A 288,358-nucleotide genomic window follows, 5' to 3' on the forward strand; every position below is an offset into this window, starting at 1 on the left:
TTATCCCACCAAAGGAAAAGCCAGTTGTGAAAACAAAGAAAGGTAACCTTTTTTTTTCCTGTTTTAAAACATTCTGTTGTCAATTTCTAGGCTGAGTGATTTTGCAAATGCAGCTTAGGAAAAAGAAAGGTCATGCAAAACAATCCTGGTGGTTAGATCCATGCCTAGAGTTGCCAGGGACAGTAAAAAGATCACTAGCCAATAATTCTATACCTTTGAAACAATTCTCTGTTGAAGAGTCAATCTCAATTGGTTGTTCTAGCTTCATCAATTTTTGCCTTTCAGTTGTACAGTAAAGCTGCCATGACTTTTACATTCAAGTTAACAGAAAGCAATACTTACTTGAAAAACTGACTTCACAACTTTGGTACAAGATAGGGTAAATAGCTTTTCTGAAAGTTAAAGTAAAAGCACACTATGTGCAGAGTAAGAGCTTATGTTCTCAGATTACTTATTTTTTTAATACACTGAAGAAACAAATCTTCAGTTCTCACTGATTATGCTTCATATTCATAGTATTAGATATACTGTTAGCTATACTACCTACATATTATTACACTACGTATTACACAATTTGTTAAGAACTTAAAAGTTTGTGCTTCTTGAAAAGCATCTGTTTTGCAGCATTGATACAGTACTTTTTTTTTGTTGTGATGGCAGTACATTTCCAATGATCCTGTTGTTGTCTGCACTGTGTCTCAAATATGGTGCTTTTCTAGCTGCTATGTGTTTTGAGCTGAAATCCTTCAGTCTTCCAAGAATAGATGACAGGAGTAGTTTGTATGTAGAGAAGAACTGAAATCCAAAGAAGACAGCTGGTACCCACCATTAGATATAGGAATTAACTGTGAGATAGGAAAGTTAGATCCAAACTCATGACTTGTGCTCCAAAGAGAAAATACCATCACGTGTGTGAACATAAGAGTAGGTTATTCATGTTGCTCAGCACTAAGTATATAACTTCAGTATTCTGGCACTCCCTGTGGAAGTTTTTAATAAAGGTTTTTATGCAAGGGTCAAAGATCTGCATCATATTCCCCCAACCCACCCTTCCTCATGCTTTGTCTAACAGTGGCCATTAATGGATGGCCACAGAGAGAGTATAAGGATGGGACAGGCGTGTTTGGGATCTTATCACTTTAGTTACTTGCAGAAAGACAAAATGCCATAAAAGCTTCTCTGGATATAAGCACTCAGCAGTTAATTTCTTTTCTTATGCAAGATCTATCAAGCCTATGTCTAAGAGTGCATATGTATTAATTTCAGAGGCGTACATCTGTGTTCTGAGGAGTTGGTGATAATAGTTTGTATGTCTGTAGGGTTTGGCATCTGTGTTCAAATGTTGTTGTATGGGATTTTTTTATATAACTGTTCTTTGAATTCTGCTGAATAAGATTTGTAGATAATACTAGTTTCAACAAAAATGATTATTAGAATAATCTAGAAAATGATTAGTGAACATAAAACAAGTCCTAACCAGTGCCACAGGATGCAGTTTACTGTGTTTATATATAAAGTCTTCTTGTAGATTGGTAACATTTTTCAGAAGTTAAATTAATGTCTGTTACCTTTGTATTTCTTACTATGTAGCCTCCACTGAGAAAAAGATTGATATTGAAGCCATCAAAGAAAAGGTAAAGAATGCGAAGAAGAAGAAATTAGGAGCACTTCCTGAGGAAGAAGTAAAGTTAAAAATGGCAGCAGATGAAAAGAAAAAAAAGAAAAAGAAGTAGTTCACTACCCAAGAGGTTCACTTGTCTCCTCTGATAATGAACATTTTTATAGTTGGAAGATGGGAGAATTTTTGCTGTTGGTGTAATGTGGAAAAGAAAAGACTAAGTAGAAAGATCGTTCTTTTTTCCTAAGTACAGTTTAATTAGTGGACCTACAATAGCTGTACAGGCTTGGCAAGGTTGGTGAAGGAAATCTGTGCTGCACTGTTGTTTGAGAAAGTAAGAGAATGTATTTGGATAATATCCATCTACCTAAAGGGAGGGTTTCACAATAGAAACATTTAGGAGTTTGATGTGGAGTGTTAAACATTTGGGCCAGAGAACTCTGGGAAGGTGAAAGTTCAAGGTAATTCTGTGAAAGAGTACCAGACAATATGCAGCTGTAGTTGTGGTGATAACTTTTGCTAAATGGGCAAGATTTATTACTATATTATGCTTTTATTTTTGTAAAAGCTGATTATTTTGTGTGTCTTGTCTTGATGTTAATAAATATTTTTAATTCAATGTTCTTAAATCCTTAGTTAATCTACTGCACAACCTCCATTTTCTTGTCCAGGAAACAAACTCACAGCTTCATCTGAAAATCAGACAAACCATAATCTTCATTGCATACTATTAATAAACTGTCATTTATTAACATTATACTGATGGGTTTTTAGACAGAATATGGTACAAAGTAAGTGTCTTTACATACAGATTGTGCTGCAGGGAGAGCATAAAGTTGTGTTATTTACCTTTAAATATATCTTTATTTAGTTCCTTCTTGCAAGAAGTTCTTAAAAATTGTGTTCTTTTTTTTTTTTTTTGAGACACTTCCTCTATTTTAAAGGAAGTTTAGAGGTTTTTCAACTTCCTGAAACTGTAAAATGTGATGAAATAAAGTAATAAAGTGCACCAGGAGAGCAGCTATTGCTTATTTCATGCATTGGAGATTAAAGAAACAAATGTAATGAGGAGGAGATAGAGCCACACTAATTTCTGTTGAATTAATTTCTTCTGACTCTGTTAAGAGTGCTTTTGCTGGGTTTTTGAATTTTGATCACTGCACATGCAGTGGAGATGATTCTCTTAGAATGGTGCAGCTCAATGCTTTTAGGTTAGTGACCTTTTATTTGAAACCAGGGGATGAAAACACAGCCTTTTTTTTTTTTGTTCCCCACACATATAAGAATTGAGAATATATTTGGTTAGATAGTCAGTGCATGAGCATTGGGACATAGCTATGGTGCTTGTGCTCTAGGGTAGGGCACAACATCAGCCTAAGTTATTAGGCCTTTCAATTATGTGAGCAGTTCTTGGCACTTAACTGTTAAGGAAAAAATACTCCCAATCTTCTTAGGGACTGCATTGTTCGTAAGTGGCAGTTTCTTTTGGAATCAATCAGGGAAATACTATTTACACGTCTTTAACTGAGAACATGATGCATAAGTCACAAGCCACTGGTCTCAGAAACTGTAGTGATTGATGGGTTCAGTGATACCAGCACTACGAAAAGCTTTTTAGAAACACCAGCTGGTGTTTGGCAGCTGACAGAGTAAAGGTGAGACCAAGGTTAGGGCTTGTTGGGTAGTTCAGACCTCACATAGTGAAAGGACTAATTTCAACAGGAGGCACTGCAATACTTGAGTTTAAATTCCTGTTCTCACAAATATGCTTCAGCAGAAGAGTCCGCAGAGTGAGGACCCATTAAGGAGGAGTTTGACAAGCCAGGGGAGGAGCATGAGTGTATTAGGGGAGGGAGAGTCCTCGGTTCTGATCTGAACTGCAGCAGGCCCCTTTCATGACAGAGGAGTGGCCTACATTCCCCTGCCTGTTGTTTAAAAAGTTAAAAACCAGTGTAAGGCTGTTTTTCCCACTGGTCTTGCAGACTGGCATATCATTTCAGGAATCTGGCTGTGAAAGTATCCTAAAAGAAAGTTTCCAGCTGCATCAGCTAACTTCTTGGGTGCCTGAGTTGCAGTGCAACTTTTGGCAGCCTGGCTTTAAATTATGTTTATTTCCACGGAAGTTTTTTTAATTAGGACCCACAGCTGAGTCATTTATGTAGCTTTTAGATGGCATCTTTTTCTGTAATAAAATTCTAAGTACACTTCAGGAAGTCTTGTCCTATTGTTACGGGGTGGACAGGCGTCACATCGTGTTTAGTATTTCTTGGTTGTTACTGTTGACAAGTTTCAAGGATTGTTGGTAGGACATTATTTACTTAAACTGGAAAATCAAGAAAGCTTACTCATATTCCTGTAGGCAAGTTAAGCCAAAGGATTTGTCTGCCCAAGAGTCCATATCTGAACGGAAAGGGGCTGCATGATCTCACTTGCTGGTGCTTTATGGACTTGTTTTCTGAGAGAGTATGGCAGTACAGTTATAACACTTGTGTAAAATGTAAATAATAGAAAACCAAGTGGGCTTGGAAGAGTGAAAGATTTTCTTGTATTTTCAGAACTGCTTAACTATTTCAAATTACGTTCTTAAACTGATTTTAGAGTTTACAGACTTGCAGAAATGTATGTGAAGTCTGTATTTCCGTACCAGTGTTTTGCATTTATTGTATGGAATTCATGGATATATGCTGTGGGGACAATTCAAAGTGGTTTGATCATCCAGAGCTAAATACCTGGATTGCTGGATATCCTGAAAATGACAAAGCTACTTTTTTCCTCTTGACTTCTTGATTTTCAAGCTTTTTTTTTTTTTTAAGATGCCACATTGTAAAGGTTGGGGGTTTAATCAGTTTTTTTAAGGGAAGTCTTTCTTTGGATTTCCTAAGAGCTGCTTAAGTATATCATTAACATTTTGAACTTTAAGGTCTCTGTGCTCCTTCTGTTTCTTCTGGTCGAGATCAAGCATCCATTAAACTAAGCAGGGGAGAACTCCAGCTGAGCTCATTTTAAGCTCCCCAGACACAACAGTGTATCTGGTTCCCTTCCCTGCATTTCTCTTTCCAGCAGAAAGATCTTACCCTACATGGCTTCTGTGGGGCAGACACTGTGCTGGGCTGTCTGCTGTGGAGCCCTGTGCGGGAGGGTGCACACACATTAGGTCCTGCTACCCATGTGCCACTTGCCAGCCAATATTTAGATGGGACTTTGCAGTCCCTGGAGCTTGAGGCTTGGGTTTCACACAAGAGTGCCTGTGGCTGTGCTGTCTTGGCTACGGAGACTCTAGCAGTCAACAAAATAAGATGTATATATATTAAGATATATCAGGCATTAAATTTGTAGTTTTGTCCCCAGCCATATTTGCATCTTGAAAAATGATTTATTCCAGGAATGCTGTGATACTGAAATGATTCTAGTACAAGGAGAACTAGCAGATAACTATGTGTAATGTGAGAAATGCTGGGTCCCAGTTCCAGTGTTTTCAGTTGAAATCCATGGCAATAGTAAGATGAGGAGTCAGGGTCAGGAGTGGGTAGACAGAAACACTGACAAGTACTGCGGTGACAGTACCACAGAAATTAAGCGGTGAAGGGAACTCCCCGGCTTCCTTTACAGCAGTGTGTGCAGAGGGACAGGTGCAGAAGCTTCTAAAGGGATAGACAGGGATTGCTGTGGTCCAGCTTGAGTTTGTGCAGCTCTGCTGCCTCCAGACTCTGCTTGAGCTGAGTGACTGTAGTTGGTAGAGGACATACCCAGCTGAATAGAGCAGCTGCCCCCACAGTTTTCTGCCTGCTCCAGATGTGCAGGTTCCAAGAGACTCGTTCTTTGGCAGCTGTTGAACCAAAGTCATAACTCTGGGCACAGTGTGATTTTATTTGGAGTTTTATCTTTCCCAGCATTGTTTCTAGTGTTGTGCAAGTTGGAGCTGAATGTGGGGTTACTTTGTGCACCAGCAGTTAAGCTGTAGTTCATGTTGCAAATTCATGATTGCCACACAGGAAGCAGGAAACAACAATTTATTGTTTGAAACAGCAGTAAAATCCCAATGCTCAGAAAAAAAACACAACAGGAAAGATTGCAGTGATATATAACCACGTAAACACAGATAAAACTGTTTAGGCACAGGTACCATGAGTTTAAAAACAAATTCTAAGCAAAGAGAAGTGGCACTGACACAAGTGCTCTGTGAAACTGGGAAGTGTGCTGCCTGCCACAGGATGCAAATGCCAGAGCTCACAGGGATCGAAAAATTCCTTAAAATAAAGTTTAAATGATACAGGACACTCTGCATCTTGCTGTAGGAGCATCCAAGGTAAGAGTGCAATAGGAATGAGACAGGTGCATGCTCTGCCTGTGACTTGGCTGTGGGCTGGGGCCTGGCTCCTGGGCTGGACATTCTCCAGCCCTTCCTAAAGTGTGTTGGGCAGCTGCCTGCACCTTAGCGTGCTGCCTGGACAATGTGCTCCTGTACCTACCAGAACACCAGCACACTGCTCCACTTTAAAAATATTTTAACTATTTAACTTTTAAAGCAATTTTAGTATCTAAAGCCATTTTAACTTTTAACTGGCTCTGAGCAATAAGGAAGCTGCTTATCAGTGCTTTTAACTATGACCTGCAATGCAGATGTTATTTCTGTATTTCTAAATCACCTATGGATGCAAACAATGTCTCTACCAATGTTTTTGCTGCCAGCAACTTATGCAAGTGGAAGAGCCAAGTGCTCTTGTGGTCTTCTACATGTGTGTCACCCACTGGCAGGTACTAGAGACCAGTATTTGGGTATCAGCCAGGTAGCCAGAAATGTCAGTATTAGGAGTAATGATCTTAAAGCAGTAACGGAGATGCAGAACTCATCACATGCAGGTCTGTCCCACTCTGGATGCCAGTTGGAATCCTCTGTAAACAAAGCAATTTACTTGTTTTCAAGTATAACTGCAGCAAGGGCAACAAAAGGAAGCAGTAATTCCAGTGGTACTTACCAATGACTTTGTCACGCTCTGCATTTCCTGGAGAGATAAAAGAGATAAACATAAGCACACTTATAATTTAGAAACAATTTGACTCTAGCCAAAAGGGAATGAAATGCGAGCATCACAATGGGCTTATAGATACAGCTGATGTGTTTTTTCTCAGGAAGAAGCAAAGATCCACTGACTCTGGCAGACCCCTGCAGTGACTCTCAGGACTATGCTGAGGAGTGGTTGATCACAATTTTTTGACTTCTCCTCCCACCAGCGGCTGGTGTAGAGAGGATTCACCCCCCAAGGTGTGCTTCCCAAGATCACTTTGGCTTTTGCCCTGTGCCTTGTGTTTTGAGATCCTCAGCCTACAACATTAAACAGCGCTGTGAATCCAGGACTCCCTCACATTCCTGCGGTACTAGTGTTTAAACGCCATCTTCCCCCTCCTTTAGTTCACCAATGGTTGAGTGCTGGGGAAACATTCGACCACACCCTCAGCTCCCCACAGGCCAATGTCCACAGCACAGTACCTTATCTTTATGGAAATTTCAGGTCTCCTTCCCTCCTGACTCCATTCAGGCAAAAGCCAAGTGCAGGCATATCAGGAAGGCTGCCAGACTTGGGCTGAGCATTGCATCTCCATGAAGGCTCTTGCATGTCAGATGGCAGATGGCCTGGCTGATGTTCACTGGAGTGAGCAGCTTTGGCAGTGCCATGGCTGCTCTCCCAACCCGCAGAGGCATGGCAGGCCAAAGCTTACTTGGACCTGCACCAGCTCAAGCCACAGCTCACACATCATATAATAACCTGGAGCCCCCAGGATGGGACAGGTATCCCATTCTCTGCTTTCCATTTCTGCAAGTAGTAACTTCTGGCAGGGTAATAACACCTTAAACTGCAGCCACCGTATCTGCTGTATCACACCCTCCAGCACCTGAAGAGCAGACTCCGTCCCATCACTCCCCAGGGTAGAAAACAGGCTCTTTCCACCCTCCTCACCTCTCTCTGTGTATCACTACCCACTTGGATTCTGACTACAGATTTTCAGCCTATATTTAGGAACAGAAAAGTGCTATGCCTGCCTCCTGCCAGTATCTTTTGTGTGCTCTTTCCCTTTCTACATGTGCTTGTGGAGGATGTCTGGTTGTCTTCTACTTACGACACATCTTGCTATCACACTGCTCGCCGCCGCAGTCTCTGCACGCATCTCCCGTCTTGTACGGGCGCACTGGGAAATTCCCACTGTGAAGGAAAATCACACTGCTCTCAAACAGCCCTTGGCAGAACATTAATACCTACTGCTAATTAGGTTTTAACAGGAGTTTTGCTTCACTTGTGTTGATAGAGTGATGGTTTTTTCAGGAGTCCTGTCTGAGTGCCCTGTGCCCAAGCCATGCAGTGAAGAAGAACAGGTTAAGTGTAATGGGACACCTTGCTGTTTAGGAAACTGGAGACAGTAGTATTGCAAACCTGGGAATTAAAGCAGTCTCAAAGTTGAGTAATTTGTGTGCATGGAGACTCTAGACTTTCATAGCTGGCTCTAGCTATGGAAATGAGCAAGTTCTTTTACTGTATATGTACATGTGTATTCAGCCTCAAAGAGGGATGTTCTGGTGTTGGAGAATCTCTCATAGGTGGTGGTTTCATCCATATGTTGGTTAGTATTTTAGGAGTGATTTGGGTCTCTCTCCTGCTCCCTCCCTCTGCCAGTGGTGTGAGTGGGACCAACTACCTCTGCCCAGGCTGATACTGCACCAAACACAGCTCAGTGCTTCACTTTGCTCAAAGCATGGCCAAAGCAAGACTTACAGCATGCCTCAAACTGCCCATGAACACAGAGAGGGATTTTGTAAGCATGAAATCTCAGTAGGGAGATGAAACTTCATGATAAAACCTCATTACTTTCAGCAAGGTGAGGCGTTCATTGCTTGGTCTAAGCTGAAGAGTATGTTCACTTGAGGAAATTGTGTATGCATCTTGCCTTGCCTTGGCAGAGCTGAAATAAAGCAATGAAGCTGCTGCTTCTCAAAATCAGCAGCTGGATATAATAAAACTGCACTTGTTAGCATGCAACTGCCCATTTGCAGTGTCCTCACCCAGCAGGGAAGGGCCCAGCTTTAAAGCCCCCTCTAGAGCCCCTTGCCTCTCCAGAGAGCACCCTGCCTGCTTTGCTGGGTGCTGGTCAGGGCAGCACTTCTCTTCCCCATGCCAACACAGGGCAAGAAATCCAGTGGGATTTTTCTGCACAACACATTTGGATGTGGGGCTTCTGGGGGCAGCAGCAGCTGTGTCATTTCAAGGTATCTAGTCAGGGGTACATATTCTTCCAAGGATGAGGCAAAGGCAAAAGGAATGTCAAACTTGCTTGAGCTCAAGGGTTGGCCTGGCCTTGGCCCAACATGGTATGCATGTAAAGCTTTTAAAGCTGCATTTATACCGTGGTGGCATTAATTAGCTGGAGAAGAGAAAAATACATCCATCCTAGCTGGATATACTATGCATATGAAAGACCTCTGGATCAAATTTTGCTTTGAGCAGCCCTATCCTCATGAGCAGCCCTATCCTCATAAGCAGCCCTCAGCTGCTAAGACTGCAGGTTGCCAGCATTGCACACTTCAGTGTTTATCCAAGCCATTGACTTAGGGCCTTAATTCTGGGCCGTGTGGGAGTATCTTCAGACTTTGGGCTTGCACCTTGGCAACTGTCTGGGGCCATCTTGGCACTCAGGAGCAAGGGATTAATTTTTAGATGATCACTTCAGTATTTTCATGTCAACATCTTATATTTAATCCTTTCTTCCAGTCTCACTGCTTTTTGGCTCCAATACATAGCCCTAGCTAGCAAATGAAAAAATGCTGGTTGGACAAAGGTGTACCTCTTTCTCTATTTTGGAGACCATTTCCTCCCACAAAAAACATGACTAAATGGACTGATCTAATAAATTTGCATGCTGTGGAAGGGAAGGGGTGGGACCCAAACCCTGTGAAATATTTGTAACAAAAAACCTTACGGCGGCCCGTAGTTGCAGATGAAGTGTGCTGCGTTGCGTATGGTGGTGTATGCCACCTTGGGACAGAAGTGGACAGCACAGCCAACCTTGTAGCTTGCAGCCCAAACTACCTGCAAAGACAGACAGATGGATACACTGGTGACAAAGGCTTTGATTCAGCACCTGAAGAGTTAGGAGAAGACCTGCCCTCCTCTGTTTTATGGCATACAAATGAGATGAGGAGGACTCCTTGGGCAGGCTTCGCAGGAAAAAGCAGCAGTGATGGATCTCAAAATCATAGTTTGTTCTGAAAAAAGACTGATTATTTTACCCAATTCACCACGTATTTGCTAAAACTATGCTGAAATAAGAAATAACTGGCTGTTAACAGGTTGTTTTCCTTTCTTGCAAAGGAGAAAGGTGAAGTTCATCTCCTTTGTTTCAAGCTCATCCGTTAGCTTTCTGTTGTTCCTGCTGTGGGAGCTGAGTTCAAACCTGAAAAGGTTGCATGATCTGCTACAGCTCCTATGAGGGCTGGCTGCCCCTTTACTAAATCCTGTGGGGACATAAAGCAAATTGCCAGAAGGCACTGGTATTATGGCAGGAGCAGGGAGGAGGATTGTGTCTGGGCTGCAGTCCTGCCTTTTAACATCATGGCCATGACTAAGGTAATCTAGAGGCAAGGCCATTACTTCACTTACTGATCCTCTCTCTACCAGAACCTTTTCTGTGGGACCCAGCATCCTATCAGAGTGCAGCCAAATGCTGCAGTCCTGGAAAAGTAAGTCCCATGACAGCAGCAGAGGGGAGACAAGGGCACAGCAGTACTTGAGGGCGATAAAACAGCAGCAATGACTGACTACATGAGCAATATGGAAGGATCCTGGCAACCTAGCACATAAATACATTTGTGCCTCCACTGACTTAAAGGGGGAGGTCTGGCTCTTTCCGTTTATGCCTGTTTGGTGCCAGCTATGGGAAGAAGGGACAATCCTTAGGCTCCTGAGGATCTTCTCAGTGCAGTGGCAGAGCAGAGGTTGCTCCTGGCACCAGCCATAGACAACTTAATTCCTGTGGACTGTGAAGGACTGAATAAAAGGACCTTCCCCATCCCAGGGGCCACTGACTGAGCAGTGATTTGTAGTAACTGCAGTAATTGTGCCCAGGGAAAATTCTCTTCTCCACAGTTGGGAAGAAGAAGAGGAATGAGGAGTTCCCCAACAATAAAGACCCAAGGATACCTCCTGAGGCTGGCAGATATACATCTTCTAGCTACAGTCACTATAACTGCTAACTCCAAGTGAGAATTATCTTATATTTTCATTCTACCCCCATGAAACTGCATGGGCTGCTCCTCTACAAACACCATGGTCAACAGCACTGTGCCTTAGTATCAGGTAAGGTGTGCTTCTGTGCAGCTTCCAGGTGCTGACTCTTGCAATGTCCTTGAGAGCAAGCTCAAAGAGCAACAGTCACCCCTCACAACTCCTGCACCCAAGTATCTTCCCTGCACACAAGTTCAGAAAGCCCACCAGCTTTACCTCATCTACTCAAGTCTTGGATGCACATGTGTATCTCTGCAAAAAAAATTAAATAGCTTCAGGTCAAAATTTAACCCTAGAGCTGCTATTGCAAGCTGTCCTGCTTTCCTGTAGCTGTGGGTAGTGGTTGCAGGCTTGCATGGCAGCAGCACTCCTTTTCCTCACTTTGCCTACTTCCTTTGGGAACAGCAGTTGGACAAAGTGTGCACATGGTGTTTGCAGAACTGCAGACATCTCTTTTCATGATGGTACTTCTCCAGCCCTTGGCATTTGAAGTCTGCTTAACAGAGCTGGGACCTCATTCCACTCATGCACTGCAGCCCACAGCCATTGCCATTGCCTGTTTTTTGGGCACTGCTTGGCTAACCTGACTGTTTGATGGCTGAACTATTTTCTTCCAAAAAAAACCCAACCCAAACTGCCACATTTGAAGTAATAACACAGTGACTCTTTCCCTCCCATAAATGGAAAAATAAGAACATCTGGTGCACATAGACATATAGTAAGACTATACAACCTGGAAGTTCATTGAATCTCAACAGAAATGTAGAGTTTTTGATTCAAAATGGCAAAGCTGGCTCATGGTTTAGATGGAGAAATGCAATGCCTACCTGTGTATAGTGGCCACATACTTTACTGCACCGATTGGCATTGTAAGTGTAGTATTTGACCTCATTGTACCAAGAGGTGATGGCTCCTTTCACAGTAAAGGCAGAAATTGAGCCTGTCCAGAGGTTTTCTCCAGCAGTACGAAATCTGGGGTGAACTTTCCCTCGCTCTTTGAGGTATATATTATGTTTAAATACGCATTTCTTTACCCAGCCTTTCGCAGTCTTTGCCAAATCTGGATCCCAACTCTGCAAAATAAAGACAATTAAAAATCACTTTGATATATTAGCAGTGCTAATATATATCCTTATATATTCAGAGCAGCTTTCAGGAAAATATGAGTCTTAATAGTGTAGATGCTTTTGGTTAATTCATTTTTTACTTCTGTTGAGACTTACAGAGCTGCATGGCAGATTGGCTTGTAGGCTCGTTTCTGATTTGAACTTAAATTGCTGATTGAGCTTGAAGAAATTTTTGGGGTGGTGTATGATCTGGGCTGACTGGTTTGTTGGACACCAAGTGCTGTACATCAGTCAAATACAGTGTTTGTGGCACAATGAGCATTTCAAGGTTGTGCTGGCCATGACAGAACATTAATGTAAATTAAAACAAATTTACATGAAATCTGGAAAATGAGGGTTATGCTTACCATACCAATAATGCAAGTCTTGTGTAGCCTCATATTTGCTTCAGGCCATGGCTTGCAGGTCAGTTCACAAACACACTGGGATTTTGGGGACAGTTTAAACCCAACCCTTTGGTGAGCATCATTGTGCTTGGTGGCTTGAAACATTAGTGCTGAATTCATATTTGTGGAATGACTCATTCACTTGCCATTCAATTTTACAGAAAGTGGTTATTTAAGCAATTGAGTTATGTAAATGTCATTTGTTTGCACTGGAGGTGGTGTCTGCTCTTGCTGGGTTTTCTTGTGCACACACCTTGACTGAGTGATTACAGCACTGTAGCTCCTGGTAGATACAATACCACAAGTGCATGCTTGTAGTCCTAGTTATACTTTGTGTTATGTAAATGAAGTTGTCCAGCACTGAACTATTTGGTTTTGAAGTTTTTTTTAAAAATAAACTTTTTATTTGTCCTCGTCTGAACTAACTGAAATAGCTCACTTGCTTGTGCAAATGATGGTAACACTAGGGAAATTGTTTTGAATGGATCAGAAATGATGAAGGAAAAGGTATATTTTACAATCTACCTTTTTGTAGATTTTTTGGTAAAATTTAACAAAGCTAACTTGTTAGATATTAACATCTATATTTTACCTAAGTAACCTTTTTTTGTAACATAGCTAAGTCTGAAACAATGTGTATCATTTATACTACCAATTAGTAATTAGAAGTCCCAAGATCACACCAAAATGCATCTACAGAAATTTGAAAATATTTTGTAACCTATGTCTTCCATTTCTTCCTTTGCCTAATGTTTGTAGAGGTTGTATTTTCCTACTGTGGAGGGGTGGATGCTGGCCAGGTGCCAACCAAAGCCACTCTATCACTGCCCTCCTCAGCTGGGCAGGGGAGAGAAAATGCAACCAAAGGCTCCTGGATTGAGATAAGGACAGGGAGAGATCATCCACCAGTTACTGTCATGGGCAAAAGAGATTCAGCTTGGGGAAATTAATTATATTTATTACAATTTGAAACACTTTCCTCCCACCTCTCCCTTCTTCCAGGACTTAACTTCAGTCCTGATTTTCCACTCCCTCCTCTGCCCCAGCAGCATACAGGCACACGAATTGGGGGTTACGCTCTGTTCATCAAACACTGTCCCTCTTGCTCCCTCCCCCTCAGAGGGAGGACTCCTCACGCTCTTTCTCTGCCTTCAGTATGGGGTCCCTCCCACAAGAGACAGTCCTCCACAACCTTCTCTAATTTGAGTCCTTCTCATGGGGTATGGCTCTCCATGAACTGCCCCAGCATGGTCCCTTCTACAGGATGCAGTCCTTCAGGAACACACTGCTCCAGAGTGGGTACTCCGTGAGGTCCCAGGTCCTGCCAGCAAACCTGCTCAGTGTGAGCTCCTCTCTCCATGGGGCCACAGGTCCTGCCAGGACCCTGCTCCAGCCTGGGCTTCCCACAGGATCACAGCCCCTTTCAGGCCTCCACCTGCTCCAGTGTGGGGTCCTCCACAGGCTGCAGCTGGATCTCTGTTCCCCCATGGACCTCCACAGACTGGAGGGTCACATCCTGCCTCACCACGGGCTGCACCACGGGCTGCAGGGGAAGCTCTGCTCTGGTGCCTGGAGCGTTTCCTCCTGCCCTTTCTGCCCTGCCCTTGGTGTCTGCAGAGTTGTTCCTTTCACATGTTCTCACTCTCCTCTGGCTGCAATTGTTTGTACACGACCTTTCTGCTTCTTGAATGTATTATCCCAGAGGCGCTACCACTGTGGCTGAGGCACTTGGCCTTCACCAGCAGCAGGGTAATGGCTCTGTGGGACATGCGGGAAGCTTCTGGCAGCTTCTCACAGAAGCCACTCCTGTATCCCCCCTCCGCTTCCAAGATTTGTCCATGCAAACCAAATACACCCACAAAACTAGGACATAAATAATTTTGATAGGAACTCAGTATATCAAGTATTAAATTTGGGGCAGGAAGTCTTATTTCAAGTGAGCAGTTGGTATTTCCTTAGATACTTTTAAGGACAATGGATAAAATCTGGCATTGTACAGAACTTATCTTCCAGTCCTGGAAGATAACTCTGCCAGTTAAGACAGAAGCTTCATTTTGCATCTCGGCAATGCTCTGAGATGACCATGATGAAAGATGTATGACAGTGGGGGATGCACCTTAGTGCTTCATGGTTTCTTTTTTTCCACATTCTGCTTTTTACAAGTCCATGCATCTCTTCTCCTTCATCCTACAGTAGTAGTAAGTTTAAAGTTCGATAAAGGTATGCATAATACTAAGTTTAAAGTTGCATTAGTAAGTTTAAATATACTTTCCATTTTGTGTGAATGCTTAAACTGGCTGACAGATGAAAAGCAGTGTACAGAAATGTTCACAGTGGTCTTTAGTTTTAACTGCAGTTACACTCCTTATTTGCTTAAAATACTGCACTTAAACAGAAAGATTGGACTAAATGGCATGGGAAGAAAATGCACAGGACTGGGAGATTTGCATATAGATATCACTGCTGTTTAAGGAAACAATACTCACGTTTTTTTTCCCTCGTGAACTACTTCTCAGTTTTCATTTTATATCAAGTTGCTTGCTGATTAAAGGAGGAAAAATTGAATGTATAGTATGTGAAAAGTAATGGAAAGCAGCACTAATTCAAAAGAGACTGTTGTGAAGCCCTGATGAAACTGGTGAGACTGCTGTTTTTGAGGAGCCTTAGAACAGAACTAAGCAGTGCTTTGGGTGGATGAGAAAAGGCTCACATTTGTCAGGTAAAAAACTTTTAGATCAACATTCTCATTTTATAATACATGTATTAAAAATATCTATGGTTGAACTTTATTAATTGCAATTAAAGGCGTTTCCATTTTGCATTTCTTTTTAAAAACTACTTTTCTGAAAGATGGGAATGCCCTGAATTCAATCTTAATTTTTACATACCTAGGTGGACAGTTACCTCCAGCAAAAAAGAAGTTCCCTGTGAAATAAATGCACCATCTTCTTTTCTGCCTTTTTTAAGTGCCAAAGGCCACTCAAAATATTGTTTTTAAATCCAGTGTTTTTACTTTTGTAATGGATTTTATCATGTATTGTACTGCTTTCTCCACATTAAATAGTTTCTGGGAGAGGTCATATTTAAGACTAGGGGTTTTGCAGTGTTTTGAAAGAAACTTAGCATGATTTAGTTTCTGTTTTAGATGCAATTTATTTGTCTCTTTCTTATGCTGCCTTTTTTTTTTTCAGATTTCAGTTCTTTTTCAAAAGGAGAAATTAGGCACAATTTAAAAATATGAATATTGCACTTTTAACACATCCTAACAATATTTCATTTGTTTAGGGCCTGTAAAGCAACATAGAAAATGAAGAGTCCATGTACTGAAGGTCAGGATGTACAGCTGAGAACAGCTGAAGTAAAAGATTCATCTGGAAGAGAAACTAATAGTTTCCTGTCATGTTTGCAATTCAAGTTTGATTACTGCTCAGTTACTCAGAATGGGGCACTTATCTTTTAGTGTTTGACAACCAGAAATGGAAAATGAACTTTTTTTTTTCCGAACTTCAGTTGGGGTGTTGCTAATTACAGCTGTGGCTCTGTCATCTTCTGGTGGTGATCATGTGAGATACCAAGAAAGCAGGGCAAAAAGAGCTCAGGAAAATGGTTGTGGTTCACTCGAAAGACAAACTGTGTTTTGCGTGGTAGCTGCAGATACTGCTCCTGAGGTGCCCGGGGAGCAGGTGAGGGGCAGAGCAGTGGGGGACAAGATGTCCCCAGCACTCGATCCTGCTGCACTGGGTGCTTTTTGGCTTCCCCTGCAGGCCCAGCCCCTCAGAACTGCTGCTCTGCTGGCTCAGTCGATGAGAGCCTTGCAGAGAACGCTCAGAGAAAGCTCTCCAGCGCTGTTTGGCAACAGGCTCTGCCCTGACTCGAGCATGAAAGTTGTGCTCAGATGCGCACATAAAAGCGCACCTCCGGCTGCCGCGCTGCGGGCGGTGCCTCGCAACGAGGCGGCTTCGCACACAGCACACCGACAGTGCTCGGCTGAGGGCTGAAATCTTGGGCTTCGACTGAGGAACTTCAGTCAGGGCAAAACTGTACACATATCCAATGGCATAAAGCCACCTGATAATTAGAGCCTTCTTCTCTGCTTTAAAAAGCGGCTGGTCTTATGACCCAAGGTTTTTGTGGGTTTTTTTTGGTTTTTTTTGCATTTGATCACAAAAACAGTTTTTAAGAATCGTAAACACCATCGCAATGCTACACATTTGTATATAAGTCATGAAGACTCCCTTACCATGTAGAGCATGTTGCTGGCTGGCGGATCCACTCCAGACCGGAATCTGTTATGGGTTTGCACACATTCCTCAATAAACTTTGGATCCCGAGGATCAGGTAGTGTCGATGGTTCATAGGAATCAGAGGAATAACAAAAGAGTAGTAAAGCCAGCACACAAGTGGAAAACCTGGTTGTCATTGAGAAAGGGAGAAGAAGAGAGATGCTGCAAGCACAAAGTCAGCACCGCGGACCTGAGGGCATCCCGGAGAACACCCACAGCCGCCGCTCCTGGTGCCTTTATAGAGCTCCTCATTACATGGGGGCGGCTGGGCGGGGCCTGGCCCTCACCGCAGGCGAGGCGGGCCGGGCAGGGCCGGCACTGCGCACGCCCGAGGGGAACGGGGGCGGCCGGGGCTGCTCTGGGGTCGTGCGGGGCGGGCACCCCCAGGAGGGAGTGTCCTGTTAGAGACCTCGCTGCCTCTGCTTGTGCTGTTACCCACTTGCTGTACAACACACCGCAGCGGAACGTCGCAGGAAGAGTATCGGTGTCGGTCCTGCCCCCGCAGGGCCAGAGCTGAAAGCGAGTTCATTTCTGCGGTTTGTGCACAGGCTAGAGAGATGTTTTCTGCAGCCAGTTCCGTCACCGAGCACTTGCTTAAGGCATACACTGCAAATGTCATTAGCCCTTTCCTTACGGTCATGCTTCTCAACATCTAGTCTTCCAGCTTTAAAAGCAGAGTGTTTCAGCTGTACGAAGTGGTTTTAGCTCCACCAGCAGCGTTTTGCATGGAAGACTTGTGAGCTGGACTTAACTTAGCCATGGTAATTGAATACAACGTTAGTCACAGGAAACGAATCATATTCCAAGAACACTGCTATGAGAATAAGGAAATGAAGCTACAAGTTCACATTAGAGCTGTAGCAGCCTTCTCTCTCTCTTTTTTTCTTCTTTCTTTAATTGTGGTGGACAAGTGTCTCTCCTGTCCTTTAGGCTTCTTCATTACTATTTGTTTAGCTCCGTAATCCTATTCATAGCAATTACTACGTATTGCAGAAAGGTTTTGGATCAATTTTCTTCTTTTGATGAAACTAGATGCTGTTAAGGCTGTTGCCTTTCCTCTTTTCCTTATATATTTTCTTCCTTTCCACTACAACCAAATTGTTCTAAAATAAAGCCGCTTTATTTATTTATTTATTTATTTATGCATATGCGAGTCATTCAGTGTCATTTCACTCTAATCCACCTCAAGGGATCTATTAACAAGAACCTCGGTTGGGGCTCATTTTTATTCTGTGGAATGACATGCTGCAATGTGGCTCAGAATTTGAGTCACTGTGTTCTTTAAACATTAGAACAAAGATAAAGGAGGAAAACCAGCTTTAAATATTGATAGCACAGTTATGCCTTGCTAATACCAGCCAGTATCTTCTGGCTTGAAAGATGGGCTTATTCCCCTTACTCACAAACATGTATTGGAACAATAAGGGTGAGGTTGAGGGCTAAATGTCTCTTGAAACAAACTAAATCCATCAGAGGTTTGGACTTTCTAAATGAGGCTGAGATTTCTAAACCAGGATCTGTCCCGGGCCCATTTCATCTTCTGTCTCTGTTTCCTGCTGCCTGAAAGCTCAGGATGGCTGTCATCTACTCTGCATTTTAGATTTTTTCACCATCTCACATCCTAAAATTAAGCTTTCTCCCTTGACACTCCCCCTTAATCCTTACTCTATCAACTTTCCCTGGTATTCTTCTACTTATGGAGAACAAGGATTAACTCTGAGAGAACTGAATAGTACAACTGACAATAGAGTAATGGACACTGACACATACAGGTTAAATGTAACCAAGGATAAGCTTTACTCCTGTTCATAAAAAGTAATATATACAGTTAAATCTCCATTATCTGGGGAAAACTGTGTCCAGGATAACTGAAGGTTAATGAAGATGAATTACTGCTTCTTTTGGGTACAGTGTGCCACCTCGGACATGTCTTCATGATGCCCCAGGTTTCCAGGAGGATTGTTAGCACATGGAGTAATATCTATTTTCAGTGGTCCCTCTAGCAACCTAGCCCTAGAGCTAAGAGGCTCATGCAGACATAAGAGCATGTTGCAGCTACTGCCAATAAATTATACTACCTCTATGCACAGCCACTTGTATTTTGCATTGAGTGAAGAAGCAACCTTTCCTATGCTGGATAAAAATTGCAGGGATAATGAGAAATGACCAAGTGTTTTTTTAAATGTGTGCCAATTATGTGAGAGTAATACAGCAGTAGGATCACAATCAGTGTCTTAACTGACCATTACTCATAAAAAAATCTGTGTGGAAATTGCTGTTGTACTAAAAGTACAGCACTAGAACTCAGTACGAGAAACAGTGGCCTTAAAATTAAAACACTAAGGCAGTATTGGTCACAAGAGGGACGTGGATGCTCAGCAGGTGGGACGTATGATGGCACGGCAGGCCGGGGGGGCCGGGGCCGCGGTGGCTGGGGCTGTGTATCCCAGTCTGGATACCAGTTGGCATAACCTAAAAGTCAGTAAAGAAACAGGTGATAAGATCTATCAGTCTTAGCCATACTTACAGGAAAGCCATTAAAAACAATTTGATACTTACTTATCAGCTTCTCACGTTCTGTATTTGCTGCAAAGAGATCGGAAGAGGAAAGAAATGTGAGTACCATTCAGTGGTGGTTCTTAATGTGAAGAGGTAAGCCTTTGCTGGTGCCTGGCTGCTTGCACTGATGATGCCAGCTAATGCCTAAAACATCCTGCAAGGGGGAAGCAGGACAGCAAGAGCAGGCTCCCAACTGCTGTGGAGTTCATGTATTTCATTGAATTGAAAGAAAAGCAGAAAAAAAATGGCTGTATCAGGAAGAATTTGTGTCATGGGGGATGAGGGAATAAAAAGTAACAACAAAACATGGAATTTAATTTAAATTGTTACACATACCAAATCTAAGTAGTTACAGACAGACAAATATAATTACTAATTTATCATGGAAGTACACCTTTACTAAAAGTTTTGACACATTTGCAGGACTGCCTATGTGCATCCTATTGAAGTTCCTCATTTGCCCTATAAGAGAAAATGGTAAAAGCCAGTGGTAGGATCTAGCACTTACCTTTTAAATACTCTGTTCCTCCTGTCCCTCCCCCTAGTCTTTGAGATATTTCTAGTTTTCCTGTGATGCATCAGTCTGAGACTTTAAGATGAGTCAGCCAGGATATTACAGAAGGAAATAAGAGTACCAAATGCTCAATCATTTCTACAGCTGAGGCTGTCTAGAGCCTGGCTAGTAAAGACCATCCCCATTAAACCTCTGTATAAAATTCATATTTGATTGAACACGTTGCTGCATGTCCTTTAATCTCTGTTTATTTAAAACGTTGCCCAGTTTGGGACTAGGTGAGTAGACAAAAAGGTCCAACCCCTGCAAACTGCTGTTTGGAGCAGACTCAGAGTGATGGGGTACAGGCTGTGTGTTTCCCTGCTGTGCCCACACCCTGACACCGAGGGAGACGGACCCAGCACAGACTCACTCCGGCTCATTAGTGGGAAGGTGGGAGCAGGGAGCAGGCTGAGCCCCTTCGCCATCACCCACTTCTCTCCCAGGCTCAGGCAGCATGTTTGCAGGGAACACCTCCACCCCAGAGAGGATTTCACTCCAACCAGCTCCTTTCACTGTTGCATCTTTGCGGGGTTTGGGAGTGGGCTGTGCCAGCTCAGCCCCACACCAGCTCTCAGCACTGGCCAGACATCCCACAGCTGCCACAGGCCTGCTCCAAAGGGGTTACCAGTCCTTTATTAATTGCTCCTCCAGATTTGATTTAAATCCCCTCATCCCCTGAGCCTTTTGAGCTCTGTTATAACTGTTCATTTAATTATGTTCATGAGCACTCTGATAACACTGAGCGTAGTAGGGAAGAGATTTACAAGCAAGCTGGTTTTCAGAAAATTGTGGAAGTTAGAAATAACTGTGCTTTTTGGTACAGAAATATGGTTGTGTGGAAAATGTAAGACATGCTAAACAAGCAAGAAAGCAAAAGATAAATTTCCTATTTCTGCTGGGAGAGAAGAATTAGACTGAATATTTGCTGGGACTAAAATTTTGGATTTAACTTCCTGACCAGATAAAAGAGAGAAAGTAGTCTAACTGATACTTCCCTGCATCAGAAACTCTGGCTTCTACTTCTGAGAGCCTTCAGCAGCAAAGTATTTCAATTATTTCCTTCTTACACTATTCCTCCCAGAGTTTGGTACTGTTGCTGTGTAGTGTGCTACAGACCCACTATGCACTTAGTGCAAATTGACTCATCGTATTTCTATTGCTAATTATGCCACTTTTATTTCTATGCAGTTTTCTTAGTTGATCACTTTGGTCTTACCACAGAGCTTGTCTACACACTTCTCATTACTGCATCTACTGCATGGCTGTCCTTCTTTATATGGTTTTCTTAGGTAATTCCCCCTGCAAAACATGAACAGTGTTTTGTTAGCTGTCATTGAAAAGCTATCAAGGGGAGGGAATCCCCAAAAAACTGGTCATTGAAATTGTTTGAAATTCCTTTTAGATCAGATTAAAGCTCTCACTGGCATGGGGAACAGTTGACTCTCACCACTGGAAATTAATGAGACTTCACAGGCAATACTGTATTATTGTAAGCATATAAAAATCTGCGTCTAGTCCCTCATTACCTACCTGGATTATAAAAAACAAACCTGTAAAAAATAAGTCGAAATACTACAAGGTACCAGATAAACTAGAGGACTGTCTTCCTTTTATTTCTTAAATTACAATGTCTTGCTTGAAATTCGGGTAGGGACATAGAAAGATGTAATCTTTTTGAAGCGGGAAGATTACACCCTTTCCACTTTTCCTGCACAGATTGAAGTCAAAACAGATTTTCTTCTACCATCTGCATTATATGGTCTCAGCTATGATCTGCTGTCCTGTTTTTTTAGAATGGGATTTTCTCCAGTCCCAGCTACGTCCAGTAGGTTCTGTTCCCAATGGCCAGGGGAAGTTTCCCTTGGACAAGTGACACGAGGATGTAGCTTATTCTGAAATTTGTTACAACTGCACCTGTCATTTTGGCATCTGATACCGGATCAGTTGGGATAGTTAAAAAATAAAAAAACCTCCAAGTGCCATAATTAACTTACGCTGGCCCATAGTTACAAACAAAGTGTGCTGCTTTGAACAGTCCTGGAAAATTTTCAACTGTACTGCAGAAGTGAACTGCGCAGCCAACTTTGAAACTCTCTGCCCAAACGACCTGCAAGACAAAGGGAAGTACGTGATGCACTGTTCAAATACTGCCAAAGCAACAGCATTAAGGGAGGACGGAGAAGGAAAGTATCTCAGGGAAATTTAAATCAGCTGACACAGGAGCAACTTAAACAACCTGCAGGGCAGCTGGGATAAATGATGGCTTGATAGCCATTTTTGCACTTATTATCTGGCGCCCCTGTAAATGTGAAATTGCCAGGGGATAATCCCTCTCCACCATTACTGGAAGTAGAACTTGACATCACTGGGGCTTGTAATATTTGCTTCCAATCTCATGCAACAATAAGCTGGGGGGTGCAAAGCTCTGCTGTAATTCCTGTTCCAAAGCAATGTGTTCCAAGCCTGTACTCAGATTTTCAGTGAAATTAGATTATATATATGTATATATAGGACTATAAAGAACTGGGCATGTAAGACTCACCTGAGTGTAGTGACCACACTTGTCAGTACATGTATTGGTGCTGAAATCATAGCTGCTGACTTCATTAAACCAGGCCCTGAGTGCTGCATCCACAGAGAATATGTGGGCTGTGCCAGTCCAGATGTTTTCTCCAACAAGTGCAAAGGTGGGGTGCATTTTCCCTGGTGTTTCAAGGTAGGTATTGTGGTTAAACGTGCACTTCTCTGCCCACGCTTTGGCAGTCTTAGCTAAAGCAGCGTCCCAGGACTGTAAAAAAGGATGAAAACATACTATAACCGGCACTGCTGACTTAGCTGAATTCAAGCATTTTTAAACAGAAACTTGTTAAAGAGTTCTTTTCCCCTTTTCTGCTTCTCATCCCTGCATTCAGTTTCTTTCTCTCACTTGACAGTTCTACTCCCATAGCAAATTTTTGTCTTCTTTCTCCCTTACCTATTGCAGGACATGCAGGATCTATCCATTGTCCTGTTGTATCTGACTTGTTAATATATTTAGAGCTGGAGTGCAGTCTTTAATCTGCCACACTGAGGGGGGTAACTGTGAAACTCCCAGCTATAGAGGGGCTTGGAGAACTTTGTGCCTAGGAGATGTTGGCTGTCCCGGGATTTGCACTTTGCAATTATTATCAGACCTGACAGGAATTCTGTTCTGCTGGCCAGGACAAAGGGGAGAGTTATAGCTGCTCCCTTCCTCAGCTCCTTCTGCCTCTTTTCTCTCTCAGCAGATGGACTAAGCAAATAAAAGACTCATCTCTGCTGGGCTGAGAAGGAAACACTCCTATCCAAAGAGGCAGAAGTCATAATTTGGCAAACCAGTCTGGCAGACTTGCAGATTTTGCACTGAGAGGAAAAGTTCAGTACAGGGAAATGCAAGTTAAGAGATGTGAGAAAAAATTGAGTTTGTGTTCATAACAACAGCTTTGGAGATGGCTATTACCACTTGAAAGTAATAGACCAAATAGCAAATAAAGTATTAAAAACTCTTTGCAAAGGAATGGAGAATAAAATCACATATATAATCATACTTCTGCAGAAGTGCTGTTAAATGCTGTGTGCAGCACAGCACCCCACCTCAAGAAAGGTACACTAGAACTAGAAAGGCCAGAGAGAACCTGGAGTAGGATGATAATCTTCATGTTTGGAGGGCTTTCATATAACAAGAGAGTGCTCTGCAGCTTCAGTCAGAGACATCTGGACGTCTTGTGTGAAGTAGGTAAATAAGCAGCCATAACTTGCTTCTTCCAATACAAAGACCAGACACTGTTAAATGAAGCTAGGCATTAACAGGCCCAAATCAAACACAAGGAAATAGCTTCACACAACCTGTGGTTAGGCTGTGCAGCTCTTTGCCATACGATGCTAGAACTGATAAAAACTTAAATAACATCAAGGCTGAAAAAAAATCCAAAAAATCCATTAAGAGCTTGTAAGTACCACGCAACACCTTTGATTCAAGAGGCTTAAATATATTTGTCCTGCTGTTATTCCAGAATTGCTGGGTCTTTGGTGTGAGCAGGTAAGTTTGCTCTTGTACACTAGCTTTTTAAATTAAACATTGTTTTTAAAATGGCAAGAAATTGAAGTCACTGGTACTCTGAATCTTACCCATTTACTGTGAGCTTCCATTTGTAGAAATGATTCCTACTCTGCATGTGGTTATGCATTTAACTTCCTTTCCATCTGTGCAGTACTGCTGGAGGGCTCAGAGAAGTGACATGCACTGACTGGGGTTACCTCCCTCAGCTAGCTGTACACATTTTTCCTTATGTATTCCACTGAACAACGTGTGACCTACCCATAGCCTGTTCTGATATCCACTGTATTTGTCGGAAGCTCTGCTTTTCAGCCTAGGTATTACTATCCCTGCTCTTCAAACCCTGCTGCAGCAAATGAAGATCAGGTATCTAAATGGATGTCCTGAAAACTCCCTTTATTCAACACACGTTCTAGATTAGAAGAAACAACGGGAGATGACAGATTTTCAACAAATCCTGTTGTGCAGATTGCCTGCTCAGGAACTTTTTAAAAACCAAACAGCTTCCTTGTATGAAACCTGACCTGGTATAAAACAGATTACTATCGCTCTTAGAAAGAGGTAGATGACGCACTGAGAACTGAACACTACTTTTTACAATACAGCCCTTTGCTCTGACTGAAGTTGAGAGTAGCTAAATCTTGTGCTAAAAAAGAAATTTGCTTCAAATTATTAAAACTGAACAATACTGTGAAAATTGATGTCTTTTCTATTTCTTAAAAAGAACCAACATATGTTACAGAAATCATTAACTGAAATGGAAAGAATAGCACAATGCAAATGAAGAATAAGATGGGCTAAATCAGCAGCCCAATCTATAATAATTTCAAACAGATCACAAACACCACCTTACCATACGAAACATGTTGCTGGCTGGTGGATTCACTTTGGATCGAAATGTGTTGTGAGCTCTCACACAATCTTCAATGAACTTTGCATCTTCTATGTCAGGCAAGGGATATTGCAGATCAGCATGAAAGCAAGTGAAGAAATCCAGTAAGAACAATGCAGCAAAGTAAAATGTGATTTTCATAACTCTCCAGTGGTTTTTTTTTAAGTTTTACAAAGAGAAATCTCTTAGGTGGAGATGATACCAGCAAGCAGTTTTTCAGAGGTTGGCCTCTGGGTGTGGAAGCACTTGAAAGTGTCAAACTAACAGGAAGTGAAGTGCAATTGCTTAATAAGGTACAACTCTATCTGACATCATAGCTGGCAGTCAAAGGGTGAAGCATGAAACAGGCATCTGCCATGCACATCAGCAAGAAGCAACACTCCAAGTATACTTCTGTCTTTCCTTTGAGTGTTCTCCACCTTGGTTGGCTGCCAAGCCATTCTGTGATTGTAGGTCTTATCTGAAGAGATGCTGCAAACAGCTTTCTTAAAACCTGCACCAATAATAAAAACTGTAGTTTTGACAAAACAGAAATCTGCTGCTCAGCTGATTTTCCAATAGTATTGCTTAGTCATATCAGCTTCGTTATAATTATGTTGCAGGACGTTGCTTCAATTTCAGAATTACTCAAGGAACAAACAGAATTAGGAAATCTGTGCTTCAGCAGGAGTCAAAAAAAAGGTTTTTGAACAGCACCTGGCTGCAGAACAGACATTCTGGCCTGGTTTGCTGTGTAACAAAAATAAAATTTGGAAATCCCAAGCTTGAGTATGTGTTGATTCTCTCCTCCTTAGTTATTTGCTATTACCTGCTAGCCTGAAATCACTGGAGGAGCTTCCTGTGCTCCTGGAGAGTAGCTACAAGATTAGCACTCCTGGTGTAACATTCCAAGCCTGATCACTTCTTGGGGCAGTAGGATGGTATGTGTTGGCATTTGTATTGTCTCCCCAGCTGTTCTACAAGCTGGTTGAATTTTTTTTTTTTCAAACCTAAACCAAATTGTACATATATGCAAGAGCATAAGAAGAACCATATGTTTTAAGAGCTAAGGTCTTGTATCCCAGTTTTAGGTAGGTTTACAGGGAAAATTTGTTGCAAATAGATTGTAAAAGATGTTAATGGGTCTTATTCCCTGCTCAGTTTTGCCAGTTACACTTAATGTAAAACCATGATTATATTACAACTACATGCAGTTTGCACAAAAAATATCACACTGAAACTGAACCTTTAATTTAACAGTACAGTGATCTTGCACTTATATATGCATGCAGCTGAAATTCTGTGTTTGGAAAACGAGCTGAGATTTTATGCAGTAGGAAATTTTGATGGGTCCAGGATAGTCCAGGTTGTAAAATGCTTTCTTGCATTTCTGGCTCCATCTAGTGACTCTATCTATATTTAAAGCAGAAGTCCAGCCTGCCCTCGAGCATCTATGATGTTTTCCCAGGAAGAGAGTTTTAGACTTTTGCCAGCATTAAGCAGTTGATCTCGACAATTAAGTTTTGGGATTTGGATATCACATTATATTTGTCTGGACAATACAAGCATTGCCTATCCTTGTGCAGATCTCAAGTGAAATTTAGCACCATGAGCTGGGAGCTGGGTACATGCATGAGGCTTTACAGCCTCATGATTTTGAAAAATTCCCCATGTTTACATCCCACTTTCTCTCTTCTGGTAGTCACTAACCAGGACATTTTACCAAAGATAACTCTGACTTGAATGTAACAACCACAAACCTTAGCACAGTTCTGCACTATGAAAATTAAGAATCTGACCTCATCATACCAATTTAATGGCATCAGCAACATCAAAAACTTTATGACTTCCAACCCAAATATTCTTTCCAACAGATGTGAAATTAGGATGGCACAGATGTTTCTTACTTAAGTATATGTTAAGTTTAAAAATGCATTCGTCTATGCCCTTGCAGTCTGTGCCAAAGCTGCATCCCAAGTCTGCAAAACATGAAAGGTGAAATAGTTATGCAATGTTAAGTTACAACAAAATCTTAAACAATCTGATAAAACCAGTAAACAAAAAAGCAGAGAGATATCAAATGCTGGAGTTTCATAAAGAAATATTTTCCCTTATTTAGGCAAGTGCCTGAGTTTTATTTTAATTGACTTTTCTTATTGCAGCAGAGAAATACAAACTAATTTCATTAGACAAGTTTTTCCTCCCTTCACTGTTGAAAATTAACTTTGTAAGAGCAATTGCTAGCAACTGAAAAGATGTTTGAAATGCAGTTTTGTCTTCAGGTAAGGAATCGCTGGCATATTAATTAAACATGAAGCTTTTTGGGTTTTTGTTACTGAACAGGTCTTTAAGGATTTCGATTTGATACATAAAAAATAATTCAAATTAAAAATGTACAGATAGTGTAGGTTCAACAGTACAAATATTTTAAGTATTTTTAAGAGAGGTTCTGGAATAAAATATTTACTCCTCCTATGGTAAGGCTTTAAATATACATCAGGGCATTTTACAAAGACAGCTTCAGGAGGTAAACATGCCAATTCCTGGCCAGTAACTCATTCTACTACCTTTTACTTCTTTGCAGCTGATTCCTGAACATAAACAATCTTCTGTATTTGTCTTCCAGTCATGACTGTTTTTCAGCAAGTTTACCTTTAAAGTACCTAATTTTATATCTTAAAAGAAGGTGATGTGGTTTATTGCCTAGGGTAACTGGTGCTCATATGTTTCAGTTCACGCTCAGTTTCTGTGTGGACTTTACAGTTAACTCCACTGGCTGCTGATACTCTTTCCTCCCTTAGGCCTTTGGTTTTTCCCTAGCTGTACTTTCAGTCATAACTTTTCCTGGTTTTCCTATTCCTGAGTATTTAAAACTGTGTGTGATGTCTTTTGCAAACTTCATCACTTCCAAAATGACCCCTCCCCTTATCTGCCAATCCAGCTTAAAACCCACCCAAGCAAAGGACATTCTTTGCCGAATACATGCGTGTTCCCAAGCATGTTCAGGATGCTCATCCTTTAGCTGCCCATTGCTAACATGTTCCTCTTGAGGCACAAAGCGGACTAAACATCAAACATCCGCTTTTTCTGCATCTTCTTCACTTTTGCATAACACTTTCCAGCAAAAATTTTCATTTGCGACCGGAAACGCCCTTCAACCCTAAGAGTGCAGCTCATAAGTTGTTTCAGACGGAGAGCCCGGCCGCCCCGGGGCGGTGCCCGGCGGTGCCCGCGGGCCGTGGGGCCGGGCCGTGGGCGGGGCCGTGGGGCCGGGCCGTGGGCGGGGCCGTGGGCGGGGCCGTGGGGCCGGGCCGTGGGGCCGGGCCGTGGGCGGGGCCGTGGGGCCGGGCCGTGGGGCCGGGCCGTGGGGCCGGGCCGTGGGCGGGGCCGTGGGGCCGGGCCGTGGGGCCGGGCCGTGGGCGGGGCCGTGGGGCCGGGCCGTGGGGCCGGGCCGTGGGGCCGGGCCGTGGGCGGGGCCGTGGGGCCGGGCCGTGGGGCCGGGCCGTGGGCGGGGCCGTGGGGCCGGGCCGTGGGGCCGGGCCGTGGGGCGGGGCCGTGGGCGGGGCCGTGGGGCCGGGCCTTGGGCGGGGCCGTGGGGCCGGGCCGTGGGCGGGGCCGTGGGCGGGGCCGTGGGGCCGGGCCGTGGGCGGGGCCGTGGGGCCGGGCCGTGGGCGGGGCCGTGGGGCCGGGCCGTGGGGCCGGGCCGTGGGGCCGGGCCGTGGGGCCGGGCCGTGGGGCCGGGCCGTGGGCGGGGCCGTGGGGCCGGGCCGTGGGGCCGGGCCGTGGGGCCGGGCCGTGGGGCCGGGCCGTGGGCCGGGCCGTGGGCGGGGCCGTGGGGCCGGGCCGTGGGCGGGGCCGTGGGGCCGGGCCGTGCCGCGGGGCGCCGCCGGGGGCCGCTGTGGCGGCTGTGCGGGGCGCGGCCCGGCCGCGGGAAGGCGGCGGAGAGGCGGCGGCCATGGCGCTGTCGGCCGTGCAGCAGGTGCTGCTCTCGGCCGTGTTGGTGCTCTGCGTCTTCGTCGTCATGCCCAGGATGTTCGGGGGAGGCGGCGGCGGGCGGGCCGGCCGGTCTCCGCGGGGCGGCCCCGGCTATTACGATCCCCGTCAGCACGGCAGAGGTAGGAGCCGGGGCGGTGCCGCGGCCGGGGTTCCGTGCGGGAGCCGCCGCGGGCTCGGGCGGGCTGGAAGGGAACCCCGGGACCGAGAGGGATGTGCCCTCGTCCGGCGGGAGGCGCCGGTGTACACGGGCTGTGGACGGGGAGGCCTGGTCAGACCGCTTGGAGCTGGCCTGTACGCGCCTTAAACACCCCCACCTCCGGCGGTGTGCTGCTGTTCTGGTTCGCCAGTGCTTTGGGTTTTGTCTGTTGTCTTACCAAAACTACTCCTAAGTGCAAGAAACGCCCGGTAATTGGAAGTGTGGGGCGGTGTGACGAGCAGTGCCCGCAGGGGCACAGTCGAACGGATGAGGAACTGGGAGGTGTCACAGGGGAAAACTCAAGTGCAATAAGGAAGCCAAGTGTTGCTGTTAGTAAATGTATTCACAGAGTGGTACAAAATCTGTCCGGCAGTGTATTAAAAATGAGTCCAAGATGCTTGTTTAGAAAATGTATCAATGAATGGGCTACAGAGTTTACTACTTGTGGGAGCTAAAACGGTAGAAATATATGTTAAGTCATATCAGTGCATGTCACGATTTAGCTGAAGGTCCAAAGGTTCACCTTTGTTTTTGACAATCACAAAAAGCCTGCTTTTGTGATGTAGCTCTGTGATTCATTGATGATGCCTTCCAAGGCGTTTCAAGCCGACAGATAGCTAGCTAGTTGCTATAGTCCTGCAAATGTGTCTGTGCTTTTCCCTGCCGGCAGAAGAATCGAGGCTTGAGCTGCTACCATGTTCTTCCCAGCTGATATCAAACTTACTGTGCTTCATAAGCTCTTGCCTGGCCTGTTTTCTCTTGATTAGCTGTATATTCCCTATAGATCAAATTATTTTAAAACCAAATCCTTAAAAAATAGAAACACTTCACATGCCTGTGATTCTACCGAAGTACTGGCCCAGCACTGAGTAAAATAAATTTCAGACAGATCTCCTCACCTCTCTGGGTGGTTCTTTTTTCCTGGTTGGCTAGTAATTCACTTTGCTGTTTCTTCTGTGGGATAAACTTGCTGCAGGACACTGGACTCCAGTAGGATTCAACGTTCCTTCTCTCCACCCAGAAGGTGTTTCCCTTGCCACATTCTTATTTGTATGATCTTTAGAAATCTTTTTATCTGTGATACTATTTTAGTAAAACTTCTCATTTACATTAAAAACAAATAGAACTTAAAGTAGGTAAAAAAGGTGAGTGTAAATGTAAAACTAGGAATCAGTACGAAACATTCTGAAAGGTGGAAAAATATGTATAATATAAAATGTGATTTCCAGATTAGTTAGTGCAGTTTTAGCAAGTCTAAACCTACTTGTCCTGAAAGGAGAATGCCTGCCAGAGTTTGCACTGAGTGATGAAGGTAGCTCGAGTTCCGATTGTATCAGCTAGGGCGCTTAGTTATTGCTTAATCGTCCAATTGTGTTTTGAGTTCCAATGAACAAACATAGGGATAAAAGCTGAGTGTTGCAAACTGATCAATTACACGTGGAAGAACTTGCAGTCATACCTGGCATGACTTCACTTTAGATCTGATAGTAAAGGCTGCTACACCCAAGGTCATCCCTGCAGATCCGAAAAGCTTTTTTGGCTAACTCATTTTAGGCAATACTAAAACGCTGTTCAAGATCTCTTATCACACAGTACCAGTTTAGATTAGCAGAATTAAATCCATTTTTTTCTCTTGCAGTTGGCAGAAGCTGTAGCCAAATAGTTGTTTCACTGGGAGGTGTAACTTTAATTTTTTCTCTATTGATGGTGGCTGTACTTTGCACACTTGAGTTATGTTACCATGAGTTCCTGAAATGCCCATATTACAATATTAATTGACAAGAAGTGATTTCCATAATGGTCTTTTGTTTGGGAGTTTTTATAGAATGTGAACCTTGTCATACCCATACTCAGTTCTGATACATTAAGTTCAAAATTGTAAGTCTAGGCAGTTGATTGAGACATGATTGTAAAACTTCACAGTCCCCCAATCCCCTGCCATCTCTGCAAGCATCTGCATTCTTTAGCTGATGATACCATGAACCCACAAACCCTTGATTTAATTACCAAATAACCTGTTTCCTAAGTTGAACAATGACACTGGCTGTTTTCTCATCTGCTCCCTGTTCTGGCAGGCAAATTACATGCAAAAGTACTTCTGACTTCCAAGGTTGCATCTCTTGGCTATTGTGTAATCTTCTCCTGATAAATATTTGATTTGTAGAGGTACAGTACTTCTAAGCCTGTGGGAATATCCATGTAAAACTGAAATGACTGTCAAAATAATGTAAGCAGCAGCACAGCATGTACATTTCAACAAAACTTTTTTTTCCTGGGACCAGACAACTCAATTTGTAATTAATTCAGTTCCTTTGGTGTAAAGGAAAAAATACTAATTATTGTTTCCAGCGTTATCCATAGTTTCTCTGGGTATGCTTTAATTTCAAGATTTAAATTGTTTCTTGTTATGTCTGTCTTTCTGTGATTTGCTGAGGGTTTGCCAATGTTGCTGTGAAGGAAGAAGCTTAAAATTTGTATATTAAAGAAACCAAGCTTCGTTGGAGAGTTTTTGCTGCCTAGATTTAATATGCTGCCTGTTAATATAAGAAAAATTCAAAATTTTTTTATTGGATGCAAGGCTGCCCACACTGTCTTAGAAGAGTGATGAACAAAGATGATTACACAAGAAGAAAACAATTTAATTCCAGTTGTGGACTCCTGATTTCATTTCTTACCTTGTTGTCTTTCCCTCAATTTAATTTTTAAGGTAGTCCTCAGACAGTTTATCAAGTTCACCGGCATCCAGGAAATTCTGACAGTAATACTTACCAGAGTATTCAGCAGATGAGAAATGCAATGGAAAAAGAGATAAAAAGCGAGAGAACGAGAGGAAATGGTAGAGAGTTAGCATTCACCCTCATGCCATTGTATGCTCTTGGAGTGGGAATGTTTGCAGCATACAAACTTCTTAAGGTAAGCCATAGGAAAGGCATTAAATTATTGTAGTTAGGAGGAAATGTAACTGCTTGGCTTGTTTGTTTTTCCAGTTCTGAGTCCATGTATATGGTTGTCCAAAAGCCATTTCTTGCTCTGTTTGAGTGTGAAGTTCAAAGTTAAAATTTTAGCGTATCTAGTTCTTCCTTATGAAGGCTTCTGGCTTACGTATTTTTAGACATTTGAAGAAGTGAGAATCTCACCCTGTAGCCTCAAATGAGAATCTGAGAACCTAAACAGTGCTGCTACCTGAGTCTGTAACCTAAGTCTCATCAGTTTCACTCCCTTTTCATTCTTCAGAATGAGATTGAGTGTGGGAAGGAGGCGGACAATTCCTGCAGAGCAGTGCTCTTAGATTAGCAGTTAGATGGAATTGCGAGTAGACTGGATCTTTTATTTGGACTTCTCATTTGATCATGCAGGTGCAACATACAGGTTTATTCACATAATGGATACCTTTTCTACCATTTGTAAATTAAAAAGGGAGAACACATGATCACTTGTTTTTTAAAAGGAATCAGTCTTGAAATGTATTATTTATAGTAAGAGATACTACAGGACTTGCAAAGCTGAGAGTGTACCTGGAATACTGTTGCTTGCCCTCAGGGAAAATAAAAATGAACAGGAATAAGACTGGAGACAACATCCTCATTTCTGGAGACAGTTCATGTTAATCTTGTGTATGAGAAAAATATCACAGTTTAGCAAAATGAGTATAGAGACTGCCCAGTTTAGTATAAGATTTAAAAATAATGAAAACCATATTTTGGGTGTTACAATTCGTTACACTTGGGCTTGTGGGATTGAAATGTAAATACTTTTATAATAGTATCTTTATTACTTTAAGAAATAAATTCTATATAGTAATTAATGATAGGAGACTGGATCCAGTAACCTAGAAGGTTTCTTCTGCTCCCTTTTGAAATAGCAACTGCTTTCTTTTACAGCTTTTGCCAATCATGTTGTGTTTGCTTAAAATCAGAAGTGTTAGCTTAAGACAGGAAGAAGGCATCACAGAAGAAAAGTTTCATTAATGTAGCACATCTTCATGGTTGCTGTTTACTTTCACTGAAGTTCTAAAGACAGTGTTGGTTTTAGTACACAAATGATGATGAAGTTGTTTAACTCAATTGTATCTTTTAAAGATGAAGTCACATGAAGAAAGTAACTCCAAAAAGGAAAAAAGTACAGAAGACAAGGCAAAGGAGACAGGTAAGATACCCATTCGGAATGCATATGTTCAACAAAAATGCTTGTTTCCTACTGGAACAAAACATGTTTTCATTGATGCAATCTAGCTAAATGAAGACAATCTTTTAAGTTACTGAGAGCAGTTAGGAATCTGCAAAAACCCACTTTGTTATTCTGTATGTTTGAAATGTTTGTTTGAGGTTTGTTTAAATTCTCCAGATGTAATGCTCTTTAAAACAGCTATAGTAATGCAGTATGATTCTCTTAATCACTTTATCACTTAAGATCTGTTCAGTTTTCTTCAGTTTAAATGGGATATAATCAAACAGGTATATTTAAATAATATAATGATCTGGTTTAGAATTGATAGTGGAACAGTATGGCTGAACAATTATAGAGACCATTTATGATTTTTAGGCCAAATGGGAAACCTGTCAAAAACGTTCAAAGTTGATGCTGTTTTCATACCTTTCCTTCCCTTGTCTAGACACATTTTTAGTGAATTGAACATCTTTTGGTGTCTCTGTACACCAGGTCTGGAATCAGGCTCAGCAGTGATTTGGTACACTCCCTACTCATCATCCTTGTGTGTTGCATTCTTCTTTCTTCAAAGTTTAATTGTATTTTAGGAGGAGTGACTCCTCTTGATTGTAGTGCATTAAGTGTTAAATATATTTGTAAGGTGTGAATAGGCAAACACATGAAAGCATATTAAGTATAAATACAGTACTTACATCTCAGGAAGTCTTGCAGCTGCATTGTTTTTGACACTGGGAAGGTGAGCTCCACATTCTTCTCAGTTTCTATAGAGGTGTCTTCTGTTTGGGCACTATTGGAGATAGGTTACTGGGCGGCAAGGACTTCTGTTTACACATAATAAGGCTTCTGTTCTTACCCCCACCATTCCCTTTTCATATTGTAGAATTTTATAGATGAAAGAAGCTTTCTGGTTTTGAATCTGTCCAACCAAAAATATAAATTAATATCCTAATGATATTGTAAAGACATTACTTACAATGTTCTTTCTCTTTTGCTCTGCCTCTCCCCCCACCCCCCCACCTCCCTCTTTTTTTGTTGTATTGCTTTTGTTTGTGTTTGTTTCTGTTAGAGCATCAGCTTTTAGAACTGGAGCAACATCTAGCACAGACAGAGAAAATGTTAAATTCTTTATTGACTCAGTTGGATCCACTTTCAAACTGGTGAGTGTTTCTAAAAAAATCTCAGTGTTGTTTCCTGTAAATTGAAATTTGCCAAAATGTTAACAAAGAGTTCTTAAAATGATCCTTATATATACGTCAGGAACAGTTTTGGGAGCCTTCTTTGATTACTTATTGTTTCCGTACCCTTTTGCAGGTAATACCAGTTCTGCCATTTGTGAACTTTTTCACAGACACCTCCCATCTCTTGTTCACCAAACATAAATGCAGAAGACATATGATCATGTTACTGTGGCTTAACAAGATGAATTTTAATAATGACCAAGGAGACTAATAGTGAAAATATACTTAAACTCAGTAGCATTTGAAAGCCCTTGTGGGAATTAGATTTTGGTAGCAGAGTGAGTTTCTTCCTTTAGATGTAATTATAAGGAAAAAATAGTTATCAAGGTATAGCTGCTTATTTTTGTGTTTTGAAATGAATCTGTAAAGTGTGTGTATTTCAGTGAAATATAACTTCTCTATTTTAATGTGACAAGGGAATCAGTAATACAAAAACTCCTTGTAGTTTTGGAGAAGTTCTGTTCTTAAGAAGCCAGAGCCTTATATATCTACTAGAAATAAAAATATCCCTGCAGTTAATTTTGTAGACTGACATCCTCATGAAACAGGATGCTTTTAGATTAAAACATGCAGAATCAGGAGATTGTTTGTTCAGTGTACTTCTGAACTTAGCATATGCTGAAACTATTCAGCAGCAAATTCACCAGCCAGTTTGCGTAACAAATTTCTAGTAGTGATGGGGAGGAAAGTAAAAAAAAACCTTGAGTGAGAAAAGCCTTTAAACTCTAAAGTGCTGTATTAGACATTGTTGTACTACTACTAACAGTACTGTGGATAATTGTTACTTGTGGTACTCAGTATTGACCTTGGCCATTGGGGCTCCAGTGTTGGAGTTCAGTGACATTCAATAGTTGTATGATGTGATGGGCTCCCCACTTCTCAAGAGACAGTTCTCAAAGGAAAGCTTGACCTAAACATTTCACAAACTTAACTATGGTATTTATATACAGAAAGAAATACTGCAATAAGTGTATTATTATCAAGCACTCCCTTCCAAGATAATCTTTCACCTGTTAACATTTGTCTTCTTTTTCTAGTGTCAATGCTTTAGCTTGTGAGCAGAAAGATGAAATAATGACACAGCTCCAATCAATTAGACGACTGATGAAAGAAAGTGGATTGGATAAATCAGAAAACAAGACGAAAGGTACTTTAATTTTCAGACAGATAGATAATTAAGTAGTTCATATTTTAAAAGAATAAATGGATCTTACTATAATAATGTTCAGCTTCTGCACCTTAGGTAATTTGTGTGGAATTAGTTTTATTTTGGAGGAATACCATTCTTCCTGTTTGAGATGTATCCGATTTCAAATTTTTGATACATCATGCTGTATTTAAGAATAGGTGCTAAAGACATTGAACTGGCATGGACCACACAGTCACATTCTGCTTTGATAAAACAGGCTTTTGGAATGTCCGTTCCTAAGCAGTCTTAACTTTAGGCTAAGGATTTACAAATGGGAATCTCTGAGGCTGTGAGTAATGCTTGCATACAACACTGAACAGCAAACTGTATATTGGTTTCAACTGGAGACTTCCAAGAGAAATTTGGGGGATTTTTGCATTATTTGAGTCTTAATAGAAGAGGGAAAAAAGCCAAATTAAAAAATATTCTACTTCTAAACTGACCTGAAATTTAGAGCCTTTCCAGTAAACTTTAATTTTGATTATTTTTTGTGAATTTTAAGATCTCGGACACATTTGTAATGAGAAACTTGAAGATCTCATTCAGTCATTTGCTGAACATTCTCAAGAGAAAGAAATGGACAACAGAGAAGATGAATGTTATGAAGATTTGCTTGAGGATATTGATAATGATTACAAAATAGGAGAGCATGAATTACACGATGAATGTGAAATACATCAGTTGGAGCCAGATGTTGTAGAAGACGACGAAATGATAAGCACAGATGCCATTGAATCAGAAGAGATGGCACTGAGGAGACGCAACAGATATGAATGGAATCTGCATATGTAAAACTTTCAAAAGCTTATGAATTCTTTTTATAATGTCGTATGCACTTTAAACTGTTTGAAATGAAGTTACGTGCACTGCTATATGCTTTAAAAAGAGGGGTGAAATACTGCCTTTGCTCGTATCTGTGACAATTCTGTAACTGACTTCAGTGGCAGCAGAATTTTACTCAGGATGTTTACATATTTTTTCTATTTATTTTTTCCCTATAAAATTATTTCTGTACTCTGTATATAATGCACTGTAATTATATCTGATGCTTCACTAAAATATTAGAGAATCTTCTAATTGAGACTATAAAGAATAGATATTTCATAAATGTTTTGTAACTAGTAAGCATTATGCCACTTGAACTGTGACTTCCTTGAGTTCATTAAAAAGCACGCACTGATGAATTCAGCTCTTTGTGGAAAAATTTTCTCTTTGGGAGTGTGAAAATCAGTATGGGTTAAGTCTTTGAGATCCATTCATAGTTAAGTTTCTTTATTTGGAGAGAGAAGTTTAGCCATGGACACTATATTAAAATAATAATGTCTGAATTTGCAGTCCTTTGAGTAACAGTGTTTAGTTTTGCATGTCAGCTTAATCCCTAATGTATTACACTGGATCACTTAATTTCTTCCCCACTTGTCACTGGTTAAACTCAGCAGCTGTCTAATAACTGAGTGATACCCATTAATACTGTATATCTGATTCACATTTATTTTAATACCATAGAATCTGGCCTTTTGATTCATTGTAATGCCTTTTTTTTAAAAATCAGAATTAACAGATGTATTGCTATGTACCATTCAAGACCTGTGGGGCATGGGATCTTTTTTCAATACATTATGCCAACTTGATAGTGGCCTTTTAAAGTCATTATTAGGAACAGCATTTCTTTTCCTTTGCCAGAATAATTTTTGTCCATACCTTCATTTTTTTTACTCATTTTTTTGTTCACTTAATGCACACACCTATTGTACTGCCAGCCTTTAATGACAGGAGTTACCTTAGAGGTAGGTCTGACAGTATGGCACTGTTAAATTTTCTGTTTTATAATTGCATAGCTTTTAAGTAGGCCAGTTGTGATGCCTGAACTCTTCTGCCATCTGTATTCTTACAGGAAAATAGCATGTGGACTTGTTTTTATGGAGGAAATGTACTGTACTTAAAGGGACTAAATTTATTATCGTGTCACTCACTGAAATGGAATGAATTGTTCATTCTGGTGTAGAAACATGGTATGTGTTTGGTTCTAAAACTGGATCACACAGGCTTGCAAGTAGCAGCATCCAGAAATACATCCTTAGCGTCAGTGTGTTTTGCACTAAGTGAGATTTTGCCTAACTTTGGAAAACTGATGGACTACAGAGCCGGGGTTTCTCAAGCAGTCGCAGATTTTTTCCCCAAGACAGAACGGATGAACAAAACTGGTATTGGATACAATTTGATTTCAAAAAATACCTGATGTTGCTCTGGTCATTCAGGACAACTCGAACTGCTTGGAAAAAATCATAATTTCATAGAGACTTTTCTCTGAAATATCTAATAAAGTGAACTGAAACTAATTTCAAAGTCACTGATCAGAGGGAACGATGCAGTGGGAGCCGGGCTGTGCTGCCGAGGTGTGGGCAGAGTGCAGGTCAGTCCTGCTCCTTCCAGGCACTGGTGCCGGTGTCCTTTGCCGCAGCGTTTCCCCGCCTGGGGCAGTGTTTGAATCATCACTGCTGAGGCTTTCACCTCCACGAGTCCTCGGATGCTGCTGACACTCGAAGTCCTTGTCCGAAAGGCTCTGAGCTACTTTGGGGTGATCGCTGTGTTTCTGCCCAGGCTGCAAATACGCACCGTGGGCTCTCTGGCCGCAGTTTCGAAGTCTCCGATGTCGGCTGTCGGGGTTTGCCGAGGGCAGAATCCGTGTGATGCGTAAGGGCCCGCCTGTCCTAGCGGGGCTGCGGCGGCCGCAGGGCGGGCAGATCCGCCCGTGGGCGCGGGGAGGGAGGGACGGCCGGGCCCCGGAGCAGGGAATTTCCGCAGGAGCAACCGGGCATTCAGCTTCCCCACTCCGCCGAGGCGCACCTTGCGGAGCTGGTGCGAGGCCTGGCTCGGATTGGCCCCTCCGCGCTGCGGTACCCGGCAGCCGCCGGCCCAGGCGGGGCGGGCAGGGGGGGCGCGGGCACCGTGGAGACGGTGCGGGGACGGCCCCGGTCCGTCAGCCCTGCGCCCTGGGACCGCTGCGGTGAGACAGAGCCCCTGCCGGCCCGCGTCCCGCGCCTCTCTTGGGAAAAGGCATCGTTTCCGTGGAGCTGTTGAGCTCATAATGTTTATTCCGCCTCTTACAGCGCTGCTGTTTGATAACCGTAATCTCAGCGCGTGAACCATTAAATACAACAACGCTCTCTCCCCTCTCTGCCCTCAGGTGGGGAAGGATGCTCCATTTCAGGAGAGCCTTGCGGCCGTGCACGGACGTTCTCCGTGCCCTGGAAGCGGTTCGGCGGGAGGGCTGTGCGGGTGCCCGGCGCCGTGTGCCGGTCTCCGAGCAGGCCCTGCAGCCCTGCTCCTGCTCGGGGAAGGAAAGGCTGCTTGGGACTGGGAACTGCTCGGTGCCGTCAGCCTTTGGTTTGAAAATGGAGTGTCTGATTGCTGGGAACTACGCTATGGGCTTTTGGTTCAAAACTGACTGGGTGGAAGGAGAAGCCAGCAGAGCAGGAATACTGGTGGAATGTCATCCTGGAGCTCTCGGAGCCTGGCAGTGTGCCGGGAGGGCCCTTAGGTCTTCCTGAAATGTTCCCAGGGCATCGAGCCATGGAGAGACAGGCAGCGGTTTCAAGTGGTACAAAAGGTTTGATGTTGCCAAGGGGTAGCAAATTAGTAATACTGGAATGAGAAGGTATCGATAAGTGTAAGGGAAAGAGGGAGTTAAGCTTGAGGCAAACCCATAAATTTGAACGGGGATCTGGTTAAACATTAGTAATAAAGGACTGAAATTAAGAGGCGGTGGAAAAGAGAAACCAACAGCATTTCCTAGCTTGCTGAAGACAATACCAAAATTCTTTCTAATGCAGTAACTTTTTTTTTTTCAGAAGTACTTACGTAAAAAATACGTGTTTTTCTCAATAGCATGTTCTGTTTTTCAGTTTGTACTGAAAGCTGTCATTGAATTTGCATGGATTCGGAAGTTAAAGGACTTGCTGCATCCCCTCGAAGGAAAGCTGAGTTGTCATTGAGGAGGAAGAAATGTCAGGTAGTCAATGGAAGGCTTGTGATTGTTTTCCTTCCTTACTTTGACATTTTAAAAATATTTTAATCATAAATCAGAAGGCTCTTGGTTTGAGGTTGGAATCCATTCTTTAGAGAAGACAACTTTTAAAGAAATTATTTTTGTCAGAAAGGGATAGTTTAGTATGACAGCTTCTCAAATGAACATGAGAAATTCCAACATAAACAGCTATCCTAGAATAACTGCTACTCTGAGTGCTTAATTGGAATGTGGGGAATTTAAGAATGAACTAGTACTTGCAGTTACGAGCAACAGAGGCTTGAACCTGTACTGCGTGCTATCTCAGGCTGTTGGTGAAACTGGCATCAGGTGTGCCTGTGTTTTTGTTCTGCAAGACAACAATAAAGTAAAGCAGCCCCTAAAATACAGTTTGAAAAGGCATGATTTTAGATCGACATGAAAAATGAATCTCAGTGCTCTGTGCTCAGTATGAAGGGAAATTACATTTTCCATGTATTCCTAATAGTCTGGGCTTTGAGGTAGGGTAGGTGTGCAACCCTCACAGGTTCACTGTAGCAGAAACTTTAGGGCTAACTTTTGAAAGTCCTTACAAATACTATCTTGGATTCTGAGGGCCATTATTTTCCTTACCGCTGAGGTAAATATTAATATTGTTAGGAACAGTTGATTTTTCTCACAGATACCGTGTACTTTATGTCCATGAACTAAAGTTAATTTCTAATCCTCCCTCAGCCCCCAAGCACCCATTTATCTTCCTTATTTGTTGCATGACCCCATTAGGAATTCTTGGAGTTTGACTGCCAAATTGCTGTTCTTCTTTTCAGTTTGATTTGGAATGAAAAAGGACCTTTTGTAAATGATAATACATCAATGTTACAATGTTACTGTTAATGTTTTAACCGGGTTTTTGGAAATTAAATACCTGGGGACAACAAGAACATTTGGGGATTTAGTGGAGGTTGTAAAAGAAAAGAAATAACATTTTTTCTCTAATCTCTCATCCCTTTTTTTTTTATTCTTGTGCAACTAAGTTTCCAAATTTAGACTCCCTAGTCCACATGATTCTTGGTAGTTTACAAAAGTAAATCTTAAAATTATGTTGAAATCATATGCTTCACCTTAGCATTCACAACGTTTTTTGTTTGCTTTCTTCCTGATTTGTTGAAAAGGAATTATATTAAGGCTTTAGCATCTAGGATCAGGTGTGTTCTTTACCTGACCACAGTTGTAATGGTACAGAAAAAAGATAAATGCGCGGTGTAGTGCAGCGTTTTTGATGCCTTGACGGTTTTACGTACGTGACCACACGGTGGCGGTACTCATTCCGTGCGGAGAACTCGCCAACCTGGATACCCGGACCCATGTTCTGGAGTCGCTAGAGGGTAGTGTTGCCGAACTTCTGTTTCGGGAGCAGCTGCAGGGGTGTATGGCGAGAAAGGAGTTACAGTTTTGTGATTGCTCTCAGATCGTGGAAGATGTTCAGGCACTGCTGGGAATAGGATTCTGCTCAGTTCAGGCTGCGATGCTGAGATTTATGAGCTGAAAAGTGAAAACAAAAATGTTAGCCCTGGTTCTGAACGTTCCCGAACCACTTTTTTTTTTCAGATAGGGAGGCCAGTTAGGCGAATTGTTACTTTGTGCTTGCCGCAAGCAGCCTTCCCCACGGATTTGCTGCTAGCTGTTTTCAAAAGCCATAGGGGGATGGATGAAGCTTTGAGTCACTTATATTTTTTCTTGCCATGCTCTTGCTCATTTGGGTTTGGAGATCTGTGTGCTATGCAGCCTTGCAAAATAAATAAGGTGAACTGCCTAGTCATCGGCAGGACTGCTATACTAAAGCTGAGATGAAACAGTTACACCAAGTATCAGAGGCTCTTTGGGGTCTGAGCTAACTCCTTGTGAGCCAGCTGGCTGTCAGTCTTGTGGTTTTGGTTTAAGGGTTGGTTCCCAACCAACAAGAGCAATGTGACCCAAAGCCTTGTGAGAGCAGTGACGGCACAAAGCCTCAGAAACATGGATTATTTTTAATGTATTATTAATAGCTGATGTGGATGCTATCTAGATTCTTAATGGCTGGAAATCTTTCTGTCATGATGAATATTCAGTCTTTTAGTCTCATGATCTGTAAGAATTAGCTTTCAATTAGAAGTTTTTGGTTTTCTCCCCTTGTTAGTAGCATCTTAGTCAAGTCTGTTGGACAGATAATTTGAGCCACTAGTTTTAAATATTTCAGGGGAAATTGAGAGAGAGAACTATGTATTTTAATCCAGATTCCCTAGGTATGCAATAATGTGTCCTTCTTTTAGGGTTGGAGACCAAATAGACAGGCTGCTCACAGTCCTCGCCCGCCAGAGTAAGTCTGCTTCTATTTCAGATCAGCTTGTTTAATTGTGTGTATTATTAACACAGTGCATTGGCATTTGTAGTGATGTGCAACTTAGTGTTCCATGAAATTTATCATCATAGGTTTGTTTTCTGTGATTTATATTTGGAGTAGAATATATGATGCATTATTTACTTTGGAATTAAGCTGATTTATGTTTGGCTCAGTGGAGGTGTAATCACAGAATGGGTAAAGATGGAAAAGACCACAGTGGGTCCAACCCACTGGTCCATCTGGTCCAACCTCCCTGCTCAAGCAGGGACGTCCCAGATTGCTCAGGATTGCACCTAGATGGTTCTTGAGTATTTCCAGTGAGGGAGACTCCACAACCTCTCTGGGCAACCTGTTCCAGTGCTCAGTCACCTGTGGTGAAGAAGTTGGTTTTGGGTGGAACGTCCTGTGCATCAGTTTCTGCCCATTGCCCATTGCTGGGTACTCCCAAGAAGAACCTGGCTCTGTCCTCCTGACATCCTCTTCAGAGGGTATCACTCAGAGCTGTCATATTTATACATTGTTTTTCTTGAATATTTTTAACCTGTCTGCAAAAGGAGAAAAAACATATTTTAACTATTGGCCGCTTTTACAGGTATTACAGTAAAAGATACGGAGAAACTGTTGTGAAGGGCTTCACAAGCAATGGGAAATTCTGTTTGTGCTTTTAAAATTTCAAACCTTGTAGTAACTTTGGCAGATAAGGAACATCTACTCTTCCAAGGACCTTGATTGATAGTTTAGGCAGTTTTGTTTACTGAAATGCCTTAAAGACAGTGTATGTAATTATTTTATAAGTGTGTGTGACCATGACCTTTGATTCTTCATACCAACGTCAAAAAATTCTGATTTCTGTGTACTGCCTGTCATCATCTAATAAAAAAAGACTGTAAAATAAGGAGCTCTCTTATTCCAAGAAGTTATAAGAGAGTTGCTTGGAAATATTGCTGGTAAAATATGAAAAATATGTATTCATGGTGCTCTGCAATATACCTGGAGTAAAGGCAGAAGGCACAGAGATGCTTTGATGAGTTGGAGATGTTTTCATTTCTTTAAGCAGAACAAAATACTGAGGTATGGTTTTCTTCCACTGTGTTAATCTCTTACGAAAAGTTCAGAAGATTTGCATCCCAAGTAGTGATTGCTTCCCTGTTGCCTCTCTGTTGACTGATTGTAGAGGAATGTTGACATGGATGTGCTGTGGAAGACAAGAGTAAGGTATCCCTGCTGCATGATCTTGTTGCAGTAGCACCTGTTGGGGAGTGAAGAGAAGTCAATGTGCGAGTAAAGAAGGGTCCTTTTCGGCTGCCAGGGTCCTCTGCTACTGGGGAAGAGAAGCTCAGGAGCCACTTGCTGAGCTGAAGCAAGAGGGGCTAATAGAGATTTGCTGAGTAGGCCATATCCAGTTGCAGGGAAATTTTTGTGAAGGACCTAATAATAACTAATAGGCAGTGCTTTTATTGTTGTTAAAAAATAAGGGACTGTATTGCTTTTAAAATTGTTTTAACTCCCTGCAGGGTGCCATGCCTAGATCTAGGGAGGCTGGGAGATTCTGATGAAGAGGTAATTGTAAATAAATTCTTTCTCAAAAATTTTTTAGAATTCACATGTTTCATGATTTAATAAAAAGTATCACTCTAAATAGAAAACAATTATGATTGCTTATCCTTTTTTTCCTGTGATTTTAGGATGGAGACTCTTACGTACAGTACACTGGAAGTTGTTCTCATAGGTGTCCACTAGATTCATCTTCAGATTGGAGAACGTCATTGCAAACTCCATATGTGCAGCATCAACATGTCAGTCTGTCACTACAAATATCTTTATAATATGCCCCTTTAGCAGTAATTTAGAAAAGCATACATAGCTTTTTTTTATGAAAGTTCTTTTTTTTCTCTTGTGCTTAAGCATATATCTCCAAGCGCTGTTGGTCCAAAACATTTTTAGCAAAGTCCTTTTACTGAGATTCTTTAGAATATTTAGAAAAACCTATTTTATTGCTTAGCTTAGCTCTTTGTTGATTGGTACACTTACCCTTTTTTTTGTAGTTATTTTTTAAGACATATATTAATAGTAGTAATAATAAAGATTATTAGTAGTAAGTGTATGCTTGAAGACAAAACCTGTATAAAAACTTAAGTATTATTTCTATGGAAGAGTAGTTACTTCTGGTGAAAAGAAAACTTTTGGAGTCACTTGCAGCCATTTCACAGTTTTTTTCTTAGGGCTGTTGTCTTTAAAACAGAACTGTAACATAAACTTTGAAATTATGTCTAATTTGTCAGAACTCTTTTATTGTTAAAATTTCCTCATCAGGTTAGCATTTTTACCCTGGATGAGCAAGAAACTTAATCACTACTAGTCTTAGATGCTAATTTTTAAGGAAAATCAGTAGCCCAGATGCTAGCATACTGTTGTTTTACAGTACAGTGCAGCATTGTTTAGGATCGATATCCACTATAATAGTTTTAAGAGTTAATTACTCAGTTATTGCACTTCCCTGAATGCAGGAAGAGAGTTCTTTTGAACTCTTACATCTGAATTAAATGTGAACAGAATGAATGTGATAATTTTTTATTTGATCATGTTACATCTTAATTCCTGTTTTCCTTTAAACATGTGTCTAGAAAATTTTGTCAGAACAAAATGTAGGTAAGGTGGTTGAAAAAATATAGACTGACAAAAAGGATTATCAGTTCAGTACTATGGTATATGGTCTGAAAACGTAATGTTTTTTAACTTCTTTTATGTGACAGGAACTAGCTTATTGGAGAAACTATTAAAAAATACACTGATTAAAAGTCCATTATTTCAAAAAAACTTATGTAAACCTAAGAAATATTCAAATGAGTGTTTTAAAAAAATCCCAGAATTTTAACTAGAGGGAAAACCAATTTTAAATTAATTTGTACATAACCTGTGCCCCTTGAAACAAATAATATAGTAACTTCAAGGGCAGAACTCCAGATTGGCTGGAGTTCAAAGTGAATCTGCCAAGATCATTATTTTGTATGTTTCCCTATATAACCAAATGGTTTCTCTACTTGAAAAACAATTTCATTTAAATAAAAACTGAAATGGTAAGTGGTTTTTTGGTCTTTTTAAAATAATGTACTAAGAATGTACTAGTTTTTAGAATATGTGCCCAACATAGGTATTTATACGTGTCTTAAGATGTAACTGTAAACATGTAACTACAGATAGGTTGTTTTCCTTTCTACTGCCTTGTAAATGTGCAGTGCAAACATAGTTGGGTTGCTATAGCCTTTTTGGGTCTGGATGCTTATGATTACACTGCTTGCTTTACCATTTTTTTTTTAAACAAAGTTCATATGTATAACTCAGTCGAGCTTCAGTAGTGCTAATGGAAGGTTAGTGTGGCTTTGTTTGTTTTGCAGGGTCTTTCTCCCTTTCTTCTCTGCCTTCCTTTACCTCTTGTTGCTTCCTTTCTGCCTTCATTATGTCTTAAATACTGAGTGCTCAATGTATTGGAATGTATCTTCTGTTTACTTACCCTTTTTTGCTCTCCTTTCTTTCTCTCTCTCTCTTTCTCTCTCTTTTCCTCCCCCTCTTTTTTTTTGCCTGATTTGCTCCCCATCTTTTTTTCTGTGGAGAAGATTTTCAAGCTGTTTTAAAATATTTTAATGCATTCCTCTGAGCAGTCTTTATTTCTGCATTTCTTGCTTCTGGGGCTCTGACCAAGCTTTCCTTTAGCAAGATAGATTCCAGCTTCTTCAGTAACTGTAAGTAAATCTTCTCAAAACAGGTCACTTTTGGAAGAAAAATTTAAATACACTCTTATAATTCAGGAATTAATCAGTGAAGGGATGTGAATCCTCTTTTGAAGGAGAAAGTTGGCTCTTCAAAAACAAATCTTTTTGGGTTTTGAGAAATGGTTTTCTAGAGCAGGACTGTAACACTGTTGTTGCAAGATGAGTTGCAAGTGTTGTGTAGAGATGCTAGACAAGGCCACCTTACTTTTGTTAGCACTGAAGGAATATAACTTAAATATTGAAGGTGTTAGTCATACAGGGAGACAGAAAAGAATGGAATCTTGGACTTCTGTCATTGCTGTGCTTTCTACTGATCCCAGCCTCTGTTGCATACCTTTATAACCTTACACCTGAAATGGGTGTAAGGTTAGAAAGGTACTTAGCTGTGCAGCTGATGTTGTTCTAAAGAACAGTGTCCCAGTACTCATCTGCCACACAAGAATATTATAACTTCTGACTGAAAAACATTCATCCACCTGTTTTCAACCATCCAAAATCAAATGTCACAATTTACATTTTAGTGATGTTATAAGGCAGAGCCACTGAATCTGACTTATTTCTTTAAAAGTGATGTAAAACCATTTGCCTATGTATTTTTTAGATTTAAAAATGGTAGAATTTGAAGAACTCAATGCAAGTTAAGCCTGAATATGCAGTCCTATTTGCATTTTTTCTTAATTTGAAGCATCATGTCTAGAAGTTTCAGACATTAGACTGGATAGGAATTAAAATAATGCTGTTCCCATTTAATAGACCAGCCAGAGGCTTTTATATTGATTATTCATTGCTTTAACATTCTGTTTTGGAGCAGAAGACAAGACCAGAAAATCTGCCATCCCCCACAGAGAGAAACAAACTGAAGTATGGTCAGTATGAAGCAGATACAAAGGAAGAATATAAGCAGCATCCTCAGAGAATTGCAGAAAAGAAAAAAGAACACCTCCAGTGTCCAGACAGTTCAATAAAAGTAGTTGGCAAAATAGAAATCACATTTTTAAATAGCAAATGTACATCACTATTTAATTACACTGTTTGGAAAGGTTTGCACATGTGTGTAATTAATTTCATGTTTTTATTGTAAAGAAATAAAAGCATGTAATTTCAGCATCTAATGTTGGGGAGGAAATAAGATATAGGAAGCTTGTTTCAGTTGTTGCAGAGTGAGAAGCTGAGGTGCCCTGAGAATTTATGTATGGTTATGTATGGTTGTGTTCTCTGGTAAGGAAAGTAACCCTGGCCCTCATAGTGCACCTCTAGCTCGAGCATGAAGATAAGCATGATTGATAAGGAAGAACTTACAGCCTATAAGAAGAGGAGAGACAGCAGGAAGGTCTTGGCAAAATGTTATTTCAAAAATCAGAAATTCATTCAAGCTTTTTTATTTTTTAAATGTAGAAGTATTTTAATTAGTACTCTGTAAATTGTGACTGTATATAGGACTTAAAAAAGGAGAAATGAAAGATTTAATTGGTTCCTTAGAGAACTATTACCACTGAAAATGCAAAGAATTATGGGGTTAAAATAATGAAAGATATTATTTGTACTTTTTGCTTTGATGTTGTATAAGATTCAGTACAGTTGGACTGCAAGCTGTATTAGTTCTCCCAGGTTTCTTTTGTATTTTTAAATTAAAACTAAGGTGCAAAGAAGGAAGATCAGTGGAAAGAAACTGGAAAATAAAGGGATAAATAAACCCAACTTTCATCTTGTTCTGGAGGAGATAGCAGAGGAGTGTGGTTGAACAGGGAAAGATGCATCACTGTAGGTGTAAGGAAGCATGAAGCCTAAGTAAGCAACATCTGTGAGGACTGGTTGAATGCTAGATTCTGCTGAGGGTAGATGACCATTTAAGAATCTTAAGGGAAAGTTGAGTATGCAGATGTTGATGGAACATATTGTGCTCATTGCTCTTCAGAGAAAAGGTTTGTGATGGATGAGTTCACTGAATTTACTTTTCTTAACTTTCAGTACAATGAAAAGACATAAGACAAAGATGGTCTCACTATTTTGTAGATAGCTTTAAGAGAGCTTTCTCCTCTTATAGTCATGCTTATAGTGATCAGATATAGGAGAACCTGAAAAAATCTATTAATAAATATTCTGTGAATAAGGGGTGAAAGAAAAAAAAGTAGTGGTATTTTGTGGTTTAGTTTTATGTTTGGTGGTAGATAAAATTGTCTGTTCTGGAGATTAGTTGTAGGGTTTTCTGTTTGTTTGTTTGTTTTTAATGATTCCACTCTAATATACTGGTCTGACACTGTCATATAATCTGCTTTTCAAGGAGTGACTCCTTTATATGCACAACTGCAAGCCCTTCAAAAAGGTATTTACAGGAGCAGCCAAGTTAATCTGAAAATGAAGAAATAGATGGCAAGTGTATACTGGGAGAGAAAAAGCAGAACTGACTTTTTTCTGGTGATTTTGGGTTCCAGAAAGATACTTGCTAAGCGCTAGAAGCATGTGTCTTAGTTCTTCTCACAGATTGTAATACAATGTCTATCAAAACAATTTTTTTGTTAGATACTATCACTACCTGATTAGATGAATAAATCAAAATATTTCAGTACACTTGTTTTACTTGATTAGTGGAACTTGTAACAAATTTTCTTTTCTGAAAGAAGCTGCTCATGGAGGAGATTGCTAACAAAACCTACTCTTTTGATTTCTTTCCTGTGCTCCCTCCTTCCTGAGTTCTGTAAAAACCTCCTGTATACTTTTTCTTCATGTCATCATATGTAGGAAATATTTCCATAATACCCTGGGACTGGTTTACAAGTCTGTTAGAACCAGTAGCATGCTTTGGCTTTTCCCTGTCTAGACAGTATTTTACTTCACTGGTCACAAAGCAGTATCTCTACAGTGAACTTTGAGCTTTATACCTAACAGCAAATCCTCTGCTTTCTCTTGGCTGTTCCTGAGAGAATAGAAAAAGGATGAGTTCTTCTCTTCTTCTCAGAGATACTACAGTCTTCCTTCTCTGACTTGCTGCTGTTTTTTCACAAAGCTTGTATGAACAGCATTTTTGAGATTTTTTTATTTTTTATTTATTTCAGTATGAATGAAAACTGGTAAGTATTCAAAAGATATAAATCTTTCTCTCTAGTCTTTTCTTATAAGTTCAGTTCCTGTAGAAAGCTAGGCTTAAAAGAATTCTCTTTTAATTAGCATGAAGTGGAAGAAGTAGATACTTTAAAAAGTGAAGAAGAAAGAAAGAGACGTACTTTTAAATAAATTGTTGAGGAAAACGTGTGTGGGTTTTTTAGTTTGTTTTTATTACAATTCATTAAATTTGATTTATGAAAAGAATATATTTTTTATGTAGGGTACACAGCTTGAAGATGGACATAATGATGATTTTGTAACTCTTGATAAGAAAGCTCTCCTGCAACAATGCTATACAAACAAGCCTTATAATGTGCAGCACAACATAAGGAAATCAGAAGCTGTAAGTATTTTGACTGGTATTATGCTGCTAACCGCCTAGATGTGGAGGATGGTTTCCCAGATGTTCAACAGAAGTTATGCCTTTGGGGTGTAATTGCACCCATTGAAATCATGTGAGTTTAAACATTTCTTTCAATGGAAGATGAACTGAGCAATCCGGTGAGCATTTTTAAAATCCTCTCTGTAATGCTTGTGTTTTATGCAGTAATGTATATAAATGAGAATGCAAATAATGAGTAATATATACAGATATATTCATACAACTAAGAGGTAGTTGAGTGAACCTAGTGTTACATTCAGTGCCAGAAGTTGGACTTTGATGATCCCTATGGGTCTCTTCCAGCTCAGGATATTCTATGGTTTCCTCTGACCTGTAGCTTTTAGCTGAGCCTGTATTCAATGGTCCATGGATTCCATCAGCTCTGCTGCTAGTGTTAGATTGAGTCAGCAACAACTTTGGCTGAGTCTTCAAGCTCCAGGGATGGAGCTTCTACGGCATCTCTAGGCAACATCTTCATGAGACCTGCTATGTCACTATGTGAAGAAGTTCTTCCTGTTGTCCACACCAATCTTCCCAAGGCTCAGTGTGTAACCTTCACCTTCTGTTATACTGTTGGCTACTGTCAAAAAAATTTGGTTCTCACTTTGTAACTTCTCTTCAGAATGCCTCATAGCTGCTGGTTCTGCAAACTAAACAAACCCAAGCTCCCTTAGCATCTCCTTTCAATTGCTTTGGCTCTGATCTTCTGTCAGATCCTTTCTGAGGGAAGGAGGGAGCTCTGAAGACTGGAAACTAGTATGGACTCACTAGCATGCATAGAGGGGAATTAAAACTTTCCTTACATGGATGTACCCAATATGCTTCTTTAATTTCTTACATAGATGTGAATTTTACTCTTTTTAGGGCTGAACAATAGGAGTCTTGCTCATCTGAGGGCAGGCCTTGAATTTAGGATGATTTACAATTAGGAAGAACCTTGATTTGATATTGCATAGTTCAGTATTTGCATATGCAAAGTGATGGCTTTTGTAACTGGTTTTTGAATGTATTGTTGAAAAGGGTTATGCATTCTAACTTTCTCATGGAATATTAAGCCGTGAGAAATTTTATGATTTTTTAAAGTAAATAGCAATTTTAATTCATTTTATTTGCTGATCACTATGCACTGAATTTTGCATCATTGCAAGCATTTATTTGATTTCTAGTCTTGTTGAAGGGAATGCAGATGTTGCACTACTGAGGTCACTGTTAATTTTCATGATAAGAAAATCTTTTGAGAAAGTACTTAAGCTTTTATATTTAGAATAAATTAAAAAATCTATACTATAGGCTGAAGATAATGGAAAAAAGTCTTGAAGTATCCCTAGAGTAACTACTTAATGCTAAAGGAAGTACAGTGAAAGCACTGAGAAAGGGAGCAGTGCAGAACCACAAAATAGAAGATATTCTGTAGCTGCCGTGCTTTAAAATAAAGCCAGGAGGTGTCTGAGCAAGGTGTTACTGGGACCTTCAGAAACCCTTTTGTTATTGATTAGCACTCATGGTCAGCACTGGCTGTCTCTTTCAAGGACCATCTCAGGCTTTCCTAGGTCAAGCTTCTGATAGTGGTAGAATACTGGAAGAAATTGGCAGTAGTAACTGCATGTATGTTCCAATAATTTTCTTTGTAGATCCCTTCCAGTTCAGTTTGTTCTGTGATTTTGTGATTCACAGTCCATGTGTGATTGCCCATAGATATCATATATAACCTCTGAAGAAGGTTGATTTTCTCTGAATGGTCATATTTAGGGAACAACAATTACTACTTTTTTACCAGTGGGAGCTGCTGCAAGTTCAATGTTTGCCTCTGCCCTCCACATTTTTGTAATCTCATAGTAGAGCTTTTGTCTGAGAGCAGAATGGAAGATGTTCCATGAAAGGCTACATTTAGTGACCTAATATTCAATTGAAATTTAAGGTGTAAATTTTTTTTGTTTGTTTGTTTGGGTTTTTTTTTCAGATTCTTTTCAGCATGCTAACTGGTTTGGATCTATAAGCCAGTGTCCATGGAATATGTTATAAAAAACATTGTTCTGTATTATCAGTGTGTTCCTTTACATCATTCTTTTTAAAACATCTGTTACAACAGTTAATGGGTAAAAAATTATTAACTCAGAATAAAGCAGCCTGTAGTGCTAATATGTGCAAAAATGAAACATGAAAGCAAACTAAAAAGCCCTCTATCTCTTATAATTCAGAAATCTTCTAAGGCTTAAAATCAGTTTGGAGTAACCAACAGCTGGTCTGGTGTTACATTAGTTATTTGTGTTTTTTCAATTTTGCTTTCTTTTTTTGGGTAGTGCCAATCTATTTATTTGAAGATTGTGAATTCTACCCATAACATCTCTTGGAATTAGGAATTATCTCTTATAGGTACCTGGGAACCTTTCAGTTCTTCATCCATGCAATTTGAATTTGGTTTGCACACAAGACCAATTAGAAAAATATCTTAATTCTTTAGTTTCAGAATATCTAAAAAAATGTAAGGCTGCGTAAACCCCCTCCGTAATAATAATCTCTATTTTCTCATATATACAAATATTTTTTTGGAATAAAAGGCAACTTTAAATGCAGTAAAAAAGTTCAGATATGTGGAAGATAAAGAGAGGTGCTGAGGCCTGGTTAATGCTGGTGGCCTCCATACTATCTTGTACTTTGGTTTCTCTCTGTGTAACAGGTCATGATCAATGCCTGCACACTTTATAGTGAATGGCACAAGGTTATGGTTCAGTGTTACTCTAATAAAAATAATAATAAGATCATGTTAAATCCCCTTTCCCCTTTAGAATGATATTTCCTGAAAGGTTTTTCAGATTGACCTGTCTCAGCAGAAAATTATTGTGGCATGCAGGAAAGAAAAATCTTCCAACTGAGACTTTAGTCTTAAAAGAATTTTTTTTGACTAAATATTGCTGGAGGTAAAGTTTTATTCTCTTAGTTGGAATCTGTGTCAACCATAAAACCTGGAATAATGTGAGTCTCCGAGTCTCCTCAGGCTCTATTGTACTTACAGAATGTATTGGAAACAATACAGAAACAAGGATTTTTTCTGTCAAATACTAGAATTCTCATATTTATTGCAACTAATATGTATAGACAAATCGAGTGTGTAGCAGAGAATATTATATGTCTTTTATGCAAATAGAACTCTATTAAAACTATAAAAAAATATTAATTGTGACGGTGGTAAGTTTGTGACCTCTGAATGCTGTCTTAAAGGGTAATTTATTATTTGAAGTGCCTGCTGTTATATATTTCATTTGTTCTCAGTCAGTTTTTCATTGCAGGAGGATGTTGCTGCAGAGAGGAGAAAACAGGCTGTTGTAGAACAAGTTATGGTGGATCAATTATGTAGGTAAATGAATTTATAATGTAAAATTTCAGTTTTCCCTACATAAGAATTTAGATCTGTTAGTGTTTAGCTTTTCTTGCTTAAGAGCTGTTTTGGTCATCTTGTTCCAAGTCTTATGAAATCTTATGTAGTAGTATTATTTGCAAAAATTCTTTAAATGAGAAGTCTTTTTAATGCAACTTAAAATATTAGTTTAAAGTGCCATGTGGTTTTGGTTTTTTTTTTTTTCTGTAAATAATTTGAAATTTTATACTTGAACCTATTTTAAGGCCTTTACAATAGCACGAGTTCTTGAAAATAACCCTCTTTCACCTCAAGAAAATATATGGATGCCTGATGTTATAAATTAAATTATACATTAATTATAATATATAATTATATATTTAATATATAATTTATATATATTTATATATTTAATAATAAAATATTAAATATAATATATAAATTAAATTATTACACTTTCTCAATATTTATTGTCCTTTCTAAAAATCTTAGCTTTATTAATATTTATTAATTCTTTATTAATACTGACACAGCACCTTTCAGGCATAAAGGAGTGTTATACTAGTGCTGGGCATGTGGGAACAAAAGGCACTGTTACAATTCGAGTTGATCCAGGTTGTACAGTAAGATCTCCTGCCTTCATTGCTATCCCTTTAGCTACAAGAAAGCATCGCTTCTGTGCAGAAAGATCCCTCTATTTTAAGCATGCTTTAATAATTCAGGGCTTTATGCAAGCTGTCTGGTTATGACAATATAGGAAGATGCAAGCTAGTTTAATATAGTTTCATGTTACTTTACACTTACTAAAAATTAACTGTGGGTATGTCTAGATTATTTTGCATTCTGTACATAGTTTACAATCTCTGGAGTCATCTGCACTGGTTTTCCAGCCCATCAAATCCTAAGATTTTGAGGCTGAAATGTTGTTGCACTTCATCATTTTAGTTTTAATTTGTTTCTGTTACAGTGGCAGTTCAAATGGCCTACATTGTTTAAAAGTCTATTAATGCTTTTCACTATTTAAAAGCTGAGATGACAAGAAGGTTGCCTGAGGGAAACAAAATTGTGATGAAACACAATGTTAAATTCCAAGTATCATTTATCAGGATTAAAATTATGGAGCTATACGGGATAGAAATCCCCAGTTTTCAAATAAGTGCTTGGCCTGTGACAAAGATTATTACAGAGGTGATTTTAAAAATATGCTGATTATGTTAAAGTGTCTCAGTACTACTGATGTTGCATTAAATGTACAGCTTTGTGCATCTTGGATCATGGATGCCCATTCTGTGTTTAACCTCCTTCTGCTGCTTTGCCTTATTTTTCCCATGTATACCTTCTCCTACTCTGAACCCTTCTGTTGATAATGTCAAAACAATATTCAGTAGTTCTGCAGCTGCATCAGGATGAAGTTTTAATTTAAAAAATCTCTCTGTTTATGTTTCAAATATAACTCTGCCAGTACTTCCAAACAAATTGGTATCAGATATCAGGATGTTAATCGGAAAAGATTAGTTCAAAACAGTTGCATTAAAAAAACTATTAAAGGAAACACAAAGGTGTTTTGAATATTTTTTTAATAGGGCCAATCTTGCAGTTAAATCAGTGTAACTGATGTGTACAAAGACGGATCTGTATAGATCAGAGAGCAAGTTTAGAAAACTATAATAGCCATGTAAAATTACTTTTTCCTTCTGATAAACCATTTCAATAGCATAAAAAGCATCTCATTTATTTTTAAAGGGTCTTTTATTTTGTTTACTTGTTGAACTGATACAGAGAATATCAAAATGTTCAAAAACAAGTTCATCTATTTCTTTTCTGCTTGTTGGGACTTTGAGATCCTCTCAGCTGTGTAGTCAGTGCTTTGAGGGAGGAGGTGCCAATGTTTTTGTTGGATGACAGATTGGATGGGGCTCTGAGCAACCTGCTCTAGTGAAAGGTGTCCTGCCCACAGCATGGAGGTTGGAACTGGATGATCTTTAAGGTCCCTTCCAACCTAGGCTATTCTATGGTTCTGTGGTGCCATCACTGGCCAGTACTAGTAACTGCTATCACTAATATTGGAGGGAGCCGTGGTTATAGAACATCACTGGTGGAATATTTACAGAAATAGTGGAAATGATGAAAAACCACACAAACCTTCACACTACCAAGATTTATTTTATATAAAGATATATCGAATATACTTTAAATAATACATATCTACATGTAACATTACATGTTACATTATAGTAGTGCACTGCCAGAATATTACTGCATATGTTTAATTTTGAGAAATAGACTTAAGAATTTGTATAAACAAACAAAAAATTAGGGCCACAAATTTATTCAAGCTTAGTGGGTAACTCCAAGATTGTATTGCTGTATTATTTTTGGGTGTTTTCTTTCCTGCGTAAGAATATGTAAGACCTGAAATTCAGCCATACTAATAGTCAGAGGGCTTCTCCCTGCTCTTTGTGGTCAGAGCTGTTATAAGTGATCCAGAGCAGTCCACATGTTCTGATGCTTGCAAGGAAGCTCAAGGACTTCTGGGAGTTGGGACAGCACCAATGTGTTTTAGAAGAAGGACACTCCATGAAACAAAGTAAGTTTATAAAAATACGTCTTCTGCTGGTTTGTTTTTTTTTTTTTTTAGCTCTGTGAAGTCTGTTTGCCTTTCCAGATGTTTTATTTTTGCCTTGGATCCACCAGCTTCGTGTGAGGCCTTTTTTGTAGCTTCCCTGTGCTTGTTATAGCCTGGTGAGATAACAGGGACCTTTTTATGTGAATTCTCTGTGTATTATGATTGATTCATAGAATTTATAAGACCTGGGAGAACATTGTTAAGCTTACACTGATATTATTCATCACAAGGTTTTGCCAGCCTTTTCCAAGCTGTTGGATGCTTGCAGTCCTGTCATATCCTTTGAGAGATTCCTATCCTGAGGTGCATAAATTGCATAAATATGCATCTGTAAATGCTAATGTAGATCTTCACAATATAATCATACTTTTCTTTCATGTTTTGATTTCTGCTGCAATAATTAACCCTATTGGCATTAAATGACATTCCTGGACTGTCAGCATTGAAATAGTAGCTCCAAGAACTTAAAAAAACCTGAGGAAACACTGTGATCCATAAAATGAAATTAATTTGCAGGTCTGAGTTTTGTTATGTTAATTTTTCTCAACATTCAGGCAAGCATTTCTGCTTTGTGCATTTTAACATCCCTCTCTAAAGTCTTTCTCATTGAATGTCATCTATATATTCTTAAAAAAGAAAAAAGACAACAAAACCAGTCTCAATTTCTTACATCTATCACATAGACAAATCTCCATTTCTGGAACTAGTAATAGGGCCAATGTAAAATATTTAGGTGGGTAGAAAAGGCCCAATCTGGGTATTTTTGTAAAAGAACGCATTGATTCGTGGAAGTATGGTGAGTGACAGAGGTTTCGTTCTTTATATAAGTGTATGCAAACAAAAATCCCATTCATATCTATGCTCTCTGTGAATGTACTCTCATATTATATAATAACAGAACACTTTACAGCTCTGAGTTGCTCTCTAATTCAACTACAAAGGATCATCTCCTCAGCCAGTTGCCAAGGATACCGTATTTCATGTTTTTTGCTGTTTGGAAATGGTTGATTTTTATGTAACATTTATCTGTGAGCATATAGGTATCATTAACATGCTGCATTATTTTCACAGGATAAGGACCAAATCAGGACTAACTGAGAGCATGCTCTCCAACAAGCTACGCTTTGATAGTAGGATTATATCGAGGTAATCACAAATTTTGTGAAGCTTTTCAGTTCTCTGAATTTGTGAATGATGATTACTCTCTTGAACTAATTAATTGCGCTGAATGTTTAAGAAAAAAAGTACATGTGGGTTTCCACATATAGCACAAATTTTGACATGGCTAATGGATAGTGGCTTTACAGTTGCCCTGTACAATGTTAAGATCTGTTAGCAGTGTTATATTACTATCTAACCCATAGCTCTATTCAGGACAGTTAGCACAGGGACTGTGTAAAACAGTGCTTTTAGCTGTTGCATCTCAGTTGATTAAAATTATTTTAGTCTTATCTTAGATGTGGCAACTACTATAAGTAGTAATGGCTTTGCAACTTTTTCATAGCTCCTTATGCATTAAATTTTAGAACGTCTTTGAAACTGTTCTTATTTGAGTAGTGGTGGCATAAACATATTTTTCAATTCTGAAAGTGATGCTTTTCTGCAGCTGTGAGCTTTATGCTTGTTAGACACAGCTGAGTATTCAGCAACATACTTTCATATACCTCAACGAATGCAGTAGTCCTGGTGTGTGTAATCCTTTTGTTAATGAGTGAAAATTATATTGGCATACTAAAACATGAAGCCTCCAGAGGTGTTTTTAGCATTATGGAGAATGGAATATTGAATTAAAAATGTGACTGAATCCATTTCATGGTGGGTTAAAGAAAATAGTCGAATAGCTCTTTAAAAAAATAAATTGTTCAGCATGCAACAGTGGAAATAAAATAGATACTGAGAGCAGCCTTGAGGAGAACTTGAGGGTGCTGGTGGATGAGAAGTTCAACATGATCTGGCAGTGTGTGCTTGCACCCAGGAAACCAGCCATGTCCTGGGCTGCACCAAAAGAAACATGGCCAGCAGGACAAGGGAGGGGATTCTGCCGCTCTGCTTCTCTCCTGTGAGAGCCCACCTGCAGTGCTGTGTTCACCTCTGGGGTCCCAGCATGAGAAGGACCTGTTGGAGTGATCCACAGGAAGGTCACAAAGATGATCAGAGGGATGGAGCACTTCTCTTATGAAGACAGGCTGAGAGAGTTGAATTGTCCAGTCAGGAGAAGGGAAGGCTCCAGGGAGACCCTTTTGCAGCCTTCCAGTGCCTACAGGAAGGCTGTAGGAAAGCTGGAGAGGGACTTTTTACAAGGGTGTGTAGTTATAGGTCAAGGGGGAATGGCTTCAAAATAAAAGCAGGCAGGTTTAGATTAGATATTAGGAAGAAATTCTTTACTGTGAGGGTTGTGAGGTACTGGAACAGGTTGCACAGAGGATGCCTCATCCCTGGAAGTGTTCAAGGCCAGGCTGGATGGGGCTCTGAGCAGCTTGATCTAGTGGAAGGTGTCACCACCCATGGCAGGGGTTTTGGAACTAGATGATCTTTAATGTCCCTTATAACTCAAACCATTCTGATTCCAAAATAAATGTTACTTATGTTTGGGTTGAATTGGATTTATATAGATGAAAAACATAAAGATGCTTTTCAATTTTCCTTCTAGAAATGGTCATGATGCTTGTAGAGAGTTGGTTGGATTTTTTTTTGCATGTGACAAATCCCTTACAGTGTATGAATTTCGACAGTTTGGAAAAAACAGGTAGGATAAATTACTTTTTAAAAAGGTTTTAGAAAACATATTTCACTGTATCTAAGAAGCTTAAATAAATTTAATTGGTTTAATACCAGTTTTGGATTATTTCACAGGACAAATGCCTTGCCTTTCATTCAGAAGGGAATTTATCAACATCAACGTGGACAAAGAAAGGGGAAAGCTTATGATCTTAGTGACTTCTACATTGTAAGTATTCTTCTGCTGAATGTAAAACTATTTTTCTGGAAGTAATATTTGGATATTTGAATTGAAAATTGTGATCTAACCTTCTTGGAAGACCAAAATTCTTCCCCTTGGGTAACGTTTTTGAATTAAAGATTTTCAGAAGTCTGGATTATTTAGCTGTCCCACATTTTAGAGATTCCAATTAAGGTTTCAGATTAATCTGTAGTTTGGAGTTTTCCCCCTAGAGGGCACAAGACTGCAGACAGTGTGGACCTTTTTTAGGCGAAATGATCCGCTCGGGATGGAGAGTCCTGAAGAGGAAGTAGACTAAAGTACTTGTTAAAAGTCAATAATCTTTGCAAGGTCTGCTGGCATTTTTAACTCGAAGCAATGATTAAATATTTTTTAAACATGAAGAAATCGTGTGTTAATTGTTTCCTACCGTTTGTAAACCACTAGCTTTTTAGAGCAAGTGTATGAAACAATGTTAAACTTTGTCTACCAGCTGATCTAATGACTGAATAAAAATCATATTGCACCTTCTGTACTGCTGTTCTTCCACACTGGGTTAAGTGCTCATGGTATGTAAATACTTAGCAAGTTTTCAAGTACAGACTGTTTTCACCAAATTCTTCACGTGCTCCTGCAAATCTGAAGTTCAGAGCAAAAACTGTGTTTGTGTGAAGTGTTGAAAGTAAAAGAAGTTGACAGTAGTTTTTAGTGTGTTTTTTCTAATAACATGCCTATCCTAACTGCTTACACAGCCACCGAAGAATTTTCAAGATGAAATAGATGAGTTTATGATATGGAAGATAAAGCTACATGTTAGGGATTTTCATCTGCAGCCTGCATATGGAAATGTGTTCTGAATAAAGATGCATCTTAAAGTCCTCCAGAAAATGTACTGCTCCAAAGTAGATCTTTGGAATGATGTATCTGTGAGACTCCATATCTGTGATCATGCTTTCTGGGCTGACATTAAGATACACAGATCTCTCACAAAGTCCAAGTGGTTGAGACCCTTGCAAAATATCAGTGTCTCTGCCTCCACCTCCCAAATTCATGAGTTTTGGAGACTTTATACCCAGGCTTGCACAGATATTACAGTTAGAGCTACTGCATTTTTTATTCTTCTCAGCATTCTTTGCTTCTAGTTTGCTGCTTTTCTTTCTTTCCCCTTCCCCTCTATTTATGAAATACCCAACCTATTTTTAAATCATTGTGTGCTTTAACAACAGGGAGCTAATCTAACTTTCCGAAGTGTTGATCATAACCTTCCAGAAAGTGTTAAGCAGAACCCCGTCTTTACCCTTCGTGTGATAAATATTGATGAAGCAGCTATGGATTATCTGAAGTAAGTGCTGCTAACTGCTTTTCAAATTACCTTTCCTTCCTTAAGCAAAAAAATATTCTTTTGAGCTCCTAATACCTTATTACTTATACTGCTAAAAACAGAATCCATATTTAGGCTGTTGTTAGGAGAAATTAGTAATAGATGTTAGTGGTTTTTGCACAGTTCAGTAACTTCCTAGAACGGTAAGGAGTAATTTTAAAGTAAGAATTGAAACATGAAGCTGCTCTATTTCCTTTGTTTGAGGTCACATGTTTTTATATGCAAATCATATACCTCAGTTTGTGCCCATAGCCTCTTGTCTTGTCCACAGGCACCACTGAGCAGAGCCTGTCTCAGTTTCTTTACTCCTTTCTGTCAGGTATTCATATGTGTTTGAGGGTAAGATGCCTCAAGGCTTCTATTCTCTGGGCTAAACAATTCCAGCTCTCCCAGCCTCTCCTCATATATCTCATACTTTGATCCTTTCCTGATTAGGAAGAGCAATAATTTTAATCTCAATTAAATATGCTCAGTATCTAAAGGCTATTTTGTTAGCAGAACTTGACTATTATTTTTCTTTCTGCAAGTGTTTAGACACATGAAGCTTGTTCTCAGTTACAGTAATATTCACTTAAAGTCCCTTTACACTGAAAGCTTTACAAAGGAGCCATAGTAAGCTAACAGTGCATAGAAAATTCAAATTTAATTGGTTCTAGAACTATATAGTTGTATGATGCTTAGTGCTAATTGTTCCCTCTCTGCAAGGCTTCAGCGAAATAAAACACAATATAGTTTAATTTCAGATAGTTTATGTAAGACATTTTACATCTCAGGAGCTTATCACTCAAGTAAACAGCTTTTTCTTTCATTTGTTGCTAATCTTATACCTGTGAAATTTGAAGTTGAACCAATGTTATCTCTGAATAGAAGAACCAGAAAGAAGACCGGCTCAATAGGTTGAAATTTTGGATTTTCTGCTACCTGTGGTGGAATAGATTATTTCTTTCTTTTTTACTCTGTGTTCTTTCCATTAGTGGCAAAATTTCAGTCTGTCTTTTTCTTCTGTATGAGGATGTTATTGAGCACTCTGTTCTCTGGTGCAAAACTCTTGAACTGCGTCCTCTTACTTTCATTACTCTACTGACAGAAAATCCTGTTCAGCTATAATCCAAAAGGTCTATTGCAGGTTCCCAGGAGCAGCTATGCCCTGCTGTCACAAACCGTGAATCTTCCGGTTTACATGTGTTCTAGAGGGAGTACATTGCCCTCTGCAGGTGGTTGTTGACTTTCCAATTTAGGTGATCTGATGTAGGTAAGCTTTTAGGGACTTCATAATGGGAGGTATCCAAAGAGGAGATGAAAAGTCCTACTAGATAGCAGAGAGATAAGTCTTTCACCTCAGAAAGCAGGAGGAGAAGTATGCCATGGCAAAACACTGGTAAGCAAGCAGCTCAGAGTTGACAGTAGTGCTTTTCCATTTTTTTTAAATATTCTGATTAATAATAATATTAATAATTAATAAAATTAATATTTTAATATTCTGATTAAAATAATTTGTTGGTTTGGTTTGTTTTTGTTTTTTTTTTTTCCTTCCAGTAGGTTCTTCCACAATATTTTTTTACCAAGCTTTATAATAATTTCTGATGAAGGCTTATGGGAAGTCCTTCTCAGAAAGGAACTTAGCCAAAAGAAACCCACAAAATTTAACCATAATTTCTAGATAGACTTTTGGTCTAAACCTTTGCTATTTAATTTCCAAAGAGAGTGTTAAAAAGTATTTAATGTTATTTTCCTGTTGGTGATTAAATGTAGTTGCTTTAACAAACTCTTCCAGTGGTATGAGATTAGGATTGTCTTGAACTAAACTTCTGGAGATTTTATGCACGGGAGGAATTATCCATGATTAATGAATTAGTAGAGGAGATGCCCATGTGATATTGTTAGAAAGTAATTCCTGCATATCTGCAGCAGGCCAGCAAGGACTTTTGTGAGCACCCTCTCAAACTCAGCAATTGGATATTGTGCTTATAAGGGTAGTATATGAATTAAATAGTAAGTTCAGTATGTGACGGTTTTTTACAACAGCTGTTTTGAATATAGTCATATTACACGTAATTTCACTAATCAACATTAATTTTGATTTCTTTAGAGCTTCTTCTGTGGAACTCAAGCAAGAGTGTTCCGGGCAAGTGGTTGATGACAGTGAAGTTTTCAAGAAGATTCAAGGTTTCTGTCTACCAGAACTCATTTAATTTTAATTTCCATATCTTTATATTTACAGCTCAGTGCAATGAACAATAGTGATGTTATAAAGACTTTATTTGTGTAAATGAAATTAAACAAAAGGTAGATATTTATCAGGATATTATTAGAATCTGATACCAGCACAAATCAGTCATAAGAATGCTTTCTCCTGTCTCTTCAAATCAACAGTCTGGGTAAAGATTGTGCAGAATGTACAGAGTCATTGTGAATGTGAACAATAAAATGTTAATCTCTGTGTTGACATAATCTCTGAAAAAATTCTGAAACATAATGCTGATGCTATGTTACACTGGCATTAAAGTTGTTATTGGCCAAGTGTACAAACACCATGAGTGTAATTGAATAGTGTACTCTGGAATATGTAAATAAATTCTACCACATTCCTATCCCAGTCTTTAGGACAAAGGCCTAGCTTTTTGTTAAAAATTATGAAAAGATGTTTGTACAGTGCTGTGTATTATTTTTGTAACCTTGTTTTCAACAAAAATGGTTGATCTGAGCAGCTCACAGCTCGTATAATCACCCCTGTTTACTGTCATTAACTAAACGTGTATTAAGTAGGCACTCTTGGGTCACTAGAATCTGCTCGGACATTTATTTTTACAAAAAATTTGTTGGAATAATAATTAGGGTTATTTTTAATCCTGTAGTTATTCCATTTTTTCCCTGTGCATAATAGACACAAGCTGGCTTTTCAATTATCTGACTTCCTCTAAGGTGTGGCCTGGAAGAATGTTGTGCGTATACTTCAAGGCACCTTTTAAGATATGTCTGAGTTTCAGCTTCACTGGAAAAAAACTTCCTTCTTTCACCTTGCCCCTATTTGTCTTTAAATTGTAGACACAAGTAATTTGAAGGTAATAGCAGGTGACTTCTGTTAACAGAGTATGCTGAGAAACTCAGACATACCTAAGTAAATATGCTAGCTGCAGACTTTCATATGTCTTACCATAGAAATTGTTCTTTGCATATAATTTAGGAATGATTTTGCCAAATTAGTCATGTTTGCTTTTGTTTCCACATGTACTTAACAAGTCTGTACAATAAAGAAGCAACTCTGTGTCTCATAATGGAATGATTGCATTGTTCTGAAGTAGTTGTTCCAAATTTACTTAGTATGTTGAATCATGGCATGTAATCAGTTCCCACAGAAGTGGGCAGTTTTAGAATCTGAGCATATAGAGTGCAATAGCCATTTTTTCTTTCCTTATGTGATCTCTTTAAAAAAAATTCATTAGGTATTGCTTGTTAGACATGCTTTATATGATTTCCACTCAAATATTAAATAACTGATGGTTTCCTTTTGTATTGGCATTCTCTTATCAAAGACAAGGGAGCCAGAATGCATGGGTATGTCTTTTTGACCAGCACCATCATATGTAGATGTGATGTTCTTTACTTCCATATTGTCTCCATAGCAAGTGGACAACTTCAGGTAAAGGTTGTGTCCTTTATTTCTCTAAATCCTCAGGTATTTTCAGAGAAACACTAAGTAAAAGAGGAGTTCGGGTTATAACAGGCTTAGGAAAGTATTTCCGACAAATAGACAAGAAAAGAAATGGTCTTCTCTCTCAAGCAGCCTTTAAAGAAGCTCTAAAAGTATTCCATTTGGAAATGCCTGAAGGGGTAAGTCTACCTGAAACTGTAAACATGGGTATTATCTTTCTTAATTTATGGAATCGCTTCTTTTCTTTGCTTAAATACCTGGGTTTTGCATGTTTTCTTTTGATGGTGTTTTTTTTTCCCCTTGTGGTATATTGACATTTCTGCATTCAGTTCTATGTGAAGTTCTTAAGAATAAAAAATAATATAGTTAAAAACATGCAATCTTTTTACATCATAACATGAAGAAGCGTGATTGCAATCCATTTTTTCTCTTTAGGCTTAAAAAAAATTAGTTTATGCTGTTTACTTAGATTTTTCCTTTGTTTTATATATTATGTTGTAAAAGTAGCTCACAGCTATCTGCGAATAGAACTGCGAATAATGTGAATTATGGTCATCAGTGACCACTGATGACATGCATTATTTTTACAAATCTGTGAGTGAGTTTGGATCTAGAAGTTTGGGGGGTGTTGTGAGAATTCTGTAATTTCCCATGATAGCAATTGTTTTATTCCAGGATATAGTGAAGAACTTTGTCAATATATTTTTAAATTGCAGGACTTCAGATCCTTATGGCTAATTCTTGATGATAGCAAGAGTGATAAGGTTGACTATGGAGAATTTACTCATGCCATATTTGGAGAAATGAATGAATATAGGAAAGCATCTGTGAGAAAAGTAAGTTTTATTGTAGATATTTTAAGTGTAAATATTTTGCAGTCTAATTTTGGAGTTAGTTGCTCATCATATTCTAGTTGTTGGGTTTTGTTGTTTTTCTTAAGTTCTGTACCTGGAAATTGACTTCTTAAAGTTTCAGATCAGTTTATCAAAAGAAAATAAGTTAGTAGACTGCATGTTGCATTGTTAAATTAGTTCATTTTAAATTCCAGGATTAATTCCTTTATTATTTTGAGTCTTCACCCATACGTGCTATTCTTATAGTTCAGTCCAGTGTATAAAGCATCTGGCACCCTGAGATGATCTCTTCCAGAAGTCTGTTTCCTTATTTTGGCAAATGACTATATATGTGTAGACTTTTTTCCCACAGTGCCTGAAATAGGAGGCAGTAATACTTGTCTCCTTTGAGACCTACAGTATATTCGTGAGACATGTTCTATTTGAAATGCCACTTGTTATTTGTCTACAATGTAATGTGGAGTTGTTTGCAGCATCAAACACTGATGACAAACCAGCGAAATGAGTAGCAACTGGATATCAAGATCAAGAAAAATCACATATACTTTCATGCTTTCAGTCATGGAGGATCTGACTCTCCTAGCCTTATGTATCAAGCATGTGTATTTGAGTAAACTGAAATGAAAATGAAGCTGCTGTTAGCAATGCTGAAGAGGCTGTGTGGAGGCTTCTGTCAGAATGATGCGGAATCTTAATAATTGGAGGAGACAGAAGGGGGAAGCAGCTTAACTTCTGATTCTAAGGATGAGCTAGAAATTAGGGAGAGAAGACAATTTTTTTTGAGTTGACCAGGGAAGACACATTTGATGTGAAAACTGTTGAGGTAAAATATTCATGCAACTGCATAATCTAGAATGATTTTCTGATATCTGGTGCCTTACATAAAATAGGTAAATTGACATAATCCATTGTGCAAGATCTAAAAGTATGTGCTAGGTAGTTAAGTGCATTTGATCTTTTCATCTCCCCACTTTTTTTTTTCCCCTTAGATACTTATATGAAACTTTTTTTCCCCTACAGGCTTATATGAAACTAGATTTCAACAAAACTGGGAGTGTCCCTGTGGTAGATGTCAGAAAATGTTACTGTGCAAAGAAGCATCCTCTAGTATTGGCAGGTAATTCACATGAACAAACAAACAAACAAAAATCTGTAACTATGGAAGTCATCTTGTTAGCAGAGATAGCAGATCCAGAAACTGCTTGGAAATACAGACTTTGGCTTAGACTTGAGCTGTTAAAGGGGAACTTCTTTCATGTGAGGACTTAAAACTGAGTCTCTCCAGAACATGACTATAAGTAGTAATGGAGTTCATATACACAATTTTAATACTTGCTCTTTATCAAGCTGCTAATACTGCCTGTTTGCAGAGTAGTTCTTTTCCCTACCTCTGAAAGCAGTTATTTCTCAGCTTTCATCTGTAAGTTATCAGTGGCAAATATGATATTAGTAATTTTCACTTAGTAGGATACTCTCATTTTCACATTACTGTTTTCTATCAAAACTGACACGGAATGTACTCAGCACTTGAATAATTTATTCAGAAGGAACTTAATTTATTTCTGGGACAGGTTTGTCATCCTTAATAGAGGAAATGCTGGTTTCTTCATTATTTTTTCAGGATTCTCAAAAATGTTTAAAGTCTGCCATTGAAAAAATAGGAGTTTAAATATTTGTATGTCAGTTTCTAAAATAATACCTCCATGTACCAGCCTAGTCACTGTGAAAGTCTCCATGGTGCCATGACCCTTTCTTTTTTACCTGTAGAAGAGAGGATTTTTTTTTTATATTGCCAGTGATTTTAATGGTAACACATGAAGTCACATGGGGTATAGGGATACCATATGTGATTTTTTTTCCAATACTATAATTCCATATATTTTGTACTTTTTTTCTCAATACTATGAAATCATCTTGAATATTATCTTTATAAAATTGCTAGGACACAGATGTAAATTGCAGAACACTTTTGAAATGCCAATTTCCATCTTAAAGTTTTCCTAGAACTTTGAAGTTTTATTACAGTAAACACATGCTTTCTTACAAGATAACTTCAGAATTTTAGTTTACAAATGCATTATGCAGCTTTTGCAGTCATATGAAGAAAAAAATTTTCCTGATCTCATAACTCATTGCAGTTCGCTGATCCCATGTTTTCTGTTGATACTTAATTCTATCATCCTATTAAAGTAAGGTTTCTACTGATGGTATTAAGTGAGCCAATGACTTAATTCTGAAACCACAATATTGAATTCGTTCATGAAAAAAATATTTGCAAGCGAAAATTTGACAATTTCTTGCCTGAAGTATATTAAATGCTACATATTCACTCTTCTTTAAAATGTATTAATAAAAAAATATACTTTCATAGGCAAAGCTGCAGAAGAAGAAATTAAATCGTCATTTCTAGAAACATTAGGAGAGTCCTGCAGCAACCCCAATGAAGTGTCCTATTCTGAGTTTGAAGATTACTATGAAGGATTAAGTTTTGGAATCACGGGTGATGATGATTTTGTTAATATCTTAAGGAATTCATGGGGAATTTAGAGTGGAAGATGACAAAAAAGAAGAAGGGATATTTTCTAAACAAGGAGTGACTAAATAAGAGAGGATTTAGTCTTGATGTGCATTACTTTATAATTAGTGTCTTAAACTGATTTCAGGGACTGAAAACTTTAGATGTTTTCAGAATAAGACATGGCAAATTTTCTGCAGTGTCTGTTGAGTTATGCTAGCCACTCATCTAATAAAAATGCTGTTCATGTCTTTTCACTGGAAATAATTAAGGCTGTTTCCCATATGAAAAGCCATAATTTTTTTATATTAAAATAAAGTAGCCTATTTTAAAACAAGAGGGAATTAGACTACTAAAATGCCTGAAGGGGTACGTGCAAGAGAAAATTTTGGTTTATGATGCATTGTGAAAAGCTTCAGATTTGACTGCATAAATGTCAATGGTAGCTTTTCTTCAGGAATTTCTTATAACATTCTTTGTCTTGCTTATTTTTTCTTATGCTGGTACTTAGCTTGAAAGAGAGCAGGTCATCCTTTTCCACTGCTGAGGATGTCTGCAGTACTGAAAGTGCAGAGATGTTCACAGCATTTAGCCCCTTGGCCTATGCACCATCTTGACTGATCTCGCTTTGTCATTTTGGTCAGGCATCTGAAGCTGAGCATTGAATCTCAAAGGTTTTAGTAATCACACATGTATTTTGTAATGCATCCTTTCCTGTATTTTGGTAAGTGGTTTTCAAAACAAATATATTGTATTTAAATATCTGCTTACTTTATATTGCTGGGATTTTAACTAAAACATAGAAATTATATATTTTGTCAAACTGATATATAGCATTTACTATCTAGTCTGAAAGTATAAAACAGAAAAGTATATTTTAAAAAGCCCAAAACATCCACTTCTGCCACCAGAAAAATTGAATCATAAATTAAAATATTCTTTGCTACTTCAAATGTTCTCACAGATACTCTTTTCAGTATAATACATCTTGTTAATTCTGTAAAATTCTTTGTGTTAAGAAATAAAAATATATAGTTAATGGGAGAGAGACTTTGGTTTTGATAGACCTGTCACTGAAATTAACTGTATGTTGAACTGCATTTCTTAAGGCTATGCAATTAAAATATATGTTTCCTCTGAGCTTGTCTGCCTGGTTTTGAATTTATAGTCTGTGATTAAAAGAACCTTCCTCTGAGACAGAATTTGTGTTTCACAGGAATTACAGGGCAGTGCTGGAATGGATGCTGAAATGAGGAACTTTGGTCCCCCTGTGGCTGACTAGTACAGTCTAGATATAATACTTCCTTGTTGTAATAGCTTGTGTGTTTTTATGTCTGGATTGTTTGACCATGACCTCAGTTGTAACAAGTGTTGGAGGCTCCACTCTAAATCCTCAAATGAGGCATTTCGGGGAGTTCTTTTGGGGCTGCAAAAGTCAGTATGTATTTGTTTACAGGGAAAGGCAGATTTTGTCAATGTTAATTCTAAGCAAGAATTCTGACTCATGGTTTTCTTGTTCTGCATTCCTGCTGGAATTTCTCTCTCTGGAAAGGTTTTGTTAATTAGTGTTCTTGGAACTGGTGGTTCTGAGAAGGGCAGGTGATTCTGAGAAGGTCAAATTTAGCTGGTTCGAGAGGGATCTGTTTGTTAATGTGTCCATTCAATAACTGAAAAAATACCAAGTGGCATTTTTGTTAATTTTTTAAAGAATCATGTGCTCTATTTAGATTTATTCACTTAGGAGAATTGTTCCAACAGGTAAAACTGTAACTCAATTTAATGAATGAAAGTGATTGTGAAATGAGGTATTGACATAATTCTTTTTGCAATGTTTAATTTTATTGTGAAGCTTTCAGGAAAACTGTTCCACATTTTCCTATGGAATTGAAAAAATCAAGACAAGTAGGCCTGCTAAGTGGGCCTGCTTATAGGAAGAAGCTGTATAGGTCACATCTGCTGCAAATTAAGTGTTCTTTATTTTGTTGTTATCATAGAAATGAGGTGCTGTTATAAGAACATAGCTTTGGTAATCCTGCACTTTTTTTATCTGAAGACAGATCCCTAACAGGATAATCTAAGATAAATTCTAAAGGTCAAAATTTGCCTGAGAATGAAAGTACTCTAGTAATTACTATACCTAACTGGCTGGGTGTATAATTTCTATTAACTACAAGGTCAGTTACGCAGGTCCTGCTTGACCAACCTGATCTCCTTTTATGATCAAGTGACCTGCCTAGTGGATGAGGGAAAGACTTTGGGTGTTGTCTACCTGGACTTCAGTAAAGCTTTTGACACCATTTCCCACAGCATTGTTCTGGAGAAACTGGCTGCTCATAGCTTGGAGAGGTGTGCTGTTTGCTGAGTAAAAAGCTGGCTGGTTAGCTGGGTCCAGGAGGGTGGTGGTGAATGGAGCTACATCCAGCTGGTGATCGGTCACTGGTGGTGTCCTCCAGGGCTCAGTCATGGGGATAGTCCTGTTAAATACCTTTACTGATGATCTGGATGAGAGAATCAAATGCCTCCTTAGTAAGTTTGTAGACTGCATGGAAGTGTTGATCTGCGGAGGGTAGGAAGGCTCTGCAGAGGGATCTGGACAAACTGGATCAATGGGCTGAGGCCAATTGTATGAGGTTCAACAAGGCCAAGTGCCAGATCCTGCACTTGGGTCACAACAACCCCATGCAGCACTACAGGCTGGGGGCAGAGCGGCTGGAAAGTGGCCTGATGGAAAAGGACCTGGGGGTGCTGGTCAGCAGTGGCTGAACATGAGCCAATGTGTGCCCAGATGGCCAGGAATGGCATCCTGGCTTGGATCAGCAATAGTGTGGCCAGCAGGACCAGGGCAGTGATTGTTCCCCTGTACTGGGCACTGGTGAGGCCACACCTCAAGTCCTGTGTCCAGTTCTGGGCCCCTCACTACAAGAAGAACACTGAGGTGCTGGAGCATGTCCAGAGAAGGGCAACAGAGCTGGTCAAGGGTCTAAAGAGTAAGTCATATGAGGGGCAGCTGAGGGAGCTGTGGTTGTTTAGTGTGGGGAAAAGGAGGCTCAGAAGAGACCTTATCACTCTCTACAACCACCTGAAAGGAGTTTGTAGCCAGGTGGGGGTTGGCCTCTTCTCCCAGGTAACCAGCAGCAGGACAAGTGGGAATGGCCTCCCCAAGCTGCACAAGGGGAAGTTGAGATCGGACAACAGGAAAAAAATTTCACTGAAAGGATGATTAAACATTGGAACAGGCTACCCAGAGAGGTGGTGGAGTAATCATCTCTGGAAGTGTTCAAGGAATGACTTAGCACATGGTGGTGTTTGGTCAAAGGTTGGACTCTGTGATCTTGAAGGTCTTTTCCAACCTTAGTGATTCTGTGATCAGTTGTTGCCTCATAAGATGTGTTGACCATGGTGAATTTTTATTGGCATTCACAAAAGTCACTTTTATCTGTCCACGGTTTCTCATTGTCTAAACTTCAGATGGTGGCAAAGAATTCAAACCAAATTCTACCCATGGTTTGCCCACCATGCTTACCATGTAGAAAAGCACAGAAATTATTCAAACCAAGGTTTGTGGTGTCTGACTTTTCATTAAAAGTAGTATCAATACCCTGATTAATTGTGTTCTGACGTGCTCTTATTTACTTGTGAATATTTAATGAACCTGAATCCTTTTCTTTAATCAATGCTTTGTAGCTTTAAAACTTTCTGGAAATGTCTACTGGGTTTACTGCCTTTAAATGTATTTCAAACAACACTTTCTACATTTGCTACCTTTTTAAGAATTTCCCATGTTTTCCAAACTTGATTGTGTTCTTAGTTAAAGTGTGGTTCGCAAAGAAGATTCTTCACTGAAACTCACTGCTTAATAAACTAGTTGTCTGCATGCCACCATGACTTACACTTCTGCTAAAAAGTTTTAGCTATTTGCTGCAATTGAGAACATCAGAAGTGCATTATGGTGTGAATGTATTTTGTCCTATTAGATGTGCGGGCTCCCAGAAGACAAGTGGAAATTAGTTAAGTGATTTAACTCCTTATTCTTAAGGTCTGTAACTACTTCATGAACTGAATATGCACTGACACTGTAAGCTGGAATGTTAAGAGCACTTTGAAAAATCGAAGCACAGGAACACAGAGCAAAACCTCCAGTAGCTTCATTTTGCCTGCTAATGGAAATACGGCATCCCCACCAGGGATGGCTTTGTTGCTGAGAAGAGGCGTTTTTACTGATTCACGCTCAAAAACTCAATTCTCTTCCATAGGAGCCAGATGATCAAATTGTGTGCGTCTTTGTGGCCAGAACAACAAAAAAATTAAAAATGTATCTACTACTGTGTGTTAGTAGGGATGTGCTGTTTACTTTTGGAGTTTGGGTTTTTTGTTTTTATGGGCATTGGTTATTTGATTTCTTGGTTGGGGTTTTTTTGTTTGTATGTTTTGTTTTTTTATTGTGTGATGGGTTTTTTGTTGGTTTTTTTTTTTTCTTTTTTTGTGGTTTTATTTTTGGATTGGTTTGGTTTTGAGCATGCTATCTCTATATAGTAAAAAAGCCTAGAACTGATTTCTGATGTGTTGAAGAAAACAGGTAAGTTCCTGTGGCAGAAGAAAGGAAGGTAGAAAATCACATGCATTTTTTCCTTGATATTACTCCAACAGTTTATCCTTTTTCTTCATACTTAGCAATTTAGAGACTGAGATAGTTCAGTACTTGCTTTTCATGTTGTTAACCATCTTGTCTTTGAGAAGTTGAGTCAGAACTACTCTGTTGTAACCATCAGACATCTGCAGTGATGCAAGAGGTCTATTTAGGCTATTTGTTCCACTTGGCATGCCTTTTCCAACCCTGGTAGCCCTGGAGCTGTAGGCTTTGTGACTCTCTAAACCCTAACACTAACCCTAATGGTGGCTGGGGGCTGAGGCTGAGGTCCTCAGCATCCTGGATGGCCCAGATGAGGGGTCACAAAACTCACTTTGGGAGGAGCATGCTTTGGATGATAACTGCTTAACACTGCTTTATACTTCACATGGGGGAAACCCCATTCTGCTATAGTGAAGCACAGGTTATTATCAGTGGAAGCTAAAATAACAGCTTCAGAGACGTATCTTAAAGCAATTTTCCTTTTTTCTTACAACTTGTGTTGAGTAAGTGAACACTTAATCACTCCTGTGTCTAATTCTGGGATCCTATGATTTGTCTTGGCATGAATTAAGTCTTGCACTCACAGTGGTAAAATTATTGCCCTGAAGTAATTTCTTTTGACAATAGCATTTGCCTTGCAGATGCAGTGATTAACCGCAGGTTTCAGTTGTGAATACTGCAGTTGTTTTCATCCTCTAGACATACTTGAATGCTCTGCTCTCAATGTTTCATGACCAAAGGAAACAGCAACAGAAGTCAAGCCAGTGCTTTTATTTTTCCCTTAAAACAATCAATTTGGAAGTGACTGATGTAGCAACAAAATTTAAACCAAGTTATAATATTCTGCTTTTTATGGGTTTAATATGCTTTTGAGAGATATCTGTTCTAGGTATTATTGTTGCATAGAGCCAAGTAACCATAGGAAATAGGCACTCCAAATTATTTACTAAAACCAGTGCAGTGAGAAGGGAATCAGGTGTCACTACCAGATAATTAACTTTCCACATTCCTTGTGTTTCTTTTTTGATACTTTGTCCCCTGTTTGAGACTATGTGATTTCTAAGTTCTCTTTCCAATTTTATCTTGGTATGCCTCCAAACTTTTCTTTTGGGAGCATCGTTCTTGGAAATGAGATTCTTTAGTAACAGCCATAATGCTAAAATATGTTCAGAAATAAATCAAAATATAAAATAACATTCAGCAAGAGAAGTCTCTGGGCAAAAGGATAGGAGGGCAGATAAAAGCAAATAGTAGCTGCCAGGGCATTCCTAGTCTTTAATATTTTTTGTTCATTCATATCTTTTGACTTCCCTCTTCCTTCTGGAACACCAGTCATGAAGCAAAGCCTATCCTGTAGTATTGGTCAGTGTAAGTACTCTTCCTTCACATAAAGTCAGAAGAAATCTTTCTGGAAGAGATTTTACAAGGTCGTCTGCTCCATTATCCTGTGTTATCTGGAAAAAACCAGTTGTGGTGCTTTGTCATTTTTGATGGAGACTCTACCACATTCCCAGGTAATCTGTTCTACTGCTGTTAGACGTTGCCTGCTGATTGACCTGAATATTTCTTGCTATGGTTTAAGCTGATTACTGTTTCCACTATCCCATCCCTTCCTTATGTAACAGCTTTGAAAACTATTATTACATCCCCTTTGATCTCAAGTCTGCTAAATATGGCTGTTTAGGAAAATTGCATTAACTGGTCAGATTGAAGACCATTCTCATTTTTCTCCCATACGTGCCAATTGGTACATTCCTTGTGTTGAATTCAATGTTCTACATGAGGCACAGTGCTCTGGTTAAGGTCTTGCCAGTGAGGTACTCGCATTACAGTTCTTACTTTTAGTTCAGATATCTTTCCTCTCCTCTCTCTTTCCTTTCACAACAACCTGATTTTACTAAATATTTCTGACATTGTGATTTTAACTCACGAATTTTCTCAAGAACTGATTTTTCTTACATCATTTCAGTTAAAGTGAAATGGTGAAGTTGTGCCATGGTTTGAGATATGGGGAGATGTTCCTGCTGGAAAATCTGGCCTTGAGTGTCTCAGTTGTGTGGGAGCTTTGTGCTTTTGCTTCCTTTCAGGCTGCTAAGAGGCTTGCATCAGCTTTACCTGACCAGAAGTATTATTTCTCCTTCCTAGTTTTGCTTTGTAGGATACATGTCAGTGAAATCCACAGCACAAACATGGAATCTTTAATGGAAAATAAAGAAGAACCGAACCATTTTATTTTTTTAATTATTATTTTTTTAAGAGCAGGGGTAAGGGTAAAGGGAAGCCAAACCAAAACGTTAAGGTGTTTAACACCCTTTTTTCAGACACTGTATGTAAGTGGTCTCTTACACATTTAATAAATGTAATATGATTATGTATGCAGGTATTTATTAGAATAGGTTTTACCATTGCTTATTTTTGATACCAAATGAAAATGGAATATATGGAAAATATTTTCTCTGCTGAAAATATCTTTATTAGACTTTGAGATGTGTAGTAATCCCTGTTGCTGTCTGATGCATAGAAATTGTAGACAACCTTCAGTCTACAACTACTTTACTGTAATTCCCAAGCCAAAGCTTACTTCTCTACAATAGTCTTCAAAATGTAGGATGTCTATTATTTCCTGTCCTCTTTTTTCTCCTTTTACTTAAGTTAGGCTGCCTCTATCCTGGTGAAGTGAAAGGTTTTATTGAGTAAACATAGTGGAGAACTGCTGTTTCCAGGTGAGATTTTTCTTCATCCCCCTTGTCAACTTGCTACTATATTAATGTCTGCAGTGCCTTCCTCCTCCTCCCTGGTGAATTACCTACTGTTAATAATACATAAAACTGTGAACTTCCTTTCACCCTGAAGGAGCAGTCCACAAGGTTGCTTTAGACACTAGTCAGGATTATGTCAAGATTACTAACATTTTAGTATTCTTTTTGGCTTAATTGCATTTTTCTCTCACTAAAATGAAAGGAGTACTAAAAACTGTAGCTGTATTAGTTCCAAGTAAACATGGACTACAAGCTGTTCCTTTGCATTTTGACTTCAAAGATAGCCTTTTTGATAACTTGTTAGATTGAATTGCACTCTTGGGCTGTAGAGACTATTTGATAGCAGCGTGAATGTAGGCTGTGAAGTCTTAACTCATATCTATGAGCAATTTAAAGGTTGGAAAAAGATGGTTTTGGCACCTAAAAAATCAACCCAGAATGATGACAGCATAACGATACTCAGTTTAGACTGAGTTTGAATTGCTGTCTTGAGAAAAAGTGTTCAGAAGCATCAAACAAGAACTGGCATGGTAAGTGTCAGTTTAGTGATCTAATAAAATGTAAGTGGAGGCTGGTGTCATGTCTGTGCTTCTGGAAATGCTTTACGTCCACTCTATACCATGAAACTGATTGTCCTGTTGTCAAAACAGGATGTGGAGATGCTTTTCCCTTAGGAGAGGTGATGAACCATAGTCCTTCTTGCCCATCTGTATTCTTGAATGTATTTTGCCAAAGAGAAGGCCTGGGTGGCTGTAGGGTGGGACCTGGCACATGGAACCTCCTAAGATATTTTCAAAATTAATATTAAAAGCCTAAGCCAATGAGTTATTAAAAAATGTAAATGAACCTGATAAGCAGTGGTCTTTTTTCCCCCCCAAGATTAGCATAATATTCACGTTAATTATGATACTGCTAGGTTTTAAATTAGAGCTTCCTTTTATGGAGGAGGAGTAGCAATCTTTTAGTCACAGTAGTGGGAGAAACTTAAAGGTATACTTAAGCTGGCAGCTCTGCTCTCAGAGCATCTCTTTTTGCATTTTTTCTTCTACTCTGCCTCCCCTTTTGATGCTGAATCTTTTTGAGCTGGGACATGTCAGTGACTGTTTCATTAATGTGCTTTCTAGCTTTGAAGAGCCTAAAAAATGCGTCATGGCCTGAACTGGGCACAATGCACACTACTACACTGGGATATAATCCTTGCCTCAGAAAATGTAAAATATGAGTTGGAAAAAGGTATGAGAGCAGGAAGAGATGAGAATGGGAGACAGGGAATACTATGTTAATGATACAAACAGCTCACATTTAATGTAATGACAAATATCTCTGATTGCATCTTGCTTAACAAGTACCTATGGCAGCAATTTGTAGAATGAAAAGTCAGAGCAAATCTTCAACTCTGCATAGGCTAGCAAAAACACTAAGGTAGGTCCCTAGAGATAGGTAGGGGTTTAAAATATTATGAGGATTTTCTTTGTTCAGGTGATTCCAAGCAGGTCTTTAGAATCCATTCTTTTTTAGAGAGGTCTTTTAAATCTCCCATGTGATACTTCCTGGCTTCATAAAGTTTTATAAAAAAAACAGTTGTTACATGATATGAGAATGCTTCTTCCATTTTGACAGTCAACATTTGGAAAAAAAATCTAATAGGAAGGATTTTGTTGGTTTTGTATGTGTGCTGTTGAGAAAAAGTAGATGAAAACCTGAGTGCAACACAATGACAGTAAGGGACTTCCCCATGCATGCCTTGCCAGCAGCTGTCTTGCATATTTAAATGGTGTTCCTCACTACAGTGATGGCAGATTGACTCCTGTCTCTCTGCCAGTCCTTTTAAAGGCCGAATTGCAAGCTAAGTAGAAGGGCGAAAGTTACAAAACTGACACCTTGAACTCCCACCACAGGTTGATAGGAAGTTTGTACCCATGCTGTAGCATATGCACTGTGATCTTGAAGTGAAAATGTCTTCTTAAAAAGGGGTATTAAACTCTCAGGACATTTTAGCCTGCATGCTTTCAAGCTGTAGGGAGATGGAGGTGTTACAGCAACCCATTCTCAAGAAAATGGTATCATGAGTGTTAGTGGCAGTCTCGGTTAGTCCCTGGCAGGAGTGTGCTGCTTTAGGCAGCTGCTTTACGGTACCTCTGTTGTGCTGTCACACTCTTTAGCCTGCCTGCTTATTCCAATGAAAAAGCAGACTGTTCCAGAACTTTAAGGCACATATCATTCTCTTTCTGAATATGTAAAAGTTTAGGGAAATCACCATAGCTACAGTGACTAGCAAAAGAGAAGCGCGTGTTCACTCTTCCTGTGGGACACAGATGCTAGAGGTTGGTTGCTAACCTATGACATTCCCCATTTCCCCGTTTCTGTAGTTGGACAGATCAGATCAGTCCAGGAGCTACCACCTGTCTCTGTTCTGGGTTCCCACTGCAAGAGGTATGCAAGGCCTCAGACAAGACTGCTGGCGCCCTGATGGCCCCATTCCTTCAGTCCAGGCGCATCTCTCCACATCTCCACTTACACCCATGTGCACAGGACAGGTAGGTGGCTGGGGCTGGTGTTTTGTTTGTTGTGTTGTACCTCCCAGCCCAGGTGGTGTGCTCAACAGTATCTGCTGCAACAGCAGCCCCTGAACCTGTGCCTACCCCTGCCTTGCTCCAAACCAGCTCTTTTTTTTCTTTTTAAGGAAGGAATACTTCTTCTAGAGCATTGCAATTCAGAACAAATTGGGAAAAGGTCTCAAGGGTATCGAATGTTGCTGAAATGATCAGCGTGGACATGGCATGTTCTCTGACAACTAAGTGTAACAGTCGATGTGACCAATGTGGTTTTACTCTGTGGCTAAGTAAATTATCTAACTTGTTCAAAGACATATGGAGAAACCTGCAGTTTTACAACCTTGTATTATTTTTCTAATGCTAAGAAGGGCTGCTAACTCACAGTTAGGCTGTTTCTGCCAAGACTTCCTACCTCAGCATGACCTTGCACAGCTGTTTAAGGCTCACTGGCACCTTGTCTCTGAGGAGGAAATGCTGATGATGCTACCTGCAATGGATCTGGTGTTTCCTGTCTGGCTCTCCCCTGTCTGATGGGGTAATGACTCCAGTTTATGGGTCATAGCAGAAATCTGTAGCAGCACCTCTAACTTTGGCAAGTGAGACCGAAGCACAAGCAGAGAAGCAGTGTTTATCCCTTGAGAATACTGTTCTGTTTCCATGGCAGTAGACAGCTCAGTCCAGATTTGGGCAATGTTGTCTGCAAAGTAGCATGAAAAAAAATTAGGAGAGGAAAAACTTGACTGCAGCTGAATGGAGGCAGTCAAAATTAATAAGCTTGCATACACTGAGATTGGGTCTGCTATATGAGACTGCAGAGACTAAGTAGAAACCTCTTTGCTTCCTGCATTGCTCAGGCATCTGATTGCAAATCTGCCTCAGTCAATGATGCTCTGTGGGAGACTTGTGTGCCTTGAACTCTTGGAGTTGCCTTTCTAACAGTAAACTATAGCTACTCACAGTGGGAAGACAAAAGGGTTGCAAACAAAAGTATTAAACTGAATCAATAGTAGAAAGTTATTGTTACAAAGTATCTTCTAAACACTGATAATCAATTCCATTGCTGTTGCTTCAGGGCTGCCTCAATGATCATCAGTGCAAACATCTTCAGGAGATCTATTAAAGCATATCCCTGCATTCTTGGGGCATGTGTATTATGGTTTCTTCCTAAAAATAAATGAAAAGAATGGAGATTGCTAGTCATGGGAAGGAGGAAGATGATGGACGAGGTTTCCAGTTGAACTTCAGTGAAACACAGAAACTAGGTGTAACAATGCCAGTCACCTGAAAACCTCTGTAGTCCTTATAATGTGTTTCCATTGATTTTGGTGGCATGTGAAGGAGGGTGTGCTGACTTCCTCAAATAAATCCCTGTCATATGTGGATTATGTATTAGATTTGAACTGATTTTAGAAGATAAGTAGAAGTTAGCATTAACTGAAACATGAGACTTTTTCCAGAATATTTTATTGAATGGACCTAATCTTTTGAAAACACAGACTAGCTGCTCAATAACAGTTTGAATATCAATTAGGTAGTAGATAGAGTGTATGGCTGGATGATAGATAATATAATTTACCAAAATAAAAGTGTAAAGGTCTCTTTTCCTTTTCTTTTTCCCTAGGACTCAAATTATGTCCAAGTCAGTTTGATCACTTCAAAGACTTAGAAACTAAATATCACTTTAAATTTCTTTGCAAGGTTGTTTAGTGGTACATATACTGTCCTCCTGTAAATTGGCTGTTTCTTAGTACAGTCTTTGTCGGTGAAATGGAAATGACAGATGTTTCAGAGCAAATTGTGTTATAGATGTTTTTGTTTTGTTTAGGGTTGTTGTTGTTGTGGTTGGTTTGGGTTTTTTTGGTCTCTTTTCTAAAGAGACTTCTAAAATTACATAATAAGACACTTCTGTTTAGACAAGTTTAGTTCTTTCAGGGCACACTCTTCTGTAGCTGAAGAAACCTAATTGTCCTGCAATCTAGGTGATCATTTATTATTTATATTATGTGAATGATTAAGACTTGCAACCAGATGAGGCCCTCATTATACTAGCACAAAGTTTTATTATTGATATGTTGCACTAAAACTTTAGTTAAAATAAATGAGAAGGATAAAAAATAGAAAATCACTGAAATTTGAGGAGTAGAAATTTGAGGAGTAGAATTTCCCAAAATTTTCATGAGACTGCCAGGAAACAGAAGCCAAGTTGGTGAAGGCTACCTCAGCTGTGCTGGCCATGCTGTAAGACAAGATACGTGGCTATGGCATTTCCCCATTTTCCATCTCTCTGAGCTTTCTGAATAGAAGTGGAAAGCTTTATTCCTTTTGAATGAGGAAAGCTTGTACCCGAGAGCTGTTTGGAGACACTGCATTCATTTTCCTGTCTCTTGGGACTCTGTATGCTTGACTAGGACATTCCAAGTCCTTTTTCTTTCAGTCTCTGTAAGTACTAAGAGCACCTAAAAGAAGCTCAGGCCTATTTACATTCTACTTGAACTAAGGAGCGAATGCCTGTTGAGGAGCTCAGTATCATTCTCACTGCCTAATGAGTCCTTACAAAGACACTGCCTTGCTGGGAGGTGGCAGACCCCCAGAAGTGGCATCATGTGCTGGCAAGCTGAGAGTGAGAAAACACATCACTGACCTTTACCTGAAATCGAAGGAAATTTTCAGGGTAGATCAAAAATTCATTTCAACTATTTTAGCACTGGGCACTAAAAAATGTAAGTGTGGACAGAGCCTGAGGCAATACCTCCTTTTATAAGCAGAATGCAATATCCTAAAGCTGTTGAGAAATCTGCATCCCACAAATGTGAATCAGCGCTGATGAAGCTCCTTGAATCACAGCAGAAACAGGTGAGTAATCCTGCCTTCCACCATCTTGCATTGCTAATACCTCTGGCATTAGTAATGGGGGGAACAAAGGGCACCCCAGGGTCATGAGGAAAAAAGGCAGTGACTAGAAGATTCTGGTGAGGTCGACATTTGGGCAAAGGCCATGTGTGATCTACCCCTGATCTAAAGGAACTGTGGAATCAAAAGTGGATGGTGACAGTTTCTAAGGGAGAAGCAGGTGAGAGCAGGTACCCACCTGTGAGAACAGGTACTTTGGATCTGGAAGTTTATGAGCCTGGAGGATGTGATCTATTGGAAAGGCTGCACCTGCATTGTATGAGTGTTCTTGCAGCATCACAGGCAAAACAATCCTGAGGTGGGGGATTTTCACCTTGAACGCACCAACCTCTCCCTTTCTTTTGAAGAGAGAAACCCAAAGCCTGTTTCAATGTACATGCACTTGAGAATTCCATCCCCACCACTAGGGAAGGCAAAGATTTAACCATGTAGCCTGGTTCATACTGGGGATTCCTAATTAGGCAGTGCAATTAGTGTTCACCTGGGTTTTTTTCTACTGTGTCTTGTCCCTTCTCAGGAGACCCCAATCTTGGGTTCACTATTTTTAATTTTCTTGATAAATGTAATATACAAGGACCTTTTCCAGTTTTTCGCTTTTTAATGAGAGACACCACATTCCTCAGAATTTCACAAGGAGCTGAAATTTGGAGAAAGGCATATGAAGCACACCTGTCTGTATAAAGCCTCTCATACAGAGAAGTCCTGTGTGCTAGTGTGGGACTAAGAATAGGCTGACTTCATCATAGCTTTCAAATTTTGTACCTCTGTCTTGTCCAATCTTACTTTTATTTATATTTCTCTACAATAAGACTTTTTTTTCAATAATTCTGTTATTGATCCAACCAAGCTTATATCTCAACTCCATTAACTAAAAATGCAATCCTGCACTGGAATTTAAAAATAATGACAACTTTCTGCTAACTTTGTCTTGAGATTCATCCAATTTAACTACACCATGTCTCCTTACACTTCTAGTTCAGAGATGTTTACTCAAGTTATTAATTCAGCATTTTTTGCAGTTTCAGAGTAGGACTCTGACAGATCATCAGACTGATCACCAGTGTACTGCAGTATAATGTGGCTGCCATGTTCTGCAAGATGCGTAATGAATTAGTACATGTAATTGTAAATACTAGAGAGGATTATAAATAATAAGGGAAAATAGAAAAATACATGAAAGAAACAAATAGAAGCTTAATAAAATGTTAATGACAGTGGATTTTTAATATAATTAGTTAATTTAGTGAATAATCAGCTAAATTGATATAAGTAGATCATATTTTATCTTTTGCACTGTCTTCAGTCATAATTTTTGATTACAAAATTGATTTTTTTCCCAATTACAACATCATATGAGTAATATGAAATAGTGATCTGTAGTAGAAAAACTTGGTGGCTTCAACATCTTATGTCCTCCCTAGGATGGCAGATGTTATCTTGCCAGGTTAACCTTCCCAGGGACCCACTAGTTAACAGGGACAGACCTCCTCCAGAAGGTGATTCAGAGCATGCCTTTAGCTGAGGCACACTGTGTTTGTCCTCAAACTTGCTTTCCTTTAGCACCAGTCCTTTCTTCCATTTACTCTTGTTGTTAGACAGCTGGTAATCCAATGACTTTGCATTACAGTACTCAAGGTTGCACAAAGGATGATTGCTCCTACTAAGTAAAATGCTCATTTGCCTTGGGTTTCTCATAGTGATCCTTATATCTAATTTTATTGCTTTGCTGGTTAAAACCATAACATAGGACCTTTCCCTTTGTAAAGGAATTATTAGCCAGCAGGGAAAATCGGTTATGCATTGCTCAGTATCACTCAGTTCCTCAAATAAAGTCTCAAATTCTGAGCTACAGAAATGTTTCCACTTATCTTCTAAATGAATATGTTTGAGCATGTGTGTAAATAGTTTTAGAGTTTGTTGGGGTTTTTTCCCCCTTTGCAGACATATTTCACGGTAAGATTCACTTAGCAGACACATTTCTCTCCCTTACATATGTTTCATGCTTTCACTCTTACTGGAAGCACTGAGGAGTGCAAAAATTCAGGTCAAACTCTTGTAGGGAGGAAATGAATTAATAAATGTCACTATGTCTATGTAGAATATTGTGATTCAAGAAAATTTCAGCCCTGGAAAATCAACATCTAACATAATTTCATCCTTCATTGAGAAGTCTGCCACATGATGAAACTACAAGGAAGAATGACACACAGAGAAATTAACAGCATTATATTTAGTGTTATTGAAAGTGAAAATTTTTATATGACTGAAGGACTGTTATATTCTGGAAGAGACCATTCCTTTTCTTGCCTATTGAAAAAATTCTTTCTGTTGCGTATTCTTTCCATGCAATAAAACCCCCTGCGTGCTTCACAAGTCTGAAGTGTCAAGAGGTTGCTCATAATACCTGCCTGCTTCATGGCAATGGCATTCCAGGTATGACTGTAAGGATTTTGTTTATGAGATACCATCCTTGTTAGTCTTAGGTTTCTTAGGATGTTGGGTGGGTTGTGAGGGGTTTTTTGGGGGTGGGTAGCAGGGCTGGGCTTAGGGGGGAGGTTGTTGATTTTGTTATTGTTGGGGTTTTTGTAGTAGTTTGTGTGTTTTGTTTTTGTTCTGGAGGGGTCGGCTTGTCTTGTAATTTGAGCACAGTGGCAGTTCAGAAGGAAGTCCTGGTACTCTGATGACACAGTTTGTGTAGTGTTTTGGCAGCTACTGCCACCCTATGGTTTTCCATAATGGATGAATGCTGCAGAGCTTTAATGTGTTGCATTTCTCCAGAAACCTGTTTTAGGTCAGAGAGAAGACAATGAATATTCCTTTTGTCTTACTCCCTCCTTCTCTATGTCCCCTTTTCAGAAAAATCCCATCTGCAAAGAAAATCAAATATGGCATGAGAGGCCATAGGTGGCATTAGGATGGCAGAATCTTTTCCACTCTTTTTACAACTATGTCATTGAATATTAATTTTGGTTCCAAGGGTTCTCACTAACTGATTATATCCACTTTGGCAGGATAGATTTTGCTCTTTTTTTTTTTAGGAACTTCAAAATGTACATCTGGAGAAAGCTTGCAAAACCCATTTCTTAAAGTTGCTGCTGCTTTGGGAGCCTGTGTTTACATCATGGATGCCACATATAGACAGATCTGGGTTAAAGCAATCTGGTCTAAGCAGAGTGTCCTCTGAGCATTGCTTCCAGCAGAGCTTTGCCCTCCAGACGCCAGCAAGTGCCCAGCCGAAGGCTCTGATGCGGAAAGAGGACGTTTCAGATACCATTATTCCACTCATTGCCCTCCTTCAGGCCAGGGAATACCCTTTGCGTGGAGGAAGACTTTCTTTTCTTTTGAGGAAGCAGCAAGAGGGATCACCCCTCATGTTGTATATCTTCTCTTTGGGGCTGGAAGCTTCTTTCCCTTTGACCAACCCAGCTGAAACCAAGCATCACTGTAGGTTGTCGAAAATAACTCAGCTGGCTTGGAGGCAGAGATATTGGACTCTCTCACATACTATAGTGCACAGGCATTGGTTTTCCTCATATATTATTGGGGACTCTCAAGTTCCATCCCCTCTGCCACACCCAACCTCAAATCTATGCAGTGCACGAAGTCTGAAGTGCACCTACTGCTCTTTATTTTTCCTAGCTGACATGGAAATCGGATCCCTCTCGTTGAGCCGGCTCCCCAACCCCCGCTGCCGGCCCGCGCAGGAGCTGGCTCTGGGGGCTCCCCCGGCACCCTGCGCATTCCCTGCCCCGCCCGCCGGGGCTGTGCGGGCGCTCTGTGACCCTCTCCTGGGGGCTGAGCAGCTCCTCTCCCCAGTCACCTGTAGCTAGCGCTGATTTTTCTGCATTCCTCCAAAAAATATCTATTCTCAGCCCCGATCCCTTCCCGCGTGTTTTACTTGAGTGAACCAAATGTCCGTGTATCAGGAGCGGAGGCGGTGTTGCCTTTTTCGGAAAGATGCGGTGTTTGTTTTCGCTGTCGCCTCCCTGCGTCCCCCAGGCTGGTAGCGCGGGACCGGAGGGGTGCGGAGGGCCGGCTCGGCTGCCCCTGCCCCCGCCCCGGGGAGGAGCTCCGGCCCCAAATGAGGTACGATTTCACCTTTGGATTCGTCTTCCCGGAGCACCACTGGAATTGCGGCCGTCCCGGTCCCCTGTGCGCCCCGGCCCCCCGCTCGTGGCTCTGCGCTTCGCCGGTGGTCCCCGCTCCCAGCCCCGACGCGGAACGGCCGCATCCCCCCTTGTAAAATGAGGGGAGCGGGATCTCCGCGCGGGCGGTGGGAGCCGCTGTTACGCCTGTCGGAGTTGAGCATGGAGGGAGGCGAAACAGCCACCTGAACGCGGAGAAACACCCGAACCGACAACAAGTAGTCTCGCCTGGCAGGGCGGCACGGAGAGCGGCAGGGGCCGGAGCCCGCCCGGGAAGAGAAGCCGCCGTCGCTCCTCCGGCAAAGGTACCGGCGAGAGGGACCCGCGGGGCTGGCGGGGGAGCGGGAGGGACCCGCGGCGGCGCTGATCCCACCTGCCCTTCCCCGAGATGCGCGCTCGCCTTCGTGATTTGTCTGAGAAAGTAGCGAGCCGAGCTCCACGAATACAGCTTTTCTCGGAGTGTGCCTGCTGCCTGCTTTTATGGGGGGCTTGGTATTTCTTCCTAAAAAGCAACCTTTTCCTCCCTCCCACAGTGGGGTTGGGGGGGGAGCACAGAAAAATATTTAAGCCTTCTTTTTTCCCCCTCGTTAAGCTGTTAGGATAATAAAAGATAGATGCCCATTAAATAATTAACCGTACACTTTCTGTTTCATCAGCTCTGTTCACACAGCCCCCTGAGGGAGAAGGGGGTGGGGACGGTGGTGGATCCGTACGCGGTGGAAGCAGCAGCAGTGCCATTTCGGTAGCCTGCTTCCAGGGGAAGCGGGAGACAGCCCGGAGCTGTCCCCGGAGCGGGCAGGCGGCACAGCCCTCCGCGGAGGAGCGTGCGGAGCTGGCCGGCGGTGGGTGGCGGGGCGGGGCGGGCCGGGAGGGCTCTCCCCGGAGTGCAGGTTCGCAGGAGATCTTGGGAGGGGTCTGGGACAGGCCGTGACCGCGGGGAATAGCCCTCCTACGGTGGTGCCTGGAGGGCTTCTCCTCGATTTCTTCTGTTTGCGTTTAAGGCAGAAGCTCGTTCCCCGCGGACCTGCCGGCGACCGGCTGCCCCCCGCCCAGCGACCGGCGCGCCCCCCTCCCAATCCCCGCCGCCGCCTCCCGCGCTCTCCCCAGTCATGTCCCACCCGGAGCGATGGGGAAGCTCGAGGACAACGAGAGGGTGATCCTCAACGTGGGGGGCACGCGGCACGAGACCTACCGCAGCACCCTGAAGACCCTGCCGGGGACCCGCCTGGCTCTGCTCGCCTGCGAGTCCCAGAGCGAGTCCCCGGGCGGCGAGGAGCCGCCGCCGCCCCCCAACCCGCCGCCGCCTCCGGCGGGCGGCTGCCCCGAGCCCGGCAGCGGCTGCAGCCCCCGGGGCAGCGGCGGCGCCAGCGAGTTTTTCTTCGACCGGCACCCAGGGGTCTTCGCCTATGTACTCAACTACTACCGCACCGGCAAGCTGCACTGCCCCGCCGACGTCTGCGGGCCGCTCTTCGAGGAGGAGCTGGCCTTCTGGGGCATCGACGAGACCGACGTGGAGCCCTGCTGCTGGATGACCTACCGCCAGCACCGCGACGCCGAGGAGGCCCTCGACATCTTCGAGGCACCCGACCTGCTGACGGGCGAGCCGCCCCCCGACGGCGACGACGACGACCTGGCCGCCAAGAGACTGGGCATCGAGGACGTGGGGGCGGCCGCCGAGGGCAAGGGCGGGCGCTGGCGGCGGCTGCAGCCCCGTGTCTGGGCGCTCTTCGAGGACCCTTACTCCTCCCGCGCCGCCAGGGTAAGCGCCGCCGGCCGGCGCTCCCACCGGCGGCTGGGGAGGCCGAGGGGCTGCCGGGGTCCCCTGATCGGGAGTCGGCATCACCGGGAAGCTCGCCCCGCTTGGGGTGTGCGTGCAGAAGTGATGCTTTGGTGGGCCACTGCAAGGGGGGGCATCGGTCCGCGTGGGGTGGTGATGCGTGTCCCCTCCACATCTGCAGGCAATGTCAGGCACCACGGGGGTCCCGCTGTGCCAGCATCCTCCCCATGGGAGTGTACGTGGGGTGAGGTGGGAGCTGTGCTCCCAGAAGCCTGCAAGGGAGCCACGGTCACCCCCCTAGCCTGTGTGGGGGTGTGGAGGGGGTGACTCACTGATGGACCTGTTTGTGTGTAGGTGTGAGCAGGAACAGCCCCAAGGCACCCTCATCTGCCCGGAGCACCTGCATGAAGGTGCGTTTGGGGCCGGGGCAGCTGGCCTGAGGTCTCGTGTTTGGGGTCAGGTGGTGACAGCGACACGGGAGAGCGACCTCAGTCCTTTCTGAGCTTTGCTCTGTCTGCACTGGTAGGTGATCCTGGTTCAACAAAGTAAATGCGACAGGGGGTCACCCTGGCTCTTCCTCCATTGATTTCTCAGGGTGACCCTGACTGGCTCAGTGACTGAGGGTCTGGGGATAAGACAGTAAATGATCGAACTGACTTCCTCTTATTTAGATAGGGGTTTTAGATTTTGGTGCTCACTACTTCATACTTTGATGACTTGGATTTTAGTTCTGTCTTTTTGTTGCAGTCATCAGTGGTGATGCGGGTTTGCTTTCTAACCCAGGGCTTTGGAACAAACAAATGGTTGTAATTCCTTTAAGAGAAATATGCAGTGGTGTCTCTAATTTAACCAGAAAAGCAACCTCCATCAAATCCTCCCTGCAATACAAGACAAAGGACTTGTAATAGGAAATGCCTGGTTATAAAATGGCAATTAAGTATTTTGTAGCATATTTATCAGGATTTCCTCAAAGTATTCAGAGCTAAACCTCATTCTGCAGAAAGTGCAGTTATGGTGGGTGTAATCTCCTAGTCAGTTCCACTTATTCCGCTGGCAGTCTCATAGATGTGCCCATAAATGTGTGGTTAAGTGACGTCTGGAATTGTGCCCCATGGCACGATGCAGTTTCTGCCCGCTCACCCTATGAGCTTAGTGAGGTAAGTTAAAGTCCTCACAGTTATTGCTGTCATTTGCTGAGTGCCAATGTTGTTTATGTTTTTGAAGGTTGCCTACCAGTATGTTTTCCTTCGACAGCTGGCTCCAGTTGATTCTTAAAATATGTTTTTAATAAAGAATGGGTTCTGAAGAAAAGCTACCAGAAGTGTCTATCTTTGCTCATCAGTGACATACCCACATCTTGCATCTCAGCTGTCTGAATCCTAAAGAAAATCTGGCTGTCAGTTACCTGACAAACTGTACTGTATGTGGTGATTGCCCTGCAGGTTTTCTTTCACTTGCTGTCTTGTGGAAAGTTGCTGACAGTGTCAAAACTGCAGCTTTTACGACAGAGAATCTTCCTGCTCAACTTTGCTGGAGAACTGAGAAGTATGGAGTTAATGTTAAGTGGAAGATGCCAGGAGAAATAGGAAGGTAGACATGCTCTTGTGTCCTGGCATTGCAATGGGGTTTTCAGCCCAGTTTGACAGAACCTGTAGGCACTTGCTTTCCAATTCTTCTATCTGTAATAGAACCGTTAGTGATTCGGGTGAAGATATTCCAAGTTTGCAAAATGAATACGGTAATTAACACTACAGTTGGAAATCACAACATGGCACTATCAATCTCTTAGGAGATAAGAGTATTTACTTTTTATAACTCAAAAACTGGTTTTAAACATTTTATTCTGATTTCAAACCCAGGCAGCCAGTATAAGGCAGTGTCAGAACCATAACAACAGCGTCTAAATCTCTATTTTCATTTTCTCAAGATCTGTACTTGATCTTTCAGGTAGGGAGACAATTTCAAGAATTTCTGGTGAGTTTTAAAGCATTAAAGTGAATTTGTAGTTAAGGACTCACATGCACTTAGTAAGCAGTCTTGAACATAGTAATTTAAGGTGATGGTAACCTTAGTTTGGAACTGAGACACTTATATTTTTCTTGAAACAAGAGCCATTATTTTCTGAGTATTCTGGCAAATACACTCTTGTTTTATGTCAGCTGAGATGATGACTAACTCTAAAAACATTTGAGTGAAATCTTGGGCTTACTGAAATCAAGACAAAACTCTGTGAACTTCAATCTTTGCCTCACAGTGTTAGTTACTGACTCATACACAACTAAGATTATGGAGGGGCTGCTTAGTGGTAAACTTTCCTCAGAACTGTGATAATTATTTTCTTTTAGCATTACTGATTTAGGTTCACCAGTGTCTTTTTGGGAATTATGATACTGATAAAAATGGGCTATTTTCTGTTAATGAAATGGTACTTAATATTTGTGATTTTCTTTATTCTAAACTGTGATCTCTAAAAATAGAAATTTATAGAAATTCAAATATAAGTTGCCATGGTAACCTCTTTGGGGATAGTGCACGTACAAGATTATTCTAGCAAGACCATCCAGTGATGTTATATAAATAGTGGAACTAGTTTGTTGACAAGAAGGTTTACTTTATTTGAGATTCTAAAAAAACTCAACTTTTAGTGCATGCAATTTGGTAGTGAGATAGTGACATCTACTAAACATGGGGCTTGTAAATATAAAATGTAATCCATGTATATATGATTGCTTTGAAGCCTGCAACACTTTTCTTTGTTTCCCAAGTTCAGGAGTTAGGTTGGAATGTTATTTCTGTTTTCATATTATCATTTTGGGTTTCATAGACCGTGAAATGAAATTAAAGAGTACAGCCATACTCCTTTCACTCCATGCTTAATAGAACAATCATTCACAAAAGGCTCTGTGGCACAATGCTGTTACGTAGATATGGAAAGCTACTGGCATAAGGTACTGTCATAGGAGGAGGAGGAGTGCTGGGCAACTGAATCTTTCTGCATTAGTTTAAACATCTCTGAAACAGACACCTAATTCTTATCTGACTAAAACGTGCACCGTTTTGCTAGTTAATATCTGTCAGTGATTTTGGTGTCAGGGGCTTCTAAGTGCCAGGTACTTGCTTGCTTTAGTAAAGCACAAAGATACATCTAAGTAGTTTGTAAGAAAGTACAAGAGGCAATATTAGGTGCTGAGTTCAGAAAGGGTCTGCAGATGTCCAGCAGGAACTGGAATGCTAGTGCTCGTCTCAGATATCATATTTCAAAGTAATTACCTTTAAAGCCTTTTAACTTTTGAAAAATAGGTGAACAAAGATGCTGTTTAAAGAAGTAATTAGTATTTGTCATTGATTTATCCTAAGGATTATTGATTACTCCTGTACTGAGTGCAGGAATGCAAAAATGGCCCTGGGATTCACCAAGTCCATAGCTATATATCCTTAATGTTTTGAGAAGACTGTAAATCTGTTCATGGATAAGGGGACAGCACCTGCCAAGTTGGGTAGTTAAGCAGTGCGGGAGTCAGCGTGGCCCAGGGCACTCGAGCTGGCACTGCTGTTTGCAGCAGCTGAAGGCAACTTACAGCCCCTTTGCTATGGTTTTTATCTCTAAGAAAGATCATAATTACTTGGTTTACAAGGAAATATAAATCCTAATTAGCAAGTATTTGTGAAGTTTGCTGTAAGTAAATATTCACTGCAATGCAAATAAACCCACAAAAGCCTTGCAGTCTAGGCGTCAAGATACTTACATCTTGCAAGTGTTCTTAAAAATACTAATGCTGCTTCATAGCAACATGGGGAGCTGTATTTGAGCAATGGGTAGTATTTTTGGAGGGAAATACAAAGTTTCCATCTACTGCTTTACATGATGTTAAATTGTCAAGAGATTCCTTTCAGCATCCCATTGCATCTACACCAGCTTTGAACATGCGGTGATGTGAAGAATCAGCTGAAATGAGTAAGATGGGAGAGAGGAAAAATGCGATTTTATAGATTCCCTCGAGAAGCTAAAGATACAGAAATTATGTTGGAGAACATTCTTATCAAAGATAACTTACGTCTTTATTTGGTGGCTTGTTTATGTTTTCTCCAGGTACCTAGATACCTGTTTTGATACCTGTCAAGAAAGCCTTGATTTAGGAAGCCTGTCATGTACTATGGTGAATGACTGAAGTGAGTTATATTTTTAGAGCTTTGCCTGTTCTGATGCAAGACAGGTTTTATTTTTGGTGGAAACAACACTGCTGCAGTAGTCTGAAATATTGTGAATGGAGTGGTGAAGGTACATTAATCTTAGAATATATGTTTGTAGATTAATAGTGAAGAGCAAAGGTTTGCTTTCTTAACTGATAGGAAGCCCTTTAATACATAAATGAAAGTCTTTATTCTGTCCTTTATTAACCAAGGAAAGCAGGTATAGATTAGATTAGATTTTACCATTCAGTTATTGGTTAGGCAGACAAGGTTGATGCTTTAAAGAGGGTATTCCTTTTGTTGGCAATCAAAGCACTGAATATATTTGTAAGTGGGAAAATAGTCAATTACGTTCAATTGGTGAAAAACGATCACTCTGCTTGAAGCATTTGTACTAGGGGAGCTGTCTTTTTTAAAAGATGTGTTTCTAATGACAAAAGTCATAATGCATTACTGTTACAGATATTCATACACTCTGTAGCTTCATGTATACATGTAACTAAATCACATTGTAAGTAATTTTTATTAATTTACTTCTGGCATGCTGGCTTTTAAAAGTCTTAATTGGAAATTCTAGCTTAATACATGATGTATACAACATAAATTAGCTTGATATAACTTAAGGGTAGATGATCTCTGATGGTACTGACATATCAGTGAGGTAAAATCAGCAAGATTTCTGCCTTCCTAACTTCTGCCTCTTCCTCTACAGCTGTTCTGCCTGATGCTGCTAGTGTTTCCATGGAAACAAGCCAGCTCTTGGCTTCCTCTTCCCATTGAAAACAGCCTTCTCACTGTCACTTATTCATCTGGGAACAGGATTTTGTCATGGCTCTGACATAAATGACACAGAGATGATCTGTCCTGTCATTTCAGAAATAGATGCTATTAGGTATGTGCCTGTGCATACAGCCAGATTTGTCTTTCAGTGACTCTAAAATAATTTGGTTAATGGATTTAGGTTGAATTTGCTTTGGTGTAACTGGAAGTGGAAATCAGCTAAATAGACACAGCCCAATATAGTAACGGTGTGAGAAGTACTTTTGATTGAGAAATATGGCAGACCATGTTATCTTCTTTTATGTAGTTAATATAGAATGTAGTATTTGTCATGTTTGTTTACAGTGGTAAAATTCTTAAATGGTTTACTTTGAGGATGAGAATATATCCTCAAACTGATTAAGATGGTGTTGGGAGGAATAGCTCACAACTTGGGATGAATATTGTATAGGTTTCAGTGCTACTGTCAGGTGAGGAATCACGTTATCATGCACATCATGTGATGCAGTCAGAAGGTGAACTAAGCGATGCAAGAAAACTGGTATCATCAAGGTCCTTTTATTCTTCAGGTGTTTGGTACCTAGTCCAAAGTAAATATATCAATCAATACCCTGTGAAGAAATCAGCATTTTTGCTTGATTTGGTGAATTTGTGTTAAGTCATAATCAAAAAAGTTCAGAAGTCAGACAAATTCCATATCCTTGATTAATATCCTTCACTGTAGGGACTTTAATATACTATAAGAGAAGTTTGTGTAAAATTTGCCTGTCCTTTTCTCCCTCAGTGATCATTGGCAGAACACGATTGTTCTCTTCCTAAGAAGTTGCCATGCAATTGGGGTAGAAGAATGAGAAGAGGAAAGGCTCCCTCTATAAATTTTTAATATTTTAATAATCTCTTCAAAAAGGGTTGTCCAGTAGTTTTAAGATGGAAGAAACAAGTTCTTCTCATTATCAAGTGCTTTTTCAGCATTGTTCATTCCTCAAGAGAGAGTTCCTACTTGTCCTGTGCTTCAGATTCATGGCTTGTCTTAGGGAAAGACAGTTTCCTTCAGCCATAACTGGAAAGAGAGGGTTTATGCTCTCTATATTTAGCACCCAATGGGGGTAGTATTTTCCCTTTTAATTCTCTTTACTAAACTTTTCTTTAGACCTCACTTCTGTTAGCATAGTTTACATAAACTTACTGATTCAGTGTAAAAACTTGTGGGGATTTCTGCAGGGTTTTGGTTGGTTTTTATTTTTTTATTGTGAGTAAATTAGTTAGGCAAATAAAATACAGGTATATTAATAGTCAGAATATCAAGATATCAGCTGTCATTCTACTTAGTATATTTCTTATACAGTTCGTTTACACACTCTAGTTCTTTCACAAGCACACACTTTTCCAGTAAAATCAGTAATTGCATAGGAATTCAAATTTTATTCTAAAGAAATGCTAAGCAAAGCTATTCAATAATTTTATATGCAGAGGAAATAGGGGAACTACGTCCAGTCCTATGTGTTCTCTTACTTCCAAAGAGGCTTTTCCCTCATGCAAGGGCTGAAACATGAGAATATTTCACACATCAGAAATAATTTATACTGGTGAACAAAATATTCAGTTGGGGTAATGTGCAAGGACATAGTAATACAAATTTAGCTTGTCAATATTTATCAGTGTGGTCATAGGGATTCAAGTTGTAGTGATGACCTGGTACATTTTTTTCCTTACAGTGATATACACATGTATGTGTTGATATAACTAAATGGTAATTTTGTCAGAGTGCTATAGAAATAGCTGTGGAGAATGAATATGAAATCACACATTTTTGGATTTTTTTTTGTTTTTGTTTTGTTCTACTAATTTGTTTAATTAACATCTTTGTTGGTGTTTTATGATGACTAAAGGAGTTTCGAAGGAAAAACTCCACTTCCATCTGTTAATCAGAAGTGTTAAAAATAGAATGCCATCTAATCACATGAAACACAATTTCTTGTGGTTTGTGATTTGCTTTACAGATTTCTTGGCTGAAGTGGTGGCTTGAAGCTTAAAAATGAAATTATCCAATTATGTATTATGGCAATGTGTTGTTATTCCCCCTGCTGCTTCTAAGTTGAAAATTCTGAGATGTTGCTGTGGTTTTGGTCTTTCTACCAGTAGGTTAATTATTACAGGAGTGTGATAATTCAGTTCTTTCTTCTTACATACAGCCTTTTGTAGTTTCTTAGTCTTTCTTGGTGAACCTCAGATATTGGGTCTTTGATATATTCCAGCAAAATGCTGTAAACAGAGAACAGTCTCTTAGCCCAATGCAGAATAATGTGGTAAAGTTCATTAATATGCATGAAATATGACACACAATATGATCTAGGCTTGGTTCTGAAATAAGTATAGTTTTAAATAAGTATGGTTTAAAGTGTTTACATTTCCATTAGTGTATAGCATGCAGAATTACATTTTTCCACTTTGTCTCATCTTTATAAAGATTAAGTATCCCTTGAAGGTTGTGCATTTGGCTTGGATAATTTTTAGAGTACTAAAGATATAATAGATATATAGCAGTAAACTTCTTTTTAACTGTTTAATCCTTACCCTAAGAGAAATAATTCTTCTTTGGCAATGACTTCCACCACACTAAAATGCTTGCTTTGATAAAAGCACAAGGCTATTCCAGTATTAGGAATCTGATAGTACCTGGGATTTTAGAGCAACAGAAATCAAATGCTGAAACTCAGTTAATGGCAGAGAAAATTGCATTGGAGGAGATGAAATTTAGTAGAGTGACAGAAAGGGCTGCAGAAAAGTGCTGTGAAGTGCTGGGTACATGTTGTTTCCATAATGCAGAGCACAGGCTGAGTTCCCAGCAATTTTGCCAGGGGACTGTGTTGGTGCCTGCTGCAGCACTGAGCGAGAGTTTAGCCATGCCCAACAGCACCCTGCTGGTGGGCACTCTTAAGGAGGGGAGGAATAATGTCTTCTAGTCACATTTCTGTTGGCCTAGGTAATTTCTCAGATTGTGAACTTTCACAAGATATACTAGGCTTTTATATGCTGTGTACTGTAAGATTGAGGATAATCAAATATGTAGTAATTAATATTTGATATAAAGCCTGTACAATAACAGAACTTTAATTTTTTAAAATGTAGATATAAAAATTATTACAGGAAAATGTAAATATGTTTTTGAAGTATACAAATGTCTGGGTATAAATTTTCTTTAGTTCTTAGACAATATCAAAGGAAATGTCCTCAATAGTCCTTATTTTTACATGGGTATTTGAAAATTCTCTGAACTTTTAAAGTGAGCAATATTCTTTATTGGCAGTTGGTAATCCTACTAATATGAATGGCAATTATGTTAAATAATTGGTTTCAGGAGTATCTTCATTTTCACTGGATAATTGTATAAAGCTGAAAGGGTTAACTTTGATATTTTTTTATTAGTATCATTGAAAGTGTTACACAGGTCTTTTTTATGACAGAAATGTTTCAATATTCTAAGTTGAATCCAGATATGGTTTGGAGAAGAACCTTAGTTGTCTTCCTGGTTTCTGATCTCATTTGGGAAATAAATTTTCTTGCATTTGGAGTTCTAGATCTGATACCTACCATCAGATTTTCATTTGAATTTTAGGATGTAATTGATGCACAAGCATATCTGAGTTTCACCTTGAACATTCTTCCCTTGGTCTGCAAAATTATTTAAAAAAATTATAAATAACTCAGTGGGGATGGAGTTTTGTTTTTCTACAGCTTCCTGAGAAGGGAAGTGGAGACTGAGGTGCTGATTTCCTGATATCCAGCAACAGGATGTGTGAGAATGATTCAAAGCTGCCTCAAAAGTTTAGGCTGGACACTAGGAACCATGTATTTACTGAGAGGGTGGTCACACACTGAAACAGCCTTCTTAGAGAAGTGGTCAATGTCCCAAGTCTGTCAAAGTTTAAGAAGAATTTGGGCAATGCCCTTAAAACCATGCTTTAACTGTTGATTCAGCTGTGAAATGGTCAAACAGTTGGACTAGATGGTTGCTGCAGGTCCCTTCCAACTGAAGGAATCTATCCTATTCTAAAGAAGTAAGTTCTGGTTTTCCAACCTTCTTTCCCTTACAATGGAAAATTAAGTCCTTTTATTTAATAATGACGGTGTTTCATGTTTTCATGGTTTAAAAACAAAAGTGTATGTAGTAAAAGGCATATAATAAATGACATCAACATTGTTTTTTAGGGTAGATATCAAACAGGGTAGGATTTCAGTGTAGGTATTGAACATCAGCTTTGCTATGTAACTCATTATCTCTTCATTGTCTGGTAATACTTTATGTTAAATTGATTTAAACACCTTAGGCATCTTAATCCTTTGGCCAGTAAATTTTATTGCTGGCAGTATTAGAGACTATTTAAATATAGTTTCAAATTTGAGAACTGAGACTTTTGACAGCAGGACAGAATTATTTTCCTGATTGCCTAGGTGATATACCTGTGCAGCTTGGAAAAGAAGTGGCTGTGTTTGTCATTTGTCTCCAAAACAGGCATGTGAAGCTAATATTGCAGTGACCTGTGAATGGTCAACAAAACTGGTTTGATGCATTGCAGCTACGGGGTCTCCTTGGTTAGTCATTGCATTTTTTAAGTTGGTGCTTTGATAGCAGAAAAAATAAACTGGGGGAATTAAAAATGAAAATAAATATTAATATCAGGGAAAATTACGTCTTGGGGAAAAATGAACCCTTACGGACTGAAGCAAAGAAAATGTTTTAATTAACTTGGTTTATCACAATATATCCAGCCAAACCTTAAAACTGGCAAAGATATTTCAGGTTGCATGTCTGTTTCTTTTGACTGATGTTCACTGTTTTAAGGATGGAAGATGCTGGGGTTTTATGAACTGCAGGTTTATCTATTTAAACTTCTTGCTCCAATTGCCACTTCCTTAGTCTTTTAGTGAGATGGGAGCTTTGATCTTTTGATCTTTTCAAAATTACTTCCCTAAGGACTAGGTTATGACATTTTTGAAACAGCTACGGTAAGTAGGTACAGTCTGCACCTCCATCCAGGAGCTGTGACAGCATTAAGTGTCTCTTAAAACTCTCTCTGAAGGTTCTCAGAATTGGTTCTTTGTTTCTTCACTCTTCAACAGCACTGCGTTGCATTCAGTATCTTGCACTGTCACTGAGCCAATGGCTAGCTATTCTAGTACTTCTGAATCACTGCTCCTTCCAATGCTTTTGTATTAGAATTTACCATTTTGCTATGGCTTGAAGTGCAATGATAGCTGTAGATACCTATCTACTGTTAATATTACTTTAGTAGCTGTGTTAGCAGTTTTTCTTTGAAAGTGTGATAGCTTGCCTCAGTGAAATGAAAACCCTGCAAAATTTCAATGACTTTGTATTCTCAACAATTTAAAGGCATTTGAATTTAGTATTTGGCAGCAGAAATGTACCCATTAGTCTCTAGAGAAGTGCAGATGTAGTTGATGTTGGGTTTGTATTTCATTAGAGCAACCTCTCTTGCACTGCAGTCCTGACAGATTCGTGCGAGAAAGGCGTTCCTCTTTGAAATGATACCTGCTTTCTTCACATATCAAGAGCTAATTTTCTAAAATAATGTGAAGAAATATTAAACTCCTATTTTGTGCTGCTGCTGTTTGTGCTCCTTGCAAATAGAGATCAGGAGATGTGTGTTAGTGATTATAATGAACAAACTTCGCAAATTTTGTTTGTTTACTGGCAAAGCAATTTTAAAATAACAAGGTAATTGTTACAGTTTCCTAATCACACTGTTAGTAATATGTTGCCTTCAGAAACCCAAGCCTTGTCTGTGGTTGGGAAAGTCTTGGAAAAAGTGGAGGCTAAAGGAAAATATGTGACCTAAATTTTTCATTGCAATTCTACTGTTCAGACAAGTACAGTGTGACAACTGTGTGCACTGCAGAAATGTAAAAATGGGGTGAAATGTGAGCATGAGACAGGAGGGAGAATGTTTGGGATCCTAGTGCTTTCAGACTTCAGGTATTCTTATCCGTATATAAATGTGGATGCAAATATTTTTTTGTGTGTGTATAGATGTATGTACATGCACAGACACAGATATACATTTATAAACAAATTAACACATAGATGGTCCTGACCTGTAATTATGATAGTCAATAAGATTTTATTTTCCATTTTTTCCCCCATTTGTCCTTGAATATTTTAATGAAGAAGCTGCATCCTAGATTTCATTACTTAATCAGGTGTTCTTGCATTTACATGTTTAATTCAGCTCCTGGCTGTAAGTTTGAGTGGAGTTTCATGGACTGTGTGAGTATCTTGCGTTTTTAAGCTGTGATGGATCAGTCTTACTAGATATGCGTATATATTACTATATTGTTTTACAGTAATTAATCATGTTTGATAACAGGAGTAGGGTTCCATTCTTTATAAATTTTATCTCACTAAACATGGGAGAAACCTGAAGGAGTTATATAATTTAAGACATCTTATTTTCTGTGAATTGCTATCTCCTTGGTGATTCTCATGGCCAATTAAAGTTATTCCTGTTTGTCAAAACATATGTTCTTTATAATATTTTATAAGACATTTTAAGAAAGTAATTTCTCCCAGGGATGCAGTTTTCCCTTCTTCAGCTTTAGTAAGGGGATATATTAAATAAAATCAGATTTGGCAATCATTTACATCAGGCCATGTTGATAACACACACAGTGATTTTTCATCTTTGAAGTATTGCAGTCTGTTTTATTATTATTCTGTCTTTTTTCATTTAGTTCTTTTTTTTGAAAGGAGTAGAGGATCAGTTCAAGTTAAGTTCATACATCTCTGCTTCTTGGGAGGAATATTGACTAATGAGAAGCACAAAACCATGAAACCAACATTTAAGCAAAAGATGCAGAATGTCATAATACAGTGAAAGCTGGGAATGGTGTAGGGATTATGTCATGATGAACTCATTTGGTCAGGCTAGGAGAGACATCAAGAGTGAAGAGGGATCAGGAACTAAAGTGCTAGCAGGGAGTTCTGGAGATCCAGGTTTATGTCTCTGTGGTTCACCCTTGACTGCAAACTGGGAAGATAAAAATGCTCTCTTACCCTAGAAAATAAAAAAAAAAAAAGTAAGAAATGTAGTGCTCAAATAACAAATAAAATACGAGTTTTACAAAAAGAAGGAATTGTATTTTTGTTCATGACTGTAAAATATAGTGCAAAGGAGAGCTTAGACAATTTTTAAAGAAGGTTGGGGATTGTTTGTTGGTTTCTGTGCCTGAAAATTGAAGCATACATAATAATTTCATGGTCCCCCCTTTTTTTTTTTCCTTTTTTCATTCAGTGGGTCTATGGTGGAAATAAAAGTGTGACCGTGTAGTAATTTGAATGTATACAGTAATGAGTATGAGAGGAAATCCTCAAAATATTGATAGTAGTGTTTGCAGAGCAGAGTTGGAAGAGTGTATTCAGACAAGAAGACATATATCCTACACCCGAAGAATGTAGAAAAAAAGAAAACTTTGATTTGAGTGAGGAAAGAGTGACCATTTTGCAAACTGAGGTAAAGTCTACATGGAAGAAAACTCTTCAGTCATGTTGGTAAAAGTTGCTTTATTGGATGTAAACACAAGGAGATTGATTTAAAATCATAGAACAGTAGAAAAGACCCTTAAGATCATGGATTAAGGTGAGGTTTGGCACATACTGGTCTGTGGAAGGTATCTTTTCAGCTTTTTACCGGCTAAGCTAGTGGTTTAATGCCTTAGAAAGCCTCGAGCAGCCTAGAGAGGTAGCACGGGCGATCTAGCACTTTAGTAGCTCTAAAATCGGTACCTGTATCAGCTGCAAAGCAAATACCATCAGCAGAAGCAAAGAGGGAGAAATATAGCTCCCTGCTCGCTCAATTCCCTGCAGTTAGAAGCCTTCAAATGAGACAGACGACCAGAGATGTTTACAGGAAAGTAGCTGAGCTGAGAGAGAGCCTTTGCCTCCCCTCGACCATCTTTTATTAGGAGAAGGGGAAAGGGGAGGACTGGGGGCGGACCCGGGGTGACCGGCCAATCAGACACTGTTAAAGAGTCTGAGTTACATTTGGGTTTGCCCAAATTGCTCGGAGCACATGGGCAGGAGCACGTGTCTTTGGGAGGGGGAGGGGAAGGGGAAGCTCAGAACAGGCAGCAACAGTGGTCTGCTATAGTTTTTCCTCCAAAATTTTATTTAGTAAAACATTTGCAGAATTTAATACTGTTCACTGAATGTCTGCAAAGACCTTTGGTATTCGGCCCATGCAGTTAAATTCTAGCACAACAGAATGTGAAGTCTCAAAGTGAGAAATATTGTTCGATCTTCACAGTTGGCTCCACTGTCAATTTGATCTGCAGTATATTAGAATGATAAATATGTTGAATGATCTCATGTTGATTCTTGGTTATGTTCTTTAGCTGATTTCTAGGGGATGCATTTTATCAGGCTTTAAAAAAAAAAAAAGAAAAAGAGGGCAAGATTCCAAGGGCAAGATTCCAAGGGCATGGCCAGTGTCATCAATTCTTTTGGTAGTACTTAATTTTGTATTTCAGAAGCATTTGCATTAGTTAGTGAAAGCTAGTTGCTATGCTTTGCTGCTTTTTTATAGGTTAATAATTTGGGCTTAATTATATATATCAGTATTGGCTAAGCATACAGCAGTGTTGTAATTGAGTTACTGTAAATTTTGGTATGAGATTTTTTCCAATGGAAATTAATCCTTAATTCTGAAATAACACCCATCTTTGTGTCCTGCTTTTCATGTACAACAGCTGTAGCTGTAAGTTCTCCCTGTAGAGATGGGTGAATTTGTCCTATATATGGTGAATACATTTTCATGAGCAAGATGTGTAACATGTTGTTTAACAATTTATTGTGAAACAAAGCTAAACATTTTACTTACTGATCAGAAATGTGAATTGTTACCTAATGTGAGAGCCATGGAGAGGAAGAGCATTGCCATTGAAATCGAAGTTTTGAAGTGTTTTGAAGATTTCTGGGGGCACTAATGATGTTATTTTGACTTTTTTCCATTTTCCCTCACAAGGGGAAGCTATACTGAATTATTATATCAGGAAATACATATTAGGGAAGCTATACTGAATTATTAAAGGAAATTCTTTAATAGTTTAGCTGTGGTGTTTCTCTGTTGGGAAAAAACAAAGCAAAACAAAACAAAACTAACATTTAGTTATATCTGGCCAAGATTTGAGGATGTGCTTGAAGCACGTGACAATATTGGCTGAATTAGTTCCAGAAGACGGCAGTTGGCAAGCCTTAAGTTGGCTGTGATCGTGGACAAGCAACAAATTTCTTCATTCAGTTAATTGCTTTGGAACAAACAAGATGCAGGATAAACAAGTGAGCTCAGTTTCTTTTTCTACCTGAAGTGATGACTGCCTGTAATTTTGACAGAGAATGGCTGTGTTTTGGGGATTTCTTCAGAGGTTTTTGGGGTTTGAAAAATTCCTTTCTAGTGTGTTGTTAATAGCCGTGTAATGCAGATCTGGATTTCAGCACTGGTTCCTAATACAAAGTAATGTCAAAACTTAAAACAACATGCAACATTTTATTTAGAATTCAATGTGCATTCCCAAGCAGCAAACCAACTGTAAGGTATTTGGCAAGAGAAAATTTATAGAACTGTAACTTCATGTCTGTCACATAGGCTTTCTCTTTTGCCCATGTACTGTGCTGATATTGTGTGTTGTTCTGAATTTGGCAAAGCTCATCCTGAACCAGGAGTGTAGGACAGATCTGGTTTCATGTTCACTGCATAACTTAAAAAACCCAAACCTTCCATTATAGGAGTTTAACATGAAAAAATAGTTCTGTGTATTCCTAGTTGTTGTTGCACATTGCTGGCGTGAGTGACTAGTTTGACCCTGAAAAAGCTACGAGCTGATAGCCATGATAATGATTTGCAGCTCATTTTAAACTGAGCCTGGCTCTAGTTGTTAAGAAGGCCCTCCTTCACTCCTGTGATACCTACTAGAGTGAAAACTCTTAATAAATGGAAGTTTTCAAGACTTATCAAGATAAATACTCACCTTGCTTTTTGTAAAGATTGGAGTTCATAGTACTGTTCTGTTGAGTCAAGGCTATTTGTGCTTAAAAGAAGTACACTGCTTCCTGCAGATTAGTCTGGCAATCTCTGAGTCAGGAAAGGATTTTCTAGAATATGCAGGGAATGCTGGACAAAGTGAGCATTGTTAGATTGCTAAGTTAAGGGTGCTAGAGTATGGAAGTGCACCTGTAAAGAGGAAACCAATCTGCAAAAAATACGTTAAGATCTTGAGCAGAGAGGATCTTAGAGGAGAAATCTAACTGGGGGATACTGAAGAAAAGTGATGAATTTGAAATGGCAGTTAAATAAAAAGAAAGGTCAAGAGGAGAAAAGGCCTGTTGGGGAGGGGTGTTTTCTTTGAAGACTATAAATTAAGCAAGGCTCCAGATACTTGGAACTGGTGATACCCTGAAATGTAGGTTGTGTTGGTTATAGTTGCTTCTGGATTTGTTTTATTCTGCTGCCTAGGGGAGAAATAATACATGTTAACAGTTTTGTAGGGTGAAATATTTGCATTTATCACAGTCCTTGGGAATTCTTCAGCTGATTAAAATAAAGTATTGGCAGGGGGAAGAGAAAGGATAAGGGCAGGGAGAAGCCTCAATGTCCATTTGTGCAAAGCTAGTCTTTTTAGGTATAGCTATACAGTTGGTTTTTTACTTTTGAAAAGCAATATATAAAATCTTTGAGTTTACCATGAGTCTCTCTGAAGATTTATCTGAATGGCAAAAATTCTGTGTACATCTGTAAGCTTTAGAACAGGATCCTGTACATGCATTTTCTTTTTATTTTCTGGAGAGTCCATAGCTCACAATCCTGAGACTGTACTCATGTATAACTCTCTATCAAATGTGGTGCTTGTTGTGCGGTATCTGTAGCTTTTTAGATAGGAGGTTTTGAAGTTAAATGTCTGAAAATATATAACATACGTGGCATTGAGGTGTAACTGTGTTGGGCAAAACTATCTGAATTACGTACCTGTATGTAGCAATATTAAGACTATTATTTATATGGTGAATTTCTAGAAGACTGAACACTGAGTTGTTTTTTATTTCATTTCGCAGGAAAGTAAAAAATAGGTCATGTAAGACGAAGAGAGGCTACTAAGATAAATGTTTAATATTTGAAATTCAGGAAAAACACTAAGTGGCAGAGAGTTTTATTTTTAATTTCAAACTCATTAGTTTTTACAAAATGGCCTTGAATAAAATTATCCTAGAGGGACTGTTATACATTCTGAGCTGATATACTCAAATGAAGGCTTTTTCTCCATCTCAAAACCTATTTTAAGGCTGTTGTTGAAAGAACATTGATACTAAGGATGATGATTCCACTTCTTGTGTGTCACTAATCCATAGCAGAAATAGTTCACTCTGAAATTCCCCGTAAAAATAAAGTAAGACTCCTACAGTGATGCAAAGGACTTCCAGCTCTAGATTACTTACAAGCATGACTTCTTAACACAGTATCAGAATTAGAGAGGCATGTCAAGTGAACAATGAAGAAAACCACCTCTTCTGTGTTGCTGTGAGTATAAAAAGACATTATAAATCATAAACACTATATATATAAAAAAACCATATCTTATTGCCACATTTTAAGTTTACCACAAAAAAAAAAAAAAAAAGAAGGGCTCCTAGGATATATTTTTATCATTTTTATTACTGTATTTAGGAGACTTATGTATCTATTCAATTAAGATGAAGATGCAGGGAGAGGAACAGTAAGAATTAAAAATAAGCTTGGAGATTTGTAATACCCCTTTTCCTGAATTATAAGTGATGGCAATTAAAGTGTCAGACAGTCTTGATAAATTGCTTTGTCTGTGTTCATAATCACACTACTTCATGAAAATTTGAATTATTTTGGAACAAACAGGAAGAAATGGAACAACCAACAACCGTATGAAAACTGGTATGTGTGAATGATGACTTTACGACACCTTTCATCACAGGTTCACTTTAGAATGCCTTATTGATAATTGTGTGGAAAGGAAAACTCTGCCTAGATATGCACAGTCAGAGACAGTTCTACTTCTGCACTAAATTTAGATTTTTCTTAACTTTTTTTTAAAATTCAAGCATATGAATCATCATCATCATCCTTATTTCATGAATTTGTTACATTTTGGAACAAACTAATTTTCTTTGTGCTGTTTTCTACTTTCTCTAATTCACTTTTCTGCTTCATTTTTTTCCTCTTTTTTTATTTTCCTTATTATTTGACGATTCTAATTTTAGGTAACCCATTGCTCATCTGTAGAAAGATTCATCAGCAAGGCTTCTTCCCATAAGTGAGGGTCTTTATATCTGTAGAGCTAGTGGTGCATCTCATGAGTTCAGATAGCTGACCCTCTAATACAGGATAAATAGGCAAAGTCCATACCCCCTTCTTTTTATTTTATTTTATTGAGTAATGTCAAAAAAACCCATAAATCTCTGTAGACTCACAGCTCAGAACTGTGGCAATATTATTCTCTTTTCAAACACACTTAGGCTTAGCAATCATAAAACTGCAAAGAGAGCTACATCTAGTTTTTAATCCTGTCTGCAGATCCATTATATTCCTGTTACAGAATCCTCTGTACAAAATCTGCCTGAAAAGTTCTCAAATGTTGTACATAATTTCTCAGCTTCATGGCCTGGAGGTGCAATTCAGTGCACCTAATATTAGGAATCTAAGTTCCCCATCTTTTTAATAATTTGAGATACAGGCTTAGAAGATTAAAAATAGCTGAGAGAGAGATGCATTCATTTGGACACAGTAAACTCTCTTTTGAGTGTTTTAAGTATAATCCTGCTATATGTGTGACTGAAATGGGCATTTGTGCTCTCTACTTCATTGGAATGCATTTGTTTTCCCATAAGCTCTACTACTGTGAACTAAGCAATGTGCAAAGTGAAAATTGTATTTGTGGCCCAATTGTAGAATTGGCACTGATCTAACTAAATGGTTTTCTAAAGCTGATTTGCCTAAATCCATGTAGAAAGCTTCTGTGACTATGCTTCAATCAGTTAAAGAGTGCCCAGTACTCACTTAGCTTGGTTTGGCTTCCAAACCCATTCTCCCACACTTAACAGAATGTGCTAGTGGCTGTCTCTGATGTAAATACGTTAATTTGCAAATCAGTTTAGCTAAATTGGAGAAATTTCTCTGTGATTTCTGTAAAGGTCACTTGTGATATTAAAGTGTTCTGACCCTCATAAAATATTCTAGAAACCACTGTTTCATGCCTTGCACTGTCAGTTCTGATCCAGACTGACTGAGATGTCTGAAGTACACTTGCTTTCAGTATGCAATGGTTTTCTTGAAATTAAAGCATTTGAGTGAAATCAGGTTGAACTAACTCTTATATGCTCAGCTACTTCTGAGACACTCATTGCTTGTGTTTAGTACTTTTCTTTTTCCACTCCTTGCCTTAGCCTCTTCCAGCTGTAAATTCCATATATGTGCAGACTGTTGTTGCCATATATATCTGCATGTATTTGGCTTTCTGTGTTTTGGATTGCACAGCATGAGCCCTGAGATCAGTTCTGGGCTTCCCTGGTTATTACTGTGGTAGGGAGAGTGATGAGATCCCAATGCAGTTCATTGTCAAGTTTGTGACCTCATCAAAGTCTAGCACATTTTAGAGAGCTTGGATCTTTTTTCATCAAGTCAGTAAAATCACCTTTATGCCATTCTAGCCTATCTTCTTAATGGTAACGTGGAAGAACTGTGACAGCTGCCAGCATACTTTATGGCAATTTATAACATCACATAACCACCACCAAGTGATGTTTTTTCATTCTTCACATTCGTGCTGAATTCCCTCCTTGTTTGCCCTGCCCCTCAGATGCACAACAGAGTCATTGAATGCTCTTGGGATGTGCTGTGGCTGCGTGAGCCCTGTTGAGGCAGACCTCTAAATCTGTTACTTCAATATTAGTGATTTCCATTCCCCTTGGCACACCCCACCTTCTGCATTTCCAAGCCAGGAAGCAGAGGCTGGGATGGCTGCATCACATGGGAGGATTTACATGAGGCTGGGATTTGTTCAGAATCAGCAGAGAAATTCTTGTAGTAAATAGCAGGCTTGCGTTTTTGTGGTGGTGGAGTGCACCCAGGAGGATCACAGGGTGAGGTCTGTTTTTCCTCTGCCATGTGGGGCAGTGAGAGCAGTACTGACAGAGCTGCCATGGACAGCTGCCAGGGTAGACCTGTGGAGGCTCATGCAGGTGCAGCCTTGGTTTTGTCTTTCAGGCCTTTTTTGGTGACAGAGTAAGACACAGACCAGAACACCAGCAAAAAGCTGTTTTTCTACATGAAAGAATGGCAGTCACAGTCAAAATGGATGACAGCACATTTTAATTTTAAAAGATATGTAAATAGTCTCTGTTCAAAGGGAAAGTGAAGCAGAGGCTCCACAGGAAGCCTGAGAGGAGGCTGCAGTAGGCACACACCTGCTCAGCAGTGCTGAAGTGATGTTCAAGTGGAAGGCCCAATGTGCTTATGCAGCATCATGGTAGCTCAATTTAGTTTCTTTTTATTTTATGAAGCTGGAAAAATTCCATAACTGTAAATTCTAGTTCTGCTGTTTTAATTTTTGATACAAGAAACTATTGGGACTGAGTTTTGCCTGTTACCCTCTTCTTCATTAAATGTCTCCTTTGCACTGCTGTGTATCCCTGTTCATTTTGAGGAAATGAATGTGGCCTTCTTTGTTGAGTGGGCTAGCAGGGTGTACAATTGCAGGTTTTATTACAATTTCCTCTGTCTGGGGAACAGAAACACCAAGATCTCCAGAAGATCTTTTTGTCGTTGTAGGTAATAGACCCATACTTTCTCGTGGGTCTATTATATATAGTGTATACTCACAATATATAGCCTTTAAATGTAGAAATTACAGTAAAAGGCATTTATTAAAACTGTACAGTTAACACCCTGAATTAGGGAATACTAAAGTTCCACATTTAGCAGGAACACCATCCTATGTGCATATTTAAGACACAAGATTGTCGTGCTGGGTGATACTATTTACTTAGACAATGAGGGATGTTGCTGCCTCCACAGTTTGTTCACCAAACTCCATTGCAAGGTATAGACACGTTGGTAGGTAGTTACTAGTTTGTCATATATTTTGTGCTAAAAGGGTTTCCCTTTCTTTGGATTGTATCTATTCTACCTCTGTGGGAAGTGAAAATGTTCTTGTAACTTTGAAAGTCACTCAGTAGATGAAAGGAACTGATTCAGTGATTAAATGGAGAATAACACGATGATGCTGTAAAGATTACCTTAGTTTTCTTGTTACATATTAAGCTGCCTTCTCAACACTGGCATCAGAATGATTTGTATCCATCCAAGCTGACTTTTTATTGAGGTTTACTAATGTATACAGTGGTCTGTATGGACAATTTACTGCCTAGTGTTCAGCAGCGTCAGAGTAGAGTACAAATACAGATTCTCTGTCGAAGACCAAGAACTGCCTTCTGAGTATTGCCAGAATAAATGAAGTATCATGGAAAAACTGCTTCTGAAGAACAGCTCCCTATTGCAGCTTTGTTTTTTCCAGAAGCTGGAAGCTAACACTTATTTTCTTAACTGAAATTAATGACTTCACCCATTTCAGAGAAAACTGTCTCCTAGTTCACTAGAAAGAGATTGCTTGTCTACATGTCATTGGAAATGTCATAATTATGAAAAAAAAGCCCTTTGATTTAAATTTCAAAACAACAGTTCTTGCCAGTGTGACCCTAACCTGTTCATGCAATGTGCAGCTGCTCGGCATCACTTCAACATCTTTTGTTTCATACTTGTATTATAGTTTCTAGCAAATGAGAAGCATTGTGAGAACCAGGTTTGCTGCTTTACTGACTGGTGGATGCTTATGTGGTACATTAACCTCATACTGATGTATTTCTTTAATTAAGCTTGTTCCCAAGTAAAGTAAGAATTATTACATTTTTAAATGTTTGTACTCACTGTAAGATCTGACTTAGAGAAATTTCTGTTTCATGATTTTGACCTGAGGACATACAAACTTTCAAGGTTTGGCTGTTGCAGAGCTTATGTTTAATTCTGGGTCCAAAGTAATGTTTTGTTTAGTCAGGAGTCAGGCAATGTAAACAGTAATGTCAAGAGGCGTGAACTGTCTCATTTGCTTCAGTGGATGCTGAAGCCGGGATTTGACCAAATAAGCATCAGCATGATTAACCCTTTAACTGATTAACGCATTAAAACAAAAAAATCTTATTTTTTCTGGTTATGTAATCTTATAAAAAATGTCTGTTAACTTCAAAAGATTGTAGCTTAAGGACTAAGATTAAAACTAAACATTCAGATAGACTGATATTCTAAAAGATTTCATTAATTAAATTGTGAAATTCTAGTATTACGAAGACAACACTATAGAACCTATGTGACTTTTGTGTTGTGGTTTTCAAGGTTTTGTTGTTTTTCTGTAAAATAGGATTGTCTTAGTAGACAAAAAAACTGTGTCTTGAATCGAAGTTGAACAGCTGTATAAATATTTCCTGATGACTCCCTTTCAAAAATAGCTGACAGACAAAAAAAAGAGAGAAGAATAAAAAAATACCTGTTTATATTACCCTGGGCTGTAAACACACCACAATATTCCTCCCTCCTCAGATTACACAAAGCTCTGTCCCTTGAGCTTTGCCAGTGCGTTATTGCCCTCCTTCTCCTGGTGAACCCCTTCTGAGGGGCTCTCCAGGGCCAGCAGCAAAGTTCCACCTCACAATGACTTAGTGACTGTCATCCAGGAACAGGAATAGTTTGGTGATGCTGCTTTTCTTCCCAGGGCGTTTGTGTCAGTGTGTGGCCCAGGCTCATTGCATTGCATCTCCTGCATAAATCATTTGATCATTGCCTGGATTCCTGTTGAGTATTATCTTTTCACTGATTATCTTGGTCAAATTCTCAAGTGTCCCTAAACTTCTCTGAATTGATCACCAATAATAACACGTTTGGGGAAAGCTTACTGTGATCAAGTCTTCTAGGAATGCAGCTATATACCTTTTCTTCATAAACTGTTCTTTTAAATGTGTCTGGTTTTATTATGGAGCCAAGATGGAAAGATGTGGACTAGTGGATACTGTCCAGATGACCAAAGTGGTGAGAAATTTGGAAATTATGGCCTATTGGGTAGAATAAAACCTAAGGTTGTTTGTCTTAGGGAACAGGATAATGTAGATAGACATAAGGGACCTCAAACAGGCTGCTACAAAGAAAAGGGTAAGCTTTTCCAGTGCCCATACCAAAGAGAGCAAAACATACTAGGATTAAATTGGAGGTGGAAGGATTTAGTATAGGTTTAGTTTAATTTTAGTCCAGTGCTTTAGTTTAGCCAGAACAGATTCTGATGATACTGAGCTGAAGCCATAAGCATGAAACATCAAGACTTTGCTCCTGTCTCTTTGCATCTTTCCAAATTCTGTGGAGTTGCCAATAGGTTTTAGGATTTAAAGTTCAAATTGCACTTCTGTAGCCAGACAAGTTATAGAACAACAAATGATTGTCTTGGACAAGAAAATCTGTACTTCATTCCCATCCATGCTTGTTTTATGTTTTGTTCTTAATTGCAATAGTACTTTGTAGGAGTTTTAAAAAGTGGTAGAAATTGTTAATAATTAGGAGATTATGTATTTTTAGTCACACAAATCTGGGAAATGTGCATTTGCCAGTGAAATGTAGAGCAAGGGAGAGTTCTCAAATTATAGATTAAGGTTTTGTGTTGTCCTGATTAATTTTTTTCTTTAATGCATTCTTACTCCGTGTTGTCGATGTGTGTAGCTGCTAAAAGCACAAAGTGACAAAAGTAGCTCCCTATGACTCCTGTGAGGAAAGTGTTGTGAGCTAAGAGAATTATGGAGTCAGGCGATGTAGACTGAAGTTATTTGTGTTCATATTTAAATAACTGTGTAAAAATAGTGATGGTGAAGGGAGCAGCAGTTCACCAGGAAGAGATGGCTGGGAACATTTTTGCTCTACAGTCTCTATGTGCATTCGTGAATTCCTGCTCCAGAGTTTCTAGTCACAAAGCAAGCTTTAGGCTTTTTTACAAGTCCGAAAGGTGACTAAGGAGATGCAGCATCCTATTGTTCTGACCACATCAAATTGAGAGTCATCATTTATGATTTCTGTCACACAAATAAAGATTTACAGGCCTGTTCTGCATAAGAGGAGATGCCAGCCAATTTGTACCTCTGTATCTAGACTCCATATGAAAGACTTGCACTAGTTTATAAATAATCCAGTGAGGGATCTAAATAAGTTCAGGGAAAATAGAAACATTTATAGTCTGTGCCTGTGTCAAAAATACTTCATCTTTATTGAGAGATCTGTCTTCTCATGGAAAATGGTAGCAAGATTTTTACCTGAAATAAGATCTGAAAATAGGTTCTGAAAAACTTGAGAATAATAACAGAAGCCTTCTGAGACACCCTCCAAAACCTTGACATCAATCAGACTTTATCTCCCATATATTTTATATTTGTTCAAGTGTTTCTTTTTTCTGAATTTGTCATGCCTTCTGATGTTGTGCCTTTTGTTGTTAGTGCTTATGCAGGAAAATGCCTGTTTAATGCTCTTAATTGCTTTTCTGAATCAGGGCTGTAATGTTTTCCAGTAGTGAGTGTCTTTTATATGTGGAAGTACATTCAAATGCATGAAAGGCAGCTGAAATGCTGGGTAGTATTTATTACTTGGCTAGTAATAAATTTGTCCAAACTGCAGCTTAGGGGTGATAGAATGTGTTCATAAATTTTGTGTTATCATTGTTGGATAATTTAGATATGGGGAAGGAGAAGTAATGGGAAGGGGAAACATTTTTAATTTTTTAAAATCAGCTGCTAAATTCTGAAATGTCACATTCAGTAGAAATTTCACTAAAAATCAGAAAAAAATGGTAAGATAGGTTTAAATATTTTGATGTTGAGAGAAAAAAAAAAAAACGACCAAGAAACTAAACCCTGAATAAAACCAGAAAAAATATCCATTATGGACTGATCTGTATTAACATTCGGTTTTTCTGTGTGTTCCTCAAACTGAGAAGTCCATTATTTTTGTTGTTGAAATGACTGTCTCTGGTTAGGCATTTAAGGCTTTCTGGGGAACCAAGAAGAAAACAGGCAGAATTTAGAGCTCTCTGGAGGACTTTCACAGTAGCAGCAATAAAGGGCAAACTACGCTTGGATGTCAAACACCCAAAGCACAACCGACAGATTGCTCGGGTCAGAGAAGAAGGTGTCTTGGGTTCAGGCTGCCTGAAACGTGTTCCAGGACATCTGAGCCACGTGCACTCCAGACACCTTCTGCACGGTTGTCAGGAGAAGGTTCATTAATTTCAGAATAGTAGTTGTCCTGGGAAAGGAAAAGAGGAAAGAATTTCAAGATTAGTAAGAGATGTGCAAAGCATTAAAAAAAGAACCCAAAACCTGCTATGGTTGGTGGTCTTGATGAGTTCATTAAATCTCAGGCTCAAGTAGAGGCAAATTTTAGAAAAATATAGTAGATGAGATTTCTTACATAAACATGAATATATTCCATTAAAAACCTGTGTAGATAGATGTAGTGAGACTTTATGAACATCTGTTGGCTTTTTCTCAGAGTTCATTATGCAGAAGTATGACTCTTCTGCTCATTTTGAAGTCTGGACATTAAACTTAATTGATTCATAAGAAGGCAACATGGATAATAGACTGCTATTAATGTGCATAACTTGCTAAGGTGAGCTTTATTCTGCTGAATTAATAAGTGAATTTTAACAAAAATGGCCCAATTACCAACAGAAATGGAACAGAATTTCTTTGTGTAAATAAGGTGTAAATAAATGTTATTAATTTAGATTTTTCTCAGTGGAGGAGAATAATTGAAGTTTTAATATGAGAAATCAACAGTTAACATTGCTGTAACAGCAGATATTCTGAATTAATAGAGTATGACTGCATGCAGGCAAAGGAAGGGCTTTTTGTCTTAAAGAAGTAAGTATTATCCTTACAGACACCACTGGGGAAAAAACCCACCGCAAACCAGAAAAAAACACTTTAGAAGGCATCTCTGCTATTTGGAATGCCTACTCAAAATTTATTCTTTTATGCTCCTGTACTTAGTGCCATGATGCATCTTCTTTACACTGAGAAAGTGTAAAGTGTTGTTGTCTGGGCGCCACTGAGCTGTTGTACAAGTGTGTAGGCTTGTCCCTGCCCTGTGAAGTCAGTTTGGCGGGGCTGAGGTATCTATTGCAGTGGTGTGAGATTCTGCTGTTCAGTCCCGCCTGGCTGGTGTGTTGTCAACTTGCACGCCTATGTGTATCTTTCTCCTCTTTAAGAGAACTTTGTTGACCTACAGTGAGGGATTTTCCCATGCATGGGAGAACTGGGAACTCCAGCCTATGTGCTCTCTCTACACGTGATATGAAGTCTTTCACACAGCACTCAGTTTTGATTTGGCTTCGTTGGGTGAAGCTCATCAGTCTCAATCCCATTTCCAAAGTTTGAATGATTGTTTCACTTTAAAAAGTCAAAGCAGGAGAAATGCTATTTCAAATAAATGGTAATTTTTTACCATGATGAAAAAGTTCTGAATGAGTCAGAAATTTAGACCAGAACTATTTTTACCTGGTTGCAGGTAAATAAGCTTTTGAGGAGAAAGAGTTTGTACAACGTGCAGTTTCATGCAAGAGGAATGTACTGCTACATGTTCCCTGTGCAAGGAACCTTTTGCAAAAGTATGACATAACAGGTGTGTTTTGTGAAGGAATAGCTATTAAAAAAATCCTAATCTTAAGTATTTAATTTTTTTTTCTATTATTATTAACAGAAATTTTTGCACTCCTTATGTGCACTATACTGGGTGCTGTTTCTCAGTCATTGTCGTGTGAGTTGAAATATGAGTGAACTCAGTTCAGTGATCTGTTTGATGGAGTAATGAAGATGGACAGAGTCTGAGGTGAAGGCCTCTTGTACAGGAACATCAGCAGACACATATGCCAACCATGTAGGCTCATTTTGCTACTAATATTTTTGCTCACAGAATTGTCAAGGTTAACTGTCTCCAGCAGATGTTCTACCAGGAGTGCTACATTCATGATGTTGCTGAAAGGTTTTCATCTGAGAGATACAACAGCATGTTTCCCTGGGACTCACAATGTCGCAGAAAAATTCCTTTCAGAGCAATTCTGCTAAAGGGAGAAAGAAATGATAAACTAATGAAAGCATGTGTCTTGAATATTTAAGTTTAACAAGGTCTTTGAATGATCAAAGCTGCAAAAAATTCAATCAAAAGGGGAGGGAGTGGGGGAAGAAGCCCTGAAAATACCAAGTGCTCTCTGATAACTTCACGACCGGATATGCGGATTTCTCAAATGAGCCCAAAGTTTGAGCAGTGCCAGGATTATTTTGACAGCTGTGGAGAAATGGGCAGTGTGATCATTCCACTTGTGGTCTTCTGCCTGGGGGCTTGAAACATGACCTTTATGTCCTGTTTTATTTGCTGACTTGGCTGCCTTAGAAATTAATAATTGGCCAGGTAAATCTGGATATTGAATCCAGTTGAAACTACAGTAGTGAGGGAGGTGAGCAGTGACCCACATAAGGATCTTTTGAACTGACTCTCCATAATATACATCATGGGTGGCTTTTTGGAGCAAAATGAATTTCATGATTTCTTGGTTGAGGAGACTTCTCCAGAGAAGGAGAAGCAGTAGTAGCTGTGGTGAGGAAAGAACATAAAGGGTAGTTGGAAAATGCGTATGTGTGGTTGAAAGGGCAAAATGGGGCATCTCTGCTCTTCTGTCTGGCCATCCCAAGAGTAACAAGCAGGCTGATTTGCTAGGAGTGATAGACAGAATCTGCTTCATAGCATTTCTAGTAGGATTATAAACTAGCACTCTTTTGGGAAGAATCTGATCTTGCACCATTGAATGCAAGATTGCATTGGCTGCAATCAATAGCTTTTTTTAATGATAGATTTGTATTAATTTTCATAGTAGAAATGGGTGTTCTGCTTTCTATATAGTTTCAGGTTATATCCAAGCCAGTCATTCTTTTGATCATGAGTTTCTGGCATTTAAAGAGTACCAAGCAGTCTAATGGACAAGTGGGAAAAGCACTAGAGAGATCTTTCTATCTCGAGGAAACCAGGTTAATCATGGTAAATGATTATCTGAAGAAGTCTGACAATGTAAAGGCACTTCTGGCTTATCTATTACTGATAGTAAATAGAACATGAAACAGTAGGGTTTTTTATATCCATCTCTTCTACGTGGAAACTCTACTTTTCATAAAAGAATGGAAACTAGAATAAACTTTTAATTTTTCTTAATGTCTGTGATATTTGGAACAGATAGAGTAAGGTGAGAAGAAAAAAAAGAGATGAAAAAATTAATTTTTCTTAAATTCTCTCTATACATATCTGGGTTTTTATCAATAAAGCGTGAATAACAATTTACTTAACCATATTTTTAGTGACTTCAAGACAAGTTGGCTACTAGTAGTGGGAATAGAATTTGGCAGATGACTACCCCCAACTCCACAATAACATTTGTTAAATCTTTCTTTTTGCTGTGTTAAATAGAGCTAGTAATCTGAATATATTTTCTCTTCAATGAAGAGTGATAACTACTATAATTATTAATGCAATGCCAGTCACTTAAACATGTGGTATTTAGTATGAGTAATAGTCTTTCTTTTAAAACAATTTTTACTCCCACGGACATAATTTCATTATTTACTTCATGTTGTGTTATTATTAAATGGAGTATACCTAAATGCTCTTCAGAAAAGAGATTGCTGACACTTTCAAATTAGTTTTAGGTCTAATTAAACTTCCACCATAACAGATCAGGTATTTGGGGTTTTCCAAATTATCTTTTTTTAAAAATAGAAGATGAAGTGCCAATGGAACAGAGAGAGAGAGAAAGGCAAGTTGCTGTGACATGATATATTTGATCCACCATGGCGGAGTCTTTTTTCCATGTGGAAATGTTGAATGCAAAGTGCCAAGTGCGTCCAGACACAACTGCAAATTAAAACTGTGGCATTTGGATGTGTTGCCGGTCAGTTGGGATGCCACGGAGCTTTATGAGGCAAAGTAAGAACATTTGATGTGTTGAAGCTGATGGGACCATTGGAAGGGGTAAATGTCTTGGAGAAGCCCTTTTTGTAAATTAGTGTTATTAATCACTGTCTTCAAGCCTAGTGCCTGTTAGGTTTCCATTAGCAGACAAGCAGGGAGGTTAGGTCCGAACACAAGGTGTACTGAATGCCCTCTGTCGATGTAGAGGCACATGGTCTCCCCATATCACAGAATGAAAGAATGGTTTGTGTTGGGAGGGATCTTAAGGATCATCTAGTACCAATGCTCCTGCTGTGGGCAGGGACAACTTTTACTAGACCAGGTTGCTCAGAGCTCCATCCAGCTTAAACACTTTCAGGGATGGGTCATTCACAACTTCTCTGGGCAACTTGTTCCGGGGCCTCACCACCCTCACAGTAAAGAATATTTCCCTGATTTCCAGTCTAAACCTCTCTTTCCGTTAGAAACCATTGCCCCTTGTCCTGCCACTCCTTGCTCTTGTAAATAATCTCTCTCCATCTTTCATGTGGGCTCCCTCCCGGTGTTGGAAGGCTGCATTTAGGTCACCTGGAAGTCTTCGCTTTCCAGGCTGAACAAATCCAATTCTCTTAGCCTTTCCTAATAGGAGAGGTGCTCCATCCCAAGTGCATCATCTATTACTTGGTCTTGTTGAACCACATGAGATTCCCCTTTGCCCATTTTAAAAATTATTTGTACGCCTGTGAAACATGTCAAAAGAATACTACCTCCAGTGAAATTGCAGGGGGATCACATTATAATTCACATGCTTTATTTGCTTATGTTCTGAATGCAACATGAGTTTCTGATTAGTGGTAGTTGTATTTTTTTGATCTGGATCAGATATAAATATTGGGAATAGATTTGATGTTTTCAACACTGAAATGTTTGAGAACGAAATATTTGAAAAGGGAAATTGTGGCTCTATTGCATCCACACTTCTGGAGTTAAGAGGAGTATCACCTGATTGTCTTTATCCTACATGCAATGAATAAAACTGCTGTCACGTGACTTCTTTTATTTCAAAAGAAGAATTAAATGATATTCTGGCTTCTTGTTGCTGACTTTCTCCATGGTTCCGAGTTGTGGTTTTCAAAGGAGAAAACCCAGAATTTGTGCCAAGTTGTATTGCATGCCAATAATGTTTCAGCTTATTAAACTGCTATGTGATTTCTGCTTGACAGAGGTCAATAGTCATTTATCACTCATCTTGTAAACTGTTGTAAACTGGGTTTAATGAATAGTTGTTAGTTCAGTGGAGAAACTCTTTGTTTATACCACAATAGAAACTTTTCTTTTTTCTTTACTGAATGCATCAGAAGGCTCTTATTACTATTTATTGATTTTTTTCAGCATTTTTCCCCTCAGTATCATTATCCTTTATCAAGTAGGAAAAAAAGTCTCAGTTTCGTATGCAAGAATTCCAAGGCTAAACTTTTGATAGACGTTCATGTTCTTAGGTTTTTGCTTGTGGATCAGATGTTGAAAAATATTTATTCTTTTGACTATTCAGTGGAAAATTGGCTTGGGAGAATATTTTAATTTTGTGAGGGGCAATGAAATGATTATTATATGTTAGTCCAAAATAAAGTGCATGAGAAGCAATTGCTTAAGAGTTTGGCATGGGGTTCTGCTGGGCATATCTGCAAACCTTTAGAAATTAATTTAGTGTGGGATGGAAGCCAAAATACAGTGCTGTTTATCAGACTCTGAACAATTCTAGGTGTAGTATCAACTTGTTAAATGTCACTGTCACAACTGATGGAAGTATTTCCTAGACCTGATTAGGATTTTGATTTCATCCTCTTTTTTCTTATCTTGATAGTTACTTGTATAATTTAATGATACAGTAAGTCTTTTTGCCATACTGATTGTGTATTTATTTTCTTCTAACATTGGTAGGAGTTTGAGCCACATTTTTTTTCATTTTCCTCATGCAACACATCTGTATTTACAGTTCTGGCCCAGTTAAGATCATGAACATGCTGTTAAGTCAGAGTTAAGCCAATAGGCTTGTTTACTGGCTTCATTGTTTAGGCTAGCAGGAAGGCTGAGGTCATGGCACACATAGAAAAGTAATCAGTGATACCAGTAAATTCCAGTTGAATCACAGAATGGTTGAGGTCAGAGGGGGCTTCTGGAGATTGTCTAATCCAAAACCGTGCTTAAGTGCAGGGCAACCTGGAACTGGTTGCTCAGTAATGTATCCAGTGTGAGTATATCACAGGATGGGGACTCTACAACCTCTCTGGGCAACCTGTGCCAGTGCTTGACCATCCTTGCATTACAATGCATTTTTCTTGCACTAAGCATCATTTCCTGTATTCCTATTTTTGCCCGTTTCTTTTGTCCTGTCTCGGGGCAAACGTGGAAGAGTCTAGCTTTTGTCATTGTTCATTTTCACTGATGCATGGCTGAACTGGGACAGCCCTAAACTTGGCTTGAATCATTGTGATTACCTGTGTCAAATTTTTTGTATGGAGAGGCTTAAAGCACTAAGATAAAGATCTATTTTTTTTCTAAGACCATATGGGAAATCAGTATTCTTAATGTTCCATTTGGTGTGATTTATTAGTGTTGCATTTTGGTGATTTTTCATTGTTTAAAATAAATTATCACTCATTTGATTAAAAATAAACAAACACTGGCTATATTGGAAGAAAGGTAAATTTCTGTTTCAGAGGAAGCAGCACCTTCTTACTGAACAAGCAGCTAGTTATAGTTTTCAGCTGGTGGGATAGAGGGGTATTTTACTCTCAGCAAGGAAGACATACAGCATGGAAAAGAGAACATCCAGATGTTTACTTCACAACATGGGGAAAAATCTTATTAATCTTGCCTGCCATACCAAAGGGTGAGAGCATTTTTCTCTGTTAAAGCTTGTGTAGCCTTCATGAGTTTATAATTGCCTACTCTGAGCAATCCGTGTGAAATCTCCTGTTTTGCAGTGCCAAACATTTCAATAAATCTCCTTGAGTTATGAGCACAGCACAGTAGCAACAGAAACCCATCCTGGATTAATAAGAAGTGTTTTTGTTTATAGTTCTTCAGTGCTGAACCATTTGTCCATTATGTACAAAATGGTAACAATTTGAAGCAGACTGGACTCAGAGACTGCAAGTGTCTGTTTCCAGAGCTCAGCCTTTTGATCTCTTGTATTTGGGGTCCTCTGTGATCTTCAGAAAAATCATATTGTCTGGACAACTATTTTGTGTGGCGTTATTAACTCTATCCCTACTCTCTACCCTTGTTCCTAAGCTATTACAGCAGTTCTTCAAGGCTTATCAAGCTATCACAGTGCTAGTTGTGTCCTCAAACAATTTAGGATATGTCAGTGCCTCTGTTATAAGTCATGGTTTTCAGGATGTCACTATGTTCTTTCTGCTCAAAAATATCGTGGACAAGGTATATTAGTAACAAGATTCAGCTTTAATTAATTTGTTCTAACAGAAAGCTCTTGATGACTTTGGCTTGGGTTCAAAGCTTGTGTGAATCCCATGGATTGCTGTGTTGCCTCAACCCAGCATGCAGCCCCAGCCTTCTATGCATTGTCTTTTCTCTGGAAGGCTTTGCATTATGGTGAAAAGATAAAAGGCTGCTGTGAGGGCTTTTCTCCTCTAAGTGCTTAGGTTATGAGAAACAGCCTTAGTTTCATTCCAACTAAATGTCAAATTTGAGGCCAGTTTAGTGGAAAATAAACAGTTCTGTTATTAAGACATTTAAACATGTTTTGCTGACTTAACCAGTTCGTGTTGTCTGCTAAAAGAAAAATATTTATTTGTGTAATTGTTCTTCTGTATCTGCAACAGCATTATGAATAAAATTTATGTATTTGCTTGTCAGATAAGTAGAAATCATGGCTTGATAATTACTTACAGAGGAAAAAGGAAAATTAGGTAGAAGTATCATGGTCTGCTTGTTTTAAGCCTGCAGATTTGTGTAGGGGCATGAGCCTTCACGTAAATAATTTTTGGGTGCCCTAATGGGACATGCGTACTTTGAGATGATTCTTCCCTGAAAAGAATATGTACAGTCAGATTGTCCAAGAGCTAAGGCAACAGGACATTGCAGCTGTTGCACTGTAAGAAGTCTGCAGGCTTTGTGAAAGATAATTACAGTTCTTTTGGGAAGTAAAAATCCCCTCTCTTCAGCAGCTGCAGAATGTATGATTAGGTATCATGAGGCATTGCCTTGGATTATAACCAGTCTGATTGCTGAGCCTGAAAATCTGGTCCTTTAAACTGCCTGCTGTTTGATTATACCTCTGTGTCAGGATTTGGGATTAAAGCAAATGACTCCAAAGTGCAGAGGTACCAGAAGTAGGTTGAAAACAGCCTTCCACTTCCGCGTTTTCCCTTGTGGCAGGTCAGGACTGTACATGCATGTGTTTAAGTGCTGAGGGGAGAGTGAAAACTTTCTGTTTATAAGGAAGTCAACAAAACTAGGCATTCCTTGAATATCTGCTCATCTGGGAGTGGTTGGGGAACTTTCATGAAGAGGATTGCCATGGGTGGCAGTGCTTAAAAGGGAAAAATGCTCAGATGCAAGGAGAAACTATATATCCTTGTCTTCCTTTTTTTGATCACTGTTTTTATGCCTTACAGCTTTTTTTGTGGACTCTAGGGGCAAAATCAGTGTTGATTTAGGCTAACTTAGGCTTTGCTGAAACTAGGAGAACTCATTCTATCCAGCAACATAGATAAAAAAATTAGTTAAGGTGGAACTTGGTATGAATGGATTTGGGTGATAAGGTAGCTGGAAATTGAACCAACTAGTCTGAGTCCATGGGTGTCCAGCTTGATGATATCCGCAAAGGAGACATGACTGGCATTGACAGTGTTTATTTCTATCCTTTGTGTATGAGTCACTGCCCACATCTTACTGGATTTGTCCCTGGGCCTTCTGTTGTATAGCCTGTCTTTTCAGGGGTTTTCTTTTTTTTCCCTTTTTCTCTTTTCTTTCTTTTTTTCTGATTTTTTTCCTTTTCTAAAACATAGTAGTGTCTGTGAGTAGGTAGATAGATAAAACTGGTGATATTTGTTGATGCTATGAGAAGCACTAGTGTGTCATCAATCCCTGAACAGTTTGTCATGTTCACATGCTCAGACATGTCAGCATTGTTAAAGGCAGGGGATCATTGTCACCCAGGTTTGAAAGTCAAGAGTGGGTTAGTTGGTTGGTTGGTTGGTTGGTTATCTTAATTCCTTTGCAGAACTGGGTCTGGGTCACTTCCTTTGATTTTTAGGTTTCTTCTATGACAGAAGTGTGAGGATTGTTTGTTTGTTTTAAATAATGTTGTAAAATGTTTGTTAGCAGCAAACATTTTTTCCTCTTAAACGTCTTAAAAAAAGTAAAATAAAGTAAGTATCCATTGTTTACTTGCCTGCCATATTAACACTTGCCTACTTGACCTGTGGGCTTAGGGTGGATGATGCTGGTAATATGTTCTGTTCCTGTGAATGGAGGCTGAGCAAGTGAGTCTAGCATTTCTGTCTTCTGAGTATTTGATTTCTTTGATCTCTTTAATATTTTTAATGTATTTTTCTTTTTTTATGAGTGGAGAATATAATACAGAATATTGCTTTGTGCAAAACTTTATTTTTGGAAAAATACAAATAGAAAAATATCTCATTCTCTTCAGTTCTAAAAAACCGCAACTTTCACATGTAGGAAATACCTACAAAGATGATTTAAAAGGTACTTTTCCCATCAGTGTGGAGTATTGGTTTTTTTTCTTGTTGCATTTGCACTTTTTATATCAATGTATTTATCAGGCAGCAATGACTTTGAAAGATGAAGCATTTTTCTTAGATCTTTCACTTAAGGAAAACAAAATATAAAACCAACAGGCATATGCTTCAACTTTTACATTCCAGTCACTCATGAAATGTATCCTTAAAAACCTGTTTCTAGTCCTGAGTGGATCTCTCTCAAAAAAGATAAATCTCTGTAAATTAAAATGATTTAATATTCAGTCCCTTTTAAGCATTTGCTAATTTACTTTGTGTTGACATAGTGCACAAGTGCTGTACCTTTTCATTCAATAGGTCTTTTATTCAAACATATTAACAGATTCCTCTGTGTGAGTTATTTTAAACTTCTCTTCCCATTACGTAGGCTGCAGCTATTATGAGTTGACTAATAATTGCTCTTTTATGTACATCAGTGGAGGAATTGTTTACCCAAATGGTATTGATCACTTGTCTGTGAGCTATGGGAGTGATTGTCATAGAAAGACATTTTCTCTTGTCAAAAGAAATAAAAAACTGCTTCAAAACTTATTGAATGGAGCACTGGCCCAGGCTGTTTGGAAATAAAGCTGCTGCCTTCATGTACTGTGGACTTTCATGTATGGATAGATAATAGATAGTAATGGGAGGAGTGGAGATTTCTCCTGTATTCCTCATACAATTGAAATTCACATCTGAGTTAGGATGAAGATATTTAATTCTCTTAAGTTTTTCAGGCTAAAGGGTTGCTAAAATTTTCTTCTCAGCTTACATTTCCTCACGTGGTTTTTATTTTTTACTTTACAATATTTATTCTCTTCTAAAGAAATGCTTTCCTTAGTTGCATTTTGCCTTGCTCTCTGACATAAATTCTGATGCTTTTAGCAGTGTTTCTGCCTGAGTTGGAAAGAAAGAGGAAATTCACCAGCCTTCCGTGTCTGTTTTCCGTGTGATATAATGCCTTTTGTGGCAGGCATTGGCAAAGAACTGAGGCGCAGAAAACTGTGAAATACATGGAAATCCTAAAGCCATCATATAAAAAATTGAATATCTAAGTGTATGAAGCTCATGCAGCATATCATCCTACTACATATTTAACAGTTTTTCCTGAGTAATAGGCAGCTAGCTTTGGAAAGGCCATGAATATTTAATTCTATGAGATGAAAAGTAGCTATGTAGCAAACATATAAGACCTTGTTTTGTTTTGTTTTGTTTATTGCTTTTATCTGTGTGTGTTTTGTTTTCATATGGATGAATCAGAGTTTCATCTCCCAAAAACCTTCTAAAATAATTCCCATCAACTTAGCACTCATTGCTGAGGCAGACCTCATCAGCTGGAGTTTCTCTTTGTGAAGATGTGAGCTAAGATGCAGAGCATGACTGTTTTTTTTAGTCTTGGGGCAGTTTGTGACAAAAAAAAAAAAAGGGAGTTCTGAAACTATAATGCTGAATTTCAATATTAAAATACAGTTTGAAACTTTTTTGCTGCGGGGAACTGTAATGTTCTGTAGCTTTCTGAACTGAGGGGAGAAGCAGAAACCTGGGATGTTGGCAAATGGTTTTTTTGACAGTAGCGAGCTGGAGAAAACTGAGCTGTCCTATATGAGCTGTTTATCCTGGTTCTGGTGTTCAGGCTGTTGTAGTTCTGCTAGAATAAATATTGAAAAGAAACATGATTTATAGGTAGAAATAATATTTTTGTTAAATCAGAAGGCATAGAGGGAAGAAATAGGAAAGGCTTTGGCTGTGTAAGCCCTTGTCAGATGAGAAACAGTAAAAAGAGAGACAGTAGGTTGATAACAATTGCTATGAATTTAATTATGTAGATCATCTAGACAAGTCGGAGAATTCTTCCTACCTGTGGTGCAGAGTGCTGTTGTGATGGATCATATTGTTTGATCTGGAGGAGGAAAGCCTTAGGCTGGTAAAATTTGCTGACATACAGATTTTCTTTCAAGTCTATAGGTATGTTAGGGGGAATGCATGATCATTTTTGTCTGGGAAATTACTTTGTCACTATGCTAGAATTTATTTTACTGCTTGTTGACAGGCATCTGTTCAAATTACTGTAATGCAGTTTTAAAATACTCTTTTATGTCTTTTTTCTCCCCAAGGACTATTGATTCTGTTGCACTCTGCCCTCATTTTTTTGAAAAAAGTTTTTCTTTCTTCCCTCTGTCCCTCCCTCCCCCCATCACTCTGCTTAGCTTACATCTCAGTCTCATTTTTCTTTGTTAATCAGAGTTCTCTTTTCTGTGGCATGATATCAGGGAAGGTAACTGAACATGCCAGTACAAGTTCCCCAGATGTCAAGTCACATGCATGGTATCTAGAACAGAATGATTGCTCAGAAATCATAAAGAAATGATCTGTATGCATTGTTGTTGGAGGCAGAGAAAAGGAAACCCTTCAGCAGCTGCCAACATTTATTTAGTGCAGATGCTGAAACCAGGCAATCATTCTGCAGCTGTAGTTCTGAGGTGGCCAGGAGATCTTCTGTAAAGGGCCAGCAACTTAATAAATGTCTTTTAAAAAGAATGGAAGAGCTAGTAACTGGTATCAAATTCCAAAGTGGTCCCTTGGAGCAGAACACATGCAGTAGGACAGCCAAGAGCACCTGTGCATTTCATGGCTGTCGAAGGGGGCAGGAATCAAGGGAAGAGACAGTTTATACCAGCTGAAGATTTGTCATCAGTTGGTGTTTTATTTCTGTAAATCCTAAAATGTACAATAGTATTCTAAGTGTGTTATCCCTTAAAAGGGGTAAGCCAAAACACGCAGAAAATATGTACAATATCTGTAGCTCCTCATTTGAAGCTGAGGATTTGAAACACTATTTAGTGTATGCTTAAGAAAAGTTCAGGATAGTTTGTGCCTGTGCCTTGTGTGTAATAAAATGTGTCTGTTTAAACAGACAGAGTTGGAGGAGAGAAGAGAAGGTTTTGTGCCAGCCTGTTGGAAAGATAGTGTATTGTTGAGCTGTATTTGGAACAGGAAACTCACTGAACCTGCTGCCTTTCTTCCAATTTGCATAGCCTGAAAAGAAGACTGTACAAATGGGCCTGCACCTGCCTCCCTTGAAGGGACCTTTGCTTCGAAGATCTATCAGGAAAGATGAGCATTGCAATTAGAAAGATACAAAGCTACTACATATTCCCATTTGCACTCTCGCCCTTTTTTTTTTTGTATTTTTTTGCCCTGTGTGTGTGCCTACCTTTCATGCAAGGGTGGTCATGAGGATTAAATGCTCTGTCATAGTATTGCAAGGTAGGCAGGAACTCCTCAAGTCCTTCTGCAGTTTTTCAAGTCCTCATTGCTTTTCTTTTTGCACAGAAGCTTGAAACTATTGCAAATCTTCAAAGCCTTTAGGCTTTTTCTTCAGCATATGTTTATACCAGTAGAGTACCATTGAGTATTACTTCATTACATTCATGCCCCCTAATCAACACTGTCTCTGAAGGTAAGACAGATGGAATTTGTTTGCTCATGAATTATGCAAAATTATAGTTTATTAAGTTCTTGCATTTTAATTGACAAATGAGCCAATGCCTGTGTGGATGGGCTGGGTACTACACAGTGTGTAGCTGTATAGATGGACTCCAATTGCTTCAATTTGCTAACTATGCTTTCAAGTACACCTGTTCTTCATTGTGGTTTTCAGCTGGAAAATCTGCCACCTAGAATCGGACTAGGTTTGGAACAACAACAAAAAAAGAATGGCTATAAATTTAGGTCAAAACCCTTTTTTTCTCAGCTGAAAGAAAGCACTTTTTCATGGAAATTGATAACAGAAACAACTATTTGTTGAGAAATATAGGTATAATTAGAAAGCAGGGTTTCATATTGCATGCTAATGGATGATGAAAGAAGAAAATGAGAGAAATAAGTGAAGTGTATTGGCATCACTTTAAATTTTGCAGATTGTATTGAGTCAGAACCCATTTTGGCTTGAAATGGCAGTTTGTTGAAATTCCATTTTTTTATATTCCAAAAGACAGAATATGAAGCTCCAGTGCCTTTTTTTGATTTAAAGGGAATGAACTGGAAAAGATAGGAGGCAGCAGATGACAGGTGTTTTATTTGGCTGTTGCCTAACTTGATTTACTTTACACACAGACAGGAGATGTGCATCTTTTTTATAGCTGGACAAAGTTTGATTTTTAAAAGTCATCTTCAGTTTTGGTTTTGAAAGACACTGCACCAACCCAATTTCAATGTAGTAACCCCAAAGTACAAGAAACTGAAGTACAAGAAACTCTATTACAGAATCTCTGGCAGTGTAGCAAAAGGCAGTAATTAAGATGGCAGAATGAATTTGTTAAATTACTTTGAGTATTCTTGTAAACATGAAGAGTTAACAGCCATGTAAACTTAATGAAAAGAACCAGTATGGAAAGAGAAACAGGAATAGTAGCTATCAGCAAATTAATGTTTAGTGGTTACTTTTATAGATCCTCTTCTTCATGGTGTAGGAGAGTCAGAAATGAAAAAGATGAGCTAAAGTAAGCTTTTATATGCACTAGTGCCAGTTCATTGACCTCGGTGTGATTGCAGAGCTGTAGCAAATGCTGAAATGTGGCTGTTAGGAGGGAGCCTGAATGATAAACCATTTTCTCCACTGCTAAGGGCAAAAGCAGATGCCCTTTCCTGCAGACATCAAAGACAATGTTAACAGTTACCTGTGTATTATCACCAGGATAGAGGTTATTATGACTGAAGAATAATAGTCAAAATGAAGAATAATTTATGTGTTTGTCATCCAGGTCTTACAAAATGCTTTATGAAGGTATTTAGAGCTAAGATTAAAAGCTTTGCTTTGAAATGAAATGAAGATGCTTACACAGGTTTGTTTTTTTTTTTTTTTTTCTGTGGGACTGATAAGCCACAGGAGAGGACAAGTAACAGGGAGCTTGCAGGAGACTTGTAAAACAGAGCCACTCTGGTAGCTCTCAATGTAGTCATGGGTATCTTTTTCCTAATTCTCCAGTCACTACTTTGTAGTGATTACTATTTCCTGTTGCTATTTTTATGCCAGGGAGAGTGATTTTAGGTGTTGATTTTGGGGATTTGAAATATTTTCCCCCCTTTAAAAGGGGAGTATTTTACTGCTGATACTGCATGATGCATAAATGATGAGCACTGATGACAGCTGCTCACTCACATTTGTCATCATTATGTAAACTGCCATCTGCCAGAAATGGGCTCTGTCCGAATAAAAAGCAGAGGAGCTCAGCTGAATATCAACCGCTAGGCTGGGCCGAGCTTTGGCAGAGCTGGAAAGATCGTCTGGTCATAGATGCAGCTTCTTCTTTTTGTGACTGGCTTTCAGACAAAATTGGTGCACCTTGGCTGGGCAATTTGCATGCCTTGCTTCTGGTGCTGTGCTCCCAAATGAACATTCAGCAGTGAAGAACAAAGCTGATGATCTAAATTGTTTCAAACATTGCCACTGACCATGGTGGCCTTTATACCATGTTCACTGTACGTCAGTGCTATATTTGGGAGAAACGTTGGATGACCTGGTTATTGCTTTTCCAACAGTACAGCTCTAAAATTCTGCAAATAAGTAATGAAAGCATCCTGTGGCCAGAATAGAAGGAAAAGTAATGACTAATCTGAGACAGGACAAAAGAACTGCGTTTTTCCTTTGCAATATAGTGTAGTTTGGAAACAAGCTAGAGTAATTTTTGTCCAGTTAGTAAGAGATTATGCATGAGAAAATTCCAGCTAAATATATTTTTAAAAATCCCACTGAGAGTTATAAATTTTTGTAGAATCAGCACAAGTTGGCAACCCAATCAGCACAAGTGACACGCATCTACAAGAAGAGCTGGAAAGATGATCTGAGGAATGACAGGCCTGTCAGCCTGACCTCAGTGCCAGGGAAGGTCATGGAGCAGATCATCTTGAGTGCCATCACATGGCATGTGTAGGACGAGGGGATCAGGCCCAGCCAGCAAGGGTGTATGAAAGGCAGGTCCTGCTTGGCCCACCTGATCTTCTATGACAAAGTGACCCAGTGAATGGATGAGGGGAAGGTTGTGGATGTTGTCAACCTGGACTTTACTAAAGCCTTTGACAGCATCTCCCACAGCGTCCTTCTGGAGAAATGGATTGCTCATGGCTCGGGCAGGTGCACTGTTTGCTGGGTAAAAAACTGGCTGGATGGACAAGCTGAGGGAGTAGTGGTGAATTGAGATACACCCAGCTGGTGCTAGTGGAGTTGCCCAGGGCTCAGTGTTGGGGTCAGAACTGTTTAATATCTTTACGGATGATCTGGATGAGGGGATCAAGTGCATCCGCAGTCACTTTGCAGACACCAAGTTGGGTGGGAGTGTTGATCTGCTGCAGGAGGGTCTGCAGGTGGGGCGAGGCCAGTTGCATGAGGCTTGAGCAGGAGAAGTGCCAAGTCTTGCTCTTGGGCCACAACAACCCCATGCAGCAAACAGGCCTGGGGCAAAGCGACTGGAAACAGGCCTGGTGGGAAATGACTTGGGCGTGTTGGTCAACAGCAGCTGAACAGCAGTGTACCCAGGTGGCCAAGAAATCCAATAGCGTTGAGGCTTTGTCAGAAATAGTGCGGCCAGCAGGACCATGGCAGTGATTGTCCCCTTGTACTTGGCACTGCTGAGGCCACACATTGAGTTGGTGTCCAGTTTTGGGCTGCTCACTATAAGAAAGGCTTTGAGGTGCAGGAGCATGTCCAGAGAAGGACAGCAGAGCTGGTGAAGGGTCTGGAACACAAGTCTGATGAGGAGCAGCTGAGAGAATGGGGGTTGTTTAGCCTGGAGAAAAGGATGTTCTGCTCTCTGTAACTACCTGAAAGGAGGTTGTATCCAGGTGGGAGTTGGTCTCTCCTCTAGGCAACCAATGATAGAATGAGAGGAAATGGCCTCTAGTTGTGCCAGGGGAGATTAAGATTGGGTATTAGGAAAAATTCCTTCACCAGAAGGGTTGTTAAGCATTGGAAACAGCTGCCTGAGGAAGTGGTTGAGTCACCATCCCTGGAGGCATTTAAAAGAGGTGTAGTTGTGGCATTTAGGGACATGTTTTAGTGGTGAACTCAACAATATTAGGTTAATGGTTGGACTCAATGATCTTAGAGGTTTTTTCCAACCTAAATTGTTCTATGATTCTAATCTCTTTGCTGTTTAAGTGCTTTTCTTCAAGTTTATCTCCTTATTTTTAAGTTGCAGCTAAGTTTGCAGTAATCTAAATCCAGCAGGGTAATATTCCACGCTGGCCAGTATGCAGTAATACTGTAGTGATCAACAGCTGAGACATTTCCTACAGCAAAAGGATTTTGTTTTGTTCACAAGCATTAGGTTTCTGTAATGTTCAAAATTTTCTGTCAAAATTACTGGTTGACTGAGTTGTGATTAAAAAATAATATTGAAACTTCAATTTTCCTTACATCCTGTGAGTAAGAGTCATCACAGAGCAATGATGCCTGCCTGAAAAGAGCTGCAGCACAGTGCTTAAACAAAGCAGGAGACAAGCAAGGGCTGAATTTTGTGTACTTGAGAGGTTTACTGCTCTGTGTTGACAGTGACACAATATAATACATCCTTCTCTTCATCACAGGCCATTTAAAATGTGATTAGTGCATTTAGTCAAAACGTAAATATAAATAGAAAACAACCATGCATATAAAAATGTTTGTTGTGTGTAGATTTTCCCCATGAGCAATAAATTAGCCAGTAAGAGGTTAGTGCAGTTTTGTGATGTTTATTAGCTACTGTGGCACATTGTACTTTAGGAAAAAAACACCTCTATTCAATTTTATGAAGCGGTAGAAGAACCTTTATTTGAACAGTTTGTGACTACGTGGCCCAGATGATGGGTGCAGGGAACAGTAAATTTAACTTTTAGTTTAACTTTTAGTTTAACTTTGCTTCATCAAATGCTCACCACATCAGAAATAAAAATGGTTTTTGCTGCAGTTTACACTTGATCCCTCTTATCCGAGAGAGCAGATTTTGCATTAAGGAGTTTGGAAATACAAGGACACCAGTTCAGGGTCTGCAGAGTTTGCCCTCTGGAGCAGAGCTCAACAAATGATTTGCTGTGGCGCACACAGTCAGGTAGCACCCAGTATCAACACACAGCACGTCCAGTCTGTACACTGTAAACACTTCAGTACCACACAGCTGAACAAACAGCTACAGATTTTTCCCCAAGCCTGGACTCCTTAACCTCTCTGTTTCTAGCAGTGACACAGTCTTCCTTGTTCATGCCTGCATTATTTATGTTTTGCTGGCAAACCTTTCTTCTGGTTCTTCTTAATCCACCTTGAAACATCCACTTTTTTTCCTCCTCTTTTGCCTTTTCTAGGAGGCAGAAAGCTACAGGTCAGCTATGTTTTCTTTTTCTATATTTAATGCAAACCTCTTTTGCTGCTTTCCAAACTCAGGAAGTCAACTTCAGGCATCAAGACCACCTGTATTCTTCTGCTGGTGACTTGGCTTTAATGATAAATATATCCACCCCATCTTATTGGGAGTGATACAATATTCAGTAGTCTATGGCTGTCTATACTGTAATGCCTAAGCTTTGAACTCTCTTTAGTCATATTAGCTTGGGGCTTAAGTTCATGCTCAGCCTCAAATTCTGTACTGTCTTTGTTTATTCAGTTTGTTTCAAGAGATGTAGCCCTCTAATCTTGACATGAGAAAAGAGCCAAACTTCTAATGGTTTTCCCTGGTTGGTACTGGTTGAAGGAGGACCTTCAACCAAAACATAGGCTCAATGATTTAGACTTAGATCTTCCTAAAGTGTGCAGAGTATTTCTAGCCTGTTCAAAGCCTTTTTCACTTGCTATTTGCAAGGGACTTAGGATAAAAAAAGGTGGATGAAATACCTGAAATAGATGTGTGAACCATTCTGCTAATGGTAAAGCTGTCCTTGTGTGCCAGATACAGAATACCTTCATTCCAAGTGATTTTTCCGCATTTATAGTTAGAACAATTTATATTTCCAGTACTTTCATAGTATTTAAAATGAACCTGTTCTGTTCCAACAGTTACAGTGGAACAGCTTCTTCTTTTGTGTTGAGTTTGTTTTCTTCTTGTTCTTTTCCCTCTTAATTTTCACCTGAGAAATGAGTCACAGGATTTGTTAAATCTTTCTGTAACATGACACATTTGGTCTGATTCTAAGAAAGTTTTAATTGTGCATTTGCCTTTGAGATAAAATAAGCAAGGAGAAAACGGAAAACTGCTTTGCGGAAATGAACCTTATTACAGCTTTCAGGAAATGACACTGTAATTAAAGCTGAGACAGATATTTTATTCAAATCCTTTCTCTTCAGCTGTGCATAGCATGTTGAAAATAATGTTGTGATAATTTATCATGTTGATGCTCTTTAATGGACAGTTTGTGAAGAGAATTTGTACTTAATTCTGAGAGAGAAAATAGAGTATTTCTCTGTATATTTAGGCTTGGTTGAACTTATGTAGAAAGTAACTTGGAAGCTGGCTTTAACTTTCTATTTTGTCTCAAACTCAATGTATAATGTTTCCATGGATGTTCCTGTACAGTGGAATTCTGCCTTCTCTCAAGAGCCATAAAATTGGAGTTTGGGTTTTGACATCAGTACATACGATATTTTCTAATGATGAGTGATTTACTTTTGCCAGAGTAAAAGTGGAAAGGGAGAAAACAAAGAAAAAAAACCCCAAAATAGATACAATTGACTAGTTCTTGCATTGCACCTGTTGCTGTACCATGTGGAGGCTTTTCTGATTTCAGATTTTGGGGGAAAAAAATAATAAAAAAAAGATATGAGCAAATACTAACAAAATTGCTCTCATTTTCTCCCATCTCAGCCATGATATGTACTATTGAGCTGAAAAAGTCATGAGGTCAGACCCTTTCTTTGCTTGGAAAGAGGAGTCTCTCTCTTCTGTCTTTCTTTTACAGTTCAGTTCCAGTAAGTCAATTAGATGTCAGTTTTCATTTTCAGAGCTTTTCCACCCCTCTTAAAACCAGCAATATATATTTTTCCAATTAGGAAAAAAAATATAGAATAGACAGACAAAATATTGAAGAACTTAAGACTGACTCAGACATGTTCTATAATTAGCTCCTTCCCTTTTTCTGGTCCACAATGCCTCATTTTCTTTTTTCTGTATTTTCTTATTGCAGCATTTTTTAATGCCTTCTTTTTGTTTACCAGCAAACACTGTAGTTTTTCGGAGCACAGAGAATCATTTCAGTTTCTTTGAACACAATGAGATCCAAAACAACTCATAGCTGTAGCCTGCAGTTAGATTGTCTGTTATTTTTTAATTTTAATTCCATTTTTTCAGTTGCTTATGTTTTTCTCAAAATCACTCCATACCAGTAAGCACTAAACTAGTTTGCAGTGCACAGACGGCAAATTTTATCAAGCGTATTAGTTTCCCTGGCATAGGAGAACTGTGTTTTAAAAGGTTTATGCTTACATGAGGAACCCAGGTTATATTCATGAAATAGAACCAATTTCATATATACATACAAAAATACACAGTAGTTGCAAAGATGGAAATATAAATATTTGAGGAATCTAGATTTTTTTAAAAGAAGTGTGAATTTTGTGATAGTAAGTAAGAGGTTACTCTTTTTCGACAAGAAGAGTAAGAAATGTTATTTTCAGTTTTCTTTGTTGGTGTAGGGTCAGGATTTCCAACTATGGAAAGCGTGTAAGGTCTTCAAAGTGGCTTGGAAAAACTGCTTAAGTAGATAAGTGATATCTCATATTAAGTTTGAAAACCTTTGATACAAGCTGTGTGGATAAACTAAAATCCTTTCAGGTGAGGGGAAGGGTGACTTTCTGCCCTGTCTCCTGAATCCATTCAGAGAGTTTGACTATGAGCTTTTGACTGTGAAAATTCATGGTATATAGTCAGATATAGAGGTAAAGTAGGGAAACAACCTTTTTTTTTTTTTTCCCCCTATGGCAATCTTAAAAAAGATAATTTTTGTTAGCAACAGGAAAAATGACAAACAACCACCACAAAATATTACACAGTTTAAGATCTCAAATGGGTGGAACAATTGTCTAAAAAATAAAAAATCTACTCCTGCTTCAGCTTTAGTTATCTTTTCTGAGAATATTTTCACAGATGCTTTTCGAGGAAAGCCTCCCCAGTACAGGTGATGAGCTGGAGAGGAAGACCTGACCAGCAACTCTTAACAAGCTCAGATTAGGAAAAGGGTAAGCTCCTGTCATCTTGATTGGTAAGATGAAATTTGTTAAGTTGTTCTAAAAAAGCCTGTGCATAGCAGCAGATAACTTATTTTCAGTTTTCAGTTTTGGAGATACACTGAGATTTGTAAGATTGTTCAGAAATAACTATTAATAGTGCCATGCACCAGAAAGGTCTGTGATGCTTCAAAGGGATGCACAAACCCTAGAGGGATGCTCAGAGTTACTGCTGTGTGTGATTGCAGAAGAAAGTAATGAGGCTTGCGCACTTCAAAAGTCAGGGCATGCAAAAGTTCAAGCAGCCCAAGAAAATTCTCCTCCCCACTTCTGCTTGCTCATTATAGTGCATATAATTGCTCAATCAGTTTCATTTCTTTGGAGCATCTCCTTTAGCAGTTAAGAGATTTGATGATCTAAGTATGAATGGAGTTCTTAAATTATGTTTTTTGTTATTGAGCTTTTTGGCCAAGTAGAAATGCAGATTTTTTGTTTCATTACTGCTGCTTTGCCCTTAGAATCAATTATTTTTAACCATGATCTGGTCTATTAAAGATCTCTCCTGTGTATCAAAGCAAGATGCTGTTTTCAGATGTCTATATGGTGCATAATTTACTGGGTTTTTGTCTGTGGGTAGCATTTATATATACCCTATAGCTGAAAGAAAAATGACACATGAAAAGTACCCTGTCTGCCAATATTTAATCTCATCTATGAAAAAGATTTTATTTCCATACAGAAAAGAAACATATTTCTTTAAAAACATAAGACTAATTTATAGGGTGAGTCTTAACTTCATGTGTTCAGAAAAATGACTCTAGAGTGATGCAGACACATAAAGGTTTAAACCTGGCGCAGTTTAAACCCTTTCTGGGGTGTATAAAGGAAGGTGAAAACATACTAATCAGTATTGTTAGAGATTTGTGCTGTAAGTAACAGTAAAAACAACATCAAAACCAATGATAATAATGATGGTGATACTACTTACTACTACTACTACTGCTACTACTACTATCACTTTTGTGTTTTCAGTGAGAACACCCAGCCTCATTTAATATACGGGTCAATCTTTGCCTTTAGTTTCAGTGGTGACAGGCCACATATAGAAGTGTTCTGAGTTTGAAGACTGAGGTCTTGTCTCTAGCAAAATAAAATTAATCCCTTAAATGTGACCTCAAAAAAACCCAAGACTGCGCTGCACTGTCTTTATCCCTACAGAGTCAGGTGGTTTCAGTGTAATGGCTTCAAATAAGTGCTTTTTTACATTTGCATTTCTTGCAGAGCACTTTACATAAAGGCAATAACCGGGTTAAAAATACTACTCTAAAGGATTTTTATGATAAGGCAAAATAGTCTAAATAAATTTATATTGACTGATTGAACTTTAGACAGAAGTGGTAGGTGAAATTTGGTAGATTTGATCTGTTCTAATTACCTCTAGATTTAGTTATTGCTGACTTACTAGTTAGTAAAGACATACAGTAATGTCAAATCTGCAAATACAAGCTATATTAAAATATTTGAATTTATGTTCATAACCTATTCTATTCCCCTCCACACTGAGACAATTTACTTCCAATCACTGAATCGTGAGGTTTTGATGAGGTTACTGCACTTCAGGCTAATTTTAAAATTTCAAATAATTGTGTTGGCTTTTACTCCTGTCTCCCTAAACAGAGAAATGCTAAAGCTAGTGGTGAACTGGGATGTTAACAGTGAAAGAGAGATATGGCAGATTTTGAAAATGCTGGTATTTATATAAGGAAAAGGAAATGGCTTATAAGTAAAACAAAGAAATAAGAATCAGGCATGGTCTTTATTTGCAGCTCTAGCAGAAGATTTAAGAAGACATTTAATATTTTTGCATGTTTTTGTTTCCATGTCTGTAAAATGGCATGATAAAGGTGTACAGGAAAGCTCAGCTAATTCAAGGCAGCATAGTTTTTAGGGACCTGTGGATGTGTCAGATGAAAACAACTGCAATTTTTTTTCAACATGAGAATTTACCTTATTTAAATTGACTTGATTACCATGCTACTTACTTTTTTATCTAGAGCATAAAGCTATTGAGTAGCTCATTTTTGTAAGTCATAGCTTTTATAAGTCCTACAAAATAGTGGAAAAACTAGAAATTAATCTCATTTTCATGTCATGCAAGAGAGACCAGTTTGAAAGTCTATATTTAGTTCATTCCAACTCTGAAAGAATGAGGAATTCCTACCAGAAATTTGCATCAGCAATAATTTTCAGACATTATCTAAAAAAAAAAAGGAAATTATTATCAATTTCAGATAAAGTAAAATTTGAAAATACTGATAGCTTGAACTCAAAAATCTCATTTGGAAACCCCTGAATTAACTGACTTTCACAGGTTCTTAATGAGTAGTCTGTCCTTCCTTGCTATCCTACCTATTTGATTTTGGAAATGCTTTTAGAGTTCTCCAGAAATCCTATTGTTTGGGCTAATAGGGAGCTGAAGTTCTTTGGAAGTACTTTGGTTGAGAAGATTGAAAAAAAGTGTTTGGCTTTGACATTTGGATCTGGTTTAATTTCACATTAGAGCAGAAGGTGAAAAGTAAATATCCTTCAATACAACTGTCTTCAATTAATCATATTTTTCTACTGGAAAGCAACTTTATATTTTAAAACATCTATCCCATTAGGATTGAGCAAACCATTGGTTTTTATTTATTCTGGGTTAGAACATTTATTGTCCCATGGTGAAATATTTAAGAGCCAGGCTTTGCAAATGAAACAAACAGCTAAAAATAAGTGAATAATGAATTAATCAGATGCATGTTACTTACTAAAGTGTCTCTAAGGATTTATTGCCTTAGTGAAAAGAAAATTAAATACTGTGTATATTTTTCTGGTGGAAAATCAGTCATCAGGAAGATACTGACTTTGCCATGAGTAACCTTTCTGGGAATAAATGCAGAGAAGAAAAATATGAAACCAAATTAGTTCTTCATCGAAGAAAAAAACGTGCAAGTACCAGGATTAACCTTCTTTTAATTAAATGATAAGCTTTTATCAAGTTAGATGAGCACCGTATATTTGAAAATTTTATTCCTAACATATTATTATTGTTAGTAATTTTGCTGTGCTAAGAAATACGGATACATAAAGCAGGTGAAAGGAGGAAGTTATTTGAGATCCAGAAAGGAAACTCTTCTAATGTTTCTTTTCAAGTTTGCAAGAACTCAAGGGACTTGTTTGCAAGGTATTATATAAGAAAGAGGAATGAGCAACCTTTCAAAGTGCAGGCCTTCTGAAAACAAAATCAGTGTAGATTTCAAAGACAAGTAGTAGCCAAATTAATTCCACCTTTTCCTCCTGTACTCAGCACTGGTGAGGCTGCATCTCGAGTTCTGTGTTCTGTTTTGGGCTGCTCACTATAAGAAAGACACTGAGGTGCTGGAACGAGTCCAGAGAAGGGCAACAGAGCTGGTGAAGGGTCTGGAGCACAAGTCTGATGAGGAGCTGCTGAGGGAGCTGGGGTTGTTTAGCCTGGAGAAAAGGAGGCTCAGGGGAGATCTTGGTGCTCTCTGCAACTACCTGAAAGGAGGTTGTAGCAAGCGGGAGTTGGTCTCTCCTCTAGGCAACCAGTGGTAGAATGAGAGGAAATGGCCTCAAGTTGTGCCAGAGGAGGTTTGGATTGGATATTAGGAAAAAGTCTTTTCAATGAATGAGTTGTCAAGCACTGGAACAGGTGGCCCAGTGAGGTGATTGAGTCACCATCCCTGGAGGCATTTAAAAGAGGTGTAGATGTGGCACTTGAGGACATGATTTGTTGGTGGACTTGGCAGTACTGGGTTAGTGGTTGGACTCAATGATCTTAGAGGTCTTTTCCTACCTAAATTGTTCTATGATTCTATATTGTACCTTTGTACAAAAACGGATGCCTCCCTCATGCCTGGCTGTAACTTTGAATGAGTTGTATGTTATACAGTCCACACCTCCTAAAGTGTGTAGAATAGGAATGATAGAAATCAATCAGTCCAGTGAATTGGCCCAGTTTCATGGTGATAATCAGAGCAAATGTGCCAATCTTTTTTTTTTTTTTTTTCTTTTTATTCGAGGAAAGATGTGATTTTGATTATTAATCTCTGTTGAGCCACTAATCTTAGTCCTTCACGAGGCATCCCTACACATCTGTAGTTTTGTATATCTCCACATTATCAACTCTTAAAGAAAAAATTGATCAAATATATCTGAGGCTTTTCCCTAGCTACTTGTTTTATTAACGTCTTATTAACTTTACTTGTTAGTTCTTACACTTTTGCATGACAACTTCAAAAGCTATTTCACAGTCCTTCCCAGATAAAAGTGATTGCTTCATAGATGCAAAAAGCTGTCTTATCAGAGCTAAGTTGCTCACTGCAACTAAATCAGAATTAAGTAAGAAATCACAGTGTTAGTAATAGGATAAAGATGGTGGTTTGTGTAGCTCTATGACTTAATAAATTACAATATTTCATTGTCTCTGTTCCTTCCACTCTTAGAATCCTGGACATTTGTTTCATTTATGTAAAAATTAGTTGGAATAAATGATTTACTTTCTTCTTACTTAAATCTAACTATGCAAAAGATGGAAATGTCTTAAAAATTGAGACAAGAAAAAATTTAGTTCCTCAAACTTTGGCTTTAAAAATGTTTATTTCTGTACCCTTTAGTAGTGACTTCGGAAAAGAATCATAATAAGTAAACTTCAAGTTGGCTTTTCAAATGGGAATTTGAAAAGTTATAGTTCCTAAAAAAAAAAAGGGGGTTCTTTGCACATAGAAATCTTTGTTTTGACATAAATGTCTTTGTCTGACTAGAATTTATTTGCTAGTAATATGTGGTTTCTTATATGGCTTTTTCTTTTGAAAGCAATGACTTAAATGGAAAATCATGCAAGTTAAAATGCTTTCTAGAGACCCTGGCCTTAAAAATGGTAGTTATGAAGTGCAGGTTAAACCATACCGATTTTATATTGTGTTACTTAAAACTTAGAAGACTACGCAGGCAGAAAGATTTGAAACACAATATGCATCATCTAGTATGAATATGTATGGAAAATTAACCAAATGATAATCTAAACTCATAGACAGTTACCTGTAGTTACATTTTTTGATGTATCTCTAGAGAAATTTAGAAGAAATCAATCAAGATTTTCAGCTTTCTCATAAAGCTTTTTTCCCTCCAGTATATAAATGCAAAAAGTAAGAGGCAGATATCTGGGTGACAGTTATTGGAAATAGAATGCAAGAATTTTTTTATGAATGGGAGTAGGATTATTCTTAGCAATTTATGTCAGCCTTGTAAAACATCTTTTGCCTACTCTGTCAGAACTACAGTAACAGATTCATGCTGAGCTTGAAAGACATCTGGGCTTTCAATTATCTTTCTTCCTTTTTGTTCCTAATGGATTGAACAACGTATGATGCTATCTCAGTAAATAAGGTTGTTACCTATGCTGGAGAGCCAGTGATTTCACCATGTTTCTGTTAGCCTCATGGGGAAACAGGATGTGTCTGGCTTCTTGAAGTGCCAGCAGCTTGGCTTCTGAAGGGAGTTACCAGCTCTCCTGGGTTCTCCAAGATGAAGATTCATCTTAGGAAACAAACTGAATTGTTTGTAGTACCTCTGAAACCCATGAAACCTTTCAGAAAGAACTTCCCTGAGAAAGTCCTCTGCTCACTTTGAGTAGGTCCCAGTAGAGTCCTGTACAGGATGTGGTGTAGTTGTACCCGACCAGTACGCCAAGCATAAACAGGCTTTATATTAGAGTCTGTGCTTGTGCTTGAGTGGGAAACAGTTCTTAGTCACGTAGATGAAAGTCTGGAAACTTACTCATTTTAATTATGCTTTCCAGAATTTCTCTTGTAGGTATTTAATTACTAATTTCTCATTTTACATGGCTTGTGGTAGGGGACCATGCACAATTTCTTCTTGCAGTGGTATAAGTTGTCCAGTGTTGAGCATGTGGGTCACTGACCTGTTACTATTCATACTGGTGGTGGAAATGATCAATGAGTAAACCATTCTCTTTGCCTGGTCTAATCCATTGAAACATTATTTGTCTGTATTTAGCTAGTGTCTGCACTCTCTCACTGTGGTCTGTGAAAAGAGTTTCCAAAGGATAAGATGAATCTCCTTCCTGAGATGTTGTCTCTCTCCACAGACAGTAAAAGAGTAATTTTGCTCTTGGTTCCTCATCTAGCATTCCTCATCCAGCGTATTACTTTCCTGAAGGCATCCGTAGTTAAGAATGATGTTTGACAAAAGTATTTGTGTTTCTCCTAATGTACTGATTTTTTCCTTGTATTATGTGCAACCAGATTTATACTCAAACAGCCAAGGGTATATATTAGCCCTACCTGGATTTATACCGTGAAAAATACGACCTTTAGTATCTACGTTCCTACTTCTGATTTGAGCTTGGGTGTTGTGGTACTTCGGGTTCTTTGACCCAAGTCCATCCTGTTCCCTAGTACAACCCTACCTGCAAACCTATCCAGGCTAGAAGGTCAGTCACTCAGGTGTGTGCATGACTCCTTAGCTGGAAGAACTTGATGTGTTTTCCACCTGAGATTTAGACCCTGTTCATTCAAAATGGAGCCTATTTGCAGCAATTAGGTTTTTTCCCATGGCTTCTTAGAAGCCTGTTAAGTGCTAGTCATTCCAGCTGCTGCTGGCCCTCTCTGCAGCTACTTCCCTTTTTTTTTTAACTCTGGTTTTCTGTCTTGAGGAAACCTTCCAGAGGAGGAAAAAGAGAGAACTGTTTTGTATCTGGGTCTTGACTACAGTTTCAGGAAAAGTCAAAGCAAATTCCTGGACCCATTTTCAGAAAAATTCCCAGCTCCATGTTCAGCCACACAGTGTGAAGGAGCCTTTTATTCAGGTGGGAATGACTCCTTTAAAACACTGTTAAGCCTATAAACCAAACTCGATTAATTTTTTCTTTTGAAAGAAGTTTTGGTTAGGATTTACTTTTATGAAACTTTCCCGAGGGCTGATATTTAGTTGAACTGCAGTCTACTGCGAAAGGGGACAACTGAGTGCTCTCTTGAAGCCCCTTTAGCAAATGTTAATTGTCTACACTACATAAGGACAGTAAGTGCTAGAGGAAAGATGCTGCCTGCAACCTTGTGGTATATAATCAAAGACTGACTAGAACACAAGGAAGGTAACCCTTGGCTAAAGTTAGACTCAAAGTGAGATGTTGCCTGTGAAAATCTAAGCTTAAAGCAAAACCACATGATGTTTGGGGATTTCTGCTAGCTAGAAAAATCTTTCTAATAAGAAAACAAGGACTGGCAGGGTAGTGCTACTTTTAGCAGGAATTCTGCTCCAAGGCTTGGGCTTGGGCTGTACATGGAAGCTGTGACTTTCACTCTCTTCTGTAGATTTTATTTAATGAGCTGTAAATGTTATGTGCGAATAACCATCTTAATATTTCTGAGGCTGTCTGCCATGCCAAATAGTTAGTTCACCCTCAGATAAGCCTATAGGCTGTGTAAATTCCACAACAGTTTTTGCATCTAAATATCGAAACATTGATACTGAATTGAAAAGACCTGTTAAAAATGTATGAATGCAGACTTTAAAATTTTCATTTCAGCTGCTTTTGTTCCTAAGAAAACACTTTATAGACAAATTGCTAGGAATTATTTCACTGAAGATTTATTAGCGTGTGTCCATCTCTCTGCAGGCTCATATAGTCTCAAGCCTTTTGAAAAATCATTGGTGTTTTGCGGTGAAGTGCTAGTGCAAAACCAAGTATCAGTCAGACAGCCTAAAGAGATGTAGGAGTTGATGCCACAAAAATATATACAATCAATTTGGAAAAATGGTTCAATGATAATTTTAAAGCCCATGAAATTGTCTGTTTTGACTCCGCTGATATTTCTGGTAAGAATCCTTAGGAACATGAGGTTTGTATGGGTCCAACTATTTCATTGTCCAGGGAAAAAAAGCACTAAGAAAATACACACAGTCTGAGTAATCTTAGTTGAGCTTAGTGACAATGTTTTTACTCTTTAGGAAAAATGCTGCAGGAATTAAGGAATAATTTCCTCTCCTTGCCCAAGTGCTGTCGAAAAAAATGGGACTGTGAGCACTTTCATGTTTTAACAACACGTATTTTCTGTTTCTTTTTTAGTTAGCTGTGTGGTGTATCCAACCAGAAAGTAAACTGGGTCTCTGGGCTTCCATGTGTACTTCTCCTCTTCATGGTGGCATAAGAAAAGTATAACTGACCTTCAGTCACTTTTTTGCAGACTAAAATAAAGCAATGTGGAAACCATTCCATGCTTACCTGTGGATTTTGAGCATTTCATCCTGAATCATAATGCTCAATGTCTGCCTTCGTTCCTGCCTGCATTAGTCATGTTAAATGAATAAAGTTAAAAGTTTCAGTGAATTAATTCTTAAGACTAGTGCTTTATAAAATGTCTATTGAATTTTTTTTTTCAAACTCATGTCAAGTAGAGAAGCTTCCAGATGAAAGCTGGTTAGCTCAATGGCTTGGGAGAAGTTCAAGGCCAGCACTGAAGTTTGTGGCGTGGGTCCAATGGCAAGTGAGAACTCACAGAACGCACAAAAAAATGGAAGAACAAAATTTGTAACCTTAGCGTACAAATTGCACAAGAGCACTTCTTAGCAGCACAGTTCACAACAATAAGGAATCTAATGTTTATATCAGCACCAAAGAGCCTGCCACTCAGATGTTGTGGCTGCACAGAGTAATTCTGAGGCAGGATGAAATGGCAAAATAGTTCCTGTCGTTATTACTTGGTGGGAGGAGTGTTATGGAATCATCTTCCTGATTGGGCTCATCTGGTCCCGTCTGGAACACAATAAGGCCCAAAAGGTGCATCTACTAAAAAATAGAAGGAAATGCTAATGGATCCAATTCCTTTATCATCCATAATCCTCGATTCCTTCTAGCAGGTACATGGCCTGGTGATTGCTGGTAGTTGTATTGCATTTTTTTTTGAAGAGACAGAGAAGAACCTCTGCAGCTGCTGAAGTTAAACCACCTTGGACCTAGATTTTGCTCTTTGTGGTGTTTCTATGGGTGTAAAATTTTTCCTGAACTTTAGTTTGTTCTGCTTTAGTTTGTTTCTTCATGTCTACTTCTTCTTGCATTTGTCTTTATGTACCTTTCACATACAGAGAAAGGACATCTCCAGCAAAGCTTCCCACTTCTCCCAGCTTTTCTCTGTAGAACTGAGTATGGCAAACAGTTTGCATGTTCTGGGACCATTCTGCAGTGGCAGAAGAAGATCTTTGGGCTGTGATACTGCGTCTTCCAAGAATGCTTATTTCTCTCCACTGTCTACAAAGGGAACCTAAATTTAGATAGCTACAGTCCAGGCATCTACATTTAATCATTAATGCCTGCCTAATGCTGTGTATGCTAATTGTCTTCTCTTTGGATTCCACATAAAATTAGCTATAAGAATAAAGGAGAGAGTAATCCTTCCAGATTTATTCTTCTAGTATAATTTCATTGATAAGGTCTAAGGATGAAAAAGAAGAAACTGGTTGGCAGGACCTGTTGGTTAAATGCTATGTTAGAGAAATGTCAAAGTCTTGCTTTACCTGACTGCAGAGAAGGCCTATTTTCAAGTAGCTGGGAGAAAGGCAAGTTTCCGTAGTGCCAACCTTCATATAAACAAGTTCTAGGAATATGTTTCCAGAATGAGCATGGAGAACCCACATTCTTATTTTTGAATGTGTTAGCTCATAGGAAGTGCAAGGAATGTTGTCTTTATCAATGAGTGAATGGTTATGTGTATATAAATTCTATGTAATGCATATATTTATTCATAATGTGTATTTATTTATAACACATAAATTATAATGTGTATATACTTATATGTAATTTTGATGTATTTTGAAGAGAAAGAATCAACTACTGTGTAACTGTTTTAGTTTCATATAATCCATGGAATCTCCTTCCATTCTGCCTGAGTAGTAGTTATTGTTTACCTTTTAAGCATAAAGCTACAGGGCTTAACAGATTAATTGCTGTAATGTAAAATGACTCCAATGTCCCTGCAGATCATGCTCTGTGAAAATTGCAACTACTTAAGGCTTGTTGGCTATCCAAGTTGATGCAAGTAGAAATAGCTGTACACAAAGCTGTATTTTTATAGTGAATTAGCTAAACAGAATTTTCTCTAAGCTTTCTCAGAAATTTCTTGCATGCTTACATCAAATAGATGTATTAATCTAAAATTTTGAAACAAGCCATTAATGGTTTCTTGAATTTGAATTATGCTAAAAACTCTTGGGGCAGAGACTTTTCACTTTGGAGTTTGTGAATTCTGCTGTCATTGCAATTGAAGGTTTAGTATTACCACAATTGATTTAATAGCAGATGGTAGGAATCTTTGGATTTCATATATTTAGGAAGTGCATTAAGTAATTTATTGAGGCTTTTACTTTGCTTTTTCTGAATAAGGCAAATTTTACAAGGATTTTCTTAAAAATTAACCATTTCCTCTTATTATATTCACAAGTACTTTATGTATATGACATGTTAATTTGCATCTTCCTATGTAGTAGAAGTTTTAAAATTGTAAGATTTGTATATTTGCTTGTCTCTGAAAAATGTCTCTTTTATACAGGCTTATTTTCTTCCTTATGTGAAACATTTCATAGTTATCAGGGAAATAAAAAGGTCTTTTAAGTGCAAGAACAGTATAAATTAAAAACCAAAGAAACTGAATATAAGGCCTAGAAATCATTTAGGTAGTGATCTGGGTGTGCACATCTTTATTTTTGAATGAGTCCTGGTAGCTATAGAGATAAAGAACTTAGTAGTAGTTGAGTTGTAGGTTCTGGACCCTTCTGTACTGAATCGGTGGCAGTTCATAAATATATTTAGAGAAACTGTTAACTGCAGTATTTATGAGTATTTACAAATCCTTAATGTCTTCTTAGCAGCAGTCAAATAACAAGATGAACAGATGTCTCTCCCAAGCTTCTTAAAAAGAGCTTAAGAAGAGTGGGATATGACTTATTAAGCATAACTAATGCTGCACAGTCTACCGCTCTCTTCATCATAAATTCACATTTGCATGGTGTGGTGACATTTCAGTTATGAATAAAGAAAACCTGTGATTGCATCCTGACTGTGGTGCATTTATAGTGCTAGCCCTTTGGCATAATCTCTGTGACGTTTGCATGTTTAGGAGAATTGCATGCATCTATTTTATTTTCAAGCTTTCAGGTAACCTTTTTGGGTTATTTGGGCATATGGAAAGGAGGCAAAACATACCCCAGACTGATTGTTGTGAGGCTGCAGAGCATCAGGAGCCTGGCAGAAATAAATTGCTGCTGGTCTCAGCATCTCACACATTTTTAAGGAGCTTGAGGAAGGTTTTCTCACTGTCTTCAGATCAGCCTCTGCGGCCCAGGAAGCAAGGTGACTTTTGGGGACTGTCTCCTGACACCTATCCTGGTCATTATCTCCAGCGGGGTGACTTTTCCTAGTTGCTGATGCAGGCCTGTGATTAAAAAGCATTAGCTCAGAACACATAGTTTGTTCTAGAGGTTTATCTAGAGTAATTTGTACAATGCATAGTCATCCCTGTCTCATTTATCTAATATGGGTGGAAAATAGGTTATGAAATTTGCAAGAGAAGCTTTTGGCTACAATGTTTTGAAAATAAAATGCATGATTATTATTTATGCTTCTGTTGTTCTTTATGCAAATTGGCTGATGAAAAATGAATGCAGTATTTTTTCTGTAGGGAAACCGAGATCCTTTACCCTGCACAACTCTAGCTCATCAGTAAACCTGAATGACTGTTTATATCTTTGGTTTCTTTTCTGTGGTGTAGCATGGAGAATGGCAATAATATTTACTGCTTTAATAAATCTGTCACTACCTAATCACACTGTGTCATATATACTGTTAAAGTAATGTTGAAGTACTTTGGATGTGGGTGCTTATGTAAAGATCCCCACTTCTACCTTTCAATACATTTCACATCTAAGGAGCAATGTCCCTGCACTGCCTCTCTGAATAATGCCATGATGGAGTCTTTCTCTGTTTGCTGTGCTTCTTCCGCCTTTAGATTTTCTGCTAAATCACACCTCCTCCCTTGCTGAACAAGCCTTTAAATTCTGTTCTGGGAATCAGGAAACTCTGCAGCTCCCACATGGATAAGATATGTTCTGTGCTGCTTCACATCCCTTGTGTGCTCACTGCGTGCACTTGGACTGTAACTCCTTGTGTGTTTACCTGTGCCACTTCACAGAGGAGCGCTATTGCTCCTTCCCTTTGACTCGGATACATGTGCATCTTGCCTCGTCAAATTTTCGTTTACTATTGACCACAAACTCCTTTGATGACAGGTTTGATGCTGTCAATGAAACAATAGCAATAGTTTGCTTGTATCTCTGGCACAATGTAGGCAGATCATCAAGAGTACCAAATGCAGCCTGTTTAAAGATGCTGTGTGGTATTAAGAATTGAACATTTCTATTAATCTATATTGACTAGGTCAAAATGTGATCAATGTTATATCATTTTATGAGTCTGTGTATAATTTCTGTCCTCATTTCCCCGACAATAACAAGAAAATCAGTGAAAACAAAGCTGTTGAATGCATTTGTCCTCTATTCCATTCAATGCTACCAATAGATGTGTTTCTCATCTGATCTTAACACATTCCCTCTTTTGAATGTGTTAAGGTTGACTTTGTATTCTTGCAGGATGTTCTGTTTCACCATAATGATGTACCATCTCATCACTTTTATGTAATAGGTGGTTTCTCAAACTTTGCCAGGCTAAAGTTAAAGCTCACTGATCTCCAAAAGTCACCTGGAAATCTGATAAGGACTTGTATGTTTTTGAAAATTTCAGTAAATCTAGAAATTAGAAGCTGAATTGTGTTATTAAGGGCTTTGGTGGCTGGTAAAACTCAGGAAGATGTAATGGGAACATTTAAGACCCTTTTCAGGAGCAATGCCCTTGCCTTTGGAAGAATTCCAACAATTTCAAGTGCTAATACTACTGGACATTTGAAAACACAGTATTTACTCATCTGTCAGATGACTGAATGAGGTACAATTGTTTCATAAGCAGCTCGCTCCTGTGCATTGGATAAAATTCATACTGCAAATAGTGTTGCTAAATTTTTGCCAATGTTCTGACTAACCACCCTCTTCCAGAAACAATTCTTACAGGGAAAGCCAGATGTTACCACTCATAATGTTGTCTGTTTTTCAATTCCTTGTCCAGTAGATTCTGGTTCCTTTATTCTTTCCAGGGAAGTTGCAATGGAGGATGTGAGAAACAAAGAAGTAAAAGAAGATAGTAAGGAGAGAGTAGTCTTGTGAGGAGAAGATAATAGCTTTTTGACTATTATGCACATCCATGCATTACCTATCCAACATTACCTATATATCTGACTGGTTTGAAGTAATATCATGGATATACAGAAGCAAAACAATCACATTGAGAAAGCTGGAAAATATTAAGACAGAAAGTTCCATGAGATAACATCTACAGGGAGGGAAAAGAAAAGCCCCCCCCCACCAATTTCTGAATTAGCAATGTGTTTTTCAAATAAAAATACTGGTATTTTCAGTAGAATCTAAACATTTTGTCATATTACTTGTGTGAATATAAGTTAGAAGCAAAGTTTTAAACAGCTTCCTCCAGTTTTTCGACTACTGAGGAATATCCTATATTTCTCTTAAAGGACTATTCAAGTTATTTTTGAATGATGAGATAAGAGAAAGAATCTATAGCTATTTTTCCACCAAGGTTTGGCGATTCTGTTGAAGAAATCGGGCGGTGACACATGGAAAGAGAGCCCTGTATACAAATAAATCATTCTTGACATATCCCTTAGGCAGTTGGCTTTCTTATGCTATGCAGTGCACTGGGACGTACTATTATTATTTCCCATGTGATTATATGTGTGCATATGCTGTCACTTTCCATTGCTGCAATAAGCTGTTGGAACTGGATTTCTAAAATATTCCCTCTTTATTCATCAATGAAAAGTCAGTTTGATGCAAATGAAGGCTTTACTGAATTTCATTAGCAAGGAAAAATAAACTTTCTCTCCTCTGTCCCATCTCCAGTTGTACAGCTAAGGCAAGTCAACAACCTCTAAGGTGTTGCCTTAGATGCTGGAAGTGGTGTGAAGTAGAATGAAAAAGGTGCGGGTTTAGCTGTCCATCTCCCATTTGAAGGCCTCCAGTTCGAGTGTGTTGGGTGTTAACAGCTAGCACTGAAACCCAAAGGAGCTATGTGAGTATGCATTATCTCCCCACATGTAGACCTAAGGAAAGATACCTTTGCGTGAAGCAGTGGGAAAGATAATTGTCTTTTGTAAATTGCTACATGATGCCCTGTGCAGTTTCCAGGGTGATTTTGTGTGTGGCTTTCTGTCCTTCCGTCTCTTCTGTTTAGAGCCTGGTAAGATAATGATGTTTTCACTGTATTAAATCAGGACTAAGACCTCTGTGGCTCCTGGTCACAATCATATCTGGTTTATCCTGGAGGGAAGAAAAGTCTGGTTACATTTGTTTGTTCATGTACCCTGTTCTGTCATATTCCTTTTGACAGTTATAATTTCTCACTGGCTTTAGGTGCTTTCTGTAGGGGGAAACACAATGTTTAGCATCCTTGTCAATATAGGGAATATAACACGCTCAGTATTTTGCACAACTCATACGGATCCTTCTGTGGCAGATTGATTACTCTAGTAAATATTGCTGGAAGTTTTATTGCTGAAAATAGATAATTTTTTTGTTGATCTCTGGGTGTTTCAGGATGTGTATTGCTGTGGAAAGGCATAGAGATTGTACAGGTTGGCTACAGTGAGAGAGGAGCGGATTCCTAATGCAGCAGCTTTTGTTTGCCCTTAGGTTGCCGTTAGTTTCCACCTCTAATTACTAAGTTGTGGGGGAAGAGAGGAGATTTCATCACCCAAATTCAGGCATTTCAATAACCAGCCACAGCCAAGGGTTTATCAGATGAAGCCATATGTGATATTGGCCCGTGGCAGTCCCGTTTTGTTGTGGACCCATCATTTTCCCTCCCACTTTGCTCCCTTTGCAGTTTTGCCACAAAGCTTTATGCAGCTGTGCTGTGAATTGATTTTGGAAATGAATGACTTAAGAAGTGCATGAGCTGGGAATATTTAAGTCAGAAAAACAGTGTTTCTGATGAAAACACAGGCAGATTCAAAGGATCATCTTCTGAGGAACCTTATGTTGTATGCAAAGAGAATGAGTGATTCCTTGATACTTCCCTTTTTTCTACAGAGGGAAGTGGCTGAAAGTTAGCTGGTGTCCACATGTCTTACAGAACAGCAGAGGAGCCCTAAGTCTGAATTGCCCTTCTTTGTGACTGTAAATACGGATTTTTTTTAACAAGCCTTCCTATGCTCACAAAATATGTAGCATTATGTATCTTGTGCAAACCAAGTTGCTACCAATGACATGAGCACAAATGGGATCTTTTTCTTGCATTTATTTGTTTTACCTTCAGTGGTTCAGTGGTACATGCTCTCTCTGTGCTTTTTGAGAGGAAATGTAACCTGAAGCTATTTTGTGTTTCTCCTTTAGCAGCTCCTCATGCCTGAGACTTCTGAGATTTTCCTTGTCCCCTGGCTCTTGTAATAGCTTTTCCTGTTTGCAATTAATAGTCACTGTGCTTTGGCTGCAGCTGCTTCAGAGTCTGCTCACTGAGCTGGTGCTTTGGGCAGAGGAGAAGTGAGAAGCCACAGCCTGAGGGACTGCCTTCAAAACGCACCTAGCACTTGGCTGGTGACATCAATCAAGTTTATTTCAAAGTATCTCTGACTAGCTATGCAGGCAGTGCGAGTTATCGTGCTGTCAAATGTGTATGCTGGATCCGACCCATTCAGACCTCAGAAGGTTATTTCAGCCTTCTATTATTAAAGTGTTTAAAAATAAACTATGTCTTTCAGCTACTGTCCAAGGTGAGGCGATGGTCAATGCACCCTTCCCTGCTGGAAGCACAGCTGAGAGCCAGCAGATTCAGCTCTTCCCACATTGTCAGAAGGAGGTGAAGAAAACTATGCAGCTTCCTGTCTCTTTTCTTCCCCATAATGGATAACAGACTTTTTTGCATGTTGCTAGGAAGGAGGACTGCTTTTGACTCTATGTGTTGCAGAGGGTACATAGGAACATAAGTGAAATTATGGGTCCATCCTGGTCAGTATTCTTTGATAACTTCAGATCAGCTAGCAGCATTTCTTCTTTCTTTGCTTTCTCCTCTTTTAACTGTAGGATCTGTCTTGATACACTAGAGGCATAGAGAGAAAATTGTTTCATGTAAAAAAGGGATACTGTTTTAGGATTGCAAATATTATATTGGAACATACAGAAGAAGTGGAGAAAGTGGAAGTGAGAAATATGCCTCTGTGCATGTCTGTATAGAGATGGTAATTTGAAATGAGATAGTTTGAGATGGTGTACATACTGTCATTTCAAATACATGTTATAGACTTTTATGCAGAGAGGGTATGGGGAAAGAATAGAGTCATAACTTTCTAATCCTTGTGATTGTGTATATGTTAATGCCTTAACAAATAATTTAGAATAAAGTATTCAAGGCCAAAGCCTTCTAAACAGAAAGTTGATTTTATGGCTAGCACCAAGCATGTGTCTTAAGAGACCATTGCAGAAATGCATGTTTTGTATAGCTTATTATTTCATAGTTTGATTATTTCATAATGAATATCATAGCTAGTAAACTGGAGTATGAAATTATTTAAAGCAACTATTTCAATACCAAAAAGAAAATGCAATCAAAGCAGGTGTTCAAATGTCTTCCTTTATTCCTGGTTTACACAGCAAATGGAATGATAGTTAAATGGTATATCCACAAAAGAGTCCAGTAAAATTGAAATTGTGCAAACACCATCTGTTGTCTTTTCAAACTCTCTCTTAATGGTATCTTATATGTAACCTTCATAGTCAATGGCAAAAACGTTTCCCTGCTTCCTTTTAATTTTTTCTTTCACCTATTTTGCCCATCTAACATCTTCAGTTTCAGCCCCTTAGTCAGATGTATGTTCTCAGAGTGGCAATGTCCTGACTTCCGTGGTCTCTTGTGTAAGGGATTCCTGCTGGTGTCATGCCCATGTTGTTCCTATGCTGTGAAGCACCTACTGTAAAGTGCAAACCTTACTGCTAAATTATCTTACTCAGCCATGGTAGTGTACTCTGGGGGCCAGATGCTGACACATCCTGGGCAGTCATGGAGGCATTCTGTGGGCTGAAGTGTGCCTCGCCTCCTGTGTTCTTGTCTCATGGGACATGCTTTTCACTACCCAAGCTTGCTGACTGCTCATTGCATTTCAAATGACAGTCCTGGGCTTGTACTGATAGTTACACCCTCCAGCTCTGTGACAGTGCCCCTTTTGCTGCAATTTTCCTTGCTGCTGGCTTCTCTGACCTTCTTTTAACTCTTCACAGCTCCTTGACTGTCAACAATCCCAATGTTTCATTGAGAAGACCTGCAAGGAGAATATGGTTCTGGAGAGGACCATATTCTGGAGAGGACGGATTTTTGTTGAATGTTAGGAAAAAGTTTATTGTTTCCCTCTCCTCTACTCTCCCCCCTGCTATATTTTAAGAGGGAGGTGCCTGAAGGTGAGGAGAAATAGCCTGTGTAGCCCTTTTGACTTGCAGAGGTGGAAAATACCGAGAGGTTCAGGGAGGGCTTTGTCTTGATCATCCTCTGAGCTTTGAACAGTGAAATATAGAGACTCCTCAGCCGTCTTACTGAGTGGTGGCAGATGAAACAGGGGAAGGAATGCTGTTTTAGCATTATATGATAACAGGTTTGATTGAATTCTTCCTTTCCATTGGCTTCCTGCTGGTTTTGGTGGTCAGTCAGAAATGCCACCTTCAACCCCACAAACCCTGAGAAAGGTAATAATAAGTATGCTAATGAAGCATGCTGCAAATATCATAGCTCTTCATGTGAAATTTGAGCTGATCATTCTGATCTTAGTTTGTTTAGCATGCTCAAAGAGCCTTTTTGGTGTGTAGTGTCTCAAGGGCAAGCACAATTTGATTATTTTTTGATCTGCAAAAGGAAGGCACCTGGTTTTCTTATGTCTAATTAATTACTGCTAAATATTTGTAAGCAGGTGGAGACAGTCCATACAAGGGAGGTAAAGATAAGCCTTCTTGGAAAGAGAAAAAAATTTCATGGAACTATAAATGTATGGAAATTTAAATTTACAGTTGAAAGGAAAATTAATGCCACTGAAGAACTTCTCATTATCTGAAAGTAAATTTAAAAGTCAAACTAAACAATGTTGTACCAGTGCTGTAGGAAAATACTTCCCTGAATTGAAGTTGCTTCTGGGTCTCTACAGCGTATTGATAATTAATCCCTCTTTGGTATGTGAAAGGCAAAAAATGAAAGCCGTAGCAGTTCAACTCACACGTAAACCTGTCTGTTAAGACTCAGGTAGTTTTTTAACATTATGTGATGTCTAGGGATGAAGGACAAGGAGAGTAAGGCAACTAAATACTTTTAAGAACTCTGAGAACTCCCAAGGCGTTTGTTCATATGTCAGACATCCTTTCCCCTTGGGAGGCCTACTGATGGAATCAAATGAGAAAACAGAGTGCTTGCTGTCTTTGTACTCCTACTTCTGAATCAATAAAGGAGTTAATCAGGTACGGAATTTTTACTTTGATTTTCCTCTTTTAACCAAGCAGTATTTATTAGATTTTTGTTCTGCCTTGCTTTTTCTTGCATTCATAATTCCATTGGAAGATGCAGTCTTTATATGCGTAGGCCAAGGATGTAGAAATAAAAAGGAAAGTATCACAGATACTTCTTAATTATATGAAAACCACATTTATTTTTTAAAGAATGAAGTTAACTAGTGCCTTCAAAGGCTGTCAAAATTTTTTTATTTTCACTTGAATTTCATTAATTTAAATGCTTCTAATTCCTAATTGCTAATAATTTCTTAGCTTTGAAGATTTAAAGAGCTATCTACAGTGCAATTTTTTCTTCTTTTGAACTGCCATTATTTTTTTTTTTTTTCATTTGTTCCAGAACAAAAAAAGAGAACATAGAGGCTAAAGGTGCATCTGTCAGGCAACAAGTCAAAGTTTTCTCTTCATATGCTGAAAACCTAGAGGTAGAAGTAGATGCATTTATCAGCGATTTTAAAGATCAGCCATTTGGAAAATTAAGTTTTTAATTCATAGGGACGTTATTTCAGTTAATGCTTACACTCAGTGGTTATAAATTTGCTTATGTTAGTTTATACCTGTTGCTATTTCTTACGCAGGAGAAGTTCACCCTGCAACAAAATAATCCTCCACCTGTTGTGGGTATATTAAAGTGGTTAGTCTTTTCTATTCATCTGTTTATTTTTGCCATTGTTACATCCATATGAAGTCCTGAAACAAGAAATGCAAAATATGTTACAGTAAAATATATCCAACTTAGGAAGATGTAGTAATGGTAGCACCTCTAGGAAACATGAAGTTGGTTGTGAATATTATTGACTCATTTATCAGATATTTTGAAGGGGAATATTAACATTGCCCTCTGTGTTTCATGGCTGTGTATATGTATTTTGTGAAACAAGTTCATAAAAGCATTCAAGAGTTCATTTTTTATAGAGCTAGAGTATTGTGGTATACATTTTTTTTTCTAAATTAGTTTTTCTATGATACCTTAATAACTTATTTTTAGATACAATTATTGTAATAGCAGCTGTGCAGCAGTGCGTATTTTCAAAGCATTGATACAATGGAGAAAACATGAAGAATCTTTTTGAAAGTGATTTTTTTGTTTTTCCTCATAAAAGAAATTGTGTGGTCTATAATTACTTTTCTTATCTTTGAATTCAGTGGCATTTTACCTCAGGAAGATGAGGGAGAATTAGGTTTTGTTAGTAGTTCTGTAGTCAGAGTGGGAAGTAGCCAGATTAGACTGGATTTGGGTAAACCAGAAAATGTGATGGCAGTTATAGTGAGTTAGAGACATTCTTCTGAAAATTGATATAAGTGACTAGCAAGGATACTACACCTGGCTGTGTAGCATGGGATGGGAGGGCAGCTATCACTCTGACTACAGAACTACTAACAAAACCTAATTCTCCCTCATGTGATGGTTTGCTAATGTTTACAATAAAAAGGTTTCTTATGTTGCAGTCACTCTTGCTCTCAGGAGCTCTCAGAGCCTCTGAAGAGCTCACTCTCAGCCCTGAAGTCTTCTGACATGTTTCATGTGAGTGTGTGTGTTAAGACACCTTTGAATTTCCGATGAAGCAATCTCTGAAAATCGTCTTCTTGGTAGGTCTCTGGGGAGACCTTCAGAACTCATGTTCTCTGAGCCATGTCTGGCTTAAATGATAGCAAGGAAATCCAGGTTTGCCCCTGTTAAATAGTATTTTGCTAGTGTAACAGGAAATGTCACTGGTCCCTGGGGTTATAAGCACTCTTTAAATCACACTGTATCAAAGATATGCAACAAGCAGAAATTCTTCTGTTGTGTTTTGGGATCTGAGACATACATTTTGATTTGAAATTTAAAAATTTTAGTGAACTTTCAAAAATATCTGAAGAATGCGATGCAGTATCAAAGATACTTTTCCCTTAAACTTTCCTGTGCATTGTTTCTCTAGAGCAAAATATTTCTCAATATGTATTTAAAATAATAGGGTTTGTTCGTTATACTGCATTGTTGCTCTAGGATAGAGGTTCATTTGTAGACTTACTATTAACTGATTGTTTCTCTACCCTAGGTTGTATACCTGCTTTTAAACAAAAAGAATTGACCAGTCATTCAACCAAATAGAGTGTATCTCAAGATCAAATTAAGATGGCACACTTTGTTTCTTGATGAAATGGCAATGCCATTCTCTTGCTAAAAATTTCTTCTGATCTGGCTTTAACAATACATTGGGAAAAATATTTTAGAACCTGCCCTTATATTGCAGTTTACTTGAATGCCTAACATAGCAAAAATTTCTTGGGATATAATTTTATGGCTACTGTATAGCTACTGTCTGACATGCAACAAGCAGAAATTCTGTTGTGTTTTGGGATCTGAGACATACATTTTGATTTGAAATTTAAAAATTTTAGTGAACTTTCAAAAATATCTGAAGAATGTGATGCAGTCTGGTCATAATGAAATTATTTCAGAGGTAAAATAATCTCACTGATTTTTTTTTAAATGAAATTTTACAAGTCTGTAAACATTTTGCATTTGCTCTCCAATGTAAAATCTCATGTTCAATGTTTCAGGCTTTCCTCATGTTATGTGAATTTAACATCTGTACTCTCCCTCTCCTCAAAACTAGGGTAACTGAAGCCTAACAGTTCTAAGTAGAATTGCTGTTGCTATCAATCTACTGTCTTAAGAAATCTGCTCTCTGTGCAAGAAGTATCCTCAGGTTGTTTCAATGGATTTGTATCCCAAGTGCATAAGAAGTGAAGATGGGAAGCATTTTCTCAACTGTTGGTGTGCAGAGTTGTTCAGACTGCTCTCCTTCCGTGATCTGCAGAGTCAAATGTCCACTCTCATGCCCTGTGGTTCTGTTCTAAAGGAGAACTCTTCATGGGCCAGATGAGTGGTAGCTTAAAATTGTCTCACTCTCTCTGTTGACTATAAAAAGAGGCTAGAAGGTGGGAATTCTGTGCAGACTCATTGTAAATGTCAGAGAATATCTATTTTCTGGAGCCCCAGTGAGCTTAAGGAGAACATAGACTGTAAAATTCCCAAGTGGGGCAGCTCTGAATAAGTAGATAATATTTCCTAGAAAATTATGAAGACACAATAAGGAGTCAGCTGGTAGTTTTGTGCACCTCCAAGCTCAGAGGACAGATGAGGAGACTCTTTTAGATCATAGTTTTGATAATTTTGGGGACTGCAAGTCACATGTGGCTGATACCTCTGAATTTGGCCTTATTAACCTAGGAACCCTGAGAAAGGTGGAAGATTTTAGCTACAAAGGAATTGGCATATAGATGCCAATTTAGAAAAATAAGCAAGTGCTAGATTTTCAACACAAGCTTATTTTCTGCTAACTTTGATGAGATTTATTATTTGTAGAATAGCAGGAACTTACAAGGTGTTAGAAAACATCCTTTAAAAACACCTCTTTGAGATAATTTCCAGCCTGGTTAAGGATTTCGTAACATTCACCATTCAAAGATGATGTGTGCATGCACATTTTAGATACAGTAATTGTAATAGCAGCTATGTAACACATTCTATTTTCAAAGCATTTCAAAGCACATTTTCATAGTATTATATGTGGTTTCAACTTCCCTAACTCAGCACTTAAGAAACATACATCAAAGAGTTTTAAATCCCGCCAATCCTACAAGCTCTGTTTCCCCCTTTCTACATAATTAAGTTAATCTTTCAAGGCAAGTTGACACATGTAGTCAATTGGTTACAGGGATTTTTAAGATCATATTTTGTATTCTTCTAACAGGCTAGTAACTATGGTGAAATCTAACTTGGGAAATTTTCAGCTTGCACTGACAGTTCTTCATTATTAAATTCAAAGGGTATATATGCTGATTTCTGATTAAATCCTTGTCTTCTGGAATGCTCTGTGTAGTTTATCTACACAGTTTCTTTTACAGCCAAATATTAATAGGGAATAATTCACTGTTTTATGTGCAATTGTTTGAAATAATAGTGTTTTGATCATTAATATTTCCAGAATTACAGATATTGGCCATATAAGCTGCAATAAAAAGTTCATTATAGTTCATATTGTTATAATTTTCCTCCTATTTAGCTGCTTTAATGCATTATTAGTTGCTGTGAAATTTATAGACAGCTAGAGAAACAAACAGCTACCTAGTGTGGAGCATGAAACCTGCATTTAGTGACTGCTGACATCTTGACTGATGTGCTATTATGCTGAAAACATGGTATATAAACAGTTTATTGATGAAGGAAGAATCTTTGATTGGGAGTTTGACCATGGGCAACTAGATATTAAGGAGAAGGTCATGGGCAGAAAATTGTTTCATCAATAAATGGCCTGATTATCTGCAGAATGAAGTCAGGTACTTTGCATGACTGATGGCCAAAAGCAAGAATGTAATAGGGGCTACAAGATAAAGGACAATATCATCACAGTGAGCTGATGGTGGGTCAGATGCTGCTCCTGACACACCGCTTTGAATCTGGACTTCTGAAATTGCTGAACTAACATGGGTTTCTGTTCCCCTTGTTTTTCACTATTGCAGGGCTATTTCTGCTCAGTGGTTTCTGGAGCACATGTAGCTATCTGTGTTTATCTTCACTTGTTCCTGCATCCCTGTAGGAGAAGCATCCAAGGGAGGTGAGCCAAGGAAGGTGAGAGGGACTGGGACCTCCTGCTAGGGACTAGGACCTATGCCTAGGACTGTTTGCTGCCCTTTGGCTTGCTGAACCACCATGAGCAAGCCTTTCCAGCTGGCACCAAGGGAACAGGTATGATGAAGGACAGGTATAGGACTGTTGCATTCAGTGGAAATAGTCCAGGCTTGCAGTAACTCAAGTGGCCTGTTGTTGACAATGGCACGGCTGTTGTTGCTATGAGAAACCGACTACAACTGGCAAGAGAGAAAGATTGCAGATTAAATGTTTATGGCATGTTTATTCACCTTTTCATTAGGAAAGAAGACAAATTCGTTGCCTATTGCACGGTCAGGTTAAAGATAAGATGATTTTTAAATTGTTCCTGGTGAAAATATGGTCTCTTTAGATATACTCTAAACCCATCCTAAATAGAGGATCTAGCATGCTGTGGAAGTTACAGAGCAGCCCATAGCAATGGCATATTTTCAGTTATGTGCAATTGCCAGGGAGAGAGCCTGTCTTCTAAACAGCAGCTCTTTCTCACTGTCGTTTGTTACCAAGTGTACAAGAGCAATTCCCAAAAGTGTTACACCGACAGAAGGAAACACTTCTTTCATTCAGTGTTTTCCAGTTATGAAAATTGTGATCAGCTCCTTCCTCATGGATTTTCAGTGTTAATTCACCATCTTCAGACGTGCCTGTGCAATAGTACAAGTATCTGATCTCATCTACACACAGTTAGTGGTCTGAGTCTAAACTACACATCTAAACCCAGTCTTTCTGTGGGAAGTGGTTGATGTTTATGAAAAGCTTTGTTTTGATTGTGGCACAAGTGAGTGCCAAAACATGTGTAAAGGGCTAATTATATTAAGTAGGTACTAATGATCAGAACATATGTTCTGTCCATGCCCCATTTTTCCCTAACCAGGCTGTCTACTTGGGGAATCAGGATATCAGTGGAATCAGTGTCTCTCAGGGGAAACACTGTAAATAATCATCTGACTGAAGGTCAGCTCTAAGAAAATGAATTACAGTTATTTGTGGTGCGTTTCTACGCTGCTGGGCTAAGAATAGCTCATTTAAAGGTACCCTCCAACCACTACTTGTTGGCATATTTGTTCAGGCAGACTGGCTCCTATTTTAATGTTTCATTCCAATATCTAGTGTTGCTTTTGGAGATCCTGATGGGTTCTTCCTTCTTCCTTACTTCTTCCTCAGTCTAACAGGTTGAGAAAATAAATTTTGCTAGCCTGGGATTTATTTCCTCTTTCAGTGATTGTCAGAAAATCTGTTGCAGTAGTCAAAACATGGAATAGGTTATTACCTTTACTTAGTTCTTACATTTTATTCATTTCTTAGAATTTTCTCCTTAGTCAGAATGTAGGCTGAAAATCTGAAATATGTTCAAACTGCACAGAATTTTCAAACACACACAAGAACATGTACACACCCAGAACAGGAAGACCTGCAGAAAAATTAAATCTTTGCTTCACCATGTTTTTATCTGTGATTTAGACCAACTGTCCAAATTACACGTATCTGAGCAACAGGAAATTCTGAAGAAGTGCTCCTTCAGTACTGCATGGTAGCTGACAGTCTCTGAAATAAATCGCCCTATTTTCAGGTAACTTATTAAAAAATAATTAAGAGAAGACTGAATTGAAAAAATACTTTATTTTTCTGTATCAAGTATGTGAGTCTTCCTTTCACTCCTAACCTGGGAATTCCTCCTGTCTCCTCCGTGAGCTAGTTAGCCCACATATGATAGCAGCTCTCAAGTCTAGCCTGAGGTTTAGAGTAAATTCATGCTGAAGATCAAAATGAGGCTTCTAATCAGCCTTTAATTCAAAACTTTTCTGCTGGCATTTCATCAGCTTCTGTTGCATCTAAGATAAGAATATCACCAGAGGTTGAATAAGGCTGTGTTTATTTTTTCATTTGTACTGAACTACGTTATGTGGCATAATTATTAGCACTATTCTTGGAAATTAGGACTCACTTTATGAAACGAATGTTTGGAAATAGCATCAACTGTTTGTCTCCTATAAGTCATTCCAGCTAGTAATCTTTAAAAAGGCAGTGGCACAGTCTTAGAAGTGCCTTGGGGATAGATGGTTAAGTTTTATTTTACTGATCTTTGCTGTTACACCAACCTACCCACTCATGCATGGTTTACAGTGACAACTGAGTACTTTAAATTTGGCTGGTTTGGTATGTAAAGATTTCAGTGGCTTGATGCATACATATCATCCACATTTAGTTCAATAAACACTTTTATCATGCCATTAGCTTAGTGGAGATAATTAGCAAGGACCTGGGAGAATGGGAGCTTTCTCACATACCCTGTCACCATTTTGAACTTCATTTCAAGCTTACTTCTGAGGTAAATTTGTATGAGAAAAATAATTAATGATTCATAGATCAGCATCTTTCTGCGTGTCTGCATATCTTACAAGCCTGTACTGAATATATTTGTTGGGTACTTTGAAATAAGAGTTTTTCCAGATTTAGTTGGAGTAAAAGAAAAATCTTAAAGTCCCTGCTCTGAGAAATGGATGTCAGGTTTTGTTTTATGGCTTCTCTATAGCTTTATTTCCCCTCGTATCTACAGAATAGTACAGCAGCAGTCTGTGCACATCGAGTGAGCTTATGCATACACAGGCACATGGAGTCAGCATCACATTACCAAAATCAATGTGTTTATTGCTGTGTTAGCAAGATTCTTAAGCACATGCCTCATTGAAAACTCTGAATTGCAGTCACTGTCTCAGATGGTCTGACATTGCCAAGCTAGGTTACTTTTTTTTGGTTCACTCTCCCATTTACCCAGTTCTATGAGATTTGGTTTGTTTCTGTTCTCCATTCCAACAGAATGAAACTTCATTGTGTTATCTTGTTATTCTGTTACTACACAAGTGCAGCTACATTTGTAATCAGGTCTTGTATGGTGATGGTCAGACACTAAAGAACTACAAGCCTCAATCAGCTTATATTTTTGGAAGAGTGTCATTGATATTGGGAGCATTACAGGCAGCCTGGATTTGAAAGAAATGAGGGAAAGATGTCCTTGCCTGTGCACGCTGTTTCTGCGCTATAACATGGATGCATGCATACCACACTAAGTTTTACCTAATGGCCTAGTGCCTCCTGGTGCCTTGTAAATTCACATTCAACTGGTAAATGTTCTTTTGCTCTTGCATGTGACTTGTCTTATTGCCTTCTGTGATGATCTTTCACAGGCCTAAATGGGCTGTTTCTGATGTCCGTGTGCATCTGTTCATAAATGTTAGTTGACCATATATTGCACGAGCCAATATTATGCTTTGTCATTTCTTCATGCAAGAAACCACTAAAATGTTTTAATATCTGGCTCTATCTCCACAGAATTTGGCTCATTTTGCTTGGAAGTTTTCCACCTACCTTACATTCTTCCCTTGGAAAGTGCAAGAACCTCACGTGTGAAACCAGTTATGGCAATGTCACACTGTGGCCTCTTTAGCCTCTTGCAATGTGCATATTTCGGTAACAGAGAACAGCAGAAAACAAATATAATCATGTCTTCACATAGTTCTATTATCAGATTAATTAAAATAAAAAATACTTTAACTCAACTAGTACAGGCAGTAACTTTATGTTTTCCTGTTCTTGTTATCCAGTGTGGTCATGGATTTGTGACAGTGGATAAGGTAAGATACCAGTGGTTGGTTCTTCTAGAGTGGGCACTGGTCTATCTACAAGTGCACAAAAACCTTCCCAGATTTCTTCATCCTCAGTTTCTAACATCTGAATATTTGGATTGTTAGCCAGTGGTAGATAGAAAGAGATTTGATGATAGACATTTGAGTACTTTTTCTGGTCATATCTTGCATAATTTTTCATGAATTTGACATAAACTGTTAATATGAAGTTTTGAAACATACATTTTCACACTTCATATCTGAAGCACTATATGACTTGATAGCATGCTGGTAGCCAACATGTTTAATGAAATCCCTACAAGTGACATGGGAAATTAAACTTCATTTATTTTTCAAATGTAGATCTATACTCAGTGATCAAAACTCTATCTTAGCTGTCCTGACATATATTTCAGTTGGGGTCATAACCATGTTTTTTTACAAAAATGCTCTCATAACCTGTTCCATATTGGTAGTCTGCTAAGAGAAGCAATATTTCTTGCTTCCCAGTCTCTTGCTATCCATAATTTTCTAGCTTTTAGAATATTTTTCCAGGCTATACTGTGTATCTTTTCCCCAGGATGCCTATTGATATTGAGATTCAGCTGAAATTTTATGGTTGAAATCTGAAAAAAAAAGAAACAAACCAAACCAAAAACAAACACCTCTCTCCCCCTCCCCCCCAATGAATAACTAACTACCTGCTCTTTGCACCACAGTTATCTGTACCTAAAGGATTAGTTGTTTCCTACTCATTTATCTTATGAATAAACTACAGTGAACTTATGAACAAGAAAGGCCCCACAATAAGGAGGCTTGTGTAATGGCCACATTCAACAAACCCTCTTAATCTTGGTAGTGATTTAACCTCATGTAACGTAGAGAATTTTCTGAATCCCAGGAAGTTTTTACAGATTGGGCCAAAAAATAAAGCTGTATCGGGTGGTGTGGGTAACAGTAAGAGCTGCATTAGGACATTATATAATCAAAGAAACAGATGAAATGTAATCAAGTGAAAATAATTTACAGAAAGCTGTGGCAGCAAGGCATGAGCTCTAGAAGGAGGAACACAGTTTACTATAAATTCCTTGCAGAAATGAAGATGAAAGACCAAGACTGTCAGTTGAAACAGAGTGAAAAAACCTGATATTTCTATTGGGTTTATTTTCCATAAATCTAAAGACCGTTGTCAGATTCCCACATTCATATGTTTGCCGCAGGCAGCCTGGGCAAACAGCCCTCAGCAGACCAGCCCTGTGTTCTGCTTATCTCTCCCTCTAGTGAGTAACCCCAGTTTCCACTGCAGGAGGTGCTCAGTATTTCATAGGATTGAGCCTAAATAGCTACATATATTTGGTTTCACTTGAGCCCCAGATGCCTTTTTTTTTTTTTAATAGAAATTGTATTGGTGCCAGCTGTGCAAAATGGAAAATAAAAACCCCAAACTCATACAAAAAGCTCACCATTTGCTTTGTCTGATTTCTTCTTGAGCAAAGCTCTTGTGTTGAGTGAGTGCCTGGCCAGGCTATTTGTCTGAAGGCCAGTTTTTTTTCTGGCAGTACAGTATTTTGGTGAGCTCCCCCCTGCTATCACTGCAGCTGCACCTGGCAAGAGGAAGCAACCAACAACCTAAAAAGCTCATCAGAACAATAATGTCCACTTCTCTCTTGACAGGTTAATTAATTGCATGCCAGTATATTTTGTGTGAGGTTTTGGATGGTTTTGATACTTCTCTTTCAAGTGTGTTTCCCAGTAGGATTTGAAAAAGCTGGTGCATTGTCTGCCTGTCTGTCGCTTCAGATGGTGCTTGATGCAGAAAGAAGAGATGGAGAGGAAAAGAATGAAAGAGAGAGTATGTTGGGGTGTTACAGTTAGAAAATCTTACTCACTGGGAACTGGGATTAAATAATGGTTATGGCTGACTGGAAAACAAAACCTTTGTTTCATTAAATTTTGGGGTTTGAAATTTATTTAGCCCTTTGGAAGGCCGGAGAGGGTGGTCTCCACATTAGTCCAAGGCTGCAGTTTGGGCACACATTGACTCCTTAGAGACTTTAACATGCTCTTTCATCTCCCTCATGAGTATCTGGATTCCCAGTTACTGGTTTTTTTGGTGGGAAACCTCTTTCGTGGGGGGTGAGACAGGGGAAAGAAGAAATTAAATTATCTCCTGAGGAGACTGGAGTCCCCAATGCAAATTTCACGAGCAGTTCTTGTCTTAATAAAAACAGCTTTCACCTCTTGGATTACATTATTCTAGAAATTGAAGTATCAGCATGCAAACCATGTCCTACAACTAAGGGAGTTGACCAGACATTATGATTTTTCAAACTGGAACATTTCCAGAGGTTGTATAACACTTCTTTATGTCCTCCCACCCAGAAATATATTGAGACTTATGGGAGGAAAAAGTTTGACAGTTTTCAGTGTTCTTGGAAGATCCACTGCCACAGAAAGTTTTTAAATATTTAAATGCCTTATTCATGCATTAAGACTGTATCAATGTCCACATTCAGCATAAAAGAAAGATATTCCTAGAAGAGTGTTATTCATGTCTGTAGGTTTGGAGGGCATCTGTTATATGGCCTGAGACAGAAGCTTTGTCTCCACACAAGAACTTGGCAGTGAAAGACCCTGCATGCCATGCAGTGTGCTGTCCTTCCAAACGTTTGCAGTAAGGTGGAAATGTACTGGACTTGCTGATGGCTCTGATCAAGCACTACTTTTGTGTCCACTCTATGTGGTACTGATGCAGAAATCGTGCCCTGACATCGAGGGTTCAGCTTGACATGAATGAAGGTGAAGGACCAAGAGAAAAAAACCAAACCACAATGACTTATCCAAACACCCTCACTTATAACTGGATGTCATTTGCAGTTTAGGAATTCTTCATTTCTAGATGAAGTGAATGCAGTGACACAGAAGTGAGAGGCCTGAAGGTCTAGGAAGCAACCAGACTGCATAGGAGATGTGGGAGACAGGTTATTTTTATCTGAACTTTGATGGTTTTTATCTCCATTCTATATGAGGAAGCTAGAAATAGTCTTTTTTTGGTACTAGGACAATCTGTAATAGTGTTGTGGCCTTGGAGCTGCTCTTGCTGTGGTGGGATGTAATTTTGCTCCGGATCAGGAAGCACACTATAGGCACATGGGATTCAGAATCCAAGTCCACACATTACAAGTGGTATCATGGATCTTTCTGGAGTACTTGAACTGGGGGAGGGGGGAGGTGTGTGAAAAATATTCAGTATAGGTGACTCTATTTAAATTTACTAATCTTTATTTACTAATTTAGAAAGCAGCTTCTCTTTTCATTGTTTTCCTCTAGAGAAGAGGAGGACTGGGTTCATAGATGGGAGTCACTACTGCTGCTGTGCAATCAGATTAATGTATTTATTGCAATGCTAAAAATTCCCTTTAGCACAACATTCTTCCATTTGTTGGGTGGGGATGCTACTCTCAACCTTGGTACCTTGTGTGAGTCCTGCATCACGCTCACCTGGCAGCAGTCACCCCCTGTCTCTCCCTAGGGGCCAAATTTGTAATTGCACAGAGAGACATGCACTAGAGCACCCTGATGTAAAACTGTGGGTCAAACACAATGATGTATAAGTAACCTGTATTGCAAACGTAATTATAAACATAGAGTACTTGGTAAATCTTGCACATGAATGATTTTGTTCTGAGCTGTTGAGGGCAGGGGAAATACCTGACTGGCTGGGATAAATTTATATTATAGCATCTCCTTTAGTAAAGGAAGAAGCAGCCTTTTATTCCTAAAATGGAGCAGAAAGAAAATCTCTCTCTGCCACGTGCTGAAAACTAGAAAGAACCTTTTGATGCATTTAAGTTTACTTCTGTTTCCCACAGTCTTCCTGGTTAGTCACATACAGTCTATTAATGTGTCTCCTCTCTTGCTTGGCAAAGTAATCCTGAGCACTGCAAGTGATAAGTTTTTATTAAACTATTTTAATGATCATAGTCTGTCCAAGTAGTTTCAGTCCAAAAACAACCCCCCGTAAAAAAACCCCCCACAACTGATGTTTTAATGCAGTTTTGTTATCACTCTGAACATCTTAAAGGACAAAGAGTCTTAATGGTCAAGGAGTGGATTTAGGATTTAGGAGACTTGTAAGAAAACTGGGATCCTGCTAATTGTTTTGGTTTGGCTCATAAACACCACCAGTGACCAACTTCTGCTGCTATGTCAGATGCATATTTCAGCAGCACTTTTAATTCCGTGTACAAGGAACCTGCTCTTTTTTAAAAGAGATGTATGCAGGCAGATGTAACCAGTCTTGAAAGGAAAGTGCCAGCAGTAAATATCCCATGTAGACCTTAAACTGGAAATAGAAACTGCAAAATGTGCCTCAGTGCAGCATTGCGTGCCACTCCTTTCGCAGATTACATTCCCAAAAGGTCTCTAGTGAGAATAATCTGCCTGGTAGTGGCAGCAGTGGCAATTCATTCTCCCATAGTCCCCATCGTGCATAATCATCAGCAAGTTCTCCAGACATGTCAAAGATCTCCTTTACTGCATGATTTCCTAACTCTGGTTTCACCACAGAAATGATCTCTAGAGAATTCCCTTAATGCAGTTTCCACTGAATGCTGCAAATGTTGCTTTTCATTGCCGTGAGAATCATTGTAAAGATACTAGTCCAAATAATAAATAAAAAATATAAATAAATAAAGAAAAATACCAGCCCACTGCAAAAATAGCAAGTGCAGAGTCACTTGCTTTTAGCTAGCCCAGAACCCTGGTTGCACAGAAAAACAGCTACTCCAGCCAACACAACGGCGTGTTAACTCTGACACATACATGATAATCGGAGTATTTTTTGTTGCTGGCTGCTTTACTGTAGGTGAATTTTGGACATCCAGAACATCCAAATGTTTATTATATTAAGCTTATATTTCTTCCCACACCCCTTTGTGGGGAGAATGTAATTAAAAGATCCTGGTCCACTGTGTGTATTTCAGTATCGATTTTTTCATAAGTAAGTTAATAATGTAAGTTAAAAAATAAGTGGGGTTTAGAATCACAAGGAAAAGGATAAAGATATTTATTTTCTGAATAACTGTTATACTTCTGAAAGAGATGAGTTGTCATAAGCAATAGACATACATTAGCTTTCCCTGGCATTTTGGGAAGGCTTCTTCTGAAGCCTGCTGGTTTGGGATGAATGGTCTTGTCCATATCAGCACCTGGTTGTGAAGATATATATGCCATGGTGACTTGACAGGTCTGACACAGGAATTAATTCCTTGGTTTTCCTGAGGTCACAAAGCAAGTCCTGTATGGTTCCCCTCTGCTGCTAGAAAGCTCCTGCTCATCAATAACTAGCTGTTGAATAAAGGAATCTTCAGCAAGATGATGCACAATGTTGCTGGTATTTGTCCTTGTGCTGATTAGTCCAGCCCTGAGTGTAAGTATTAGTGTCAGTCCCGAGGGCAAACTGGTGATAAATCTCTAAGAGAATGTTTAAGCTAAATAATAGGAACACATTTGAAATGGTGCTGTTCGCAGATTCGGTGCTAATGCTTGCAATGGCAATATCTTAGAACGTAATCTATGTATTAAATAATGTGTAAATTGGATTTGGAAATATTCATGAGGACAAGGGGCTAGGGGAGCCTCCTGGGTCTCTGAGCCCAATCCTCTCTTATCGAAGTGTCATATAATCCCTCTCATAAACTTGTGTAATCTTTTTCATATGCTTCTCACAGGTTCTAGAGGAGGGCCTTGAACTATCTTTTATCTCAGTTCAAGTGTCTGCTTTGAATAGGGAATGAAATCTGAATGTCACATTTGTCTGAGTATCCTAATAACTGTTGCACTGGTGGATTTTCTCTTTCTTACATTTGCTTTCTCAGTTCAATTGAACTGTCACTTCTGCGTTCCTGGAGACAAGGATAAATGGAATTTTAATGTATTAAAAACGAAGTAAGCTACAGGTAGTTATTTACCTTTCAAAAAACCTTCAACAAGATACTGGGCAAATGGTTGACCAATGCAATTTTTTTGCACAGTGGAGCTAAAAGATAGATCTGAAAAACATGTCTGTGTGAACTAGTGTTTTCTGGGGTGATACGCGTGGTTCCTCAGGGTGCAGATAAACCTAGCTGACTACAGTTGCAATGAATAATTCACTGTCTCTAAATTTAGCTTTGATCTATGTGATTGTGTTATGAACTTGAAACATACTCACATACATCAAGCACAGGAGTTTTAGCAGCCTTACCTTCCCTCTCTCATAAAAACACCCTTCTGACCTGAAATTCTTCTCCAAGTGCATCACTCTTTCAGCTGTACCAGACTGTTAAGGTGCATTGATTTAGGTATCTCAAAGATATATTTTTTTTAAAATATTAAGACTTTTCAGAGGGTCATGTGAGACCATGGAGGAGGACACTGTCCTGTATGGCCTAGGTAAAGGTTAAAGATGAGATCCTGTTTCTATTTTATAGACTGTTCAGTGATTTAACTATAGAAAGGTGTAAATATTTCTCTGAAGAGAAGCTGTTTTAATTTTATTAGAAGGTAGGGTCACCATATATGCTCCCTTCCATTTTCCTGGAATCTGGTTGATGCAGAGAAGGAAGCCTTCAATCTCAAAGTGAGACCAGGTTTGAAAGAAAAAATATCTTTCATTAGATCAGTAATTAAGTTGGAAAAATCAGATGTGTTTCCAGGCACATATGCCCTTCAGATACAAATATAAAAGTCGCAGAAACTGCACAGGGAGTGTAGGCCAGCATAAAAATCCTGATGAGGTTTTGAGATGAGGAGGAAAGATACATGACAGTGAGTGGCTGGACCAGGGGACCATGGAGTGGTATCAGCACTGGGGCAGAAGGGAGACCTCTTGCTTTTGGAGATGGAAAAAAGGAATGTGGTTATGATTTACGTCAAAGGACAAGGGCTTGAAGGTCCAGAAATGTGGAGAGAGGTAGAAAGATACAGAGATTGAGACTAACAAGCTGAGCAAACTAACTAACTAAGATGAGCAAACTAACTAACTAAGCAAACAGCCTGGGACAAATAACCAGGGTAGCACATGAAGTGAAGGCTGAGGCTGGAGCCGGAAAGAGCCTGGAAGAGTGGAGGCACATCAGCTCTGGAAAGAGAGCTGCATATGAAAAGAATGATTAGAGGTATAGGACAAGTATATACAAATAAGGTAAGAACAGGGTGCTCAGAAGAAGAGAGGAAGAAAGTCTGGGATCCAACAGTGAACCTGGGAAGCAGAGCTGGGGCTGAGAAAGGGAGGGAAGGACAGGGAAGAGACAGTACCAGGGCAGGGACACACTGAAGCTGGAAATGCAGAAAAATTCAAACCCTGGACACCTGAGGAAAAAAAACCCCAAACTGTACTTCTTAGATAATTTTCAAGTCATAACCAGGGAGTTGGAGACTGCTGAGTCTTGGAACTGTGTGCTCTGCCATGGGTCAGTTAAACTACTCCTGCTCTTGGCTACCCTGCTAGTGCAAAAGGCAGAGAAGTTTCCTCTATGGGGTTGCAACTGAGACAGTTCCTGTAAGGAGCCACAGGCTGAAATTTTTGTGTTCATGATTTGCTTTTATTAAATCTAGATTACTCCACAAAATCTGCTCTGTTGGAAGCTCATCATTAGGACTATCCTACCAAGCAACTAAGGGTTGGGCAATGCCACAGTCTGGTTATCCTGTTCCTTATGGTTTTGCTTTCCCATGACTAAGTTGCAATCATGAAGCAAAGGTACCAGTTACGATCAGATCTATTTTATTACTGTGGTGTAGGTCTGAAAAATTAAACCAATGCAACTTAAATAATGTATGAAAGGAAAGGATTCCAGTCTAACGAGGCCTGTTAATCAGCAGTTTGAGGGCTCTGCATACAATTTTGAGTACCTTGGAAATGTCTCCATCCCTTCAATTTTTAAGAAGTATTTTGGTAGTTTTCATTCTAGCACTTGTAGTAGAAGCCTTATTATGTTGTACAGGAAAGACATAGGCCTGGAAAACTTGTAAGTAATTCCAGAATGTTTTGATTAACTTTGGATAACAAAAAGAGGTTACATGAGTTGGTTATAAGGCTTCTCTGATGAAAGCTAAGATGGGCTCTATGACAAATCTTAATGGACATCAAGCTTCAAAATCTCTTCTAAATTCATGCAAATGTAATTTTAAATTAGGCCATCAGACTCGTTTTCAGTGAGAGGAAACAGACATAAATGAGCTTGGGTGCTTAAGTGAGGTGGAGATGATACAGATGAAAATGTTTCTGTAATTTTAATGGCTGTGAGATTTATGTACTAGGCAAACTACATTATAATAGAATTTTCATTAATTTATTTTAAGAATGTCTCTCTTTTCTCCATTTGTCTGCATGGGTGTGAAAGTCTATTAATAATAAATAGTGTTATACTGAAGATTTTTTTCCAGTTTTGACCCATTGAGCCAAATGAGAACTTCTCATGATAAATCAAGTGCAGAAAGAAAGATACTGCCTGTGTAGTATTTCAAGTTGCCAGGTCCCAGAGCCTAATCTTTTCTGTAATGATGCGAACAGCGGGAAGTCTGGAAAAGGGCAACAAAGCAAACAGAGAGGCTAATTTGACACATTATGTAAATTTGGGATTGGCTGAAATGTGTACTTCAAAATCTGCATTCTTCTTCCCTTCAGACAATTTTAGCTTCGTCTTGGAATATGCTCTTTTAGTAATAAGAAACCTCTGAACGTCTTATACCAGACAAGAATACAAGGTGTGAATTCCTCTTTTTCTCACCTTTACTTTGACTCCAGGGAGAACATCCATTGCGTTTTTGCAGCTGCTATAAATATTTTGCCTGCTTGATTTATAGCAATGTTTAATGAATGAGTGGCAGTGGTTTGCTTATCAAGCCACATAGCCATGCAGACCTTTTCAGTAAGACAAGGGCAAAGTGAGCCTTGCTGATGCCTTTTTAAAAAATGATTGCTAGAAAATAAATGCCAAGTCTAGTTAAAGTAATGTGCACAGCTGGCTGTTAAACCAAAAACATTGCTGCAATAATCCCAGCTCAGAAAAATCACAAGTGAAGCAAGCTTCATAAATTCAAGTGAATGGAAAAGGAAGCTTCTGGAGGCAGCATAATTGCTGTTCAAGGACTTCTGCTGAGTCTTCAAGAGGCAATAGCATGCAGTGGGATGTATGTTGTGTGTTGGTATGACATGTTTTATTTAGCTGCTCCATGGGACAACAAAGTCAGATGATTTTGATTTGCGTGGTGGGAAATAACACTGGTCATTTAGGAAATTAGTAATCTTCTTGGGTGGTAGGCAATCAGAAATGGAGTACAAGGTAATGTCCTGGGCAGCAGATCAGTCCTGTCCCTGGGACTCCCACTGCCTGAGGTGTGGTCCCACCACTGAAATTCATTCTCAAGTCTTCTTTCCAGTTACTTGGCGGAGAAAAAGTTCTCCATGCTGAGCAGAACATGTGTCTAAATTAGGATAGCTTTGTAAATCAGTTTTGAATTCTTTGGGAAGATATGTATCAGTTAAATGCAATTAAAATGCAGCATGATTTGTAACTCTGTTTTTTTCTTTATAATCTGCTTTAAAATGTGAATAAGATTTGTTGAGTCAGACATGTATCTGGGTCAAACTGATGTTAGACTGCTGATTTACCTAACAGCTTAGTTAGACTGACTTAATTTTGGGCCTGGATTTCTGAATGTGAAAAGATGCATTAATAACCTTTCTATTTGTGCTCCAGCTGGTACTGAAAGACAACAGTTTTTAAAAACGATAATAAATGAGAAAAGAATGAGCAAGCAAGTGAACATTTGTGTTCTCACTACTACATACAGATAGCAGCCACTCTCAGCTGTAAATACTACTGCACTATAAATCTACACACTGGACATTAGCTATAGGCTGCTCTTTGACATAATAGCAAGAAAAGTGTACTGACATACAGATTTTTTTCATTCAGTTATGACTGTGTGTAGAATTGTAACATCAGCAGTTTAACTGCTAAATTGAATGCCAAATATTATTAGCAGGAGAGAGTACAAATGAGGTAGAGCTGTCCTGGGGATTGAAGAGTAGACTTATCTTTTGTAGGATGAAATATTGGCAGGAGCTGTTCTAACTGTGGCTTGATGTTGGTTGAGAAATTATAATGGCCAGAGTTTCCTAATTAGGATGCTAAGGTTGGGCTGTTAGATCTTTATGTAGACATTAAAAGAACCCACTTAATGCTGACATTCCACCTTATTCCCCAGAAGGAGGATGAGTTACAGATTTTTAGAGACATAAAATTGGTCTTGGTGCCTGATACTTCATGTATCATGTTTTCATTTGTCCTTTGATGATTTATTTAAAATGCTATATCTGTATCCATTCCTTAATCTTTGGAGAGAGATAATGTGAGAGATTATGATTTATGAGTGGTGAAGTAAATTGACAGTATGTTTGCCTTGAGTTTATCTTTTAAATGCCAGTAGTTTGGTTAGTAGCTACTGATGGTATTTGTTTTCTAAGTATATTCGGATACAGTGCACTGAAAATGCATCACACCATAAAAACATGTCACTTTTCCTTCTTTTTTTTCATGAAACGCTAATTTTCCAAAGGCTACTTACATCTAAGGAAGAATAGCAGCTTTGAGAAACAGAGTTGTGAAGAGACTGATGGTATGTTTGGTGAGATATTTGGGTTTATGTAAAATTCGCATTAATATTCAAATTCCAGCACACACAACATTAAACTATATAGAGAGGTAAGTTCATCACAAGAGTTCATTCTGAAATCACATTATGATTTTAACAGTCTCCTCATAGCCAGATGGAATTAAACAGAGGGAAAAAAATCTATCATGTTGAAATCAGAAATGAGAACAATTTGTCAAATCTAAACACAGAGAAGTCTTTTTAAAGCTGGAAGTGGTATCTAATTCTGTGATTTTGTTCCAATGTTAGTTGCTACCTTGAGTGAAGCATGCCATGTACTTTACAAATGCAGTTTCTTTTTCTGCATAAGTAACATTCATAGTTGAGTCATATTCTCATTGAATGCCCAAAACCCTCAAATTTATTGGAATTTTTATGGGTTTTTTTTTTTTAAGACTTTGGTTTTATATGACTAAGCAGCCATAAAACTAGATTAAAAAATCAGCATTGCAAGTTAGTTGGGACTGATTAGAAACAGTACGTGATTTTGGCTTTGTTCCCTGTTTGATTTGGTTTCATTCAACTTCCCTACACATCTAGGGGGATTTCAGAAACTAACTGGCAGTTTGAATTCCTGGAAGAATAAAAACGGCTTCTGGAGAACATTAACAGACAAATATGTGGAAGATTTACAGGAACTAAGACTTTTATTTCCTGAACCTTGAGAGAGAGAGAAAAAAAATCAATATCAGCTTATAATGTTTATGATGGGAAAATATAATTTTGGTATAACCACTATTAACTGTTTTAGCCTAAGAAATAGATTGATGAGTCTAAAAATACATGTGAAGAAAATTTTTAAAATACAGTTTTGTAATGAATATATATATGACTAAATTCTTGCAATCAGTGAGAGTGGGTGCATTTAATGCATAGATCAGCTTACTTTTTGTGGTCAGAGGGTTAGTAAGAGGAAGAAATTAATCAGTGATTTTTTTCAAATACTTTGTATTATATTCAGAAATATGAAAAGATGAGGCTGAAACTAACAAATGCGAACAGACATCACTGGGAATAATTTTTAAATCTCCAAAGTATGGAATTTTTTTTATTTTTCGAAATGAATATGGTATTAAAAAAAACATACTGCTTTCCTTTTAAGTATTCTGTTATCCTACAGAAGTTATCCTGTTTTGAGGGTTCTGTTTAGCATGAATGATCTGGTGGGAAAGCAAAGAACCCATGAGTGGAAGCTCCTCTACTCTTGTTTTGGTCAGGAAAAATGAAGTTTTTCAGTAAACTCTTACCTGTTGTGATGAAAGCCAGATTTTGGTTACAATGGTGAGCAAGCCATCAAAGCTAGTTTCTTTAGAAAAAAATCACCACGGTCTCTTTTCTTGGATGCTCTATAGCTGTATTTTTAGTCTATGAGTGTGGTGGGGAGGAATATTGATTTTTAAAAATAGTTTTAAATTCTAGCAACACACATGTATCAAATCTCATAATGTGCCTGTGAAGATATTTATTTAAAGCAATGTTTTAATCTTCTTTCTTTAAAGGCAATTCTGTACCTGCATTAGAGAATATTAAGGGTTGTATTTTCAAGGGCTTATTAAATATTCAGTTATTTTCTTTTTCTGTTGTCAAGTGTGTCAAGGGCAAACCTTCTGTGTCCTGGAAGGTAACTCAAACTAAATGAATCTTAAAAGCTGCTATTAAATGCTCACGTTAGAAAATATACATTACACAGTGAGGGGAGTGAAAGAGGAGGTGTTGAGATCCAACCCCAGAACAAGTTGTATCCAGATGAGATACAAACTTTTTATGGGAAAACACTGAAATATGGTGAGAGATTTTATTCAAAACTTACATGTGAAGCAAGAAGTAAGGATGATTGTGGCTATTAACACTTTGCTGTGCATTAACCTCTTCACTGACTATGACCTGTCCATCTTGGAACACTAAATAATTGTGTAGAAATAGCCTATTTTAAGGGTGTGGGATGGACAGATGAAACTTATTTTGAATATGGAGAAGTATGAGTCTGATTTTCTGAATATGTATGATACACCTGAGTGTGAGGATCCATTTGCAGCTCTGCTGTTTTGTTCAGGCTCTGTCTAGGCTGTTAAGCCCTAGAATGGCTGCAGTAAGGCTCTGGCTCCATCACAGGACAACGGCCAGTCCCATGTCTGGGTTTGCTTGGAAAGGAAACGTGTGTGTGGGTCAGATGCGAGCCACAGCATCCTCTGACCATGTGCCTTTTCCTGCTGTGAAATCCAGACATGGCCCATGAGATAAGGCTGTTGTCAGGTCATTTGCAGCCACAATTTTTAGTAACCTTGATTTTTCAAGGCACTTAAGGAGCTATGTGCAAGGTAAAACATGACTTTGGACTCATAAAAGTTCTGCTAATCCACAGACTGCTCAATTCTAGAATTGGCTGTCAATTTTGAAATTGCTTTAAACTCTGAGCTACTCAGTCCCCCATGAGACACTGAACTCAAAGTATGAATCATAAAGTTTTCTACTTCCAACAAGTTATCTTTAGGTATCTCACACACACTTTAGATTTGTGTGCTTCATTGAAAAGAAAGTTATAAATGATTAATCCACTTACTGTGAACATTAGTAGAACTTAGCAATGGAGCTTGGCTGGTGATCCCATCAACTAGACAAGCTGGGAGATGGAATCGCTGCTGTCTGAACTAGTGATGCTGACACACAAGAACAGAATTGGGTGCACACTGCCTTCAAACAGAGCAGAGGCAATCCACAGCCTACTGGGAACTTTAACTGCTGAATGAGGAATATTTTGCATGCTGTGTATTACGTACTGAATATTTTTGTAACTTTTAACTGCTCTCTTCTGGCAAAAATGGACTGAACTTTTTATTAATTCAATTTGTATTAATTTCAATTTTGAAAATGGTAGCCCTATAGTGTGTCTACAACCATTCTGCAGCTTAGAAAAATGGTTCCCTCAGGAGGAAAAAAGAAAACCTAAATGAGAAAAGTTAATTTTATCACATCCATTGAAATAAACAAGAAGCAATTATTTTTAAAAAAGAACCTTTTTAAGAAGTGAGAAAGGATCATGATTACTTGGATATTATTTGAAATTTTTCTTCAGTTTTTTTTAAAGATATTGAAAAAATGTGTTTGGGCTCAAATCTTAGGTTTAAAAAAGGGGGTGAATAAGCTGTTTTGCTCTATGCCAAGGCTTGAATTTGTTTTGCAACTAGTCAAAACCAAATGTTTTTCAGAACTTCAAAGAAGTTTCAGAACTTCTCACAGTGAAAGGTTGCTAATGATTCAAACAGAAAATTGTCTCTTGCTGTAACCTTTCTGAAATAATGATTAGGCTAACTGCTTTTAGATTTCTGCTCTTCATAAAAGAAAAGAGGAAACAAACAAATAGTTGTGGGTGCTACCCTGGTTATTGTAGACCGAGGTACTAATGCAGGACTGAGGAATAGGACTTGGTCGGTCACGACCACCAGAGAATCTGTGAGTTCAAATCTGTACGGACTCTGTCTGAAATGTGCTGCTTGCCCACATGAACAAAAATGGATATATTTTTAGAGGCTAATTACTTTAGAGAAGCTGGAATTAGGATGAAGGAGAAGGAAAGCATAAAGTGAGGATAGCACATGACTTCATTTAATTTCTTTCATTACAGATATGTATGAAAAACATGCCAGAGACTTTTCAGTGCTTTGCCTGGTATTATGTAACATAATACTAAGGAAGCATCTTTGTTAATGTAAAGTTAATCCCTAGGCATTTTTTGTTTGGCTGATAAAATGTTCCTTCTTGCACTGATCTTTGCATTCATTCTTGTGTGTTCTCTGACCCATCTACTATTGCAATAACACTGTAGGTCTCTTGTGTATGAGGCTTCATCTTGCTAGGTGCTGTGCATGCTCTGTCCTGATCCAAGGAGCTGGCAGTTTAAAACCAAATGAAATGAGAGATAAAAGGAATGTGTGCCTTTGCTCAAAATCAGTGATGCCATGCATACGCATGGAAATGTGTGCATCGTATTGTTTTACATTTCTATGAGTGGTTATTGTGGGCTTATCAAGAAATCTGTCACCAGATTGATAGTGTTTTCTTGTCTTTGTTCTAACCTCTGGGAGATGACTGTCTTTAGGATAATGTAGTAAGATAGCGGATTTTGGACATGATTGAATGTCTTTTTCCTTTAGGGATAATAAAACACTAAATGTAGCTGCACAGCTAAAAATTTCAATCTGCCTTGCCAAGTGCCAAGTGCAGTGTCAATGCAGTGTCAGTGTTAAGCAAAACAGTAATAAATAGCTTGTCAGGCAGTTCTACCTGTAGCTAATCTCTTGGTATTTGGCATTTTTCTTTAGAAAGGTTCTGAACCTGAATGGACTCTCGTTCTGAAATACAGTCCAGAAAACAGTGGTAATTATTTACATACTGTTAGATTCACTGCACTGTTGAGTGCAGAGTTAATCGTTATTATATCTGAGTGGTTGGTAAATTATATAGTTATATTACTTTGGTTAGGCTGAATGTAGTTTTCTTTTATTTTCAGACCAAAAAAAAAAAAAAATTCACAGTTGTCTGAAATCACCAAAGTGTTGCCGTTGAAGAGGTTGTCCAATATTTTATCTGTCAAAAGTTCCCTCCCAAATTACAAACTACAGTGCTGACTTAGCTTCAGTGATTCTCAGCCTCCAAAGATTTCTTTCCTTTTTATCCTTGACTGTGTAGAAGGATTCTGGAGGATGCTCTAAGAGACACCCAAGGGTCATTCTTAGCCCACCAGTGGCTTAGAGTCTGATAAATTCTCTTTCCATCTCGTAGAGAGGTTTTGCAAAGTTCTGCTGAGTTTAATTCACTTAGGTTATATAAATTTGGTTGTATTTGCTGTCTCTAGTTGTCTCACACAAGACTGAGGATCTTTTGTGTATGTTGGTGTCAGGTGCTGTGAGCTATGAACATGCAGCAATTCTGTAGTTAAGGCAAAGGCAGAAAAGCCTGTTCAGTAAAAATCAGACAGTGTAAGATTTTTTGCTTAGCTTGTGGCTAGAAGTCCAGACTGGATGATAAGTGTTCAGTTCAGTTTCAGAGTCAGTCCTTTTTGAAAGGTAACAGATTTAGTGTTTGCAATTGTAGGGCATGGTGTAGTAACTTTTTTCCTTGACTGAGGAAAGGAAGCCATAAATAAACTACAAATATCTGATATAGGTAGTTATATGGGATTTTTCACAGATCCATCTTGTGAATCTGAATGCAATAAATTTGCCAGGCCTGCATTGTAAATTTAAGCTTGTTTCCAGAATAAAAGGAATTCTTTCTACAGGTTGTAGAGACAATATTTTTTTGTCTAACCAACGTTCTGTGTTAGAAAAATGCAAGCATTCAGTATTGTATGAACCCAAATGAGTTCCTGTGGCACATAACACTAAATCTGAATGCTAATACTAAATTCACTCATTGATATCCGAAGTACACAAAATCAGTTTTGCCACAATGTTGTATCCTGGATCAAAGTGTCAGAACAGAGGCATTTCTGCTTATGGCTATTATTTTGTCTGCCTTCCAACTAGATTTTTTCCAATGGCTTTCAAGATTTCAGTGTGGTAACATATAGGTATTAGATATTTTTGAAAACCTGTTTAGGCATTTTTTGCCTCTTTGAGCCCCTAACACTTTCAAAAATCTTCATGTCTCCAGAAGACTTTTTTTTCCCCAGGGTAATATTGGCTATAAAATGTCTATTAAGATGCAAATTTGAAATAAAAAATATTTTTGTTTTTGTACCACACCACTGCTGTTTGAGTGCTAGCTAGTATGGTAGTAATGCCATTGAAAAGAAGTTAACCATTGTAGCAAAGGAACAACTTACTTCAAAACACTCTTTCATTCGGTGTATTTTATTCAGTGTAAGAAAATCTATCTCCTGCTCTAGCTGCTTGGCTCGGTGTTATTTTTTGAGATCCTGTCCTGGATGTTCTCTGTTATTCAATGCTTGACTGCAATGGCTGAGTTGAAGGTCAGGAAGTATATGTTTTTTAAATCCTAAACAATTCTCTGTGATGGCTGTTTCCAGGTTATTTACCTGTATTTTATCAATTCACGTGCCTCTACTAGAACTGAATTTGTATTTCTCTTTTTGTTTGGATTGTCCTGGATTTGTAACTTGGTTAGCAGGATTGTGGATCCTAAGACTGTGGCAAAGCTCTGCCGCCATAGTGTGTGAGGTTCTGCAAGGTTTACTTTTAGTGCTGCCCAAGAGAATCAGTGATGGATGACTACAAACATAATAGGCTATGCAACCAAATCTACCTGTAACACAGAAGGCATTTTCTATCAGTAAATATCCTGTATTTGTGAATCATTGAAAATCCAAAGGAAACCCAGTTTGGATCTGCTCCTAGATCCCTCTGAGGTGCCCTTCAAGACAGATGTGGATTCTGAACCATAATCTTGAGACCATTACAGCCAGCCCACATTTTCCACTCTGTGAGAGGTGAACATCTTTAAGTATTGCTGTGGTTGGTGTTTACAGGGACTGTTTGCAAGGAACCTTGACAAGTGAATCAAATTCAGACAATTTAGCACAGATTAAAGAATTTGTTGCCACCTTCCTATTGAGTTGCATTTTGTCATGGTGTCCATTGCCAAGACTCTTCCTGCTCCTGGACTCCTGGCCTGCTTGTGAGAGCTGTCTGCTGCTCTCCTCTGGCCTAGATGGAAATTTTTATGCATATGAATTTGCCAGCCATTTGGGGGTGAATGAGTGAAAGTTTTACTATAAACACCAACATCATTAGTATTAATGTAAAGAGCTGTGCAGTTCTGATGTCTCTTTTATCTCTTTGTGTTTCAGTTCATCGCTTTTGCCTCTTTATTCTTCATCTTAGTTTCAATCACAACCTTCTGCCTGGAAACACATGAGGCTTTCAATACTATTATAAACAAAACTGAGCAAGTCATCAATGGGACAGAAGCTGTGCTACAATATGAGATTGAGACAGATCCTGCACTGACATACGTGGAAGGAGTCTGCGTGGTATGGTTTACATTTGAATTTTTAGTACGTGTTATTTTTTCTCCCAACAAACTTGAATTCATCAAAAACCTCTTGAATATCATTGACTTTGTGGCCATCCTGCCCTTTTACCTAGAAGTGGGCCTGAGCGGGCTCTCCTCCAAAGCTGCGAAGGATGTGCTTGGTTTCCTCAGGGTGGTAAGGTTCGTCAGGATCCTCCGGATTTTCAAGCTCACCCGGCACTTTGTGGGGCTCAGGGTGCTGGGTCACACTCTGCGAGCCAGCACCAATGAATTTCTGCTGCTGATAATATTCCTGGCACTCGGCGTTTTGATATTTGCCACTATGATCTACTACGCAGAGCGGGTGGGAGCCCAGCCTAATGACCCGTCCGCGAGTGAACACACACAGTTCAAAAATATCCCTATCGGCTTCTGGTGGGCTGTAGTCACCATGACCACCCTGGGATATGGAGATATGTATCCACGGACTTGGTCAGGCATGCTGGTGGGAGCCCTGTGTGCACTGGCAGGAGTGCTCACCATAGCCATGCCTGTGCCTGTGATAGTTAACAATTTTGGGATGTACTACTCCCTGGCCATGGCAAAGCAGAAACTGCCAAGGAAGCGAAAGAAGCACATCCCTCCTGCTCCTCAAGCCAGCTCACCCTCCTTCTGCAAGACAGACTTGAACATGGCCTGCAATAGCACACAGGGTGACATCTGCCTGGGCAAGGACAACCAGCTGATGGAACACAACAGATCATCAGGTAGGACCCCACTGGAAATGCATGTCCTCTGAAAACACTTTATAGACCAGTATGTTTGGTAGGGGTCAGAAAGCAGCCAGTCTTTCTGCCAGGAGAAGATGTAGCTCCCACCCTTCTCCCCTCCAACATTTGCGTGTGTCAGTCTCATAGAGGACAAAATAGGTATAGTGATGTTCCCAAACCTCTATGTAGCTGGTCTATACAGTTTTGCTTGCTCTGTTGAGAATGCTTTCCTGCTGATGATATCAACCTTTTCTTTTGCCTGTTGTTTGTTGCGTTGTATGGATGTTTCTTGTTTTTCTGCATGACTGTGACTATTTGAGCAGCCACCGTGTCCCACCCTGTTGGACTCCATGGTGTTTTGCCTCAGTGTCTGTCTCTTGTGTCAGCTTTGCCTGTGCCACATCGTGGCCTGTTAAGCAAGATCCTACAAAGAAGCAGTCATTTAAAAGGAGCAGGTGCTTTACATCCAAAGCCCAGCACTCAAAGGAAATAGGAAGAAATTTTCTTTCTAGTTTTCTTTCCATTTGGCATTCTGCTTCCCTGGCTAAAAGAACCTCCTTCATCTGTGTTAGATGAGACATTGCATGATATTTACTATTCATTAAATTATACTAGCATAGCTGATGTAATTCTTGTCAAGAAAAAAGAAAATTACAGCCCTCAGCACCATCATTGCTATTAGAGTTGATTTTTGTGATTTCTATTACCTTATTTGTTAGAGTTCCAAATGATGAATAAGGAGTATTTTGTGCTTTACTCAGTGAAACTACGTATCAAATGACAGCCTCAGTCCCTCCAAGCCACTGCTCCATATTCCAAATCTGTTGCAGTTAAAGAGTAAATTTTACCTCTCAGTATAATTCAATAGTTTAGCAGAATTAGCAAGAATTTTTTTTTGTTTGTTTCTTAAGCGTATTTATTCTTCAGCCAACCACAATCTGTTTATAAAGCTCAATACCGGTCATTAGACTCCTGTTGTAAAGCTGCTAAACAATAATAAGAGCAAAGCCACTCATGACTGGTGTAATTCAGTAATTGAAATTTAGTTTTAAAAAAGAAGAGTCTGGAAAATCAGTCTCTGAACAGTATTCTTTTTTGGTCTGTTGCTCTGTTACTGAATAGCATTTATGTTCAAAGAAGCTCGGTTTCACTCTCCGAGTTACTGTTCACAAAGTTAACACATCTTTTTGAACATCCTAAATATATTTAAGAGGATGGAAATGCTTGAAAAGACTCTGACAGTAAAATATAGTTAGTTTTTCAGTGCTTTGGCTGATACCCACTTTGAGATAACATCTTTCAACTATTAATGATAACAGCTTTTTCATGCCATCAGGTCCTACTAAAGGTATTCTGAATGGAGAAGGCTCAGTGTGATCACTCTGTCTCTCACTAAGAGACACCTTTTTTTTGTGTCTATAGATTTATTTACAAGGGGTTATAATCCTTGAAGTTAGAGAGAAAGCAGACATGCAAGAAGAAGCCATTTTAAAGTGTTATCTTTCTTTTCAGTAGTGCCACTGCTTGCATCATGCACTGTAGCTTTATTTCTGATAGAGAATGTTATTAGAGTCACTATGAATTCTGTGCAAAACTTCAAGGCTGAATCCTGCCCTTTGCATTCACAGTTCAGAAAAAACATGCTCAGGTTTAAATGCAAAGGTAAAGCTGAAGTTATGTGCTGTACTGAGAAGAGATTTTTTTCTTGATGTATGGCCTGAATTTGAAATAGTACATAATTTTAAAAGAGAGTCCTTTGGGAGCGACAAATCAGGAGAGGTACAATTTTTGCCATTTGACAAAATAAAGTACAGAGATCAAAGACAGCATTTAATGTTGGGTACTTATGATGACAAGCAGTGCAAGTGTAATAAATATGGAAATGAAAGCTAAGTGTGTTATTAAACAGTGTATAGTGCCAAATGTTGAAAATATAGGTCTTCTGGATAAGGGCTTGTCTTTAAAACATTAAGCAGTATATTCTAAACAAAAATGCCTAACATGACTTCTTGTTTAGCAAAAACAATAGTCAATAGTAAATTAGTGTTTGAAATATCCAAGGCTGACTGTATTCTGACAAGTTACAGTCCAGAGTAGGTGACTGAGCCTTGGTTTGACTATTTCTTAGTTCATGTTAGTTTAATCTAATTTTATATAAATTTTAGAAGGACAACAGGAAAGTCAAAAGATCATTTGTTCTTGAACAAAACGTATACCTTTTGCCATTTTGTACTGATTAATGATGAATTGCAATCTTGTTTTCTTCTATTGATTTACTTTATAACAACTTTTTGAGTGATGGGAATATCTGGCATTCAGCGTAAGCTCTTTGTGATGTCTCATTTCCTCATTCATTATTGTCTGTAAATGGGCATGGTGCTTTAACCAGTGTTATCAGGTGAAGACAGTGCAGGAAGTGAGCAGCCACTCTCACCTGGTGAAAGGCTCCCTCCCATCAGACGTTCTAGTACAAGAGACAAAAACAGAAGAGGGGGAACATGTTTCCTACTGACAACAGGTGATTACACGTGTGCTACTGATGGAGGGATCAGGAAAGGTATGGACTTCTTTCATTAGATCATAAAAGGTTACTCAGCAATATGCTTGTGAAAAAAAATCTTAGAGTAAAATGATGTGCACAATGCTCTAAGAGGAAAGACTGTACTCACAATGTATCTTTTTTTCTTTACTCTTAGTCATTCTTTTCCTTTTAGAAACACTCATCCCCTTTAGTCTTCAAAAAATGTGCTTGATGTTGGACCCTCATTTCACTTGTGTCTTCATTTGTCTGTAATCTCTAATGGAAAAGCCTGCAGTTCAGACCTTGCTCATTCTACCACTCATCATTCAATACAATTTGTCATTCTAAAAGACAAATTAATCATGTTATAACTTTGTTCTGCTCTTAATAACTTAATAATATTTACAGCTGAATACACTTTAGAGGTTGAAATGTCAGAAGTAAGCCACATTATTGCTCTTAACACAAAAAAAGCATATCCTGAGACGCTATTTAGATTTCTTTCAAATAAAAGTTTGAGCTTATAATGCCAAAAAATGTTTTTTTTCTTGGCAATACACCAGTGATACTAAAAGATGACTGTCTACCCCAACCATACTCAACTAGGTAGTAAAACAATGCTTGACCTTGCAAGGTGCTAAAAATGCCTTTCTAGTTATTTAGCCTCTTCAAGTCTGATTGCTTGCTGCTCAGTAGGATGGGTGCCCCCAGGTGGAGTTTGCAAAACCGTTTCTTACTTGTATCTCCCACATGACTGATTGTTTCTACCCCAACAGGCCACATCTGGCTGTGGCTGCAAACCTAGCATCAGGACATAGACCTAAGATCAGCAATGCCAGGGTGATCTTCTCATTTCCTTAGACAGGAACTGCTTTTGTTTCTTGGAAAATTATATTTTTCTGACACTGTATGATTCCAACAGATTCTACATTCCTGGGTGCTGATGTGTAGATTTTCACCTCAGGGTTCATCTGAAGTAGCCATGTGGCACTGGGCAAACATTTTTGCCTGAGATTTTTCTGGCTTTTTTTTGTTTGTTTGTTTGTTTGTTTTTTTAACTTGCTTGTTGTATAGCAAACATAGCTGTCCCAGCCAGCCATATACTCCAAAGTAATTCTCTTAAATTGTTCTGCAAATGCTCTTTTTACACTTCAAAGCCTGAGCTCAGTATGTTAAACCTGTGAAGGCAGATATGCAACCAATTCCATGTGTATGGTATTTGCAAAGAGTATGACTCTCTCTATGCTCGGGCATTTTACATACTCCTATATATAATGTTTAGCTTAAATGAAAATTCACTGCAAGCGTGTTTTTGCACAGATTTACTACATTTTTCCCTGAGCATATATTTCACACAGTCTTCTCAACAACTAGGATTATTTAAAATATCTCTAATGTTAAGAGTTTTTGAGGAGGTCAAGAACACCTGAATAAGGCAGATTGCCATGGTCTCTTGCAATATCAGGTTTTTGGGTTCACTCAGCAACTTATGGCAGTAACAATGACTAGAGAAGATCAGAAATGATAAAAGAAGTTAACCATCAGCTGCTAAAGATGTATTTATATAACAGTAAAACATATTTTATCCTGGAACATTTTAATTTGTAAATCTAGATTTAAAAGAAAATGTTTTTATAGTTTTACTAGAAAACTGGGGCTTGAGTTCAGGATGGACAGTTTTTTGATGAGAAATGTGCTCTTTGTCTGGCTCTGATGATAATCTTAGTTGAGGCTGAAATGTTTTAGCCACTGGCTTTGGAGTGTATTTTACACAGAGTAGGGAAGTTAGGTCATAAGCAGAAAATATCTTCAACTAATATACAAATGGGTTTGAATGATTGAATATCATGCGCGCATCAAGTCTACTATTTTTATGTTTTACATTTTCCCTTTCTTTCTTTCTTGTGGTACGTTCTTCTTGTTTGGTTTGTTCCTTGGTTGATTCTTGGTTGGGTTTAATTATAATTTATTCTGAGCTTTTTTGCATTAACAGCTTATCTCCATCTCTAAGATGATACTGATCAGAGCGGCTCCACTAAAATACCTGAAAAGTACTGATTTTGGATCATGTGTTTCTCACTATTCATCTTGTGTATCTGGTTTTCACTTTTTAGGAGCTTCTATTTTACTCATAATCTGTACCATCTTCCTCTATCAGTTCTTTCCTTTTATCATTAGAAGAGTAGCAAGAAAATTATCTTAAAAACTACTTTCCTAGCTTCTATGTAAAAAGCTACCTGATTATTTTGATTTCTTTTAAAAAAAGCTTTATGTTTACAGGGAGTTTAAATATATACACTAGCATTGTGCTTCCCTTTAATTCCTTTTTCAAACATAATTCTTTCTAATCGATGTAAATACTGATAAAAACTCAGAAACTGGAGGCTGTTTCAGAAATGTTTCAGAATTCTGTGTAGTATCACAGTCTAGCCTGCCCTTGCCATCTGGAGAGAACATTGCACAATGTTTTAGCAGACATGAGGTTTTACATTTGCTTTAAGTATAGCTTTAAAGTATGGGGGTCCCTGTAGGTAAGAAATATGTTAATCGTTGTAAGGGGAGAGCCTAAGATATAATTTTTCCTGAAGATGCTGTTAACTGTCTGTTACCTAGAGATCTGGAATTTGAGCCAGTAACCATTTCAATCAGAAAAAAAAAATAGCTTGCTGATGTTCCATGTGTTGTTTAGCTTTATTGTCATTGGTATTTTAGAGTTTCTGTGGGAAAAGTCTCATTATTTCCCTGTAAGCAATTTAGACCTTAACACCTTAACCTGACAAATGCTTAAATGCATACTTGTCTTCAAGGAAATAAGTTCTGCCAGTGAAAAATTGGTGAGACTTCTCATGCTTGCAATGAAGCATGTATCCATGTACTTGAGGAGCAAGGTCCTGCCTGGCTTAATCTTTGTTGTATTTCCTTGCTGATATCTCTCTTCCGACCAATGAGCAGATCCTTTTGTTAACAAATGGGGTTATTCAGGAGCTGCTGAAAATACTTGAATATGAAGATAGTGATGCATCAAATAGCAATGTTTTTTCATTGCTATACAGCATAGCCTCTACAAAGTGAAAACAATCCACAGTAGTAAAAGTAGGTAGCTAGAGCTCACAGTGTATGTGAACAGAAATGTCTGTAAGTGCAATGTTCCCTTCAAATTGTGAAGCATTATGTGGTTGCCTCATTTAATGATTAATTATTTACTACTTGCTTATATGGATTAATTGATTTCATTCAAATAATCTGGAAAAGAAGCACAAATTCAATGTTTTAAGTTTGCCATTCAGGAGGCATTTACAAATATGTTGAACTTTGCTGTCTTACTAGACTTTAAAATTAGAACCAAAGTCTAAGGGTTAATATTTCTGAAGATGAAGCTTCTTATAGTATCATTCGGTCCTCTGCAAAACTGATTTACACGTGCTGTATAAAATTTATCTGGTTTCTGGTTTATTTATTTTAAAGAAAAAATTGTCCTTTATTAGAAATCGAATTTAGCAGAGATTATATAATTCTAACAGTTTCTGTAGTCTGTCTTAACGGGTTTTTGGTTATGCTTAGCCAGATAGCTCAATCAGCCTGGTGGGATCCTTTATCTTGCACTTTGCTGAAGGTTGCTGTGCAACCCTGCTGAAGCCCACAGAGTGATACTAAGTGCAAGAGGGGATGTGGAAGAGCAGGTCAGACCTCTTGTGTGGCGGTCTGTTTAATTTTTGGGGGAAAAACAGGTGCATTACTTTGTAAATAATTTTATTTATTAATATCTTTTGGGAGTAATGTGTCTTAGCACTGAGTTCTTTTGCAGGCAGATCCCCTCTGAGTCCCTGATAGCTCCTTGGATTACATTACATTGTACTGTTTGTCTTTGTCTATTTTTTGGCTGAATTCAACTGATGTCTGTGCATTTTCTCATACAAGGCTATGAAAAATCTCGAAGCTTAAACAACATAGCTGGCTTGACAGGCAATACTCTGCGACTGTCTCCAGTAACATCACCCTACAGCTCACCTTGTCCTCTAAGGCGCTCTCGGTCTCCCATCCCTTCCATCTTGTAAACCAGATGGCATCAATCGGCTACATAGTATTAGATCAAATACTGTTTACCATTTACAAGTAGTAAAATAAAATAAATGTAGCATTAAGCATAGGCTCCACAAATATGGTCTAACTCCCGCATGATACAACTGTCAGTAGCAAGAAAAGCCACTTGGGTAGCTGAAGATTTTTGTCTTGGCTTTTAAAGGTTACTTTAAGGTAGCATTTCTCCTTTTATCTACTATACTGTCCTACTTTCCTGTGGCAATAAAAGGACAGTTAGTGGATGCTGTTGTCCAGTATATTCAATAAATAAGCATATTTTCAGGGAGATTGACTTAAAATAATGTGCTTCCAAGTAATTGTCAGTCCCTCCATTGAACCTTCATTTCTTGTGACTCTAATCCATTCTGAAGATGTCTGCTCTGAAGGGTCTGCTCATTTGCATGGACCATCCTGTCTCCATCACCTGACAAGCAGTGTTGCCGATCGTGGAGACCACAGAGGGCTCTGGATGTGTGTTCTCACATTGTTACCATCCTGCTGAAATGAAAGCACTGATAAACTGGTCTGCATGTGGGATTGTTTTTCTTTGTTTAACCTTTTCCTTTATTTTTTTAACTATCTACTTGTTTATAAACGACTTTATTTTGTGATTAACTTATTTCGGTACTGGATTGCTGTATCAGAGTTCTGAATGTCTCCGGTTGTTTGCACACAGATAACTGCAAAGAGGTTGTCATTACTGGTTACACGCAAGCAGAAGCCAGATCTCTTTCTTAATGGCTTGGGGAAGGCACAAAACATGCAAGAAAGGTAAACGCCATCCAGACTTGCAATTTTAAGCTAGCAAGTGCTGCTTGGTACTATAGTAATTTCTCTACTCCAGGGTTCTTCAACATTTTCAGAAGCTGAGTACCAAGTAAAATTGAAATAATTATTGGGGGCTTTTTTGTACCATTGTAAGAGAGTAGTAGTTCTCATGTTGGGTTTTTGACCAGCCTTATACCTCTGGCTCACGGGCTTCAAAAATTTCTTCAGTCAATGTTTTTTGAGGTGCTTTGTCCTTTATGTTGTTTGTCTGTCTGTTTTGCAACCTGTCTCCTTGTATTCTCCATCTGTCTCCATAAAGCACAGAGATACTGTTAAAATGCCCCCCTCTTTTAAGTTGAACTAAGAACATTTTTCTTTTCTCTTTTTTCATATGGGCTATACATCCATGTATAGATAGAAATATATATATTTTTCAAGTGCAGTTAGTATCATCTAGACTAACTCGTGTACACTCCTAAGATTTTTCGAGCAGCTTTTCAGCACTGACCGGTTGCCTATTGCATCAATCTTCCTCCTAGCAACCAGCATTTATTACAATTTTGAAACTGTATCTCCTCTAGTGGCTTTTTCATTCAATATTAACCTCTGTTTATGCAACAGGACAAATGCTATGGCAAATCTGAGGTTCTGGGCTGGTGAGGAAAAATTACCCTTAAACTGTAGAGTTTTAGAGCTACATGGGGAAGACCATAATGACTGAAATATTAAGTGATCCTTGAAATTGTTGAATAATACCTGATTGTCATGTTTTATTTTTTGTTAGGAAAAGAAACTCAACTTATTGTTGACCATGTAACATGTTCTTCTGTATATAGCCTAGCCCGATAGCATGATCTGCATGTCAGAATTCTTGTACAATAATGTATTTATCAAAGTATACATTTCTGATATTTAGAGATGTACATTGATTTACTTTTGGTAAAATATTGTCAATAGAGAGATAATTGCAAACAGCTTTTAGCAAATGAATTAATATAATATCTGGTGCTGCTGTTATATTAACTACAGTGTTGTACAGAATTTATCATGGATTTTTGACTGCTGAAAAAGGGACAATGGAATTTAGCCATACCAAGGACTGTACTGGAAAGAGACTGCTGCTGCTGAATGGGCCCTGATAAACAACTAACACCTTGAGGAGGTCACTGAGACTTTGCGTGCGAAGTAGAGCTTGTTAAAGACGATGAAAGACCGCTCATAATTACTGCTGCCAGAGGAAGGGGTGACAAGTCACTGTTGATGAGTCAGTGTAAATAAAATATGTGTGCATGGAATATCAGTTTTTATCTATATCAAGGAAAGCTGAATTCATGTCATCATTGCTAAGGCTCCATGCAAAGACCCACACCCCTGTGTTTATTATTCCTGGTTCCTGCAGTAAGTTGTGCTGTGGATCATACAAAGACACATGCTTAATAATGATAGTGATGTCAACTACATCTGTCTTGACTTCTGTCATACTAATGGCATATATTGCAAAAGTCACAAATTTGAACAGAGTAGGTTTGCATAAGACCTTGCTTTCTCAGTTTGCCATGACCTAAATTGTTATGAATTCTAGTGTACATGCCAAGTCCTAAGTTTACTTTTCACTTTGATAACAAAAATGTGACTGCAGACAAACATCACTGACTTTGTTCACAGCACACAGTCTTCTTTAATTGTTACCTCAAACTATAAGTATTATCAGAAATAAAATTCTGGCAGCAAGACTATTTTGTGTTTTTTTTTTTTTCATTCGAAGTGTTGCAAACACAACATCAATAAGTATAAAAGTTGTATTAAAATTATATTCTACAAATGTATATTTTACATAAAAGATATATTCTTTGATAAGTTATTTTCTGTGCTTTTTGTGGTAAATGGATCTAGTCTATTCTATGTTTATGAGACATTGTAGTGCTACGATGTGGTAATTATGTTCTCTCCATCCTATTCAGCGGGAAATTCTCCAGAATCTGTTTTGTCACCCTGGTGTCCCGATTGTAGGGACCTGTCCCAGTTGTGAAACTCTGTATTGTGGAACTTCTGTGAACATGTCAAGGTGCATGCACAATCCTGGTTAAAACCAGTGGAAATGTAATACCTGAATTGGAGAATAAAAGGCAAAAGACCTGGGGAGGAACTTGGAACATATCTTCTGCACTGGCTCATGAGCTTTCTTTAGCTGTATCGGTTCCCTGCCTGCTGCTGGCCATCCCTGTTCTCAAACCAGCTTCCTGGAATGCATGAGGAGCTAATTCAAAAATGAGCATGAGCTGGCTTCTGCAACAATTGAAAATCTATCAGCTTGTTAATGACCCTATGCCTCATTTGGAAGGTTTGGTCAGGCTGGGTAAAGTCTGATGGGAGTTTTATTGCATCCTGGTGTGAAGTCAGCCTAAAAAGGAGGTGATAAATGGTTGCTTAAAACTTCTAATATACTGTATTTGGGGCAACCAGAAATCCTCAAATACACAAGCAGAGTGTCTGAGAGGGGTGAGGTAGCTAGTGCAGCTTTACATGTGATCTAAGAGGGTGTAATGCAATATTTTGGCATATGTGCTGTAAAAGATTCCAGAAAACAGGATCAGAAAACAGATGCTCAATTTTAGAAAATATGTTATAGTGACATGTCAGGAAAGCTCATTGTGCTGAGTTTGCCCAAAGGTTAAAAGTTGCCTGTACTGTGATTGTGAGCAGCACCCAAGGGAAGAAGAGGTGTAGTGGTCAGCCAGCACAAGGCTCACAGCCAGCTCCAGTCACCCAGGGTGATGTCTGCCCCAGGCACCTAGGGAGAGGTGTCTGGTTTTCCTCTGTGCTACACAGGGACGGTGATGATCTCTAGATGGGATGCAGACAAGGGGGTGCATTTTGTTGGTCAAGATCGTAGAAAACACTGATGGCCAGACGGTGTCTGACATCTTCTATTGTCTCTGGATGGTAAGGAGCCTGGACGGATCTCCACCGACACAGGACTTTGAGTCCGGAATATCCTGGACTCAGTATTGTTTTCTGCTAGAGATCCAAGCCCATGTTTAAATGCCTTCTGTTAAAACACACCTGGAGGACAAGCTGATGGTGAGTCTGGTAACTATTCATGTGTCTTGAAACTATTACCCAACTCTGACTATTCTAAGAGGAAAAGTTGGCTTAACCACCAGCCCCCTCCTGTTCCTCACCTGTTTCTGAGCCCAGGAAGGGGTGAAAGGGCATTTTCATGAGAGGTGGGACACCAAGGTTTAACTTTCTCCGGCTGAGGAAGGCTTTGAACCCAAACCTCACTCTTCAGGGTACTGCAGTTCCTATGTCTCAGATACAATGTAAAAATTGGGCTGCACATTCTCATTCACTTCCTCTTTTGGCCATCCTTTAATGGAAAGTAGATGCAATGGTCAGAAGCAGAATTGCACCTGGAGAAAGGAGTTTTGGTGCAAGCAGGAAGATGCTGTGTGGGTGTTCTGGGGATCAAATACCCACCAAAGGGTGGTTGTGGCCATCTCTGGTCTTGACTTAGGACTCTAAAAACTTATTTAATCCTTATATAATTATTAATTAAGGGTTAAAAGTCAAAACTAGAAAACAAGCAGTGAATTTACAAGCAATGCATCTGCTAAGACAATTTAGGAGAAGCTGTTACTCATTCGCCTTTTAAAATTGTAAAGTCAAGAGATCAAAAATGAGCATCCTTTTGAAAGATAAACTATTGCAACAGCAGGGTTTGTGTGGAGATCAAAAGCTGTGACATATTGTGGAGATGAGCAGATTATGGGATGTTTGGAATTTGAAGGCAGTTATTGTTCTTATGAGGCCTCATTCAGCACTGAGAAAATGTTGTTCCAGCAAATTTTGAGACACTGCATTATGAGTTTTTATAGGTGTGTACTGAAAACTGGTGCCAGAATTGCTAAGAAGCATGCAACTAATTATAATTAATATAATCCTGTATAATCAGGGGCTTTATCATGTGTGAAAAAATTACTATTCATAAAAGTTCTCTTACAAAAGGTCTGGATTAAATTAAAGCTGCCAAAAGAGAAGGAAATTTAAGGAATCTGTTCAGATGGGTAACTGAAAACTATAGGGGGAAGGGATTAATCTGACATGAGCAAGCTTGCCAGCATAGTTAATGTGAAATATGAATTTTAAAAGTCATGAATGAATTAACTATATCAAAGAGAGCATTTTATCATTTGAAAAAAATCATGCAGAAGTCAGATAAAGGAAATTGAATGGAAAACTGCTATTAGAAAGAGAAAATAATTTATTAATATGCTGTATTACAAGCACTGTCTTGAACGATTCCATAATAGAGCCTTTGAATACTAACTGAGTGAGAAGAAATTACAAAAAAGCAGAAAGGTTTCTATCAGGTCAAAGTTATCAGAAATATTAATATTTTTAGAATACGTTAGTCTCCCGTTGGAAATAATTTTTATTTATTTATTTATTTTCCCAAGAGGCAAGTTATTTTAAAAATGGTGGGGTTTAAAAGTCAAGAGTTGTCTCAGGAGAAAATGCTCAGCTGTTAGTGGTGGGTGTTGGGTACCTAGCTGATGTGCCATTATGAGCATTTCTCTGCTGCTTTAGTGAATATCCCTGGGACATGTTGAAATTGCAGAGGTGTCTGACTTCTAGCCCCAGAGACAGGAATCTGTCGCATGCTGTCTCCATGGCAAGGCTGGGATTCACTCCAGCCAGGCGTGAGTGGTGCAGAGCTCCTGGCTCTGCAGCACAGCCTGCAGAAGCATCCCAGTTTGGTCTAGGTGCGGCTTCTCATTGCCTTCTGGCAAAATATGCATGCTTTCCCACCCTCTGCAACCTCCTCCCCAAAACCCAACCTTCTGTCACTTGCAATTTTTTATTACGAGCATGTTGATGAACAGCTGACAGATTTCAGATTCATACTTTCACAGCTTCACTTTCGCAGATGGCAATATTCTAGCATATTTAAAAAAAAGAAGTTGGAGGTGGACACTTTTTGAAAATTTGGCACAAAAATGTTATGCATTTCATTTAACATCTCCTGTATTAGTCACAGGTGGAAGACTGGAGATCAGTTTAAACCCGGGGCACAGCTAGGCTATTCTGAAACTTTTAGGATGTGTTTCATTTATGTTCTGCATCTGGTTAGAGCATTGCTGCATTTTGTTATCACAGGAAGGTCTCAGTTTTCTCCTCAAATGGGATTTTGAGATAAGATACTAGAGCAAGTCAGAGAGTACTATTTTAAGTTGGAATTAGAACTGGCTTCCCAGGGAAGTGGTGGAATCACCATCCCTGGAGGTATTTAAAAGACATGTAGAAGTTGCACTGGGGGATATAGTGAACAAGGTGGTGCTGGGTTAACGGTTGGACTCGATGAGCTTAGGGATCTTTTCCAAACTTACTAATTCTATGATTCTTGCAGGATTGTAAATATGAATGGTACTATGCAGAAAAAGATACTCCTTGGGAAATAATGAGGTTGTAATAGATGGCTGTAGCTTAACAACTCTTTTTCTTACAGAAAGGTATGGGCACCTTTTTAAAACACAGAAAGCAGACAATTTTGTGTTGGCCTCCTCAGAGCAGCATTAGACTTGCATAAGACAATGAACTACCAAAAGAAGAAAGTGGAAGTTTTTCCCCTTGACCTTAAGACAGCTTATTTGAAAAAGTAGTGAGATCAGACTTCTTAAAGAAGCCTGGCCTTTTCAGGGAAACAATGCAAAACTCCATCAATCTGAAGAATAGTAAACCGTAGCCACATTATCCTATTAAGCTGATGCTAAATATAGAATGGATTTTCAGTTCCTTACAGGGATTTCCTTGCTTGTGACTAAATGCAGCACCAAGCTTTTACGAAAATCTCATCTTCTTCATGCCTGTGAATGTTTTTGGTACAATGAAGTTTGGCAGTCTGAAAATCTTCAGATTATGCCATTGTTTAGAGGCAATTTTTGCATTTTTCTAGCATAAAAAAATCAGTTTTTTTCTGAACTGGAACACTAGAAAGGGGAGTAGAGGGAGCACTGAAGGACACGGTTTTCTTGAACTCTTAGGAAATCTACTGCATGAAGCTGTGACCACACAGAAATAAAAATATGCAGCTTTCCCCGTGTCAGTGTTGTAACATAGACTGTAGCTCTTATATTTCTGAAACTCCTCTTTTTGGAAATCACAGCAACAAATTTATTTAGTTACTGCTGTTCATAACCTCCACTTAAACTTTGAGAACTATGCTTTAAATCTCTGAATAATGGAGCAGTTAGAGAGCTTAAGAGCGTGAGAGGTATGCTCAGAGAAGAACACATGCACAAATTTAATAGTTTTATCTGTAATTACTGAAGTGTTTCCTCAACACTGGACATTATCTGAACAAGTCTCAGTGGCAAATGACCTCACTAACATGAATTGCAAAACTGTCCTTGGCTTACTTAAGCAAGACTAGTTCTTGGGAAGCAACTGGCTTATGGTGTGGGCATTTGCAGGACATTTATCATCAACACCATAGAATCATAGAATTGTTTAGGTTGGAAAAGACCTTAAGATCATTGAATCCAACTGTTAACACAGCAAGTCCAAGTCCAGAACTAGACTAGCTTTAAGTGCCACATCTACACATCTTTTAAAACTGCAGAGTGTTTGGCAGCATCTCTGTCCTGTGCGCACCTGGCCAAACTCTGAGCAAGCTGCTTGGGTTTTTTTCTCCAGAGCTAAAGAAGATGGATCATTCATGTCTAGAAACTGATGTTACCTTTGTCTTAGATACCTCTTTCATTATGGGTCAAGTTGATAAATTGATCTTTGTGAGTGCCTGTTGGCAGAAAAATATCCAGATCTGTCTCCCTCCTGGCGTGGGGACACAGGCCCAGTACAGAAGTAGCATGGCCCTGCTCCAGTGCCTCTCACAGTGTTTTGCTTGGTCTTGCAGACATGCAGTGCCAAGACATGGGCATTTCCCCTCCACTGCCTCAGAAACAGTTTCTTTTTCAGCACCACAGAAGAGTAAAGGAGTGTGCAACCAGAGCCTGGCTGGGGGCCGGCTCATGCTCAGGTGCAGATGAGATGGACATGTTCTCATGCTGACTCCTGAGCTTGCTTCTCATTTTTTGGTGTTGCAAAAGATCTCTGGTGAAACCATCCTGTCATGTGAGCTCCAGGCATACTTCAAGAACACTTCTTGGGAGGCCATTTGGCTATGTGAGAAGCTTGAAGCAGTGTTCATATTACTGGTTTGCTTTTTTTTCCCTTCTGAACCCACCATGTAGAATATTCCCTTGTTTTCTTTGCATGTGCCTTCACTGCTCTTTGTCTTCTGCAGTGTTCCTAGCTTCAACTCTGCCCATCCTGTATTCAGGATTTACCCACATGCCTCCTTTGCCTGTCTCATTACAGTGCAGCTATAGCCTGCATGAGCGCTGCTGGGAAAGGAAAAGGTAAGTGAATTTGGACCCAAACTGCAAGGACAGAGGAATACAGGACTGAGACACCTTTTTAAGCCAACTAAAACTTGTTGGAGATGTTGCTTTTTGCAGTTGGGTCCAGCCCAGCTTGGAATGAATTTGCAGTTCTCTGCAGCATCTTTTGTATAGCTGCCACAGTTGAGAACATTAAATTCTGAAACCACAAAATGCTGTCTAAAAAGCAGCACAGCTGTCAATGAAGAGCAGTTTGCAACTGGAATATGTCCAGTGCCTGGACCACTGCAGAGGGACATGCCAAAAAACCAGATAGAGATGATTGCTTAGAAACCAAATTCAGAAATGAGATTTTCCAACTGCGTGTTCGCTGAACTATTCATTTACCAATCAATATAATAGTACTGAGCAGAATGATTGCAGTGCTGAATATATCATAAGCTATCAAAAATAATGACAAATACTACATGATTCTTTCTGCCCTTTTAAAAGGCTTACTGTAATAGTGAATTTCCTTCAGATCCAAAGATAAATATAATGAAAATAGGTGCATTAGCTAAATTAGTGTCAGGAATTAAACATCCCTCAAAGGTAGCTACAAGAATTTACTTCAAGAAAAGTTTTTACAGTCTAGTCCTGGGCAGAAGCTCTGAATTAAGTTTTATTCATAGTCGTCAGTACTCTTCAACTAGGGCATAATTTCTAGACTTCTGTTGTCCTTATTACTAGGAAGCCTGTTTCACTTACCTGTGTTTGAATATTTAGGCAGTAACAGGTAATTTTTTTATTCAATCATTCCTGCATTGCCTGTGTCTTTTCAAAAATACTAAACAAACTATGTTATATGCTTATCCAAGTTTTCAGATTAGATGTTTTGTAACAGCTGGCAGGGCAGGCAGGCATATGCTTAGCAACTGAGATGCTCCAGGTTATGGTCTGTAGTTCAAGTAGGTCCTTGGGGAGATTTGTGGGCCTGACTTTGTCTCGGGGGGCTGTTATTACCATGTCTAAGCTAAAGGAAGGGGTTGGAACTGCAGCTGTCTGATTCCCCATAAAAGCTTCAGCACACAGAGCTGAGAGGTGCAAGCATCTGTCTATGGCCAGCACTGGGATTTAATTCCCAGCCTTCCTAAACAGCCCAGCCCAGCCCACTGAGCAGTGTGGTTGTCCTCTGCAGGGCACAGCTCTGGTGTCACAGCTGCACTGCCAGCAGCACTGCCAGGACCCCTTTGGGTTCTGGATCGGATTTCAGCCCTGCAGCCAGCTGCCTTGGTTGGGACCCAGCAGTGGTGTGTGGGGTAAATGTAGCTGTATCCAAACCTTGATACTAAGCTGTTCGAATCCTGAAAAGTTTTAGGGATTCAGAGGGAATGCACTGCCTGTCCAAGAAGCAGTGTTATGTGACAGCCACCACGCTGCTGCAGCATGATCCCCTTCTCCCGAGGATTTCACAAGGGTATTTTCTCCTGTTGTGGTGGGCTTCATTCATTGGGCTGCTGGCAGGGAAGTGGAGCCGTGCAGCGAGTGCCAAACATGTCACAGCCCCCTCCGTGCTCCCCTTTGCCTCCACGGCTTTGCAGAGTAGTCACATCATCACAGAAATATTTGTATAATGCCACATCTTGGCGTTTAACAATATCATGTGCTTGGTATAAGCTGCAAATTGTCCCACGTGGCAAAAGGCAGTGGGAGGCAGGGGATCTGCTCCAAATCTTTCTGTAGGAGAATGCCTTTGGGAGCTCAGCTGTAGGTGATTTTATTTTCAGAGACAGAGGAGTTTGTGTTTTTGCCCATTGAGTAGGTGGGTGGATTTGGAGTGTTATGCAGGTTCAAGTGGGCCTGAGAGGAGGACAGAAGTGGACTGGATGGTCCCTGTGTCCCCACACTGGCCTGTCTGCACCAAGATCCAAGGGATCTCTTGGATGGAGACCATGCTGTGAGGGCTTGAGACAGTCTAGCCCAAATCAGTCTCAGTGGCCAAGTCCTGCTGGTCCTCATACACTGGGGCTCAGGGATAAGCTGTGCTGCGCAGGGAGGCAGACACTGCAGAGGGGCAGACCAGTGGGGAGAGCTGTGCCAGGGCCTGGGGACAAGTATGGAACAGCTTGGTGGGATGCAGCATCGCCTGCTGCATGTCCTCTCCTTGTCACAGCCAGAGACATTGGCCCCTTTGCCACAACATTCTACCTCGCTCCTCCCCAGTCCCCTTGTTTTCTCTTTTAGGGCTTGATTTGGCTCCTACACACTAAGGGAAAGCACAGAGCTTTTCCCAGGATGCACGCACAGAAAAACATTTGCTCCTCGGTGTTGCAGTGGGGATCCTGCAACATGCATATATCAAACCAGGAGTCCCGTGGAAAGGAAATATATATGGACAGACAGATTCTTGGTAGATGTTTCAGAGATGTTTATTTCTCTGGCCGCATGGCCGGGACTCTGCCCAGGAACTGTCTGACCACATATATTTCCTTTCCACGGGACTCCTGGTTTGATATATGCGTGTTGCAGGATCCCCACTGCAACAAGTGGTGGGGAATGCGGCGAGGGCACCGGCCGCTACTCCGCCCTGCGCCCGGCACGGCGCCTCGGGTGCCCTAGTTATGGGGAGATCCTCCTTTCCTGGGCATCACTTCAGCCACCAGCTTCTCTCCTTCCTGACCCATCTTGCACCCCATGCACCCCCAGCAGCTGGAAGCTGAGAAACCACTCTGCATTTCTGGTCCTAATGAAGTTTTATTCCTGATGCTCTATGTAGTGCGTTTTCACAATGAAGGTGGTGCCAATATGTTTGTCACCACTACCAGCCCAACGCAGTGAGGTCGAGGTTTGTTAGATGGCTCCGTGGGCTTGGTGTGGGCTCTAGACACCTAGAGATGCAGTTGTTATTATGCATTTTGCTTAAGGGATTATACTGGTTTTGACTGGGATTGCGTTAATTTTCTTCATAGCAGCTCATGTGGGATATTTTTTGGATCTTCAAACAAAACACTGTTGATAGCACACCCACGTTTTAGCTATTGCTGAACAGTGCTTACACAGGATTCAAGGCCATTTCTGCTTCCCAGACTACCTTGCCAGTGACAAGGCTAAATGTGCACAAAAAGCTGTGAGGAGACACAGCTGGGACCCCAGCTGACCAAAGGAATGTCTAAGGCTACCATATGACATGATACCCAGCAGTAAAACTTGTGAGGGAGGGACCTCTTCAGGGCTGCTGTTGCTTGGAGTCTATCAGCATTGGTCAGCTGGTGGGTGTTTTTTCATGACTTCTTTTCCTTGGCTTTGTTTTTCTATTTTGTTTTTTATTTTACTTATTAAACTGTCTTTATCTCAAACTATGAGTTTTTCCAATTTACATATACTCCCAGAATGTGCTTTTGGTTTTGTTTAAGGTGATAAGAGGGCTTGTTTGTTTTGCTTGGATGTTTTTTTATTTCCAATTAAGCTTAATTATTGAATTTAGCTTATATGCAGCAAATTAATTTTTTTCCTTATTAACTATTTTCTCTTTCAAGACCAACTTAAGGCAGTTTTAAGGAGACATCAAAAGCACAGCAGCTGACATTGAAATGCAAGTGCTGGCTCACAACATTCACAGCTGCATGGTGGTCTTTAGCCTCATTGGATTACAAGGCCACCAGCGCTTCTGAAAAAATTTTGTGTAACTTCAAATACATTACAACGCAAAATAATACAAATGACCATCTTCCCTCCACAAAGGATTCTAAGCAAAACTAAAGGAGAAATTCTGTCCTTTCATTGGCACGGAGGCGCTTCATGGACAACAGACTTATTGTTAAATATTCAAGGAAGGATCCCAGAAGCTTTTGAAACGTGCTTTGTGTATAAGGTTCTCTGCAGGGGGAGGCTGGGACTTGGGTAAACAGTGCTCTCAGCCTTGGAAAAGACCTTTCCTTGTAGGCACATGTGCTGTGATGAAGCAGCTCATCTCTTAGGTCACTGGTGGCTCGGGAGGGTGGCTGATAACTGGGAGGGTGGCTGATAACCTCTCTGAGGCTGCCACACACTGAGCTGCAGGTGAGAAAGCTACAGAGGGGCTGTGAGCTCTGAGGCACTGCCAGAAACCACTAATTCACAATCATGCTGTACTAGCATGCAAAAAACCCCAAACCTGTGTCATCATCCCCTCCTTCCCCTGCAAGAAAGGGAATGTTATCTTTCTCAACAGATACTGCTGCAGGTAGTGCTTAATCAAAAATATTAATATTTACTGTTTACAAACAATAAAACTAAAGTAATTACAAAAGTAACTCTCTTCGATAATCATCTCAAATGACTGATACTGTGTTTTTGTCATCTTGATCTCACTGAGTTAATTTTTTCCTATCTAAATAAAAACTAGATTTTTTTTTAACTTTCTGTTAATATTTAACACTATCAAAATATGATTTTCTCTTGAGTGCAGAGACTGCTATATGTTGATGTCTCGGGGTGATTTTATGATAATACTGTTGGAGAGATACAGTCGTCTCTAGAACTAATTTTTGACTTCTAGTACGTGGAGAAGTGATAACATTTTTACTGGACAATAATAAAGAGATTATGGCAGCAGTTGTGTTGTGTGGGTCCTGTTCAGAGTTAAGGGTTCTTAACCTTTTGGCTTTCCCTCCTTGTGTATCAAACACTTAGTGAAAGCCATTGTAAGGTGCTATAACCATGAATAAATTTTAACAAGTTATGATGGAGAGCTGAAAGAAGTACATTGTGTAAAAGTCTTTGTCAGATTTCCATTTCAACAAAGTTATTTTCAGATTCCATATCTATTAGTCCTTTTCACTGAGACCATGTTCAGCTGTCCTTAGTACACTTTTGCTGAATCTGCTTTAGCTTCTGGGTAAGCTGCTTCTGGCATGGCAGCCTTTGCAAGCACATGCACCATTCTGAAGAGGAACAGCACATCAGTCCTGCTTCAGCATGCTGAGGTTAAAGGTCACTTGTCACACTGACCCTCCATGCAGGATGGATCTGAGCAGACAATGAGTGCTGCAGAGAGAGAAGTTATTCTGCTGCAAATGTGTGACACACAAACATATTCACAAGAATACCCCAGCAGTCATTAAAATATTCGATCAAACCCAAATGGTACAAACACTATTCAAACACTCCTACAGTGTTCACTCCTCTTGAATACAGAAGTTCTCTTATGTTTTTCTGTTCATATCATAGCCAATCTCATTTTAGGGAAGATATTTCTTCCTGCCAAGTAGGATTGGGAGCCCAGTTTCAAACTAAGGAATTGAAATTTGCTGATGAAAGTGCTATGAGAGCCATGAGACCGCACAGTGTTTGCCCACTGCTCAGTGACAGGAGGGATGAAAGATGAGGGGGGCACTTGACAGGGCAGAACAAAAGCCCCAAATCAACCATATGTGGGGTTGTTCCCATGGAACAATATCAAGAAACCTGTCTATGCAGTCTGGGGTCAAAAGAGAAAAAGGTAAACCCTACCCTTCCACCTGTGAAAAAGTCTAGAAAGATTTACTTTTCTGTTGACCTTACCCAAATGTCAGCGCAGCTTGTTCTCAGAACTTTATGAAGATTATGTCATGTAAATTGGCTACAGCAAGAGTCCATTTTCAGTTTGATGAATGGAGAACATGGTGACTCCTGGCCAGTGTAGAGAGTTGTCACTGGCCCATCGACTGCAAATCTTGGACACCAGTTGTAACATACATCAGATTAAGGTCCATCCCTGCCTTTGACATGGGATGCTCATGGTTCCTTTCCTTCTTTGTCCTCTAACTGCAGATGTGAGAAGACCCAGACTGTTTCATCATGCTCATGGTCAGAGCAAAGTTGGATTGCAGGAAGAACAACTAAGAAATAAAAAGGGGAAGTACAAGGACACTAACCTTTCTTCAGTTTTTGTGGTTTTATGTCTCACTCTGCCTCTCAGCATGGAAGACACTTAAAAATGCAGCTCTCTTGGCCACCAGAGGAAGGATATAAATGGTTTTGATAGAATCAGTCAGACTGATGGGCTGTGAATGCTCCATATTGCTTTACATGCAGCCTTTGAGCTACTGCCCACATTTCATGTATTCCTCACCAGCAGCAAGATAAGTTTAGAAATATGGCTTTTCCAGAAAACTCACATGAAACTGCACACTGTCTTGCAGGTCGCCTTCAAGCACATTTTTGGTCTTTTTCTCAAAAAAACATCAAAATGGCATCTGCCTTCAGATTTTCAAACCAGAGTGACCCTGTGAAATTGTCTTTTGAAATTGCAAATATATGAAGAGTACTAATGCAAGAAGAAATAAATATCTATTAGTTATTGTTGCAGTGGGGATACTGCAACACGCATATATCAAACCAGGAGTCCCGTGGAAAGGAAATATATATGGACAGACAGATTCTTGCTAGATGTTTCAGAGATGTTTATTTCTCCAGCCGCATGGCCGGGGCTGTGCCGAGGAACTGTTCCAGTCACGGGACCAAGGGTCCTTCTGCCCGCGCAGGGAACACAAACCAACCAATGGGAACGAGGCTGAGCAGGGGCAGGGAAGCCCCGTGTCTGTGCCCTCAGGGCCCCTCTCCCAGGACTGCACGGCGGGGGAGAGACCCCAACACCTCACCCGTTTTATTTTAATAAAAGGAGAATGAAAACAACTGGATAAACATAACAAGAACAGTTTCAGAACAAAACAAGCCACCCTCCTGAGTCTTTAAATGTCCAAACAGATTCTCTGGAACATCTTAGGGCTGACAGAAGGGAGACAGAATTCTCTGAGCATGCTTTGTGGGGAAACTGAGGCAGGAGAGGGTTTAACTTCTTCCCTCCCCCTTTTCATCCCCCACTCGGCATTGGAAAGGGATTTTTGGGGAAACAATTGGCAAAAGCATGGTTTTGTGAGGGAAACCATGGATGAAAAAACGGATTGGGAATACACTGGGGGTAATAGGACATAGGGTAAAAGGGAAAGGTGGGATTAGGAAAGGGAGACTGTAGGGGGGACTTACAATGGAGATACTGTCTAACATGACTACGATTTTTTGCATATATACTGCCTTTTACAGGAACACCATCAGGCCCAGTGACCTGCGATGCTTGTAACCCTTTTCTACCTCGTATAATTTTGAATTGCACCACCTCTCCATCTCCCAAGCTTGGGATGCATTTTTCAGGGTTATTCTTTTTAATAGCAGTTCTATGCACGAATATGTCTTGCTGGTTGTCACACCTTGTTATAAAACCATAATTTTGCTTAACATTATACCATTTTACTATCCCTAAGATCTTAGTTACTATGATCTTTTCCTTTTTCCGAGTGGCTGCTGTTTTCTGTCTCGCTGCGTCTTTGCTCTCTCCTTCAGTCGCTCCCGTGTTGGAATTGTCGGGGCTGCTGGTGCCTGCGCGCTCTTCCCGGGGTCGCGTTCGGGGCTGCGCGGGCCGGGCCGGGCCGCGCCGCTCAGTTCTCCGTGCGTCGCCTCCTCTGGTCGCAGCTTCGCTGCCGCTGCCAGGCGCTGCATCCACGTCTCGGCCGGGCCCCCGAGCGACGACCCCCCCGCGCCCTGCTCCAGCGCGCGTCTCGGCTGGGCGCGGCTCTGCTCCACCGCCGCCAGCCGCCGCCCGCGCGCCGCCCCTCTCGGTCGGGCGTTCCCGGGGCTCGCTCCACCACGCGCTGTGCTGGGCCGTGCGGGCACCGCCGGGTCCCGCCGCGCCTCGCTCCGCCACCGACACTGCGGCTCGCGTGGCTCCGCCCGCGCGCGGGAACTGCCTCGCTGCTGCTCGCAGAGCGCTCGGCGCACGTGGCCTGGGCCGCACGGTCCCTGCGCCAGGCTTCCCTTCGCCAGGACACAGCTGACATTGCTCAACCGTCTCGGTAACTAAATAATATTCACGAAAATATTCTTCCATCGGCATATATTTTGACTCCAATATTAACTGTGTCCAAACGGTTTTCCAAAAGCCCTTGGTAAGAATTAAATCCCAAGAAACATAGAAAAAGTTCTTAAACAACCATGCCAGGAAGTGTTTCAGTTCTTTTTGAGCTTGAATCAAGCTAAAATTTACAAATCGTTGTTCAAGAATCATTTTAAGTTTAAGATAAATGTCCATATGCGGCTCTGAGAGCCAAGAGTCTTCCCACGGTTCCTCCATAGTTTAGATATGGAATAGCAAAGCAAAACCAAGAAGAGGAATCCAAAGTTTCCAGGGTTTACTCACACAAATCGGTCGCTTAGGGATCGGGGATCGTTCTGCCCGCATTCCCACCATTTGTTGCAGTGGGGATCCTGCAACATGCATATATCAAACCAGGAGTCCCGTGGAAAGGAAATATATATGGACAGACAGATTCTTGATAGCTGTTTCAGAGATGTTTATTTCTCCAGCCGCATGGCCGGGGCTCTGCTGAGGAACTGTTCCAGTCACGGGACCAAGGGTCCTTCTGCCCGCGTAGGGAACACAAACCAACCAATGGGAACGAGGCTGAGCAGGGACAGGGAAGCCCCGTCTCTGTGCCCTCAGGGCCCCTCTCCCAGGGCTACACGGCGGGGGAGGGACCCCAACAAGTTATAATAGCAGATTGAACCTGGAGATTAAGAATAATAGAATTGATGGAAAAAAACTTAGTGAATACCATCATGTACAGATATCAGAAGCCACTGGTTAATATGTAGAGTGCCAAGAGCAGGCACTTTTGAAGTATGAAGGTGTCTTTGTGCAGACCAGGAAAAACCAGCAAAGATGCAAGAGAAAAATAACATGCTGAGTCTCAAAGTTTTACTGCAATACACTCATCCAAAATCTGCCCCTGAAAAGATTAATGTCCTAGAAACCTAACTATGAAAGGAAATCTAGATTATCTACCCAACTCTGAAAGTGAAAAACGGTAAATGAGTAAATGGCAGTCTAATAAGTCAGGACTAAACTTGAAAGTTTACTCTTTCTTACTACTTTTGAGGATATAAACAGATACAGAAAATTATTTCCTGTAATGGTCTGGGGAAAAAATGATACATTTTTAAAAATGTATTTAAAAATCTATGAATTAAAACTTAGGCATACATTCTGGACCTAATTATTTTTCTTCTCTTCTTGCAAGATTGCTACTGCTCCAAAAATGTTCATATTGATAGCATTTGGGAATACTCTCTAACACATGAAAACACATCTGAATATGGCTTAGTCTGAGTGTAGAGTCCATGGGAATGATCCATGTTTCATCTGTCTGTGGTCATCTGTGATTGATTGTAACAATCACATCCCTTACTGGACTTGCATTTCTGTAATAAAAATTACTCTGTGGGAATTAAAAGTTTGTTTTTCTACAGTCGTGTACATCCACAACTTTTTCCATCAAGCCAGTGCAGTAAGTATTCACGATCCTAAACCTTGCTTGTTCTTTTGTGATAATTGAAATAGCGCACTGAAATCATATCATAGTCTGCACAAGGATGGGTTTCACTTAAATTAAATGAAGGTTCCAGTAATATTCAATGAAAGAAGTGTTTGTTTAAAGCCAATTCAAAAAATGCATATGGGTATTTCTCTAATAAATGCATTAAAAAATATGTGATGACTCATGTAAAATACTTGAAAGCATGTGTTCAGGCAAGGAAGGAGTGTCTGCTAGTTTAGAAAAATATTTCTAAACAAGAAGCATTATTTTCCACCAGATTAAACAAATGGATGCTTACTTTGCTTCAGGCAGCAAGTTTTTTTGCCTTCTCTGTATTACCAATACGAGTTATTTCACTTGTCTTGTATTTTGCCACATGTGACAAACCTTTAGAAGTTCCATAATGCCACAGTTCTTCTGAGGTCAATCTAAAATATTTCTGGTTCCCCTCTGAAATTTTTCAATCCCTGAATACCCTCATAGAGCCTTTTAAATGTATTTTTTTTTTTCTCTAAGTGTTTAAGAATGATGAATCATTCTCTTTCTAGGAAAAAATCAAAGAAATTTCACTACTGAGAACTCTGCCTCTCACTGGTGCAAGGGGCTGAGAACATGCCCAAGGTAGCATGTAATGGGGATGCTAATTGCTTCAGTTTCCTTCTGCCAAGCCTCACCCTTAGGTGTACTCACTTTTTATGTGAGCTCTGGCTCAATTTTCATCAGACAGTACAGAGTCTTGTACAGGTCCTTGTTTGCTGCTCCTGAAGTACAGGTATCCGTGACCACTGGGCCCCCCTTGCACTTTCAACGCTCACCTGTCTGGAAGTGAAGGAGGCAGTACTGCCCTTTGGAAACGGCAATGCTTTGGCCATTTCCTGGTAATACTTCTCTCCTAGGAAGACCCCCGGTATTTTTAATATGATTTGCAAAGGTCTTTGTTATCTGTATATTTAAGTGTCCAGAAGCACTCTGACCTCCAATTTTCCTCACAGAGTGTAGTAAAAGTTGCCCAGTTCTCCATGGAAAGCTTAGATTTTATCTACAAAGCACATCTTGGTGTTAAAAGCTCTATCTGGCATTCACGAGATCAAATAAAATCAGTCAGCATGGGTTGATTAGCCTGTTCAGGGAACTGGCATAATGCAATTACATTTTCTCCAGCACCTGGTAGAATTGTGTCATCGTCATTGTCTTCTGCTGTCATAAAACTTCAGGACTCCTTCAGCTTCTTGAACTCTTCCTTAGAATTTCATCCCAAGTCCACTTAAAGCCTCTGCCTAATAATTCCTCTTGATGCTGGCAATCTGAGCAGGAAGATCAGCCCCAGTCCCCTCACTTCTCTAATATTTAGAGTCTTTGGCATCTTTCCTCTCCTGGGTGATGCACACTCTAGTGAGGGCACCAGAATTTTAATCTTTTAACCTCTGCATTTTTCTACTATGGATTTTTTCTTCATAGCAGTCCTAACCCCATGTTGTTTATCAGTTTTTTGCAGCCAATCTAGAAGTTGTCTGCTTCATCCTTTTTTTGCAAGGCTTTGGCATGTCCATCATTTAACTCTCTCCAATGTAAGGCAAACTGATTCTGAGGTTAAATGTGTAAGTGCTTTTCACTGTGCATGTTTCTACCAGAAACTCTTGGTCATGATTGCAGACCACCGAGATGAATGTCAGGGCTAATGTTTTAAACCTCCATTCTGAGAAATGATCCCTTCCTAGCAGAGTAAGTAGGTACACTTGAATGCATGCACTTACGCAAGATCCACTGAGTTCAGATGTGCTTAAACCATGTCTTTGAGTGTCTTAGTCAATCACCTTTATGATCAAAATCCAGATTTCAAAAGTAATGACCTTTGAGCAGATTAAGATCTTGTAAGGGATTTCTGTGAGACACTGCTTGCAGATATTTCCTTTTCTAATTCTTCAGTAAGGTGACTCAGCTCCTTCTGATCATTCACAACTACCTGCTGGAAATCTTTAACCAGTTCAGGAAAATTCTGGCAGCTTCAAACTGAATCTCTCTTTCAAGGGCAACTGTCGCCTCTGCTTAGTGATAGTCAGAGAGCAGGAAAAAAGTCCCAAACAACCAGCATAAATTAACCTGAAAATAGCAGCATTAAATATTGAATGGCTCTGGAGACTGCACATCTTTGGGTTATTCATTAAAATAATTATATGTAAGGTTTTGTCCAACAAGATTTTTCCTTGGGAAATATCATACCTTTAGCCACAGTTTATGAAACCTACCTCCTCAAGGCGTTATTCCATACCCCTTTCTAGTCTCACCTGTAGCTCAGGGGTATGAAAGGACTTGGATACTCATCTGACTTTCTCCCTCACCATCAGCACTTACATCCAACACCCAGAGCCTCCAAGACATCACTTAGTGTTGCCTAATCCCAAAAGGGTCTAGTTTTCCAGCACTACCAGAAGTAAATCTGTGCAGCTTCCTGCTCAGCTGCCTTGTGTGTGCCAGCTGCTTTCCTTGTCTTTGGTAGATCAGCAGCTGGGAGCCTGCAACCCTTCCCAGTTTTGCAATGAAGACTTCATGTGCTCAGATTAGTGGATGGAGGTACACCTGTCAAATCTTGTGAACCATAAATTGCCTCTGTGCACATAGAAGTGGGTGACCCATGTCCTCAAGTATCTACCCCCTCAGCTGTCCCTGAGCTTCCTTGCCCCCACATTATGCTATCTAAAGCAGGACATTGCACCCTCTACGTATTTTGGTCTTAAAATCTTGATAAGGGTGTATCATAGAGAAAAAGAAGATAAGGTAATATTTCAGAAGCCACATCAATCAAATATTTATAAACTAAAATGTAATTCCTTAGAATTTCATAGAGCTATTTCACACAAATAGAACATTGGTGAATTTTTTAAACACTCACACCATTCTGAACTGCAAATTTAATAGGAGCACGTGAGTGACAGCTGGCTTTCATGAACAGGAGTTTAGCTTGGAGAAAAGAAGTGATCAGCAGGCTGGCCTGTTTTGGGGAATGGCTGGCTGGCTGAGCACAAGGGATTCACAGGCATGGAAAGCAGGTAACACTCAAACAGTCATAAGGGAAACTCACAGGGTATCAGGCTTGCTGCTGTGACCGCTGATCCATCTCTTTCCTTATAAACATTTTCATGGCAGCCAAGAGCTGCTGCTGTGCTTCCTCTACCTTGTTCAGAGTGCAATTCTGAATTAATCCCTGTTAGTGGAATACAGCCTTTTAAAATTTACTCTTTATCCAGTATTTATCAGATATCTGTTGCCCAAGACCTGCTTTTCTGTATACCCCTTCACTGTCCACTGTGGTAAATGTATTATTATCTTACTGATAGTATTTTTTCCTTCTTTCTTGCCTTCTTAGTTTGACTTCTTATGTGTTCATGATGCCTTGCCTCAGACGAGATCTTGGCTCAGGTTACACAGACCTGATGAGGACTTGGTCCTGGAAGGTGTCTGTCCTGCAGGTAGATATAACCTGGTTGCCCTTGGATGGGCTCACCTCTACTGAAAGCAGTCAGACTCTAAGTGTGCAAACTGCTTTTCTCTCCTCTCTTTGGTTTCTGGGGCTTGCAGCCTGCTTTGTGACATGCAGGAATATACTGCAGAGATGGCAACACAGCTCTTTAAAAGGGGAGATGTAGCCTGATACACAAGAAACCTGCAAGTTAGAGTGCTTGAATTGTCTTCCCAGGTTTGCTTCTGACTTGCTGGGTGATGTTGGGCTCAGTCTGTTCCCCAGTTCTTACAGATGCATTAGTACTGTAAATATGTGCTGATGCCTTTAATAAAGTGAGTTTTACGAATGTCAGAATGACAATTATTTGGCTCAGACTCATTCTTCTGAAATGCTTACTCACATGAAAGATTTTTTTTTCTTTTCAGAGGTTTGAAAGAAAATTTGGCTAGATTGTTCCTTTCAAGTAAAGCAATCTCACATTTGCCATGGTTGGATGCAAAGTTGTTCAGCACTAGCTTGCCATTCATGTTCTCAAAGAACTTCAAAAGGGATGCTTTGATGTATTTTATGGACTCCTTCCAGCTGCTGTATAGCTCATAGTATCTGTGCTTCTGTAGCAAATTGTGACTTCTGGGATTTTTACTATTTTACTGACTGCCTGAGGAAGTATTCTGAGGCGTGCCTTTTGAACAACACACAGGAGCTGGATATCAAGATCACAGTCATAAATGGAATATTTACATCAGCAGCAAAATATCCTGTGCTCCTGAAAAGAGAAAACCACTTCTAAAATCTACAATTTTCTATAGCTCTGTTGATTTCTGCAAAGGGAAATGACAGTGTGTGGCATTTTGCTTGCTTGTGGCTTCATTTTCCCCTGTTTCTCAGCTTCCTAAGGGGGGTTCTTGAAATCCCTTTACAGTCCCACTGGCTCTGCATGTCCCATGGCACCCTTATCCTCCCCAGGTGGTAACTGGGCTATTAAAACTCCTCTCCGTGGGAGCAAATGGGTAGTGCTGGGAAGGGACCCAAGAAGCTTTAGGAACAATTTTGCATGGTGAGAAAGCCGGGCGCAGCCTGGCAGTTGCTGTGTCCCCATGAGACGGTGCACTGCTGTCTGTGAGAGGGATGCAGGCAATGTCCTCACAAAGCCCTGCATATCTCTGTGGGCTGTGTATGGAGTGATCTGCGGCGTCACTGCAGGATCCCCCACCTGGGGATTTCCTCCAGTATCTCCTGGCTGTGGGGTAGCCTAAGGACAAACACAAACCCATGAGCTGCACGTGGCTGGCTCACTGCTCAGCCAGTACCAGAGGGTACTGCTGCCACAGCTCAGCATGCAGGTGAGGTTAGGTCTTAGGACTTGTAGCTAATGGCTAGACTTTAATCTTTATTTTGAACGCATGCCCATCTACAAAATGTCCTGACATGCTGGGGTCAAGACCAAAGCTGGTAACTGCTAGGGGGTGACTGGTACTTTGTCACGGGGGTGAGGGTTGCCTGTCCTGGGTGCAGGCATGCATTCTTCATGACTGAGCCAAGACTGTGAAGCTAATTGTGCAGGAACTAAGGACTGTCACTAACCTGACCATCACATATTCTGATGTTAAAAGCCATTGCTTTTACTGGCTCAAATACAAATATTTTTAAAAAAACATGCATCAGACCAAACTAAAAATCCCATCAAAACTGAATGTTCCTCATGGTCCAGACTTCTACCTCTGGGGCAAAGCTGAGAAGCTAAACAGTGTGTGACTGATTTTTAAGTCCATCACTTAATGCACTCTGGGTCTGTTGTTCAGATGCTATGATGAGGAACATGTTATAAGAGCTGACACGGAACAGAACGAGTATGAAAAAAGTCAGACTTCATGTTGAATTTACGATTCAGATTGAAGTGCATTAATAATAAATTGAAAACATGTATTATATATGGAGGTTCTTATTGAAACATTTCTTGAGGGCAGATGAATTTTAGTGCCATAGCAGAATGATAATAGTTTTAGAGGAAATGTTGATTACTGTCATTGCAAATTGTGTTGAGAAAAAAATTATGAACAGTGACAGGGCTTACACAGGGTATATCATAGGGAACTCAACCTACTGCTAAGCTCTGCATTTCCCCCTCCAGCCTCAGAATCAGATCTTACTAATCTCTTTGGTGAAGGAAGAATAAAAAATATGCTGTGGGCTCTAGGTCCAAAAATCACCAGGAATATGTCTAATGATTTTAAAGGGAAAACTGTTGATGCTGGAATTAAAGACCTCTAACTGAAGTCATGTTGTATCCAGAAATCCAATCCACTCATCTTATAAAAAATACATGAAGTAGTGGAGGCTTTCTGGATACTCATTTTTGAGCTTAACCTTAAGGATGATGGATTGCAAGTGGTATCCAGAGGGATTTCTTCAGATCTCCCCTCCTCCATTAGAAGGCAGGGAGAGGTAGACAAGGGGTGCAGTCACAACAGCACATGCTCTGATTCCCTCAGAGCCTGAAGATCTCCTTTTGCCCCAAACCGTCCATATAACCCTTTTCTTGTGGTATTGACTTTGTCTGGCAAGGTACTGGTAGTGGGGGGGCTACAGGAGTGACTTCTGTGAGAAGCTTCCAGAAACTTCCCCCGAGTCTGACAGAGCCGATGCCAGCCAGCTCCAAGCTGCACCTGGCACAGAATAAGGCTGAGCCAATCCCAGGTGTTAGTAACACCTCTGTGATTACATATTTATGAGGGGAAAAAAGGAAGAAAAAAGAAGTTGCTGCTCAGAAGTAATTGTAGCCAGAGAAGAGCGGAGTGAGAATATGTGAGAGAAACAACTGCGCAGACACCAAAGTCAGTAATATTCAGGAGTCAGAATAAGGACTCCTCTCCCTGAGGACGAAGCAGTGGCAGTAACAACATGTGATGAACTGACCATAGCCCCATTCTCACCATGTCCCTATGCTGCTGCGGTGGAGGACATGGAGAATCAGGAACAAACTTACGCCCAGGAAGCAGGAGAGAGGTCAGGAAAAGGTGTTTTTAGGATTTGTTTTACTTATTATCCTGCTCTGATTTTGATTAGTAATAAATTCAACTAATTTCCCCAAGTCAAGTCTGTTTTTCCCATTACAGTAATCAGTGAGTGATGTCTCCCTGTCCTTTTCTCAACTCATGAGTCTTTCATTATATTTTGTCTCCCCTGTCCAACTGAGGAGGGCAGTGATAGAGCAGCTTTGGTGGGCACCAGACATTTAGCCCACGTCAACCCACCGCACCTGTACAGAGTATAGAGATGGTTTTAATGAGCTCTGTCTGTCCCCTGGAAATAGGAGAATTAGCAAGACAACATCGGGTACTCTCAAGGGAGATTTGCTTATGCTGAAGGGGAAGTACTGCTAAATTCTTAGTTAACTTTAAAATCTCCTTCTGACTACAAAATCTCTTTGCTCCTCCCCAGACCCTGTAATTCAGCTCAGGAGCATGCCAAGTGGCCCTAGGGGCTCTGGGTAGGAGTTGCTCCTTACAGAGATAAAGGTGTCTGCTTCCCCCATGAGAGGTGTAGTAGAGGTCTTCTCCCTGCAGAGAGACTGGAGCAGCTTTGCAGCGTCTTGTAGTTCTGAACCCAGACTCTGGTTCTTGTCTTTCCACGTACAGACCTTTCTGTTAAGACAGTGCTTGAGGACCCTCAAGAATCGTGTTTGACCTTGTAACCTCCCTTCTGCCAAGTGTGAATACTTCATGCTGGCAGGACATTCTTTCCTGCTTCCTGCCTGAGCCATGTTGGTGGCTTTGGGCCCTTAGAAATGACTGGAATGCCTGCCCACCATTCAGTGCCTTCTACTTCCCTAAATCTGGGTCAGAGAGTGGAAAAAGCCAAGGAAATGGCAGCTTCCACATCACTCAGAGTCCGGTGATATACCGAGCATAGGGAGCATCACCAGCCTCAAAAAAGGCACCTTCACTCAACTAAGTGGTTTCCTCTCTCAGATGCTGTTGTTGCTGGGATAATAATTTTACTCCCTTTTTTTTGGAAATTTCTTCCCTGCCTTAGTGTTTCTGACTATTTTCACTCGGCTTTCACGTTGGATCTGAAAAGGTTGGGCAGGAAGAATGCTTTCCTAATTATAAGGGTCCACTTTTGTTTTCAGAAATGCTACCCTTATGCAGAAGCTGGATGCAGGAGAAGAGGCAGGATGGTGCATCCTCCTCCCCATTTGGTGCTCTATTTAGCTGGAAGTTTGACCTGACTTTGCGCTCACCTGGATTCCTGCATTGATTACCTGGGGAAATAGCGCCTATGCCAACAACAAACACTGCTTTCATGGTCATCCATTTCCAGGCCTTCTACTGCTAGCACACAGTAAGAGCAGCCAGGGAGGAAAACATTGCCTCCAAATTAAGGGAAGTAAATGACTTAAATGAAAAACAAACCAGAAAACTTGCTAACTGTTGCAGAGTTTATCGGGAAAAAACCCTCAACAGAGAGGTGGGAGGGACCATCAACATCAGCCTCAGCCGTGGATGTCTAACTGCAGTGACACAGTCCCAGTTCCTCTATTCAATATTCTACCATGGAGCTAAGACTTCGTGTCAGGATGGGCAGAAATGTGATATGGGTCCCATGCTACATTTTTTCCAGTATTTCAAACACACTTAGGCACAGGTATAGGCAGTAGCGTCCTGACCCAGGAACAGGGGATGGAAAGGAGCCACACAAACTTAGTGATTGTGAACCAGAAAAAATCCAGCCTCCTACAGACACTATGAAGATTTTAATCTTTTAATTTAGAAAAGAGAAGGTGGGAGGTAAGAGTATTAGGATTGAAAAGCAGACTTTTATAGCTCAGCAGAACACGCAGACCTCTTGAACTAAGACACCGAGAGAGAGAGTTTATCTTAGAAGAAAATGTGGAGACTTTGTAAGTGAAGTCCTAGCAAGCTATTGGCGCAGCTTCTAGTAGCTTCTAACAGGCTCTATTAACCTTTGGAAGAAATATTTGCAAGAAGCCTGAAATTTATTTAAAGATAAGGCGGCCATGTTTGACTGTTAATTGGCAGAAGAGTAGAATAAATTAAGCAAAGTCCAAGTACGTGTCTTAGTAAAGATAACAGAGCAGTGAGAGTTAGAAAAGGCAGCAGAAAGCTGGGTTTCATGTGACATTTGCATACGAGTGGGGTGCTGGGACTCCCACGCTGGTTGATTTAGAGCTAGTCAGCAGTTAGTGGAGCCTAGAGAATGATTCATTTATCTCCAAAGAAAACACAAGGCATGATTCAGATGTCATTTACAATGCCTTTGAGGAATTTGGGCATCTCCATTGGGCTGTCAGATATGTCGCAGGATTTGCAGGGGACCTCAGGTCACTTGTAGTGACTGCTGGAGGCAAGGCAGATACCCAAGGGCATCTCAGATAGCACCAGAAGGATAAGTTGAAGCAGTTAAATACATTTGAAAAAGTATCCTGCATCCCAGGCTCCACTGTTTGTCTTTTCTTCACTAGCTATATTGGGAGATAAGATAAACTGGCACCCAGCTTACATGTAGATACCTGCATTTGTGTATCCAGAGCTGATTCTTGCCAGAAAAGCCTGGCTAGGAAAGGGAGAATATTTTTCCTTACCCAGGAGGTTGACAACAACCTAAAATATGCACCATAATTTGCAGTGTTAATAAAAAGAAAGGGACCTGGAGGAGCACTGTGCTATCCATGCCAGGGCAGAGGTGGGAGCAGAGCATGCAGGACAGGCAGTACTCTGAGTGCTGAAACCACAGTGCATCTGGAGCACAGGAAGACCAAGAAGCACCAAGTCATGGAGTTACTGCTTTTAATCGAGCTTCTGCCTCTTCAGCTGGAAGTATTGACCCTCCCAGCCCCAGCCATCCTCAGAGTCAGCCAGTTAAGCTGTTTTGTTGAGCCTGGCATTGGGCTGTGTGCAGATTATGGGCAGATACAGTGCCGCGGGTGAGAGGTCTGGTTTCCAGACAAGGAGTCATAATTTGTAACATAGCTAACTCTGTTTTTCAGGTTTGGCTAACCAGATCTCAAATGCTCAGGAAGACTGGGTCAGCCTTGAGCTGTTCAGTTACAAAGCCCAAGTAACTTATGCCTTAATTTTCTGTATCTGTGAAATCAGGTATATTGGTTCAGGTCTTCTTTGTAAATTGATTTAGGGTATAATGAGCAAAACTTTTATGTCAACTTCAGAGGGAAAAGAAAGATATAATAGCAGTTAGTGCTAAATCAAATGCAAACTTACAGAAAATCAGCAAAAAATTGGTCATCTACCCTTTTGTGAAACCACTGAGTCCTCAGCTTCACTGTTTTCCAGATGTCAGTATGGAGAGACCTTAGACAACAACTTTTATAGTCAGTTGATTTAGGAAGCTGCAAACTAATGCTGTTTGAATTTCTTTACAAGTGGAAAAAGTTGGACTTAAAATTGAACCACTTACTAGATCTACAATTTCTAATTTTACACTGAGAATATTTGGGCCGCTTAAAGAAGAAAAGCTACAGAAAAGCCTCATTTTTTCATGTCTAGATGGGGAGCCCTCATTCATCTGGGTGCTTTTAGGGAGAAGACTGACTGTAATGGTAAACAGTCCATGTTAAAATTTTGTTATGAAGAAGGAGTGTCACACATTATTTCTTTGCTGAGTCACAACAAGCCAGCATGTTTCAAAATAAAATTGTGGTATCTGGTTGAAAGCAAATTAGCTGAACTTTTCAAAGCTTATACCTTTCAAGAAAGAATCATAAATAAAACAAAAAATAGGCAAAACTAGACTTAGTAAAATGTATAGCTTCTAAAGTAACAGAAAAATTTGGCAAATTTTATTCGATAGCCAACAACAATTATTGGTTTGCAAGCACACATCCTCGAGGGTGCTGTTGGAGAGGTCACAAATAATATTTCAGGAGATTGCAGGAGGTTGTTTAGCTATCAAGCTTATCTGCCCAGTGAAATTGTGAAATTCCAGTTGGGAGAATCTGTTCTCTTGCACCAAACTCCACCTGTGTGCCCAGTTTTCAACTAGGCACCATTATCAGGAGTTCTTTCAGCATGGAGAGAAGCCAAGCCACCACCTGTCTGGGCTGAGGTTTGCAGGACAGACCACCCCTGACTTGTGGGCAAAGAGAGCCACAGTCACTGTGCTGGTCACTGCACGGGACAGCTGCCCTGGCCAGAAGGGCTGTTCTCTGCTTGGGATCCATAGGGCCTTCTCACACCCTTCTTCATATTGTAGACATGGCACAGACAAAGATCTTCACTTCTGCTTCTGTACTGACGCTCCCTTTTGCACATACTAGTGTGCATATAGGCATATATTATTGACAGTCTTGTTATCCAGCTGCTGACCCTTTTGCCATGTGTGCTAAACACATACATAAACTGTAGCAATTTATCTGGAAGAGGAGATCCCAAGGTTGCTAGGGTGAAAAGAAGCATTTACAAGGGCTAGAGAGAAGGTGAGGAGGGAGTTGGGAGTTGGGGGTGTTTCTTGTATAGCCTATACTCTCAACCTACTGAAAATACAAGAGTTTGGGGAATATACTAAGTCCAGTCTAAATTGGAGTAGCTACAAAGTAAATCTTCCCCTTCACTGCTCTTCAAACATTCCTCATGCTTATGAGGTCACAGAAAAAACATTTGTGACAAGATGGAATATGACAGATTACTTCTGTGGTTTACCAAAATTTCAAATCATGCTGTGAAATGATGACTCTGCATTTTAACCCCAGGCAGAAACTTGGGCAGTTTCTCCTGATTAAATTCTTGAAATATGAGAGTGTTGCAGACATGTTCTTCTATATGACAGAACATAAGAGAGTTTGCAATTATTATTTTGAACTTGTAATACTAATTTTTGTATTACTTTTCATCTTACTGTTAAACTAGTTGTAATAGCAAACCATTCATTTTATGTGTCCTCGTTCCCTTAGGAGGCTTTATTTAGCCTGGATCTAAAATCAAAATACTAGTAATACATAGATAATAGTGTCCTCACAGTAATGAAGTTCAAATAATTACAGCCATTTTTCAGTCCATGTATTTTCATCAGCCTCTAAAGTTAAATTTTATTGCTATCTATTAGAGAAAGTTCTTCCCATTATTGAAGAACATAATTATATTCAATTTTAGTAAAATTTAACTGTGAATTTTCAAAAGCCACCGTGTATGTTCCTTTCAGAAAAAAAAACCCAAAAAGAAACAAATGAACAAAACCAAACCAAACCCAAAACAAGTCATTAATCTTAAACATTCAAAAGTAAGCAAGTAAACCAATCCATAATCATGAATTAAATAATACTAGAGTGAGAATGGCCACTTATCAAGATGTTCTTTAGAGGCAATGGAGAGATGTTGTGGTGAGCCATGACCAGCCGAATCAAGTGGACCAAAAGGTCCATTGGTTTGATGCTTCCACAGCCCAAAAGCCTTGACCATTCAAAAGGCTGTGAAAAATATATAAATCCCTGCCTTACTATTGGCTGCATATTTCTCATATTTGGTTTTCTTTCCAGAGATTTCTATGTTCTTCAGTTGTTAATTGGTCCTTGTTATTCCTCTCTGCCTACCCCTTCTCCCCTTTGCTGTAATTCCTTCTCCCTGCCTTGGTAACACCCCCTGGCTGATGTTCCACTGGTTACTGTGTGTTTTCCACGCCCATACTGTGGGGGTACAAGACCCCCTGCAAGCCACGTTTCTGGATCTTTCTCTCCAATAAACCCTCTCCGCTCAGGAAGGAGTCCCTCCACTTCTTTCCTACCTCCTTCGCACACCCTCACCATCGGTGGGCAAGGTGAACCCAAGCAGGTGCTTCACCTGCCCTCCTGCGCCTCGATCGGTTTTTGTCCTCCCTGTTCAGAGCAGGCAGAAGGTTGCCTGGTGCCGGGACAGTGTGCTAGCCAGACGGCACCGTGGCAGAGAGACATAGGCACCTCCTGTGGCAATTCATGCCATCCCTGAGATAAGAATCATAGCTAAATGGGATGACTTGCTTTCAGATGTCATGTTATTGAATTTAAAGAACAAAAATGTGTACCTTAGACCAGATGTCTGGCTTTTAGATGGTGACAGATAGGTGTCCAACCTTATCAACCATCATTACTGTTAATTACATTCATGGAAAATGCTTCACAACAATCAGACACTGACTGCTTACGGCAGCAGTACTGAAGACATGCAGGTAAGAGCAAAGTTTCTCATGCCCACTGTATGCAACTGTTTGGATGTCAATCAATCTTTATTGATGAGCTCTTCATGCCTTTTGGTGTCTTGTTTTCAGCTTTTACTTAGAGTTTTATTAGAGTAAAATGTCATTTGTCCTGCTGCACTGGGAAATCGGTCCTACCTAGCTGACTGAAAATAATATAAATACCTAAAGATGTGTTAAATGTTTTCAAATAAACTTTTTTTGAATCATCCAGTCAATGACTTTTAGGAACTAGAAGAGAAAGATGTTTTTCTGATTGCAGAAGCACCTTTTTTGTCCAGCACAGAACAGCATCTTGGAACGGTGACATTGCTCAGCACAGATTCAGATACTAAAATTTCCACTGCTTCCTTTATCAGCATTCAGATGCAGAGATGCAGACTTGTTTACTACCATGTAGTTATGATGGTACACTACAGAGTATTGAGTCGGAATCTCATTAACTGGAGGATCATATGTAACCACATTATTTACAGAAATGGGTTGCCTTCTGAATATTGTTTTCTATATCCTTCCTCAGCCTAATGACGGGGAGGTCAGCATCAGGATAAACAAACCTTATGTAAATTCTGGTATCCTGCTTTTATTTCTGTGCATGATTTCATGCTTCTCTTTGGGCTTATAACCGCATCAACACAGCAAGGGGAAGAGGTGCTTTCCAAGCCTGACACACTGTAGCTTCTTGGTCCAGTCCCCCCGTGGCATTTATTGTGCCTGCAGTGCAATCTGTGGCCATGTGAGCACTTGTCAATCATTTCTTTGAAGGCTGGTGGCCTGACCTGGCCTCTGAGATGTCTGACTTCGCTAAAGTAGGGATCATGTATCTTTTCTACTGCTCACTGTCCTGCTGGAATAAAACATATGGTAGAGAGGAGTAATTACACGTTAAGTATTTGTCACCCATTGCTACATAAAGGAATGACTAAATCCTGGGGTTAACTTAGCCAATATTCAGAATTCATTGATCACAATCCAAACCATATTAATGATATCTTAAAAATGAGGACTTAATAAGTGCTTTAATTCTTCCCTATTAAGCACTTGTGGATTTTCCAGATTTTCTTTGCAGCTAGGAAGTGTAGGTATTAAATAGAGATTCTGTGTTTTCTATTATTTCAGAAGTAGGAGTTACCAGAAAACACCCAAAATATTAAGACATTGTACTGCACTGCAACAAAGAGAGAAGCTCTCTATATTTATCCAGTTTATTTATGTTTCAGGTAATAAGTAGTTATTGATGACATAACAGATTTTTTTAAACTGAGCTGAAGTGTGTTTTCTTACAAGATGAGTTTGGATCCTGAAATAAAGCATTTTCTCACACCTTTTATAGTAAAGCTTTTTCTCACACCTTTTAGATGCCAGTCAGGAAAATTCAGCAGGGTTGTATGTATTTTTCCTGAAGTTCATTAAGTTCCAGCATGATCTGCAAATATTTATCTGTCAGTTGCTTGTTTTTTATCGAAGATGCTTCTGAAAGATGCTTGGTGAAATTAGTCTTTTCTTCAAGGAGATCTAAAATCCTAGGATTGTGGAAAAACATTTCTTGGTAAGTCCATCTTTCTCAAAAAGAGATTTGAAGAGTTTGTCTCACATTGTGTATTTGTTCAATGTGCAAGAGTGTCACTGTCCCAGGGCTCAGCTTCCATCTTCTTTCTCTCTCCTGGAACCCAGGTATCCAACCAGAATACTCTCCAACAAGTTAGCTGTCTTCACAACCAACATCAAAACTATTTGTAACAGCATGAGAGGTTTCTGATATGTCACGTCTATCAGAAACAGCATGAGTGACAACCACAGCAGTAGTCACTAGAGGAATTGCTCCAAAAGTCATCACCGAATCTGTTTTAAACTCACATATATATATATATATTCAGAAAGTATTGAGTCATTATATTTAAGTTACTGTTTTCTCTATGTTCATAATTGAATATTCTTTCTTATAAATACAAATTCCTTTCTTACTCCTTGAACTCAAAACACTTCTGTACTGGCTATACCACCACATGAGAGAAGATTTTCACTGGGTTATACAAAGGCATCTTCATAGGGTAGGTCTTGGCAGTGGTGTAAAAGACCAAGCTGTAGGCACAGAGTTTCTAAATGCAGGCCAGGCCTAACACAAATTATTTAAATATATTTTTTATTTCTGAGTGACATATAGGCTGGTGAAACTGAGAACCAGTGAGATTTTCCTCAATCTGAGGTACCATGAATTCCTATAGTGTTCTAGGTTTATCACTATTCAAGCAGAAGAATAGATGGCTGTAGTGGGTTGACCCTTGCTGGATGCCAGGCACCCACCAAAGCCACTCTCTCACTCCTCTCTGTAGCTGGACAACGAAGAGAAAATATAATTAAGGGTTCATGGGTTGAGATAAGGCACAGGAGAGATCCCTCATTGAATACTGTCATGGGCAAAACAGACTTGAATCAGATATAAATTGAATTTATTCCTAACAAAATCAGAGCAGGATAGTGAGAAGTAAAATAAACCCTTCAAAACACCTTTCCCCCACCCCTCCCTCCTTCCCAACTCTACCTCCTCCCCCAGAGGCACAGGGAGACAGGGAATGGGGGTTGTGATCAGCTCATCACCTGTTGTTTGTCCTGCTGCGCAGGCTGGGGAGTCGTACCCTTGTTCCACTGTGGGGTACCTACCACAGAAGACATTTCTACATGAATGGCTGCAACAGAAGTGCAACCCATGGGCAACAGTTCTCCCCAGACTGCAGCAGAGTGGGTCACTCTTCCACGGGGTGCAGTCCTGCAAGGCAGGCTGCTCCAGCTGAGGATCCTCTCTCCATGGGCCTCCCACAGGGTCACAGCCTCCTCTCAGGCATCCACCTGCTCTGCTGCAGGTCTCTTCCAGGGACTGCAGGTGGATCTCTGCATCCCCATGGATCCCCATGCTGGAGCTGCAGGAGCACAGCTGCTTCACCATGGGCTGCACCACGGGCTGTAGAGGAATCCCAGCTCTGGTGCCTGGAGCACCTCCTGCCCCTGCTTCTGCACTGACCTTGGTGTCTGCAGGGTTGTTCCTTTCACACATTCTCACTCTGCTCTTCTCTGGCCACAACCACAACTGTGCAATAACTTTTTACTTTCTTCTTAAATCTGTTATCACAAAGGTGTTATCACCATTTCTAATTGGTCCAGCAATGACCTGTGGCACATCTGTCTTTGGAGCCGCCAGGGACTGGATCTGCTGGACACAAAGGAAGCTTCTGGTAGCTTCTTACAGAAGCCACCCCTGTAGCCCACATGCTACCAAAACTTGGCCGGCAAAGACAATACAATAGCATCTAATAGGCTGCAGATATTATTGTAATACTGATCTTAATATCCTAAAACAAATTTAAAGGGTTAATCCATATAATTCATCCCTCTGAGGAAAAGAATAAACTAACGTCCTTCCTGAGGGTGACTGAAAGCCAAGACTCTTAACACAAGGCTGATGTCTGGTGTTGACATACAGTAATCAAATTCAGTTAATTGCAACTATTCTGAAAGAATTTTTCAATTTTAGTCTACATATTTTGATCTCATCGGGTCATGAGTCATCATTTTCTGTTATGGTGCTGTATTTTTTCCACTATTTTCCTTTCACCCTTTGCTCATGTGTATGACAAGCTGGAAATGTGCATTCCACAGTGAGTGACAGCACTTGTCTTAATGGATGGAAATTGACTACGGGCCACCCTTGCAAAATAGCACATATGAACACTCCTGCATTTTTGAGGAATAAAATACTCTCTAGTGTTGAAACAAGTGGCAAAAGCAGCCCTTAAAGTAAAGCTGCAGGCTGTAGGCCTTCTAAATGCAAAAGCTTGTTTTGGATTCTTGTTTGGATGAGAAGAACTGAGGAAGGTGCAACTTAATCAGATCACCCAAATTTTTTTCTCTTGAGCAAACTGTATTTTCAAATCTTTTTCTGAAGATTGAACCCTAGATTGTTCAAGGGTGGTATAGTCCTCAGAAAGTGGATCAGAGAGAGCTCTCCATTTGGATTAATCTTGGACTATGTTGACTGACTTTCGCCCTTGCTTTGAGATTTGAAGTTGTCTACAGAAATTCTTGAACCTTCCCAAACCATCCACAGGGCAGGAAAATAGATCTGCAGGGTGCCCGATCTTTTAAATAAGAAGTAAAAGTGAATGGGTCATTTCTAGTACTTTTTTAATCTTTGTGGTTTTCCCTTCAAAGCAAGAATACTCTGCTTATGTAATAGGGGATATAAGTTTTCAGCCAGTCCACAAATGCATATCTGATTTGGTATGGGGAGAGGGGTCATGGTGTTGGCTGGAGAACCTCCAGAATGGTCTACGTGTGGTTGTCTTGGTCAAAATGTTTTTAACCAAAGTAAAGCCTCACAAATTCCAAACTGTAGATGCGACATCACAGGTGCTCTAATCAGTGGAAGGTTGTACTTACTGTAACCAGCAGTGTTGTCAGACTCTAACTATGCTGAGGGTAAATACTTCAAAATAGAAACATTCCTCATGGTAAAATAAGGCAATTCAACACAACATTGACAATTTGCTTTACTATTCAGCAACCTGGCCATTAGCAATAAAGAACCATATCGTTAGATTAGATTTGGCACGCATCTTTTCATACTTTGCAACATAGTCAGAAATACTTTTCCTTTCCAAAAAGAGAACAGTGAACAAAATTACATCACCTCTATACAAGCAAACCATATTAAGCATTACATTTCTTCAGGTAGCAACAGCAAGATAGGAACTCACTTTTTTTTAAACTGTGCATGATGATCCTAGTGTAAATGGGGAAAATATTTCCTTTTGACAAACAATGGAATGAAATTATTTTGATTTAATGAAGAAATGTCATTTAATTTCTGGATCTAGGCTTTTTCCCTCTATCATGTTAGATATGTTGTCCTGAATGTAATTAATTCTAACTGAAATAAAGTGCTTTGATTTGAAATGTTGTTAATTGAACTTGACAGCTAACCAAGCTTTTAAAACCAAATAAAATAACCCATAAATTAAACAATAACTGACATGGAAGTTGTTGGTATTGCTCATTAGAATTCTACTGCCAAAAATCTTTAGTTGGTTAATTTTAAGTGGTTTTAAGTAGATAAAATGCAATGTAAAAAAATTGTGATGTCTCATTGAAGCTAATGTTATTAAAAACTTTAGGTTTAGTACTTTTGCTGAAAGGAAAGAGGCAAAAAAGTACAGCTGGAGTGTTTGAAGCAGGTTGTTGGGACCAGTTTACAAACCCAAGCTGCATTGCCAAGGAAGAGGTAGTTTAAATTTGTGTATATGATTTGTCTACATTTCTAAATGCTCATGAATCCATTTGAATTGCAAGTTTCTCACTAAGATCCGATACAAAAATCCCTTAGCTGATGCGTGCAGTAATTATTTGCAGTGCTAGAACAGAGTTAAAAGTGCAAGAAGGCTGTTATGTAGGATTTATGACTTTTTTATGTCTTCAGTGAGTGAATTAATGCAGTCTGTAGTGTCAGCTTTCCTTAAAGATGGACAGGACTGTGACTGAGAATTAATGAAGCACCAGCTGTGACGGATGCACTCAACCCCTTAACCAAACCAGCAGTAGTTTGGTCCAAGCTCCAAAGGAGGTAAAGCTGTGTTCTGTAGCTGGGCCAAGAATCTCTATAGGAAACTCACAAAGAAGTGGAGTAGCACAGTGAGCATTGTAGCTTTTGCATCTCTTGTCTCTGTGTAAATCATTCTAGCTTGATTATAATTTGATTTTCATTTGTATGTTTCTTCCATGTAGCAGGTAATAGAGTGAACCTTGCTGTCATAATTTGTTAAATCGTGCTTTTGCAACATGATCTTAAAACCACTTTTGCTAATCTCTTTGACAGTGGTTCCTTAAGTGATCTAGACCACTCACCTGATACAATTCGGCATAGTCAGCAGGATCCTAAATTAGGGCTCATGACACCAGCAGACATGGGCAATACAAATGAAGATGAGAAGGAAAATTCAAATTTGCAAGGCAGATCAATGCAACACTGCATGTAACTTCTACGCTGTTGTTCCTGCTCCTGGAAATTAAGGTCACCATCTAAAAAGCTCCAATAGTAATTGTTCTGGAGAACTTCAGAGGGAAGCTGTTTGATTCCAGTCATATTTTCTAACTCTGAATGAAGTGCTTTCTTCTCCCAGGAGTAGCAAACATCAGAACAGATTAAAAGTTTATTTTGATGTTCCTGTTCTTCTGCAAGCAACCTGAAAACTGATGGTGTTTTTCTTTGAGACCTCGAGCTGAGGCAGCAGCACCAGAAAGCCAGTGGACCAGAGCCCAGACTGGTAAGCCAGAACTATAGTCATACTGTAAACCAGGCCCCCACTTTCTCCTTTCTATTTCAAACCTGTGCCATAATATTTAATACCCCTGTCAAAACTATTAACTCCTTCAGATAGTCATACCTACCTCCCCTAGCTCTTTTCCATGGAAGTCTGAAGGCTTTTCAGTCAGACAATCTTTTTTTTTTTTTTTTTTTTTTCCCATAAAATGTTAAGGAAAAGGTTATTTTTAATTCCCAAAAATAGCACTTTTGCTATTATGAAATAAGATGAGATTTGGGCAAAGCTATTTGTTTGTCATTCCAGGGTTGTTCAAGTGTTGGATGAAGTTTTTGCAACAAAAGGTCTTGCGTGCAAGTGGAGGGAGGGGGCAGATATGTTGTGCTAAAGTTCTGTGGATATTACGAGCAGAAGGTAAAAATCAAAATCCAATTACAAGTGCTGGATGGAAAAAAACTTCCCACTCTTATAAAATGGAGAAATCAATGTTTTGAATTCTTTTTAGCTTACATTTTCATAGAATCACACAATGGGTGGGGCTATAAGAGGTTCCTGGAGGTCATTGTGTCCAATATTCTGCCCAAGCAGGGCCAACAAGAGCCAGTTGCTCAGGACCATCTCCAGATGGCTTTTGAATATCTCCGAGGTTGCAGACTCCACAATCTCTGGGCAAGCTGAGCCAGTGCTCTGTTACCCTCACAGTAAAAATAGTTTTTCCTGATATTTAGAGGGAGCCTCCTGTGTTCCAGTTTGTGCCCATTGTCTCTTGTCCTGTCACTGGGCACCCTCCCTTCAGGTATTCATATACACTGATAAGCCCCCTGAGCTTTATCTTCTCCAGGCTTAATAGACCCATCTCTGTCAGCCTTTCCTCATAGGAGAGATGCTTCAGCCATTAATTATCTTCGTAGCTCATTACTGGGCTCTCTCCAGTAGGTCCATGTTTCTTATGTACTGAGGAGCCAGGAACTGGACCGAGCACTCTAGGTTTGGCCTCACCAGTGCTGTGGAGAAGGGAACAGTCACCTCCCTCATCCTGCAAGCAGCACTTCTGCTAATGAAGCCCAGAACACTTAATCACCTTTTCAGAAACAGCATGTTGCTGGCTCATGTTCAACCTGGTGTTCACCATGACCCCCAGGTCCTTTACTGCAAAGCTGCTTTTCACCTGGGTGATAAGAAGCACATTTTGCAGGAACCTAAATACTTCCTTAGCAAAAAGACTTGGCTGGCTTATATTATTTCAGGGGAAAATGCTAAAAGCCCACTATTGTCTGCTCTCAGTTATAGTGCCCTCCTGGAAAGAAAACCTTGCAGATGTCTGTGACAGCAGGGCAGAGTGCCATGAAGTGCTGTTTCAGGTCTCTGTGCAATACGTTCCCATAAAAATATCAATAACAAAAACTTTTCCTGCTGATTAATTGTTACAGTCTTTTCCTACTGAGCAAGGGTTTCTTCTGGCGTGTTCTTTGCTCAGTAGCAGCCCTTAGATCAGGCTGAACACAGGTTTGCTTTTCCTTTTCACTCATTATGGCTTTAAGTATAATCTCCTTTCTCAGCACAACCCCTGTACTTTTTCACTAATTGGCATAATCTCACTTTTGCTATACCTCATGGTTACACTTTGTGTAACTCATAGAAATGAGTGCTATTTTGCTTTAAATTCCATTGAAGATGATAGAATTATCAACCCTTTAAAGGTACCATGGACATCTTTTTGTAAATTATTAAGTATATTTAAGCCTGTCATCATCATGATAACCTGCTTGTATTAGTCAAAAAAGGAAAGGAAATAAAGGCTTTTTTTGCAGTTGTTACTCAGCTGACACCCGGCACTTAGAACCTCCTCCTGACTGTATCTCCTCTTACCAGTCCTTCAGAGTACGGGGTTTCTTCATTATGCTTTCAATATCTAAACCAGTTTGTGTTGTTGGCATCTAACAAACAGGACCAACACCCACATATTTAAATATATTTTACAGCTTTGCCTGTGTTTCCAGGATATACCTCTAAACTCTTTCATGGTATCTATACTACGAAATTCTTTTCAAAGGGGGACAATCATTGCTGCCCATCCTTGTGCAACACTGATAGGCTGTTCTGCCTGGCTGATCACTTACTGTTGAAATATATAGCGTTTACATGCATCAAAGAAGTAAAAGCCTTATGTAAGAATGAGAAAGCCATTCAATGAGGACCAAAAAGAAAAATGAAAGCTGAACAATTTAAGAAAGAACACAACAGCGTGGAGGTTCAAAGGAAAAATACTGGATCCTGTGCCTCATCTTCTAAGAAGAGCTACAATTTTTGCCACCTTATTTAAAATGTATTTTGGAAAAAGTCTTTGAATAAATAGTTTTAAGATGCTTGGGTATGTTTTTCAAACATGCAGAGAATTTCTAAGTCCTTTTGCTCAAGCATCAGGCTTATGTGCAAAATAATCCCCCCAAACACAGCTCTCTTGGAGGCGAAATTCATGTGTTTCTTGCCTTGCCCCCAAACAGATGCTTTTGCATGAGTCATTTATCGTGGAACTATTAACCCTCATTGAAATGCACATCTAAACTGACACTTAACCCTGATTTTTTTTAGCAGCACATGAGGGTGTGGGTGATACTTATTTGGATAGCACATTGCAGCCTGGAGGCTTTAAAAGTGTTTTATTTACATAATGTCTCATTTATTTTGTAAGAATTACACTCTCCCCATCACTGCTGTGATCTTCTTTGGCATAGAAAATATCCAACAGCTGTTCATCAGCCTACAGAAATGCTGTGTAATAAGAAGTAAAAAGAGATTGTGCATCTCACTGAAAACATGGAGTGAGTCAAGAAGGAACACCATCATAAAAAAAGAAGGAAAAAGCAGTCACTGGTCTTCGAACTTTCATTTGTACAGCCCTGCAGGTCACTGGTAGACAGAGAATCAGATGGGAAAAAAGAATTCAGTGTTTCCACCCATGATTTGTACAACCCTGCTGGTCACCAGCAGGCCTAGTGACTAAGGCACAAGAGCCATCCTGGGCACTGTGTAGGGAGCAGTATTTTACATAACCTGAAAAAACAAATGCATAAGCCAAGATTTTGAGAAGTGACACATTCTTTGGCTGTGGAATTGAAGGTATTTTTAAATGGAGTGAAGCCTGTGGGTTTTTTTCAGAAGCAGATACCTGTGAGGGAACGAACACTAATTTCACCACTGGGTGCAAACCTGTAACAACCATGGAAGAGTCCAAAGAATAAATTGCAGGAGATAAATTGCACAAACCTTTAGAAATTTCACACCTGCTGAAGTAGTTTCATTTTTTTTTTTTATTGTTTAAAATAGATTAGTATTCTTCTTCACCTTTGATTAGTAAAACAGCTCAGGAGAAACACCAAAAATTTATTAGCTGGAGTGGCTGGGTGATCTTAGAGTTTAAACATGTTAGATTACCTCATGTATAGTGAGACAGATATTTATAGAACAATAAGAAAAAACACTGCTGGTATCTTACAGGTGGGAGAGTATTTGTGCATAGAGAAACGCAATACAGTTTGAGTTGTGAAAATTGTATCTCTTGCTAATTATAAGAGGCAGAATTTATGAAGCGTAGTATTAAATCCTGAGGGGAATAACAGAAACTACTAAAAGATAATACATGGTTCAAGATAGAGTGTAAGTAAACACATTGAAAACCAATTCATGGGAACTTGCCTTGACAGAAGAGAGTGAAAGTTAACTGGGCAGACGTTGGGATGGCAGGCTTTCTTTCTTCAGAAAGAACATTTGGAAACAAGTACTTTGCCATTTGTCATTATCAACTATAATTGGAATTGGGGCAACTCAACACTTTGCTCTGAAAGTGTGAAAGCTGTGTCATCAGGTATTGGGCTAACACAACAGGGGGCCTTAATGTTCACTGACAAGAAAACTTTGGAGTATTTAACACTCTCCCTCATCAAAACTGTAGGTAGTTTATTAAATATGATAATAGAATACCTGTGTAGAGGGAGAAAGAGCCTCAGCCATGGATTTTGTACCTTCTTTAGTAGTGCATCCCTTGCAAAGGTCTTCCAGGTGCTCGTGTCACACATACATGCCAATAATTTCGTTTTGGGATTCTAGCATCAGTCAGCCATATTCAACTGATTACAAGAGAATGGTAGAATATCTAAATTCTAGACCACCAAATAAATTTAGCTGTTACGTATAAGGACTAGTGCTTAAGGAAAGACAGAGATACAATTTGTAAATTATTCTGGTTCTCCAGGATGAGCCTTTTTGTTCAGTGAATAGTGGCTGTTCACCTCTATCTCTCTTACCTGATGGCAGAGACTTGCAGGAGGACATGATGGCTTGCTGTGAGCCTACAGCCTGAAGAATACCATCTCTTTAGCTGGCTTTCTATTTCTAATTTTTTTCTACTAAATCCTTTTCTTCTTCACCTATCAGACCCTTCTGTTAATAACAACATTCAGATAAACTACAAAGACTGATATAGAATGAGAGCTGCACATTAATTTCAGCATATGGTCTTGAAATTTAAGGATGAGATATCTGAAGGAGAGGTGTTTAGTTATGACAGTCACCAAGATTCCCTCTACAGACAAGGGAAAGAGTTCATACTTCAGGAGGGTCATGACTTCCATCTAAGAACAGGTGTTTAAAGTGTTTAAATTGCCTTTCAAGGTGCCTGACTCTCCTCCATCAACTGTAGAGGAGATCAGATGACAAGCTTTCATGATGTGTCTGGGCTTTTGATGGCTAAAAATAAGATAATTCCCCAGATGAAATGAGACAATTCCCATATTTGGAGTCCAGAACTGCTCTTGATATGTTCTCTCCTGATGAGAGGGAGAGTTTGGATAATTAGCTGTGCTGAGGCAGGAGATTCAGCTCAACCAATACTGAAGAAAGATGTGACCTCTGTGGTTTCTTCATTTCAAGAAACAGAGAGCTCCAAAGGATAAGATGAACACTTCAGAAAGACGGGTAGATTGTTCTGTGAAAATGTTATCTTCATCATAAAGAAAAACATCTTTTGTAGTCAAACTTCTAAACGGTGAAAGTTAAGTGAGCTGAATCTCATCAATATGACAGCTCAGATTGAAACGAGTCACTGTATTGGGTGTTAGTGTCAAAGACGGGTGGGGCTGGAGGGGAGGCCTCTGTGAGAAGAGATCAGGGGCTACACAGCCCATCCCAGCTTTCTCCAACAGACCTTCTGGCAAAACACGGCCAAGCTGTCAGTTCCTCTGGAAAAACATGTCTAAGAAAGGGCAGAAACCACAGTGAGAGGAGGCGGGAACAAAAATTGTGAGAAAAAGCAGAGGGAACACAAAACGTCATATGAGCAGGAGGAGGAGGAGATGCTCCAGGTGCCAGAGCAGATATCCCTTGCAGCCCATGAAGCATCCACACTGCAGCAAAGGAAAAATATGAGAGGGAGGGAACAGTAGAGAGCAACTGCTGTGTACTGACCAAAATAACCCAGCCCTGTGCTGCTTGCAGCAACAGAGATGAGGGTGGAGAGAACCTAAGTCTGAGAAAAGGGGAAAGAAAAGTGTTTTTTGAATGTTTGCATTTTTGTTTTCCTTTACTAGAATTAGTAATTGTGTTTTGGGGTTCGGGTTTTTTTTTTTAATGAAAAATTTCAGTTAATTTTCCCAAAGTTGAGTTTGTTTTGACAGAAACTGGTAAGTGAACTCCCTGTCTTTTAACTGATGAGCTTTTTTGCTCCTTTTCTTCTTATTTTCTCCCCCACATCACCAAGGGGGTGGAGTGAGCAAGCATCTGGTGGGTGCTTGGGTGTTAGCCAAGGCTAACCCACCAAAGGAACATTTACCCTTTATTATTACAAAGTAACTTCATGTGCCTTTTCTAGGGGAAAAAAAAAAGGCTCCAAGTGTACAATGTTGTTTTGAAAAGTAGAGTAAAATTCCACATGTGGTATCTAATACATGGGAGAGATAGCTAAAATTCAGATAATTACATTATTTCCTTTTCCCAGGTATTTCATGAGGGAAGATTAGAATAGTCTATGAGAAGGTGAAACAGCTTTGGCAATATCAAAATATTTCCAGATGTATGTGGAGAATATGTGAAAACTTATGCTAATGTATGCACAAACCCAAGTGGCTGTCAGATTTTCATTGTAAGATGAATAATTGAATTGGGAATGTATTTTACATTAAATATTCTAGTTTTCTGATTTTTCACTTGCTCTGAAGTAGCAGAAGAAAAACCTTTTCAAAAGCTGTAATAAATTAACTGGATTTTTTGGTTTTGATTTGGGGAGACAAAACGTTTCATTTCCAATTTCACCTTTTCAAGAAAGTATGATTATAATAATTTTTACTTTAAAACAGCTTTTCAAAAATGTTAAAACAGGGCTTTTCTATATCACTGCATCTTTTTTCCTAAATGAAAGGCTGTCAGTACCGACATATATTAAAAACATGTCATGGTGGGTGTGTATACAACTTAACCAGCAAAAAATATTCAGATTAAAATGTTCTGACTGACAGACCATTTATGTCAGGCCATCCTTTTAATCTTCTTTGCCATTGAGGGTGGAGCAGGCTTTCTGTTCAGAAATGGATGCAGTGACCTTCTTGGTTGTTGTCACAGCAGTCACCTCCTCTGTAGTCACGATGGTTACATGGCAAAAGCAGTGTTCATCCTTGGTGCTTGCTCTTCAGCTGTGTCTATTCCACTTTCTGTCAGGACTCCCACCATTCTGGCAGGGCTGCATTCCTTGTGAGCTTCTTTATCCTTTTCTCACTGGAATGAGTAAAACCCCTCGTGCTGCCTTTCTCTTAAGTGTTAACCCTGGTATGATGTTTTGAGAACAGGAACACCTTGCAGAGAGTGTTCACCGACTGCTGTCAGGTACAAAGAAGGTATTTAGTGTGCCAGACAGGAGCTAAAGAATGCAGTCTTGCAGGTGCTATGAGAACATAATATTCAAAACCTGGGGTTCTTTAGGTTTAGTTGCAGCTGGTTACTCCTGGGAGCAGAGAGTAGTTCTGTAGGCATTAGGACAGAGTAAAAATGGACAGAACCACCTGAATAGGATACACAAGGTGACTGCACAAGACCCAGCTCAACAACCTGCTGAAAAGGTAAATCAACCTGAAGCCAGACTGCTTTTAAAACAAGCTTTTTGGTGGCTCTTTTACATTTCTGCCATGGCTTTTCATTCCTTGCTTTGGGCCAGGACCAACACAGCTATTCTGAAGTGCCTCAGCAAACATATGGTGCGTGTGCTGTTTCCATCATTAAGCAGCCAGGCGGCAGGGAACGGAGCGCCTGCTTGAAAATATTGTGGGAATGGGATTCCTTGCACTTGGAGTGCAGGCGTCTATGACTGAGACTGTGGATATGACTCCTTGCCAGCTGATATCTGGACAGAGCCAGAAATTGAGTATTATAAGGCTGAAGTATAATTTTGACACACATCACCTGTTGATTCTCTTTGCTGCAGGTTACATTTTCTCTTGTTAGGGACTCCTATTCACAGAAACAAGCATTCATACTGGGCTTTTCCAGCAGCGGTGCTGGTATTACAGAGCTGACATGTTGTGCGCACACCGCCAACTTGTTGACAAAAAGAGAGAGAAACGTAATTTAGTACAGATGTTTTAGTGCAAAAAGTATCAGCAACACTTCAGCCTTCTTCTTTCAGCCCTGTCAATCAAACATATCCTCTCCACTAGATAAGTTAACATGCCCTGGAAGAATGCCTGCTTTTGACAGGCATCCAGAACTCAGTGTGATTTTTTTTTTTTTTTTTTTTTTTTTATTCTCTGCTCCTTTGGCCTATTCATATGTCTTTTTGTTCAGAAGACTGTAGCCCTCCTCATTCACTCTAGTGATGAATTCAGATGAGGTTTTGTCCACACCCCTAGTGCTTCACAATCATTGTGTGTAAATGAGTGATTTTAGCTGCACAGCAGATCACTATGTACATCTGAAATCAGATTTAAGTGTGAACATATCAGATAGGTATATAGGCATTTCAGAAAGTTTGATCTCAAACCACTAGTTTATAGAGCTTTTTCTAAAATTTATTAATACTTCAAGAGATGTAGTCTTCGCAGCAAATTCTGACCTCACCCCTACCTTTTCCATTTCCTCTTCTTCTTGATAACAAACCTTGTCTATTTGTACTTATTTCACCTCCTATCTTCTGTAAAACATCCCATTTAAAGTTGTAAATGAATCTGCCCTCAAACGGATGTTAAGACTTAGGTGTCCTGAACAGGAAACTGATGTGGGAGCGCACATTATGTGGACCAACAGAAGTTTAGCTTTTTTTCACCAGACTTTTGCTACTTCCATAGAGTTAACTTTTATTCTCTCATTCATATATTTTTAAAATAGAAAAAAATATGTCTGGAGATTACCTGATGATGTTGTGAGTTTCTAGTTGGTGAGAATTCTCTAGCACTAATATCTGAATTCAATATAGAAAATCCTGACTAGGCCACCTGTCAGCAGGTAAATAACGTATTTATGAGACTTGCCATCCAATTTCTAATTTATAATGTTTTTCAAAAAAGGAACTGGCAAAGGGAGTCAGCTGTGTTTTGACCTTGCTTCTACCTCACTGAATGTTTGTAACTATAGGGAATTTGAGATCATCCTGATGAGCAGGAAGATTTATTATCTGTTCAGTGAGGATTCTTAGGCTGAGCTCTCTCTGCCAATAAACCTTGATATTCATCTTGCCTAATTCTTTGTGAATTCAGTGCAGAAAATTCTTAAGGCAAAAAAGATAGTTTGACTCACTGTAAGTTTATAATGAATAATAGAGGATAAAGGAATTCAAAGGGGGAAGAAACCATTCTGTTCTGTGCTGGTTTTCATGGATTCCAGGACAAAGGAGTGAAGTAGCATGGTGGGCCCAGGATAGGCGCATGATTTTGGCAAGGGCCAATGAAGTTTTCATTCTGATCCAGACAGAGCTGTCCTGATGTGAAATTTTATTCTCAGCAATGTATTTCAGCATGAACAGCAGTTCTAAAAATATAGCCACTGTTAAAAATATAGCCACTGTTTTGTGCAGAAGCCTTGTGTCATGGTTTGACACTGGCCCAATGGCAGGCACCCATGAGAGTCGTTCGCTCACCCTCCCCTACCACAGCTGGGCAGAGGAGAGAGGGGAAAAAAAGTTAATGAAGGCTTCATGAGTGAGATAAGGAGCAGGAGAAAACACTTCAAGGGCAAAACAGGCTTAACTTAAAGTTACAAAGTGAATTTATTGCTAACAAAATCAGAGGAGGATAATGAGAAGTAAAATAAACCCTTAAAAACACCTTTCCCCCCAGCCTCTCCCTCCCTCCCACCTACAGCACAGGGGACAGGGCGTGGGGGTTCGGTCAGTTCATCACTGAGATTTCCTTCCGCTGCTCCAGGAGAGGAGTCCTTCCCTGGTGAGGCTGTGGGGTCCCTCCCATGGGAGACAGCTCTCCCTGAACTTCCCCAGCGTGGGTCCACTCTCAGGAGCAGCAGCCCCACCGCCCCTGCTGCAGCGTGAGCCCCTCCCACAGGCACACAGCCCTCCCAAAACTGCTGCACCATGGCTCTCTCTTTCCATGGGGTGCAGCCCTCCAAGGACAGGCTGCTCCAGCCTGGAAGCAGGGCCCTCTCTCTCCACTGGGTCTTCCACTGGATCACAGCCTCCTCCAGGCATCCACCTGCTCCAGCACGGGCACCTCCCCCGCGGGCTGAGGGTGGGTCTCTGCATCCCCCATGGACCCCCATGGGCTGCAGGTGGGTCTCTGCATCCCCCATGGACCCCCATGGGCTGCAGGTGGATCTCTGCATCCCCCGTGGATCCCCAGGGGCTGCAGGGGCACAGCGGCTTCACCATGGTCTGCACCATGGCCTGCAGAGGAACCTCAGCTCCAGCACCTGGAGAACCTCCCCCCCTCCTTCTCCACTGACCTTGGTGTCTCCATGTTGTTTTCCCTCACATGTTCTCACCTCCTCCTCTTCTCTGAGTAGAATCCAAAATCTTGTGACTTTGTTTTGATTTTCTTTTTAAATATGTCACCACGGAGGCATTACCAACCTCTCTCGTTGGCCCAGTTTTGGCCAGCAGCATGTCCATCTTTCAGAGCCATCAGAAATTGGCTCTGCTGGACATGGTGGAAGTTTCCTGGAGCTTCTCACAGGAGCCATCTGTGTGGGCCCCCTGCTACCAAAAGCCAGGCCGTGCCAAACCAATGAATCTTGTTAGGACCAAATTTAGTTAGCTAAGTCTGTCTGGGGAGGAGTCCAAGAGACTCTCTGGACCCCACAGCAGTGTCCAGAAAAAGGAGCCATAAACCTATCTTAAAAAAGATATATTTGAAAAAGAGAGCTGAGACAAAGATGTAACTGGCACTGGAAACCATGGCAACAGGTGGGGAAATCTCAAAAGAGCAGAGAATCCAGGAGCACAGTTTAAAATGTATTAATCTCTTCTCTATGAACTCCCTGTCATCTAGGGAACTGTCCTTCTGCAGCCCGCAAAATTTCACGTTGTGGAAGTTTTAGAAATATTTTAATTTCTTTGAAAGATTTTAGGTACGTAATTATGAGGAGGTATCTATGTGGAGTAACTGCACTGGGGTGAAGATATGCAGACAGGGCAACTGTGCCCCAAATGTGCTTTACAAAGCTCCATCCTAAGAAATCATAAGAATACCAGAAGTGTCCCTGAAATGCAAATTCAGAATCCCCTAAGGTCACGTAGCACCCTCTTTCAGTCAGCTGGGGGAAGCCTGTCCAGTTGTCCATGCCAGGCTGATGTGTGACAGGACACACGGTCACCCAGTTTGTGCACAGGTTGGTTTCTCTGCACTGCCCATGACTCCAGGAGCAGTTGCCACTGGGTGGAAACTTAAGTGCCTGCCTGAGATTTCTCAAGTTTAAAGAAATTGGTTCTTAGTCATGCACTTAATTCTACTCATCTTCCTCATTATTCTAGCAGGGCAAAATTATCATGTTTTAATTTATGATGCTGACATTTGTCAGTGTCTTACTACTTTTTACTATCAGAAATATGACACCACAATCTTGTTTGTTGGTAATATTTTGAAACCAGATTACATATCAGAACTGATTATAAAGTCTCTGTACTTTCTGGTGACATAAATGATCTCTCTTGGAATTTTTTGTGTAAAGATGATGAAACATGTTTCTCAAAACATCTGAACACCATAATGCTAGCTCTCTAGTTTATATGCTTTTGAAAGATTTAAAATGACACTGAAAACACAAGTGTTTTAAAAGAGATGGAAGCAAAGTCAATATATGCACTAGTACATAATTTTTATTTTCCCCCCCTAAATTACAAAAAAACCTCCAGCATTATTAAGAAATTGTTTAACTCCTTAATATGTTTTAAAATTATAGATCAACGGTTGAAAAGTCCAAATATTTGGACAAAAAAAGTTTCACAAAAAAAGTCTGAGAAATCATAGACCTGAAATACAAAACAAAGAACATATTTCTGCCTTTCTTTTTTCTAGTAATATTCAAGCTGATAGATCATCCAAAGATTTGACTCAATTTAGGAGGACCAGATAGCCATCTTTTTACTCAAAAGGTTGTAAGTGCGTTTTGGCATTTAAGCTTCCCTTTAGATATTTTGATTCTGATCCATGTATATTCCTAAATATCTCATCAACTCCATCCAGAAACCTATGTTCATCCAAAAGGATAACTGATATCCTGTTGCTGACCCACCATTATTCTAGAAGAATTTCTGTCCTTCAGATTATCTGAACATATTCAGAAGTGAGCAACTTAAAATTCATTGCAATATGGATGTTTTCAGACAATTTCCAATTAGAGAAAAGTATTAATGTGCTTTTATCTTTTTTGTTTGTTTCTTCTCATTGAAGAAGTCTGACTGAAGATTTTTGAACATGTTGCCATTCTTGCTCAGTGTATGTGTTTGTTGCTAGAGATCTTTGTAATGCTGCTGTCTCCCTCCAACCTAGCTTTCTTTCTTTGCATAGATATCCTGTCTTTTGTCTTTGTGCTGATGGCAGCAAAATATGTTTATCAAGTGAAATCCTTTCCTTTACCATTTCATTATCTTCGAATTTGTGTCATGATCATCAATTGTTCCATTGACTGCCTCCTCTAAGACTGACTGAGAAAATGAAATGTCCCAGTTGACAGCCTATTTTCCAAAAATAACAACACGAAAAAGCATGAAAGGCTTGTCCTAAACTGTGTTAAGAAGTCCTGCTCAGCCTGCAGTTTAATAGAAATTCTGTCGTGGGACATCTGGGAGCTCAGTTAAATGATATTTTTAAAACAGCAAGAGCTCAGTATTTTTTTCTGGTAAGTTTTGATGTAATAACAGGTAAAATATTGGCTCTTTTTGAAATAATAGGGAGGCGCACAATAGAGGTCAGTGCTAGGATTTAATTCAAGAGAAAGCTCAGTATTGAGTGTTATGCCTTGTTTCTTCAGGACTTAGAACTACTCCATGCTGTGGATTACTCATGGTCACTTTACTTATTTCAGGGACTTTCCCACCTGCAAAATACTCACTTTGGCCCATGAAACAAATACTGAATCTAGACCTCTAATCTGGTCTTCTCCTGAATCACCTAAGTCAGGAGATTTGTTTGCTATCATGGCCTCAGCAAGTCCCAGTATCCGAGCTGTGTGGGTGCCAGCAGGTTGTGTCTGTGGAGACCCAGGTCCTGGGGATAGCCCAGGGCACAGACCCCACAGCCTTTCCAGCATTGCCAGGAGCCAAGTGCATCAGGCTTCAGAGAAGGGTTTTGGCCATCAGCATGCTGCAGGATTGCTGGTAAAACATACCCAGTGTCTGACTAATTTATAAAACCTGCTATAACTGATCAGGTGACCAATCCAATGCCAAAAGAAAAACAACATTAAAAATTGGGAGAAAATTCTTAAAATAGAAAATATAAGCACATGTCTGCATATAGACAGATGGCCTCTCTTAAAACAGGGTTTGTCCATATGGCAAACAAGTAGATTGAATCTGAATGCTGTATAGGATCCCAATGGAGCAAAACCTGAATTTTTTTTACTCGAAGAGTGTACGCTATATATCTCAGTTATGCTTCAGATGACAACATAGGCAGTTTTATGCCATCAGTTTCTGGTAGTAGCTGCAAATAATCAGAGAGAGAGGGAAGAGATGAAGGAACATCAACTTATCAGTGCATTAGGAAACTCTCTGAGTGAGGGTTTGAATAAATAGACATGAAGAACAGGAAAAGAGAGACATCCAAACCCCAATAAAGAAGTTCTCATAACCAGTTTAATAATTTAATAGCTGACTAAGAGAAAATGCAGTTACTGAAGCTGCTTGACCACCAGGCATTAGCACTGCCAGACAATGGAGTCCTGCAGTACCAAAAAGCCCATGTCAGTTCAGAAAGGCTGCTGAGGAGATGAAATTTCTTTAATACGGTAGGTATCTGCCCAGGTGGAGAAGATCTCTGAATCAGAATAAGCGCATCCCTTGCCTATTTATCCCTCACAGGGGCTTAAGCATTCAGCTCACGCACTGGTTACTGCTCCTGAGCTGCAAACTCTTCTCAGCAGAGGTACTCCAGGCATAAAGGAAAGGTTGTAGCCGAGAATGTACTGACTGCTGTGGCACAGGGATTACACTGCTTACACAGGAGGAAGCCTACCTGGCAGCCTTGTGGTGCAGGAGAACTGGGAAGAAGCCAATTTTATCTATGGAGAAAATTTTAAAGGTGGTTACACCATTCATTTCAAACCAGAAAATTTTCATTCCCTTTGAAAGGAAGCATAGCAGGGCTATGATGTTTGGAAACAAAGGAAGTGAATGTATCAATATGAAATTTATTTTTTTAATGGAAATTTAATTGCTGACAAGTTCAATCAATTTCACTTGTTGACATACGAAGTGTTGAAAAATATTTCCTTTTTTAAAAAAAAGTAATAATAGAAAGACCACAGTTTAAATATTTCTTAGCTGAATAAATGTGTACCTGCACATTTGGTGAAATGGGAAATTAAATATAAATAGTTTATATATTAAACGTTCTGCAGTTATCCACATTTTCAATTCAGTTTAACAAACACTTATTGTCCTGTTTTACATACAATATCATCTTTGGAACCAGGAAAAGAAAAAAGATTATGTATGACATTAAGGAAACTCTTGGGGAGGAAATACACCTGAACTCATCTGTAAAAAAAAAAACCAGGACAGGCTGATGTCAAACTGTTGTGCTTTTACTGCTGCATTTCATTACTGAATGTACCAGTTAAAGTAAGACTGGATTATCAAAGAAATTGAGAACAACAGAACTTTATTTTCAGGCTTAAATTTATACTTTCAAATGAAACATGGTATCTGAGCACATTTCTGATTATTTGCAACCACCTTCTGCCTGCAGTAAAACCTGAATACACAGATAGCTGTACCTGCATACTGTCTTGAAGACTTTGGAGGCATCTTGAGGGCAATAAGGTGTCAATGCAAATTATGATGGAAAACACTAATAAAGGCCTGTCTTCAAAACATTATTAAATTATTTCTGAGTCTCTTGTTTCTGAGTCCCATACAAGACTAGGATGCATGCAGTGAAAGAGAGTTCAGTCATTTACCATCCAGCTACTAAATCCCCTAAAGTCTGATGAATTTCAGGTTCCACCTATCCCAATTTTTATAATTCTCCACAAGTTAGGTTTTTTAGGCATAATTTTATGTTCTCTAGAAAGATGCACCCCAGAGCAATTAAGAGGCTAGTGAAAGAGTTTTCCAAGCCACTTTTAATCAATTACTACCAGTCCTGATTAACTGGATAAGTCCCAGTTGACTGAAAATTGGCAACTGTGATGCTCATCTACAAGACGGGTCAGAAGAACAGCCTGAGGAACTACAGGCCTGTCAACCCACCTTGGTACCAGGGAGGGTCATGGAGCTGGTTATCCTGAATGTCATCATGTGGCATATGCAGGACAACCAGCAATCAGGTCCAGCCAACATGGGTTTATAGAAGGCAGGTCCTGCTTGACCAACCTGATTTCCTTCTATGACAAAGTGACCGACTTATGAGATGAGGAAAAGGCTCTGGATGTTTTCTAACTAGACTTCATGAAGGCCTGACACTGTCTACCACAATGTTTTTCCGGAAAAACAGGAAGCCCATAGCTTGGACAGGTGTATCCTTTGCTGGATGAAAAACTGGCTGGGTGGCCAGGCCCAGAGAGTGGTAGTGAATGGAACTAAATACAGTTGAAGGTCAGTCACTAGTCTTGGTTCCCCAAGGCTCAATACTGGGGCCAGTCCTGTTTAATATCTTTATTGACTGCCTGGATGAGGGAATTGAGTGCACCCTCAGTCAGTTTGCAGTGCAGACGCTCTGCAGGAGTGTTGTTCTGATGGAGGGTGGGAAGGCTCTGCAGAGGGATCTGCACAGGCTGAGTCGATGGGCTGAGGCCAATTGTATGAGGTTCAACAAGACCAAGTGCCAGATCCTGCACTTGGGTTGCAGCAACCCCATGCAGCACTACAGCCTTGGGGACACAGTGGATGGAAAGATGCCTGAGGGAAAAAGGACCGAGAGGTGCTGTTTTACAGATGGCTGCATACAAGCTTGCAGTGTGCCCAGGTGGCCAAGAAGGCCAATGGCATCCTGACCTGTATCAAGAGTAATGTGGCCAGCAGGACCAGGGCAGTGACTGTCCCCCTGTACTGGTCACTGGTGAGGCCACAACTCAAATCCCATGTTCAAGTTTGGGCCCCTCACTTCAAAAAGGACATTGAGGTGCTGGAGCATATCCAAAGAAGAGCAAGGAAGCTGGGGAAGGGTCTGGATCACTGATCTCATTAGGAATGGCTAAGGGAGCTGGGGTTGTTCAGCCTGGAGATGAGGAGGCTTGGGAGAACCTCTGCTCTCTACAATGACTGGAAAGGAGGTTGTAGTGAAGTGAGGGACAATCTATTTTGCCACATCTCAAATGAAAGCATGAGAGGAAATGGCCTTAAATTGCACCAGGGAGGGCTCAGAGTAGATATTAGGAAACATTTTTTCACTGAAAGAATAGTAAAGTGTTGCAACGTTGCCCAGGGAGGTGGTGGAGTTGGAAGGCTCTGGAAATGTTCAAGAAGTGTCTGAATGTGGCTCTTAGGGAGTATGGTTTAGGGGTGATTATGGTGGTGCTGAGCTGATGGCTGGACTAGATGATCTTGAAGGTCTTTTCCAATCTTGATGATTCTGTGATTCTGTGAAGAATGGGTGCTATTGCTAACTATAACTACCATTAATTATTAAAACTGGTCATCAGCGTACTATTGAGTTTTTCTAAATCTTTCCTGTCCAGTAGACACAGAAAGTATCTTTGACATTTCAGACTAGAAAATGAGGGTCAGAAAACCATCCATCTTTTTAGCATAAAGAAGGTTGAAGATTGGTAATTCTATCCTTCCCTCCTTTATTATCTATAGAAAGAGGATGTAAACTTGGGAATGTATATCAGGCTGGTGAGTCATGCTGATTAATAGATATTTAGCCAGGCTCATTTGCTTAACCTTAATGCTTGTCACATGTCATGCTACAAATTCCACTGTGCGTTACAAAGGATTTGACATCATAGAAGTAATTATTCCAAAATGATCCTGATAGATGAAAAAAAAAATCAAAATAAGGTAATTTAGTCCTAAACCCAACATTGTCTAATGAGAAGGTTTCTGGGTCTGCAAAGCCATAGTCATGTTTTATTTATAGCCTGCCTATGATTCATCATTAGAGTTTCTTTCAGATTTTGAAACAAAAATTGTTCTTCCATGCACGAGTGTTTTTAGATAACCACAGCTGCTCCTCACTAGCTGCTGTTTCAATAGCAGAAAGCCTAACACTAGTATTCTTATACATCTTTACTCCTATCTGCTCAAATTCAAATGTATTTCAACACACACAATCAATCCCATTGTGAGGAATTCAGGCAGCAGCCACCGCAGCCAGCATTTGGCTTGTCAGCAAAAGCCCTTTTTGTTCCAGAGAGGAACAGCTGATGGAATGAAACTTTGCTGTTGGCTAGAAAGCTTTGAAAGGATTGTGCTGTCCCAGCTCTGCCCTGGCTGTGCCAAAATACCTCTGAAGATGTTTAAGGCAGTTGTCAGAAACTCTGATGGATAGGCAGCAAAGAAAGGCCGGACAATACGTAGCCCTTCTTCTGCTTTAGCATTGAGGGCTGCAATTTAAATGTTTCTGTGTATTGCTTGCTGGGTGATAAAAGGATGAATGGTCTAAAGTGATTTGTCATTGAGAAAATTGTTTTTGGAGGTTTTGTGGTTGCAGTTAACATTTCTGCTCTCTTGATTTAAAAGACTTCTCTGCAAATGGACAAGGTTGTTTAAGAAGCAGACCTTGAGCTAAATATTTCTGGTAATCGTGTCCCAAAAATAAATTTTGGTCATCTCTGCTCACACGTTTCTCCCTATAGATACCTAGTAAGGTTTGTTTCCACTGGGTTAAAACCCTGTTGAAACTTCTAGGCTGCAGGGGTACTGTTTACTGACACATGCTTTTGCACTTTCAGATACCATACTAGGTTATTATTGTGCCCACATATGCTCTTTCAGGATCTAATCAGAGTTGAATTGAGAGAAACTCTGGGTAAATGACCAGCTCTCCTGCTCTGGCTTTTCTTACTGTGTGCCTCTACAGACAGTGCTGGAGAAGTGAGACTACAGCTTCACACATATGACTGGCATAGCCATATCAAATGGAACTGGTTTGTTGTCTCCCCTTTGTTCCTCTCAGAGATGGGTACAAATAAAACTTTGGTTGATGCCAGCAGGGATGCAGAGGTGATAGATTGGCAATGCAGTTCTTGTTGTACTTGTGGCGCTTTTTGAGTTGAAAACAACTGAAGTATTGTGACTGTAATCGGCACGTCCGGGGAACACAGAGGAAGAGTTTGTAATCTTGGCCTAAGGTTGTAACATGAAAGCTCTTGTCACTTATACCATTGGCAGCTTACTTACTGCTGTCTGGCAGATGGGAGAAGGCAGAAAAAGCTGTAGGGAGTAGTTAAGTGGGTGACTTTTGACTCCCTGTAAATAGAAAAGGAAAAATTGAGGTCTTTGGGCAGTCCTGTAACTTCAGTATTTGCAAGACTGCTATTTCATTCCTGTGGGTAGCCAGAAGACTAGTCTCTTTCAAGAGTATGTTCCCCTTTCAAGAGTATTGTAATTATATGGACCTACAGTGCAAAACATCTCATACTGCATAAGTACTTAGTCTAGTGCCCATAAAAATAGTATATACACCCATAAAAGTAGAGCAGCTTCACATAAATTCTGCTTTCTTCATTTAGAACTGCATGTTCATTCTTATTCACTAGATATATATTTGAACAAAAAAACAACAATCATCATAACTAGGAGATTTCTTTCCATGAGAGAAGTTATCACAAATGAGTACTGGGATCATTTTTCTGCTGTTGGTAATCCTATATTCAATGTATTTGGGAAACAGTTACATGCATTTTCTATTTTGTTTTGTATGTTCTCAGTGCAAAACACACACATGTTTTCTACACCTCTTTCAATTTGATTTCAGCATAAACCTGTTTTGTATAAATTTATTTCCTGTGCCAAATTTGTATGGAGATTACCTCTTAAAAATGCTAAGTGGAGAGGTCAGAGCTCTCTCTATTTGTTAAACAAATTAGTGTTAGAGGTTCTGTAGAATTCCAACACAAAAACCACGAGAAAGACAACAAGGGAGAGAAGCAGTTAGAAAAACCCAATGAAAAGTACTTTGTATGTCAAAAATCAGAGGGTTGCTAACATAAAACTCAGCTTTGCCAAAAAATTCCATGTGAAGGAGTTAACTTAGTTTAAGCTAAAATATGAACTCCTCTCTGACTGCCTCAGCCACTGCAGAAAATACATTAAGTATTTCTTTAAAATGTGACTTTGAAATCTGAACCTGGTAATTTGTGGTAATGGGGGAACAAATGAGGATCTTTAACCTCTCACTGATGTGGGTAGAGATCCATGCGTATTTGGACACATAGCTGAACCTGATCCTATTTATGCTTTGCTCTTCCCATTTCACAAGACAGTCTTTGGGCTATCCTGCTTCTTGGAACAGACAACCAAGGCTCTCAACACACAGACCATCTCCCTCTCTCTCTCCCTCAATTCCCATTCATCTCCAGCCATGTTCAGCTCTTCCCTTCTGGATATGCACGCCACTTGCATGACTGCTACTGCGTGACTGAGCACATATCCAGGGCTTCATAAGAAGCTCTGCTCAGCATTCGGTTTACAGTGGAACACAAGGGTTTACAACCAGGGTACCAGAGGAGTCTCGTCTACAAATTTATGACTTTTAAAGAAACCCAGGTTGGGTAAATTTTGTGCTCATTGCATAAGGAAGCCTTACAGTGATGTCAGAGTTAGAAGAAAAAGAGGAATGATGAAATAGGGATCAGTCTTATATGAAGAAATGGACTGTTTGAAAGAGAGGGAAAAGTTGAAGGATCTAGAGGCAAAGAATTGCTGATTCATCACCCATCATGACGGAAAACCAGAAAAGAGACAAAAAAGAAAAAAGGAGTAACAGTCCCTGTAGAGGGAATAGCAAATTTGAAAGAGGAAGAAAGACCAAAGGAAAAAGGTATAAGGCTTCTGATTTCTCTTTTGATGGTGGTAGCTCTTTTATTCCAGGAATCAATAAAATAAGTCTACTTATTTAGCATCTGAGGTGATTTAAAACTTTACTGCCTGGTGGCTGCTTTTTACCATCTTTTGTTGGAAGTTATCCAGCCCAGCTGCCCCAGCAGAGCAGGGACAACAGTAACGGGCTCCCCTCAACCCTCTGGCCAGCTGGCAGTCTGGGTTTGATGGCCAGGAGTAATAAGCTTGAGTTACCTACGTGACTTCTCACTAAAGCAGGTGGGATCTGTGTACACAGTGAGTAAAGCAAAAATGGTTCATATGCACGAAGAATAAAGCAAAGAGGGTCCATGCACCGTCACTAAGCCTGCAGGTCCAGCAGATGAGGTCCATGTACACAGTCCCACCAGATGGCACAGTGGGAACTCTGGCAGAAGACTGAGAGGTGGCAAACTGTTTTTCAGCCACAACAACTCAGAGGCTTTTGAAGGAGTCATATGTCTGTTAGAAGTATTCCAATCAAATAAATAAGGTGTTTCTTCACTGGGACCAGTTCGTATGTTGCCATACTTTGTATCCATTTATTAAGAAAGAATTGAAAAAAGGCGTAGTTTTTTTATCCTCAGTTTGTGAAGCATGGGAGAGCCAAACGAAAATTACACTGCAGCACAGCTAACTCAGTTATGGAGGGATATCCCTGTTTCAGGGTCTTTATATGAAATCTCTGTGGAGCCACAGGGGTGAAGAAGGGGGCATCAACAATTCAGTTAGATTATTGTGTTAAGAATATTCTCTGAAGTATAATACCATTAAGTCACTAGAGGAAAAAATAAGAGATGCATTAGACCAAGAACATGCATTACATTATGATAATTTCTTGTGAAAATTAACCATAATCATAAATTTCCTTTTTGAAAACCAGTGGATATGCTGTCTCTGCCCAGAGCGCTGGTCAAACTCATATTCTACAGAAAATAAATTAAAATTTTCTGAAGTTAAACCTGGGAAAATAAAACTTTTGCCTGCTGGATATATTTCCTTAATATAACCAGTGTATACGGTTAATTTGAATGCACTGGTTTGGAAGCTCCAGTTATTTTAAAAAGTCCTCAAAGAGATATATGCAATCATTTGAGAACAAACTATAATTTCATCATTTGTTCATAATATTCTAATTTTTTCCTCAAAATTTTGCTTAAAGTGATGGAAAATGAATTGGTATTGAATATTAGGGTCAAAATTTTCAAATTTGAGCACCTAAAATTAGATTTCCATCTCTATATTTAAATAGCTAAATATAAGTAGCCTGATTTTCAGAGCTGTTGAGCAATCCCAGCTGCCACAGAAATCAGTGGGAGCTTTAGGTAAATACCAGATTGCCTATTTAGTCTCATTATCATGTAAAGATTAAATAGGGATTGATACACTTTAGCCAATGTTATTAAAGAAGGTTGTTGGGGTAGGACAGGGATCTGTGGAAGTGCATAGAAAACTCTCAGTGACTTTCAGAGGCCAAGCTGCTGCTCATGTGGGCACAAACCCTTCCTGAGCCATCTCGCCCATTAACTTAAACCATAACAAAGGGCCCCATGCCACTTTTGAATGGTGTCTGGCAACTAGGCTGCAACTGCTGTCCTAGAGAAATCATTATACCAATCTCCTTTACTGTCTAAAGACTTTTCCTGGTGTACAGGCTTAACCAAACCTTTTCAGCTTCCTTCCATTCCATTCTTTCAAACGGCTACTTCACTTTTCCCTATCCCGTTCCTGATGTCTGCCCTCCAATAGCATCGTCCAGCAGGGACTCCAGCATTTGCTCCAGCACCTCTCTCCAGCCTGCTGCCTGTGGCTGAGAGGGGCAGCCCTGCAGCAGTGCTGTGGTTGCTGCCCACCACTCCCACGTGTCCAGGCTGGGAAGAGCTGGTGTGTGGCTCTGTGCACATCCTCGGTGTAGTCCATGTCTCTGGGTAAAGGCAGCTGGGACTCACAACACTTCTTGCATTTCTTGCATTTTTTCCGTGCAAGATGGTTTGAAACAATAGCACAGCTCCCACTCTGCCTCACACCCTGGGACAAGAGAGGCTTCCTTGCACAGGAGCTGCACTGGGACCTGCACCACTGGTCTATATTTTGTGAAGTAGTGCTGTCTGATGTGGGTTCTCCATAATCTCCTCAAGCCTCTTTCCCTACAATAAGAGTTGTGTGTTTATTTTTACTCCACATGCCTTTTCCAGCCTCAAAAGCTTCTCTGAGCCCTCCACAGAGCCCAGGAGGAGCAGGCGCCCAGCTGCTGGTCTTGCTCTCTCCCTCTCTGCTGAGCCCTGCAGCAACTGGATACTGCTGATTATGAAATGAAACAAATGAGAAGCAGCTTCCATAGAACAACTAATTGATGCAAAGATCAAAGAAGAAGCAAACAAAACACATCTTGAAAGAGAACAATTCAAAGCATCAAGCAGATGCTTTATTTTCCCTACCTTGCCGTAAAGATGCAGAGAAAAGCCTCAAGTCACTGAAGTCAACATCCAACCTGACAGGAGCCAGGATTCCACATCCAGTGTTTCAATCCCTGGTTTATGTCAGAAGTGCAACATTCCTCACATGTTTTGGTTTTTTTGGTTTGGTTTGGGTTTTTTTGTCTCATTCCACTTTATTTTCACAGCCAGGGTAACTCTGCTTTTTAACACAGTTCCCAATCTTTCCTAGGAGTAAGATGGATATTCTCTGCATAAATCCTGATTTCATCAGGCTTGTGACCTTCAAGGGTATATTTCTGTTTGGCTTCCAGAAGTTCATTTAGCAGTCATGGTCTCAATTGAGGTTGCAACAGGATCTGGCAAAATTTTATTTATGTTTTAAGTTGCTAATGTTCTATTTGATGGTTAATAATTTCACCAGGCTTTAGTTTGTATTCAAGTCTTCCATGTAAAACATCGTCTTTAAAAAAAATAAAGAAAATACTTGTTAGTTAACCTTTTTGGTAAAAATACAGAGAAGGACTGTAAATATTTCCTAAGGGAAAACATGTCAAAAAATTTTTGTTTTTTTAATGTTAAAAAAAATCAAATTTGCATTCATATAAATGAGAAGTTTAAATGCCTCCATGCCTGCAAGTAGGTGATCCCTGGGAAAAGTGGGAAGAGGAGACTCCTATTTTTGTATAACTTTCTGTGCTGAAAGGAAGTAAAATTTATACACAAAGTCAGTAGACAAATTGCTGAACTTAAAGACATTGAATACAAAGAAAAGAGAACAGAGTGTTTTCAAAGGTATTTATAATCATCATAGCATGAATATTGATGGACAAAGATGAGGACATTAGGTTTTCTGAAGTGCCTGAGTGAATTATGAGCCTGAGAATCCCTGAATTTGAATGATGATTTGAGACACCTGCCTGCTGTGACGCAACACTGGGCAGTCACCCCTGTGCTCTTCACAGTTGGCCCTAAGGTATTTTGACAGGAATTTACTACAGAGAGTCAACACTGAATGGAATAACGTGGATTTATGACAATAAGGAAGGGGCAACCTTTAGAAGAATTCAATGAGACACTTAGAGGGAAAAATGGTCTGGAAGGAAGAAAACAGGGAGTAGATAAAAGAGGTTATACCAATTGTAATTGTCAAGAAAGCTTTCAATCCTTTGTGTAGGTAAACATCTTTAAACACATGTTCTTGAAGAATGGATCTGATTGTCAGATATTCAGAGTGAATTGATTTCCGCTGTTATTTCTAATGAAAGTGATAGAGATTATATTTTGATACAGTAAGTTATGAGCAAGTATTTTGTGTGACAAGCATTACTTCTTATAGTTTTCATTAACAATATTCCCATCATTGCTGCTAGATGGTATTGCCTCCCTCTCGTACTACTCCACCATCTCTTACAAAAATGAGTCTCACTAGAGTTTCTGCCTCTCCTCATCCTTTTGCCCCATCCCCCACCATTAATTTCCCCTTTTTTGTCACAGCCTGTCTCCAGTTCTGAGGTCTGTGGACTATTATCTGCCTCTCATCTCTTCAGTCCCTGCTATTTCAAGCTCTCTTTCCTCCTTTATTTCTGTTCTCATTATCTCAGCCTCACCTTCAACTCTGTTGGCTCCTGTCCCACTGTCTGCAAGCATGCTCTTGCATATTCTAGGTCAAAATAAGGCTTCTTTATTCAACTTGCCCAGTTACAATCCTATATCCTTCCTCATCTTTCTTTTCAGCACTCTAGGGCCCAGATCCAAGGATCTATTTAGGATCCTAACTTGTCCTTGAATGCCTAAAAGTATTCTGAATGCAGTTTTCTTTTCTTAGTTCTCATGATAACCTTTTAAATGTCCCTTGTACCTTGTGACAGCTGAATTACTTTTTTGGGAAACGTTTATATGCTTTGGTTCTTTATGGAAGAGACACAGTAACAATTGAGTAGGTTGTACTTGTGCTCCTACAGCCCCAGCATGGTTCCCCTGATAGTAGCTACTTCCAAGATGGAGCTGAGAGGAAACTTCTTACTACGTTCGTATTGGACTAGTCATCACAAATTAGTTCAAAAAAATAATGGGAGAAATGAAGAGTAATTCCCATGTTCATTATATTCTCTCTCCATCAACAAGAAATCTTCCCATATTTTAACAAGATGTATGGGCTATTCAACCCTTCTATAAATATGCAGTCAAATAGGTTCCTAAGCTGAACTAACTAACAGGACAATGACATACATGACTGCTTCATAATAAGCACATCTGAACATTTCTAATAAGTTTAATTCTGTGGAAGCAGAGTTCAGGACACAGGGGAGATGGGAGCAGGTCAACACAAAGAACAGAGACAGATGGAAGGAATTCAGCCAGCAAACACGGGAAGACATTCCTATACATGGATTTTGGATTGCATGGGTAGAGCTGTTGAACCACTTGACGGCTGTAACACAAATTTCAGAGAATCCATAGAGAGGAACTGTGTGTTGCAATGTGTCTTATCACAGCATCTTTTAACGTTGTAGCCACCTAGAAGTACTCACAATGCAACACTTAGAAGCACATCTGGGAGGGTCCGTGAACGGGGATTCACAAAATCCCAGGCAACTGGGAAGTGCTATGGGCATGTCATAGCATTTGAATGCTTTGCTTGCTTGCTAGACTTTCAAGTCACAGGCACTTGCAGAAAATGATCCCATCTTATTAATTTATTTGGGACTAATGGTGCTGAACTGTTTGCTGGAGTAAAAAAGATAAATTCAAGTCCTTAGTTTAAAAAAATGACAAGAAATTAGTTTTCCTTCCTAAAGCTAGCTGGGAGGAACATGAAGACACCTAGCAATACCAAGTAATTGGTGTTTTCCTTATTAAGTCCCTGGCTTGTCAGAAGCTGGATGAGGTGCTATAAAAATCTGAGTTCTGTGTTTAGACGTCTGAGGTCAGCCAGCCAAGGTTCCTTCTTTGGATTCAGCTCACAGGTGTTATTCTCTTAGTTGTGCCTGACAGTATTTTATGTTTCTTAAATTTGTATATGAATGGTTAATGGCCTGGAACAAATTTTGGAAGGACGCTTAAAACAGAGCAAAACTGTAGAATGATGATTGCTCTAGGTACATTTTTACATTCAGCAGGAGCCTGATTTTCTCATTTGGGCTTTAGGAGCTAAAGTGTCCCCAGTACTGCCTTCCCATGCCTGCCCATCACAATGCTGTACACAGAGGATAACAGCGAATCTGCTGTGTCCTATCTCTAAGATGACCTTGTTAGTACAAGCTTAGTTTGAGAGTTTCATCTTTGACTTCACAGCTGGTTGGAAATTATTGCAAGTGGGGTAAGAAGAAACTCTCATTGCTTTAATATTGATCTACATACAGCGGTTGATGATCGTATGTTGGAGTCTCTCCACATTTTAGGGGAACAGAACGCTGTGCTAACTTTCTTCAGTAGAGCATAAAAATATCATCCTCTCATAGAAATGAAACGTAGTAGCAGATAACTATTTAAGTGATGTCAATCCTACATTTTCATTTTAATAATTTAGACTACATAATACAATTTGCTTAGCTAGATCACTTGCTCCCTGTGTATCATCTCAGATCAACCACAGAACACCAGAATTTATTAATACAACAGAAGAACATAAAATATAATTTGCTTCTTAAAAAATCCATTATAGTGTCAATAGGTTCAGCTGACTTTGAGCATGGGAACATATTTGAACTCTGCTATTAAGGCATGATCATTTACTGAAATCCAGTGATATACAGAGCAGGGATGGAAGAAGGGGCATCCATGATGTGATGTGACCTAAGACACAGTGGTCATAGCAGAGGGCATGCTGAGATATTTTATAAGGTGCAAAGAAAACACTGAAGTTTTTGTCCACAAACTTCAGCAAAACTCAATTAAATTTTTTTGAGCTGTGCTCATGTATTCTAGACAACTGAACCAGCAGCCTTTCAGTGATGTAGCAGTAAAAGCTGCCCACCTTGCATGTCATAGAAGTTTAACCTGGGAAGTAAAGAGAGGGAAAAAACGAGAAATGGATCTGAGATGTAAGAATGAAGAATCATTCTTTTTTTCCTTTCTTGCCTTCCTTCCTGGAGTGTCATGAGAACCCACAGAAGGTGGTAGTCTGGTGTCACACTTCACCCTACAGAATCTGGGATTGCTGCTGTCCTGAAAACATCCCTCTTGCTGCAGGGTGAGCAGTGCTGGTCTTGCTGCCAGTGAGAGGTCTTTGCTGTGATTGTGCATTTGCTTGAATTATGGGCTCAGTCCTTCCCTTGGCTTGGCTGCTGGGTAGGGCCCATGTGCAGATACTTGGCATCTCTCTGCCCCTCTCCAGAGCTGTTCAGGATTGCTGAAGAAGCTGGCAGCTTCACAGATGTGCTGGGATTCCCACTGTGGTATGAACAGCAAGTCAGGGCTCAGCTTGTGAAAAACAGAATCCCCGTGCCAGGTATCTGGCAATCCTCACACTCTCCGTTGATCTGAACAAGGGAAACTGTTTCCATGTATATTTAGTAAAATAATCTTAATAAAGTCTGGAGAGAAAAATAGTGTAAGGAAATGTGTTTGCTTAACCTGGCACACAACCCATCTGGTTGTGTGGATGGACAGGGATTTCTTCTGCTTCTAAAGACTGACCAAAATATAGTACTCAATGTGATTGTGTGTATTTATTACATGAACATTAACAGTGCAATAATATATACAAATATACAAAATATGACTTCACATGCACTTATATTTATATTTCTTCATCATTAATGTACATAAGACAGGAAAAAACAGATGCCTGTTTAGATAATGTTCTTCTATACTTTTTTTTTTCTGATGTTGCCTCTTAAAACCACATTATAAACAATAATAAGAAGCTGAATATATTATGAAAGCACTGGACAACTCAGGTCATAGAAAGAAAACAGAATTTTGTCATTCGATAGTGATATTAAAGAAAAAAATCAAAGTCTGAGGGTTTTTTGCTTTCTCTTGTGATGGAAGAAGATAAATGCCAATGAACTTTCAGAAAACCCACTAGATTCATTGGAGCCAATTATGTGAAAATTCTCTGTGCAACAATAAATTTGGAAAGTTATTTATTCTTAAGATTGAAGTCTTAGGCTGCAGGGGTAGCAGCACTTAAGGTTCTCATTTTGTGCATTTTTCCTGAAAATGGAAAATAAATAACTCTGTGACTAAGCTTTTTTGATCTCCATTTAAAATCCCAAAATAAAGGCTTTTAGATGCAAACCAGTTACTCTACAATAGCAAGCTCCCACTAACACTTCCTGTACCCTCAAACATTTTATGTGGCACCCCAAATAAATATGAGACAACATACCTCTTTCCCTAAGAAGAAATTCCCTTACAGTTGCTGCACTAGTGCCAATGCTCTGAAGTACCTGAATTTTTCAGGTGATGAAATATCTGGGGGTCTGGGATCTAAGCCTGAGAGCTCTATCCATTAAGAAGAACAGATAAGGCAATACTATTTATTGTAGCATGTGTATTTTAGGCACTTGGCACTGCATCAGCACCCACTGCCCCTCAGAGCCAGAGTGTAGCTGTACAGCACCCAAGTTGGGGAGAAGCTCAGGGGAGCCAGCACAGGAGTGCAGATTTGCATTAGCCAGAAAGGAGGAAAAGTATGAAGAGAATTGGATCTAAGTACAATATATGGGCCTTTATTCTAGCACTTCACTCAAGATTCATAAGACATCATGAAATGAGGTTCCTGGGCCTTTTTCTTTATGAGCTAATGGGTCAGGCATGATAGTGGGGTGCAGGAGGCTAAATTTCCATTAGATTTTTTCTTCTACATTAGTATTTCTTTTCATGTTTACCACCTTCCAAAAGCATTATATAAACAGGGGCATTATAACCCCCCTCTCCTTCTGTTTAATTGCCTCATGTGTGGTGCATTACCATACATCACATGCATGGATGCAAAAAACAAGGGACACAGTTCTTTATACCTCAGGTTGGGGCACTCATTTGGAAGTGACGAGACCTGGGCTTCAGTTGCCTGCTCCTGCTAATGTTTATGATCTTTATATTTAGTCATCACTGAATAGATATGTTATTTCAGTGCTTCAGAGAAAAACCATTTAGCACTCAGTTGCTCCTAGGAATGCTTAGACCTTTAAGTACCTAAGTATTCCTTTTTCTTTGGGAAAAGGTAGATATCTAGAGTTCCCAAGTAGCTTTTTGGTGAGGAGCAAATTTATAATGTGCAATGTTTTTGCTTTTGGAGATGAGCTTTGACCTGCTGCCCCAAGAACAGAATTTAGGTTTCTTGCAGCTGACAATCTAATTATTGTATATATCTTTTCCAGTGGGAGAAAACCAAATAGATAAATACAGAAAAAATAACTTTTTAAGCAGCAGGGACTCTCCTTATAGTGCTGTTATTCATTGGATTTTCTGGGTACTGGACCAAAAAAAAATCATTTATCCGAGGAAGTCAAAAAAATGCTTAGCTGAGTTCAGTCCTTGGTAAACGCTGTCTCTGATTTGGGACGTGCTATTTTTGGTGCTTTGTTATGTTATTTGATATGTAAAGTACTTGAAAAAGGTGAGGTTTTCACAGAACTACTCTCAGTCCTGCTGTAGCATCCAAGGTCACAGGGCTCTCACAAATAGGAGGGTGTAGATAAAGAGAAGCTGGCATGTGTCCTGGAAAGATCCTGCTACTCAATCAAAAGAACAGGCTAAATTTCTAAGCAGTCATTTTCCACTGTTCAGAAATTAGGGGTAAATTGAGAGTTGGGGTTTTTTTTTGGTTTTATTTTAGATTTTTTGCTTGTTTTTGTTTGTTTTTGAGTAGCTGAGACAGCAGTAAATACTGAGATAGAGATGCTATCCTGTGTATCCAGCGGAGATGGAAAAATGAGAAAGAAATAGTAGAAAAGCCTTGTATCAAAGCATTCCTATGTTTTCTTTTCCCAACATCCTCAAGTGTGCAGATCTGATCCTTCTCCTGGCCATCTCTGGGACCAGAGCAGCAGAACATAACACAGGGATTAGCACCAAAACCGATTTGTGTACAGAGAGAGGCAGGACCTGCGGCATCTGTGTTACTCCCAGCTTGCTACTATGGAAACTTCCTGATTCACTGACTCATGGCTGTGACTGCTGGGGAATACAGCAGCTGGAGCACCCTGGAGAGCCTGTGAAAGTGGTGGTGTTTGTTCCAGTTGCTGGTGCTGCAGTCTGCCCTGCTCTAAAGCATCCAATGCAATTGTTAGGAAGCGGCAAAATCTCCATGGATAACTTGAATCCATTATTTTTAAATTTTCTTACACATTGTCATAAATGAACCTCTGACAAAGCATTTGTGAAGGCATGTTCTACCTGAAATGTAGGAATTAAATACTGTACAATAGAGATCCTCCAGTGCCCAGGTCTGAGTGAGGTTTTCATATGAAGAGTCTGAACACTAACATAGGGAGAAACTATACACCATTTTAGTAAAGGGTGGACTATGACAAACTCTTGGGCATGTTAAAGTCCTTTCAAACAGAGTGTCTCACAGATTGCAAATCACTTGATTTCTCACCTGGAAAGGCCTTTAGTGTGCTTGTGAAGGCTGTTGTCCATTGCGAATAAATCAAATCCACCCAGTGTTTGAAGCATAATTGTAATTGTGTCAGGCATCAAATTTCATAGGTGTTTTGTGCAACAACAGACTTCAAGCTCTCCTGCAGTGGTGGGAGGGATACACAGTATGGTGAAAGCTTTCATTTCTGCTGATACTAATGCTGTATCAATTACTTGCTCCATTTCATTTTAATCACCTTAGTTTGTTTAACCTAGAATGATGTAGAAGAAGTAATGAAGGAATCCAGTCACTACAGCTCTACTCAGGAAAAAAAAAAAGGAATAAAAAAGAAATGGAATTCTGGGCTTGTGTGGGTTTTTAAAATAATACTGTGATGACCTGCCTAAGCTAGAAACACAGTTAAGAGTGACTCTCACTGTATTCCTGCTAAAAAAAGAAGCTGTTCAGAATGAGTAAACATAACCTGGTATGAATTTTGGAGAATAGTTTATTTTTATCAGCCATTTAAGTGTGCTAATATTCTGAGTATAGAATAGAACGTGAGTAGGTTGCTTGCTTTCTCTGCATCAAAACTGATAATGGTTTAAATTCTTTTCATGCTTCAATTAAAAAGCACTGAATGAGTACATCCAGAAGTGAGTTAAATGCATTCTACTTCTCACAAAAGACAGAACTGCTGAAAATTGCAATGTGATACCAGCAAAATATGTTGTTCTAAAGAAAGTCTGAGAACAAAAAATGGTGTCAACTTCAAAGCTTAAGAGATAATAGTTTATTAGAGCTGAAATAATTGTTAAAAAGAAATTCAGGTCCTAAGTCCTGTGCATCCTGACACCATGAGCAAAAAAGCCACATACATAAAGTGAACTCCAATAAAATCACTACTGTCAATATTTGTGTTTAGTAGTGAAGGAGTTAACTGTCCATTAGTGCCCAGTCTCACACAGCTGTCTACCAGACTCAGGACCTAAGGTTCCTCCTAGCTGCTGAGCAACTGTGCTAGCACCCAGCACATGCTGCTCTGTTGTGCAACTGGAGTTTCATTTTGGGCGGGCCTGCAGCCCTCACTGCTCTGCATGAACAACAGGAAAGATCGTCTTGTTTTTCACATTGCTATGAGGGCACGTACTCTGTTTCTGAGACAGAGACCAATGCAGGTTTGCTATCTGCTTTTCTTGCAGCAGTTCTTTGATACTTTTGGGTTTGGTTCTGCATGTGCTAAAGAGATAAATAACACTTGGTTGCTGACCTGGAGGTGCTCATATTGCCTACCTGGACTTCTCACTTCACAGTCTCAAGGACATAAGGTATTTGATTAGGGGAATGATGAAGAAGGCCAAACTGTAACTGTATAGTAAAGCAAAACAGAATTAGCTGGTCATTAGCAACCTGGAGCTTCCTGAAATCGAGAGTTTTTTCCTACTGTCTGAATGGATAAGGGGACATATTCCCTGATACCAGTGTTGAGGACATCCCTAGACAATGAAGTACAATCAATTAGAGCAGTCCTTTCACCTAAATCAAGAAAATATTACAATTTTTTTTTGCCAGTGGAAAAGATCAGATATTTCTTGATCACCAGCCAAAATTTGGGCACCAAATGAAATTACTATTTTCTTCTTAACACTGTTGAAACCAAGGCTGGATAAAAGTAATTTCTCCAGTTGTCAAAACCTATTTGCTTTTTGTTTTCAAGATCTGCCTTTTCACAATCCAGGGAGCAGGACCACTAACCCATAGAGGTGAACTAACACTATAGAAGTTTCTCCAGTTTGTTTTGCTCTAGCAAAGCAAAGCAAGGGAACAGAGTATCAGCATATTGATATCAGGTTCATTCCTTTTATCTGTTTCATGTTCTGATTTCAAAGACATCAAGACTGCCTTCGTGCATGGTAATGCCCCAGATGTTACAACTCACGTTTGCTGAGTGGTGACACAGCTTCCTTGTGCCTTGCACTTGCACATGGTAATCATTGTCCCATTAGCACTCAGGGCACTTGTCTGCTAGCCACGCTGGCAACTGGCCTTGCTTATTCAATTCTCTTCTCAAATTATTCAAGCTTATATGTAGTATCTTAACTCACATCTGTCCTCTGTGGAATCAGGTTACATAACTCTCTTTGTGTTGATAGAGGTAGAGTAACAGTTCACTGTCTGTCTTAATGAAACATTTTCCACAGTGCTGTAGCCTGATAGAAAGTGAAATAATATTTGCTTAGGAAAGAAAGTTTTCGTTTTGCAAGGAGACAGCTTTTGTTCTGTCAGGAAGATATGTATCTAAATCTAGGTATGCCCTTTCTCCTGCCAGCAGCCAGCTGGAATGGTGTGTTTCCTTATTCTCCATTAGGGACAAAGATATCATCATCATTTGGGCTATTGGCTGCCCTTGCACAAGCTCTAGCAGCAGGTGTTATGCAGGGATTGGGCAAAGCTAATATTCCTTACAGAAATAAGAAAACTGGCAGCTTGTAGGTGTAAGTGTACAGATGTGCTTTAATACTGTGCATGTTTCCTTAATGGCCTTATTATAATCTAAATTATTTGTAGTGTTCTTCTTGTTATGTTAATGTTCTCATAAGAGACTAAATGCCACTGAGGTTTGTTCACATTGATTTAAATTACTCTTTCTTAGTACTATGATCCTTTTGCCTAGGGGTAAACTACTGCTGAGCGTATTCATGCAATTTTCCTGAGGGAAGAATTAAGCTATTGGTCTATTTACAGTCCTAGAACATGTTACTCTGAAATGGGGCAGTTTCAGTTGGAGTAGAGGATGGGCACTGAAGGATGACATGGTGGTTTTTCCACAGTACGACACTCTCTACCCTGCCCCTCAACATGTACCTGGCTTGCAGGGTGTGCAGCCTGTTTGGTGTAACCCCACTGGGTGCAGGGTCCCTGGGGTTCAAAGGGCATCCATCAGCAGCCTTTCAAAGCAGCAGCCGCTATGTAATCATGACACTGGTTTGAGCCAGTGGGAGAAGAAGATCACAAAGATGGCAGAAGAAAAATAAAGTGACAAAGGAAAGGCAAAAGATGGAGAAATAGTATATTTTATGTTCACATTTGCTCATTTAACAATTCAGGAATTTTGTCTGACTGCTTGGTCTCTGCATTAGTTTTTCTGTTCAATTAATTTGAAAGTTTGAACACTTAATTACAAGATTCAGTGGCAGGACAACTTTCCAGTAGCTTGATAATGACTGTTTCCCTGGCTAGTGAATCTCTCTGTTGTGCTCAGTATTCCACTGATTCACATATTATCTTACAAGGAGTCAGGTAGCCTCAGGTTACAAATTAATAAAAGATGCTCTGCTTTCCTCTCTGCTGTTATGTTTTTGATGCAATTACGAAGCATTTCCTGATCAACTTGTTCATGATCATTCCAGTTTCAAATTTCAACCTAAAATGAAAAAAGAAAAAAGAAACCCCAGAAAAAAAGAAGCAGGCCTGATGGACCTTCACATTTACACAAACAGGGACAACTGTGGGAACAGGATTCACTGGGACTCCTCCCAGCCCTCCCACAGCTTGCTGGCATTATTGCTGCCTTCCTCTGCCTCTCCTCCAATTTGCTCTTATTCTTTCTCTGAGGATAATGTGTGTGGGGAGGCAAGAATAAGTAAGTGACACTAAGAAAATGGGAAGAAAGGGAAAGAAAATAGTACGTTACAGCAACAGCCACATTATTGTAAACTTGCTGCTTTCTGAGATCAGCAAGGCCTCCCCCAGCCCTTCCTTCATTTGCTTTGCCTGCACACTTAAGGCAGTCACCCAAAAGCTCTGCCTGCTGCTGCCAGCTCCTGCTGCAAAGACTGGAAGGCAGCTCTGAGGGCCAGGGACTGCATGGTTCATGAACTCAAAGAAAAGAGTTCTGCTTGAACCTGCCTCAGGGTCACAGAGACCAGGACAGAAAAATAGTTTACAAATCACAGTTTTCATGCAGGTCAGGTGTTGTCAGCTCTGCTGGATGTCTGAGTTATATTTTGCTGGTTTACGACAAAACTGCTTCAAATGTGTCCCAAAGGTGTGACCTCTACTGAGGCAGACACTGCTCTACATTTTTTGTTAAAATAATTGCTCTTGACCATGTGTTCATGTACTGGCCTGTGTCTCCCCTCACCTTATGATGGAAGTGCATCACACCAGGCACTTGGAAGAAGAAAATTTACCACAAACCATCATACACACAAGCCCTGAATTTGTCATCCTGCCGCAGACAACTATGCAGCAGATGTTCAGACAAAAGCTCTGCAGAACACCCCTTCCTCACATTCCTGCTCAGCACAGGCCACAAAACACTCGCAGTACCATGGGAAAAACTCAAAGTATAAGTTTAAAAGCCACAGCTATGCTGTTTTACATGAAAAAAATAGAGGGAAGGTCATGTGGCATTTGTGGGGTGAAAACAAAAAAGCCTTAGAAACAGGTCATGTCTTTTTCTACCTTCAGAGAAAAGCAAAAATAGTCCATGATAATCTCAACTGAGAGAAAATCCTCTTCCAGTCTCAAATCTGACAATGGTAAACAAGACACACCAGGCAAACATTTCTGAGGCCTTAATACCAAGAAGTAGCTGTGCACTTTGATTTCTTAGTGCTTCATGAAGGGGCAAAAATCTACCCAAAAGCAAGGTAATCAAGAAGTATAGATCTAGTCTGGTTCCTTCCATCATAATTACAGCAGCTTCATTAAATGATTCATCATCACAGCCTAAATAAGATGCGCCTATGTGTGGTAAGGTGAAAGTAACAAAAATGGAGGTGTTGCCTCAGTTAATGTTCAAGCAGGACCAGGGATCCATGAGAAACAGCCCTGCAGCTTCTGATTTTCACTAGTCCCATAGCTGTAGCAAAATCTTCAGTTGTATATGACATAATATAATGTGTATATTATTCAAATGTGAACAATTAAGAGAAGCTTCTCTTCATAGGAGTTCAGGGCTACAGAGCATGTTATGCAATAGCAAGGGCCGATGTGAGCTCAAGGGTGATGTCACATCCAGGAGTGCGAAAAAGCACATACTTGAGTAAGACAAAATTATGCAAAACATCTGTATCACTGATTTTTTTCTGTGTAACAACTTGCATGAAAATCAGCACAGGAGGGTGGACACTTCTCAAGGATGAAGGGTTTTAAACTGATTGGACACTTTTTTGTGACATGTCATGTAGAGAAAAAGAACCCGTGACCTAATTAGAAAAATTTGCTCTAGTGAAAAATCTTTATATCCTTTTTGATGGGTTAATCAGGTTGTGTTAAGGCACATGACTCATGCATGCAGCCAATTTTGATAATTAATCAGGACACTCGAGTAAACAGTACAAGAAATGAAAGCACCAGATGAGGGCATGCAGCAATGGAGTCTTGGTTTAGTTCTAACATGTAGGGTTTACCTGTGAACATCATGGACTGAGAAGCTGTGTACAGTGTAGTAGAAGGAAAGCCTCACTTTGTGTCACCAAATACTTCTTGTAGTTCAGGAAACAGTAAGTAATCCATAATTTCATGTAGAAATCATGAGAACTGGTGGGCTGTGGTCCTTGCGGTGTGTTCACCACGGACACCAATTTGCATGGATGGGGCTGGCCAGGGGACCAGTAGAAATTATGAAGTCCTGCTTCTAAGTGGGTTTTATGTGGCCATGCTGCAGTGTTTCCCACTGAACACAGGGCCATTATTTTTGTATGGTGCCTGCATGCAGCAAAGCACTTTGCCTGTACTGCTGTTGGCTGTTTATGGCTATCAGTGAGAAGGATTTGGATGAATGATGGGTTTAGAAATAATCTTAAAATGGAGGACAATGTTGCCAGCAAATCTGTCAGAATAGCAGCACAGATAAGCAGCACCTTCATCTCTTAATCCAGGCTATTCCCACCTCAGGGCATGCAAACACTAAATTCAACTCAGAGAAGCTCTGCAGGTCCTGGTTTTTTGAATGCATTATTTTTATCCTGCTGTGCTTCAAGACTTGTTTTATTTACGACAAATGCCCCTCCAGCTGCTGTCTCCCCTGTGTTTTTTATTCTTTTCTCATTCTCTTTATTTCCTTTTTCACTTCATTCCTTTCCTTGCTTTGACCTTTTGCTACTTTTTTCACACTCATCTCAACCCTTCCTCTCAGTCACTGTCCCATTTACTTCCTTCCTTTGCTTGTCAGTCATAATCTCCTCACTCCTAAATAAGCTGTTGTGCTTCACCACAGCCTTGTTACATCTAGTCATTCACTCCTCAAAACATCCTGCAATTGGAAGTTTCCTGTACTGGTCTGTAGGAAGTAAAAGCAGATCTGCACATCAGCATTAGGTAGAGGGGGACATTTATTGCCTAAAACAGACACCAAATTATTTTGTCACCTTGGTATGGATGGTACATAGGCTGTGCTTAGTGCAATGAAATTGGGATTAAGGATGGACCAACACTGGCTCATTATTATTTAGCAGATATTAAGCTCTCTGAAACTGTTTTGGACCATTCTAAAGACTTCTTATCTCGCTGGTGCCCGGCACCTCCTGAGGGATGGCAGCCCACAGGCATCTCTGCTGCAGATATCTTGCCTGAGGGAGGATCCTGTGCTTGGTGGGACAGCTGTAGAGTAAGTCCTCCCTACAGGAGCTGATACCCTGTTAGGCAGTAACATTATAGTCAGAGTCCTGTGAATCTAGTTTATTTCACCATAAGAAAACAACAATTATTGATCAGCCTTGTCTAGTCAATGGATCCAGATGATCTTTAAAGATCCCTTCCATTCTGTGATTCTATGATTCTATGGAAATGTGTGTGTTCCTCAAAACCTAAAGAAGCAGAGTCCTCTTCAGCAGAGGTTCAGGGTAAGATTCTGTTCCACAAAGACTTTGCATTGGAAAAAAGCTGATCATACTGAGCAATCATCATCTGTGAAAAAGAAAACAAGCACACCCATGAATAGCTACATTTTGTTGATCATTTGATTTGGAACTGAAACAGTACAAAAATTACTCAGGACATGTTATGAACTGTGCACAATTCTCACCCTTTTTTGATGCACTGTCTTGTACTTACAAACAGGTGTTAGTCTGGACCAGGCAAACCACCAGTTCTGTATTTTAAATTACATTTGAGTAGTCTCATAGGCATGCTACATATCACGTATTTTAAAGCTGGAAATTGGGAGAAAAATAATTTGGTATTTGGGATTTTTTCTTGTCTTTGACTCATACAGGACAATGGCTAGGAATCCTAGCTCCTAAACATATCTTTGGAAAGTAATTGGTGTTGCCTTTGAATATGAGGAATGAAGAGATTCATCTGAGAATGTGATCTCTTTTTTGCTAGAGAAATATTATGGAGGCTTGGAGATATTGCTTTGATATCTTGATTCTTCTCACAGGAAACAACATTGCATGTGGTATCCTGGTTCTCACACATTAAATAGCTGCTGGTTTCACAGACTCACAGAATGGGTAAGGCTGGAAGGGACAACAGTGGGTCAGCTGGTCCAACCTCCCTGCTCAATCAGGGAAATGCTAGAGCACATTGCACAGGATTGGATCCAGATGGTTCTTGAATATCTTGAACATCCACAACCTCGCTGGGCAATCTACTCTAGTGTGTGTTCCCTGGCTATTGGCCTTCGTGGCCATGAGGACAAACTCCTGGCTCATGAACAGCTTGTTGTCCACCAGGACTCACAGGTGCTTCTGCGTTGAGTTGCTTCCTAGCAGGTTGGCTCACAGCCTGTAGTGGTTCAGGGGGTTATTCTTCCCCAGTGGAAGGACCTTGCCTTTGCCTTTGTTGAATTCCAGAAAGTTCTTCTCTGCCCATCTCTCCAACCTCTCAAGGTCCTTCTGAAGGGCTGTACAACCCTCTGGGGTATTGGCCAGTCCTCCCACCTTTGTGTTGTCAATGAACTTGCTGAAGAGGCATCTGCTTGTTCATCTAAATAATTGATGAATAGGTTAAACAATGCTTGGCCCAGTATTGTACCTTGGGGGACACCACTAGTGACAGGCTTCCAACTAGACCCTGAGCCACTGATTATGGCCCTCTGGGATCTGCCAGTTCTCAATCCACCTCACTGTCCACTCATCTAGCACTTGCTGAGTTTGTTTATGAGGATATTATGATACTGTGTTTCACTGATGTGGTTGTTTATCTACATGACTTACATCTACACGGTTGTTGGAAAGTGTATTTTTTATGATACTGATGGTAACCGCTGATCAACAATGGGGTAGTAGAGATGGTCTGATCGAGTGGTGGTTGCCATATCTGTGGTGGGAATCACTGGGAAAATATTTTGGGTGATGGAGGTGTTTGCTCTGTAATAGATGTTCACTGAAGGATTATTAGCTCCTGTTATTTGCAATATAGACTTGCGTGTTTGGCTGAGGAAGACTTTGCACATTAAAGATCAGCTTGGAGATGTAAAGAGTATGAAAGCACAGCACAGAAACATATGAGCTTACAGAGAACAGAAATAAGTGGCAAAATGTGGTAAACAATTTCCACAAAACGGTGATTGTCCTCTGACTCGTGATATTCAAGAGATACAAAACACCTTCAAAAGCTGTTCCTGGGAAATAAAATTAATAAGTCTCTTGGCTTCTAGGAGTCATTAGATTAATAGAGGTACAGGTTTTATGGCACATAATAGTTTCCGAAGCTCAGTTAAACTGTTGATGCTCCATATATAAGTTTTTGTTGTTCTTTTAAAGACAGCTCCAATGGGTATAAAGGAGATATACTTAATGACTGAACATTACTTACAGTTCTGTTCTATAAGAGCTCCTCTATATTGCTTTCTTTAGAATAGAGCAAGCTGTGCTGAAGCTTCTGACATTACATGCTGGTTAAATGACAAAATGTAAAAAACCTACATTTTTTTATAATAAATTTAGCTCTTATTTAAAGAAAGCATCATAGTAAAATAGAAAAAGTAGGAAGGCATTTCATTAATTACTGAACATTTAAGTCTCCTATATTTCTATCTATATTTGATTTGAACAAGCAGAGTTAATTTAACCTGATTCAGCTATTCCTCTCAGTTTTAGAAAGTAATGAAAGTTCAAAAAAGGCTACACATGACTTTTTTTATGAGGCATCTTATGTAATGTAAGTTTCAGTACAGCACATTTATTTTCATATGCTTCAGTGCATTATATTAGGAATTAGTCTAATGTTCTGCCTTTAAATTGTTGTCTTCTTAATTAATTAAAAATCATGAAATATATTGAAAAGATTTAAAGATGCTCCTCTCAGATGCAACTAAAAGAATATTTTCTCTCAGTATACAGATTAGAATGGATTTCAGAAACTTTTAAAATATTGATTTTTCATGATTTCAAATTAGTTTTATCTGTAGATGTAACAAGTTTAATAAATTGGCATTCAAAAACACCAGATGTAATGAAATATACAAAACCTGATGCAAGTATCATTTCAACAAATAAATTGATTCATGATAATTGAGTTGTCTTTCAAGAGCACTAGAAATGGACTTTTGAGAAAAGAGGAGAAAAAAAAAATCTCTTACAGGAAAAAGGTTTTCTGAAAAGATGAAGTAAAACCTTTTCCCTTGTTTTTTCTGGATTATTTCTTATGCCAGGGTATATAAAGGTGGTCATTCTCTTTAACTACACTTGTTTACTTAATGTTACCCTCAGAGTAGCTTTAGTTCAGGCAGAGCTGCTTGGGAAATCAAGCAAACAAACCTTCTGTGGCTTTTTGTTTCTATAAATAGAAAAAGATAATAAAGCAATTTATCTGCCTTTCACAGCTAATTTCACATTCAGCTCATGTGCAAGATTTAGCATATCATTTCAATCTACTCTGTACAAAAAGACTTTTGAGATCAACAAGGGGGTTTGGTCTCAGATAACCAGATATAAATTTAGAGAACGTACTTTTGTTTGTAGTTCTTGTGTCAGTGTGTACGTTGACAAAGCTTGTGCTGACCCTGTGTCTTTCTTCCTGACATTTTGAAGCATGTACTTCCAGATTTAGTTTTCATATGCATGTGTTTTAGAGTAGAAAACAATTAACAGTGCAACACAAATGAAGTTTGCACATTTTACTTTTATCTCGTGAGCTGAAAAGCTTTGTACTTTCTGTAGGACAGTACTGGAGCCTGACCCTCATACATATGCCTGAGGCATAAGTATCATGTCACGGTGGCATGAACTCTATGGAACTTGGTAGTGCTGTGGTAAATGGGCATTGGTCCAGAGAAAAACAATGGATCAACAACTTCCAGGGTGGTTTTTGCAGATGGGGTCACCAGGACAGAGAAGTGCCCTGATTAACCCCCTGGTCTGTGGATATCGAGGGTGAGGAGAATTGATAACATACCAGCATCAAGGAATGTGTAAGCTCCTGTAGAAGCTTGTGCAATGTGATGCATGATTTTGACGTGATGCTCTTGAGGGCTGGTGCAGATCAGCCTGTTAAGATGGAGAGTCACAGTCATATTGTCTGTTTTTGTTTGTGTTTTCAGGAATGAATTTGACTCTTGCTTATGCTAGCACCAACAGAGCTAATGGAAACCACATTACAAAACGGGCTCTGGCAGTGCTTCCCTGCTGCAGCAGGAAGACAAATGACAGTAGCATGAAATCTCCTCATAAAACATTTTGTGTTCAGTCATGTTTCCTTCTGGTCTCTATCCTGACATGTCAGTGAAACAAAAGGCTTAAAATGGGGCAGAGGCGTGAAGAGGTATCGTCATGTTAAAAAACAGGGTTCCTTCCAAAATCTTAAAAAAATCATAAAAATAATCTGGAAATAATTTGTGGCTTTTTTAAAGATGAAGAAATGTTATAATTGTCTTCTGTCAAAAAATGTATTTATTCAGGTAGAGGAAAAAAAGAAACCCAAAACAAACCACAAACCTTACTTGAATAGTTTAACTCGATTTTGGTGAAGGGTCTTTTTAAAAAATTATTCTTCCTTCTGTGTTGTCATATCAGATTTTGTTATTACAAAAACCAATAACAGACAGAAAAAACCCAGCAACTGAAAAAAGGAACAAAATGTCCTAAAGGAAAATGTTGTGAAGCCAAAGGTAAGCAATTTAAGATAAATATAAGATATCTAGCTTTACACTGTTTCATGGCTGATTGGTAAAGCACAAAGCCATTTAAAAGCCTAAGATGAAAATGGCTCAGAAGTTAATGGGTAGCTCAAAATAACTTCTATGAAGCAAACTGAGGGAAAAACTGCTTGATATTTTCTTTCCCATAGCTTTTTCTTGAGAAAGAGAAATAATTTACTTGATGGTAAATACTTCCAGTTTTTGCAAGGCTAAAGGAGCATCTGTGTTTCCAAGGAAGCAGAGAATTTTGTATTTAATTCAGTACTAAAACATATTGGCCAGAACTTGACTCACAGGCCATGAGATAAAGTGGCAACCAGGAACCAAGTCTGTCAGTCTTTTGCAGAAAGTTATTTTCTGATTTTATTGGTGTACAAGTTACAGTTTGACACAAACCTACCCAACTATTTTTTTCCAAATTACCTGCATTATTTCAATAGCTTTAGCAGCTGTCGAATAGTTTCACAGACCTTGTTCATTTGGACCCATTTGAGTGACAAATTACTGAATTCTGTTAATGCCATAAAAATTTATGACTGCTTTCAATACTTCAGCAGCTATCGATCCAATAAAATTTTTATTATGCTGAAGAAAGAAATTACCTTTGTAATGATCTTGCTGCATAACCAGTATGCATTGCACACTATGTGGAAGGGGTGGGCAAGAAAGTCTCTTTTAAAGGAATATTTTTATGCAATCCAGAAAGAAGCCATTCATTCAGTGAAGTACTAATGATATTTAGATCTGCAGAAAGCTGGCAATAGTCTTTTGCAGCTTATTAACCCCTTGATTTCTCACAAAGAGAAAAACCTGTGTAACTGCCTATGGTGGTTTAGTTTTCTTTGCTGAAGGTCTGTAAAATCTCCTGTGACTTCAGGAGACCCAGCAGGGTTTCTGAAATGTGAAATAACACAAGCAGAAAACTATCAGTCCTGTTCTGACTGGATCTTTTTATGTATGCCCACAGAGGTACTGATGAGTACATCCTAAATCCCTGTATACACAGAAATATTCCTGTATAACCGTCTGGTTTTTTCACCCTCTTGTCTTGTTTTGAACTTAAAGACTTAAAAAAAAATATGGTAAGTTGGATTGAAAAAAACCAGCCAGTCTTAAGTGGTTTTATTTTTTTGGAGGTCAGTTTTAGAGTGTTTTCTCCTTAATAGTCGTATGGTCAGGTATTATCACATTAAAATACTCTTGGAAAGCTGCATGCTCTCCTAAATCTGAGATCTACCCTTAGACCTCAGAAAACAAAACCATAAGATCATTGTGCTTGCAAGGTTTGTCCCTAAGGACCTTAGATCAATAGACATTTGGAATAATAAGGCTGAGCTGCTATTTTCCTTTGATGTGGACTAAAGAAATAAGAGCAAGAGCAAGAGATACAATGGGACACTAGTAAAAGCAAATAGATACGACATGCTCCCAAACTCAAGAGAATGCAAAATTTGCTTTCTCCACTGTTTGAGGTCGGGAGAGAAAGATTGCAAGAGTTTTGTTATACTGTAACTGCAGAGAGCAGAAATGGTATTACTGGATACCATGGCAAAGGAAGGGCCAGCATGAAGGTTGTATCAGCAGTCTCTTACATCAGCCTGAATATTCATTTTCCATCCCATTACACCACTATAGGCTGAGACTATTTAATATAGATATGCTAAGTAGCGAATTTCTTGGACACAGAAATATTACTAACAGCTTTGTTCCCTGAGTTTGCAAATTCATTTCTGTAACATTTTCCTTTGTGGCCTTCTTACTATAAATCCATGGAGTCCTTAAAAAAGCTGGATTTGCTGAAGGAAGAACTTTGTAGATCTCACTCATTTCATCCCCATGCTACAGCTTTTTGAACTCACCATTTGTACAGTTGCTATTAATCTCTTTTCTTGTCTAACTTGAACCTAGCTGTGGCAGCAATATTAGAAAAAAGACCCAGTGGACTCCCCATTATTAACTTCATCTTTTGTACCAATACCATGATTAACTTTGCATCTGCCATTAATGACACAGATGAAAAATGCAGTCATTTTTACAAAACATTCTAATTTCACAGGCCCATGGGAATTTCCTTCCTCATTATTGCTTTTGTTTCAGTAGTGTTTTCTGTCAGATCTGTGGATTTAGTGTGGGAAAATACCTTTGGCTGTCAATTGTTTGTCATTTGTGACTACATCAACTAAAAGACAAAGCTAGCTAATTTTCCTTAGGAAGCAACTGAAGGGGAAACACTGTCAAATTCCATCTGTCTGCAGTTCAGCTGGAAAGAGCAGAAACACGTGCCTGGAGGGATGGAGCTGTGCAGCTCTCTGAAGCCACAGGACTGGAGTGCTCTTTCTCAGATGCCCAAAACCTGTCAGGTGTAATTGGAAGAGACCTTTTCAAGGTTTCAGAACATGACATCATGGTAGCATGGACAAAACTAGTGAAAATTCAGGTGATCTTTATGTAAAAAGAATTATGCCTTTTTTAAAAAATTTTATTTTATGGTAGAAATACCATAAAATAAAATTGCTTCATGTTTAAGCATGTGTGTTGTCTGGATAAAATTTTCCAGAGCAGGACACTTTGTTTTGAAGGGAATGCAACCTCATTTTGTGAGGTTATAACTCATGACATTTGCCATTCCTTTCTGACTTTCACTGTTTCTATAACAGATTGGATCTCTACATCTTGCATTTAAAATTTAATAAATAATTTTTGCAGTTAGGTGAAGCAGAGGCAATGTATTCATATTCCATCAAAGCTTCATCTCACTGTCAGCATTCATCTATATATTTTTAGAACACGTAATATTTCAAGAGGTAACAGCTGGACTTTGTTCATTTTGAGTTGTGGACCAGTCGTAAAGGAAGGTGCAGTCTAAGAGTTCTGTTTACAGAAACCTCTTGTGGATCTCCCAGAGATGAGGGAGTCCCCAGAAAGTTTCTCTGTGTCCTCCCCTACAACCATGGGTAAGGGTCTGTCAAGAACAGGGACAGGACATGTCCCAGGTCCAAGGCTGCATTCCCAGCTGATCTCTTAATGGATAGCAATAATTCTTTCTCATCCCAGCAATTATATGAAGTCTCAACACCATTTTCTTTCTGAACTCTGTTCATTGCTCAATATTGCTGCGTTATATTTCAAGAAGGTGAGAATGGCTTGTGGTGAAAAGAACTGAAGTTTCCTTCAGCTACAGAAATCTGTGAGTGTCTGTGGCTGGCGTGCCCCAGGGACTGTTCTTCCGGTTCTAATTTGACATGAATGTTGAGAGAGAAAGGACAAAAAGCAAAGGTACAGTGAAAGGAAACAGTCACAGAACACTTAAAAAGTATGAAAAAGAATAGGATATGTGGCAGTGGGTTCACAGACAGGTGAAATACGTACAAAGTGATGCAGAATTGAGAGAGGTTTCCTTCAAATTGAAGGGTTTGCACAGAATAAACAGGAGTCATTCTCTCCCAAAGTGAGATATTCAGAAGAAACTGAGAAATTGCTATCTAGGATGATGATGAACCAAATAATGTCTCCCCATACATCTCTGATAAGCACCAGGGATAACTCAAAAAGCTGAATGAAATTATTCAACATATTATTATAGACGTACTAAAACGGTAACTCTTTCCTACAGCACTGATGGAAAGCAGACAACCCAATTCTCTTGATGTTTGTACTTCATAAAGTAGTGCTTACATATATCTCTAACCACACTCCAGGAGCAGGGATGGGCTAATAGCCTGAGACAACATGGAAAAACAGTGCATTGCCTTTTAAACTACTCAAGACATTTGAAAAATTCTCTGCATGTTTGTATCTCTCTTCTAATTCATTCTGAACTCAGACAGAGCCATTAATTTTTCTTTGTGCAAAAAATATCATCAGTCTCTCCAGAAGAAAGTCAGACTTTTCAGTGATGAATCTTTGCAACCTTTCTTCTCTTATACACCAAATACTCTTGTATTTGGCCCTGGAACACCCTTTCCCATTCTGAATGTGCCAAAAAGAGATACATTGCTGATGGTTTGGTTAGAGGAAGATGGATTTCACTCTCATGCCACAGAAGTGTTGTGAGATCCCATCATGTAAAAATTATCTGCTTTTACACCTCTAGTGTCAGGCTCAGATACTCATGTGCATCTGAACCTTCATCCAGTGAGGTGCACCCCGTGGCTAAAAGCCACATCCATCATCTCCAGATTTGGTAACAACCCAGGAGAGAAGATGGTGGTACCTGTAAGGGCCCAGCTCTGCAGCCAGCTGATGTCCCAGGCTGTGGGAGAGTTCAAGAACCTGAATAAGGAGGTACAAAAGACAGCCCCAGGTGAGAAGCAGAGATAATTTCTTCACCCTCCTCACGTGGTAGCAGTAGCACAGCTATGGGCCAAAGGCATCCCTTCCCTTTGATCAGGCCGTGCATCATTGCTGTCCCTCTGTCTGAAGGAGAACTCATGGTCAGACACTAAGGTCAGCAAGATGGAGCGCTTACTACCCCTGTGGGTTTATATTCATGAGGGGCAGATCTGCCATCACAGGTTTTATGCCACAGAAGGTAGACATAGTCAGGGAACAGCTGTTCCACACTGGGATACATACTTCATCCCTTGTTGTGGGGCACAGCTGCTGTTTTCTCTTCCCTTATGGAAGACAATTGAAAGTGTGTGCAGCTCTGTAACACAGGAGTCAGGACCGCCGTTTTTGTGCTGACAGGATGAACACATTCCTGCAGAATGGGCACCACCTTTGCTCTGCTTGTCTAGTATCAATGCTCTACAGGCAGAAGATAGCAAATTCCCACCTGCAGAGGGTAGGCATTGCAACAAACGGGGAAGCAAAACAGAAGGGCAGGGAATTCAGGGAGGGACAGGGCTACTATGGTAAGAATATCCCACAGAACACCAAAGCTGGGCTTTTTGAAATAAGCCGCTGAAAATTTCTGGAAGGAGAGGGAGAATATAATAACTCTTTCATTTATTCTTTACTTGAGTAAAGTCTCTGAGGAAACATGTTATTATCATTTTAAATTATGAGAGTATTATAAATTACATTATAAATCATTCATTTAAGTCAATATGTTTCTTTTACAGCTATGCGCAGATACATAGGAAGGTATTTTGAACAGCACTAAAAATAAGTAAGGGAGAAAGAGCAAGAAAGTGAAATGAATGTAATTCTACCACTGACACGGTCAATATTTTATTATGGCTTCATAAATCTAGCTGTCCCAAACTGTCCTTGGTAAAAAAGTGAAAAAAATTACTGTCATCAAGTTCCCTGTAGGTGTTAATGTGTGACATTACTGTGGTCTCCATTCTCTGCACAGTATTGAATCATTCAACTGGAAATGCAACATTACTTTCTTACTTTGCCACTGACAGGGATTATTGTTTGCCCAGTCAGAATCTGGCAAAGTAAAGGGGCTAGAGGAATATCATGCCTCAGTGCTGTTTCTGAAACAAAATTCTGTAGCCACCATCAAGAAACACCTGACTGAACCTGCTATGTTAGAAAACCTCAGCCTTAACTTACTGATGTAAAGATTTTGTTTGCTTTTCCAATTTCATGATAGAAGCATACCTAATTTTATATTTTTTACTCAATTTTTTCCTATGCTAAGAATTTATGTCCTTAACAGTTGAGAGCCACAACTTGGAAAGTGCTTGGCTTATTTTTGACATTGTCTTTCTGGATGGTAGTTCATTTTTCAGAGACACATCTTAGTTTGTAAAATCAATTAAGTATGTGACCAATTTATTGTGATTAAAGATGAATGAACATTTGGGGACTCATTTATTACAGGAGCAGAAGGTACCTGATGGAATATGATGACAAGTCCTAGCTGGAACAAATGCCAAACTGGAGGGGATTGCAGTTTTAAAAAAGCATATTATAGATTTGCTCAAGTGCATTCATAAAAACACAAAGGTAGTTCTTGGGCTTACAGCAAAATTCAGAGTTTACTGCCTGGCTGCAGCTCTGGAACGCCAGGGAGACAAACTACTCTCTTTTCCAAAAGTAGTGAGATCTTTTGTCAAGGCCATGCAATGTATAGTGACAGATCCATTCAGAAGGTGCTTCAGTCTTAAGTAGCATCATGAGAAGTTAACCAAATCCTGAAAGAAGAACAAATAATCATAATTAAAAAAAAAAAAAAATCCATGAATGACACTAATCGAAATAGTCTCTTTCACTTGTTTCCTTAACTCAGTGGTCGTAGTAGTGTGTTCAGAACAAATGCCTGTACTCAGGGATTTGCATCATCTAAATGCTGTAGACATGAGCTAGTTACCACCTTTTACTGATAGTCACCACGGAGAGGCAAAAACTGAATCTTTGGCTGGTGATCCAGATCTCCAGTGCTAGTCCTGGTGTCACTCTCACTGGTTACTCCAGTGAAGGTTAAGCCTACCGTGAAGGGGGTTGCAGAACAGCGTACTGCTGTATCAGCAGCTATAATGATAAGAGAAATAAGCATCAGAGAAAAATCCCTAGGTCTATTAATCAAATTTATTGAACATTTTGAAAATATTTTTTCCTTACAAATTTCCTGAAACAGAATTAAATAATAAGAAAACATTTTCATGAGTCACTTAAATAATAGCCAGACTGTTTTTCTCTAATGTCACAGCAACATTAATATCAGCCTGACCTGGGAACATTTTTTCTTTTAATTAAAAGGGGCATAGGTAGTGAATTCTTCCTTGCTGAATACAATTTAGCCAAAATTCTTTCTATGGAGAGTAAATGTAACTTGTTAAATGTCACAGTAACGAAGACCTTATGGGTATGACGGTCTTATTATGACGAAAGCCAGAGTAACTCATACTGATGTTATCTTATTCTATGCAACAGCTTTCTAAAGAGAATGAAGGACTTTCATTGAGCTGCAAAGAAAAAATGTTCCAGCTTGGCAGGGACTAGGTAGAAAAGTGTCTTCAATTCATTAAACTGTGCTGAATATTAAAGCTATTTTTCACTGCATTCTTAAAAACAGTTTGTTTGTTCTCAGATGATTGCACATTCTCCTTCCATTTTTAGCAGTTATTCACCAAAGTCCTGCAACAATGAAGGGAGCCTGAGGATTATACTGGATTATACTATTTGAGTTGTAGATTTTACATACACACATGGACACACGTGCATTTATAGAAAATGTTCCATGGACCCCATGTGCCTGGCAGAAGGAAAGCTCTTACTTCCAGTGCTGCTCTGAGAGTGCTTGCTCACCCCTGACAGGCCACCTACTGAAGTAGAGGTTTGCCGAGCTCACAGCAGGACAGAGGACATGATGATGCTAGTTATTTTTTTAATTTAAATGTACAATGATTGGAGGTTACCTGCAGCACTTCCGTGACTGAATCAAGACTGGGTGAAAGGAAAACACAAATAAAAATTCTTAAATGCTAAGTAATTTCAAAACACTTTTGTAATCGAGTGCTTATTCTGCATGGATTCTGTAAAACACAGCAAGCTCATGTCTTTGTCACTCTGCATTCCTGGTCTATTTATATATTCTCTGTTAGATTCCAAACCCACCACTTTACAGTAACTATAATGAGGAATGATGATCCACTGGCGAAAACAGCCTTGGTTCAGTCTGCACTGCACTAGGCAAGAACATGTCAAGGGCAAGGCATCAGCATGCTGTTTACTAAGATCTTTGGAGTCAATTTCTGCAATGTACTCAGTGATTTTGGGCATATTATTGAATCTCAGTTGTCCTCTCACCAAACAGCTAAGAATAGCTTTTGCTATAAAAAGATAGGATTTTGCCATTCAGTATTCTTAGCTTGCTCCAATATGGAAAGTCACAATAAAAAAAAAAAAAAAAAAAAAAAAAAAAAAAGGAGGGATAAAAACTCTGTTGCAAACCCTATTGCTACGGCTTTGCAACATACACTAAGAGGCACTGCCCAGACTGACCTGGAAATCAGTGTCCCAGCTTTCTTTGGGAGAGTTGAGTGCTAACCATCTCTTGAGTTGGGATGGCATGCCAGCCCCCTGATGGCAGAGGCTGAGCTCCCCTGAGCTTAGGTCACAGAAAACTACAGACATTTGTGCCATCACTCCCAGAGACCTGCGCTCCGTTTTAATGCTCTGCAACAGAGCTCAGTGGGGACTTTCCTGTAGGCATGCCATCACAGAGCCTGAAAATTCCCCAGACCCACAGAAACTTTTCAAAGCCAGATTGCAAGTGTGTGGCCAACATCGGAAGTCACAACTTGAGCTCAGAGCTTTGAATTCATAGGGCTTTTTGCAGCAAATTTAACTTTACATGAACCAAGTGTACTGCTCTCCATTTTTGATATGTTCTTTTGAAGATATCTGATAGTGCAGGGGAATGTAAATCATTCATGGGAAACTAAAAATATTGATGATACGTTGTGATGTTTCCCCCCTTGGTCTCAGATGTTTATCAGCTATAAAGTTCTCTTGGCTTCTCTTGAGGATTTTAAATTTAAAATAAGCAAGTGAAATCCAGTCAAAATTTCCTTAAGGACATACCTGCTTTTCCCGAATGAAAAGGTAACATCCAAAGCATGAATGATCTGTTTTACTAAATTAATATGCAGCAATGAGCTCTAGGTTTGGGCTTTGACTTCAGCTCAATTATCTGGTAGCATTTCAGAGATCATTTATTCCACCAGAATCTCCTCTCCAGACATTATATAACTGCATTTCAAGGACTGTGCTCTGCTTTCAGGTTAATACCAGTGTATCTGAAAGCAATTTTCTTCACCGGTTGACTGCTGATTTACCTCGATATAACACCAAAAATAGAATGTAGCCTCTATGTACATGAGACTTAGGTCTTTTCTTTCTCATATTTTGGTGATATAACACTTAAAGGTACACCAAGTAGATATCTGGGGAATAGCTGGAGAGCTGTGCTGCCTGGGAAATATATATATATTTTATAAATTGCAAGTGCTTTTTTCTGCTGTATAACGTACTGGCAAATGTGTTTATTTCATTCTAAGCAACTCTTGCCCCAGAAACTGTTCATAAAATAATTTCATTTCTCAATGACAATGCTTACAACAGCTTTATACCACAGGGTGGCTCACTTTGTCAGAAAAGAAAATTCATACCCACTCTGGCTTTGCAAGGCATCTCCTCTGCTTTTAATCTGACCCAACATCCCATGGAAGAGGAATGGCAGGAGGGTTTCTCGGATTTCATAATCTCCTCAGCTCCTGATGATAACCACCAACGTGGGAATATGTGCAGCTGTCCCTAAACTGTACTTGAGGAGATAATTTCCAAACAGCTTTGGCACTGCTGCAGTCAGTTGTTCAGTGCTATTCCCAGACAGAGGGACAGCTGTCTGTCTGATGGATCTCTGCTGGTTTGAGCAGCATGTAGCCTATGATCACAGCATTCATCTCACACAGGTCTGGGTGCAGCCCATCCTTTTTATGCTCAAACATAAGTCCTACAGTATTGTGTCCTTGTAGTCCTGCAGTACAGTTGTACCCCACTGTTCAAAAGCACCTTCATGCACCCTTTTTCTCTTACAAAGAGAAATGTAAATTCTACCTGTAAATTTAAGTATCTTGTCTGGCAATTTTACTTCTAGAACACAGTTTTTCCTAAGGAACAGAGAAATTATGTGGCACTGAGGAAGAACATTTGAACTCTTCACGACCTTCTGCAAATACTCCCAGGGCAGTACCTGACAAAACATCCCATGAGACTGGACTCATGCATCAGTTTTAAAATATATCATAGAATCATGTCATAGAATGGCCTGGATTGGAAGGGACCTTAAAGATCACATAGTTCCAAACTCCCTGTCAAGGAGAGGGAGACCCTCCACTAGACCAGGTTGCTCGGAGCTTCATCCCACCTGGCCTTAAACACTTTCAGGGATGGGGCATCCACTACTTCTTTTGAAAACATTTTCCAGTGCCTCATCATAATTTTAACTTTTGACAAAGGCATGCTTTTCCATTAAGAATATCCAAGTTCACCAGGTCCTTCTCCAGCATGATCCAGACTATGTTTCTGAAAGAAACTTTGATCTTTCTCCTTCCAATTTGTTCCTGTTTTGTTTCTGCCCTCTGCCTTCCTTCACAACTTTCTCTACCTGCTGATCTGCCTCTGGTGCTGGCTTAGCCCAGGGATGGATGGGTCCCTGAAGGCTTTTTATGAAAGTTTTGTGTGTATCTCCACAGGAAAGGAAGAGAAAACAAAGATGAAAAATGAAGGGGAAGGACAAAATAGAAGAGAACACAATGTTTTTTTCTTTCATCCTCTGTAAGAATTTTCTCTTTCCAAATGCCGTTTCCTTCTGCAGTCAGGTGTTGTGTTTCAATATATTCAAAAAAGAGAAGACAGAGGAGAATAACAAACAACACAGCTTCATCTTAGTGAAATAAATGGAAAATCATTCAACATTTATAAGGAGTGGAAGAAAGAAGGGGGAGCAAATGGCAATGAGCCAAAATATCCAAAATACCAAAAATATAAATGTTCTGCAGTGGTTCGTGACTAAATCTTGTTTTGTTGATTTAATTCTATATAGTCAAAGTCCTTCCAAGACAGCACACGCAAAACAAAGCTCCAGTTTTCCTTCCTAAAGGTAAGTGCTTTAGTTCAGCTAATCATATTCTTCCAAAACTCTTGAAACACATCAGCTACTCATTGTTACAGTGTCAGGATGTTTTCATCCTGGGTCTAGCACATGGTGGGTAGAAGCTTGCCTGAGTTACTGACCTGCCCTTTTGGAGCTCTTGGAGTCACAGCAGTGAGATTAGGGCTTGCAAGAGGAACTCAGCAAAGCTCCAATCCTAGCTACCTGTACACGATGGGAGAAAACTACTTAACAAATTCAGCAATAATTTACACCCTTTCTTCCAAATGGATGGATCAGCATTCACGCTCAGAGCAGAGGGATGACTACTGGAAAATCATACTGTACAAAAATGAATTATTTTATTGGAAATCAAACTTTAAGAGAAGCCCATCACTTCAGCTTATGGAAATATGACCTCATTTTTAAGTCATCTTTTTGATGGCCATTTCTTACCCCTAGAGATTAGACTTTCACCATATACTCTGCATGTCACTGTCTTATGACTAATGTGTCATAAAAGAGCATGTGATTTAATCTGTGCCATCTGGACTGAAAGTCTAAGCATAGTGGGCTTTAAATATTTTGTTACATAGTGAAGATGGATATTCAGCAGCCTGAACAGTATTTCTAGTGTAATATCCATGCAATATTCATAAATAATAACCACAATGGTTTATTAAGTTTCTGAGATAAGAAGAAGAAATAGTACATGTAATTAATCTGGTCATGTTATCATGGTCATTTGTTGTATTTTGCCGATTAGCTCAGGACAGCACCCTGTAAATAAAACTGCCAGTTATTTTTGTAGATAAACAGACATCTACAAGATGCACATGCTCCTGGCCTACAGGTTCACAACCAAGTCACAATAAAATGCAGTAGGAGAAGTGTGAAGCTTTGCAATGCGTGCTTTTTTAGCTATAGGAGAGTTTGAAATTCAACTTTAAACTCATGCCTCCTCAACTTGCTTCCTGGGATTGAGTCATGATTCATCATAACTGCAACACTTCCAATCAACAAAAGAGAGGTTTCATAGTTGAGAGAACAGTATTTTTTTATCTCTGTCCATTTGTGCTTTAACTACAGGATTCTTTCTGCTTTGGCTTCCCAGTTTTATATTCCATCTGTATTGTATTCCATCTCTTCCATCCACTGAAGGATGAGCCAATATTTCTTATGATGTTGAAAATCTCAAGCAATCTTTTTTTCCCCAAAGGAGATGTATTATAAAAACTATTTGTTAGAGCATTGGTTTTGGTTGTTGTACTGAAAGAGTCATGTTTTGAAAAGAGTTGTTTATAAAGTCTGAATTGGTCAGTCACCTTTATCAAGGTCCCATTACATCTAAAATCTCCTTGCTGTTCAAGCTGATAAAATATGGTCAGATAGAGATGCTAGCCTCTGTGTATTTATTTTTATCTGGCTATGATCCGTGAAACTGCACTTTATCCCATTTGACTTCTTCCAAAACTGATTGAAAGAGTTTCTTGAAATAGCTTATCAGGCCGATGAGCAGAAATAAGCAGTGTAGCTTGTGTAAAAGCTTTTCTTTTCAACTTTCTTAAATTCATTTCTTTTTATATATAAAAGGATGAACAGAAGAAATCTGATGAAGTAAGACAATGGTGTGTTGTTTTTTTTTAATAAAAGGCTGTGCAATCATGAGTGACATTACTTTGTTTTGATTTTGTACAGTCTTGAAAGTCTCCAAAGTCATCCTTTGAGACCTGAAGTCTGACCAAATAAATAAAATAAACCCACTTTCTATTTTGTGATTTTTCTTTTTTGAGTAAGATGCAAGTGGAATAAATATATTAGATTTGTAAAGGCTGTACAATCTTAATTTATTAAGAGAGAGGTTTTACACAGAGACAATTTTTTTTCAATGACAAATGGCTGCTTTTGGCATCATTTTGGAGATGAGTAATTTCCAGACTAAGATGAAACTGGACCTTGTTTTCATTTTGGAGATGATCTTCAGTTTTCAGAAATTATACTCCAAACTGTTAGTTTCTGTGACAAAAAAAAAAAATTGATCTTTTTCAAATGGTAGATGAAAAGTTAGTATTTTCTTCTCCATTTTTTTTTTAATTCTTTTAAAATTTTTTTGATATTTCTATCTATGTCTGAAAGCAGGTTTACCTGTAAGGGAGGATTGATTAAAGCTGAAAGGAATCTGTTACGTGTATGAACATAAAAACATCTAATTTAAACATATCGTAGAATCCCAGAATGGTTTGGGTGGCAAGAGATCTTAATGATTGTCAAGTTCCCACTACCTGCAGGGACACCAGCTATGTCTTGAACACTTCCAGGGATGGGGCAGCCACAACTTCTCTGGGCAACCTGTCCCAGTGTCTCACCATCCTCACAGTAAACAATTTCTTCCTAATATCTAATATAAAACTACCTTCTTCCTGTCTGAAGCCATTCCCCCTTGTCTTATCACTACACACCCTTGTAAAAAGTTCCTCTCCCCCTCTCTTGTAGAACTCCTTCAGGTACTGAAAGGCTGCAATAAGGTCATCCCAGAGCCTTCCTTTTCCAGGCTAAACAACCCCAACTCTCAGCCTTTCCTCTTAGGAGAGGTGTTCCAGACCTCTAATAATCTTTGTAGCCAAAAGGCTCATGAATGTGAGGTGGGAAAGCCTGGTCTCTGTTCTTATTCAGTGATGGTCTGATAGCCATATGTCCTATATGACTAGGCACAGGGACGTGGTTTTGCTCAGTGCGGCTGAATGTCAAAACCACAAGGTGGAAAGCAGCATCATTCTTATCAGCCCGTGACCCGCTCTCATGAGCAGCCTTGCAGCTGCTGGGCTTCCCTTGGAAAGGTGTCCTCGCCCCTGAGATTCCATTTCAGGTAGCAAAACTTCTATGGAAAATTGGAGATCCTCTCTTGACTTCTGGCTAAAGGCTCCATCTGAAAGTACTGCACTGAATGCAACCTTGTTCAACTTTTCAAACATCTTTAAGGGGACATGGCAGAAGTTGGCTAATGTAAGCCTAAGTGTGTATTACAATAATGATTCCTGCCCCTAGCATTCATGGGATTATTTCTAAGATACTATTTTTTCACCAAGCATTACAAAAGTTTGTAGGCATGGAAAATCCAAGGCCATGAAGATGCATTATCAGGCAATCTCTTATTTCATGGTGGAGATTTATTGCAAGTTAAATTTTGTTTTAAATATTTTCTAATTAACTGAACTGAAACATAGATCACACTGGTTTTCCACTCTTTAATAAAAGTTCTGTGGATTGAACTGGTGTTCTGTGTTATCATAAGCAAAGTGTTTTTCAAAGTTTTCACCTTTAGTTGAGCTCAGAATCTGATGAATGCTCACTGTAAAAGATCTGTGTGAGAAATACTACAAAGGAAGGAACCAAATGGGACCCAGTGTTGGGAAGATATCAGGAGGTCAAACTTACCTTCTGTCTTGGACAGTGCTGCTAAAAAGCAGGGAGATATCTGTTGAATCGGTTCTTCTGTTCTGTGAGATTTCTGTGGCAGTAGAGAAAAGGCCCCAAAATGATGCAGGAATGGGATGCTTGGCATTTGCAGCCCTCGTTGACTATGATGAATCAGTTTAGAACAATGGAGTGAAAAAACCACAAGACTAAATTAGATTAAGCATTGCTGTATGTTTTAGAAGCAAGAGTAGTTTATGTCACCTGAGAAATCTGAGCAGAAATAATTAGAGTTCTGTTAAGATCTAGTGTTTAATTATGGCTGACAAGAATTTAATTATTTAATCAAATAAGGTTTTATTACTAATGCATCTATCTTTAGAACACCATGACAGAAGCAGAAGATTTTCAAAGATGCTTGTACAAAAATGTAGGCTGACAGGTTCCAAATATGATAATACAGGAAGCATGATGTAAGCTGTTGACTTTTTTTACTTATCTCAAAAGGATTTGTTCATGAAGCAGTTGGTGTTTAGCAAAACCTTTTATTGTATCAACTTAAACTTTGTCTTCACTTCTCTTTTGAAGGGTAGTTTTGAAAGAAATTAGACATGATACTGTGTGAAGAGTGATGAGTAGCCAAATGGAGTCTGCAAAGGTGACAAATGGATGAAAAATAGTTTTGGGAATTTAAGAAATGGAACTTAAAGAATGTTATCTGACAGAAAATGAAGGGGTTAGTAATATATATGCTTTGAACCATCCATTAGTATAAAAAGAGTTATGTGCTTATATCAAACGAAGAAATCACAGTACATTTCTTTGAGGACAAAAGGCCAGCTTTGAACACCCATAACCAAATAGCATGTGACATCTTGCTTCAAACGACAGTGAAATGAAAAAAATCAGTATTACACTGAAATAAAATGATGAGTGCTCAAAAAAACCTTTCTCTAAGCAAAACTAAGTAAGCAGTGAGTGGAGAGGAATTTTACCTGTGCCTATGATTTCACCTTGAGGCACTAAGGAATCACAGTTCTGAAAGAGTTGATTGGTTTTGCAGGTTCACAGGAAAAATATCTAAACCAAACTCACAAAATCATCAACTGACTGGCAATTGCCCCAAGACTATTGTGATTAATTAGGTTTCAGATAGGCAATACAGTGAGTTACACCTTCTGAGGGTTCATGTAAGGGCATCCAGTTGTAGTGCATAAGTAGTACTGCTGAATGATCAGGCAGGAATCAACTGCAGATGGTGCTGATGAGCTTTTTGCACTGATTAATTTGAATCTTTTTTCCCCTGTACAGTGAATTCCTCAATTATGCTTCTGAAATATCAGTGCTGGAAATGAGAAGTTGGGAAATATTTCTAGCATCTACAAAATGGCAGTTCTGTAAAATAAGCAATCAGCTCACCTGTTAACATGGAACTCAAACACAATCAAACTTGTATCAAGCTTTGCTATAAATTCTGAACTTCTTGACTTCGAGGAAACTCAGGGTAATTTAACGGCTGAACGTTCTCAGACAGAAAACAGGGACTTCAGCAGAGCCTCTCCCATGTGCATTGATGCAAATGGGAAGATTGAAAGTGGGTACACAAGCTGCTGTGTAGAAGAGCAGAGAAGAAGCTGAAGGGCCACAGGATCACACTGGCAAAAGCATTTTCAAAGCTAACAACTAGAACCATGCAGTTAACATACGTAAAATAAAATATATACAACAAATGCAGATATAATGTGGAATTACAAACCAATGAAGGAAAAGCAAGGTGTAGATTGTGTTAGCAAGCGGATAAAAAGAAGAGCCAAGTGGCCTCAGGAATGAAGAGGAGGATACCATCGTTATCCCACTCATGGCAAAGGACTGGGGTCACTGATGACTTGGCACAGCACCTCTGCCCTGAGTCAACAATCAAGGGGCCTGGAGGGCAGTGGAGGGTGAACAGACAAAAGTCTCAATTCTAGGAAGTGTGTGCAGCCATTGTCATTCTACCATTGTAAAGACTTTTCCTATAATAGTATTCTTCCCCTCTTTGGGTGGTAATTACATAAATTATACGAATTGTTGGCAGACAAAATTTGAATGACACTAACAAGGAATTCCTGACTTTGCATATAAGGTATGTTTCTTTTGCCCATAACATGAGTTTTAGATCTATAGCAAAGTACCATTACCACTTTGGTATTTACTTTAGAGTAAGTGCAACAAATTAAAAATCATCAATGCAGCAGATGTGAAACATATTAATGACTTCCTGGCTTACATGAATTACATGAAAAAAAGCATTAACCCATAGTCTTTATGATTTCAGTGTTCCTAGGAGTCGTGGTTTCCAGTAGAAACACTGTGTCTATATAGGAAGATCATGAAAATAGTAACTCTTCATAATGGAAAAATGCCCTAATCTATAAGGTTAAAGAGTGATACCTAGGTGGCTGTTTCATGTATTTCTATTGCTAAATGGCCATCGTTAAAGGATGTGGAATGAACCACAATTCCTCTCTTCTCACCTTTCAGATCTTAGAAATGCTTAGTTGACAGGATGCATTCATGACCACTGAGCTGTAAGGTTCCTTCAGCAAAAACCCAGTTCTACAGATTTACTCCAAATCATCCTACCAATAGTGCAGGATATTTCAGTCAAGCAAAAGGTCCAACCACTAAAGTTGCTCTACGTCACTGACCTAATGCATGTTACCTCAGGAGACAACAGATACCAAAGCTATCCATGCAGTGAACGTGTGCATCCCATGTGTGTGCATCCTGTGTCAGTTTCTTCCCATCTCAACCCAATGAATCAAGAATGCTTTGTGGTGGATAAGCCAGATCAGCTCAGTGTGGTTCACGAGGACTTCCTCCTGACAGTCAAAAATAGGCCTGACCCCAGAGCCAGCCCAGCTGTTACTCATCCTTCTCATAACCAAGCAAGTGTGCACATCTCATCCCAGTGGTGGATAGAGTTTAACCTGAAATTTAAAAATTGTTTGTGGCCACCATGAATTGGTGTGCCCTGCTTGAAGAACAAAAACAATATTGTAACAGTTAGAAAAGTTGCACTGAAACCAAAATGTATCAGGACCAGATCAGCAAGGAGCTTGCTAAGCAGACGATGAAGCTGAAGACCTTGAGAGATATTAAATGTCACACTGTATGTGTAAAATAAATATACAGAAAATACTAACTTTTAAGACCAAAACGAGGTGCAACTTTCAAGCCCTCTTTGGTTCATAAAATAGAATATGTAATCATGATGATTTTCAGCCTATAACTCACTTTGAGCCTATTATATAGTATTTTTTTACAGCTCAAAGTCAAATGTAAAAATGTTTATATTACACATCATAACAGCTGTAGCACTTCAGTCCCTTGACTTGCATTTAATATTACCCCTGCAGTAACTGAAACTGACACAGTTTTACACAGAGAATTGTGAAATGTGAAACTACCAAGCTCCTTGGAACCACTTTTAAAAAGAGTATCAGTCAAGTGAATGTCTCTTACTCTGTTTTAGGTTGGAGAAAGCACTTGTTGGTGCTTGCTTTCAATCTAGTAAAAAGCTCCTGGGCTCTGTCACACAAACATTTCTCATTTCATGATTCACTGGTCTGAGGCACCACAAAAGCCCCTTTGGAGATATTACAGCTGATCATCTCCGTCCATCTCTCATACATGCACAAAATCCACAGCTGCCACTTCCTAAAATCTGTATGGTATTTTAGATATTAGCTTAATAATACTATGGGGAATACCTGTACTTTTATCCTTGTTTGTTGTATAAATTCTGATGCCTTTGAACCCTACTGGGAAGCAAAGAACTATGATTTCTTTAAAAGTTTTTTTGTTTCTGTTCTGGTTAGTAGTAACTTTTGCTTGCAGGCATTCATCAAGTACTGCACAATTGATGTTACTGAAATAAATGAAAAATTTATGACCTCACATAATACAAACATAGTTGCTGGTTTGCATTGTGCAACACTTTTGTCAGTGACACATGTACATGATATACTATTTAATACTTTCATTTAAACTTTGATCAGTTTTAAAAACAATGACAGTATATTTTTTTATATAGGGATCCTTTAATTTCACCCATGCCATTATAAATTACTGATTCTACCACCATAAATCTAAGACTAGTATTTTTACATTATTTTTACTTACAGATTTACAGTATTTTTTGAGACCATCTGTATAATAATATATAATTATTACTATTATAATTATTATTATTATACTTGTAACTTTTATTTCTTAGAGAGACACAAAAAACAAATTGTATTATGTGTGGTAATAAACAATGCCAGATTCTTATGGGACATCCAGCCATAAGATCAGAAATTATCTGCATTAAAAACACTGATCTCTGTGCATAAATACATGGTCAAATTCCATGTCTAAACCACCTTGGAGAAGTGCTCTTCAGAGCAGAGATGGAAGCCAGCCTGCTACATTGATCGTGTTGGTGGTGTTGCAGCCATGAGTGACAGTTCAGTTGTCTGTGACATTGCCTTGTAGGATGACTTCTGAGTCCCATGCAGTTTGATTCCCCCAGGATCCTTCCTTGGAAAGCAGGGCTCTTTGCTGGGTTAGTGGGGCTTGAAGCTGCTGTTGAGAGCCAGTGAAAAAGAGGAAGGGAGTTCAGGATGTCTCCAGCTTGATACTGTCCTCAGGGTCTGTGCTGTGGCACACGGGCAACTCTGCAGCAGCCCGTCCCTTTCTCTCATGCCCTTCCACAGGTCCATACTGAATTCTTTTAAAGATGAGCATGGGTCATATTTTTTTTAACATTTATTTTAAATTAACTTAACAATAGCAATGTTAGTACCATTTCTTTCCTTGCAATAAAATAATTCTCCCCATCTTTATCAGTGGTGTAGGAAAATAGGGGTCATGTCTATCTGTCAGAGGTTTGTTAATTCTGCTTTGCTAACCTGGCTCCTTGGGGACATTCCCTATGGTATCTGCTGTTATGTGAATGAAAGCATGAAAATCCTGGAAAGAGTTTACCCATTTGCATGATTATGCAGTTAGAGTACTCCCTGGGGACAAGCAAAGACACAGGCTGGAGACATTCTTCCAGGGTCTGTTTGTATATTTCACATGCACCACTCCTAAGCCGCAGTGCATAGGCAGTCCTTGGAGCAGACACCACAGCTGAGGCCTCCTCCCACCCAGGAGAATGACCTAAAAAACGGACACAGGAAATGTGTTTCCTTTTGCCCTCTGATTAGAAGTGGCACAGATGTTGTTCAACTCCCAGCTCTCAGTTAGGTGGAGCAGAGGGTCAGGGTTCTTTCGTGTGATGCAGGTTTGAAAATTCTCCAGCAAAGGGGGACAATGAACGTGGCTTCGTCAAACTGTGACTGAGCCTGCTGTTACCAGGCTGGAATATGAGCAGCAGGTGTGGCAGTGACCTCAGCCAAGAGGCATAATCCACTCTGGCAGCCCTGAACTGGCTCAGAGAATGCTTAAAGAATTAAAACACCTCAGGAACGAGCTGAAGTTTTCTGGAGCAGAATTATGGACATAAGCAATTGAAGTAAGACTTCCCCAAAACAGAGTCTAGTTTGGATGTAGCTCCTGCAGAATTCTTTGAATTTAAGTATCATAACCTACTACGGAATTCTTTTTTATTACACTTCTAATACCTCAATAATTCACATTACTGTGTCCCAACTGGCATTAAATTCAATGCCCAGCAGCATGTATGGGAAGATTTATTGCAAAATTCAGATACAGGGATGGATCAAGGACAGTTTTTGGATCACACTGGCTTTCTCTTGAGGCCCCCCTTTCACCATTATACACAAGATTAGCCTTTCTCAAATTAGACAATATGACTTTATTATAGGCCAGCTGTTAAGGTTCTAGGACCGTTCATGCTTTTAATTTCTTCTTCATATAGATTTCTATTAGTTAAATTCCTTGCTGGTTTCACAGGTAATTATGCTACTTATATTAATAATTTGGGGCAGCTTTAAAAATTTTCTTTTAAGTAAATATGCATTTACTGCACCAGAATATCTCCAGCTAACAGCAGTTACTGTCAGGCATAATTGGATGCTAAAAGTCTCTTTACTGGGGTCACATTGATGACAGATGAACACTTTTACTTAAAAAAAAAGTGTAGAAGACAATACAGACACAAATCAAAGTGATAAATAAGTGCAGAAATATCAGGGCAAAAAATTGCTAAATTTTCATTGCCATACATGGATGTGTGCCTTCTGAGGAAATAGTTGCTAGCTTGAAAATGGATAAGGAGAGGTATAGTCTTAGTGACAGGTTCTCAGAAGAATAAGCAGGCTCCTTGCGAGCAAAGGGACCCTTCTTAAAGGATGATGTGCTTGCTGAAAGGAGATGCAAGTTTGAGAAGGCAGAAGATCCTAGAAGAGAAATCCAGTCAGAATCACTAAATACCAATTGAGTTGGTATGGCTGGTCTTCTGTGGGAATCACAAACCCTGCTGAAAATCTCAATTATACTGACTAATCTATAACAGTCATGAAAATCTCCAGAGCCTTCTGGGATGGTATGATTTGTAAATAACCTGAGGATATGTTTGCATTTTTCAGGGGCAATGGATGGTTCACTGTGAGAATAACTTACATATTTAATCTTTAATATTTCCCATGTTTACTTGGGTTGTTTTTTCTGTATTTTATATTTCACCTTTGGACATCAACTTTGGATGAATTACTTAAAAACTTTATTTATGTGACATGGCAGATAATTATGATTTGTGCATTAAGGATTTCTGTAAAAAAAGCAGAGGTTGAAGAGGTAAATTTTGTATAATTTTGAAGATGGTGGTAATTATTCATATAAAGTAAGCAAAATACAGTGTACCATCCAAATCTGACTTCAAAGGGAATTCTGTTTCAGCTCCATTAGATGAAATGAAATTATTTGTTTGTCTCCTTTTAGAGCTTTGGTTTAATGCCAGACCTCTTGGAAAAGGTGATTCCTGGAAAGGTTAAATTAAAATTTATAAGCAACAGTTAGGCCTTTTCTCTTGCCTGGACAGGAGCTATCTTTCACACCACCCTGTGCAATCTCAGCAGAAGTGTTTAGACAGTGAAACTGTATTCTCTGTATTTTCTGGTTTTTTAGCCTTGTATAAAAACAAGGAGAAACAGCTTCAAAACACCAGTGTTCAAAGTGCTGGGATGCTGCGAACACATGGTTAGTCCTACTGGTTATTTTTTCCTGTCCTGATGGGATAGTTTACAAAGCAGTAGAGTACCAGCAGGCTCCACAAGTAGATTGAACTTCCCAGAGTCTTTTACAAGTGCCCACCTTTTTCCACTTTAAAGGGCAATGGGAAACTTAGTTTAGAAAAACTCATTCAATCCCCTTCTCAAACATAGGCACCTAAAAATGAGACATCCTCAAAGCTGGATCTAAGGTGCTCTGGATCTGGGCCAGGGTTTTTATGAACTTGTTTTTATTGAGAAATAGGAAGGGAGGGGAGCATGACAGCACTCAGTGTTAAAATGCTCCAAATTAATATGTTGCATGGCACAGAACGAATGTTGTTGTAAATTTGTTATTGCTGACAACAAATGGGAGAAAAGAAAATCTCAGCTGTTTACTTTTATGACTGGCCTATTTATCTAAAGCCTTACCTGTCTCACATGGAATTATAGATGACTGCTAAATAAGTAATATGTATGCATTGCACCTGAATAAAATATTGTTGCTTGAGAAAGAAGATATACTCAACTTCCCAGAAGCATAACAATCACTCTTCAAGATTCCGTTCTCAGATGGAAGGAGAAAATATATGAAACACACCTGGAGATATACTGTGTTGATGCAAACACTGCTAGCATACATATGTGATATATTACACTTCACTGAGTGTCTGTGAGTTTCTGAAACCTCTAAATCCATCAGGAAATAAATGACAATGGAGAAAGACACAACAAGGCAAAATAGGACACCATGAGAAATGAACCATTTTCTTGGTGGAACAAATTGATACTTTGCAGGAGATGCCCCCAGAGAAGGTGTGACCAATTCCTGCTGAGCTGTCTGATAGCATCAGTGTAAACCCTGCAGATGGTTGTAGGCCAAAGGCTAGAACAGAAAAAGAAACAACATTCACAAAGGAAGCAGATTTGAGACAGAATAAAGTAATCTAGATTTTTCTGCTAAATTCACAGCCTACTGTTTGCCTTTTCAGACAAAACTGATTAACACCTCTGTGTTATTTTGAATCATTCTTCTGCTTTTGTTAGTATTCATGAGCCATAATGACATTGAGGACTCTCAATTCAAAAGTTTCCCACCTAATGTGAACAAAGTGTGACACTTTTCATATCCAAGTTGTTTGGTTTTTTTCAGTGACTACCAGAAATCTGTCACAAGGCAGGGTTGAGGGTCTTTTCTTTTTTTCTTTTTGTTTCTATAAGCAATATATTAGGTTCAGGAGAGAAGCTGAAGTCTTCCTTCTTCAGCTTTTGATCATCATGAACAACTGTTGGAGTGAAGGAGTGTTCTCTAAACTGTGGCCAGCATTAAATCTTGCTCAGAAAGCAGAACCATCAACATAAAGTGCAAACATTGAAAGTTATGTCCATTTCTGATATGTATAAAGGTTCAGTTCTTTGTAGAAGTTCCTCTTGTTTACACACTGGGACCAGGACACGCAGGGGGTAGAGGCAAGCAGAAGCTGGCCTGACATGGCATTTGCACTGGATGAACTAAAGTAGTTCTAATAATTTTGATCAAAGTAAAAATGACATCTAATCTTGTTTCTTTCTCTGATTTTAGTTATTATAACCTGATTAAAATTTGAGCTCTGTGCTTGTAGTCCTAATAGTTATGATTCCCATTTGACTCATTAAAGCTTGACTGTGGGTTCACGCTTTAGGTCAGGGGAATAAGTATGGATTCAGCTGGATTCAGCTTCTAGCCTTTTCCTTTTTTACATTTTCCATTTGCTGCAAGGTCGATGGGAAAAAATGTTCAATATAAATGATCCCTGAAGGTCCTTATTAGAAACACATCTGTTCAATGATGCCAAAAGCTGTTTACAATTACTCTAACACCAATTCAGTTAACTACTTTGGAATCCTTCAAAAGTATGCAAAGTTAACTTCTGTCATCTTTTAATTTTAGTGAAAACACCATATAGAACAAAGTCAAAATCTTTCTGAACAGCATTAAGAGGACATTAACTGTATTAAATTAATAACAATGACACTCTCAGCTAAGCCTTAGAGTTGCAGCAAAAACACCCAACCAAACAAAACATTAATATTCTTTCAGAACTTTTTCCTTAAATCAAAGCTAATTCAATTTGTTCCTTTCCTTAGCTCAGTATTAACCCATTGTTATATCATCTCTTCGTTATTTGTCTGGGTTTATACCAGCATGATTAAACTATAAATACTTAAAAAAATATTAACAAAGGCTTTTTTATTTTAGGCAGAAATTTTCTGTTATCCAAAGGTATTAAACCTCATCATTGATGTTGACACATCTTCTCAGCTTAGTCTTTTAAGACTTACCAATATAAGTTATTCAAGCAAGCTTGATTTTAAAATGTTTAAAATTATTGCCTTCTGTTTTGTGTTCTGGGTTGTTATTGTTGGAAGCTCTATCGCACAATGACTTCCTTCAACTGCAGATCAAGAACATTTGTTGAACACAGTCTTTCCACATTACTGACCTCTCATTTCCGCCCAAGTGCTGCTCACAGCTGGTGTTAGGGCTCCTGCTCCTCTCTCCTAGGAACCCTCTTGTTTTCACATATTCTGTAGGCTTTGACCTGCTCTTTCCTTCTACCTGTTTTTTCTTGATTCCATATAACTTCTATTAATTATTCTCACCAGCTAAGGCTCATCTTATCCTTTTCTGTTTTTACTCTCCTCCTAGATTAGGCTGATTTATTATATGCTGTATGTAGTCTTCTCTCCATGTGAGATCTTATAAACTTATTAAGCATTTTTAACCTCATGTCAATTATCACTCTTTTTGTATCCTTGTTATAATTATCTTTACCAGCTGACTTAACATATGATTAGTTTCAGATCATTGAAACTGAATCTTCTGAAGCACAAAAATTTCCTGCGGAGGCTTCATTCTTCTTGCAGATGACAAGTATAATAAAGTTATAGTCACTTAGCTCAGAAAGGTTAGTCCTCTTTAGCTAGTGAGATGAGATGTAACATAGGACTCCTTAAAGTTAGATCAGAAAATTGTCAAAAATATTTTTAGATCTATCAAGGGTATTTCAGCACTGGCAGAAAAAAGACTTCCAGCTTTTCCTTATTTTAGTTGAACATACACAAGGTAATCCTGTTCCTTTTCAATATTTTATAGCAAGTAGAACTGGTCAGATGTTTTTGAATGAAAAAGCTTGGTTGGCAAATTTTATTTAATAAAAAAGTTTTTCAGCAGATTAATGAAAAAGGCTTTAATGTTTTCTTAAGATTTAAAAAGCTCCTTTTGTTCTTTTGGGGTTCTAGCTTTTAGACACACATGCAAAAGGAAAACAGGTTGACTTTTAAAGTGAGAGTATTGAATAATACCATTTAATAGAAATACTATATGCAAACACACCTTTGAAATCCTTCTGATATTCCCACACATGGATTTTTCTTCTCTGGCACACCATATTGTGGTAGGTGGGAAAATCTGGAGTGCACAAAACGAAGCAGCAAGGGGCCTCATCCAAGTATTTGGATCTGCAATAGGGCAGCTTTGTTGAAGTAGGGCTGGGGTTGAGATAATGGTTCCTCGGCTAAGGGAACTAAGCAAAACTCTCTGGCTCTTCCCACCCATTAGCAGCTTCTGTTGTCACATAAACATTGCTTCACATATGGAGGCACATATGCCCTACTGTATATGAAGGAAAAGAAGGAAAGTATGAAAAGGTCTTGGAAGGCTTTACATTATCTTCCAGCCAAGTATGTTTTTCCAGAGCAATCCAGACCAATGGCAGGCAGCACTGCTGCTTCTGATCACTGAAAAATTCACTCGAAGGGTAGAGCAGGAAGCCACCTCTGGGAAAGAGCAGAGAGTACAGTCATCTCATCCCCATCCTGCTGGAGCAGGAGCAAGAGGAACACTACCGCAGAATTTCCAAATCCTTCTCACAGAGAGCTAGCTCATAGGAAGCTATTTTTAGGAGCCATTTTGTCTATTGAAAATTGCCATGTTGTTGATGTGGTAATCGATGGTAACAATTCTACAGCCATGACAGTTACCTGGAGTGAGAGGGCAGAATTAGCAGCTTCCCTTTAGAAACCGCTTGCTAATTTTTAGTGGTTGTGTGTTTTCAGGTAATTTATTGTCAAGTGCTGCTTGAAAACAGACTGGATTACAGACAAGAATAGTGTTAGGAATCCAAATGTTTGTAACTTCTGGAAAGTATTTTACATTTGGATTTAGGTGATAGAGAAAAAATATATTTCCCTCATAACATACAGGTTTTGATCTCATGGAGTTTAGCCTACATTCTGGAAAATGAGAAAGAGAGCTGTCACATAAGCCATAGTAAAGACAGAATATGTCCCTGAATTATTTACCTCCTGAGAGGGATTAGAGAAGTGTTGCTTTTTGTACATATAAATTCAGTGGCACGTTCACCTCAGGAAATTCAAATTCTTGCTGCACAGGATGAGATTTATTAGTGGAATGACATGAGGCACTTAACTCAGGAGATATTAATTACCAGACTCAGGAGGAACTCGTTACAGTAAATCAACAACATAAACCTATCTCCATGCCAAGGTCATGTTCTGTTGGTCACTTTTAAACAGAACAGTTTCATATTTCTTGTAATTTCATAAAATGATGTCAGTGACATCATCTCTCTGACAGCTTGATCTAATTAAAATAATCACAACAGACACATGTTTGGAAAATCTTCCTGTTACTGGGTCATGGAAAGTTGACTATTATGGAAACTATTATACTTTCTGGGCAAAAAAACTGTATCTGGGCAAAGATGAGGAAAAGTTTTGCCCTCCCTACTTTTTTCTGTGGTTCTGTTCCCGACAGTTAATGTACTCCTTTGCTATCCTTTTTCTAGTGATGTGTGGCTGCTTCAGCAAAGAAGCACTAAGAACTCCAAATGTCCCCCAATATATTTAGAGGAATCAGCAAGAGGGGAAAAACAAGGAGGAAATGAGAAATTCTTGTTGAGACATAGCTTAATTTGTATTTGTCATGGGAAGCAAGTTGGTTTTAATTTGCAGACTGAAGTAATGCCATTTAGGATAGTGGAGGCAATCTACATGGAAAGAGAACTGCTGTAAACTCTACTCCACAAGTAGATTCCTGCAGACATTTGGAGCCTTATTATTTAGGTTGTCAAAACTACTCAAAAGGAGCATGAATTGGCTGTGTAGAGTCCAGGCTATATCAAATCAGTATGCAGCATTTTATATACCGGTCTTATTCTAGTGATTTCAACATTCAACTTTTTATTTCTTCATTCAAATGCATTTATAACTAAATGCAGAGTAATACTTCTCTATCTTCCACTGTGTGTTGCTTCACCCTGTTTTGTATTATTCTTATTATAGTTACATTAATTAAGCATTTGCATGTTATATGATGGGATGATCATAATTCAAACCAAAATTGTCTGTATTGTTATTATAAACAAAATATTTCACATTTTAATTATTTAGAATGGCACGTATGAAAACCAATAGTTCATAAAGTGCCATTTTTTGACATCTCAAAGTAATTTTAAATGTTTTTAAAAAACCCTTAAGCACCTATTTTTAACTAACGGGTACTGTCTGTAAAAGGAAGATCGTGCATTCTGACTTCAATATTTAATGAACCCTAAAACAATAGCCTGAAAACAAGACTTTAATTTTCATAGGTAATGAATCAGAATCTAAAAACGTAGTTGGTGACGGCTTTCAAAACTAAATTTCCAAGAAAAACACAAGGATGACTTGCAGAAAACTAGGTGCCTAAATCATCTGATAGGAAGCCCTCATTAGACCATTATTCCTTTCTGCTATTAGGATGCTCCTCAAGGTTGAGCTTTTGCATTCAATCTTCCCTTATGTTGGTAAGATGTGAAGGTATTCCAGTGTGTGAGACAATATCCACAGGTTATATATTAGAAATAACATTTATGCAAGGAAATCAGAAGTATTTCTGTCATCTCACGTATCACCTTATATCACCTTATTGATCAATGCTTTCAGTTGACACTCCTCTTTAGGAAACAAATGACTACATTAAGAAAAACCATCATGACTACAACACCTCACTGTGACAGAGAAGGTGCTGTTAATGAACATGTTTTAATAGTGCCACTGGGGAGCAATTCAGCAGAAAAGCTCCCATATTAATATTTCAGGGACTCATATGTAAATGAACTGCTGCACTGAAAAGTCCTGATGTCCTTCATGAAGCATCTGCCTTGTTGGTACAAGGGAACAAAACCAATATTTCCTGGGGGTGGCAAAGACTTTTTTAAAAGAATATTTCAATGAAGCACTGCAAGAAACCATTTATTTACAACAAAGTAGTTTCTGGTTTTATTGCTTTTATTATCTTTTTAAAAATAATCAAATTGGGAAAAACAGAAATGAATGACTCATTAGTTTTGAGCAGCGCTACTGTCCACACAACTGCCAAAACAGTTTCAAACATCTTCCTTCTCTTGTGGTGATGATGGAAGAAGGATGCTGTTGTTTTGGTAGGGCTGCTGCAGTGGGAGTGTGAATTATGAATACAGTGTTACACCTGCTCTATGTTTAAAGAAACAAGAGCACAACCTTGTCATTCCCAGCTTTGAAAACCATCAGTGATTTTTCTCCTGAAGTCTGAATTCCCTTAAGAGTGTGAAACAGTGCATTATGTGTGTCAGTACTTTTTCAACAAATGCTTTATGCTTTTACTTAACGGTATCACCAGGTGCCACACTTCTCCACGGGGTATGATAAATTATTTACAGAGCTATCAGGGTACATAAAATTCATGCACATATAGAAATTTCATGATCCTCCTGCAAGTTATATAAAAGTGTAGCTAATGTATTTTGTGAGGTCTTTTGGGAAGGTGGAAGTGTGAAAGGTTCATACTGATACCCAAAGGTCGGCAGCAGGAAGCTGATCAAAGCCCTGGAAAGCTTTGATCACTCTTCTGTCCGATCCCCTATGTTATGCTTGCATTTCTTCCACATCACCTGGCCATCTTAAAAGCATCACCATTACAAAGAACCAGCTGGCCTCATTCTGTTTTGCTGCATACTGATGAAGGGAAGGAAGACCCAGGGTGCTTTTATAGCAAGGTACCCTGATACCTACCAGGACATTTAAACCTGCTGCAGCATGTGATGCTCCTCGAGGAGTCTGAACTTGTGTTATAAATGGGTGATTTCAAAGCAACACATCATTTGTAAGGCTGTTTCCCAGCCCTTTCCCCTGCAGCAGTGGCATTGTTCTGTTTGTTGCAATGGCCTGAATGTGTGCCAGTAGACATTTCCATATTTTATCACCAGCAGTCGCTGGTCAGGGTGTTTCAGGTCACGGTGTTTCAGGGATGTATTTGGCATAAAGTCTTTCTGACAGTAGGTCAGCCCAGAATGAGACTTTCAACTCCTAAAGTCCGAAGCTTGGGTTGCTCTGCCTCACATAGACGCAGGTCATATAACATAGAGTGTGAACCCAAAGCACTAAACATTTATCATGTCTATGACAAAGTTACACATCTAAAGTTCTGGCCTTTTTAAACAGCAGCCCTTGCCACATAGCTCTGTGTACAAGAGGATGTATT

At 39.4% G+C, this 288,358-nt stretch overlaps 7 protein-coding genes across 30 annotated transcripts in view; 4 read left to right on the top strand and 3 right to left on the bottom strand.

Annotated features, from left to right (window-relative positions):
* The window catches only part of KRR1 (KRR1 small subunit processome component homolog), a 6,264-nt gene extending 3,631 nt beyond the window's left edge, over nt 1-2,633 (top strand). Inside the window, exons 9-10 of the mRNA XM_032106876.1 lie at nt 1-42; nt 1,591-2,633. The exon at nt 1-42 is cut by the window's left edge and continues 52 nt beyond it. Of these exons, the coding sequence (XP_031962767.1) occupies nt 1-42; nt 1,591-1,733 (185 nt within the window). The 3' untranslated portion in view covers nt 1,734-2,633. The remainder of the gene's footprint in view (nt 43-1,590) is intronic.
* Nucleotides 2,634-5,613: 2,980 nt separating this feature from the next.
* On the bottom strand, nt 5,614-16,958 carry LOC116443050 (glioma pathogenesis-related protein 1-like). The gene is made up of 6 exons (XM_032106877.1): nt 16,644-16,958; nt 11,718-11,963; nt 9,587-9,696; nt 7,736-7,818; nt 6,595-6,621; nt 5,614-6,511 (listed from the first exon to the last, which is right to left on the bottom strand). Exons 1-6 carry the CDS (start codon nt 16,821-16,823, stop codon nt 6,360-6,362), a joined length of 798 nt encoding a protein of 265 aa, XP_031962768.1. The 5' UTR covers nt 16,824-16,958; the 3' UTR covers nt 5,614-6,359.
* Nucleotides 16,959-18,459: 1,501 nt separating this feature from the next.
* On the bottom strand, nt 18,460-27,906 carry LOC116443502 (glioma pathogenesis-related protein 1-like). The gene is made up of 7 exons (XM_032107672.1): nt 27,701-27,906; nt 24,730-26,726; nt 22,344-22,589; nt 21,796-21,908; nt 21,018-21,100; nt 19,246-19,272; nt 18,460-19,158 (listed from the first exon to the last, which is right to left on the bottom strand). Exons 2-7 carry the CDS (start codon nt 24,907-24,909, stop codon nt 18,932-18,934), a joined length of 876 nt encoding a protein of 291 aa, XP_031963563.1. The 5' UTR covers nt 24,910-26,726; nt 27,701-27,906; the 3' UTR covers nt 18,460-18,931.
* LOC116443114 (extensin-like) lies at nt 27,811-28,704 on the bottom strand. Its single transcript, XM_032107006.1, has one exon. The coding sequence runs from the start codon at nt 28,702-28,704 to the stop codon at nt 27,811-27,813; it is 894 nt and encodes a 297-aa protein (XP_031962897.1).
* On the top strand, nt 28,658-36,721 carry CCDC107 (coiled-coil domain containing 107). The gene is made up of 6 exons (XM_032106242.1): nt 28,658-28,862; nt 31,647-31,852; nt 33,019-33,085; nt 34,173-34,263; nt 35,382-35,491; nt 36,036-36,721. The coding sequence occupies exons 1-6, from the start codon at nt 28,703-28,705 to the stop codon at nt 36,323-36,325; spliced, it is 924 nt and encodes a 307-aa protein (XP_031962133.1). The 5' UTR covers nt 28,658-28,702; the 3' UTR covers nt 36,326-36,721.
* A 1,298-nt stretch (nt 36,722-38,019) lies between these two features.
* Nucleotides 38,020-67,634, top strand: CAPS2 (calcyphosine 2). Of its 11 annotated transcripts, XM_032106233.1 has the most exons (18): nt 38,294-38,540; nt 38,644-38,720; nt 39,439-39,545; nt 41,849-41,895; nt 43,434-43,479; nt 43,605-43,715; nt 49,012-49,134; nt 52,461-52,528; nt 54,996-55,115; nt 56,226-56,300; nt 57,805-57,900; nt 58,008-58,101; nt 59,319-59,434; nt 61,563-61,639; nt 63,150-63,304; nt 63,842-63,961; nt 65,000-65,096; nt 66,351-67,634. In XM_032106233.1, the coding sequence occupies exons 3-18, from the start codon at nt 39,468-39,470 to the stop codon at nt 66,524-66,526; spliced, it is 1,599 nt and encodes a 532-aa protein (XP_031962124.1). In that variant the 5' UTR covers nt 38,294-38,540; nt 38,644-38,720; nt 39,439-39,467; the 3' UTR covers nt 66,527-67,634. The 11 variants fall into 11 exon arrangements, with proteins under 11 accessions (XP_031962122.1, XP_031962128.1, XP_031962124.1 ...); XM_032106231.1 differs by lacking the exons at nt 38,294-38,540; nt 38,644-38,720 and adding an exon at nt 38,020-38,227; XM_032106237.1 differs by lacking the exons at nt 38,294-38,540; nt 38,644-38,720 and adding an exon at nt 38,020-38,198.
* Nucleotides 67,635-84,523: 16,889 nt separating this feature from the next.
* On the top strand, nt 84,524-185,295 carry KCNC2 (potassium voltage-gated channel subfamily C member 2). Of its 14 annotated transcripts, none has more exons than XM_032105489.1 (5): nt 84,524-85,252; nt 174,836-175,766; nt 176,093-176,224; nt 178,159-178,326; nt 182,209-185,295. In XM_032105489.1, the coding sequence occupies exons 1-5, from the start codon at nt 84,620-84,622 to the stop codon at nt 182,343-182,345; spliced, it is 2,001 nt and encodes a 666-aa protein (XP_031961380.1). In that variant the 5' UTR covers nt 84,524-84,619; the 3' UTR covers nt 182,346-185,295. The 14 variants fall into 14 exon arrangements, with proteins under 14 accessions (XP_031961380.1, XP_031961381.1, XP_031961372.1 ...); XM_032105490.1 differs by having other exon boundaries at nt 184,168-185,295; XM_032105481.1 differs by lacking the exon at nt 176,093-176,224 and having other exon boundaries at nt 183,047-183,141; nt 184,168-185,295.
* Nucleotides 185,296-288,358: the final 103,063 nt, after the last annotated feature.

This window comes from Corvus moneduloides, chromosome 4, assembly GCF_009650955.1.
Source record: "Corvus moneduloides isolate bCorMon1 chromosome 4, bCorMon1.pri, whole genome shotgun sequence".
NCBI classification, from domain to species: Eukaryota; Metazoa; Chordata; class Aves; order Passeriformes; family Corvidae; genus Corvus; species Corvus moneduloides.

Excerpts from the sequence above, each read along its gene's own strand:
- CAPS2 (XM_032106231.1), top strand. The coding sequence starts at position 39,468 with ATGGATTCGGAAGTTAAAGGACTTGCTGCATCCCCTCGAAGGAAAGCT. Across the intron at positions 52,529-54,995 it reads ATGGTGGATCAATTATGTAG|AGCTGTTATAAGTGATCCAG; the intron begins GTAAATGAATTT and ends CTTTGTGGTCAG. Across the intron at positions 61,640-63,149 it reads AGTTTTCAAGAAGATTCAAG|GTATTTTCAGAGAAACACTA; the intron begins GTTTCTGTCTAC and ends CTAAATCCTCAG.
- CCDC107 (XM_032106242.1), top strand. The coding sequence starts at position 28,703 with ATGGCGCTGTCGGCCGTGCAGCAGGTGCTGCTCTCGGCCGTGTTGGTG. Across the intron at positions 34,264-35,381 it reads TTGGATCCACTTTCAAACTG|TGTCAATGCTTTAGCTTGTG; the intron begins GTGAGTGTTTCT and ends TTCTTTTTCTAG. Across the intron at positions 35,492-36,035 it reads ATCAGAAAACAAGACGAAAG|ATCTCGGACACATTTGTAAT; the intron begins GTACTTTAATTT and ends GTGAATTTTAAG.
- LOC116443502 (XM_032107672.1), bottom strand. The coding sequence starts at position 24,909 with ATGAAAATCACATTTTACTTTGCTGCATTGTTCTTACTGGATTTCTTC. Across the intron at positions 22,590-24,729 it reads CCAGCAACATGTTTCGTATG|TCCTGGGACGCTGCTTTAGC; the intron begins GTAAGGTGGTGT and ends CCTTTTTTACAG. Across the intron at positions 19,273-21,017 it reads GTGTGTAGACAAGCTCTGTG|CAAATACAGAACGTGAGAAG; the intron begins GTAAGACCAAAG and ends ATCTCTTTGCAG.
- KCNC2 (XM_032105489.1), top strand. The coding sequence starts at position 84,620 with ATGGGGAAGCTCGAGGACAACGAGAGGGTGATCCTCAACGTGGGGGGC. Across the intron at positions 175,767-176,092 it reads GGAACACAACAGATCATCAG|CCACCGTGTCCCACCCTGTT; the intron begins GTAGGACCCCAC and ends CTATTTGAGCAG. Across the intron at positions 178,327-182,208 it reads TGATGGAGGGATCAGGAAAG|GCTATGAAAAATCTCGAAGC; the intron begins GTATGGACTTCT and ends TTCTCATACAAG.
- LOC116443050 (XM_032106877.1), bottom strand. The coding sequence starts at position 16,823 with ATGACAACCAGGTTTTCCACTTGTGTGCTGGCTTTACTACTCTTTTGT. Across the intron at positions 6,622-7,735 it reads GTGTGATAGCAAGATGTGTC|GAAATGCAGAGCGTGACAAA; the intron begins GTAAGTAGAAGA and ends TTATCTCTCCAG. Across the intron at positions 6,512-6,594 it reads AGAGCGTGACAAAGTCATTG|AGGATTCCAACTGGCATCCA; the intron begins GTAAGTACCACT and ends CTTTGTTTACAG.
- LOC116443114 (XM_032107006.1), bottom strand. The coding sequence starts at position 28,704 with ATGGCCGCCGCCTCTCCGCCGCCTTCCCGCGGCCGGGCCGCGCCCCGC.